The sequence below is a fragment of the Mercenaria mercenaria genome, chromosome 3 (assembly GCF_021730395.1).
Source record: "Mercenaria mercenaria strain notata chromosome 3, MADL_Memer_1, whole genome shotgun sequence".
Taxonomy (NCBI): Eukaryota; Metazoa; Mollusca; class Bivalvia; order Venerida; family Veneridae; genus Mercenaria; species Mercenaria mercenaria.
In genome coordinates this window covers 47353000-47619936 of record NC_069363.1, presented here as the reverse complement: position 1 = coordinate 47619936, position 266937 = coordinate 47353000, and the positions used below count along the sequence as shown (strand labels likewise).

The following is a 266937-nucleotide window of genomic DNA, read 5'->3' as shown; positions in this document are numbered from 1 at the left end:
GTTTAGTAAATGTGCACTAGTGATATTTGACAAGTGGTAATTTTATCTTCAATTGTGTACCATTCACATTCCTCTCAGAGTAGGTTACAGAAATCAAAGCACTGAGGGTACTTACGGGGCCGTGCATTTCAGCTGTATTTGTAACATGGCAGAATTCACTTGCGGTGACCGTTAAGACAGATTAGATTACATTAGATTTCTTTATTTTCAAAAATAGAGAGCATAACGTTTATACATGAACAACATCTAAACAATAATATACATACAAAAGAACAATTATTTACACAGTTGTTTCAAATGAAAAGCATTAACATTCATGAGCTGAATGAAGGGAAAATCGAAATTAAACGAAATCAAAAGTTTAACGCAATGAATACTACTGCAGGTGCTTTGAGAAAAAATATGCATTTCCCATTTAACACCACTATATGTACAGCATAAACGATGAAGGCGAAAACGTTAGTGTATATATTTATAACTTGTAAAGAGGTTTTGGATAAACTCCAGTAGAAAAGTGAATAAAACAAAGAAATGTTAACCGATTAATACATTCTATATGAGCTGTAAATTATTCTTAACTATAAAAATATAGCTGTATAATTTAGTTTAACAGTATACGTTTAATTACTCTTGCAATATTGTAGCGATTAAAGCAGTATTCATTGCTAACTATAGCGAGCTGTGTAAAAAAACAGCTCCGATCTTTCAGAGACAGTTGGAACAAAAGCTTAAACCTTTCTATTCCGCATAAGTCTATGACAGAGTCCCACAACTGAGCATGTAACGATTCATTTCGAGGACAAAAGCAGATACTATGTATATTTGCGTCATGACATAGTAAAGCACACTTTCTACATCCTTGTTTATAGTCTGCTTATAGCATAGAGCCTACGAAGTTCATAAGAAATACATACATAGATAACATTTTTTTGGTTTTTCTTGTCCAACAACCATAGTTTTGCTGGTTTTCCTGCAGTAAAAATTAGTTCTAACTCAGGTCTGTTCTCACAAAGTCTGTTTATTCTTAATCGTTGTCCTATTTTTTATATTAGAGACAGTCCGAGCCGTGGGTTACGGGTTCCCCTCCAGGAGCAACCTGACCGGGGTTCCCGAGGCGACGACCTTGCGGGACGGACGAAGGGACAGGCGATTCCGGTTTAAGGTTATTTATATATTATATATTTATATACTAGTATTTGTGTCAATAATATTTTTCCATGATTGCTTTGAAGGAAAACCTCCCGAGTCTACATATTGTTGTAAATAAGCCTCAATTTGATATTTACTTAAGAATCTGTATACCTCCGGTATAAAGCCACGTGTTTGTCAATCATAATTCAAGAATCTAGTCAGGCTATGTAGGAATAAATGCTTGGCCAAATATCTGCCTGGTAAGCGGCATAGTTCTTCAAAGAAATGAAGCTTTTTCGTATCAATCATTGATTCTACAGATTCTAAACCGATTGCACTTAGCGAGAAATCTGTCGCTATATCTTGTTTGAGTTGTTGCATAAATCTTATACAGAATCTATGAGCTTTTTCCATTGTAAGTATATCAGTCTTTGAGTATGTACTCCACAGTTTACAACCGTACATGGACTTTGACAAAACAACTGATTTGTAAATAGTTATTGAAGTAACTGGATTCAGCAAAACTGGGTGAATTCCATTATTAACAATACTCAGGAACGCACCACGAAGTTTAGCACAAGCGTCATACAGAGGTTTTTGCGTGGATAAATATTTATCAGTCGCAAGTCCCAGGTGTGTATAAAACTCAACCTTACAGACTGCTAAGTTTCCTAGTAAGAAACATCGGTGATTGTCACCAGCATTATGCTCATTAAAACTATCACAGCACATTTACTGGCATTATATATGTATCTCCATTTCCGTGTGTAATTATAGTAAATGTCTAGCATTTTATCAAGACCGTATTTTGACAGGGAAACTAACACCATATCATCAGTAATAGTTGGAGCGCACACATTCATATAATAGATACAAAACCAACAGTTTTCTAACTGTTGTATTTTGAAGACCATTTATAAACTCAAGGTAGAATAAGGGCGAATTTTTCCCTCCTTGACTGGTTCCTTGCAGCACCTGGTACATGTCTTTAAATGCTATGAGGGTGGTATATTAAATGCTAGCTTCAATCAGCTTGTAGAAAAGTCCACCGTGCCACACATTGTCAAACGCGTCGAACGCATTTTTCCCATCAAGGATACACACGAAGAGTTTTGAAGAGTTTTCACGCGAATAATGAATGCACTCACGCAACACAAATGACGTCATTAAGCATCTCAATTTCTCTTGGAAACCACCTTGCTGCAAGCTCAGTGTTTAATATTTTCTCTTTACATATACCTAATAATATGATTTCAACGACCTTCTAGACCTCTGAAGACAGCGTTATTGCTCGGTAATTGTTGGGATCATCCTTGTGCTTTTTACCACCTTTGTGTTGTGTAACAATATTTCCACATTTAAGAGAGTCCGATATATAACCATTCCGTAACATGTCTGTGTATATATTTGCAAGAAGTGCCGATATATTATGTTTAGCAAGTATTAAAGGTCTTCAGAGAAAATGTTATCTTCACCACACGCCTTGCATTTCGGAAGAGGTTCAATAGCCGACAATACAACTTCCGGCACCACTCTTACATTTTCATCGGCTGTAATATTGTCAAAAGTATTGTTCACAGCACTTGTAACTGTCGTTTTCCACTGCGCAACAAAATCTGTTGATTCTCATGAAAAACACAGCGATTTTAGATACAGCCCCGATTGCTCTGTTAATTGTTTACGGTCGCTTATTACACGGTCATTAAATTTAATGCCAGGCAACATTTTCGATTGTAGCTTCTTTTTTCTACATTTAGCAATTTTCCAAAATAGAACTGAGTCTACTTCCAGTTTTATCAAGCTCTTCGTCCATCAAAGCTAACTACTTTTCAACACAGATTCTATGCACATGTCTAAAAAAGCTTAGGTTAGCTTCATTGCGCGGCTTGCCTTCACGATGCCAGATATCAAGAAGTAATACCATTTGTCTATGAAGTTTTGTGAGCTCATCAGTTCAGTATGGTTTTAAGAAATGACAGAAGCGTCTACGCGGTAAGGCTTGTCTTGCATAGTTTACTATTCTTTCTGTGAATAAAGTATATGCTGTGTCAATATCACACTTTTCCATATTTTGCGCTCCCAGATGCATTAACACGCTATCAGATAACAATAAAGACTGGCATTGCATTAAGTTTTCATTATTAACCTTTTTCCAGTTTATAGCATGCGTTAACTGTTTCAGTTTCGTTAGTATAACAATCTATTTATAATTGGAGACTACCTGTACGAAAATAGGACCTGTTTTACAACTGTAAAACGTCTGTAAAAGAACTGTATTTGAAATTACAGCCGTAAAAGACCTGTAAGTGGAAAATTACCAGAAATACAGTTGAAATTTACAGGTGTAAAACATGCAGGTCTAAAAAATACAGCTGTAAAAAATTACAGTTGAAAGTTACAGCTGTAAAATAGTCATGTCTCAAAATTAAAGCTGTAACGTTATTTTGGAGGGAAATATGAGTATTGTCAGCCATCTTTAATGCATTTTGGCGGGATATAACTGAAATTCACAGAGACACCACATCATCTAAAATATTGGAATTTTAGCTATTATGGAGTAAGTGCAAATGTTTAATCATCGAATACAGTTGTAAAAGGCCTAGTGTAAGCACATGCATTAACAGTTTATACTTTATTTGAAACTGATAAGTGTAAAAGAAATAACTACAAGATTGTCATATGTTTTCATGACAAAGACAGTTTTATAAACAATATATAATGCATAGTTTCTACTTTGTATCCTATTTTTAATTTTGCAATTGCTATACTATAAACATATTTCATACTGTTCTTTACTTACTAGATCATTTATTTTTCCATTTGTGTAGTAATTGCTACCCCTGTTTTGAGAATTACATTTCATCCTAAAACTTTTTGTACCTCTGCTCTCGTCCCTTAAAATAATGTTCTCTTTTTCAACACCTGTAATATTTCTACAGCTGTAACTTTTATGCATATTTACAGCTGTGACCTTTTCATTTTTACAGTTGTAAGACTTTTTACAGCTGTATCTCATTTGCATAATTCGACCTGTTTTACAGTCGTTTTACAGCTGTAAATTGAAATCTACAGCTGTAAAATCAATGTTGTTATATAAAATCTACAGGTGTTAAATCGAAATAATCATGACTGTAATTTTGAACAAAATACAGGTCTTTTACCGCTGTAAAATTTTGTACAGGTTAAGCGATAACTGGTCTATGTCTAGACACATTTAAGCAGTGATCATCAACTATTTTACATGGCAACAATGAGTCTAGTATTTCTTTAGGCAAACAAATATAGTCAATTAATGAACTAACACTATTATCATAAGACATAAAAGTATGATTGGCACCACTACAGCTGGGTAAAGTGTTCACTGCACCAGGGTTGTTAATAATTACTTGCAATAGTAATGCATTAAATTAGCATTACTTGGAAAAAGATGGCATTAAATTAGCATTAGCATTACTCATTTTTATCAAAATAATGCATTAAATTAGCATTACATAGGGTGCATTAGCATTAGCATTACCATTACTTTTTGAGAATCATTGCATGTTATTATCACATACACTGTTTTTCATTAAATCATTTTAGTTTACCTAGGTCTAGGTCGTCTACATGAATAGTTAAATACGTGTATGACTTCCTTGTATTATATCTGATTTTTTTCTTTTACCATTACTTTATAAAAAAAATAATAAAAAAAATAAAAATACTAATGTTGGAAGTACAGCATGCATGAGCATTTAAATTGTTAGAGAAAGTCAAGTACCTGTTTAATGGCTCCCTAACAGCCTAATTTAACATGACATGTAAAAGCTAGCTGCCTTAAACAGGTCTTAAACATCACCATCAGTGGCATAGTGTTAATTGATAAAAAGGTGTCAAAAGATTATAGATTCTGTTTGATATTTTGGGTGACAAATCTAATTATGTCACACTTCTATGGCTATTATAAATATGCACCTTGGAGTTGTCCAAGGTTTTAAATGTATTTTTCAAAATCTTTCAGGTGTACATTGAACAAAAGGCAATTATATCATCAGACAGTTTATTAAAATCAAACAAAAATCTATTAGAGAACTGCTATAACCTGTATAAATAACAGCATACATGTGTATTATTTTTTTTCCAGTGATACAAAAAATAATGCCTAAGTAATGCTAAGCATTAGCATTAGCATTATTTACTTTGGCATTAAATTAGCATTATTTTCAATGCTAAAATTGTGGCATTAATCATTACTTGGCATTATTTGAAAAAAGTAATGCATTACTAATGCATTACCATTAGCATTAGCATTACTACAACCCTGCACTGCACACAGCTTACAATCTGACAAGAAGTTGACAAAGTATCTGATACGAATATTTAAAGAGCTACAGTTACACCATCCATTAAAATCGCCCACAAAATAATAGTAACACCGCTTGCGGAAACATATTATACAAATCATACAGCTTGTGTACATAATCAGTGAACGTTCTCAGTGAGTGATTTGTACATGGAAAATACACTTGAAAAATGAAAATAAATTGGTAAGGTGAAATTTGCAACTGAATGCCTACAATACGGTCATCATCAGTACACATAGGAAGTACAACAATATCATATTTCTTATGCCACATTAGAGCAATTCCACCTTTGCCTAATTTCCTCATGTTAAAACTGGTTAAATCAGAGTCGCAGACGGCATGATAATTATAATCACTGGCTATGCTATCCAAGAAATATAAATTATGTTGAAAAAGCCAATGTTCAGATAACCAACAAATATCAGTTTCTCTTTCTGAGCATAAGCACTGAACATAACGCCAGCAGCGTTCCATGTCATTATGTTTATAGCCTTTGAACTATTACGAAACATTAAATTTACGTATTAAAGTATTTATCCCCTTAATCGAGCTGTTCAGTTAACAAATAAAATCGATTCTCATCGACAAAAGGGTCAGCTTGATTGTATTAGTTTCCTGAAGTGTTCCGAGTCGAAGGGAAATGGTATTTTTCCGCGTGTTCTTCTATCCGGTGATTTCACCCGAGCATCACGTGACATCCAAGGTACGCACTTAATTCGTTTCGGCCAGAATCCGTCTCTCATAACCAGAATGGTTTTATCGTCAGAAGCAATAGTTAACCGTACAATGACTTTGTTAGGCGAGGGTCGCATAGGAAATGTCCGTATGGCCAATATCTTGGGTCCGCAGTTTCGTTCAGCCTCCCGAAAGAGGAAACCACCTTTAGAGATGAAAGTATGTAATCTATTAACGTCTAGCGAATACATGAAACCAAGAACACAGAAATGTTTCGTACGTCTACGTCCCTTTGATACTGAAAATCATTTATATCATTTTTCTTCCTATCAGCTCTCGTTGTAACACGTACAGAAATTGGGTGCTGATCAGGATTTGCTGGCGTTGAACTCACGTACGAGATCATCTGTATATTTCGACATTGGTCCTGTACACAAGATGTTCCTATATCATGTGAAGTTGGTGGTTCTGCATCATTGTAACTGACCGATTAGGAATTTTGTTGAGTGTACTTACATTATATGGTCTGTACTCCAAACTGAATGACCCTGCGATTTGAAATATCACTAATTTTGTTATCAAACATGTATTACGTTTGTAATCATTTAATTCAATGTTTAACTGAACATTTTTTTCTTTGCAGTTGTTACCGTATCGATTATGCCAGAAAAAATAAAGAGGTCATATATCTATAGGGTATTGAAATAATAATGTATCCTGCTAAAAATAGTACATTTAAATAGCGTTGTAATACTTTTTATTTACTGATTTTCCTTCACGGTTTAAAAGTAAATGACTGTGGAGCGCGACTCACGTGTCAGTTGAATAGTTCAATATAAACACTTTTATTATTTATGCGTTCATCCATACCAGTTATAAATAAAATAGACTCTTGGGGGCCAGCCCCTCACCTCTTCCGCCGCTGCCTAATGTCAGCTAATAATTTTCAGCCTTTTGGATGTCTGGTAACAATTTCAACATATTTATGAATTTTCCATTTACTATCACTGCATTAAAAACGAGTATTATTTCTTTCAATGTGCGACCTATAACGGGCAACATATGAATCTACATATGAAACTTTTAAGTGTGACTCGGCACTTTTCTTTTTTTTTTAAATTACAATAATGGGCGTTTACTTGAAGAAAATGATAGACTATTCACTGAAGTTCAGAATTATATAAAACACACCAATGGTTTTGAACAGTAATTGCACGTCTGTCGTTAACAGTCCTCAATCACACTTACTCTTGTTTTTTTTCCTTGTGTAAACTGACAGCACCGTCTTCAACCTCCTCAAGCTTTTTAAAAGTAACCAACGCAAACATTGCTCACATTGTATTATATTATTTGTCAGCTGATCAAATTTATGTTTTTTCGTTAGGGGAAGGCATTCATTATTGTTGAAAGAACTTGTTGCACAACCTTTTTTGCCTCTTTTTTCTTTGTATTGTCTATAAATTCTGTTTGGTAATTGTAATTATGTAAAGAGCAAATAGAAAATGAATCAAATAAATCATGTTTAAAAATACTTTTCGCAAGAGTTAAAGTAAATCGTCGTTCGTACATATATTAGCACAGCTATGTTTGAGAACCCGCCTCCCCTACCCGCACGCATTGTTTCGGAAGTACATGTTTATATTCGATCCAAGTCCATTTGATTAAGTAGGCTTTCATTACTGTTTCATAGCCGTTACAATGGTAACGCATGCTCTACACTGTTATATGTTGAATAAATGTAGAGGACCACTAGATGATGCTATATACAAAATATCAAAGCCCTAGGCCCTGTGGTTTTGGACAAGAAGATTTTCAGAGTTTTTTTGCCTATATATGTCTATATAAACCATGTGACCCCCAGGGCTGGGCCATATTTAACCCTAGGGGAATAATTTGAACAAACTTGGTAGAGGACCATTACATGATGCTACATACCAAATATCAAAGCCCTAGATCCAGTGGTTTTGGACAAGAAGGTTTTCAAAGTTTTTCCCTATGTAAGTCAATATAAACCATGTGACCCCCGGGGCAGGGCCATATTTGATCCCAGGGGAATAATTTGAACAAACTTGGTAGAGGACCACTAGATGATGCTACATACCAAATATCAAAGCCCTAGGCCCTGTGGTTCTGGACAAGAAGATTTTCAAAGTTTTTTCCCTATACACGTCTTTATAAACCATGTGACCCCCGGGACGGGACCATATTTGACCCTAGTGAGATAATTTGAACAAACTTGGTAGAGGACCACTAGATGATGCTACATACAAAATATCAAAGCCCTAGGACCTGTTGTTTTAGACAAGAAGCTTTTTAAAGTTTTCCCTATATAAGTCTATGTAAATCATGTGACCCCCGGGACGGGGCCATATTTGACCCTAGGGGGATAATTTGAACAATCTTGGTAGAGGACCACCAGATGATGCTACATACCAAATATAAAAGCCCTATGACCTGTGGTTTTGGACAAGATTTTTAAAGTTTTTCCTTTCGGTTGCCATGGCAACCAGAGTTCTGTATGGAATTCAATTATTTGAATAATTTTTAAAGAAGACCATCCAGGAAACATCCCTGTGAAGTTTCATCAAAATTGACCTGGTGGTTTAGGAGGAGATGTTATTTAAAGGAAAGTGTGGACGGACGGACGGTGAGCGATCACAATAGCTCACCCTGAGCACTTTGTGCTCAGGTGAGCTAAAACTACGAAGTTATAATTTGGAAAGATGAATTCAATTCGGTGAAGAACATTCTGCACGATAAATTTAAGTGGGGATGGGGTTATAGGCTTTCTTTGTGGCGGGCAGAAGTGGGCTGACTGCTAAATCCCCTCCTCGTACACCCCAAAAATAAATTTCCTTCTTTTTTTGAAACTTCCTGTAGGTTGAAGGTCTGTAATTCAAATCCTTCTTTGTTTAATTAAAAAACGACAACTTCAGATCGACGTTACGTATCTTTATAGAACATCACTTTTTCCTACACCTATTTTTCATGAAATTTCCATCATAAATTAACGGAAAAAGGAAACGAAAATAGGGGTTCGGTTTCGATCTGCAAAACTTGCCATCGTTGGAATATAAACATGAAAACCGTCTCATTTCATGCAGAATGCATTCTAGCAGTGAAAAAGTGTGATTAAAGCACTCGTTCATTCTACACGAATTTGTGTAGAAAAAAATGGGAAATTTAGGATCTATTTACTTTGAACTTCTTTCGACTACATAAAGGAAGCATATTTTCGACTGAATTACTGACCTTATTCCTGTATACACATGATCACAATGAAGTAACATATATATCATTTGCATTAAGTTTCTTTGGAATACCTTTATAACTGTTGAACATAATGCGGATGGTGGTATGATATTCTCTAATTATACGACAGAAACTGGTTTCAGTCTAAAGATCATTTAAACATTGACCTTTGACCAACTGACTCCCCAAATAGGAAAATAAAAGGGTTGATCTTATGGCCACTGCCAATCAGATTATGAAGTTTGACTGTCTAATGACATAGCGCTTGACGAAGACCTTCCACCTAATACTAGCTTACATACAAAGGCTTTAGCAACATTTTTCCAAGTTGAAAAGGGGCATAATTTTGCTAAAATGTGAGCAAAAGTTATGAAACTTTCCAAGTGAGGTCATCCCATGATGAAATAGACGTATGGAGTGGTAAAGTTTAATTCCGGAGAAACTTGTTTACAGGCAAAACTGTCACACAATTTCTATGTTAAAAAGTAGAGACTTACCCTAAGCCTTCTTTACACAAGGGAAACAATCCGTTTATATAGTGAAAGTGTTTAGTGAACACCGTTTCTTAATCCTAATCCTGCCCATGTTATATCAGTGCAAAGGAAAAGTACCTTATCTATGATAAATGCCATGTATGATTACACAGTTATGCATCTGATAGTCTTGAAATTGATTTCTTCGATTTTCTCATATTTCTAGATATTTTTCCCATACTTTGACGCATATGTATGGGTAGTTGAGATTGTTCTCTTTCCAGCAGTAGCCTTTTCAACATATTTCACCTTGTGAAATTCTGTGGGTTTTGACTTTCAAAAAAATCGTCTGTTTGTTGACAAATTTCACCACAAAAATATGTCCTACTTTCCCCAGGGCAATCAATTATTTGATCTTTACATAGTTTTGTATTCAGGTTGCTAATCCATGTGGCAAGTATGCATGCTTTTGTCATGATTAGAGGTAAAAAGTGCATAGTTTGCATGAGGTTCTAGGTCAATAGTCACCTTTGCCTATCATAAAGTCTTCGCGGAGTTGTCTCCATTTTTTCCAAATATTTCATTCGCGATCATTTTTTTTCAGCTCAATTAACTCTTTTTCAGGAAATGATATTTTAATAATTGTTTCAGTCTTTGTATTTTGATGCAGTTAACTACACATATATGTAATATAGATAGCTCCTACTTGAAATTTGTATTTTCAGTTACAATGCCTATAAAAAGGGGTATAATTTTAATAAAATACAAGAGATCACAGTGATCTTGGCGCCCATCATTGAGCCATTTTTTAATGTTCCAAATTTCAAGACTAGCTCAAGGTCAAAATCAAGGTCAAATTTCATTTCGGTACACAACACTGTGCATGTGGTCCAAATTTGAAAGCTGTAGCTTGAGAAATGTGAAAGTAGGCAACTAGATCAATATCAAGGTCAAAGTTCATTTTGGTATACAAAACTATGCAATGTGCTTTTGGAGGCTGTAGCTTGAGAAATGTGAAAGTAGGTACTAGGTAAAAATCAATGTCAAATTTCAATTCAAAACACAAAAATATGCATGTGGTCCAAATTTAAAGCCTGTAGCTTCAGAAATGTTAAATAGGTCACTAGGTCAATCTCAAGATCAAACTTCATTTCGGTACACAAAACTATGCATGTGGTCCAAATTTGAAGGCTGTGGCTTGAGAAATGTGAAAGTAGGTCACTAGGTCAAAATCAAGGTCAAATTTCATTTCTAAACACAAAACTATGCATGTGGTCCAAATTTAAAGCCTGTACCTTCAACAATGTGAAAGTAGGTCACTAGGTCAATGTCAAGGTCAAAGTTTTTTTCGGTGCACAAAACTATGCATGTGGTCCAAATTTGAAGGCTGTAGCTTGAGAAATGTGGCAGTAGGTCACTAGGTCAAAATCAAGGTCAAATTTCCTTTCTGAACACAAAACTATGTGTGGTCCAAATTTGAAGCCTGTACCTTCAAAAATGTGAAAGTAGGTCACTAGGTCAATGTCAAGGTCAAAGTTTTTTTTCGGTGTACAAAACTATGCATGTGGTCCAAATTTGAAGGCTGAAGCTACAGAAATGTGAAAGTAGGTCAAAATCAAGGTCAACTCATGTCAAGGTTCATCTTGCCACTCAAAACCATACATGTGGTCCAAATTTGAATGTTGTAGGTTATTGACAAGAAGATTTTAAAAGCTTTTCCCTATATAGGTCTATATGAACCATGTGACCCCCCACCCCCCACCCCCGGGGCGGGGCCATATTTGACCCTAGGGGAAGAATTTGAACAAACTTGGTAGAGAACCACTAGATGATGCTACATTACAAATATCAAAGCCCTAGGCTTTGTGGTTTGGTCAAGAAGATTTTCAAAGTTTTTCCCTATATAAGTCTATGTAAACCATGAGACCCCCAGGGCGGGGCCATATTTGATCCTAGGGGAATAATTTGAACAATCTTAGTAGAAGACCACTAGATGATGTCACATACAAAATATCAAAGCCATAGGCCCTGTGGTTTTGGACAAGAGGTTTTTCAAAGTTTTTCCCTATATAAACCATGTGAGCCCCGGGGCGGGGCCATATTTGACCCCAGGGAGATAATTGGAATCATCTTGGTAGAGGACCACTAGATGATGCTACATACCAAATATCAAAGCCCTAGGCTCTGTGGTTTTGGACAAGAAGATCTTCAAAGTTTTTCCCTTTATAAATTTATGTAAATTATAAAAATAAACAAAGGGCCATAACTCACTCAAAAATTGTAGAACCAGTCTGATTTTCAGAGGGACAAAACTAGGGTACCAATACATCATTCTGACAAAGTTTAGTCAAAATCCCCCAGTAGTTTCTGAGGAGATGCGATAACGAGAAATTGTTAACGGACGGAAGGACGACGGACCACGGACGCAGCGTGATTTGAATAGCCCACCATCTGATGATGGTGGGCTAAAAAGCTAGTTATGTAACTTGCCCTGTGCGGTCATTTCATGATACCAACGACACGTGTGAAGTATAAAAGCAGTTGGCCAAGTAATTTCTGAGAAACCTGCTAACAAGCAAACCTTTTACCCGAAATTCTAGGTTAAATGGGGGCATAATTTTGACAAAATCAAAAATAGAGTTATGTATCTTGGCCTAGGAGGTCAACTTATGATGCAAAAGACATGTGTGAAATTTGAAAGCATTTGGCAAAGTAGTTTCTGAGAAAGCTGCTTTCATGCAAAGCTTAAACCTGAAAGAACAGGGGCATTAACTTTGACAAAATGAAAGACAGTGTAATGTAACTTGTCCTGGGAAGTCACCTGATGATGCCAAAGACGTCACAAGTGTGAAGTTTGAAAGCATTTGGCCTAGTAGTTTCTGTGAAACCTGCTTACATGCAAAACTTTAAACTTTTGTGACACGGAAGCCGACGCTGACGCTGACAAAGGGTGAACACAAAAGCTCTACTGATTGAAAAATGTCAAATATACGAGCTACAAGACCACCACAGGTAATCATCATAAGAAGTTTGACTACTGTAGGTCAAAGCATTCACTAGGTATTGATTTGAATCGAAAATGTCTACCGACAGTACAAACCATCGAAATAGCAAAACAATATACACCTCTTTTTTATACAGTGTTTGTTTATTGCATCATCTATCATAGGCATAACAAAGTGTTAATTTATTACATCATGTATCATTTTGATTTTTTCGTTTCGTTTTGGTTTTAACGCCGTTTTTCAACAGTATTTCAGTCATGTAACGGCGGGCAGTTAACCTAACCAGTGTTCCTGGATTCTGTACCAGTACAAACCTGTTCTCCGCAAGTAACTGCCAACTTCCCCACATGAATTATCAGAGGTGGAGGACTAATGATTTCAGACACAATGTCGTTTATCAAATAGTCACGGAGAACATACGCCCCGCCCTGTATCATTTTGAAGAATTTTATAACATTTATATACCGCAAACAAAAGATATTTGTTTAGATTCTTTATACTAATACCGGTAAGTGATCTCACTTACAACAGACTTTTTAAAACCAATCCACCTATTATTTCAAACTTCATTCAGCCTAGCAACTCAGGACAAAGTAAATCCATTATTATTTTCTTATTTCGGAGGACGATATATCTGATTAACATTATCAACCTTCCCTTTAACTTTTCCAAATTTTGGCACTACAAGCCATTCATGCTTTGGCCGATAGTCGCAAGGAGCAGTAACATCACTAAAGTAATTTTCGAGTACAGGCCCCACTTGTTTGAAAAAGTCCGCTTTAAATGCAGTGTCCATGATTTCATCCGGAACACCAGAACAGCAATATTTAAAATTCAAAGCTAACCAAAGTGTTACAACAGTAGCTTCCTTCAGAAATTTACCTTGAAAAAGATTCAGAAGAGGAGTTTCAAGAAATACGTCGTTCTCACAGTCATACATACAAACAGCAACATGTGTTCTAGACATGGCAATAGTGGGAATAAGAAAATTATCAAGTTCAGGATGGTACTTCTTTTGCAAGAAAGAATGGATAATGGTTTCAGCCCTTATGTGTTCTTTGCTTGCTGGCAAACTTTGTGATGGTTTCATTTCTGTAGGGGAACTGTGTCCTTCACCTACTGGTGTTTCTGACTCTTCTGTTGCTAGGGTTGTAACTGGAACATCCATCATTATATCAGTACGCCTATACCAGTATGACGGAACACCTGTCCGAAAAAAAAACAGAGATAAAAACAGTCAGACACTTGAAATTGTCTTGTTTATACAAAATATATGCTTGCAAATGTTTAAATGACTTAGATTGTTAATGCAATAGACAAGGCTTTGTTAGCGTACTCTGTATAATGGCATTAAGGCGTTCGCATTACCTTGATCTTTGGACCTAGAGAAGCAATTATGTTTAGTATAATAAGCATTCATTATAATTTGCGAAGAAAATCAAGAAAATTACCCGTTGATTTTTAACGTGGTTTGGCCTTAAAATCAAGACTGTCCTGTACTTTCAGGTTTTTATTTACAAATTGCCTTACCCAAGTCTGTGTAGCAACACTGACCCTTGTCGCATCCTTAGACTGGTCCCAATGACCCAGTTTGAATAAACTTATCAAAACTTTGAAAGACCACTTAGTCTAGTCAATGCGTTGTGTTACTGTATGTAAAACGTACAGTGACCATGCTGTGGCGTGAGGGATGTTACACATTCCATAATCTTAATCAAAACGAACCTGCTATCATTCTGGTTGTTACGTTTGTTGTTTTGTTACTCAATGTAACCACTGGCCCTGTGCCAAGTCCAAATTTGGTCAAAGCGACTGGCTTCAACAAACTTTATAAAAAACCATTAGTAATGCTTCTTGTGAAATATCTGTCTTCTTAGATTAGTGATTTTAAGTCTCTATGAAAACGAGAAACTACTTTTGAAATAAGTACCTGACCCTTTCCTACCATCCCGTACAGTTTCATTTGAATGTAAGTGGTAACTGACATTTAATGTCTTGGTAAATGTTTGGTCAAACTTTTTATAATCTGTATGTTATGGTCCAGTCAGGGAAAAGCCCTATTGACCTTTGACCTCCGTGTGTGAACTTGATCTTTGAGATAGGGATCTAGGTATTGTGTATGACAAATTGTCTCATTCTGGGAAACATTTGTTCAAAAAAATATCAATATCCGTTGATGGATGTCAGAGTTATGGACTAACAGGAATAAACCTATTGGACTTTGACCTCCAAGTGTGACTTTGACCTTTGATTTAGGGATCTGGATGCTGCGCATAACAAATCGTCTAATTATGGGGGTCATTTCGGTCAAGTAATATTAAGTCCCTTAATGGATGACCGAGTTATGGGATCGGCAGGAAATAAACTTATTGACCTATGACCTCTGAGTGTGACCTCAACCTTTAGACTAGGGGTCTGGGTACTGCACATGACACATCACATTATGGGATACATTTGTGCCATGTAATATAAGAATCCCTTGAGGGATGACAGAGTTATGGACCGGACAGGAAATAAAACGATTCTGACATCTGACCTCCAAGTGTGACCTTAACCTTTGAGCTTGGGGTCTGATCGCTGCGCATGACACGTCATCTCATTATGGGATACATTTATGCTAAGTAATATTAAAATCGCATCAACGGTGAGTTATAGACTGGACAGGCAAAAAAACACTACAGACTTAGACTTCTTGAGTGTGTGTGTGTCGGGTTTAACGTCTTTTTCAACAATTTTTCAGTCATATAAACGACGGTGTCTACTTGTAGCAGTGAGCACAATGCCCAACTTTATAGTGCTGCCTCAATGGAATATCACGCCGTAGACACATGACATGATACCCCAACCAGTCACATTATACTGACATCGGGCTGACCAGTCCTAGCACTACCCTCTTAATGCTGAGCGCCAAGCGAGGAAGCTACTAGTACCATTTTTTACGTCTTTGGTATGACGCGGCCGGGGATCGAAATGTGACCTTGACCAATGAGCTAGGTGTCTGGATGTTTTGTAAGACACGCCGTCTTATTATGTGATACATTTGTGCCAAGTAATATTAAAATCCATTCAAGGATGACAGTGTCATTGACCGGACAGGAAAAAACACTACTGACCTTGGACCTCCAAGAGAGACCTTGATCTTTATGCCAGGGTTGTGGGTTTTTCACATGACACATCGTCAAATTATGGGGAATATTTGTGCCAAGTAATACTGAAATCCCTTTAAGGATGGTTAGGTTACAGACCGGAAAGGAAAAAGCCCTGTTGACATTTGACCTCCAAGTGTGATCTTGACCTTTGCGCTAGGGGTCCGGGTATTGCACATGACACATAGTCTCTTTATGGGGAACATTTGTGCCAAGTAATATAAAAATCCCTTGATAGATAGATAACAAGGTTATAGACCAGACATGAATTCGGGCCAAACGAATTAACGCGAATGGACGGACGGATGCTGCAATTACTATATGCCGCCCCTATGGCGGTAGGGTGGGGGGGCATAACAACGCTGACCCCTAAGCCAGCCAAAAATTAAGACCAGTATAAATATTTGAAAGAAGTCCCAGTGAGATGATACAGACAACGTTTGGTGAAGATCAATGGTGTCGCTCATGAGAAGAAATGAAGTCGTTTGAATGCCTTTTTACTATTTTCAAGTATATTAAGTCAATCTGAACCAATGAAATAACCTTAAGGGTAAATGCAAGGATATTTCTGATCACGTTTGGTGACGATCCATCTTAGTAACTGGTTCATGAGAGAGTCATTTAAAATAAAATGCTGACGGACCACAGATGCCGGATCATTCACATATAAAATGGCAAGTGTGCTGAAAATCTATCTTAATCTATCTTAACTTTCATGAGTTTTCACAACAGAGCAGTACCCTGCATCCCTCAACCCCACCCCGAAAAATAAACATGTCTTCAGTCCGCTAACTGACGGATATATTGTACATTATCTACAAGATATGAATGTCATGGAAATTCCTCCAACCAGCTGCCCAAAAGTAAATTATATTAGTCAGTTTTCCGAATAGTCTAAACTGTCTGAATATCGATCTAAACCAAGTTTTGTAAATATCCAGTTACAATTGCTAGTCATTAAGCTAATTTTGTAAATTTTCACAATTCTCACCATGGAAGTACAAAAACATAATTCTTGATTGGATGTCAGAACTGGCTAACCATCAAGCTGTGCTGAGATAATGTAACGATACATATTCTGTGTAAGTTTCATTAAGGTCCAATTAAAAGTACTCTATTGAACAATCACTGTTGAATATCATAATTAAAATTTGAAACATACATTTATAAAAAAAGATGTTGCATCAAGTGACTTAACTCTGAAGATACTAGTCTAAGCAGTATTGTTATTTTTTGTTGGGTTTAACATACCATCGACACAATTATAGGTCATATGGCTACTTTCCAGCTTTTGACAGTGGAGGAAGACCCCGGAGTGCCCCTCCTTGCATTATTTCATTTTGACCGAGCACCTGGGTAGAACCACCGACCTTCCATAAGCCACCTGAATGGCTTCCTCACATGGAGAATTCAACGCCCAAAGCGAAGCTTGAACCCATAGTAGTGAGGGGCAAGTAATTAAAAGTCAGCGACCTTAACCACTTGACCTGGGTTGTTATTAAACTTGGCACAGATGTTATAGTTATTCTAGCATAAAACTGCTGTTCTTGTCACTTTTAGGGGGTGTTTCAACAGAAGAGAAAACGTGTAAAAAACGTGTGTTAACAGAGAGATTCTCGCGCTCACGAGCTGTTAAAACGTCTTTTTATATTTGCGCGTTACGTTGCATAGCGTAAATGTATAACGGCCCCAAAACGGATAGTACAAATGGAAATGACGTCAACGTGAAGAATCAACTCAGACATTCCAGCGCATTTCATGGAAATTTAATGACGTTGAGGGACAATGTATTCATTTATTAGTTTTTACGTGTTTTATGCTAGAATAGCATTAGCGCCTTTTCATTTCATGTTATAACATCTTCAGAGTCCCTCGGGATACGTTGGTACCCTTGCCCTATCGGGCTCGGGTACCAACCAATCCCTCGGGATTCTGCAGATGTTATTACATGAAAAAACATGCGTTATCCCTACATTGTTATACCTGTTTAGATCCAACTAAAATTGCAAACGTTATAGATTTTGACACTGTTTTTTTTTTACAATTTTGACATGTAAGTCAAGGGTCATAACTGTGGAATTATTGTCATTATGCTTGATAACGCCACTTCTTTGCGTTCTGTAGGGATAACGCATGTTTTTTCGTGTTATAACAGCTGCAGAATCCCGTGGGACTGGTTGGTGTCCGAGCCCTGTAGGGAGAGGGTACCAACGATTCCCGAGGGATTCTGAAGATGTTACATCATGAAATGAACATGCGCTAACGCTATTCTAGCATAAAACGCGTAAAAACTAATAAACGAATATATTATCCTATAACGTCATTAATTTCCATGAAATGCGCGGGAATGTCTGCGTTGTTTTTTCACGTTGACGTCATTTCCTTTTCGGGCCGTAATGCTTTTACACTTTGCCACGGAACGCGCATATATAAAAAGGTGTTTGAACAGCACGTGAGCGCGAGAATCTCTCTGTTAACACACGTTTTCTCTCCTGTTAAAAGACCCCGGAAAAGTGACAAGAACAGTAGTTTTATGCTAGAATAAGCGTTGACGGTACACAGCTTGTATGTTGAAGATTTCATTTCGCATCCAGCTTTTCGTAATATTTAAACAATTAAATATCTACTTGTAGTTCAGAAAAGGAGTGGATAATATCCACTGCTTACTTTAAATACATTTTCTGATATATTCTTTTCCATCTAAGCTAGAATGAACGCCTTGAAACCAAAACAAAAAATATTTATTTATGTTTAGAGTAAAAATATGGCTAAGATTTTGTCAGCTTGACCGTATTCATATCTAATACTCAGATAAAAACTTGCACATTTTTTATCAGTATGTGTATTTTTTTCCAAATTTGAATAACATGAGTATTATAGCTGAATATAACCGCTAAATCGCTGTCATTTCAACTTTAGCTTGAAACAAAACCGGGTGATGTGAATGAACTGAAGTATATGAAAGATCGGTGCCGTTTCCAAACTTTTACGCAAATATTTAGAACCCGGGTTCCTCGAAACATGATCGCTCAGAGTCTGTTTTAAAACGGTACAAATACAAAAAAAGAGAGTAAAAATTTAATATGAATAAATGGGAGGTTAGTGATAACAAGGTGCTTTCGCGTTTTAATAATTAACTGCTAACTTCATTTTTTTTATTTTAATCACATTGGATTGCTCTTTATTTCATACATAAAAGCATATTTTTAACACAGAAAAAAAAAAAAATTAGGTCGGGCTGCAAGTTATCTTAACATCGGCATATACAGCCATTCCCACAATGTTTACTTCCGTCCTTTTAAATGAACATTTTAAACCATGGTTAACAAATATGTGCAATTCAGATTTTAGAATAATTCCCGTTTTGAAAACTTCAAATACAACTAACCCTTAGAAAATAGTTTCTTGTCTAATTCATCCAGTTAAAATTATCCCCACCCCTCATGTCGGACCGAATGACACACTGGTTGGAGCGTTCGCCCGTCAATCGAGCGGTCATAGGTTTGGTGTCCGGTACAGTCACTCTATTTGTGACTAACATTTTTCAATGGGACAGTTGTAAGTTACTGTGGAAAAAGAGTTTAGTGCTTGTAAAAAAATGTCGACGAAAACGGGCGGAAAACCCAAAAACAAACAATAATTATTCCCGGCTAATTCTGACTTTTAAGTTGGTCGAAATATGCACAGTCAAAACGACATGACGTTAACGTCGGACGTTAAAAGTGTACGGACATGAAATAAATAAATTATTGCACTTATGCATTTGATAACCATAAATTGTGTTGGGTTTACGCCGTTTCTCAACAACCTTCAATTATGTCACGGCGGTCTGCTTACACAACCTGTCTTTATAGTATCTAACCAGTAGGCACTCTCCGTAAGAAATTGACAACTTTCCCACTTCATAGAACGCTGCAGCTTGTCGGGCTCGAACTAACATCTCCGGATACCGGGGACAATAATTTATTGTATTTAACTATTTATGAAACAGTTGAAACGGATTGAAACCAATTAATAATGCAACAAGCCGTTCAATACAGGCTGCAAATAAATTAAAAACAGACAATGTGAACTTGGTTGAAAAACGCGGGAAAAAGACGTAATGTTTTAACTGTGCTTAAACTTCCCAATTTTCATAGCATCGTAGCGTGAAAATGAACTCGGTAGTCAAGGAATTTTATAATCTTATTTTATTCAAAAACATTTCAGGAACATTTTCAGAAAATTAAAAAAAATTCTATGGAGGAGAGAACGAGCAGTAAAATGTTTAATAAGAAGTATCATTTTTTCATTACGTCTTTTTGTGTGTAACATGCATTCATGTATACAAGTGTACTCTGTGACAATAAAAATCGGAAAGAAATAGGAAAATGGCTTACAAAATTGGAATACGCTTATGTTGTTGTAAACTCTTTTGTGATTAACTTATTTTTCCCTAAAATACAAACAGTTCTTTGTGACATTTTGATGCACAAAATCTGCGCGTGAAAATGGGGGTAGGGGAAAATTTAAGACAATCCAGTGAAAACGAAGTCAGAGACCCCCGTATTTTTTTCGCTCATTTTACAGTAAAATCAATTTATATGATAATTTTAGTTTTTTTTTAAATATCTATGGGCCAGTTTTTACACACTACTTAGTCATTCCGCTCGAAAACAATAATTTCGTAGGAAGATTTTGGCATATCGGCGAATAGTCGGAGAACATATTTGAAAATTACATAATAGGCTTGTTATATTAAAAGAAGAAGAAAACTTTTTGAATTAAATGAACGCCCAGAAACTAAACTAATCGCCGTAAAAACGGCAACGTCACTATTATTTAGGGCTAGGCTAAAACGTGATTTTTCGACGCCATTTGCGTAAAAAATATGCATTTGACCTTGATAATAATTGTAAATCGGGTGAAGATTAGCTTTTGCTATTATCTAAACATGTTATCAAGGATGCAACTTGTTTTTGAAATTCCCGCTCATTACGCCTTCTTTACCTTACGATCAGGTAGAAAATGTGACCCTATTAAAGAGTGTAAACAATGGATTAATGGGTTGACCGAATTTATTTACATTCACCATGATCATGATACTAGATCTAGATTTCATAAAGACAAGCATGTTAAAGTATCGACAATGAACGCCAGACTATCCATCTTGACTTTCAGTTCATCCTGAACCTAAGATTCAGATGAGCTAATAAAATCAGAATAAGAGTTGCAAAGACAACAAGAGTGCCAGAATGTCACAATCTACGCCCATCTTGTAAATGTTACAGTAAAACATATTCTGTATAAGTTTGGTAGGCTGTAAGCCCAAACAATGACATATGCAATTCTAACAACCAGGTTAAAAAGTTTCAAGAATAAGCTATTTATAGTAGCAACATAGAGAAGTAAGTCCACAAGAAATCTATATTTTGTTTTTCTAAGTCCACAAAAAAACCTCCTTTCCAGGTAGAGATACAATAATATACACCTTAAATTTGATGTGTGACCTTGACCTTAGACCTAGGGACCTGGTTCTTGCGTATGACACTCTGTCTTATGGTGGTGAACATTTATGCCAAGTTACATCAAAATCCCTCCATGCATGAAGAAGAAATGCTCTGAACAAAGTCATTTTTGTATCTGACCTTTGGCCTCTAAGTGTGACCTTGACCTTAGACCTAGGGACCTGGTTCTTGCGCATGACACTCTGTCTTATGGTGGTGAACATTTGCGCCAAGTAACATCAAAATCCCTCCATGTATGAAGAAACAATGCTCCTGACAAAGTACTGACCTTTGACCTCTGTGACCTTGACCTTAGACCCAGTGACCTGGTTCTTGCGCATGACACTCCGTCTCATGGTGGTGAACAATTGTGCCAAGTTAAATCAAAATCCCTTCATGCATGTAGAAGAAATGCTCCGGACAAAGTCATTCTTGAATTTGACCTTTGACCTCTGTGTCCTTGACCTTAGACCTAGGGACCTGGTTCTTGCACATGACACTCCATCTCATGATGGTGAACATTTGTGCCAAGTTACATCAAAATCCCTTCATGCATGAAGAAGATATGCTCTGTACAAAGTCTGTGGACGTCGCCCGCCCGCCCAGCAGCCCGCATGCCCGCCCGCCCGCCAGGGGCGTTCCCATAATATGTCCCGTTTTTCAAACGGGCGTAAAAAAAGGTTTAATATTTAAAAAAAAAATTGAACCCTCCTTAAACACTGTCCTTGAAGATATAATCATGTAACAGTATATATATTTTGTATGCACGGCACACTGGAATGATTTGACAAGTTTGAAAGCATGACGGAACCAATGCACTGTATACCCCAATGTTATGATAAATACTTGTGTCCTGAAATAGAGGTTACAAAAGTTTAACAGGATGCGGGCAAAGAAAGGTCAGACTGACTACAGTGCCTTCAACTAAAAGGCATGTCCCTAGAAATAATGATCACTAGAATGACTGGGACCATCTAATTGGTTATTAAGCTTGTCTGAGATATTATGCACATAAACATATAGCAGCCAAATTTGTTGAACACTGGATATGAACTGATATAGATACTAGGAGAGTGGACTCCAAATTATCGCAATTTTCAGTAGTTTAAGGTTCATAACTACAAACGTATTTGGATGATCCAGCTTGTTATTAAACTTGCTGCAAATAAAAATTACGACCAAGTCTGATGAACATCGGACATTAGAACTACTCAAGTTAGAGAACTGACACTGCCCCCACCAAAGGTGTTTCAAATATATGTCCAGTTTTATAGATGTATAATAGATATGGCTTTTGACTTATCACAATATGCAGCTGTTGTCAGTCAGGGGATGAGAATAATCTGGCTCATTACCAAGAGTTGTGTCTCCACATTGCCCTGTCAGTCTTTCTCTACATCCACATGTACACATCATGTCCTTGCATTTCCCTTTGCAAACTCTGTCCAATACGTAATGTGAACCAATAGTGAGCTTTGAGAGCAAGTGATGCGCTACAATCACTGTCCATTCTGCTAAAGTGACATCTACTGGTACATGTGAAAGTGCTTTTTCTGTTGAACCTGTAAAAGTAAGAATATCACCTAGGTTCATAATATGGTTCAAAGATATTTTGTTTTTGTTGTGTTCAAATCAAATCATTACAAATATAGTTCATACATTGGTACATGTAACTATCCAGCTTTTCATGATGGAGAAAGACACCAGGTGCCCCTCCGGGCATTATTTGAGACATAGAAGAAGGACAAAGTGGCCCTAAGTCATTAATCTGACCATGACTATTTGACCAAGTTTCATGCAGATCCAGACAAAATGTGATTTAAAGTGTGTTAATAATGTTTTTCTATAACTTGACCTAGTGACCTAGATTTTAAGCTAAGGTGGCCCAGTTTCAACATTGCACTTGATTTTATAATTTTCAATCAAACATTCTGGCAATAGTTCATGTAAGTCAGGCAGAAATGACCACTAGTTTTGGCCCCATATGACCCAGTTCCAACTCAGGTCTAGATTATGTTAAGGCAAACATTCTATTTTATGCAACCCATTAATAAAATTTAATATGCCCTCTGGAGTGTCATATGATTTTCCTGACCAAGACTCATCTAGATCAGGTAAACCTGTGGATATTACAAGTATTTAGAAAGATTTTCAATGATCTGAACAAGACTGGTGACCTACTTTTTGCCAAAATGTTCCAGTTTCAAACTTGTTATTGATTTTATAAAGACACACATTCTGAACAGATTTCATGGACACCAAATTGCTATCTAGATTGTTTGTAAGGTTTTACTATGATTCGATCTTGTGACCTAGTTTTTCATCCAAGATGGCCTGGTTTCAAATTAGGTCTAGATTATATATAGACAAACATTCTGACTATGCTTTATGCAAGTCTGGTAATCTTTTCCTATGACTTGACCAAGTTATCTAGTTTTCACCTCCGATTATCCAGTTTGAAACTTTGACTTAGATTTTATAACAAGAGCTGTCACAGGAGACAGCGCACTCGACTATTTCGATGCTGGATAGTGAAACTCGCCACATCTGAGGAAGCTGGAGCTGTCACTGGAGTGTTTAATGACTCAAATGTAAATCAAGATATTGGACAATAGCTTAAGTCTATGTCAAATGTATTACGTAATAACAGATATAAAGATAAAGTGTATCAAAATATTTTATGAGTATAAAAGGGACATAATTCATGCAAACTTTCTGCAACAGTAATGCACTATGTGTCATATCATGTCTAATAATACTACTTTAAGTTGAATCAAATATATTTAGAAATAACTGAGATAGAACAAAAGTGCTTCACTACTTGAACCTGAAATTCTAAGTAAAAAGAGGGCATATCTCATAACATTTAGGTGCTTGCATTGTGGATGTTGTGTCATATGGTGTGGGTGATGAATCAATTCCATTTAGTAACTACAGAGATATGGTGAAAATGCACTTAAATTCAACTGAAATTGTAAGCAAAAAGGGGGCATAATTCATGAAATAGTGGTGCAAGAGTTATGGCCCTTGTGTCATATGATGTGCATGATGAAGTAGAATAACTATTTTAAATTTGAATCAAATCCATTTGGTAATAATAGAGTTAGAGTGAAAGTGCATCAAAACTTTCACCTGAAATTCTAAGTAGAAATAGGGATAATTCATAAAATATTGTGCCAGAGTGATGGCCCTTGTGTCAAATGATATGGGTAATGATGTGGAACATCTATTTTCAGTTTGCATCAAATCCATCAAGTAATAACTGAGATAGAGTGAAAGAGCACCAAAACTTTAACATAAAATTCTAAATAAAAAGTGGGGATAATTCATAAAATATTGGTGCAAGAGTTTTAGCCCTTGCGTCATATGATGTGAATAATGAAGTGGAATAACTATTTAAAATTTGAATTAAATCCTCTCTGTAATAAGAGAGATATAGTTAAAATGCATAAAAATTAACCTTAAATACTAAGTAAAAAGGGGGTATAATTCATGGAAAATTGGGTGCCAGAGTTATGGACCTTGTGTCAAATGATGTAGGTGATGATGTGAAACAACTATTTTAAATTTGAATCAAATCCATTAAATAATAACTGAGATAGAGTGAAAGTGCATCAAAACTTTAAGCTGAAATTCTAAGTAAAAAGGGGGGATAATTCATGAAATAGTGGTGGGAGAGTTATGACCCTTGTGCTATATGACGTGGGTGATGATAAGGAATAACTATTTTAAGTGTGAAAGAAATTCATCAAGTAGTTACAAAGATAAAGTGAAAGTGCATCAAAACGAAAGTGCGGACGCAAAAGTCTTAGACGCCATCGCCAGGTCGAGTAGGGCAGCTCTCCAAATTCGTATAGTCGAGCTAAAAACATATTCTGACCAGATATCAGGTAGATCAGAAAAAATATTTTGACAAAGTTTCACTAAGATTGAGAATTGGCCAAAACTAAGCCAACGCCTGATGTGTTAATGATAATAGACAAAATTAATGGTGATCACAACTGCTCACCTCGTGCACTTTTTAAAACATTCTGACCAGACTGAATAGTAGATCTAGTTGAAAATGTGGCATCTGGAGTGTTTTCAAGGTTTTTCAATAATGTGACCTACTGTAAAATTAACATCAAGATAATCTAGTTTCAAAGTTTGGCCCAGATTATGTAAAGGCAAAACTTTTTGACAAGGATTCTTGAAGATCAGGCAGAAAAAGATTTAGTTGGCTCTAGAGCTTCAACAAGCTTTTTATGATCTGACCTAGTCCTAGACCTAGGCTTTTGACCCCAGATGATCCATGTTACTGTCTGAAATTTTATTGTGGCTTTAATTAATACAGGATCAAAATTCTGACGTCCAGTGTGTTAACTTATTTTTGAGCAAATGTGTTGATTTTTTTATGAAACAGCTTTATACTTTGCAGACATCACCGTGTTGTATTATTTCTTATCAATGACTTACAATGTACATGTATCGTCACCTCAACGCAACAAAGTCGTATCTTATTATAAATTTATATAGAGATACGACTTTGTTGCGTTGAGGTGACGGTATATGCCCGATAATTCAGTTTTGGTGTAAATATTACTCTTTAATGATATTGAGTTATTTTTAATAATAATTTACCCAAACCCTGTCTACAAGTGCCTTCCGACATTTATATTTAAACTTTGTAAATGTAGTATTTACATTAAAGATGTCAAAGACAAATGACAGACAATAGATGCCTGACCATCTACCATACTTAAGCTCTCTGAACATCTGATTCAGGGGAGCTAAACAAGAGCTGTACAGGAGACAGTGCGCTTGATTATTTCAAAGGTGGGTAGTGAAATTGGGCACATCTGTGGAAGTTTAAGCTGTCAGTGAGTGTTTGATGACTCCTATGTGGATGAATATAGGGATCAGTAGCTAAGTCTGTGCCAAATGCATTTAGTAATAACAGAGATTGAGATAAAGTGTATCCAAACATTAGATAAGTATAAAAAGGACATAATTCATTGAAAATTTCACCATGTGTCATATCATTGAACAACTCCCTTAAGTTTGAATCAAATCTATTTAGTATTATGACTGTGAATGTACTACAGCAAAAGTGCATCACAACTTGGACCTGAAACTAGAAGGTGTTTTTGTCACAAAAACATATGTCTCCCCCTATGGTTACCTTTAGCTCTGGCGGCCATTTTGTGCAGCGAAGCGAAACGTGTCGGCGATATGCACAACTAGGCTTGGTACTGATCACTCCTGTGAAGTTTCGTCGAAATCTGTCCAGCAGTTTGACCTGTGAAAGCCGGACAAGATTTTTCTATTTTTAGCTCTGGTGGCCATTTTGTGCAGCGAAGTGGAACATGCCAGCGATATGCAAAACTAGGGTTGGTACTGATCACTCCTGTGAAGTTTCGTCGAAATCCAGCCAGCAGTTTGACCTGTGAAAGCCGGACAAGATTTTTCTATCTTAAGCTCTGGCGGCCATTTTGTGCAGCGAAGTGGAACGTGTCGGCGATATGCACAACTAGGCTTGGTACTGATCACCCCTATGAAGTTTTGTCGAAATCCGGCCAGCAGTTTGACATGTGAAAACCAGACAAGATTTTCCTATTTTTAGCTCTTGCGGCCATTTTGTGCAGCAAAGCGGAACGTGCCAGCGATATGCACAGCTAGGCTTGGTACTTATCACTCTTGTGAAGTTTCGATGACTAGCTTAATGCGGACGGACGGATGAACAGACAGACGGCGAAGGCAAAAACAATATGTCTCCCCCACCTATGGGGACATAATTCTAAGTAAAAGGTGGGCATAGCTAGTTTTAAAAATCTATTTAATAACAACAGAGATATGGGGAAAAAGCATCAAAATTAAACTGAATTCCTAAGTTAAAAGTGGACATGATTCATGAAATATTTGCATCAGAGTGATGGACCATAATTATGTCATATGATGATCAGGATGGTGCTGTGGAAGAACCATCTTAAGCTTGAATCAAATTCATTAAGTAACAACGATATAGTGAAAGTGCACCAAAATTAACCTGAAATTCTAAGTAAAAAGGGGGTATAATTCATGAAATATTGGTGCAAGAGTTATGGCCCTTGAGTCATATCATGTAGGTGATGTGGTACATTTGTTTAAGTTTGAATCAAATCCCTTTGGTAATAACAGATATTTAGAGAAATTTCACCAAAACAGTAACCTGAAATTCTATGTAAAAAGGTGGGTTTATTCATAAAATATTTGTTCCAGAGTTATGGCCCTTGTGTCAAATGCTGGGTTGAGTAGGATAGCCCTCAATATAGTAACTTCGTATAGTCAAGCTAAAACAGAGCGTAGTTTTAAAAACAAAATACAAAGTTGATAACAAAGGGCAACAATGTCAAGGATATTATTTGTTGACACAACGCCTCAATGACTCAAACATTTCAACAACTTAACAGAAAGCTCAATACAAGACATAGTTACAGCACAGACAAAATTTGACATGCCCTTTGACCCTTTACTGTGACATTGACCTGCAAGATACTGATAGGAACCTGTGTCCTGTGAAAATACTCCATTTCACTGAGGGAATTATTTCTTCCAACTAGAAAGTTTGTTCAATGCATGTCAAAGTTAAGTCATAGGTAAGATCTTCTATGACATTTGACACTTGACCCCATAGTGTGACCTTGACCTTTGAGATATGGATCTAGGCTTTACACTTTGTACTCTGTTACATTGCAGCAAATATTTCTGCCAAAAAAAACAAGGAGCTGCTTTTCAAAACACAAAATCATGCCCACAGGTGTATGACCTAAAATGTTGTTTTAAGTTAAAAGTGAAGATCAAGGTCTTTTAGCAGGTCTTGTCACAAGGTTAGTTGACTGTTGAGTGTGAGTATGAACTATATCTGGTCATTTATGTGGGCTGTAGGACCAAAAATGTTATTAAGGTTTTAAGTTTGAAGGTGACGGTCATGTGCCGGTCAAAGTCATTTATATATAGGTCAGTTTGTGGGTCTTGCCACAAAGATTGTTGTGTGCGAGTTTGAACTAAAATGGGTCATAAACATGGGCTGTATGCGAAATGGTAAATTCTGGTTTGTATGGACTGATAGACAAATGTATTGACAGTTCAATCGCTATATGCCCGGGCGCATAAATAGACTCAATGCATGTCAAATGTTACAGCAAGAACAAGCTCTAAAATGACCTCTGACCCATGTGATCATGGCCTTTTAGATAGGAACCTGGGGTTTGCATGCATCACTCTGCCTGTGTATGATGATTGTGGCAAACATTTCTACCAAATAAAAAATGCTCCAGACATGTCAAAGTTACAATCAAGACAAGCTCTAAAATGGCCTCTGACTATCAAGTGTGACTTTGACCTTTGAGATAAGGGACCATCTGACACTCTGTCTCATTGAGGTAAATATTTCTACCAAATAAAGATAAGATAGTTCTATGCATGTCAAAGTTTCGGCCAGTATAATTTAAAACAAAAGGGTCATTGACCCTAAAGCGCTCATCTGTGTACAAGGCTTCAAGTGTGTTTGTATAACATAATGGTACAAGTACAGAGTTAGGTTTCTTCTATGTTAGCCTATATCAAAGCTCTAGAGAAAAGTTTAAAGACTGATAGCTGAACACCTATTTTTAACCAAATAGACCCATAATATTTGTTCAATGAACAGGAACCACTTGAATAACTGTGAAAGAGGGCTACCCAGAGATCATTTGTGTAAAGTTTCATCAAAATCTATTCAGTGGTTTTGGAGGAAATGTTGTTTAAAGAAATTGTTGATGAAAAGTGACCATGCCCTCAGGCAGCCATGTTTTTTGACGAATCAGGAAAAAAGTTAACACTATTTGTAGAAGGTCACACAAGGATAATTTTTGTGAAATTATTTTAAAATCAGGCTAACAGTTTTATACAAGAAGATTTTCTAAGTTTCTACTATATACATATAGGGAAAAGTGACCACGCCCCCTGGCAGCCATGTTTTTTGACTAATCAGAATAATTTGAACACTCTTGGTAGAGCGTCAAACAAGAACCATTTGTGTAAAATTATTTTTGAAATCGGTCTAACAGTTTCACACAAAAAGATTTTTAAAGTTTCCACTATCCCAATAGTGACCAAGCCCTCTGGCGGCCATGTTTTTGATGAATCAGAATAATTTGAACATTCTTGGTAGAGGGTCACACAAGGATCATTTGTGTAAAATTATTTTAAAATCAGGCTAGCACTAGCAGTTTCACACAAGAAGATTTTTTAAATTTCCACTATATACATATAGGGAAAAGTGACCATGCCCTCTGCGGCCATGTTTTTTGATGAATCAGAATAATTTGAACAATCTTATTAGAGGGTCACACAAAGACCATTTGTGTAAAAAATTATTTTAAAATCGGGCTAGCAGTTTCTCACAAGAAGATTTTTTTAATTTCCACTATATACATAAATTATACTGGGAAAAGTGACCACGCCTTCTGGTGACCATTTTTTTTTTAATGATCGGTATAATTTGAACAATCTTGGTAGAGGGTGACATCTAAGGACCATTTGTGTGAAATTATTTCAAAATCGGACCATAGGTTTAGCCTAGGAGCAGATGTTGTTTGAAGATTTTTCTATTTTTAGCTCTGGTGGCCCCTATGTGCAACTAAGCGGAACCATTTGAACAAACTTTGGTAGAGGATCATCCTAGGAACATCCGCATCAAGTTTCATCAAAATCCATTCAGTGGTTTTGGAGGAGATGTCGTTTAAACACAATCGTTGATGACAGACGGATGCACAACGGACGACGGACACAGCGTGATCACAATAGCTCACCATGAGCACTTTGTGCTCAGGTGAGCTAAAAATGACATTTGACCCCTGTGATCTTGACTTCACTTCTTAGGTAGGGGTCTTGCATCTGTGCACAACACTCTGTCTCATGTAAAAATTACGCGTGCACCAGAAAAGCCCTTAGATGACCATTGACCGGTAAGAGTGACCATGACATATGAGATAGGGACCTGGAGTTTGGATGCGACACTCTGCCCATTTAGGCAAACATTTCTTGCAAATAACAGAAGGATTATTCTATGCAACCGTGACAGTGAGGATCTGACAAGACCTTTGACACACAAGCACTAACGCACATACTCTACACATTAGCAAGCTCAACAAAAATAGATAAAATTGGTCATATTTTTTTAATCGAAACAGAAGTAATATAATCTACTCCACTTTAAAATTATAGTTTACCTTTATCCGACAAAAACATCAGCAACTTTGCCAAAGCCAGCCTGACACCTTTCCTTTGAGGAATGTATTCCTGGGATGCAATGTATGACTCTAACATATCAAAGCCATACTGAAAAATACCACTTAGGTTATATCCTTCTGGTACAGACACAGAGCCATCATTCTTAATGCATGGCTTACAAAACACTTCACAATCACATGTTGCAGCTGAAAATGATTTAGAACACAGAGCATCACATACTGTAATCTTTGATATTCCAACACCATAACCTGACAGTTTGTGGTCAATTAAAGACAAGGCCAATTTCAATTTCCGCAGCTCGTTTTGGGTAAATGACAGATAAATGCCGCCATAGTCATCGTTTAACTTCACTCTCTTCAATGGTTTTCCGTCTCCCGCCATTTTCTCACTATCAAGCCATTTTCTTGCTATCTGTATATAACAAGTTATTGTCAATTGAGTAAATGCTATAAGGTTGCTATGCTGAAAAAGGAAATCAAGTTTGTGTTGTACTTTTGGATATAGCAACTCTCAGGGTATTGAGGACAGGAAGATAAATTTTGCCTTTAGACTTGCATTAATGTATTATTTATTATATTTTCATGTACGTTATTCATTTACTTGCTGGTAGACTGACATTTTTGCATACATATTAAATTCTTGTTTGTTGCATCTTTATTCACATGTAATGTTATCATAAGTTTTCCATTTCACATAATTAAATGACTTTTTTTTAGTATGCTCCAAACCAGAAATGCCATTTATATTTTGTTTGGAAATTGGCTAGGGCTTTAACATATGTATACACAGAGTTATGTAACTTGTTCTTTGAGGTCACCGGAATTTAAGACTTGCATGTACATGATAATTTGTATATTGAATTTTTACAGCCTGAGACTCGAACTCGCGATCTCATGCTTGTGAAGCCGATGTTCTACCGATTGAGCTAATCGGTCAGTTGACATCATAGCGACAATTTATATATCTTATATACACATATACTACGTAAGGGAAACAACCGTCACTTTGTATAGCACATAGTATGTGACCAGTTACCCCCCTTGGATAAGAAAATCTGGCAGGGGGTAGCCTAATCATCTATATTTCATATTGGTTTTTGCTTTCTTAATTGTAAAAAAAAAGTTATTGCCGATGCACAAAAATGACTCATTTTTATCTTTATTATGTATTTTTGGTAAATCATCTGGTTTCGACTGCCAAAAGGAGGAACTTTCAACTTAATTGGGGACTACGGAGTTATTCTTTGTGCATGCGCATTAGCAAACTCCAACGCAGTGATCTCCCTTGCCGCTTCGCTCACTGATCACTGCCACCACAACATTCACGTGACCATTGTTCATCACGTGATGATCGGTTTTAAAATAAACTTGTATGTTGATAGAATACAGAAATCTACCAAATTTTTGACAATAACATATCTTGGCCAGCAGGAAAATATTGAAAAGCCTATATCTGTTGCGGCTTGGGGTCAATGGCAGCATAATTATCTTGAACGGCATCAAAGATTAACGTCGACATACTCGTTTGTTTACTTTCGGTTTCGTTTCATGATACTTAGCGGTCTTGTAAATAATTACCCATTTTCAATCACAATCGTTATTTTTTTTATTATGGGACATTCGCCGGTGCTAAAAGAAGTGTAAACTTCAAAAACATTGGGGTAAAATTAACTAAATAATTATATAATTAAAAGAAGTCCACTTAGCTGAATTTTAGCTAAAAACATTGTGTTGGCAGCTACTAGTGATCAATGAGTGAAGCGGCAAGGGAGATCACTGCGTTGGAGTTTGGCACATTAGTTGCACGTGAAATCCCCCATGTGCGGAATGTAAACAAAACAATTATGGAATGAACAATTCGACTTTTTTTGGAAAGTTTTTACCCTTTGTTGCTAAAATTTCAGAGCTCTGGATTGCAGGGTAGCGTTATGGAAACAATCTCGACTTCATTGTGAACGTCACGAAACGTAAAATAACGCATTGACGGATACTACTAGCCGACGGAAACTGGTTCGAAACCAGTACATAACAGTACAAGTATATTGCAAAAATTACCTGACCTTTAGTCTAGACTTGGGCAAGTATATATAGTTTTTTCCTGTCCATCATATTATAATAATGAGTGTCGTTTGAAATTTTCAATCCTAGGTTAACGCAAGACGCGAATTTCTATCATTGACTCATTTTGCAACACGCTATTTGGAATCATTACTGGTTGACTTGCATACATTTCGGACAGCATGGAAAATGCCCCTACCTGTGAACATCACAAACAAACATCTAAATGTATTTGAGCAGTTTAACCGCAAGTAAAAGTATAAATCTAAATGCAAAAATTATCTCTATGTCCTGAAACATCTACAATTTATCAACATTTCCGCGTTTGTCTGTGTGTATTCCCCGTACCATAACGTCTCGTAATTGCCATGTATATTCTCCGTACCGTACCGTTCCAAATTCTCCGATTATCTTTATAGTTAAACACACTAAATAGCTGTTCTCCTTTATTCTATATAAAATTGACATATTTCCAATGGCCGCAGCACACACCAGGACCCATTTTAAATGTCTGTTACTTATATTTTCTTGAAGAATATTGTCAGTGCTGAATGAAAATCAAAAGAAAAGTGGGGGTCATGTTTGATGCAAGAAAAATATTTTCAGTGAAACACACAAACTGCAAAATAAGCTAAAAATGATACCCCAAATTGTAGTGGTGGTGTATGATCTAAGTTTCCATAAAACATTCTGTCATGTTGTTATTTCATTATGAAAATGCTACCTACATGTCAGGCATAGATCTGTCATGTGATTTTAGCAAAAAAATTGCAAAGAAAATAAGGAAAATAGCTGTACAGAGCAAAAAAAAAACTGAGGACTATTTGTATCCGCCATTATGCGACTACAAGTTTTTTCCCGCGCCATTTTCCTATTTAGTGTCTGTATGCCTATAGATATAATAATGAATTCGTACTAAGAAGATTTCGAAATGATATATTTTTAAAAAAATACCAAGGACGTAAATAGATATTTACGTTGATAGATATTTACATCCTTACTATTATAACTGATACAGCTTTAATAATTCCCACCAAAGAGCTGTATTTATACTTCTTTGCTCCCACAAAGCATGGTATCAAGACATTACACAACAAATAACGAACATAAAAAAATCGAACACATACAAAGGAATGCAGCACGTTTTGTTATGAACCGGCCTTTTAACTATAATAACCCGGGAAGTGTAACATCTCTCCTACAACATCTGAAATGGCCAACACTTGAACAATGTCAACAACCTAGTTGCAGTTCCAACTGAATACTATACACTACTGTCGACAAGATACACAGACTGTGTAAAATTTGTGACAAACCACTGCAGACTCGACATTTATAAACACTCATTCTTCCCATGAACTGCGGTCCAGTGGAACAATCTTCCAGTTAACATCACAACAGTGGACAGCCTGAACAATTTCAAAACAACTGTCTACACCCATGTCACAATGTAAATAGATATCACCTGTATAGTATAAATACAAGTTGGATTTTAACAAACCAATGAGTGATGGACTGCCATACCATTGGTACTCACAAAATTCACTTTTTAAAGTTTCATGGCATTTATCAAAGAAGTATAAATACATTATTATTTTTATAGCTCTTTGCTTTTATCTCGGAACGCCTGACGCCGCGTATGGGAGTCAAGTAAGCCCGCGTTTTAAATGGAGCACAATTCACACACCCGCACCTCGTCGATGATGTCTACTCAGTGGATTTGCAGACGAGTATCCCATAGAAGTAGAAGTACACCACCGAGACGATTTCACCCTGGGTCTTTATACTCCTGCAGGTCTTTACACCCTGAATCTTCACTCCTCCCTTATTGATTCGTTATAAATATCTTTTGTGTAGGCCATTTAATTATGAATTATTAAAGTTATGGTTGATTTCAATGATTAAATAGCCAGTGTCTGCACAGTTATAGCTGTTTCAAAATTAACATGAGGTACTGCAGAACATCACCACACTGTAACACACTGTCCAAACTTGGTCTACTGTTAATGGTGAATTGAATACATTAAAATACCGGTAAACAACTAAAAGTTGAGTAGATGGATTGATTTTTGTAGACTTTCGACATAAAAAATCAATTATTTATTATTAACATGAAAACACAACAACACAATCAGTGACATTTTCCCAATAGATGTTTGTACTTTTGTAATTGTTTATTAAAACTTTGTTAAAGAAGAATTGATGCTGGTTCAAATTTAAATGCTGTCTACTTTAATTATGGTCTACTTTTCATATTTATTTATCATTACAGTATTTTAGATAAAAATTCTTTTTAAACATATTTTGACCTTCGAATTAAGTGTCAAATATTGTCAAGAGAAGAAACTTAATATGTTAAAATGATTTTTGTCAATGTTATTATATAAAATATAATGAATTGACAGATGCAGATTTTACTCATTCAATTACAATTTTTGAGAAATTGATTCTTTAATCTTGGTAAATATAAATCATAAAGCAGTGAGATCCATTTCTAAACAGAACCATAAAAAAGCAAAAATGTGTACATATCTTTCACATTCCTGTGAAATTCCAATCTAAGTAAGTGTCACTGTCAGAAAGTAATGACATAAGTGTCATTAATCAATTTGTATATTTCTTCAAATCCTTTCTCATATTATAGACATCATAGCATGTCAAGCAATTAATTAATTTCACAATATCATAATTATGTTTCTAGTGTGTTTTTTTTTTTCAATTATAAATTGTAAAATGTAAGAAGGAAAAGAACAAATTCAAAGATATAATCATCTTATTAATTTTCATCATTTATCATGACATTATCATGTAAAATAAAAGTTACCCTATATAACAAAATAACTGATGTAATAAACTGTACTATATAAGAAATTTAAACATTTGTATGAAGAAACACATAGTTTTCAACTAGAATTACTTCATATGACAACTTTTATATGTGATTATAAATTTTATTATATGCATGTATTGTAACTATGTTATGTTTGCTGAATTATCGAAATAAATCTATCTATCTAACCGCGCCTCCGATATACCTCATGAGATTTTCATTCACATTAATTTACTGGTACATTCACTTTGGGCCAGACATTTAGCCACATACTCTGATGGACCATACACGTGGCTGATTCCTTGGAGGAACTTGGTGGCACTGAGTTTTTTCCCCTCGTACCCTTCCTTAAGTTGAAACATCTGCTTGTCGCAGTATCTTGTTTGGCGTTGCTGCTGTCGTCCAATGCCGTGATCCACCAGTTCTTCGATGTCAATTTCTGCCTCAAGGGTCTGCTCCCGCAGAGCTGGCACCATTTGCAGGACAGGGACCGGTGCCTACAATCACTGTTTAATCAAATTTTACCATTCTACGTAGAACTTGATATGACCCACCGACTAGCTACTATGCTATTTAAGTATTTAAGTCTTAGATATCAATACGATCCTGTTCAAATGTTTTATATCTCTTAAATCTAAAAGTATTACCTTAAAGGTTCCGTCCATAAACCATTTTCTGGTTGTGGGGAAGATGTCACGTTGTTTGGGAATGATTAAGAGGAAGTGGCGTGCAGAGTCTACTCGTATGACGCCGTCGATGGAATCCTGGATTCGAGGTACTCGTGGTTGATGGTTAACTCAAGGTCCTGCGGGTAGAGGGGTCGCATCTGTTCCCGGAATCAATTAGCTGTACGCTACCTCCTCCTTAATCTTGCCGACCAACTCCTTCTTGTAGAGTAGACTATGGTCTGGTGGGTAAACCTTGGCTGTCATGTTTCTGGCGAACGATGAGTCATCCGTTGACGTTACCTTACCATGACATGGGTTGCGCTTGTTTCTGATGAATTCCAAAGCAGTGAGCAGGACAAATTTAAATCACACTAGTTCTAAAGTGGGAAAAATACGAGTTTGGCACCAGTAAATTAGTTTAAACTCCCAAGTGGCATTTTTGCCACTGACCGTTCAAAGACGGTGAGTAAATCTATTACAACGGCAAAGTTACTATCTTTCTACATTGAAGATATTATATTAAAACACCTGACACATTAAATAATTCCGAAAAATGTCTTAAAATTAGCTTGAAAAGTGCGCATCTCTTTAATCGCGAGCAAATATCTCAAAAAGCAAGCATATGGACCTATATATTTTATTTCACCATATTATAGGGCGTATGTTTATTTACGACTGTGAGAAGTTTCATTAAAATCTACATTGTAAAAAAAACTCTATTCGCGAAAATGTTATAAAAATTGTGACTTTCCCATAAACTCCCATTATGAAAACTTGTGCGAGGTTAAACTTTTTCAAATCAGTTTAACAAAACATTAAGCACACGATCCTATCTTATTTTGCTAAATATGTGACGACAAATATCTCTTTTAAGGGATAATCGATCAGAATGGATGGGTTATGTTCGTTTAGACAAAGTTCCTACGAAATGCCCGAACTTTTTCGCGACACAGACACGTTTTACATGACAATTTTTTCGCGTGTTTTGCATATGTATTTACTTTTTCTTGTAAATTACGCAATTAAAAGCAGTCTTAAGAGATAATGCTACAGGACATAATCTTGGTGGAAAGATGGTTTGATTTTGTTGATACTGTTATTAAACATTTTTAATAAAAAATTTACATGAACACTGACTTGTTATTTTTTAGCAACAAATTTTAGAATACCCTACAGGCAACCTTTCAGAAAACCCGAATGGCGAGATAAAATAAGATTCCTTGATACATGGATCTCCTTGACCTTTTCAATATTTTCATTTCACTGACAAATTCTGAAATTCGATATTGATTCCCCCCACCACCCTCTGCATTTTCTCTGGCGCATAGAAATCTTTTTACTCTTGTCTTTTTTAGCATTTCGGTCGCCTCGTCAATAAAAGTAATTGTATCAATGCCTTTTACTCAAAGTGTTGTCGGAAGTTTGTTTCTTCTAAGTAATAGGTTAAGCCCGAAACATGCTATTTCTTTCAGACATAAAACCGGGATGTTCCCGAATGGTGTGGTCAAGGTTGGTATCTGTTGTGAAAGTTAATATTCTTGTGCACGTATGTATACAAGCCATCATGATTGGCCAAAATGGCTCAAGCGAGGGAGCTATGGGACATTGCAGCTATAGGACCTTAGAGCTATGCTATGGGACATGGAAGCTATGAGACATGGGTTTAATCCCAGGGCTAGATGAATGTTCTTCGTGATGTTTTGACAGCAGTTATTCAATCTCCCCATGTAATGTATGCAGGGACGTTGTCATTTACTTTCCCGTGAAAAACACAGGCGCTTGAAGCTTGATCATTTTATAATATAAATATGTATTATCATATTACACCGACCCAATATATACTCCTCAATAGATCTAATCTGATTATATTTTTATTAAATCCGGCGGAAAAACCTTCCAACAGATACAGAAAGACAAGCAAAGGCCCATTAATCTTTAAATGCATACTAATAACAAAGATATCTTATTAGAATTACTTTATTCGATTTCAGCATCAAACAAAAGAACAAATTATGCCAATAAAATCAGAACAATACATTTTTGCACTTAAGAATTTTTTATCTTGAAACGTAACAAAAAGAAAAAAATAAATAATGGATTAATAATCTCAAAAAAAAAAACGAAGTGTATCACAGACATTAAATCAGTTAAGTATTACTTTTGAACAAATATAATATTAAATAAATTTGTTCTTAATACTGACTAAAATAAGACAAAAGAATTTATTAATCAGCTACATACAAATAATTTTTGTGATATAAAGTAAATGAAAATAAACTCAATACAAACAATCATCATGAAATGCAAGAAATAACAAAAGCAAAATATTTTGGTGAAAGCTGATATGATTTGTTCTCTTTCCGGAGGGATTTCGTTAAACATAATTTAAACCAAAAAAATACAGTTTTGGCATAGGTAGGTGTACTCTCCTACTACAAGAAACAATTATGATCTATTACGGCTATAACTGATAAAATTCAATTAAGGCACAGTCTGGTTCATTCTCATACTGAAATAAACAATCAATTATTGCATAATCAAAAGCATTTCAATCCATGATACTCAACAATTCATGCGAGTTTTCGTACTGAAAAAATAATTATGACACAATCAGGTGCAATAGCATATCAAAATAAGCAACAAATTATGGCACAATTAGGTGCATTATCGTACTAAGATATACACTCAATTATGGCGCAATTAGGTGCATTCTCATACTAAAATAAGCAATAATTTATGACACAATTAGGTGCATAGTCATAATAAGATATACATTCAATTATGGCGCAATTAGATGCATTCTCATACTAAAATAAACAACAAATTATGGCACTATTAGATGCATTAAACACACTAAGATATACAATCAATTATGGCGCAATTAGGTGCATTCTCATACTAAAATAAGCCATAAATTATGGTACAATTAGGTGCATTAACATACTAAGATATACACTCAATTATGGTGCAATTAGGTGCATTCTCATACTAAAATAAGCCCTAAATTATGGCACAATTAGGTGCATTAACATACTAAGATATACACTCAAATATGGCGCAATTAGGTGCATTCTCATACTAAAATAAGCAAAAAATTATTGCACAATTAAGTGCAAGGTCATAGTAAGATATACACTCACTTACGTTGCAATTATGTGCATTCTCATAAATACAATAAACAATGATGATACAATTAATGTTTGATCTGCCATTTCCGAAACAAGATTCTCTTTAGATATACAACAGTAGCATTGATATTACAGTTTAATCTAAAAGCTCCAATGGTGGCAATATGAACTTTTTAAATTTTCAAAATACCTGAATCAGTTGTGAATTTATCGTAATAAAAGCGATTAGGATGGGGAATTTTCCATTGTAAATTTCTGCCATTTTTTACACCAATGTTTAAAAAAATCAATTTTGGCTTTATTGGTGGATAGATTTTTATAAATCTTTCAGGTTATCTTAGTTAGCATTAAAGCAACATTTCCATGTAAAATGTAAAATTTCGAAAATGCATTCTTTTGCCCAATTTTACACAGGGAAAATACGTAAATACCTAAAAGAAATACCTAAAAAGTTAATAAGATCTTATAACCACCTTTGGAGATCTTTAGAATGATATATAATTTATATTTGAAGCTTGCAAAGTAAAGCTACAATTCACAAAATCTCTAATACACACCCGCAGTTCGACAGGGTACTAGTAGTACCCGGGATGAACGTTCATCTGGGAGGAAGCATGGTCCATCTCCGCCATGACAGAATGAATTAGATGTAGTGCTCTACATGATTGAACTAGTAATCAGAGCAACCTCTAAGTGTGGCCTTTGACTTAGTGACACAGGTCATATTTTCTGCGCGTCTTTATGACGTAAACAATTCATGCCAGTTTTATGAAAATCTTTCAAGAGGGTAAGACGATACTGAGCGGACATGAAATTAAGCTATTTGACCATTGACCTCCAAGTGTGACCCTGACCTTGAACCTAGTGACCTGAACTTTGTGCTATTCACATCGTCTTAGTCAGGTGAAACAACTTATGTTAGAATTATGAAAATCTTCCGAACGATTTAACAATATAGAGAGAGCGTCAAATCAAGCTATTTAACATTTGACCTGAAATGTGACCTTGACACTGGACTTAGTGACCTGAGTTGTGCGCACTGCACGTGACTCTAATATAGCCCATATATACTTGGTATCTGGGGTATAATAATGTTGAATAGAATGTGAAGAATATAAATGACCACCAGCTCGTGTTAAATATTAACGTAAAAACAAGGTATGTCTTGACGATTTTCAAAACAAGTAAATAAAAAATACAATTTTTATGAAAAAAATTGAAAGTAATATAAACGTTTCTAAATGTTAAAACACAATGTCCATATATAGAACATCATCGACGGTTGATCATGAAACTGTTTTATCTGCATATTAATGGTTTCACAATTAAAGAAATGTATGTATGTTAGAACATAAAATGACAAAATTATTCAAATATGTTAACATGTAACTGCAATGTACTAGTGGAATTCAAGTATGTTAAAATATAGAATGACAAAATCATTCAAATATTTTAACAGATAACTGCAATGCACTAGTGGAATTCAACCACTTGTAAAAAAAGAAAGACCACTTCATGTGCATTTTTTTGTAAACTCCTACTCCCTGGGAGATCTCTTTCTCCGACCCTCTGTCCATTTAACTTCTAAACATGGCGGCGACTTTACATGTCATTTTCGCTGTAGTCCCCGTCTGATGTAGCCGCCTCTGATGTAGCCGCCTCGTCTGAGGTGGATTCTTCAGTAATCAAGCCTTCATCTGGTGGAAATTCACCCGGATCTTTAACACAATTTCTGTCTTCGTAGTACTGTATAAGCTTCCTCCACGCAGAGTCACAGCTGAGCAGGTTTTTGTTACCTAGAGATATATTAGAATTACCTAAGTTGGCTGGTTGTGTTCTATGTTTCCAAAGTCTCTTTTTATTGATATTATTCTCTATAGATACACTAATGTGAAATCGTAAATTTGCAAAATTTCTTTTGATCTCATATGCAGAAACAACTATTCATAAGTTTTAACAAGTATAGCACCTTCTTGAAACAAAACGGCCATAAGAAAACATGTAACCGTAAATAGTATAATATGAGGTTACTTAACATATTGAATTCTATTGAACGTAACACAACAGTAACTAGAGACTGTTTTTCACGAAAAACGTCTGTCTCCAACCTCTCAGCATGTAAACATTGTAAAACGCCACAAATTAAGGACCATAACTCCAGTGAAAATGACTGAAGCATAACATTCCAACGACATAAAATTATACAGTTTGGCACTGGTCCTTCTGTGAAGTTTGGTGGAATGCACAACTACGGTTTACACTGATGACTCGTGAGGTATGGTGAAATTCAGCCGAATAGTATATGGCAAGTAGTGCAAACACTGTAAAATGCGATAAATCAAGGGCCACAACTCCGCTAAAATCACTGAACCGGAACATACTGGTGATACGCATAACTAGACCATAATGTACGAGAAGTAGCCAAAACAAAATATGACAAAAAAGGGCCATAACTCCGTTAAAAATCATTAAATCGGAATACGTTCAGGATATTCGCAACTAATCTTGGAAGTGATTACTTTCATGGCATTTAGTGTAACCCCTCCTTGTTGTATAGGAACAGTTGCGTGGACAAGGTAAGCAAGTGTCATAACCCTACTAAAATCACTGAACCGGAACATGCCGATAATTTGCAAAATAATCACTCCTGTAAGGTTTGGTTGAAATTCGCCCTATAATATTAGAAACAAAATATCATAAACATTGAAGAATCAAAGGCAGTTACTCCAAAGAAAACCATGGAATCGGAACATGCCGACAATATACACTAATAGGCTTAGCAATGATCACCTGTATGAAGTTTTGTGTAAATCTGCCTGGTTGTCGGAGGAGTTGCGTGGAAAAACTTTGTGACAAGATAGACTGGCAGACAGACGGACAGCACTAAATCTGCATGTCTCCACCACCAGTATGGAAGACATTATAATCCATACTGGACGAGACGAATATAAATATATAAATCACCTATTATGATAAGTCCTTTGCGAGCTCTAGTAAGGGCAGTGTTGACTTCCTTTCTGTCGGTAAGACATCCTAGGTGATATTTACACCAGCCGCGGCCAGGATTCGTTTTAAACTGTTGGTCAAGTAGTGAGCGTACAGTACTGAATATAACGTAATTCCATTCCATCCCTAAAAATTTAGATATAAACTTCATTGAAATAAACGATAGTAACATCCCGTTATATAAATCTGACTGCATAAAAACAGCTTGCTGTCTTAACTTTCAGACTGATAGATTAACTGAATATCAGGCCTTTCTGAAGCACGGACGATAATGCATCAAACTTTGGAATCAAAACCGGCACTTGTAACAGATGCCCATCCAGGGGGCTTTCGAAAGGTATGTGGTTCTATCCAAGTGCCCGTCCATGTCTGAATTAATGCCAGGAGTGGCACCTTAGGGTGTTCCTCCATCAAAAAGTGGCGATTTGCCATATACTTAACAGCTGTGTCACTGTAACTTAAAGCCCAACGAAAGTAAACTAAACAAGTAAAAGAATGCAGCTTCAGCTGATATGTTACAATGCATTTTGTCATTTAGTATGACAAAAATACGACTCAAAACTAAAAATGACTTAAATAGCTAACCTTCGCTTGACGTTACAGTTCTAACAACTGTATCGAAATCTGTATCCGTTTCCTCAGATTCTAGCTTCAGCCTCCTTTTGATTTCAGAGCACTGTGCTGTAGACTGTGACAAGATCTGAACTGATTCGTTAACATTTGCTCTCTTTAAGTAAGCGTACATATTTACCTGAAATGTAAAGAAATGTTCAACGAAGTCCGTTAATATCAAATATAATGATACTTATACAAATCGAGGGCTTAGAGCGAAACTGGTCTATCTGCTTCTATTTCTTTATATAGATAGACCAGTTTTGCTCTTAGCCCTCGAAATTTGATTAAGTATCCTTTATACGTTGAGAAGAGAATCTTGTGGTGTAAAAGTGTTACAGATGGGCAAGAGACAAACACAAGGAGTGGTGAAATTCAATACTGCACTCCTTCAAGTCTTTTGAGTGTGACTGTAAGATATATTACGTCCTAAAATTTAAACAAGAGGCCAAATGGGCACCTGAGAATAAGTCGTTTAAAGGCTATATAATAATACTACATACCAAGTCTGATGAAGATCCACCAAGCGGTTCATGAGGAGAAGTCGTTTAAAGGTATTTCTATTTTTAGCTCTAGCGGCCCCTAAAAGGCGCCAAGAGCCCCCATTTGATTAAACTTGATAGAGGACCTCGCCAGGACGCTACAGACCAAATGTAGTGTCATTCGGAACAGTACTTTCAGAGGGGAAGATGTTTAAGTGAAAGTATGGACGACGGACGCTGGACCATCCACCCTATGCTAATAGCTCACCCTTCGGTTCAGGTGATCTAAAAAGCAGGCAAAATTTCTGAAACTGAACATCTTCCTGTATACTTAACTATCATCCAAAACACAAAAATGACTAAAACTGAGTGGATACTATAAACTCAGGTACGAATAATGATCGTTCGTTGAGAACGCTGTTCAATTTTTCAGAACTAAAGACCTAGGACTTTTTAGTTTTATAGTCTTAGGTATGATTGCAATGATTAGATTTATTGAAATACAGTATAAGAGAACTGGTTGCCGAGTGGTTGAGGTTGCCGACTTCGAATCACTTGTTATTTGCAATATTGGTCTGAAACCTCTCTTGGGGTTTATAATTTTTTCGTGTAAGGAAGTAATCCAGCTGGCTTAGGGAAGGACAGTGCATCCCAGTGGTGTACCCAGATGCCTGTCCGTGATCAAATAATGCCCGTAGGGACACCTGTGGCCTTCCTTCGCCATCAAAAGCTTGAAAGTCGGATTGTGACCTATATCTGTGTCGGTGTGACTTTAAACCTAACAAAATTTATTGAATTCACGAGAAACGAACAAAGGATGATCAGATCAGACTAACAATCAATATAACCGTGTTTTATGTTTACTGTAGACTTGAAAAAAAAACAACAGTTTTTGTTCAAATAAATTTACGAATGGCGTAAACCAGGAATAATAGGAAGTAACACCAGATATAATTCAAAATGCATTTGAGTTTTACGGCGCATCATCATAGAACAGACTACATGGTGCAACCAGGATTAAAAGTTTGGTTTCACACCTTATTTGCATCGACATGAAAATATGAGGAATGAAAACATAACTTTTATAGCTGCAGTAAGTCACAGAGATACAGCAAAACCAAGCATGAAATACGATTATTTCCCTATCGTTAATTGCAGTATTGATCAAAACTGATGTCCATTAGCTGTCTATATTACGCAAAAGTATTGTAATAAAGAAATCAAGATGCCACCTTTAAAAGTGAAATTAACCTCAAAAGGCAGATTTACGTCACAATCAAATTTTTTTATATTCCTCTAAATGATCAGTAACAAACTGGCTTATAAGCATACATAATGTATCAAACAAAAACAAAATTTGGTCATTTTGTTTCTATCATGATTTTTCTGATTTACATAGAAATTTCGCTTGTTTGTAAGTTCTAGACATTTATGTTTATTATTGTAGCTTTTCAAACATGAGTCGAGGTCGTAAGATTATTACACTGGTATAACAAAATCATTCACTTGTACTGTTAATATTAATATATCAACATAATTTATATATCTTTAGCATTTAACAAACTGAATAGATGTAGCATTGATACGCATGCCACCAACAAAGCAGAGTTAAAATACTGAAGAGAGGGGGAACTACATGTTTTGTTTAGTAGGCATTACCGCATATTTAACTTCCAAATCATTGATCCAGTCATCTGCAGTCAATCTGCGCCCTTCTCCCTCAACGTGCACTAGAACATGAGGATATGTTGATTGTTCATCTTCTGGCCATATCGTTAAGGCATCGTCTGTCAGCGGCTTGATAATTAAGGCAGAGTTGTCGACTTCTGTTCCGCCTAAATTACGCCTTGCAGGATTCTGTAATCAAAACCAATCGTAATTATTAATACTTAAAAGATACCGATACAAATGATGTATTAAATATATAATTCGATTTCATACTGAAAATGAATGCAAAATCAATTATATTGGCCTCACAAAGAAGATTGAATATGCAAATGGAATTTAGATGTATATAAATCGCAAAACAGTAAGTATTAACATCGCTTCTTCATTACTATTATTTTCTATTTATCATTCTATTTAGAATAAACTAAATTAAACATTATATCAATTAATCATTATATCCTGCCCTTTACTAATTCAGGGAATATTAGCTAGTATACGCAGCAGAAGAAGTAAATTTTCTTATTGTAAAAGAAACAAAATGTACGAAGTTAAGTCAAAAAGAAAGAAGTGTAGAGTTATGGTTCTCGCACACATGCTTATCATTATTTTTGCTTGAAATCCATCCACAAATATTAAGTCACAGACCGGCAGGAAATCCGAATGGACATTCAATAAAAAAGAGATAATTCTTAAAAAAGAGGAATTGATTTAAAGTTCTTGCACACAACACATCGTCATCTCATGCTGATCGTTGGTGCAAGATGTTTACGAACCCCATCCACGAAATACAAAGTTACAGACGGATGTATATTCAATAAAGGGAGATAATTAAACAAGAGGGTCATGATGACCCTGGATCGCTCACCTGAGTAATATGAGCTACATGTTTCAAATGTCAAACTGATGATAAAATATTAAGAAAGTCAGTAGGTCACATTCATGGTCAATGAAATTCAGTTTTATGATTTGTGAGAAAAACTGTGTATGTCATCAAAATTTCAAGGCTGTATCTTAAAAAACAAGAAAGTAGGTCAGTAGGTCAAGGTCACAGTCAAGTGACATTATATTACTAGGGGTCATCAGGTAATTATAATTAAACAGTCTTGGAAATAGGATCAGATGATTTTTTAAATATTTTTCCTATATAACTAACATAATAACTAAGTGACCCCAGGGCGGAGCCTCTTTTAACCCCAGGGGCATAATTTGAACAATTTGGTAGAGGACTACTAGACAATGCATCATACCAAATATCAAAAGCCTAGGTCATATGGTTTCAGACAAGAAGATTTTTAAAGCTTTTTCCTATATAAGTCTATATAAAACTTGGGACCCCCAGGGCAGGTCCTCTTTTCACCCATGGGGTACAATTTGAAAAATTTTGGTTGAGGATCATAAGACAATGCTACAAACCAAATATCAAAGGTCTAAGTGTTGGGGTTTCAGACAAGAAGATTTTTAAACTTTGTTTCCTATATAAGTCTATGTAAAACTTGGGACCCCTGGGGCGGGGCCATATTTGACCCTAGGGGGATTAATTTGAACAATCTTGGTAGAGGACCACTAGATGATGCTACATACCAAATATCAAAGCCCTAGGCCATGTGGTTTTGTACAAGAAGATTTTCAAAGTTTTCCCTATATAAGTCTATATAAACCATGTGACCCCGGGGCAGGGCCATATTTGGCCCTAGGGGGATAATTTAAACAATTTTGGAAGAGGACCACTAGATGATGCTACACACCAAATATCAAAGCCCTAGGCCTTGTGGTTTTGGACTAGAAGAATTTTAAAGTTTTTCCTTTCGCTTACCATGGCAACAAGAGTTCTGCATAGAATTCAATTCTTTGAACAATTTTGAAAGGGGGCCACCCAAGGATCATTCCTAGGAAGTTTGGTGTAATTCTGCCTAGTGGTTTTCAAGAAGATGTTTTTAGAAAATGTTGACGGACGGACGACACACGACACACGTCACATGACACACGACACACGACGGACATTGAGCGGTCACAAAAGCTCACCATGAGCCTTTGGCTCAGGTGAGCTAAAAATAACAAGAAGAGTAGATTTATGGTTCTTGCACAAGACACACCGTCATGTCATACTGATCAAGTCTTTTTGAATTTTTTTATGAATGACAAAGCTACAGACCAGACACGAAATCGGGACGAGCGTGCAGACGGATTCTACAGTTACTATATGCCGACCCAAAAGAGGCGCGGCATAAAAGTCATTTCTTCAATAATCAACTGGAGGTATGCTCGTTGTATGTGGAAAAATGATTTATAACCAAACGACAGCATAGATATTGCTTCATTAAATACAATAAATGTATACCGAACGTACACCAAATCTGCGATTCCACATGTCATCTTCATTGTAGTCGTTATCAATAGCGCCTTCGTACGAAGTTGCTTCTCCTTTCTCGTAGATGGAGTCACCGAACCTACGATAGATTCTTTCCTGCGCTTCTTCCATAATCTGTTGCCGAGTTTTTCTGATATTTTTCGGTGGAAATTCCTCTGCAGATTTGATACACCCTCGCTGCTCGTAGTGTTTTATTAGTCTCTTCCATACGTAGTCACAGACTAACAAATTTTTGTTACCTGGAAAGATTTTACTCCATCTGCGTTTACATTCTTAAACTATCAATTGATCGCTGTATGAGGAAGTAGCCAATACATAACTCACTATGTTAATATCATATAGGTAATTCCTACTAGACCATTGACGATCAGGAAACCAAGTTTGATAATCGTAGGTTCAAGTTTTCTTGAGCTAAAATCCTATACCACTTTAGCTTCAAAGTCATTGACCTTCAAACTCCTGACCAGAGAACTGTAGGGGACAATAACGCTGTATGGTTTGATGGTTGTAGGCCCAAACATTATCCAATTATTGACCAAAAGCCATCTAAGTCTTAACGTCAGTGTGATCATGGCCTTTGATATATTGAATCAGTGAAGAAAAAAAATCATCTCCTGACCATAGGTGATTAGGCAATTCTAGACCAAAGCTTTCTCCTGTTATTGATCGGTTCAAGTCTCGACGTCACTGTGACCTTAACTTTTAATCTACTGATCCAAAAAGCAACAGGGGTCATTAAAAGAACTCACCCCTCTTCTCGGAAGGGGACATCAAAATACAAGAATATCTTTAAGAAACGAAGTGCGCAAAACATTTAAGAATAAAGAATATTCTTGCTTGACTTGAAGCCAAAATCTCATATTTTACATGTTTAAGATTTGATAGGGAGTGTGTAGGAATCACAATGTAAATACGGGTGAAATAAGGCCTAAAAAAGATTGTTTCCGGTAACATGCTAAAAAAAAATTAGGGTAGGTAGGTCGGTATATTTTGGAAATTTTTTTGGAATTTTTTTTGGAATTTTTTTTTTATTATGTGGGACTTTTTGGAAATTATTTTTGTGTCAAAAAATGAATATAAATAAGGGGGTTATGCCTTTAGAGCACCAGTAAGTTGATTTCTAACATCAATGACCATGTTTAAAGCATAAAAAGTGCAGTTTTGCAACTTTTTGTCAAAAAATTGAAAAAAAAATTTCCAAAACATTTAGGGTCGGGCCAAACATTTAGGGTAGGTCGGGATACCGGAAACAAACAATTTTTTTAGGCCTAAGCATTTTTTAAGATTCAAAAACATCCTTGCTGGAAGTAAAGCCAAATCATTGATTTACTTTAAGATATTACTACAACATGCAACACCATATATAGTCATAATGCTAATATATATGCTATTAGATATTTACCTATGATAATCAGTCCCTTTCGGGCCCTTGTGAGGGCAACGTTCACCTGATTTCTGTCAGTAATGAATCCTAAATTATGTTTACACCAGCCGAGAGTAGGATTCTTTTCTATCTTGTATTCTGGTAAGGACCGCACAGTACTAAATATAACATAGTTCCATTCCCCGCCTATAAATATTAACATATCGAATACAGAATAAATAAAAACAATCTGCAAATTTTAAATGCCTGCATTTTCAAGCACATATTCAATATATGCATTATAGCAATCTAAAACTTTATTCTTTGAATTCAAATATAAGCCATATATCTTAAAACAACTGATGCAAAAGGTATGGTTTTATATGCATGTTAAAAGTACAGACAGACGGTCATAAGCATGGTTTCGGACTTAATGCAGTTACACCTCGACTACATATAAATACTAAAAGAACTCACCCTGACTTGAAACAACAGTACTGACTATTTCGTCATATTCTTGCACTTTTTCCATTTTAAGTCTTCTTTTAATTTCAGAGCATTGCGAATTGTACTGTGACAGGATCTGTATCGACTCGTTTGGAATTTCTCTTTTCAAGTAGTTGTACGTCATTATCTGAAATGAATTATTACTGACCTTCTTTTAAAGGCATTTATAATTAAATCTACAAAATAAAAGCAGTGTGAGTTTTAATTAAGTCTGTTCATGACAGGTTATAAAATGTGCAACACTCATCATTCACTCCTAGCTCTTGCTTAAGCTAAACTCATTTAAGAAATAAAGTCGAACTTTCTCGAGAGACCACGTCAACTAAGAGACAACTTACACTTAGAGACCTCTTTTTCAGTTCCTTTTTTGTGTTCTTATAGAACACATTATGATGTTTTAAGTAACCGTTCATGTTAAGAGAACACTTTTTGCCCGTGTACTCTTTATGCAAGTTGTATTCTACTACTGAATGCAAAAAAAACACTAAAAACTGTACTTTTGAATCCAATTAAGTACCAGAAATTACTTTAATATTTGAATCCAAGTATCAGAAATGACTGTGTTTAACTTATTGAATCCAAGTATCAACAAGAGCTGTCACAGGAGACAGCGTGCTCGACTATTTCGATGCTGGATACTGAAACTGGGCACATCTGTCACTGGAGTGTTTAATGACACCAATGGTGGACGAAGATATCGCACAATAGCTTGAGTCTGTGTCAAAAATATTAAGTAATAAGAGAGATAAAGATAAAGTGTATCGAAACACTAAATAAGTATAGTTCTAAGCAAAAAGGGGGCATAGTTCATAAAATATTGGTGCAAGAATTATGCACCTTGTGTCATATGATGTGGGTGATGATGTGGAACAACTACTTCAAGTTTGAATCAAATCCATTCAGTAATAAGAGAGATATAGTGAAATGCACCAAAATTAACCTTAAATTCTAAGTAAAAGGGGGCATAATTCATAAACTATTGGTGCCAGGGTTATGCACCTTGTGTCATATGTTGTGGGTGATAAGGTGGAACAACTATTTTAAGTTTGAATCAAATCCATTTAGTAATAACTGAGATAGAGTGAAAGTGCATCAAAACTTTAACCTGAAATTCTCAGTAAAAGGGGAGATAATTCATGAAATATTGGTGTCAGTTATGGTTCTTGTGTCATATGATGTGAGTGATGATGTTGAACAACTATTTGAAGTTTGAATAAAATCCATTTAGTAATAACTGAGATAGATTGAAAGTGTATCAAAACTTTAACCTGAAATTCTAAGTAAAAGTGGGGGATAATTCATGAAAAATTTGTGCCAGAGTCATGTACCTTGTGTCATATGATATGGGTGATGATGTGGAACAATTATTATAAATTTGAATCAAATCCATATAGTAATAACTGAGATAGAGTGAAAGTGCACCAAAACTTTTAACCTGAAATTGTAAGTAAAAAGTTGGGAAAATTCATGAAATTTTGGTGTGAGAGTTATGGCCCTTATGCCAGATGATGTGGGTGATGATGAGGAATAACTGTTTTAAGTTTAAAGCAAATCCATCAGGCAATTACAGTGATAAGGAGAAAAAAGAGAAAGTGTAAAAAAAAAACTTTAACCAAGGTGGGGACGCGGAAAGACGCCGACGCCGGGGTGAGTAGGATAGCTCTCCATATACTTTGTAAAGTCGAGCTAAAACTGACCGTACTATTTAATCCAAGTACCAGAAATGACTGTACTTTTGAATCCAAGTACCAGAAATGACTGTACTATTGAATCCAAGTATCAGAAATGATTGTACTATTGAATCCAATTATCAGAAAAGACTGTACTATTGAATCCAATTATTATAAATTACTGATCTGTTGAATCCAAGCATCAGAAATGACTGAACAATAGTACAGTAATTATCAGAAACGAGCGTACTATTGGATCAACGCACAAGAAACGATAATCAAAAAGAGTACAAGTATAGTCTTCTAGATTAAACCTTATGATTGTTTATATGATAATGAGTGATTCATGCAGGCAGAATATCAATAAGATGAAACTAGTATTCAGTAATATTCAAAACAACATGATAAGGTGTCCGTTCATCATCATTACATTGCCCTCCATAACAGAGACCCCATATAATGTGTACATAATTATACTGCCGCTATCATAAAGTATAAATTTTAATTATTTTTTTTCATAGCTATAAAATAAATTCTTGTTTTCTCTGTTTGATGTGTAATTTTACCACATGATCAATTTCCGCATCATTGCTTCTTGATTGTTCGTTTCCGTCTTCTGTTGATACAGTAAGAACATGTTCTTCTCCTTCAACATGCACTAAGACATGAGGGTAAACTCCTTTCGCATCTTGTGGCCAGATATGCAGAGTTTCGTCTCTCCATAAACCAGGCATTGTTTTCAAAGCAGACTCATAGAACTGCTTGGAGGGGAATCTGCATATCTCAGGATTCTAAAATTGAAGATTTACAAATGAGCTACGAAATATTTCAAAATAAAAGGAAACTAATGACCTGTCTCTGCCGTTACGTAAGCATAATCAAACCAAAAGAGATATATGGTCAGTGATAATGACCCTGTACTATACTATACAAAGAACAGTGAAAACACGCCGATGAACATGAACCTTTACAGTGGCTGGATCGCTATTGATAGCACAGATTATTTCTTAATATACACACACTAACAGGTAAAACAGTGCAAGGACTTCTGATCAGGAAGTCGCAAGTCCGAATCCTGGTCTCCCCCGTTTTTTCATTTAAGAAACTCAGGACGCAATCATCAAGCGTAGGTTATGTAGCTTGTGAGAACTTTCACTACCACCGATGTTTTAAGCTAAATGAAATTAATGAAACATAAATTCCCATCTCATTTCATTTTCTACAGAAACAGTCCACGGTTCCAGCTGAAATAATTTCATATATTTACCATTCTATACTGCTGTGTTAACATCGTAAACTGGACATTTTTCGAAGAATCTGTTGTTGCGTATCTTTCAAACAGCGATTTGTCTAATCCGAGCAGTGCGGCTTCTTTGCACATGATGATTGGTCTCAGCTGCATGTGATCGCCAATCAGTACCACTTGTTCGGCTTTCGTAGCAATGATTGGAACAAGGCACTGTGGTTCTGGACACATGCCGGCTTCATCGACGATTACCTGAAAAAGATTTCAAGCACACTTGATATGTTGCTGTTGGGCTTTAAGTCGCACTACACAATTTATGTCAAATAGCAACTTTTGTTAGCTTTTGATGGTGCAACTCCGGGCATTCTGCTCAGGCATTGGCCGGCACCTGAATAGAACCCTCTATAGGCCAGTTGCAATTGGATGATGGTTTCTCAAATGAACAGTTCTTCACGTTAAGCGATATTTCAAAACTACTTTAGTGAGGGGCAAGTTCGGCTACCGAAACCCCTACCAGGAAACTCGAGACAAAATCAAAGCCACTAGTGTTCAATACTTCATCTAGAAATAGTGTTCATCACGAAATAAAATTGACAAGTTTAACGTTTTTAACCCTTTAAGCCGACCTGATACAGAAAATTATTAATTTATGAAATGAATGTTCGTTGTTATAGTGGTTAAAGAACACTGAACCGCAGTAAAAACAGAACAAAATTAATATAGGTTTAAATAACCTTTATTTTACAGGGTTCATACAGAATTCTGTTACTCAATTTCCATGATATTTCCATGATACGGTAATGTATCACTTTTACATGACATTAAGGGAAATTATTGCATATATTCCTAAATACTAAATAACAAACATCAGCAGAAGCACTACCGTATCTTCCCCACAGCATAAACAATTTTTTTCACTGTCCCAAGACTTATTTCCCGAAAAATAATTATTTTGAAAAGTGTCCCAAAATATGGACACAAATTCAATAATCGTCATCTAGTAACATCCCCCACCCACCCGTGTTGAAAACGAAAAAAAAAAACGTTAACGATTTACGGTAATTATTCTGTTGATAAACTAAGTAATTAACCTCGTTTTCATCATCAATTAACATCCTCTCAAAGAGCTAAAAGAAATGTGTCGGTATCATGACATTCGAAGTGGAGTTCAAAGCGGTATAGTTCCCCGAGATTTTCATGACATTACGTCATGTTTTCGCGCCATGTGGCACATCGGTGATTGATCGTACCGTCTCGGTTCTTTAGATCTAGTGTTGTAAAAATCAATAAAAATGTTTCTTTTTTAATTTGTTAAAGCAAATGTGCAATATCCCGTATAAACCGACAGGTAAACGTGTCAAACTATAAAAGCGGATATCCTACCTCTGTGACCTATTTGCCCTGAAGGAAATTACATAATGGTTTGAGTATCTTATTATAAAGTGTCGTGTCAAAAATACATGTACAAAGATTCGTTCAAAACGTATTTAAAAAAAGCAACAACATCATTATCTTTTTTCTTTTTAAAACCGCATTTTCAGTGTACGTTCACGAGGTCACGTAACCTATTCTGCCGCACTAACAGAAATCTGTTTGCCAAAAATCGTTTTACTCTCTATTTTAAATTGCTGCCGCTTTTTCATTATTTAAGATTTTTCTATTCTGTTTTTTGTACTTTCTGGTCAAAAGTCTGAATTTGATGCCCATAGTGTGTATCATTTATTTACTTTTAGAAAGAAATAGGTATTTAGGATCGCGCTGTTCGAAATTTTGCAAGTCATTTCATGAAAATTCGGCCGTTTTTAAAGAATTTTGCCTACATTTCTGTCGACATCTTTTTTAAATCGTTATAGAATTCAAACTAAATTACTTCTCAATCGGTGTTGAAAATTTGAAGAAATAATATTAAAAATTGAATGCATGGCGCGCATTTTTTGTATACGTGTTGATAAACAAAAGTAACGGCGATGTAAATTAGACATTACAATAGGTCGCAAGTGCTCGTGGAATGGAAAATTACCGGCATGGCGTTTTGATGTCTGTACGATTTGCGGGTAAATTCCAGTCAGTGGTAAATATAAATAAAACACCAACGGAAAACGGACTTCCTGACTGCAGCAAAAAAAAAAAATATATATATATATATATATATACAACACTTAAATGGTATGGTAAAAACACTTTCAGACGTCTGTAATCAACAAACGACCTTCGATATTCAATCTTTGAAAAACTTTCTCGTGAAATACACTGCTGGAGAAAATTTTTCAAGGCAATTGCTAGATTTTCCATGATCTGTTTGGGATTTCCATGATAAAATCCATCTTTTCGAAATTCCATGACATTTCAATGATACAATGATTTTCAATGATATTTCCAGGTCTGTGCGAACCCTGTTTTACGCAAAGGGTTTGATCCAAACTATCTCAGACCGTTGTACTGTATTGAAATCATGACTGACAAATTTTTCGTTATAGTAGTTGAAAAATGCTTATTCCTACTGAGTGCTTAACCGGACAAAAACTGCAAAAATGAAAGTCACGAAATGACATGAAATATTTGACATATGGACACGGATCAAATCAGCGTATATCTATCAAAATGACTTTAAGGATATTATATTATTTGCCTAATGACAGATTTTAAAGATCAAAACAGCCAATACAAGGAAATTTCAGTTGAAAACTAAACCCAATCTGTTTCGTTATCAATCTTTAAAACAAGACCAACATTTCTAATACTTTGAACATTTTACCAATTTAAATAATATGTTCTTTCATGCTAAACTTATACAGTCAAATCAAGCTTTTACAACGTCTTACTTCGAAATTTCAATTGGTGTCATAAATTATATAAATGTTTTAAAGGAAACTATTTTAGGACCGTTAGTAAATACAAGTCTTTTTATCATTATTGACCGTATATAATGTATCGAATTTATCACAGACTGGCAAACGTGAAATAAGCCCTAAATCATTACTTCGTTTTCACATAAATACTAAATACCAGAAATGATATGTAACAGGTTAATGTTTATTTTGTTATAAAGAATATTACAAATATTCACATTTAATCTATCTTTTGACAGAACATCATGAAGTGTTGGCTTTTAAAGCAGCTGAATGTACTTTTACACAGAATTCATAAGCATGCTACCCTGTTTATTGCAACTTTTCTATACTACAGCTCAAGTCGATTATAATTTTATCCTAAAAACACAAGGTGTACGGAAACTTCCTTCTTTTTTCTTTTCACGATTTCGTTTCCTGGTTTTAGAACACTGTTATCGCTACAAGGTAATTTTAAAATTCTTATATTCATGATTTATATCATAATCAGCTTATACACAGTACAGAGAACGTTACCTGGTACACATTTGTTGCTTCGAGCACCTTCGGGTTTGCTCCAACTGCAGTTGTACATAAAATAACATCATATTTCCTAATTTCGTCTATTGAAGCTTCTCGAATTGTATGAACATATTCCTTCACCAATTCTGGCATTGGTTCGTAATTGTGTTCTTTGAAGAATTTATCTCTTGCTTTGATTTCTTCAGCATACTTTTTCCCTTTCTCACGAATTAAGTGATGAAGAGCTACAGATTTCAAATCTGGATCAGTATGTGAACTTCTTGTGCTTCTCTTTGACAAAAAAGTTCTCCCGGGGATAGGAAAATCAATGGCCTCTATGGATCTACCGTACACGCGAATAAAGTTGGGTTTGTAATGTTCCATGCGCTGAAGCATCCATTCTGAAAGTATATACAAACAGATTTAACTTGACAACAAAATCTTAGTACAAGTAGCTTTTGTCAATGTTACATTGTTTACTTTGTGCGCAGGCATATTTGTGTTACAAGTAATGTCACTCATTTACACATGCATATAAACACTGCTCTATAATTTCGTTTCAGGGCGGCTACATTCTTTGAACTAAGCTATTCGTGTTTAATCTTGGTCTTTTTCTGTTTTCTGTCAACTACTATTCCTGGACGTTTTTTACAAAAGGTTGTACAATGAAATAACTAATGAAATGACCAATTTTGCAACAACAAAAAGCCTGCTCGCTAATCTAAATACGGACATCGCCAGTCTACAGATCGCTAGGTCGTGAGTTTGATCCCCTGGCGAGGAGTATGTTCTCCGTGACGATTTGATAAAAAACATTGTGTCTGAAATCATTCGTCCTCTAAAACGGCGTTACACCTAAAACAAAACAAACAAACAACAAGAGCTCTTCATACTCGTTTCCCGGCGTAAACACAATATGAAGCACAACTTTTCAAATTACAAGACAAGAAGTAAAATCAGTATGCAAATGAAAAACACAAAACTTTTTGTAATGTACATGTAGCGGTAGCTTTCATAATATTTCAACGAAGATCATGTTTTGAGTGCGTCGCCGTTATCAGTAACTAGACTATCTTCACTGACAGGAAAATGCCAAAATACCGAGTTCATATCATGTATTTTCAACAACAAAATAATATTACTGGCAACTAAATCCACTGATCTATTCGATGGTCCGCAGAAGAGAACTTGCTTTCGGGCATGGCCTTCTCTACTCAGTTGGTAGTTGATTTTGTCGAAAAGGTACATCAATTTTATGCCTGTATATGTCTTGCCCGTCCCTATAAATGTTAAGAAACCATTGAGTGTTAGGTTAGGAATAATAAATTCGGTTTAAATATCATAGAAATTTTACTCGTTTAGAGAACCGCTTTGGTATTATTACAAATTGCAATTCAAATGGCTATTTCTGTGACCAAAAAAACAAACAACAAAAACAAAAATGCAAGAATATTCGATAAATTATTTAACTTTGTGAGCTTAATAACGCATTTTTAGGCAGACCGTAAGCCAGCTTAATACCCAACGTTATAAAGTAATTGAAATATTCTTTTTTTTTAAAGAGATACTTTGAACGATTGACTTTAGGCGTATTCCTTCAATCAATATCCACAGACATGAAATGCCCCATCCGTCTGTAAACTTTGACCTCCAAACTATTTTATTTACTCTGACGTGCTAACTTGGAAGGCAGGTACCTTTCAATTAGGAGCAAGTTTTGCTCATGAAATCGAGAATTCAAATAAAATATTTGCACGAAATAGGTTCTTTTCTGAAAATGATCTTGGGCTCAACACACTAGAAAAAGAGAAGAATGTACCAGGTGGCCCTTGTATCAGAGTAAAACGTGAAGTTAACGCTTTATTGACTGCATCTTGCTGCATAGCATTGTTTGGAGGAAGAACAGTTCTTCTTCTTCCTGGATCGTCATGGTTTGTATCGAAAAACAGGTCTTGGTTGTGCCTAAGGCTTGCAATATGGGCACGGCTTCTGTCTGAAATGAAAATATACAGAAACAAATGTACATAAACATCATTTGATAAATACAGCTACAGTTTGATTGATACTGTTATAAAATCACTTTTAATATTGCGACTTTCAAGTTTTTCACAGTAGAGGGAGAGGGAGACTCCAAGTTCCATCCCGGGCATTACCTCATCATGGGCGGGCAGCTGGGCAGAACCCCCGACTATCCGTTAGCAAGCAGGATAGTTTCCTCACAATCATGAGGAGCTGCTCTCGAACCAAATACGCTGAGTGGCAAGTGATTTAAAATCAGAGAACTTAAACACTCTATCAAATCTTGATGCAACATACAGCTACATTATATCAACTGTGGTTGCAATACATCTTGCATAAATCAAGATGATATTTGGCGGAAACCAGCACATACTTTCGTTTCCCCACAATGTCTAGAATGAATACCTCAGTCTCCTAAAAAGCTACAAATGTTCGAAGTTAAGTTGCAATTACCCGCTGCAATTAACTTAGGTGCGAAGAAATATAGAAAACTGTTGAAAATACAAGATGTTCCTAAAGCTACGATCTATCCGAAACATGTAGGACCTTATTTCCTGATAGTAGTTAATACTTCAACTTAGTTTTTAATATCAAGTCTTAAATATTACATTTGACAAACAGAAGGAACAACGGGCAACGGCGTTCAGCGGGGAATAAAAATATCCAAACTTTCTACTCACCAAAATCTGGAATACGTTTGTTCAAGGCTATTTTTGCTGCCAATGAATCACTCTGAGATGGTAGTTCTTTTATAAAACTCTCGGTTCTCCTAGAAATGTATATTAGAAAAAATGGAAATTAATATGATGTTTTCAGTTACTGGTGAATAACATAGTGTAATCAAAAACGAATCAAGTAAAATGTACAGTACAATTCAAATTCTGTATTTTCAACAAAATATCTAATGGGTCTGGATATCAGAATATGAAACAAGTCGCGTAGGTTAGAAACTTGGCTTCATCCTTCAATACCACTGGTAAACCATATGCAAATTAATCGCGATGTTGTCAATACATATATTCGATTATTTCAATAACCGCTATAATGTTCAATCGTCATATCATACGTAGTGTCTTTTTTACAATTAGTATATCAAAACTCCATACGGAATGACCGAAAGCAATATCCGTACTGCACTTAATGGAAAACAGATTCCATATCATGCATGTGCCTGCAATCTGGAGTCAGTAAATCAATAGTGTTACTTTTAAAGGAGTTAGAAGTCACGATTGACTTAAATCAAAACAGAAACAAACAGTGCAGAAGTATTTAATAAAAGGGTCATTAGCTGGATCTTGGATGTATTCGGGTCTTGTGGATTTCACCCGATCGGGTCATACCCATGACTTGAGCACAACGTATGATCTAGGCCAAGCAAAATTCTTCTGAGCTGTGTATAACATCCAAGATAAAGGTGTTGTAAGCACATCCTGTTTATATAATTACCATTTTTCGACTAGTATACTGGCGCTGCTTTTACTGCCGGACTTTTTTATTTCAAAGTGTAAGAATATTCGATCATGATGATAAAAGCAGCAGAGTGTTTTACCAACAATTCGTTTTTAAGTATACATGTATTTAAAGACAAATAGCGAACGGAAAGGGTCCATATTGGTCAATATTTAAAGTCTGAAAGTTATATGTAAGGAAGCAAATATCATGTTGCCATAACTTTATTTATAGTATATTTACAGCAACACAACTTTTCAGACCTGTCTGTATTTGCAACACGGACGTTCGTGGAAGGTTTCGTTACTTCATGGCAGAAAAAAATGAAATTTTAGCATTTTAGGGACTAAATTACAGGCTTTAGTCGTTGTTGAACACCGGCCAAGATGTACATAATCTTAACGTAGATTAAGAACGCTATCAGAGAATTAAACATTTTGTAATAAAGTTTTCAGCGTCTGTAATTAAACATCCTTAGAAATCAAGGTTTCTGTTACCATTTAGTACGTTGTTACCACCGCTGTGAAGTCGTAGCATGTGCATCGCTTTTCCAATCGTAGCACAGTATACATTATTCCGTAAGGCAAATTAAGTTCCATTTTTTCTTCGAGGTAAATTATAAATTCTCACATACTATATGTACGTTACAATGTTGAAGGCCTTTGACCACACAAACGCTCAATGAATGTTTTACAATTCTCAAGTTCTTCTTTATAAAACATCATGTACATAACCATAACAGAGGAAAGAATTGCAGTATACTTTGGATATCATATTAGTGACATTGTAAATATATCCTTAAACTTAGTTTATATATAAAAGATATCCAATACCCATCTTTAACTTTACTAAATATACCGGGTATAAACTAATCTGCATGTAGAGTTATACTGACAATTAAATTTCATGCAGCAACAGGGTTATTGAAAACATCTTTCTTTCGGTTTTTAGTGGTTACAAACATTTATACTTTGTTTAGCTATACACATTCGAGGGCTGAGCGCGAAACTTTTGTATCTTGTTCATTATTTTTATACAGCTACAATAGATTCGGGCTCAACACTCGACATATACCTTATATAATGGATAGCACTGTCACGACTGTTAATACTTAAAAAACTTGTTAATTTATGTGTACATAAACTATATGTAGCAATTATGAGTTTGTATAATCAAATATACATACATCTAAGAATAACAATGAATATTTGCAACTCTAGAAAAGTAAGCCTTTAATTACCTGTCTACTTCAGATTTCTTCAATACCTCAACACTGAATCTTGTGTCGGCTGGAAAGTTGGATGGAAGATCTGGCGCTTTGTCGTGCAACTGAAATGTTATGTTGATATTGCCACCAGCGGAGTGCTGTTGTTTTCGCTTCACCACCTTAATCACCGAGGCATGTCCAATCCAAAAAGCATTCAAATTCTCAAAATCAAATGTTCTAGAAGATTTCTTTAAGTTCGGTAATGGTGCTTTTAAACACAACCAGTCGTATGACCCCGCAGTTTCATCGCATCTAACATCATCAGTGTCTTCTGATACAGTACCAGACAATTCGATATTCCTAATTTCGCACTCAGCGAGACCCAGTGAAAATTTTCCTTTCCTATCTTTAAGAAATTTTACCGTAACGTTATTGATGCAACACGATTCTTCGTTACGTACTATTCCTGTTGCTGCTTCCATCAAAATGAGTGGAAGCCATCGTTCGAGATAGCTTCGTACATCCTGGTATTTGTCGCATGTTGAACGTGTAACGTAACGGTACAGATGTAGAACTGGATTTTCGGTATGTTGCAGGCAAAACTTGATATTGTTCGTCATACTGTAAAGAACTGGCTTTGGTGTAATAATCCCTTTGTTTGGTGATGCAGACATCTGTATTTTGAGTTGTTGTCCTCTAGAATATAACATTGAAAACTTCGTGTTTGGTTGGATTTTCAAAGGATTGCGACATTCAGTGCTCACGTCATCAAACCCTCCACGATGATGGGATGCACCTGCATTTTTGACAGCACGAGCGAGATCATCTTCGTGTTCATCAGTAGTGGCTCGCAACATTCTCGCCCATTCATGCATAGGAAGCAACACTACCCCTCTATGTGGATTCAGTTTATGCTCGTTTCCTTTATCGGGTGGATAATCAGGAGCCTCTGAAAAATTGTATAATCGTTTTCTCCACATGGCTTTAACCTTGATCCACTTTGTTTCTGGATCCTCTACAGATTCCGGTTTGTGTCCCATATCTAGCAGATTAAACGTGAGTTCCCGATGAGGTTTCGGAACAAATTTCAACCATGGTGAACACAAAGTTACTCCTCTGTCTGACACATCATCGACACAACAGTTCAGCATTCTGGGACTGGTCTTAAATTCTATTGCCTTCTGAAGTGCCTTGCATCCTTTTTCATATTCCTTCGCCCTCTTCGTTACTGAATTTATATGTACACATATACTCTCTATGTCTCGCTTTTCATACGGACAAGGCTTGTTTTTGAAAGCAGCATGAACGAGTCGATGGACGATGAGATCATTATATCTCCTTATCGGAGAGGTAAAATGTGTGTAAGGATACATATTTAAGCTGGCATGTTTCCCGTCCTCCTCGCCTTTTATGCTTCCGGAACATCTGTACCCAGCTCTTTCTTGAATAGCTAACCATTGCTGGTAAACTGTCAGCTGGAGAGGATGTAAGTCGTCTTTTCGTATGAATTCAGAAGCAGTTTTCGGTGATTTAACCATTGCATCCCATACATTTTTTCTTATCATTACCGTTTTCCTTTTTTCGTCTCTTAGACATTCGCGGAAGTCAGGCCTTTTTGGACCAAGCTGTTTCCCTTGAAGTCTCAGAAGAATGTCTACGTAGCAACTGTTCTTCTGAAGAAATTCTTCCAAATTTTCTTGAGAAGGGGGTGGCTGAGAACGAAGTGGAATGCACTGTGAATACCCTTTGAACTTATGTCTGAGTAGCCACTCGGCTATTTTTCTGTTCGACATAATCATAAACTCTTCAACAAGATAATGTGCTTCTACTGTTTGACTATCGGATTCTCCTTCTTCCGATTCTTCCCAGTCTAAGTCCATAGCAAACATTGCATTTCCAAGACGACGTTTCCTAACTTCTTTGGCAACTTTAAATAGGGTCTTGATATCCTTCGTCAGGTCATTATCTTCATCTAACCTTGGCGATAGAATTATTTCTTGAGCCTCACTATATGTTAATTGTCTTTTCGATCTTATATAAGATGCTGTAACTTCGAAATTGCTTCCCTCCATCTGCATTTGCCTGCCTGTATTAGTGAGGTAAAAGAAAAGGGAAATTGTTAATCTTTTTTTATCTGGTAACAGACTACATACTTTTGTACTGAAAGGTTCTGGTAACATATTTCTTGGTCTTCGGATTCCAGGGTAAAATGTAGTAGCCCTTTGTTTAGACTCTTCATCGAGAGGTGAATTCTGTGGTACGTACATAGCAACATCTGCAATATGCACTCCAACTTTGTATCCGCCATCAATCCGTTCAACACTAAGAGCGTCGTCAAGATCTTTTGAATCGGGTGGGTCGATCGTAAATGTATTCAGTCCAGTTAAGTCTCTTCGGCCTTGAAGAAGCTGACTGGACGGCTCGTCACCAAGTCTGTTGCATACACTTGCTATTTGATCCACTGTAGCCTTTCTGTACAATGTTGGAACTTCATGCTGAAGGTTCAATATCATTAACCCTGTTGATTGCGATAGACCAGTGGGAAGCATTTTTATTATAGCTCCCCTTGGATATATGTGGCGTGGACTCCAGCTTATGAAAGCAACAAGAAAGATGTAGGACCTTAGATCTGCTGGATTCAAGTTAAATATTTTGGGGTTGCATAGTGTCTCAGCTACTTCATCGTAGTCGTACGTTTCGACTTTATACCTTCTGGCAATACGCGAGGTATATTTCTGTGATATTTCTCTATCAACGATATGAAGCTTTGGAATTGTCTTGCACATTGGGCGGACAAGGTTACTCTCAATATCATCAAGGGTACAAATAAATACCGGATGTTTCGTATCTTTATGGCGCTGCCTATTCCAAATTCCAATAACCATGCCAAATCGTTTATCTTTTTTATCCTTACTATCTTCGTCTAGAATTTCAACTACAACTTCATCTTCATTAAAAACTTGTCCTATTTTTGACCGTCCGGAAATTTCAATTATGTGAATCGAGTCATTTGTATCTACTGGTGTGCAATATGCCTCGTGAGATCCTTCTATCTGTATCACACATCTGATGTACTTCTTTGGATTCAGTAAAAGCTTTTGCTTTAGCTGACCTTCGTCAAGAAAATCTGGGTAAAACTGGTCACGTTTCAACACATCCGGATGCTTGTCTTCAAACTGATGCATGTATGACATGTTCAGTTTTATACCATATTTAAGAAGTTTTTCGTCAGAGTCGGCTTTGCCTAAATATTCTGTACTGTCATCGTTCTGTTGATAAAATCTCATACTTTGCTCATAGAATGTCATTTCTTCCTTCATTGCCTCTTCTTCTGGGTCTATATCAGGTGCAACACTTGCATCTGGAGTTTCTTCTCTTGAAGATGAAGTGTAATCAAAACTTTCATCATCGGAAGACAACTCTTGCTCACTGTCATCAAACTGCGATGATGTTTCAAACTCTGAACCGTCTGTAGTCGTTGTCGCTGTGCTACATGTACTCGAATATCTTGCTCTTTGGTATATGATTTCTCCCGTTTCATACTTAAGCTTTCTAGCAAATTTGCTCATAGCCTTTTGTGTTTCTGGCTTTGTCCTTGAAACATTTGGTGTTCCTCTGTCAGGTGTACTACGAGAAGAGCCTGAAGGCTGTGTATGAGCATTAGCTTTCGCTGAAAGTTGAAACATCTAACAATATACTAAAAGAAACCAAAGTTGCCTATGAATAAAATGAAATAACCTTTTAAACGTATGCTCCATTAAAGCATTGTTAAAATTTCACAGATTCAGTCTTAGACATTATTCTTGGGAACTTATACCGCAACCGTCGGAGCTCACCGATATAGTTTAAAAAATGCCTTCCACTTATCAAGAAACTTGTAACCTGTACTGGAAGAATTTATAACATATCTGTGCATTATATTTAAAGATTTTACTCTTGTATTTTTATGACAGCTTACCATGTCTGCTTTTCCTTTTGTTTTTGTTTCCTTGTGTAACCCATTGTTTATTTGTTGCAGCTGAACTCTAGAAAAAATAAGAAGCATAGTAGATATAAATTTTAAACTAGAAATACATTCTGCATGCCCAAGGGCAGAATGTCGAGCCCGCCAGCACGTTTGGCCTCTAAGTGTGAGCTTGACCTTAGACCTAAGGACCTGGTTCTTGCGCATGACACTCCGTCTCATAATGGTGAGCATTCATGCCAAGTTACACCAAAATTCCACCATGCATGAAGAAAAAATGCTCCGGACAAACTTCAATTTGACCTTTGACCTCCAACTGTGACCTTGACCTTTGAGAAAGGAACATGGGAATTGCGCAAGACACTCCGTCTCATTGAGGTTAATATTGATGCCAAATATAAACAAGATTGGTCCAAGCATGTCAAAGTTATGGTCCGGGCAAACTTCAATTCGACCTTTGACAAACTGTGACCTTGACCTTTGAGACAGGAACATGGGAATTGCGCAAGACACTCCGTCTCATTGAGGTTAATATTGATGCCAAATATAAACAAGATTGGTCCAAGCATGTCAAAGTTATGGTCCGGGCAAACTTCAATTCGACCTTTGACAAACTGTGACCTTGACCTTTGTGACAGGAACATGGGGTTTGCGCATGACACTCCTTCTCATTGATGTAAACATTCATGCTAAATATAAACAAGATTGGTCCATGCATGTCAAATTTATGGTCCGGACAAAATCGGACGGACGCACGACCGCAAGGACGCACGCACACAAGCAAGCACGCACATACACCGACCCGCCAAAAGTGACGACTATATCGAGCTCACCGCAAGCGGGTTTGACAAAAATCATATTTTCATGCAAAATAATTTTACAAAACTGGAGATACAACTGAATACAGTTGTAATATACAGTGTATATTTTTAATGTACAATTTGAATCAACCTTCTGTATGCACACACTTTTTAGTGTATTTCGTTATGACGTTTTTAGTAACAACTTGTATTTAATATCTTTAAAACATTTTGCTGACATGGAAGAACTATATTCAAAATATATCGGAGGACTTTGTCACCTGTAGATAACATTTCACTTAAGGTTATGCAATAATAATGACTGCCTTATTTTAACTGACATTACTGCTAACCAGATGTACTTTATGTCACTTCTGAATTTAGAGAAAACACGTTTTACTTTAAGTTAATAGTCGCTCAGCATATGAATTATCGCTATATCATTTGCCAAGCAATCAAGTCGGCGTCGGACAGAGGTATGGGCTTTTGTCATGATATCAAACTTTTATACCAGAAATATTTTTGTTTGGATTTACTAAAACCAACACAAATATAGGTCTTATGGGGATTTTCCACCTTGCTTTTGACGGTGGATGAATATTCTACTATTCTAGAAGCGCTGCTAGAATTGTAGCGATTTAGGTCGGGCGAATATGGAGGGTGCGGCAGCTGCTTGACCTGATGATCCTATTAATACTGCTGTACAATACTGCTCTTGTGTGCAAGATGCACCGTCATGCAGATGCGCTGTAAACCTCCTTACATCTGCATTTTATAGATTTTAGAACTCCTCTGCAACATAACTCCCTGTGGGTTTTTTTTGTTTCTTGGTAAAAGGATGGGGTACCCATCTTGCACACATCTATAATTTCAAGAGTTTCGTCAGAATTTCATGAACACTTCAAGATGAAATGCCAACTGACGCAGCTGTTTTGAAACTGAATATATCGAGTCTTCAGCTACAGTGGCTGCTACAGCAGCAATGTTACAAGAGGATGCTGACGTTTTAGGGTACCCTACACGAGGTAGATATTGGCCTCTAGACTAACCCTTATTAAATATCCTTACCCACCTATAAACAATTGTTTTGGATGGGGGAAATCACCGTAATTAGTTTTAAATCCTTGCAGAGTCTGCTTGGCTGGCTTATTCACAGAACAACACATCTTTATATAGGACAAACTTTTCTTCCTACCTGGAGCCTCCATGCTTACGATAAAATATCACCGGTGTATAGCAGTGTGGTGTATTAAAACGTTTGTAACGCACAACAAAGAAAACATTGTTTCACGTGTAAGATGTAATTTTACAAACTTCACACAAACCTTAGGTCCAATGAATACGATATACAAACCAAAAGTTTATATCACATATTTCTAATTACTTACACCTGTATCGCCAGCTTCTCCATTCTGTTCAGGGCGAGTGTTAACTGCTATCTGCTTTTGTATCTCTGATCGAAACGCTTCTAACCGTTGTCTGTAGCTCTTATCCTAATTCGATAAAAGTATATAAATTAATGATATATTAACAACATTATTTAACATAAAAACAAAGAATCGGTCAGACTAAAAATACATCCTTTTCACTTCGTAACATTTGTTGAAGCAGAACTGGCGGTATGTATAGAAATAATGTGGAAAAGTGCAAAAAATACATAAACTGGTCAGTTTTTTGTACTGACATCTATAAACGAACTTGCTTCTGAATAATATTTTCCTTTTAATTCAAATCTGAAAGGGAAGGAGAGATGCATTTCTGATAAAACAAGTATAGAACTTCATGGGCAAAGTACTTGAAATGAAATAATTTATCATTTTGTCATTCTCGGGTGGGGCAAACGAGATCTAACTTATCTATGATATTTATTCCTTAAATATCTAAGGATTTGAATCCTTAGATATTTAAGGAATTCTGAGCGAAATTTCTATATTTTTTTTGCTGTTATGAGAAGACATGACTAAATAATCAATTGCAAAAGGACATCGCGGTTAACTACTTTACCGATGTTTTTCATGACTGGTTAACTATAGCAATTGTAAGCCTTTAAATGTCTATTAAAGTGTCTACGCAAAAACGAATGCAAAACATATTCAAGATGTCCCTTTTCACATAAAACGACATTAGGAAGAGATTCCTTATACCTATAAAAGATGTTGTGCGAAATATCAAACTGTTACACTTACCTTGCAATAATTTAGAGCTAACTCGCACTTTTCGAGAGCTAGGTCAAAGTCTTTTGTAGCATACAAGGAGAAAGCCCAAATCTCGAAAGCCTCTGGGTCGTCATAGTCGCACGCATGTTGAAGAACTAGAGAGAGCAAAATAAATTTATATTTACATGTAAATAACAGCTTACAGTAATAATCGGAATCCACCACACTTGCAAAACGCTCTCAATTTAATTAAGTAGAGTTCATGGAGCCAGTACATGCAACTAATGACTTTGACCTAAACGTGTTAATAATTATACTGAAAGGATTTCATAAACTGAGTGAGATGGAAGAGTTAAAACATGCATCAATAATAATGTAATTTCTTAGCAATCAAAATGATTGAAACCCAGAGCATAATTATAAAACATAGAACAACAAGAGCTGTCACAGGAGACAGCGCGCTCGACTATTTCGATGCTGGATAGTGAAACTGGGCACATCTGAGGAGGCTGGAGCTGTCACTGGAGTGTTTAATGACTCCAGTGTGGATGAAGATATTGGACAATAGCTTGAATCTGTGTCAAATGTATCAAGTGATAAGAGAGATAAAGATAAAGATAAAGATAAAGTGTATCAAAGCATTAAATGAGTATAATTCTAAGCAAAAAGGTAGCATAATTCATGAAATATTGGTGCAAGAGTGATGCACCTTGTGTCATATGATGTTGGTGTAGATGTGGAACAACTACTTTAAAGTTTGAATCAAATCCATTTAGTAGTGAAAATGCATCAAAATTAACCTTAAATTCTAAGTAAAAGTGGAGGGGGGCATACTTCATGAAAAATTGGTGCAAGGGTAATGGACCTTGTGCCATATGATGTGAGCGATGATGTCGAACAATTGTTTTAAGTTTGAATCAAATCCATTTAGTAGTTAATAACAGAGATAGAGTGAAAGTGCACCAAATTTTAACCTGAAATTCTAAGTAAAAAGTGGGCATAATTCATGAAAAAATTGTGCCAGAAGTATTTGTGTGTTTGCTTTGGGTTTAACGCCGTTTTTTCATCAGTATTTCAGTCATATAACGGCGGGCAGTTAACCTAACCAGTGTTCCTGGATTCTGTACCAGTACAAACCTGTTCTCCGCAAGTAACTGCCAACTTCCCCACATGAATCAGAGGTGGAGGACTAATGATTTCAGTCACAATGTCGTTTATCAAATAGTCACGTAGAACATACGCCCCACCCGAGGATCGAACTCACGACCCCGCGATCCGTAGACCGACGTTCTACCTACTGAGCTAAACGGGCGGGCTCGTCAGAAGTATAAACCTTTTGTCATATGATGTGGGTGATGATGTGGAACAACTATTTTAAGTTTAAATCAAATCCATTTAGTTATAACTGAGATAGAGTGAAAGTGCAAAACTTTAACGTGAAATTTCAAGTAAAAAGGGGATATAATTCATGAAAAATTGGTGCCAGAGTTATGGACCTTGTGTCATACGATGTGGGTGATGATGGGTAACAATTATTTTAATTTTGAATCAAATCCATTTAGTTATAACTGAGATAAAGTGAAAGTGCACCAAAACTTTAACCTGAAACTTCAAGCAAAAAGGGGGCATAATTCATAAAAAATTTGTGCCAGAGTTATTGACCTTGTGTCATATGATATGGGTGATGATGTGGAACAACTATTTTAAGTTTGAATCAAATCTATTTAGTTATAACTGAGATAGAGTGAAAGTGCACCAAAACTTTAACCTGAAATTCTAAGTAAAAAGGGGGAATAATTCATGAAATATGGGTGTGAGATTTATGGCCCTTGTGCAATCTGTTGTGGGTGATGATAAGGAATAACTATTTTAAGTTTGAAACAAATCCATCAAGTAATTACAGAGATAAGGAGAAAAAAGAGAACGTGTAAAAAAACTTGAACCAAGGTGGGGACGCGGAAAGACGCCGACGCCGATGTCGGGTTGAGTAGGATAACTCTCCATATATTTCGTATAGTCGAGCTAAAAATGTGTTAATGTCATTAGAAAACACTGCTTTTTCGTTTCGTTCAAACGACACACTTTTTAACATGTTATGTAAATTTATTTAAATTTGTTTCCCACAGTATAACAATTATAATAATGAGATCATATTTTATACAAAATAATCGTACAAGACTGTAACATAATATGAAAATATTTGATTAAAAAAGATGAGTTCATGGCCTTTAACATACACGTATGGTATTCAAACTACTTACTTGTACTACAAAGCTTCCTCGCGTCTTCTTGCATTCCCTAATCAAATAAATATAGTATATATTTAAAAAAAAGGCACTGAACAAATCGCTGTTTCATGCTATTTACTCCCTTCTGACACCTCAGAAGGTTTTACAGTCCTTATTATTGTATTGTTTTAAATAAAATCAAGTTGATTACAAATGTAATGCAATATCTGTCTATGGCTAAGTGAAGCTGAAAAGAAATGAGCCGTGCCATGAGAAAACCAACATATTGGGTTTGCGACCAGCATGGATCCAGACCAGCCTGCGCATCCGCATTCAAAGCCTATTGCAATTAGAGAAACCGTTATCGAACAGCATGGATCCTGATCAGACTGCGCAGATGTGCAGGCTGGTCTTGATCCATGCTGGTCGCAAACCCAGTATGTTGGTTTTCTCATGGCGCGGCTCATTAATGACATTTTAGTAATCACAACTTATTGTTCAATTCCCAGAAAATTTCCATATAAGCGACGCCTGAACATAGAGATGTTAGTCAATACATTTTTTTCGAGAATCAGTTCACGGAAAATATTTAGAGACTTCTTACAGCCGAAGGAAAACAAGATAATCCAAACTAAATACATTTATGACCCTCTCTTAATAACTAACTTGACAAGACGACATGCGACATCAGACGCCTTTTCAAACAAAGGGCAACAACACCATTAGTTGACAGGGTTATCTTCCTGTAAGAGTAAGAAGGAATACATTGAACAGACTCCTCAGTCAATATACGTTATTAATAGAATTGACTAAATAAAATTTACCATTCGGAGAAAACATCTTGCAGACCGCCACAAAGATGCCTTTCGCCCTGGTTGTTTGATCAATTCACTGTCTGCGAGGCCTTGTCGCATTAAGTAAGAGAAGATTTTGTTGATGTCACCATCAGCTGCAGCACAAACATTCCATTTGCCTCGACTCTCTGCAAGTTTAGCCAAGTCATCTATTTCCATCAGCAGTCGCCTGAGACCCTACAATATTTACAGTATACACATTTATGAATTCATATTTCTTTTAAATGCTTACATAAATGAATTGGTTCATCTGTTTACAAGTAGCTGTGCAATGTGCGATTTTCCCCTTTTTATTGATTTAGAGTATGCACTTTCACACATGTTTCATTCCGACGTAGTACTTTGCTTACAAATACTTCATTTATAAGGGTATTTTGTGTTCGCGCTGTTGCAAGCCGATCAACGTCAGTTTTGTTTAGCACTCTCCCAGAATGACTTTTTGTTAAAATCAGTAAAATTCCGAACACAAAAGTTTTAACTTCAGTGTGAAAAGTGAAAACGTCTTCTTACAGGCTCATGGAATAGCGTTCAAATATTCGTGTCTCTAATTAAAAATTATACAATCTTTAGAAATTGGAAACATTTATTTACCAAAGCATGCTGATTTCATAATGAATATATTTATATCAGTCTGAGTATTTTTTTGATTTGCATTTTTATATGGCACTAAGAATCGACGTTTTGCAAACAAACCTTATATTCCTTGGACAGATCGTCTTTGTCCTTTGAGAAGACAAGCGACGTCCAAAGAACATTATAAACGTTTTTATGGTTGGTCACATCCCATGACGGATCGAAAACAGTTGCTGAAACAAACATGCTTTTAAAAATATATTGACTACTTTATAATTTTATTGTCTGTATTCTGCATGTTATTTAAAGAAAGATGTGAACAATCAACTAAGACATAAAGTGCTAACTTAAAACATGTGATCTTTCGCTGAGTAATAAAATGTCGATAAAATGTCTTCAGTAAGAAATATTGTGCAGTACTTAAACAGTCTTTTATGTTTAGCTAAAAGTCTGAATACAGAACACCTGAATTAACTGCATATCCAATAAGTTTACAGTGTTTTACCTGTATAGAAGCATTTTGTTGCCGTTATGTTTTCTCCTATCTGAAAACCAAACAAAATAAAAGTAAGGATCTATTAATTAAGCCGTTCCTAAAGGCAGGTTATGAATTCGATAAAGTACGATCTCAGTAAATCTGAGTTTGCTAAAAACGATTTTCATCTGCAAGTAACGTTTGAAAATTTTGTAAAATGCAACTTTTAGAAGGGTTTAAACTACAGCTACATGTAATTAATTCCACTTACATACTGCTCTGTAACAGAAAAGAAGAAGCATTGCTTTACAAGAAATAGACATGGTGAGGGCGTGAGGTCGGGGAGTAACATTATCGACATTGATACTTAAAAAATGCCATGAATTTTAATAAGCAAATTTAATTTAATTAATATTGCGAGTTCCTGATCTTCTTCCAGCACAAACAACGTAAGTTGTGCACATCTTTACTTCATGGTGGTAATGTGTATGAAGTTTTATGGATTACATTTAAAGCTGTAAAGGTAGTTCGTACCTAAGACTTGAGTTGAGGATGTTGGTATGGATGACGCATATTTACAGGATGATCATGTGTTTAAAGTTTCATTGCGATCCCTTTAGAAATGAAGTATACTAGTAATTAGGGAAAGGAAGGTGCGGTGGGGTTCATTGGTAATCCCCCATTCTGCCCTTCCTAGAGTAACAAGAGGGCCATGATGACGCTATATCGCTCACCTGATTAAAGTTGCTTGCGTAATCTGTTAAAAATTATACAAATCTATTTGCTGTAGCTTATAAAAACAAGAACGTAGGTCAGTAGGTCTGGGTTAAGAATATTTAAGATGAGTACTGAAGTCTGTATCAAAATTATATATGTAGTCCAAATTTCTACGCTGTAGCTTCAAGAAACAAGAAAGTAGGTAAAGTTTAAGTCTATTCAAGATGAGTATCGAAATCTGTATCACAATGTTTATAGGTGGTCCAATTCTCTATGTTGTACCTTCAAAAACAAGAAAGTAGTTCAGTAAGTCACGATAAAGATTATTTAAGATGAGTATTAAATTTGTATCAAACTTTATACATGTGTTCATAATTTCTTTGCTGTAACTTTGAAAACAAGAAAGTAGGTCGATAGGTCACGAATTGAACAGTCTTGGTAGAGAACCATTAGAATACGCCACATACCAAATATCTAAGTTCTGGGCCTTATGGTTTATGACAAGAAATATTCTAAAGTGTTTTCCCTCTACAAGTCTATTTAAACCATGTACCCACCGGAGCAGGGTCATTTTTAACCTGTAACAATCTTGGTAAAGGACACGATGCTACATATTAAATATCAAAGCCCCAGGCCATGTGGTTTCGTATATGAAGATTTTCAAATTTTCTAACAAACCATGTGATCCCTAGGTTGGGCCATAGTAGACACTAGGGGAATAATTTGAATAAATCTTAGTAAAGGACTACTGGATGATTCTTCATACAAAATATCAAAGTCCTAGGCCCTTTGGTTTGGACAAGAAAATTTTCAAAGGTTTTCCCTGTATATTCTTTGTTTTCGGTAAATATCGGAAAATATTTTTTTTTCTTTTTTTTTATTAAGTGAGACATTTCGGAATTTATTTCTGTGTCAAAAAAGAATACAAATAAGGGGGTTATTCCTTTAGATCATCAGTAAGTTGATTTCTAACATCACTGACCATGTTTAAAGCATAGAAAGTGCAGTATTTGCAACTTTGCAAGTTGAAAAAAATATTCTCCAAGGTCATACAAACATTTAGGGCCGGGCCAGAAATTAAGGGTAGGTCGGGATACCGGAAACAAACAATATTTTTTTTACGCCTAAGTCTATATAAACCATGTGAACCAAGGATGGGGCCATATTTAACCCTAGTGACATTATTAGAATAGCATGAGTAGAGGCCTACTAGATGATGATACATATCAATTTTCAAAGCCCTAGGCCATGTGGTTTTGGGCAGTTGTTCCCTATATAAGTCCATATAAACCATGTGACCCCAGGCCTCCTTTCACCCCAGGGTAATAATTTGATCGATTTTGATAGAGGACCACCAGATGATGCAACAAACAAAATATTAAAGCCCTAGGCCCTTTGGTTTTGGACTAGAAGATTTTCAAAGTTTTTTTCCTATATAAGTCTATATATATAATCCATGTGACTCCAAGGGCTAGGCTATACCCTAGTGAGATAATTTGTTCAGTCTTAGAAGAGGACCACTAGATGCTGCTACATACCAGATAGCAAAGCCCTAGACCCTGTGATTTTGGACAAGGAGATTTTTTTAAGTTTTTCTTTTTGTTGCCATGGCAACCAGAGTTCTATACGGAATTCAATTCTTTTAATAATTTTTAAAGAGGACCATCCAAGGAACATCCCTGTGAAGTTTCATCAACATTAACTGGGTGGTTTGAGAGGAGATATTGTTTAAAGGAAAATATTGACGGACGGCCACAATAGCTCACCCCTTTAGCACTTCGTGCTCAGGTGAGCTAAATGAAAGTTAACTTGTGTGCCTGTGACCTTGACCTTTGCACATGACATAATGTATTGAAATGGAGAATATTTATGCCAAGTTATTTAAATATACACCAATGTATAAAAAAGCTACAGGCCAGCTTAAAAACAAGAGGACCATGATAGCCCTATATCGCTCACCTCAGTTGAGTTGCTTGCTTGAACAAATTTCTTAGCTAAAGCTTTAAAAACGAAAATAAAATTGGTGAGTGGGTTACGGTAAAGATTAATCAAGATATCTTCTGAAATCTGTAAAACGACTTATAAATACAGGTGGTCCAAATCTCTTTGCTTAGCTTCAAAAACAAGAAAGTAGGTCAGTAGGTCAGGGCTAAGAGTATTAAAGATGAGTATTGAAATCTGTATCAAACATTATACATGTGATCCAAATTTCTTTGCTGTAACATCAAAACCAAGATAGTAGGTCAGTTACTAAGGGTAGGGTTAATAATATTAAAGATAAATATTGAAATCTGTATAAAAAACATGTACTAATTATTTGCAGGGATGAAACTGTTTTGCTATTTAAAGTATCGTTTTTCAGAATTTTTTATGCAAATTCAGAGCAAACTTTTGGGAACCCCACAGCGCCTTTTGGACAATGGTTAGCACAATGTAGCTCCTGGCTGTACGTCCGAACAGACGGACGGGCTGACGGGCGGACGACGGACGGACGGACGACGGACAGTGACCTAGTTTTTGACCCCAGATGACCCATATTCGAACTTGACCTAGATTTCAATAAGGCTATCATTCTGACCAAATTTCATGAAGATCAATTGAAAAATACAGCCTCTATCGCATACACAAGGTTTTTCTTTGATTTGACCTAGTGACCTACTTTTTGATCCCAGACTACCCATATCTGAACTTGACCTATATTTCATCAAGCAACCAATCTGACCAAATTTTATGAAAATCAAGTGTAAAATACAGCCTCTATCGCATACACCAAGTTTTTCTTCGATTTAACCTAGTGACCTACTTTTTGACACCAGATGACCAATATTCAAATTCTACCTAAATTTCATCAAGGAAATCATTCTGACTTAATTTTAGGAAGATCAATTGAAAAATACAGCCTCTATCGCATACACAAGGTTTTCCTTTGATTTGAGCAAGTGACCTTCTTTTTGACCCCAGATGACCCATATTCGAATATTTCCTAGATTTCATCAAGGCTATCATTCTGACCCAATTTCATGAAGATCAATTGAAAAATACAGCCTCTATCACATACACAAGGTTTTTATTTGATTTGATCTAGTGACCTACTTTTTGACCCAAAATGACCCATAATCAATCTCGACCTACATTTCATCAAGGCAATCATTCTGACCAAATTTCATGAAGATCAATTGAAAAATACAGCTTCTATCGCAAACACAAGGTTTCCCTTTGATTTGACCTAGTGGCCTATTTTTTGACCCCAGATGACCCATATTCGAACTTGACCTAGATTTCATTAAGGCAATTATTCTGGCCAAAATTCATGAAGATTAATTGAACAAGAGGGCCAAGATGGCCCTAGGTCGCTCACCTAAGAAACACATCATAACAGTGTTTAACATGTTTGACCTAGTGATTTCATGGACACAAACAATCTGACCAATTTTCATTAAGATTGGACCAAAAAATTGGTCTCTTGAGATTAAACATGCATTTTCTTAGATATGACCTCGTGACCTAGTTTCTGACCCCAGATGACCAATATTCAAAGTCGACCTAGATTTCATTAAGGCAATCATCCTGACCAAATTTCATAAAAATCAATTGAAAAATACAGTCTCTATCGCAAACACAAGATTTTCCTTAAATTTGACCTAGTTTTTGACCCTAGATGACCCATGTTCAAACTCGACCTAGATTTTATCAAGGCAATCATTCTGACCAAATTTAATGAAGATCAATAGAAAAATACAGTCTCTATCACATACACAAGGTTTTTCTTTAATTTGATCTAGTGACCTAGTTTTTGATCCTAGATGACCCATTTTAAAACTTGGCCTAGATTTCATAAAGGCAATCATTCTAACCAAAATTCATGAAGATCAATTGAAAAATACAGCCTCTATCACATACACAAGTTGTTTTTTTTTATTTGACCTAGTGACCTAGTTTTTGACCCCAGATGATTCATATTCAAACTCGGCCTAGATTTCATCAAGGCAAACATCCTGACCAAATTTCATAAAAATCAACTGAAAAACACAGCCTCTATCGAATACACAAGTTTTTTTCTTTAATTTGACCTAGTGACCTAGTTTTTGACGTCAGATAAACCATATTCGAACTCGACCTAGATTTCATCAAGATAATCACTCTGACCAAATTTCATGAAGATTAATTGAAAAATACAGCCTCTATTGCATACACAATGTTTTTCTTCGATTTGACCTAGTGACCTAGTTTTTGACCCTAGATGACCCATTTTCGAACTCTGCCTAGATTTATCAATGTAATCGTTCTGACTTAATTTCATGAAGATCAGTTAAAAATACAGCCTCTTTCGCATACACAAGGTTTTTCTTTGATTTGACCTAGTGGCCTAGTTTTTGTCCCCAGATGACCCATTTTCAAACTCGGCCTAGATTTCATCAAGATAATCACTCTGACCAAAATTCATGAAGATCAATTGAAAAATACAGCCTCTATCGCATACACAAGGTTTTTCCTTGATTTGTCCTAGTGACCTAGATTTTGACCCCAGATGGCCCATTTCGAATTAGGCCTAGATTTCATCAAGGTTATCATTCTGACCAAAATTCATGAAGATCAACTGAAAATTACAGCCTCTATCGCATACACAAGGTTTTTCCTTGATTTGACCTAGTGACCTAGTTTTTGACCCCAGATGACCCATTTTCGAACTCGGCCTAGATTTTATCAAGGTTATCATTCTGACAAAAATTCATGAAGATCAATGAAAAATACAGCCTCTATCGCATACACAATGTTTTTCCTTGATTTGACCTAGTGACCTAGTTTTTGATCCTAGATAACCCATTTTCGAACTCGCCTAGATTTCATCAAGGTAATCATTCTGACCAAATTTCATGAAGATCAGTTGAAAAATACAGCCTCTATCGCATACACAAGCTAAATGTTGACGGACGACAGACGACAGACAGACGACGGACTCCGGACATCGAGCGATCAGAAAAACTCACATTGCTCAGGTGAGCTAAAAATACAACCTCTATCGCATACACAAGTTTTTCTTTGATTTGACGTAGTGACCAAATTTTTTATTCTAGATGACCCATTTTCAAACTCGGCCTAGATTTCACCAAGGTAATCAACCTGACTACAATTTATGAAGATTAATTGAAAAATACAGCCTCTATCACACACACAAGGTTTTTCTTTGATTTGACCTAGTGACCTAGTTTGTGACCCCAGATGCCCATTTTAAAACTCGGCCTAGATTACATCAAGGTAATCATTCTGACCAAATTTCATGAAGATCAGTTGAATAAAACAGCCTCTATTGCATACACAAGCTAAATGTTGACAGACGACAGACGCCAGACGACGGACGACGGACATCGAGAATCAGAAAAACTCACCTGAGCATTAGCTAACAATGTAAAGGAGGAGACAGGAAACCAAACGTAGTTTGAAGTGGAAAAGTATTGCAAATGACAGTTATTTTTATAAAATGACCAGACTAAATTCAACATTTTCCCCAAGACGGCGTACTGTCCTAAACAAAAGATATAAACACATTTATATTTTTTGTGAAGATATGTATGAACTCAGTCTGAATTATGTCTAAAATCCATTTAAAACTGCGGAAGTAGTATGCTCGGCAAACCTTAGTAGGGATGGGGTTATGGATATTCCAACTTATGTCCACCAACCAAAAATATAGTAAGTACGTTCCGACCCACTGATGACTCGCATAATCTCCCTCAACTTCGTTTGTCGGGGTATCAATAAATAGAGTAATAAAGATCCATACCTTGTTCATAACGAAAGAACAGCCACCATACCAGTCTCCAAGCTGTTGTTCATTTATGTCTGTTTTCTTGCCTGTAAGTAACTTCTCTTTCTCTATATTGATGCCCGCGATCGCCTGTAATGCTTTCTGCTTGGCACCTTCTTTGTTACCCGCTTGAAATGCATCTTGGCCTTCCTGTATCAATCTAGCAATATTTCTCGCCGCCATCTACAAAATAAATCCCAAAACAACTGTAAAAGTGTTCAAGCACTGCGTATATTGAAAACGTAATTGTGTGGAATTTTTTAATATAAATGGATATTGAAACGGATTATTCTAACACGATAATGTTGTTATAAAAAAATGGAAATAAGAGCGTGTTTCTTAAAACTGTAAAGACTGATTAAATGAAGATTACGGTAAAATGGAATTGTCAAGATCTTTTCCCCCAAGAAACCATCACAGATACTTAGTATGCTATTATGGTCAAGCAAATATTAAATAAAGGCAATGTTAGTCTTCAAGAGCCCTGGTGATCCCAAATTCACTTCATCAGTTTTCTAACCCTGCAGCCACCTGACACAGCTATATGAACAGATGGCTTTAAATTATACCTCTTATCTTTCAACTTATTAAAACGAATAAAATTTAAGTGTTTAAATCTGGAAGTAGTAAATCTTTTCAATTATTTAAATAAAAGTCCAAGTGTTTATCGGGGTCACCCCGAAGGGGCTGACTGAAAATGTCCACATTAGACAGATAACCACAGTATACTTGTTTTCAATGTAAGTGTTTACATTCTGACATTCTGACTAATATTTAATGACATTTATGAGTATAACGTTAAACACACTGTTTCTAATAATATACATGTTTTGTTACTTAATGCATAAAAGCTCTTCGTTGAACTAACAGTAGTTGTAATCCTGAAATTAAGTATAAGAAATAACAAGAAACGTGGCAATTCCACGAAAACCAGGTTTTCAATTGCATCATGCCAACAGGTTCTTTAAAACAATGGTCATATTCTATTATACATATATATTTTATTTTAACTATGACCATATTTTTCTATTTTAGTTACCCAATGGCATTAAAACGACCTTTTTGTCACCAAAAGAAAAACCGAAACAAGAGGGCCAAGATGGCCCTAGGTCGCTAACCTGAGATACACACCATAACAGTGTAAACATGTTTGACCTAGTGATTTCATGGAAACAAATATTCTGGCCAATTTTCATTAAGATTGGACCAATAATGTGATCTCTTGAGTTTAAACAAGCATTTTCTTAGATAAGACCTAGTGACCTAGTTTTTGACCCCAGATGACCCATATTCATAATTGACCTAGATTTTATCAAGGCAATCATTCTGACAAAATTTCATGAAGATCAATTGAAAAAATACAGTCTCTATCGCATACACAATGTTTTTCTTTGATTTAACCTAGTGACCTACTTTTTGATCCCAGATGACCCATATTCAAACCCGACCTAGATTTGATCAGGGCAATCATTTTGACCAAATTTCATGAAGACCAATTGAAAAATACAGTCTCTATCGCATACACGAGGTTTTTCTTTGATTTGACCTATTGTTCTAGTTTTTGACCTCAGATGACCCATATTCAAACTTGGCCTAGGTTTAATCAAGACAATCATTATGACCAAATTTCATGAAGATCAATTGAAAAATACAGCCTCTATCACATACACAAGGTTTTCTTTGATTTGACCTAGTTACCTACTTTATGACCCCAGATAACCTATATTCAAACTCGACCTACATTTCATCAAGGCAATCATTCTGTCCAAATTTCATGAAAATCAATTAAAAAGTACAGTCTCTATCGCATACACAAGATTTTTCTATAATTTGTCCTAGCGACGTAGGTTTTAAACTCAGATGACCCATGTTCAAACTTGACCTAGATTTCATCCAGGCAATCATTCCGACCAAACTTCATGAAGATCAATTGAAAAATACAACGTCTATTGCATACACAAGGTTTTTCTTTGATTTGACCTGGTGACCTAGTTTTTGATCCCAGATGACCCATTTTCGAATCTGGCCTAGATTTCATCAAGGTTATCATTCTGACTGGAAATCGTGAAGATCACATGAAAAATACAGCCTCTAGCGCATACACAAGGTTTTTCTTTGATTTGACTTAGTGACATAGTTTTTGATTCCAGATGACCCATTTTCGAACTTGACCTAGATTTTATCAAAGTTATCATTCTGACAAAATTTCCTGAAGATCAGTTGAAAAATACAGCCTTTATCGCATACACAAGGTTTTTCTTTGATTTGACCTAGTGACCTACTTTTTGACCCCAAATGACCCATTTTCGAACTTGGCCTAGATTTTATCAAGGTTATCATTCTGACTGAAATTCGTGAAGATCACATGAAAAATACAGCCTCTATCGCATACACAATGTTTTTCTTTGATATGACTTAGTGACCTAGTTTTTGAGCCCAGATGACCCATTTCGAACTAGGCCTACATTTCATCAAGGTTATCATTCTGACAAAATTTCATGAAGATCAGTTGAAAAATACAGCCTCTATCGCATACACAAGGTTTTTCTTTGATTTGACCTAGTGACCTAGTTTTTAATCTCAGATGACCAATTTTCGAACTTTTCCTAGATTTCATCAAGGTTATCATTCTGACAAAATTGCATGAAGATCAGTTGAAAAATACAGCCTCATTCGCATACACAAACTAAATGTTGACAGACGACAGACGACAGACAGACAGACGCCGGACATCGAGCGATCACAAAAAAACACCTGGTGAGCTAAAAAGAAAAATATTTTTTTTGATCTCAGTGAGATTTGAACCGACACCATTTCATTCCAAAGCACAAAAATATATTTTTTATTTCAAATATGACCCCATTTTTTCTATTTTTAGCTACATTGACCTTGATCCTGATCCGAGTGACCTCAAATACATTCCTAACATTTTGTGTTTGATAAAAGTTATCTACTCACCAAGTAAACTGACAATAAGTGTACCCAAACTAAAGATATTGAGTGGAAACCATTGTTCTATTTATAGTAACAGTGACCCCAAATATCATTCAAAGCTAATTTTTCAGATAAGCTTGCTGTATACAAAGTTTGGTGGCAGTAAGTAAGTCCAAACAAAAATTATACAAGAGGGCCAAGATGGCCCTAGGTCGCTCACCTAAGAAACACACCATAACAGTGTAAAACATGTTTGACCTAGTGATTTCATGGAAACAAATATTCTGACCAATTTTCATTAAGATTGGACCAAAAAATTGGTCTCTTGTGATAAAACAAGCATTTTCTTAGATTATGATATGACCTAGTTTTTGACCCTAGATGACACATGTTCAAACTCGACCTAGATTTTATCAAGGCAATCATTCTGACCAAAATTCATGAAGATCAATTGAAAAATACAGCCTCTATCACATATACAAGTTTTTTCTTTGATTTGACCAAGTGACCTAGTTTTTGACCTCAGATGACCCATATTTAAATTCGACCTAGATTTCATTAAGACAATCATCCTGTCCAAATTTCATAAAAATCAATTGAAAAAAACAGTCTCTATCGCATACACAAGATTTTTCTTTAATTTGACCTAGTGACCTAGTTTTTGACCTCTGATAACCCATATTCAAACTCGACCTAGATTTCATCAAGGCAATCACTCTGACCAAATTTCATAAAGATCAATTGAAAACTACATCCTCTATTGCATACACAATGTTTTTCTTCGATTTGACCTAGTGACCTAGTTTTTGACCCCAGATGACCCATTTTCGAACTCGGCCTAGATTTTATCAAGGTAATCATTCTGGCTAAATTTCATGAAGATCAGTTGAAAAATACAGCCTCTATCGCATACACAAGGTTTTTCCTTGATTTGACCTAGTGACCTAGTTTTTAATCCCAGATGACCCATTTTCGAACTCGGCCTAGACTTCATCAAGCTAATCATTCTGACTAAAATTCATGAAGATCAATTGAAAAATACAGCCTCTATCGCATACACAAGGTTTTTCTTTGATTTGACCTAGTGACCTAGTTTTTGACCCGAGATGACCCATGTTTGAACTCGGCTTAGATTTCATCAAGGCAATCATTCTGACCAATATTCATGAAGAATAATTGAAAAATACAGCCTCTATCACATACACAAGGTTTTTCTTTGATTTGACCTAGTGACCTAGTTTTTGAACCGAGATGACCCATTTTCGAACTCGGCCTAGATTTCATCAAGGCAATCATTCTGACCAATATTCATGAAGATCAATTGAAAAATACAGCCTCTATCGCATACACAAGGTTTTTCTTTGATTTGACCTAGTGACCTAGTTTTTGACCCGAGATGACCCATTTTCGAACTCGGCCTAGATTTCATCAAGGTTATCATTCTGACCAATATTCATGAAGATTAGTTGAAAAATACAGCCTCTATCGCATACACAAGGTTTTTCTTTGATTTGACCTAGTGACCTAGTTTTTGACCCGAGATGACCCATTTTCAAACTCGGCCTAGATTTCATCAAGGTTATCATTCTGACCAATATTCATGAAGATCAATTGAAAAATACAGCCTCTATCGCATACACAAGCTAAATGTTGACAGACGACGGGCGACAGACGACAGACGACGGACGCCGGACATTGACGATCAGAAAAACTCACCTGAGCATTGAAACGGAAACCATCTTTTTGATGATCATACTGAGAAAAACATCTATTTTTTTGAGAAAAAATCTATTTTTAGCAAACAGTGACCTTGACCTTATCATCTATCTACAGGCCAGGATTGGTATCTATAGCTTGTTCCAAACTAAAGTTATTATGCGGAAACCAAGTTTGACGCCCGCCCGCCTGCCCGACGACATGCCCCAATCTAATAACTGTTCTACGAAAACCTGGTTAAAAATTCAACACGCAAAATTCAAAAGCGACGATACGAGAGATGTATCCCTTCCAAAAATACTATTTCTCAAGTAACAGGACTTCTTTGTATGTGATAGTAATTTAAAAATCGCACTGCATGCCCTTTGATAAGGATTTTATTTTCATTTCTATAATTCTATTTATTTTTCAAGTGTTTACCGATATTCATCAGTGTACATTTTGTGTTTACAAAACCCAAGTATAGCTCCCGGCTTACAGAGTTATATATAATAGTTTACTGTTTGATGAAAGCCTAAACGTTCGTTCGCTATAGAAAGTAGTTCCATTTGAGGAAGTATGCAAGCCTGGCTACATTCAAGCTGACTGCAGCATTTAGGTAGTCCAGCCAATGATTACAACCAAGCTGACTGTTTGATTTAATATGCAAGTTCCTGATTCACGTGAGGTCGCACAGATCAAGTTAGATCTGAGGGGTATATTACGATTTATTGATAGGCTTACGCGTTTCCTCACAGCAAGCTGTTACAGCTGAACCGGCCGTATTTATCAAATGAATCGATGATATTTCATTGTGAGGCATTTTATCACATGAAGATGACAAAAAAGTAAAACGAAATTTTATTAAAGCTTTGATTACAATATCGATTTCGCGGAAGTAACGATCTCGTTACATGTAGTGCGTTTTATAGATTATAAAATCTACTCACTATCTCTTCTTTCCTGAGGTTACGAAAACAATCATCTTAAAAAGTGTTACCTTTTATTCAACAGATTTCATATTCATTTTGCTGTAGAAATTTTTCCTTACTCTGTTATCAAAGCGTGTACGTAAAATAACATGAAACCTGATACATTTTCATGTACTTATATATATATAAACCTGCGTTTATTGATTTAAATAATGATATTCAATTACCAGCTAAGTAGGTAAAATAGTTTTAAAACTATATTGTTAACAGTTTGCAATTAAAACATAAAAAAGAAAATAAAATTACGCATTACCTTTTCATAAGTCTAGTCATTCATTCACAGAAAAAATCTACGTACACAAATAAATTATAAATCATATTTCAGTCCATTTAAAATTCAACAGTCAGTTTGCGACAAGTTAAAATACCAAGAGTGTTATATCAATTAAATGTACGTGCATTTAAATGCGACACTATTCTTGGAAGGTGAGCGCATATCGAATTATCAATACCCTAATATAGTAACTGACTGTGTTATCACAAGGTAGTTGATTCCGAGCCAAATCTAACCATTCTTTCGTTGTATGAACTTTGGATATTAACTACCTTTTTAAAAAACATCCGTCCCATTTTTCATTTTTCGAAATAAGACTCGAACATTTGTTATCTTAATAAAGCATAATGCAACGAAGTTGTTTCCTCGGGACTGGCAAATGCTTGTGTTCGATCCTCGCAACAGGCAGATGCTCGCTACGGTAATCTGACAGAAAAAAATGACAGGCATATGCTCGGCAAAGTGATCTGATAGAAAACAATGACAGGCGGATGCTCGCCACGGTGATCTGACAGAAAACAACGACAGGCGGATGCTCGCCACGGCGATCTGACAACGGTAATCTGACAGAAAACAATGCCAGACGGATGCTCGCCACGGTGATCTGTCAGAAAACAACGACAGGTGGATGCTCGCACGGTGATCTGACAACGGTAGGTAATCTGACAGAAAACAACGCCAGGCGGATGCTCGTCACGGTGATCTGACAGAAAACAACGACAGGCGGATGCTCGCCACGGTGATCTGACAGAAAACCAACGACAGACGGATGCTCGCTACGGTGATCTGACGACGATTATCTGACAGAAAACAACGATAGGCGGATTCTCGCCACGGTGATCTGACAGAAAACAACGACAGGCGGATTCTCGCCATAGTGATCTGACAGAAACCAACGAAAGGCGGATGCTCGACATGGTGATCTGACAACGGTAATCTGACAGAAAAAACAACGACAGGCGGATGCTCGCCACGGTGATCTGACAACTGTAATCTGACAGAAAAAAACGACAGGCGGATGCTCACTAAGGTGATCTGACAACGGTAATCTGACAGGCGGATGCACGCCACGGTGATCTGACAATGGTAATCTGACAGGCGGATGCCCGCCAAGGTGATCTGACAGAAGACAACGACAGGCGGATACTCGCCACGGTGATATGACAGAAAACAACGACAGGCGGATGCTCGCCACGGTGATCTGACAGAAAACAACGTTTCTTAAGCCATTCATCCCGAGACATAACTTGTTTACTAGTATTTCTTGCAAAGATCAAATTCGTACTGGTACAGAATGCGGGCACATGATTGGGTAAAAATAAATACATAAAAAATGAAAATTAAAAATGCAAACAACAAGAAGCGCACACTACTCACGTTAAAATGAAACTGGACGTGAATTATATGCAAAATTGTATGGAAGCCATTTAACGCCTATCATATGCAAATCAGGAATCTAACCTTTTGTTATTTATTGCGAGGGATTACGAGGGTAACATCGTTTGTTATCTATTGCGAGGGTAACATCGTTTGTTATCTATTGCGAGTGTAACATCGTTTGTTATCTATTGCCAGGGTAACATCGTATGTTATCTATTGCGAGGGTAACATCGTTTGTTATCTATTGCCAGGGTAACATCGTTTGTTGTAGCTATTGCCAGGGTAACATCGTTTGTTATCTATTGCGAGCGTAACATCGTTTGTTATCTTTTGCGAGGGTAACATCGTTTGTTATCTATTGCGAGGGTAACATCGTTTGTTATCTATTGCGAGCGTAACATCGTTTGTTATCTATTGCGAGCGTAACATCGTTTGTTATCTTTTGCGAGGGTAACATCGTTTGTTATCTATTGCGAGGGTAACATCGTTTGTTATCTATTGAGGGGGTAACATCGTTTGTTATCTATTGCGAGGGTAACATCGTTTGTTATTTATTGCGAGGCTAACAGTGATGTTTATTATTTCCGAAAAACGATACATTTGAGGCCTATACTAAACCTTTTGCGTTTGCATGTCAAAAACTGATAAATTTTCGGTAGATCGGGATTATGAAAACTGAATCAAAAAGAACATACAAATTTCTTTGCTAAAGCTTCGGTAAAAAAACTAGGTGAGAAAGTCATGGTAAAGATTCTTCAAGATAATTACTGAAACCTGTTAAAAAAATCATACAAATCTCTTTGCTGTAGCTTCAAAAACAAGATAGTAGGTCAGTAGGGCAGGTCTAAAAACAGTAAAGATGAGTATTGAAATCTTTATCGAAAGTTACTGACGTGGTCCAAATTTCTATGCTGATATGATCGGTGTACAAAACTGTATATGTCGTCTAAATTTCAAGGCTGTATCTTAAGAAACAAGAAAGTAGGTCAGTAGGTCAAGGTCACAGTCAAGTGACCTCTAATTACTTGGGTTCATCAGGTAATTATAATTAAACAATCTAGGAAATATGATCAGATAATTTTTGAAGTATTTTTTCCTATATAACTTATATACAAGTGACCCCCGGGGTGGGGCCTCTTTTCACCCCAGGGGCATAATTTGAATAATCTTGTTAGAGAACTATTAGGCAATGCTACATACCAAATATCAAAGGCTTAAGCCTTGAACTTTCAGACAAGAAGATTTTTTTTAAAACAAATCCTATATAAGTCTATGTAAAACTTGGGGCCCCCGGGGCAGGGCCTCTTTTCATCCCAGGGGCATAATTTGAAAAGGTATGGTAGAGAACCATTAGGCAATGCAACATACCAAATATCAAAAGCCTAGGTCTTGCAGTTTCAGGCAAGAAGATTTTTGAAGTTTTTTTCCTATATAAGTCTAATAGTATGTAAAACTTGGGACCCCCTGGGTGGAGCCTCTTTTCACCTCAGGGGCATAATTTGAACAATCTTGGTAAAGGACCACTAGGCAATGCAACATACCAAATATCGAAAGCCTATGCCTTGGAGTTTCAGACAAAAAAAAAATAATTATTTTTTCCTATATAAGTCTATGTAAAACTTGGTACCCCCGGGGTGGGGCCTCTTTTCATCCAAGGGATATAATTAGAATAAACTTTGTAGAGGACCACAAGGCAATGCTACATACCAAATATGAAAGGCCTAGGTCTTGTGGTTTTAGACGAGAAGATTTTTAAAGTTTTTTCCTATATAAGTCTATGGAAAACTTGGGACTCCCGGGGCGGGGCCTTTTTTCACCCAGGGGCATAATTTGAACAATCTTCATAGAGGACCATTAGATGATGTCTCACGCCAAATACCGAGGCTCTATGCCTTGCAGTTTTGGATAAGAAGATTTTATAAATTTTTCCTTTCGGTTGCCATGGCAACCAGAGTTCTGTTTGGAATTCAATTCTTTGAACAGTTTTGAAAGGGGGCCATCCAAAGATCATTCCTGTGAAGTTTCATTAAATTTGAACTGGTTGTTTAGGAGATGTTGTTTAAAGGAAATTGTGGACGGACGACGGACGCCCTACGGACGGACGACGGACGGTGAGCGATCACAATAGCTCACCCTGAGCCTTTGGCTCAGGTGAGCTAATAAAAAAGCGCCTTCTAAAATGTCTAATAAAATATATATTTTATCGCTCGCTACACGTAATAAATTATTTACAGGGTTTAAAACTTACCTGAGCAGTTAAGTATTGTTTCAATGTACTACATAGAGCTAGTCAAAATTCATTAGGTTGTGACTGTGACTTCACATCTTTGTAAAAACGATTCAATAGAACAAAGTTTTAAAGATAATGAAACGTATGGAATCAAACTGTAAATCTTGAGAATTCACAGAGGGTGTGTGGGGGGAATATCTCAGATTAATATACAAAACACTTTCAAATAGGTCCTAGAGGAGTGTCTTGCGAAATTCAAAAGTGGCATAGCTCCGATTGGTATAGACGGGTACAGATAAGTTTTGTTTTTGTTGGGTTTAACGTCACACCGACACAATTATAGGTAATAATTATGACGACGTTCCAGCCTTTTATGGTGGACGAAGATCCCAAGTATATTTCATCATGAGCGGGCACCTTGGTAGAACCATCGATCTTCCGTAAGCCGACTGGACTGCTTCCTCACATAAAGATTTCCACGCCCCGAGTAAGGCTCGAACCAACCCACATCGGCGAGCAGCAAGTGATTCCAATACAGCGACGTTAACCGCTCGGCCACGGAGGCCCAGACTGGTATAGAATTAGGCAGAAACAGTGGCTTGCCAGTAAGGGATCGAATCTGTTTTAATTGTAATTCTGTTGTTGAGGATTAAATTTATGTTATTACTGCCTAGTCATTTGTACTGAATTGTTGGAAGAAGCATCAAATCTGAATATGAATTTAACAATCGTAATGCTAACGAAATAATTCTTTTTCACTTTCAATACCTGATGTTTTAACATTTTAAGGCGAGGATTGTCTTATATAGACTAGTAAGGTTATGTAAATTTATACTTTTTTACAGCACTTCAAGTATTATTTATTGTAGTACTTCAATATTAATTTTGACTATGTACAAACAATTTAGGACTGTTTTGTTTTATCAGACAATGCGGCTATGTAAAGACAACTTCAGTTTCAATGTGACTAAGTAAATCGCAACATCTTTAATTTTTTAATATTTACCTCAGATGGGTAGGTTTCTGTTAAACTGTTAGAGGCAGCCGCGTCGTGTACACACACGATCTCGGTGGAGACTGTACACTCTGACTCTTGAGGATTCCTTAAATCTGTCCCAACTTCTTCAATTCCTTTTATTGAATTAACATCACTTTCGTCGTCTTCTTTCAAGTGCTGGACGCAATCCGTGACCTTCACATTTTTTTCTCTTTTCCTGTTGCCTATGACAAATTTTGGTTTCTCTAATTCAACATCAGTTTCAGCATCAACGGCTCTTTTATTTACATGTCCAATCTCGGGCTCATTCCTTTCGATATTTTCATGTGTTGTGCTCACCAACTGTTTAAACTTGATGACTGTCTTTCTTCGATATTGTTTTGATTTCTTCGTATTTTGTTTACCAGTTTTATAACCCGGAAATTTTTTCAGCGCTTGTGACGTCAGGTCTAATCGATCATCTACTCGTCTCTTATCGTTATCAACAGATCCAGCAATGCATGCCTCCTTTGAAGTTCTTAGCTCTGTATTAGACCTATTTCTTGTTCTTGGTAAATTCCTTTGGACATTTCTCGGTTTTACTGGGTCACTATCTTCGTTGCAATATCCATGTTGCTCAGGATATTTTCGAAAAATTGTCTTTTTCTCATTTCTACCAGTAAACTGAAATAGAAAAGAAACATGTTAAGTTACAGTGTTTAAGATTTAAACATTTCTGCCATAAAATGCTCATCAGCCTGAAATGTTACCTCATACGCATACACATAATATGTCGTTCCGTAAAACACCTCATCCTATAAAATTAATTTTATATACACGATTTTTTATATATTTATTTTCTCTTCGTTTCTTCCACCGAAAAAATGTTAATTAATGTGATATATACAAAGACCGTATATCGCTTCGAGTGGCAGAGTAAATAATATTGTCAAAATGAGAAGAACCGAAGTGCAGTCGAGTCTGAAAGTATTTTTCAGCACAAGACAGTACTGTACGACATGTGAATCCTGATTTAGGCAGCCGTTCTACAATATTTGAATAAAGAGCACCGCAAGGAGCAAAAAGGTGCTTGTCTGTCAAAGGAATTATAGGTCAAAATATTTTGAAGTTATAAAGAGAAGCTAAACTGCAAACAGGCGGATGGATGAACAGCAACATCGCATAATACGTCCATCACTTTACATGTCAGTGACCTTGACCTTTGACTAAGAAACCTCAAAACAATGGGGGTCCATGATGAATGTTCTTTCTGTACTAGCTGTCATGGTGACCTTAACTTTTGATCCACTTACCACAAAATATTTAGCAGTCACTGACTGCCAATGAGCAACATATCTGCCAAGCTTTGATAAATCAAGTAATTCTCAAAATACTGAGCGGAATCGGTTTTGGCCAAACTGTTGCTTTGACCTTGACTTTTGACCAACTGCGCTTGAAATCAATTAGGGATCATTTACTGCCACAAAGTATGAGGGTCGTTGAGACCTTTAGATTTAAAACGGTTTCCAATCGATAACTGAAGAACGCTTTGGCCTACAGGCGTCAAACTTCATTGGATGATTGCCTGTGGTCAGTACATGGCACCTAGTGTTTTTGGGGTAAGTAGGTCTAAGGTAAATGTCATACTGACCTTGAGACAGAAAACGGTTTCCGATTGATAACTGTAGAACGCTTCGGCCTATAGGGATCAAAATAAAACTTCATGGAATGATTGCCTGTGGTCAAGAGATAACCCGTATTGTTTAAGAGGTCAGTATGTGTAAGGTCAAGGTCACAGTGACCTCAAGATTGAAAACGGTTTCCGATCGATAACTGAAGATTGCTTTAGCCAACACACGTCAAACTTCAAACGTTGAATGCCTGTGGTCAGCAGATGACCCACATACTTTGGGGGGGTCAATAGGTCAAAGGTCAAGGTCGCAGTAACCTTGAGACTGAAAAGATTCGATTAATAACTGAAGAGCGCTTTGTACAGGCGTCAATCTTCATAGGATAACTGCCTGTGCTAAGTAGATGACCCCTATTGTTTTGGAGGTCAGTAGGTCAAGATCTCTGTGACCTTAAGGTTAAAAACGGTTTCCGATCGATAACTGAAGACGCTTTTGTCTACAAGCGTCAAACTTCATAGGATGACTGCATGTTGTATGTTGATAACCCCTGTTGCTTTGGGAGTCAGTTGGTCAAAGGACAAAGGTCATAGTGATCACGGGAATCCGTCATAGGGGCACTTCAATTTCTACGGCATTTTTGTAGTGATAATACACGTTTTTTTGTGTATTAACATCTGCAGAAGCCCGCGGGATTGTTTGTGACCGAGACCGAACCTCTATATGGCTGAAAGGGCCAAAATAGAAAATTTTGCCGCCTTCAGGGGCAGTTATTCTAGAACCTATGAAGGAATCCAGCCGGTTTTCTAAAGGAACCGAGATCTTATTGTGACTTAAGTTGTGTGTAAGTGTGGTTAAAATCAAGTATAAAATGTCACTTCTATCATGTTCACAAGGTATAAATTAACAAATTTCGGCTCTTCCAGGGGTCAATCAGGGGTGTTCACAGGACATTGTCCACAGACGACGGATGGACGACGGATGAAGGGCGATCACAAAAGCTCACATTGTCACTACTTGACAGGTGAGCTAAAAAAAACCAATGCTACAGTAGACGGTAAATAGAGTAAGATTGCTTTTTACACCCAAACTGAGAAGAGGCGTCGTTGTCGCCGTACACCTTCTTAACAGAGACACTTGGAGGTCAGGCCCGCTCCCCTCTCCGTCCCTGCCAAATTTCAGCTAATACAACAGCCAGCCCAATATTTTCAACCTTTTAAGACATCTCTACGCACTGATTCCAGTGAGAAACTGACGACGTCACGCAAAGTTCGTAGATCTAGCATAAGATTATTTTGTATACTGGATTGCATAGATCTATTTATGAATTTTAACTGAATTATAAATAGTTCTATAGATCTAGATCTATAATAATTTTCAACAAAATTCAGAAAAACACGCCATAGAAGTTTTAAATTCACAAGTTTCAAGTTTTACTGGTAAATTCAGGGCCCAAATCATCATTTTATGGGCATGTGATATGCTAGTTAGTCTAAGTTCCAATCCTTGACTCTGGTTACCTCCACTGACGGTCCGAGCAACGACTATTTAAAATCGGCGTAATTGAGGTACTTCAGTCTTTCAGGCATGTTTGCAAGCATAATAATAATTTAATGGCGAAAAAAAATCTATTTCTGGATAGCAAATTTCTTGTGCTTGTTTTGTGTAATATGCGATATGTCATGTCATGACTCCAAAACTAGATTTTTTTTGCCATTGGTGACGTCACAGCTTTATTACGTCACTGTTGGCGCCACGGTCATAAACCGGTACCGTATATCAGATAATGGGGAGCACATACTATGGCGTACCGTTTGGGTTAAAAGTAAAGAGATACGTATAAGTAGTTATAAAGCTGTACGGTATAAAAATATACCTGTAAATGTAAAACAAAAATGTACCTGCACGTATAAAATTGTACCTGCAGGTACACTTTTATACCTGTAGATCTAGGTATAAATCAGAAATGTACCTGCAGGAATAAAAGTGTACCCGCAGGAATCAGAATTGTACGTGGAGGTATAATTTATACCTGCAGGTAAAAATATTTTTGTACGTGCACGTATAATATTGTACGTGCAGGTACAATTTTATACCTGCACGTACAATTTTATACCTGCACGTATTTTTGAAAATTCATACCTAGTACAGGTATAAAGTTGTACTTGAATGTATAAAATTGTACGTGCAGGTATAAAATTGTACGTGCAAGTACAATTTTACACCTGCACGTACACTTTTATACCTGCACGTACATTTCCAATTTGTACCTGCAGGTATATTTTTGTACCTGTAGGTATAAATATATAACTGCACGTATAAAATTGTACCTGCAGGTACAATTTTAATACTCCTTGTTTTATCTATTTACTTCTGACCCAAATGGTACGCCATAGCGTCTCAGGCTAATTCTAAGTGTATTAGCGCAATATTGTTTGTATACTTTAAAGGGATCTAAAATTAAATTAAAACATTTGAAAACAAAACAAATCTGAAGAGAGATCTAGATCTATTCATATCTATTCTCATGTGCTTCTCCCTTCAAGAACACCCGGAATAAACGTTAATCACACTGTGCTAAATGACGCATTTTCATATATAGATCTATAGAAATCTATATATTTGACAGCTGTTTTCTATATTTTTGTATCTATATAGGTTTTATAGAGTAAAATATCAAATAACATTTCTGTTCAAGAGATAAATGCTTTAACATGGGCATGCTCAACCGATAGTGACAGTTTAGCTTATGCAGCAAGCTCCGGATAACGAAAATAACTGAAATGAAATATATAATTCTATGTCACTCTTGTGGAATGTTATTCACGGCACTCTCTTTATCACAGTCATATATATATTGTTTGATTGCAGGGCCGTAGGAACAGGGGGGGGGGGGGGGGGGGGCCGCCCCGGCCCCGAATTATTTGACCAATTAAGGTAATTATCATAGCATTTTTTGACAGCGAGTCAATTTTAGCTGTGCCCTGCTGTTTTGTAGTTGTTTTTTCATGGATTAACATCGCACAACTAAAAACAAAAACAAAAACAAACAAGAGCACCGCCTTGCGGGTGCTGACGCTCATCTGATTTTTTTGTGTAATAGAAATATTGTCCTACCCATGATTTTCTAAGTCTAAAAAGGGCCATCATTCTTGCAAAAAGCAGGATAGAGTTATGTTTCTTGATGTACAGTGTCTACTTATGATGGTGAAAAACTGTTGCAAGTTTTAAAGCAATAGCTTTGATAGTTTATGAGAAAAGTTGACTTAAACATAATACTCAACAAAGAAAATGATTTTCTAAGTCCAAAAGGGGCAATAATTATTGCAAAAAGCAGGATGGAGTTATGTTGCTTGCTGTACAGGGTCAGCTTATGATGGTGAACAAGTGTTGCAAGTTTCAAAGCAATAGCTTTGATAGTTTAAGGGAAAAAGTTGACCTAAACATAAAACTTAACCAAGAAATCTGATATCTTCTAAGTCCAAAAGGGGCCATAAATCTTGCAAAAAGCAGGACGGAGTTATGTTTCTTGCTGTACAGGGTCAACTTATGATGGTGAACAAGTGTTGCAAGTTTTAAAGCAATAGCTTTGATAGTTTAGGATAAAAGCTGACCTAAACATAAAACTTAACCAAGAAAACTGATTTTCTAAGTCCAAAAGGGGCAATAAATCTTGCAAAAAGCAGGATGGAGTTATGTTTCTTGATGTACAGGGTCAGCTTATGATGGTGAACAAGTGTTGCAAGTTTCAAAGCAATAGCTTTGATAGTTTAGGAGAAAAGTTGACCTAAACATAAAACTTAACCAAGAAATCTGATATTTTCAAAGTACAAAAGGGGCCATAAATCTTGCAAAAAGCAAGATGGAGTTATGTTTCTTGCTATACAGGGTCAGCTTATGATGGTGAACAAGTATTCCAAGTTTCAAAGCAATAGCTTTGATAGTTTAGGAGAAAAGCTGACCTAAACATAAAACTTAACCAGGCAACGCCGACGCAGACGCCGACGCCGACGCCGACAACCGCTCAAGTGATGACAATAACTCATCATTTTTTTTCAAAAAATCAGATGAGCTAAAAAAACGTTGTTTAACGTTTCATGGAACTGGGTTTGTTATAGGTCGGCTGATTTTCAAACTGTGTGCCCCCACCCCCAATCTGAAAATGCTTCCTACCTGCCTGGATTGTTCCAGAACTGAATCCAATTTAAACGGCACTTATTCTATAGACGCATTGAAACAAAGTTTGGCCAAGAAGTGATATATATGAACTTACAAACTGTTCACATGAGACCAAGTTGCAGAAACTAATTGGCAGAAGATTGGATTCATTTACTCGTAAAAAGTACATAAACACTTTCTGCGAATAGCTGCTATTTGCTTTGTTGCAAAATGTTGTAATATCGCTCGCCTATTAAACGATTTCTGACAACTGTGGTACTGATCATCTTTATACCTGTGTACAAGCTTAATATCATAAAAATTACCTTAATAGTAAATCTTTTTAAGGTTCTTGTAAAGCCCTTTGAAACCACCCCTCGGGTGAAATTTTGTTTTAGTTTTTTACGCCACATTATACCATGCTTTATCATAAAGAATATACTAAACTGTTCATAATAAGTAGAAGAAACTTTCAAGACAGGTTATTCTTTATTGAACAACATATTTTGTCCTATATCACACGAACTTTGATTGTTCACGTTCTATTTTGTAAAATATATCAAGCTACTTTTTCAAAGGTATTTTGTCATTACTTTTATGATTATTATGTGTCTAACATATTTCTCCAGGTACTCCGAGAGTTGAAAGTGTTACAAACAATGTACATTTTTTAAAAAAAAAAAAGGCAAAATTTGCAAAATGAAAGTGAAAGTAGAGCTGTCAAAATGACAAAAAAACTGCAATATTTCAAAAAAAAATATAAGTTAATCAGTTTTCATTTAGTACTTAGGTAAATATGTTAGACACACAATAAAAACAAATTTAGAGAAAAAAGTATATTTGAAAAACAAGTTTGATATTTTCTACAAAATTGAATGTGGACAGTCGAAGTACGTGTGTTGTAAGACAAAATACATGTCAGCGAACAAGGTGACCTTTACAGAAAGTATTTTCTACCCCTTCAGAACAATTCTGTATATGTTATGAATATTAAGGGTCTGTCAGGTATAATTTCCAAAATAAAAATTTACCCGAGGGGTGGTCTCAAAGGCTTTGTATGATCCTTAACTTAAATGTACCTCCGACTATTCCTTTTCTGATAACAGAACTCATTTTAGTTTCAGACAAAGGGGTCCGGCACATGATTGGATTAAGTTTAATGGCTTATATTTGAGCTGTTGAGTCCTAGAGCGATAATTATGTAAAAAATCATACTAATATAACTACAGTACTCTATTGGTTTCAGATCTTTGTGTACTTGTCTAATTCATTTTGTTGCATATTTGTTTTTATTTGTGCGTTCTTTAATTACTCTACTTGTATTATGTGTAAATTTATATGTTAAAATCCTTGTATACCTGAGGGAAATAAAGAGTATATACATATATCGTTACCCGAAACGGCTCATTGGATGACCATGTTTGCCGCACCAGGTCCTGTGATATGATATATTTTCTCTATAACATACATAACAGGTGAATTTTTTATGATCTACACAAAACTGCATAGACATCTATGCCTCCATGTTAAGATATTAAAGAAAGATATACATACCTTTTATTTCAAGTTTAATGTTTCATTTTCACTTCCGCCTTTGTTATGTGTTTCAATACAAAACACAGCTATCTTTAGCAAATACGACATAACACAAAAACCTAAAATTCTTGGAAAATCTATTTATAGACGGGGAAATTCCATTATTATATTTTTTCGAAAATGTAGTACATACAGTACTGACTAACTATATTATATATATGCTATTTTAGGAGATGATTTCAAACGGACTGTATTATTTTTGTACATGTTCTTTTAATCTGTTTTATAGATTAGATATGCCGGTTTCAGGTGCGTAGCTAGATCTGAATCGGGGTCTGTGTACCCTTTGTCCTTAAGTTCGTGTTTTTCTATACATAGATCTACCAAAAATACAAAACGATAGTGGTTGTTTACTTTTATACGGTAGCAGGCTCGAACTAAATTCTTGGGAATTTATTACTTACCGGTAGCCTTAGAAAATGATGGTATATAAATGCTAGCTTATAATTCATTATCAAACTTGCAGAACTATAGTTTTACTTATTGAATTATTACTAGAAAAAACACAAGGTAAACCTAAAGTACACAGAAACAAAAAGTCTACGCACTGCATGGCCTTCAAAAGTAAGAACATTTTGTATCTTCTTTTTGTTTTTAATTTGTTGCATTTCTTGATATTGTCTGTTGGTATCCAATCACCCCACTCGACGACCCCCCGCCCCACCCCAACCACACCCCACCACAAACACGACTGCCGCCTCCATCATACCTATCCTTTGATAAAATATTTTTAAAAGTTTGTGTTTCTTGATATTTTCTTAGGGGTCGAGTGTGGATCTAGGGGGTAATTGGAGGAGGGAGACTGAGACGGGATGCTATTCTAACATACCAGGGGCGTACCTGGGCATACGCCTATACGCCTGTGCGTACAATTCAATTTCGGCACCGTGAAAACGAAAATGCTGTAAATGCTAAAAATGTAATAAAATAAAAAGCCTAAGGAGGTTAGATGGCTATTTAAAGTTCTTTATTTGAACAATATAATCTGAATGAGATTTTCAAATTCGTTTTCGAAGTGTTAAACCGATTGTGATTTTAGTAATCGTGAATATAGAAAACATAAAAAGTTAGTGTAGATTTCATGGAAGCATAGAGCAGAGAAAATACAGCAAGAGACACAGATCCCAAAAATAGAAACACGCACGCACGCACGCACGCACGCACAAGTACACACACTGACAACGAGGACAAAACGAACGGATAAATGAACACATTGGGCACTGCTCAGGAAGAGCCAGTAGCAAGACATTCGAACGATACATCTACTTAATTATATCTTTCTTCTTTCTAAATCATATGCTGCTTACAGAGAAGCAAATTTACAGATGAAAGCTGGTCTTACTGACAGTGTTTTTTCTCTGTATATCATACTTTAATTTTGCAGTTCTCATGATCATCAATTTTCATGAGTGGAATCAATATTATTGTAACCAATAGCGTAAAAGGTTTTGAACAAACCTCAAATAGTGAGTGCGGACATAACAACTTGTGTCGATAACATTTAATAAATTGTTTCAAATATCGCGTATTTTTAACTGAACTTGTTAAGGTTTTCACAACCATGTCATATGATGTGTATATTAGGCATCACTTGTTTTACGTTTTCTGTAGAAGAAATTTCGCATTGATAACTCTCACAAGAATATACATGTATATTTATTGGATGTCTTAGATTTAGAGCACCACTTCAGAGGAATCATTTTGCCACAAACACCATACTCTGTCAAAAAAGAGATCTATTGTGCATATCATGTGAGGAAGCCATCGAGCTGGCTTACTGGGGGTCGGTGGTTCTACTTGGGTGGCCGCTCGATGTACTCATTTTGGGCATGTCGGAAAATTTCATTTGCACAAAACCGGAAATCCGTCTCACTGCTGTTCAAGTTTCAAATGACACGTATTTTATTGGCAAATCAAGAGCAGCAGGAGAACAAAAATGATCGGCCGATGTAACAGAAAAAAGTTACGCTAAAATAACATTCTTTACGGAATATTAAATATCTTTTAATGGTTGCAATTAAATTTATCAATCTAGATATCCAAATCCGGATATCCAAATACCATTTAGCAATATGCGCAGTTTGAATTTGCGTTTGCCAATATTAGATGTTGTTTACGTTTACTGGAAAAAAGTTACGCTTCGCGTGAGAAAACTTGAAATATTTGCAATGTATGGTTAGATACATTTATCAAAAACCGGTTAAAATGCGGATGCAGAAGTTATGCATAAACATTGACGAAGATTTCAAAACGATAACAACAAAAAAATAGTTGCACACGGTTCGAATATGCGATTTGTTCACATATGTAGCAGTTGGGATTAGGTAATGTTTAGATAGCGCTAGACAAATTGTTAATTAGGTCCCTTTGGCGATACACAATATGCCTGCAAGGGTCTTGAAGTTGCACAATAAAATATATCATAGAATGACAGTGTTTCAGTGACGCAAATATTTTGAAACATAACTAGATATCTACTGTACCTGTTGATTTAAAGTTGTTGTGTCCTGGAGAGTTTTGTAAAGAGCAATTCACATAAATAAGATTTTTTCAACATTCTAGCATAATTCATTTTGTTATTTATTGTTGTATCGAAGTAATTCAAGAAACAATCTGCAAATTAGATATTAAACATTTTAAAATCTTAGATAAATTATTAATGAATAGTAGTACGGGCCAAGTATCGTGCCAGAGCGACCGAGCTATTGAAAGACCAAGGTAAAGTTACATAGGACTCTACAGGGTACGAAAAATGGTTATATTCCTCAAAATATCCGGGGCTGTTCCAGTTGCAGTTTTAAAAACACTCTCACGATCCCTGCCAGTAAGCATCAGCGGAATAACAAACTATGAATTTAAATGATAATCTTTGTAATATGTAGCACTGTTGCACCCCAAAATGGTAGCAACGCATTTTGATAGTCACTACCAAATTCGGCCGAGTTTTGGTAGGCACTACCAAAATGCGTTACACTAAACGCAATTTGGTAGTTTAAAAAATGTAGTACCAAAATGCGTTGGTTATGTACACATCCAACGTAAAACCGTATTAATAATAATCTCATGATTTACAAAAATAATATTTTGTGACGAATGGACAATTCGCCATTTATGTTTATGTGGGATGTTTTAAAAAAAAGTCTAGATGGAGGACCAAAGTGTCATCCTCACATTTATACTACGTTTAATTCAACAGAATTCAACATTTTCATGCTTTGAAAAATCTCGGTGGACTATCCCTCCGACAATACTAGCACATTGTATTGCACAGGAAGAGTCGTTTGAGGCCCCTTTCACACGCTCAGGAATCTACATTTTGGTTGTTTCTATACGAAAACTATAACTTTTTCAACATTTTCAAAGAGGGAGGCCCCAAAAACCTAATTCGCCGGGAGACGGAGACCCCTCCCTCACCTACCCCACACTCGAAGCATCTCTACTTGGTTTGAAGCTAATCTTCTCATATCTGACGTACAGTTCAAAATAATCCAGGTACGCCCCTGCATACAATACTTGTTTTGAGGGGGATGTTGAGGACGAGGTATGCCTACTAATGGAATATCAGGAAATTAAAATTTAATAAACTAATTTTGTTTGGGGTTTCGGGGAGGTGATGTTGGGCGGTTGGGGCGATGTGCGGGAATCGAATTAAAAATATCAAAAATGCAAGGAACAATACTTTAAAAAAAAATCAAAAGTGGACAAGGTGGTAGGCCCTAATGTGGGCGGGCGTGTAGAAGGGTGGGCGAGTAGGCCATTTAAGATAATATGAAGAAACATGAGACACTAAAAGTAAAACAATATGGCCATAATGGCGCTAGATCTGCTCACCTGAGTTTCACATGAGCAGTTTTGATAGGGGGTCACGCACGGATTTTCTGGCAAGAAGACATCTAAAGTTTCCACTTGATACATATGGGAAATCCCTACTTTATACTTGATAGAAAAGAGACAACCCCCTCAGGTGACCGTGTTTTCAACAAACTGAAATGATTTTAACAAATTTGGTGTAGGGTTACCGACGGGACATTTCTGTGAAATTATTTAAACTAGATTTTATAGAGACAAACATTCTGGCCATGTTTTATGTAAGTGACCTTAGGCTAATGGCCTATTTTTTTTTACCCAGGTGACCCAGCAAATGAAAGATTAAAGTTTTTTTTAATCAAAGTTATTAACCGATATCCAATGTCAAGTTTTCACAAAAATATTTCAACGTAGATGTTTACATAAAATGCATAAAATCCTCATCAAATGTATTTAATTTTACTTTATATAAAATTAAGTTTGCTAATAGGGATACATTCATAAATTAATGTCATACAGTAACCGTTTTTAGTGGTAGTATGCATTTAAATACACTGTGTTTATCCATTATGACATATATACAGTGCAGGGCCGGCCCGGGAGGGCCCATGCCCCCCACCCCCTCCCCTACCACCACCACCACCCTCAGTTGGCTGAGAAGTGACCTATACTCATCAAAAGTTGCACCAGTTAAACTATTTTGGCTTTCTCAAAAAGTAGACCCAAAACGCACCAGAGACCACCATTTCATACATATATTTCACTGACACCCCTAAAATGAGGGGAGTACCCCTCCAGTACATCAAAATTTAGACCAAAAAATGCACCTTCGGCCACCATTTCATACCTGTATTTCAAACTTTTCCAGAGGGAGAGCCCCATCCCCCCCCCCCCCCCCCCACACCCCCTCCAACACTACTAAAATGATGGGAGTATCCCGCCAGTACCTTAAAAATTATAACAAAATAAAATGCCACCATTTCATACCTATATGTCAAAAAATCTTTCCCCAGATACGAACGGAGACCCCACCCCCGCACACACACACACACACACCGAAATCAAATATTTCTGGATCCGAGTCTGCAGTGTGTACTATTTTAACCGGATGCTTAGTCCTGATAATACATGTATAAACTTTCAAATATGAAATGTGGACCTTTAATGTTTTTGGAATTACGTGTAAAGTATTATTTACTAAATTATGATGTATACTTACTAAGAAACTTAATCCCTGACAATTCCAAATAGAATTTTGTTTTACAACGTCAGAATGATAGCAAGAGTTATGGGACCTAATTAGATCGTTTAGTTGATATATATTATCATCGCAAATACGTGTGTGGAGTTTCATTCACTTAATGCTGAAAATATGGCTGATTGCGGAAAAGGCCATAAATTCATCAAACATGAAAGTAAGAAAGTAAGAGTAACAAACTGTTGGTGTTGTATACGAAGTTTCATTCAATTTTGAGAAGTAAACATTAAGATATGAGCTTGCTGAGTATCGATAACAAGATGTTTACACACAACGCCGACACTGGCGTCAGGGGTATAGCAATAGCTATGTGTGGCTTCGTCACGTTGAGATAGAAATAAACATTCCAGAACAATAAGCAGAACAACATTAATAGAATATAGTGTCTTTGTTTACATGTATACCAAAATGACTGACTTTTACCAAATTTATAAGACGCTTAATAGGGGTAGTTCGTGTGTCGGGGCGGGCGATAGGGAAGCGAAACGAAAGTACATTAGAAGTATTTAATTATTTCAACTTTTTACCATGATCTAAGTTTTGCATATTCACAATGACCGTAGTGTCGTGCGCGCTGGCCTAACTTGACACCGTACATAATACAAGTATTAAAATATTTCTTACCTGTGACTGTAAAAACGCAGCAAAGATTTCGAATAATAAAGCCAGAAGTAATATGACCCCAATAGGCGCCAAGGTATTCCAGTACCACAGAAGTATTAAACAAAGAACTGTATTTAAACCAAATAGTAAGAAATACATATTTTGTAACTATATCAAATGTTAGATTAAATAATCTCACGCAAATGCAGTGAATACTTTACATTCAAGATCAGCTCAATTATGGTGATGGAATGGTCTGTTCAGGGTGCGGTCTTCTTTTATAAATGCTTACAAAGATACTAAATCGACTCGTAGATTGTTAAAAATTGTTTGTAGTAAGTTTGGCATCCCATGCAAAAGTTAATGATTTGGCCAACCAGAAGGTATACCTAGCTGGGATACCCCGAGTTTGAAATAATCGATGAAGTTAATTGTACCGCCTTAGAGGTAAAACAACCAATTAGTAATCACATTTGGTTGGGATTCCGGGGTTTAAATAGCTCATTCATTTAATACACAAAGTAGGCGGAAGTTTTATTTACTTTCATTACATTTTATTTTAAAAATATTACTTCTTTTTATTTCATTTTAGTTTCTATTGTTATTTTCACACCTCAAATGAATGTACATGGTGAAATTTATGAATGAATGCGTAAATTTATACGCTACTATTATAAAATAGTGCTTAAAAGAAAAGTTGATTTCTTCTGTTAATTGAAGAAAAACGAATCTATCACTAGTTGAAGGTGAGGGTGGAAATGTCTGGCTTGAGGGTAACTGTTTACCTGGTAATGATTCTTATAATATCACAACAGTCTGAACCAAAACATAACTGATTTAAAAGCATGTGTAGCTTCGGATTTCATTTCTTCATAGCAAAACCAAGATAGTCAAAGGGAAGTAATTATAAAAAACTTGCATTTTAAATTTAGATAAATGTCGGATTTGTACTTAGATCTAATATCTATGCTAAAATAACTATTTTGTTTAAACAGCCAGGATATGAAATCAAAATTGAAAAATACTTTCAGTTTAGCACTCAGTGAACCAAAAAAGTAAAACGAGGGGTTAATGCCAAAAGGTACCATAATCTTCTTTATTTATCACCACTTGGTACGTTTCTGCACTAATGGGGCGCGGTGATCAAGGGTTAAAGCTTTGAACAAATCCATTACTTGACCAAGTTCCGATTTATCACCTTTAATTGCAATGACTTGCATGAATCATGAATATTATTACTTTTTATGATATACACAATTACACTCTCTTTCCTATGCATGCTTAAAGTAAATCCCATCGCACTCAGTCATTTTCTTATTCTTCTATTGTGTTTGGTGATAAAACTGGAGGATGACTTTTTTTTTTTACTAAGGCATGCTTTTATCTGAAATATGTACTCAATGTATATGTCTTAATAATATGAATCAAGAGATCACAAATTACCAAACACTGGGCGAGACGAGTACACAATCAATGTCTTTTATACAGGAAACTGCATTGCAACAGATTAGACTGGAAATGTTTCTTTATTTTGCGATAGGAAAAACTTGCTGAAGAAAAAAGTTTCACTTAGCTGCTTGTTAATCCTCACTAGAAAACCAGTGCACATTGCAGGTTCTTTTAAAAGCATGTTTTCATGAAAAAATCGCGAAATCCAACATAGGTAAAAACAATTACACTTGGTAACAAAGTAGCGTTAGAACACTTTTTGACATAAAGTAAGTAACTTATGAATCAGTGATACCAGGCCGAGTCCTGGAACTCGAAGTTACAAACAAACATTTGTGTAAAATTTCATAAAAACCGGAAACTCCTTCAGAGCGTTTTATTATTGTTATTAGACTAGAGGAGACAGATTGAGACAAATAGGGCTATTGCAACAGTAACTTGATCTGGAATGTAGTATTTTGCTCAAGTGGATTTTGTCGGACCAAGATCATCCGAGGCGCACAAGGGCCGAGTGCAATCCGGGACGGTGTGATAAAGTCTACGAGATGCAAATACAACATCCCCGATCAAGCTACTCTTGCAATGACCCTTTTATTGTATACCTTCATATATGTACTAAAATATTTTACAAAAATGTACATGTACCACAAATGATCTTTTAAATTGGAACTATTTCATTTACTAAGCCTTTGGAACGTCATGATGTCATTTTTGTTTACGCACGCTAGATACTATGAGATTTATTGATCAAAAAGAGTTAATAGGCGGATGGCTCTCGGACCCCTATTATACCAGATACGGGGATAATAAACAGGGTTACCCCACACGGGGCCTCAAACAGAAAAAAAGCGTTACGGTAATAAAATGTTTAAAACGAATTAGAAAAAAATGTCATTATAGTAGTAGTATAGTAGTAGTTTGTCTGTTACGTAACAATGTTCATGACAGAGAATCAGTTCGCTTTTGAACTACTGTTTGAACCAGGTCATGACTAGTAATGAAAGAAAGTACGGATACAAGCATGATACAGGATTGGATTTCAACATACACAATACGGAATTTGTTTTCTGCCTATTCATATTTACTTGTGAAATAAAAGTTGTAATTTTTACAGAAGTTTTATAGGTATAAACACAGATTTTATTTCCTAAATTCCTGGATGGATGCTCTTGGATGGTCTTAGCTGGTCGCACGACATGCACGACTTTTCGCATGACAAGTCATGTGGGATGCACAACCAGTCTCGACAAGCGGTAACCAATCAAGACCAGACGTACGACCTGATCGTCATCTAACCATTCTCTTTACAATCGTTGGCTAGTCGGAGAAAGTTCGTATTATATGAATTCTAGGCTGGCAGAAGTAAAAACTCACGACCTTACCAAGATACATACTACATATTTATTGCAATATATTGAAGAACAGGGAGTCCTCATGTGAGTATATTATTAGCGACATAATCGTGCTCCCTTAAGTTCAGTTAATATAACAACTTACTAACAGATAAATTACACATGTTGGAAAGGTCATTTTGAATTTGATGGATAGATGAATTCGACATTATGTGGGCTAATGACGCATTCTCCGAATTTCACGGAAATTTATATGTGCGTTGAGCTATATCTAATTTCAAAGAATTCCAAATTGCCTAACGATGATACATAATCACACGTAAATTGACGATTGTCATACCTTACATACACTTACGTGTAATACTTCTTGTAGCTATCGACAAAATAGGGTAATTGTAACAGTAGCTTGATTGGATGCTGTATTCGGCTCGGGTGGATTTTGATATGCCAAATCTTCAAGAGCCTAATACATAACTCTAGATCAAGCTAATTAATTATATCAGCGGGTAACTTTCAAAAATCTATTAATCAGTTTTGAATCGGTTTTATCCTTTTTCTGCTCATTTCGCTTTGTTTTGTATCTAACGAGTTATTTAAGTGATACAAATTTAATACCGTAACAGTAACCGAAATTGTTAGGATCATAAAACAAATCCCATTGATTCTTTGGCCCAGTATCACTGAAATGGTCTTCACCCCATGCACGCTCCTTTGAAATGGAATTGTTTTTAAAAGCATGAGCTTGAATTGTGATTCCATCTTGCTTTCCAAGAAGAGACTTATCAATATCGTGTAAAAATAAAAGATCAGCATCTGTTCGTTTGCGCAGACCAAACAAGCCAAGTACTGTTCCCGAGTCAATCATGACGTCATCTCTACCCACGTATATACCTGGTAGTGTGCTTATTGGTGTTATAGATGAAAGACTGGCAACTTCTTTTGCAATTAATTTACAATCCGGCGCATTCTTAGCGTAGTTCATGAACTGTATAGAATTTGGATTAAGGATCATTTCTGCTAGAATTAAATTCTCTTCTTTAGTATCGGAAATGTGAGCGGTGGATTCAAGTATCATATCATTGTAAAGCTTTCTTATTTCGTTTTTACACTGAGCTAGATCACTGTAGCTTTTTGCATAGATAAACAGAAATACGGCATGGCTTGTTGAATTAAATTTTGATAGAAGGTTTTGAATTTTTGTCTCTAGCCAGGTTTGTTGCCCATACATATGAGTTATTAATTGCCGCATTCCGGATTTAGTGATATTGATTCTTATTTCATAAAGAATGCCATTATCTTTCGAGCATCGTTCTTTTACAATTTTACGCACAGCTTTATCTTTGTCGCGATTGTTTGAAAATACGGAAACAACTGAAACGGATGTGTTCAAGTCTGGCAGCTTCGTCTGAATTTTCATCCATTCTAACATAACCACATTTAAAGCCCTTTGCGGCATCCCTCTGCGTTTGAAGAACTTATATCCCCAATCTTTAGAATGTCCCTTATGCGTATAGTTGTGATGCTCAAAGCTTACATTTTGAGATAATATTACTGCAGCTGCTACTCTATGGGCACCGTTAAGAAGAAACCCACGTTTGTCTAATGGAATCCTTGACACACTAGAATTAAATCCTTTCACTTTGATGTTCTTTAAAGTTCTATGGAACGATGAAATGAAATCAGATTTATTCCGCTTATTTTTGCATGGTTTATTTCCATCAAACCAAGCCTTTATCATACCGTCGCAGTTTTCTGAAAAATTATTCCACACTCGTATATGTTCTATGTACGCCTCTGTATAAACTTTTGGAACTTTGTTCTTATAAACATAGAAATATGCATACACCATTTTGACTATCAAATCAAATCTTTCTGATTGTAAATAAGTCGAAGGATTTTCAGTTGAAATATATACATTGCTGCTATGGTTGCTAATAAAGTTACTGCTATGATTTCTGGATGCCATAACACCTTGATACGTAGTTACCCTGTCAATTTGGTTTCTGCTTACTACGTTACTTTCGTTTCTAGTTGCCATAATCTCAACCGGATTTCTTTGAGGAATAGTGCGAACCGTGTGCATGCCAAGTTCAAAACCCAGCATTAATGCTGCAAATATTGAGCACGTACACAGAATCCATAGCAATCGTTTTAGCATTCTGTGTAAAGGCATGTTGTTTTGATTGTAAACATCAACACACATTGCCAGTGTATTACCTTCTATTTGTCTGTGTTATGTCAAACAAACCACCAATATGTAAAAGATGAAGCATTTTCAATATATTGACTCTCCCCTAACGCTACATAATCTTTACTGTAGAGAGAGACAACTATACCGGAGACTGCGTTTCATCTAGTCCAAATCCATAACCAATAATACCAATCTGAAAAACAAAACAAAATGATATTTAGATCAGAGAGTTATCATATTCAACGATTTCAAAAGGTCATGTATGTCTTTTATCGAAAAACGCTATGAAACTGAAGAGTATTTCAATGTTACAACTGATAAGGCTTTTGGAATTCCAAGGAACATTCGTGTGAAATCATCTCGAAACTGAGCATGTGGTTTAATGTATGTGTTCGGGTTTAACGTCTTTTATCAACATAACGATGGTGTCTACTTGTAGCAGTGAGCACAATGCCCAACTTTATAGTGCTGCCTCACTGGAATGTCACGCCGTAGACACGTGACATGATACCCCACCCAGTCACATTATACTGACACCAGGCTGACCAGTCCTAGCACTTCCCTCTCAATGCTAAGCGCCAAGCGAGGAAGCAACTCGTACATTTTTTTACGTCTTTGGTATGACGCGGCCGTGGATCGAACCCACGACCTCCCGCACTCGAAGCGGACGCTCTACCACTAGCCTACCGAGGCGGTTATGTGGTTTATTAGACGTTGTTGTTTGAAGGCTGGTTTGTCTTTTGTCTTTAGCTCTGGTAGCCATACATTTTTTGACAAATCGCAATAAACTGAACTTTATTGCAAAGACAAATGCGTGGGAAATTATTTTAAGCAGTTTGGCATGTGGCGACAATACCTTTTGACGATTCATCTCACGGTCTTCTAACTAGACCCTGGGTAAAACGTATGATTTAAAATATTAGATATTATTGTGCTATTTATTGTCAGATGTAAAGACTTTCAACAATGAGGACTCAATAAGAACTTATGTAGTACACCAATATGAAAGTAATATCTTGTGCTAGGAAGAGAAATGCAAAATTTCTGTGGTCCTGACAGCTTGGTCAAAGCTTTAGCCTTGAAGTACTGTTGTTTATCACTTATTGGTATAAGATGAACACACTAATTTGCTATATTAGATATAATATCAACAAATAATAATAAGAAAATAGCATTGCCTTTCTGTAGTATAAAAAGGGAGGTAATTTTGCACATGAAATAAATGGCTGTAAATAAAATCTAACGAAGATCCTTTGGAAGCATAGAATTGCAACGAAGCAAAATAATGACAGTCGACTGGGTTTGATTACGTTAATTTAAAGCGCAACACCCCTCTTGTTCCCTGGCATTGTCTTAAGCTGAATTTTAAGTATGTCATGGCAAATAAGAAGTTCGATTTACTTATGGAATTCCAACTTGATGAGGATATCAAACTGAATCTTGTAGAATGATTTTGAAAGTACAGAAGGTAAACAATAATTCAATATGCCATACTTGTAAGAGTATTGATGGTAAAGTCATTTATAACGTTTCATTCAGTCAGGGCACGAGATATTGTCTATACAAATTATATCAGAAATCCGACAGTTAAAGTGGTAATAACTCCATAATAAATAATCCGAGCAGGATGTGCCAACGATACGTAAAACTGGGCTAAATATTGACCATTCACGTGAAATTTCGTTGAAATCTGACAAGTTGTTTTGGAAAGGAAGCGCGGGCAAAAGTCTCTAAACAGGCCTAGTAGTAACTTCTGAAATTAATTTAGCCGTAAACTTCGTTAAATATGGACAACTATATATGTCACGGAAGGAATATGTAACACGTGTGTGATATATTTGACAGTAAAATTGACATTTGTTTAATGTGACGTATTCGTTTTGTCATTTTTGACAGTTTACTCCGAAACGTATATGTCACAAACGTTATGATATAAAAGTGCATAAAACTACAAATTATACTTTTGTTAAACTCATTCTGTGAAGGGAGCTGGAACCCGCCAACACCGGACCTCCCCCCCCCCCCCCCCCCCCCCCCCCCCCCCCCCACCCGCAGGAGCCGGCCATGCAAATATATCAAGTTAACTCGCTTTGCAATAAATGTATATTGTTATGGTCGCACGTGTGACTGGGACTTTCTAGATAATCCCGTCATGTGGTGGTGGTAGTAGTGGTGGTAGTAGTGGTGGTGGTAATGGTAGTGGTAGTGGTGGTGATCGTCGTAGTATTGGTAGTGGTAGTACTCAGTGGTGGTGGTAGTAGTAGTATAGTAGAAGTGATGGTAGTGGTGGTAGTGGTAGTAGTGATGGTGGAAGTGGTAGTAGTTGTTTTGTTTGTGGTAGTGGTAGTGGTAATGGTAGCAGTAATGGTGGTGGTAGTGGAAGTGGTAGTGGTGGCTGTGGTAGTGGTAGTGGTGGTGGTAGTAGTAGTAGTGGCTTTTGTTGTGGTAGTGGAAATGGTGGTGGTAGTGGTGGTGGCGGTTGCGGTAGTGGTAGTGGTAGTGGTAGTGGTAGTAGGGGTAGTGCCGGTTGTGGTAGTGGTAGTAGTGGTAGTAGTGGTCGTGGTAGCGGTAGAAGTGGTAATAGTAGTAGTAGCAGTAGTGGTTGTGGTTGTAGTTCTGGTGGTGGTAGTGGTAGTAGTGGTCGTGGTAGTGGTAGTAGTGGTCGTGGTAGCGGGAGTAGTGGTAATAGTAGTAGTAGCAGTAGTGGTAATGGTTGTAGTTCTGGTGGTGGTAGTGGTAGTAGTGGTGGCAGTGGTATAGAAGTGGTGGTAGCAGAAGTAGTAGTGGTGGTGGTAGTGGCAAAAGTGGTGGTAGTAGAGGTAGAAGTAGTAGTGGTGGTGGTGGTAGTGGTGTTGGTGGTGGTGGTATGTAGTAGTAGTAGTAGAAGTAGTGATAATAAATGTACTGTTTTTATCGTTTCTTTTTCTTTTTATGGATTATCTCGTGGCCACGTGACAAAAAAAAAAGAAAACAAAAACAAAAAGCTATCACGTGGCTACGCGATAACTTTGTAATAATTCGCAATCCGTTCCCGGTTCTTAAGCATTTATAAGTTAATATGTAGGGCATTCTTTTGAACAAGACGAGATATCAATGAAAAACTTTATGTTTTAATTATATGGAAAATGATAATTGAACCATATTTTAAAGTTTCACTTCATTTAACTACGATCGAGGGTCATTCAAAAAGTTGGTGCGTTATCTGCCCCGATTGCTGAATTTGCCTCAATTTGTCGACCAAACTCGTGCAACACGAATTCTTTTCGACTCCTACACGACTCTTGTACGAGCACGACTCCTACACAACGATCACGATCCCTATCCGAAATGAAAGGTCATTTGCCGTTGAGGATGATCGGAAACTAATCGAGTGCAATTGGGAGGCGTTCGAACTAATCTGGACAGCAGATCGCATCGATCGGGTGGCGATTTCGTACAGCAATCGAGTAGCATTTTTCGATCTTTTTCCGATCAAGGCAATTTCTAAACGATCAAGAGTCGTATGCTACATGATCTTTTCACGTTTCTTCACGAACCCTTGCCAACTGACCACTACTCGACATTTTACACATCAAAAATATCGGATAAATAGTCCGAGCATTGCCGATCAAAGCAGACCTAAAACGATCATTCTTGCCGATCGAGCTCGATCAGTTATCGACCATTTCCCAAATTCTTGTCAATGTTAACTCGACCGCCGCCAGACTGTCGCACGAACGCGATCGATAACTTTCTGAACCCCTCGATCAGTAACTGATCAAACATTTATACAAATTAAAGACATATTAATACCACACTTCCGAGTGGGATAGTCCAGTCCCCGAACAATGGTTTGGGAACGATCGGGTCAGTTTGGTCGGGCATGCGAGTCTAGCATTAGCAGAATCTATGTGGCATAACTGAGATGTGCAAATAAAATCTGATTGTCTTGAAAAAATAAGTTTTTTTTTTTTTTCTAAACTGATGAAAATCTGATGCATTCGTTAAAAATTTCGTTTTTCTTTGCCTATTTCTGAATGTGAGATATTCGTTTAGTGTACCGTTGAAAACCTTAGTACAACGTATATATCACATATTATGTATATATATATATATATATATATATATATATATATATATATATATATATATATACGTTTCGTGCGCGTTCTTTTTTCGGTCGAAATTTTCACTCCTGTTACATATTCGTTCTGTGACATATACGGCTCAACAAGGCTTGCAGGCCCATCAGGTAGACTAAGAACTTATTGCATGTTTAAAGATGTATAAGTACTGTGTTGAAAATTATTGTAAAATGATTCTGCCATTAAGTCATAGGTCTGCTTTCAGCAAATTTAGATGTGGGGTAGCACCCATACGTATTGAGACTGGTTGATATGAAGGTTTACAATTAGATACGCGTCTCTATCCATTTTGTCATGTAATAGAAGATGAAGCTCATGTGTTGTTAGAATGTCAGTTGTACAATGACCTTAGAAATACCCTTTTTGATCAGGCTGAAAGTAATGTTAACAATTTTGCTGCAATGATTAATTCAGATAAACTTGGGGTGTTGTTTGGACATATTTCCCTAATAAGAATATGTGCCAAAACCTGCTTTCTTAGTTTACAAAGAAGAAAGTTTTACCTCTGTAAATAATGTAACAACTGATTAATATATTCATGCATCTTTTATTACTGCTGAGTAGTAGCTGCTAATTAAACCAATCTCAGTCTGATTGAGACGGGTAAGGCTATTGTACACCCATTTCTTAGTTTGCGCAATAGTATTTTTTTCATGCTCAGTATTTTAATAGCTTTGTTGTTTTTTTTTAAGTTTGGTTTTAGCATCATAAATTAGCAGTTACTCCTCAGGTTTACCTGTGAATATATAAATATGTCCAGTGTTATTTACTTGTAAAATGTCTCTTTTAATTCAACTTATTGAATGGCTATACACTGTGTTATGATGTTTTATATACATGTATAAATTTTATTGTAATGTGTATAGATGAGACTGAAATAAATGTAAAGGTAATGTATCGGCCATTTCGCTTAATTCAAATCCCAACAATAGTGAGAGAAAAGTCCAGAAAAAGGTTTATTTAAAAAATTTAAAAATACCTTTAAAAAGTCATAACTTCGCAAAAAAAATCCATTCTTGAGGTGCCGGTGGCATGCATAGCTAGAATTTTTTATTATTACTTCTATGAAGTTTCATTGAAATTCGGCAAGGGGTACCGATGATGAAGCACAAAATATCTAAACGTGGACAGACAAAAGACAAAGGAAAAAGTATGTCCCCTATCTTTGTTTTGAATTTTTGTTGTCATCTTCCATTTTTACTGACATCTAGTTAATGAAATATTAGAGTCAAAATATATATTTAGAAACAAACAATATACCTACCGTATAGACGACATGTTCTTTTGCCGAGGTTTAAAAGCTGCTCCGGCGGTTACTTTACTATATTAAGCTGCCACCAACATGTTTCACATCGCTCAGAGAAATTCTAAGGACCAGAGAATACTGGTGTGCATCTAATTTATAACTGACAGACTCATTTTTGTTTCGAACCGCTCTCACATATCTTTGAAAGCACTGTATACTTTTAAGTACTCGATTATCCAGATTTTATATACTATTAACGGTTATAAGTCGAATATTGTTTATGTCACCATTTAACAAAAATAAAAATGCGCAGAGTTCTTCCTGTTTGAGACGCCAGACACTGAACATTCCAAAATTTATCCGAATGGGTTCAAAATACAACAGCGTTTAATAAACTTTATGACAAACTTGAAAAATTATATCAATAGAACATCGTAATATTTATATCGGAACAATGTATAAAATGCATTGTTTTCCTAAATACGCATTCATACAAATCATGAATAATACTGATTAAGATTAAAATTGCATGAATGCGTTTTGATAAATCTGTCCTCCGATGTCAAATTAAGAAATATAATAAAAGGTAAAACGATATTGATGAAAAACAAAAGACATGATAAAGACCAAGCAAACACTATATACAATGTACAGATTTATTGTTTATTTTAGTACCACATACAGGTTTTCAAAATATTTATAGGTTAGGTTAAGTTTAAACAAATAAGGTACAGTCATTCACACATTTGTTATACTTTGAACCGAACACCGCCAGCATGGATGAGATTGGGAGATAAGTATTATAGAATTCTTCCCTTTTAAAATGACAAACAATACTTTTGCGCTCAGAAGTGTTTCTGATTCCCAACAAAACAACAGGAACCGCAACGATTGCTTTTTTAACTGGAGCTAAAGCTTCTCGTCTTTAAACATAAGAAAATGTACTAAGCCGTTTCCCTGTACAATCATGAAGAAATCGTTCTTCTTGCATACCAGACAGGGATTTCCGGTGATTTCACCGGTGCTGGAAAACTCCATCTTACACCCCGGGGTGTAAGATGACTCTCGTGCTGTAAATGACGTATAACGAACTACATATGTACAGAAGATGTGTGTAGTAATAATAACGTTTTTCGGGTAGGCTGGAGCCTCGTAACCGCCTAAACAGTTACCCTCGAGACCGGAAATTCCCATCCGCACCTACAACCAGTGAAAGAATCTTATAAAACATCATATTTGAGAAGATCTGTCAATGTGCCTGGTTACTCTACTATCATAATACAGGGTCTATGATCCAGTCACACTCCACTGACAAAGGTGAGGATGGAAAGAGAGGAGTTTTAAGAACTGATCCTTGAGGAACGCTTGATAAGGAAGTACATCACGTCGAAGTCTATCTGAAATATACTCTTGATAACATTTTAACACAGGGTCCTTAAATTTCAACACATTTCATGTTTTTGAAATCGAAGAAAACCACTCACACTTCAAGACCGCTCTCGAGTGTTTTACAAAGAATGTTATATATGTCATTTCAGACCAGTCATTGACAAAAACAATGATCACCTGGCAAACAATGTATCAATGGATAAGGATGATGATGATAATGATGATAATGGTGATTTTATTTAAACAGGATAGCTAAATTGGATATAAGCCAATTTATCATGTAAAATACAATACAAAGATTTTAGAATTCAAATACAGATTGTGATTTACAAATATATGTAATTTTTCAGTTCCCCTCTGATATTTTTCAACATAATTAATGGTGTTGATTAAACAAGTTTCAACTTAGCGCAAAAAGTGAATAAGTTCTTCTTTAACTCAATGCAGTTATCCACTTCTTGCTTTGAGGTGATGAAATGTGAACTTGCGTCTTTAAATCTTTTTTTCTTTAAACATACTTCAAAGGAAAGTGGGCCATGTCCTCTTTCTGAGCATTAATTTTGTTCTTGTGTACTTTAATTCCAATGGCAGAGAAAAAAAAACTGAAACGTAAACACAAAACTTTACTTTAACTCTGTGTATCTACTTGTAAGAGGACCGCTTTTAAATGTTGCAAATTAGTTATTCAAGCTAAAGAAAACTGACACTTTTCCTTGAGTTGTTTCACAAATATATATGTACATGATGCAGATAAATTTGTAGAAGCTGTTTTGTACGAGGACGAATCAGATATGTACAATCAGCTACCCCATTTCCGTTAAGCAGGTAGAAAATATGAATGCTCATGATGCATTGTTAAAAATTAGATTTAGATGACCTGATTTTAAAGATAAAATATGCAGGGATTTATCTCACGGACTTATTTATAGTTTAATATATAGACTACATCTTATGTGATGTGACATTGTTTCATTGTAACGATTATTTATGAAATTATCTTTGTTTTTGTAGGGATAATACACGTTTTTTGTGTATTAACGTCTGCAGAAGCCCGCGGGATTGATTGTGACCGAGACCGAAGGTCGAGGTCATAAACTTATCACAAGGGCTTCTGCAGACGTTAATACACACAAAAAAAAAAAACGTGTATTGTCGCTATTCTTGCATAAAAATATATTTCACGACGATTTATGTATTGTTTTCATATGTGATGACTTGACGATTCCGGTACATTTTTTATTTACCATTCCAGTTGTTCTTGGAAACGGTAAATATGTTTTAAATATCCGTATCCAGGGCCCGGAAATAAACAACACTATCAAAAGCACATCCTGGCGGTTTTTAAGCGTTTTTTTTATCTCACATTATTATAAACATAAAATTACCGATAATTGCTCATATCATTTCACAATTTGGTACTCTATCACAATTTCAAGAATAATAACTTTACATTCGGGTTATATTGAGTACGGACACGCAGTTGGAGTACGGATGAGTACGAACGTAGTGTCAAGTTTCCAAGCTGTTTATATAAATTCTTCGAGAAACTAGATAAAAACATACTAACTGATACTTACCAAAATCATAAATATGATACCTAAAAACAAAGAATCGTGCAGGTAAACACGCGATTCTTTAACATTCGCGGTTGGTCTATAAAATCTGAATTGACGCAGAGTTCTAAAAGGGGAGTAAACAAGGGAAGAAACGAGTACGAACAATGTTGGCGGCAGCGCATTTGGCGTTAGTTACTGATACAGTAAAACATTCTATGGTTTAGATTGCATCTTTAATGCTTCAAGAAGAGGTTTTTATGAAAGAAAAAAGACGCAGATACCAGATGTCAATCTGCGCAGAATTACATATACGTCCCTGGGAAAGCATTTCAAAAATAAAAATCGGGTATTAACAGCACGTGAATTGCCTTGTTTGCACACGATTTTTCTCCCGTTAATACATGGGCGGATCCAGTGAAAAAAGTAGTTTTTATGCAAGAAAATATATTCATATTGATCCTAAGATGTAAACGTAAATGTATAAATATTGGAATGTAAAAATCAGTTACTTTAAACCGCTATAAAGGCGGTGACCTTGTGTGAAACCTTAGGTTTTTTACCTGATTTGCCCCAACGGAGAAAACATGTTCTCGTGAGCGCGCGCTGTTGGTGGACGTCTTTGATACGCTCTTCCAAATCCAGTGCAAGAAAAAATGGCCTCCAAGCCAGTTTTGGTCAACACCGTAAGATCCGAGACTTGACTACCTTAACTCGCACGTAATGTTTACTCTCTTGATACGCGCCCGCATTGACGCTGCGTGTTTGATTGAAGTGAAATGTAATTTCGTTAAAAGTTAACATGCTTAATCTAGATATGAGTATATTATATCTTTATAACCATGTTACTCTCTACTTTACACAACTAACGTGTAGTGTCAGGCTATCAGTTGTAAACTTTGATTTGAAGGATTTTTCTCTTGATAAACAGGAGGTATTTATTTAATAATTTTCACCTTTTTAGATACCTTTAACCATGTCTGAGTTATTAATCGCGATCTAGATTATTTTTGAGAGAGAGAGAGAGAGAGAGAGAGAGAGGTGGGGGGGGGGGGGGGGGGGGGCAAAGCACAATTCTCTCTAGGTTTAATAGAATTAATATAGCATATCCCGGATATGAATAATGTATCAGTGTATGTATAGTTCGGTTTCGAGGTCAGCGATGTTTTTGTACTTGTAATAATGAATGAATTAAGGTAGTGTTATTCAGTACGATTGGTGGCAAGGTAAAATCGCCTTTAAATTGAACTATCAAACTATATCGGTTTTTGTAATACGAGAATGACATAAAGGGACCAGGGGTGTAGCTTGACAAAGCGAATAGAGGGATCTTGGGGCAAAACTCCCTTGAAAATTTTGAAATTCTTTATCGCTGCAGCTGCATTCTGGAAGCATTTTCAGACATACTCTGACTGAGACAGAATGGTTCAATTGATTTTCTTTAGGTTTATTGTATTCAAATTATTTTTTTTCTTACTGTTGAACAGATGCTGTCTGTATTCGCGAAGACATTAATTTTGAGGTCGCCAAATATTTACCTTTAGGTACATCGGTGTGTATGACCGTGTTGGTATTATGTTAATTGATACGGATTTTGGAATATCTATATTATATGCAGGAATTTAGTAATGTGAGAGAAAATAACTGCAATCTTTTGGTATTCTTTTAGAAACAGCTAACACGCCATAGACGATATACTGTTTCGCGTAATTCCCGGACAGCTGACTGACGTTTTTCGTGAAATTTGGGCCGTATGTAAAGAAAACATTAATGATAACACCAACAAAATATTCACTGCAATTATGACTAGTGAGATGTCATAATCAAAAAGTTAACGCAATACTAGTTCGTCAAAATAAAAACTAGCGGGTTAAAGTTTTTTGATCAGCTGGTTATTCTGTCAAATAGAGAAGAATTAATTATGTCTAATGCTACTTTGAATCAAAATATCAACAAATTTATTCTTAATGACCAGTCAATTATTTCAGTCTTAGAAAACAAACTATGGTAAAGATCTGTGTCGTCGGTGCAGGTGTCATCGGGTTGTCATCTGCCTTACGTATAATTGAACTTCATCCGGAAGCGGAAGTTGTTGTAATTGCCGATAAATTTTCACCGGGCACAACATCGGATGTTTCCGGAGGATTCTGGGAGCCTCATCTTCTTGGTGATACGCCACAAGAAAAAATCAGGTTCGTGTATTTATGATTCTTCCATTTTTGTCGTAAGATTGGTTGAACGATAATGTAAGCCGACGTGTAGCCAAACTAAAATAATGAGAAGAAATTTCAGCACTCTAGCTTAGAAGGCTACACATAATACTACTTATCACAGTACCGAGACCGGTAGCAGACCTATTACAGCTGCATTTACTCCACTGTAAGATGTAAAACATATATCTTTTAAGAGCATCTCTTAAGTTCAATGTGCCGTTCAGTTATGGAAATAAAATGTGTTGTCTTTGTTTCGTTTCGTTTTGATTTGATGCCTTTTCCAACACTATTCATTTTGTACCTAAGCTGTGTGTCCGGTTTAGTACAAATAAATGTATTCTCCGACGATGACTTACAATTTCTCTGCATAAATTAGAGATGGGGAAGAAATGAATGAAGAGTCATTGTAAATAAGTATTCAAAACGTCACAGAGAGCATTGCTACACCCGCAAAATGAAATCACAGCGTCTGTATTAATTAAGTGCACTACCTACTTGAGGAAACTTTCAGTTAAGTACGGTGATCAGTTTGGATCATCGAGATTTTTATTCCTGAACCCCGTTCGATGAAGTCGAAAACGCGATGGTGGAAGTCGAAATAACGATGACAAAACAAGAAACTACGTATACGATATGGTGAAAGTCTAAATTACGAAACCGGCACGATGATGAAAATGCAATATCATTTTGCGTTTTTACCATTGTGGTTTCGTGGTTTCATCGTCGTGGTTTCAGGTTCAGAAATAAAAATATCGATGGTCCAGTAGTTAAGGTTATGTGAAGAACTTTGTATAACTGCAGAAAATGGAGTTCAAAGACGTTCGAACATATGTCATGGCTCGCAAATACAGACTGTGCCAAGTACACAGGGACCTGTATGGTGTCCGGATATCAGATGAGCTCAGATCCAAACACAGAGGTAATGCAGGTTCAAAATATTACCTTCAAGAAATAAGGCAACATGCGTATGGATATGCACTAAAGTATTAACAAAACGCGTAACTGGGGCCTTTATTTCTAATACGGATCAACCCATAACAAAGGGAAATGGGAATCAGTGGTTACACTTCTGTGATAAATATCATAAATTCGCAAACCGATATAATTTAGCGGCGCGCGGTCCAGTGGTTAACACGTATGATTTGTAAGCTTACGGTGCTGGTTCGAATACAGGACGAGCTACTTTTTTTATTTTTCCAGCATGTTTTACTTGGAGAAGGAATACAAGTAAAACTATTTGTATCATGATTTTCTCGTGCACTTATACTGAGTACTTATTGACATTTTTCACAGGATCTCATATTAAAATATACATTGAATCTATTAACATTGTAAGATAAATAAAGAAAGGAAAACAAATGAAACCAATGTTACGATCGTTAAAAACATTATGAATAAGTAAAAATAATTTTAAAAAAAGACGGGCTCGAACCTACACCATACAAACATAAAAAGAATAGAGGTCCGGCACACTATCCACTAGACTACTAATCTGTTATGATATAATCCATCGTATTTGGAGTTAAGAATACTACAATATACAAATTAACACCACTAATCGGATAAAACACCTGCTTTACCTGTTTTTGGATTTTACCAAGTACCGTTAAAATAAAATTATCGCGATCCATTAATAGTATAGTACATACCTAAACTTGCAACGGATCAATGAGTCAGAATGTATACATAGGAATATAATGGAACTTAATCTCAAATTTGCTTACATTGTGTACACAACGTTAACAAAACTAACATGTGATCAGCATGTTCATTAATATTGCAGGCGCCATTCTGGAAGGACCAGGTAAAGAACTTCCGGGTTCTCAGCCAGGATGAAATGAAGCAATATGAAGATATGAAGTACGTAATTAAGCCATATTATAATATTTGAAATTTATGACACTGATATGAAATCTTTAAAAGTGTGCATGGAATGACTACATCGGCAAGGATTTTATTCTAAAAGGTTGTTATTGAAACGTTTTTAGAAAGATATGGAAGTATGATGTGCTAATAAACATTTCCTGCACACATTATGACTTTTAATGAGTAATTGGTCATTATTTGTAATAGATTAAACTATTTCATCGTTAGATATTAACAGTAGATGAAGAAATTCCTCAAAAATGTATTCAACCTGGTAAGATGTGCAGCTGATAAAATGTGAATTATAAACTTTCATATGTTTCTAGTTTTTAGTGGTAGTAAAAGTAAAAAACTATACTGTAGTTATTTGTACATTATGGCGTATAAACCAACTGCCTATACACACAAATACTTTAAATTACATAGATACTGTGTTCTTATTTTCAAATATGAAATGAGGGCATCATATAACTTCAAACATACCATTTTCCTACTCAGTTTTGCCACTGAAGGCTATGTATTTTCTCAAAGACATTGTAAATATGAAAAAATATTGACTGTTCTAAAGCAAAACTGTTTTGTCCGTAATCTTATATTTGAGACTGAGGTTGAAATTATACGCATGGTGTTTCACTTCATTTGAAATGATAAATCGCCTCGTTTCGACAAAATTTAGACAAGCATGTTAATACAGTGTAAAAACTATAGGTTATTATATCAACCAAATCAGTAATATTGAAAACATTGCAAAAGAAATTCTAATTTTACCCATTGTTCTCTAATATCACTAAATGTACATAGCTTTCTTTCAGATTTGGATTCTTTTACACTACAGTTAAGTTGGAATCTCAGATGTATTTACAGTGGCTTATGAAAAGGTAACATTTCTATACTTACCTTACTTAATTTTCATAATGGGTTTGAGCCGCACCATGAGGAAACCAACATAATACATTTGCGGCCAGCATGGATCCAGACCATCCTGTTCGCTAACAGTTTCTCTAACTGCAATAGGCTTTGAAAGCGAACAGCATGGATCTTGACCAGACTGCAGATGCGCAGGCAGGTTTGGATCCATGCTGGTCGCAAATGCACTATGTTGGTTTTCTCATGGTGCGGCTCATTTGTATATCTTATATTAGTGCTTTACAAAATTATGATTTTCGATTGGGCTACACAGAATTCCACAAAACTGAAATTGAAACAATTCACAATTCGAATAACGGCGTTGTAGATGGTACGTAATAAAAAGTGTAAAAAGATAGTGGAGCATGAAAAAATGGAACTTTTCACTTTTGTTACAGGGTTCAGAGGCTAGGTGGTAGGTTGAAGAAACAGCGTATAAACACATTTGAAGAGGTAAGTATAGTAGGGTTATTACAACATTACATTGATCTGAAATGTTGTATTCGGCAGAAGTGGAACTTGCCATGCCTTAATGCATCATTGCAGGTCAATGTACTGTTTGATAACCCTTGTATTATAAAACATAGTATTATATACCTATTTCTAGCGCATTAACACATCTGAAGAGGTAAATATAGTAGTATAACAGCACATTGGTCTGAAATGTTGTATTTGGCTAGAGTGGATTTTGCCAGGCTTTCATCCGTAAAATCTGCTAGGACCGAAAGCATCATTTCCAATCAAGATGCTGCTTTAATGACCCTTGTATTATACATATGAGCCGCGCATGAGAAAATCACCATAGTGGCCAACATAGTGGCTTTGCGACCAGCATGGATCCAGACCAGCCTGCGCATCCGCGCATCCGCGCAGTCTGGTCAGGATCCATGCTGTTCGCTTTCAAAGCCTATTGCAATTAGAGAAACCGTTAGCGAACAGCATGGATCCTGACCAGACTGCGCGGATGCGCATGCTGGTCTGGATCCATGCTGGTCGCGAAGCCACTATGTTGGTTTTCTCATGGCGTGGCTCAAATGTATACCTATCTTTAGTGTTGTATCAGCTAAAATCGACTACAATTTTAGAAAAAAAAAGATTGAAAACTTGTTTGAAACGGGGAAGATTCTTGTGCATGCAACGTCAAGACGCCACCATTACGATATTTCTTATTGAGCATTTTGCTGAATCTGATGGGAGTTCAATACTGGCTTTTGTATTCGTTAGTGAAATACATGCTGTATTGAGACACAAATTCGATGGCAGTTTAATACAAGTTATTTCCAAGCTGAACAAAATATTGTTTGACGTTCTAGGTAAGTGTTCCTTGTACATAATATCAACAATGCGTATGACTAAAAGGAATTTGCCACATATATGTAACTTGAATTTTAGTCTTACCAATACAACTTTTATGTTATCGTAATGCATGTATATATAGTTTACCTGAAATAAACACAGACAAATTATTTATAGCTTGCTGATGGAAATTATGCAGTAATAATCAACTGTACAGGTGTTGGTGCGAGGCAGTTGGCCAATGACAGCAGCGTTCAGCCAGTCAGGGGTCAAGTCATAAGGGTAAACAATACACATTTACATTATGTTGTGGTATCAAAATGAGGGAGGAAAGAGTCCATAAGACTACATGCCGTTATGATGTACCTATTCATATAAGTCTATTTTTTCGGCGACGCCGTCTGAATTCGTTTTCGTTACCTATGCCACGTGACTTCTGTTTGCAAATCAAACTACTTGATAGCGCATTATAGATAATATATCAAAATGGAAGATTTATGTAACACTCTGCCTGATTGGACGAGAGTGTCAATTTTTTTCACTCTGTTGATTGTGCTACGCTGAGTGATATGTAGACAAAGCGTTTATCCTAAACGACGCTGTTCACAGTTTTAAAGCTAACTTTGGCTCAGTATATTTAGCAAGAATATTGATATATCTCATAATGATAAGTAAGTTTAATAAATATGATAAAAACCTGTTCAAATACCAACACATATCAAATTAAAGAAAGAGCTGAATACGGTCTTCGTATCACATGAATAAGGGTGTGATAAGAGTCTTTTATGTGGAGAAGTGCTTTTTAAAAGATTTTCTTGTTACAATTGTCGTCTGTATATGAAAAGGTTTCTTGCTTTTGTGACTTATTCAGATTGCATATTAAAATGAGTACTTGTTTGCTTTGATATATTTGTTATAAATTATTTAACTGATTTATTATATATGAATATTTTTCTTTAGTATGGTATGCAAATATTGAACTCAGTTGAAATCTGTTTTATTATATATATGCTATATAATGACTGAATCTCATTACACTGAAATGAAGGTACGCTGCGTACAGTTTATCTATGTGATATGACCTCGGTCAAACTTTGCTTATGAAACCGAAATATTGAAATAATTACAATTGTATGTTTTGCTTGACATTCACTTTTTTATAGGTGTGACGTCATTGTCCAAAGATTCATGAATAACGAATATGCTATTTGTTAAAGCGGGATCAGTTGGCCTATTTTAGAAATAAATAAAAATAATAAACAAAAAATCCTTTAATTGATTTTTTCTCATGTATTCTAATCAAACTTGATTTGTAGCATCTTTATTAGGCCCGCAGCCAACTTTGTTCAGCTGGGACATTTGACCCCTTTTAGGGGCTGCTAGAGGTAAAATTAGAAATGCCTTTATACAGCGTCTCATGAACAGCTTGGTGGATCTTTGTCATACTTGGTCTGGAGCATCATTATAAGGTCCTCTTCCAAATTTATTTAAATAGGAACTTGGGCCCTATTAGAGACCACTATAGCTAAAAGTAGATATGCCTTCCTTCGCATTAACCACTAAAATGTAATGGATTTTTATCAAACTCGATGTGTAACAATATCGTAAGTTCTCCTGCTATTTTGTTACAAATGGGAATAGGGACCAATTTAGCTAAAAATATAAACACGTTTAATGACCTCTTCTCATGAACCGCTTCATGAATTTTCATCAAACTACTGCTGTAATTATTCGTCTAAGGATAAACGAAACAAAATTGCAACCCTACGAAACCTTTGCGAAAAAATAAAAGAGAACCATTTAAATTGTTAAAGTACGGTGTTTAGTTTTGCACTTTGAAAAATGTTAGATGAAAGATGAATGTTAGATGAAAAATTCATAAACTTCTTTCCTTATTACATTTCGCCGACCATCATTTTTAAAGATATTTCTTGTTAATATATTCAATTGCTGTTTTGAAAGTACTGTCAGTTAATCCTTACGTTGAAAAATAAATATAGTATAAAAGCATAAATGGGATTTAATAGATCATTACTTCTTTTTTACACAACTTCCTTATAGTAAAATCCAGTCAGTACATGCATGCAATACTGAATATGTTGACCTTAACTTTGGAAAGTCTTATCAATTATTTAGCAAATATCCACATATATACTTCTTTAAATCTTAACGGACCCGAAAGTTTTGCAGAAATTATGGACTATTTTACACTGCTCGGCGACAGTTCTGAAATACATAAAATTGAGACACAGACGAAAAGCTCTTTTTTGTATTTGAACAACGTTAGATTTAGACTATAAACCGCCAGTGAATTTTACTCTTGATTCAGGTTATTGCTCCATGGATAACAATGCATTATGATTTTCAAGACAGACACGGAAAAGATTTCTATATTTTCCCAGGGTAGGTTAAGTTGTACCAAGTTTAGTACCAGCCTAAGATAACAAATACAAATTCCTCCTATCACAAACACGCAAAGTTTCTAATCAACTTTTCATGCTTCCACAAAATCCAACCACCTTTAGCACAAAATAGCAAAAGAGCAGTAACTTTCTGTAGCCATTTCCACTTTTAGGGACAAACACGTGTCATAGGTGATTTACATTATAGTTGAGAACAAATACATACTTCAGTGATTTAAAATATGCATAATTATTCTTTTTTTATTTAAACAGGTACAGGCTCCATGGATTAAACAATTCAGCATCTTTATAGGAAAGGATGAGCTTTCATATATTTTACCTTCGTTAGTATTACAGTTTTGAAAAATAAAGGAGTTGTCCGAGCACTCCTTGCACTGCTCCTGCAGCCTTCTTTACTGAATTAAAGGAGTCAGCATGATTTGAAAATTGATGTTTTTAGCCGATACAAATATTATCGTAGTGGAATTTATGATTTTCCGACAAACTTATAAAATCACTTCATTGTAATCAATGTGAGCTTCAGTTGTTTCTTATGAATATTTCTTTTACTCTTTCTGGATATTATTGTATTTTGTACCGAGAGAAAACATAAAGAGACTATTGTATTTTAATTTTGTGACATCCCTTCTCATTAAGTAACTATATTTTATACTCCACAGGTCAAATTATGTTGTACTTGGTGGAGTAGAACACCATGGGGACTGGAATACAGAAGTGAGCACTAGTGACAAGAAATTGATATGGGACAACTGCACAAAATATTTGCCAAGTTTAACGGTGAGAAATCAAGAGCCATATTATTTCGATAAAATTCCTCTGTCCCATTAAGGGATTATTTAGTTTTTTATTTGCCCCAAACATTTTTGTGGTGAGGGGGTCACTTAGATTTACCTTTGTCTGTATGTCTGTCCGTCCGAATGTGCGTCCGTCCGTGTATGTGTTTTGACATGGAGTCCTCAAACATCATAGGACTTTTGATAGGCTTACAACACTTACCTGCACTCGCAAACTCTGTGCTTTGCAGGACCTCAGAATCATTTACGGAGTACACCTACTGTTCCTAATCTAGGGCCTCCGTGGCCGAGTGATTAAGGTCGGTCTATTCACACTTGAGGCGTAGAATTCTTCATGTGAGGACTTATGGAAGGCCGGTTGTTCTACCAAGGTGACCAGTAATGCCTGAAACAATGGCTGGAGGGGCGTCTGGGGTCCCCACCGACGACCATAAGCTGTAAATATCGCCACATGGCCTTGACTGGGCGGATGCAAACAAAACCAAAGAAAAACAAAAACGATAACACTCGGCTAATACATACCGGCGGATTCCATTGTTTTGAATTCTTCTATAAGCCTGCTTATCTAGTATAGCTAACTGCTAGGCGCATAACCTTTTTCTTTCAAAAATAGGTCATTTAGCTTCTATGAATGTACTTTTCAAGAAATGTATGCACGCATTAAGACTATTTTAACGACGTAAGGTAAGGTTAGGTTTAACCTACGTTTTATTGTGTACATTAAATGCAATGCGTGTGTACGTTCAATACGTGACAATTGGGGCCAACCACAATAATTACCGGAGATAATATTCTACAGGAAGCAGTTATAGACAGCGACTGTGTAGGACTGAGGCCGGCACGTCCGTCTGTAAGACTAGAGATAGAACACATTGATGTCAAGGGAAAAATAATGGTAAGCTGATTAAATTTTTTTTGTACGAAAATGGACAAGAAAAGGCTCTAAGTGATTAATTTAATCACTGTGATTTCAGTTATGTTATCCGACAATTGATGTAAAAAACTTTTAACCCTTACCAAAATATCAGGCTTCCGGCGAACGTTGCGGCAAATTTGCCGCAAACGTTTTGGTGAATTTGCCGCAAACTTTCTTTTGGCAAACTTTCACCATGCAAATTAGTTTTGCCGCAAACAATTTATGCAAATGAAGTTTGCAGCAAATTTGCGGCAAACCTAATTTGCATGGTAAAGTTTGCGGCAAATTCGCCAAAACCTTTCTGGCAAACTTATGGCAATGTTATTTATGCAAATTAGTTTGCCGCAACTTTGATGCAAACAATTATGCAGATTTGTTTGCCGCAAATTTGCCGCAAATTTTTGGCGCTAAAGTAACATGCACTTTGTTTTTAAAGAACAAGGGAATCTGGGTTCAGCAATATATTTTCAAGAAAAGTAAGAAAAGGCACATTTGTCTCTTATTCAAATTTGCAAAAAAATGTCTGCTGATAATGATTTATCTTTTCTAAATAATTATACAGAAAGAAATACAAATGTACGAGGTCAGTATGATAAAGTATGTCTTTAGTAAATATGTTTTATGCTTACATGGGTTTGAAACTCTTTAAATATTTTAAAGGTTGTGAAAGCTATGTTTAGGTCAGCTTTTCTCATAAACTATCAAAGCTATTCTTTAAAACTTGCAACACTTGTTCACCATCATAAGCTGACCCTGTACAGCAAGAAACATAACTCTGTCCTGCTTTTTGCAAGAATTATGGCCCCTTTTGGACTTAGAAAATATCAGATTTATTGGTTAAGTTTTATGTTTAGGTAAACTTTCCTCCTAAGCTATCAAAGGTATTGCTTTGAAACTTGCAACTGTTGTTCACCATCATAAGCTGACTCTGTACATCAAGAGACATAACTCCATCCTGCTTTTTGCAAGAATTATGGCCCTTTTTGGACTTAGAAAATCATGGATAGGACAATTTTTCTATTATACAAAAAAAAATCAGATGAGCGTCAGCACCCGCAAGGCGGTGCTCTTGTTTGTACTCAGTAATGTTAGAATATTAGACTGTCCTTAACCACATGACATATTGCTAAAAGAAAATGTGACCTTTTTTCAGGTCTAGTCCTTTTTAGTTTCCTACTGGTTGTTTCACTCAAGGGGACTTATGACTCCACCTTCCACCCCCTCTCAGCCTAACGTCCGTTAGTCAGTCAGTCAGTCAGTCAAATCAAGTGGGATCTTTTGCGCTATAGCTTACAGATTCGCCAATTAAGTTTCAATATACGGCAATAGATATGACAGACTCCGCGTCTGGTATACATGAGAGAGTGACTTCTGTCTTATTTCTTTTTCTTATTTCAGCCTGTAATTCACAACTATGGTCACGGGGGAGCTGGAGTAACACTTCATTGGGGTTGCGCTGAAGAAGTGTCACACCTTATAACCGACCTTCTGAGACAGGATAAAACTATGTTAAAGAGCAAAACTGAGTTGGCTAAGCTGTGATTGATTTTTCTTTTCTGAGACGCTATTTCAATCATATGCAATACAAAAGGGATCGCCATTTATTACAAAGTTGTACTTATCCTAACAGGAACACCCATTTTAGAATTAAACAAACGATTGTTATTATGTTATTATGCATTGCAGCAATTAAAAAGAGAATATTTATTTGTGTCGGACTGCGTGGTAAATCTAGATATCCCTCGACCAGATACGATATTTTCATGAGCAGATACTCCACAAGTAGAAATGTGAATCCTACGGTGTTCCGTTTGGACAATCGTGACTTTTTATTTAATACTAAACCGCGATGCAAGATGGTACGATGACGAAAACGCGATGGCGCGATGGCACGATGATGAAACAACGACGGTACGATGGTGAAAACGCGATGGCACGATGATGAAATCGCGATAGTGCGATGGTACGATGGTGAAATGTTGATGTTATATCGCGTTTTCATCATCGTACCATCGCGTTTTCACCATCGCACCATCGTGCCATCGCGTTTCCACCATCGTACCATCGTGCCATCACGTTTTCACCATCGTACCATCGCGTTTTCACCATCGTGCCATCGCGTTATCATCATCGTACCATCGCGTTTTCACCATCGTACCATCGCCTTCCGGTTAGAAATGCGTAGTCCCATGCACTTGTATTTTTGTCAACAATAGATGAATGTATCTCAATGTATTTTGTGAGAAGAAATTTACCAGTTAGATTCTGCTGTTTTGCAAAATGTTTTACAAAATGTTCAGTGCTCAGTTCATTAAAACTGTAAAATCTTCAAGGCCACGTCCTTTGTATTTTATGTATGCATTAAAGTAAATAAAAAGCTGGGTGTAACAGTCACATGGTATTATTCAAACTCAGCTTATTCTTGTTAGGATGTAGAAGGTACATAGTGCAATGTGAAAATGAGATTGTATCAAGCCTGTATTTCACTGACACATATACTGTACCATTGCGCATGACCACCGGAAGGCGATGGTACGATGGTGAAAATGCGATGGTACGATGGTGAAAACGCGATGGTACGATGGTGATAACACGATGGTACGATGATGAAAACGCGATGGCACGATGGTACGATGGTGAAAACGCGATGGTACGATGATGAAAACGCGATATTACATCGACATTTCACCATCGTACCATCGCACCATCGCGATATCGCATTTTCACCATCGTACTATCGTTGTTTCATCATCGTGCCATCGCTCCATCGCGTTTTCGTCATCGTACCATCGTGCATCGCGGTTAAGTATTAAATAAAAAGTCACGACTGTCCAAACGGAACACCGTAGAATCCAGTGTTCTCAAGTGGAAGATAGTTTGAGCTTACATAAGAAACATGTACATTTTCTTGTTGTAAAGGTTTGAAGTGAAAATTCATAATATACTTTCTTTTGTTTGGATACATAGAAATAACGCAAAACTAATATTTCGTCTTAACTGAGTCAATATTTACCGTTATTCAAATAAAATTCTTCACCATATTTTTAGCAAATGCTTGTACCATATACAGAGCTTCTTGAATATGCTTGTTTCTGTTAAAATACGCCTACGCTAAAATGACGTCACGTTAACGTGCGACGACATCAATAATTTTGTTGCGACTAAGAAAGAGTGCCACAGCTATACTTTTTCAACTGTTTTAGAAATAATGTTTAGTAAAATCGTGTTTACCTAAATTAATACACTCAAAACCAGAATAATTTATAAATTATTTCGTGAGCGTATAACCTCTTTTAGTATATTAATAACTTTAAAACATGGTTTTTCTACACATTATTTCTTAAATGAATAAATAAATATTGTGTTTCTACCATTTTGGAATTGCTGAACTAAACGCTCACTGTTAGGAATATAATATTTCTTAAACACCGTTATTAATAGGCCTATCATGATAAATATTTAAACAGAAACTAGCAGAACCTACATAGTCCATAGGAGGACAATTTTTGATAGCAGATTATCAAGTGATTGATATATACTTTTCGAAGATTTACCAACGCCTTATTATCATAACAGCACTAAACAATTGAAAGAATATGGAATAAATGTCCTTTCAGATGGTTACTTTCTATGCTCAACTCAAACCTGATCATCAGGTCAAATGCCAAGGTCATACATACCGTACTGTAAAAGTTTTACACTGTTTGGGATACTAATTATGTTTTATATTAGTTTCGTTTTCTATTCTGGAAATTTATGATAATGTGTTTCTCATTTAATAAATTTTAGCGTATTTTGTAATAATTATAATTCATGCATAAAACCGAGAACTGAAATAGATATCTGAACCACAACATAGCCGACCGAGGATGAAGTTTTATATCCCGTGTAAAATAATGTCGCTTGGTAAACATAAATATGTTGAAACAAAACAAAAATATTGACATGTTTAGAACTATTAATGTTAAGGAAGTAGGTAAGCAACATTGTTAAATATTTAGATATAAAAGAACTGACATTATAATGCAACAGATCTAAAAAGATCAACGTTTTAAATAAGCTATGTACGAACTCAATGAGTACATATTTAGAATCTCTTCAAACCCATTTTACTGACCTTCAAAGAGGTTCCCTCGTATGACAGAATACAGTAATAATTTTAAAAGACACTAATAAAATTACAAAAAAAACTAATGCAAACTTCAAGGAAACATTCTTTGTCTAGATGAACGTGTGCAATAGCAAAAAAAAAAAAAAAAGGACAACATCAAGCTAACTTTGCAAAACTTGTGAAAAAGAAAGTAAGTTATGTAAATTTTGGTAATTGTGCTAAAACCTGTCATATATGGAAGGCCAGTGTCATTCGACCTTCGGCCGTAATTCGCTTAATTCAGAATGAACACAAAATAAACTGAGGCACAATCGCTTTCAGATATTGTACGTAACGTTCATATTTATACAGTATCACTCGCTTGATTATGTACAAACCCACACTCTACCACAAGTTAAGTTCTACTACATATTGGAATTAATTAATAAAGAGGCACAGGCAATAATAATAATGATAGATAGCAAAACAATAACTGCAAACATATTTGTCAACAAATTTGGAGGAATACGAAACTTGTACTCTTTACAGCATATAGGCCTACAGGAGCAGTCCCAGATGTCTTCTGGTTGATTCTTGACTTCTGTCGATTCAATGTTAGAACAGTTAATTTCATTCAGATCAACAATAGGATTGATATGGGTGTCCTTCTTTGTCTCATGAACTCGCATTACAGATAATGAAGGGTTTCGAATTGATGTATATGCTAGCCACCATCTTCGATTCCTGATATTTGCTAAAAAGAATTTCAAAAAAATGATTAATGATCCTACGGCAAGGGACGGCATCACTACTCTTGTTAAGTTCGGTCAACAACAAAGTTTGAAAAGTGAGAATATATCAAACATCTGTGCTTATAAGCATGTCTGTAATGAAATACTCGCCACCGTAACAACATTAAAGATATGTTAATATTTAATAAAATCGAAAGAGAATATTTTGCATTCTACAAGTTTATTGTACGAATTATTAATTTATTTTGTTGGGTCTAACGTCGCGCCGACACAGTCATAGGCCATATCGCGACTTTCCAGCTTTGATGGTGTAGGAAAACCCTCCGAGCATTATTTCATCACGAGCGGGCACCTGGGTAGAACCAACGACCTTCCGTTAGCCAGCTGAATGGCTTTCTCACATGAAGAATTCAACGCATCGAGTGAAGCTCGAACCCACATCGGTGAGAGGCAAGTGATTCAAAGTCAGCGACCTTAACCACTCGGCCACGGAGGCCCCTTATTGTACGATTACTTAGTACCAGAAACTTTGTGAACTTTACTGTGACAGATGCTAAAGAAACGAAAGAAGAAAATTTATAAATTTCCATAATGTGTTCTTTTTGTTCTATGAAGACAAAAAGAAGAATGATGAAATAAAGTATTCAGTTATGATATTAAGTAAAGTTATTACTAGATGATGTAGAAGAGTTCCTAGCAAAGCTGTCAATGGCATGTTCTCCAGAACGAGGATGTTTCGTTTCCATCCTATCCTCTATCTCTGATTTCAGGAGGTGACAGAAGGTCCGTAAAACTGGATGGTTATGTGCAACGTCTACCATTATCATCCCAATGTAATTTACATAACCTATAATTAAATATAAAACTGAAATATACCACTTGAATGTACAGCGAACGTAACATTATAACATTGAAATATTGTTCTAATATACAGGTATTAAATAGGTATTAAATAAAACCGTTTTAATTTCAAATGTTAGTTCTCATGACAATTTGACCCCAATTAGGTAACTTTATTGATAAGAGGTATAATTACAAGAACAGAAAGGAATAGTTTTATTTTCCGCATTACAAACATATACACACACAAATGAAAAAAAGAAGAAGATAAAGCAAGGGAAAGAACTATGACAAAGTAGAGTTTTGAACAAGGTTAATGTTACGTCCCGCACTTAAGAAACATATTATAGCAAAAGGATGTTTTAACACTATTTATGCACGATGGGCAGTTATACGCCGGGCGTGATAAGTTTACGAGGGCGCAGCCCGAGTGAAATTATTTGTACGACGTATTACCGCCCGAGTGTATAAAAAGTGTTAAAATGGTTTTGCTATTAATTATTTCGTTTCTAATATGCCCTTAACCATAAACAGTAGATAAAATATAGTAGCAATATAGTAGCGCTCTTTCTTGGTCGCAACAAACACATGACGTCACCGCACTTTAACGTGATGTCACTCTAGCGTAAGTGTGTTTTAACAGAGACAAGCATATTAGAATATTCGCAAATAATATTCATAGTCATAATCTCAGAGAGCATATTAATGGTAATCACCAGTATATTTCAAGGACTTACATCTCACAATAACATTCATTAAAAAAACTTGCCAAATGGTTTATTACATCAGAATTATTTCATTATTCATAAGCCACATGAATCTACTGTCATTTAGCATATTTTCGAAGCGAGCGTTCATAATATTGACTGTCTAAATAATTCCATTTGATGTAAATGGTACATAGTACACATGATAACAATAAAATGAAATTCATGTTCGGTTTGTCCTGAATGACACACATCACAAAAAACCCTAAGATACTGGTATATCATATTTTAATACGTGTAGGCCTAATTAAACTATGAGAGCTCATTTTAAAAAGTAGTGTAAAAGTTCAAATATTTCTCTTTAGTCACTGCAAAATATTCTTTCTCTTTAAACAAAGCATATGTACGTTAATTTACAACTCCAAAGTTTCCAAACAAGTTCCTACTGTCTTAATATACAAGTATTTTGTTGGTATTTTAAGAAAATTAATTCAGAGTAATAGTGAAGTCCAGGCACCCAACTATAATTTCTTATTTCTGAATTATAGTAAATCATTTTCATGAAATGCAAAAGATAATAGACAATACACTGTTTTACCAGAAGTCAATAACTCTTAAAACCTGAAAAAAATATTTTACTGAGCTTACAATAACATCATTAGTTATAGTGGTCATTATCCCAGTTTTGCACATAACATACTGTTGTAATTAAATAATGTTAAAACTAGTCAAACTGGTGTTTATTATTACCTATATAGTTTATACTAATTTGTTTTAACTCGAATGTGATGAAAGTTTCAAGCTTATTGGAACCACTGTCGAACTACTATACAATGTAACGGGTTTCACAATAAGATCAAATGATTCACAATGGTTTCAACATTTGGTGAGAAGTTACCAAAACCCCGGGTAAGTTTAAAGTCTGCCATCAGTGCTCTAATTTCAGACAGTAAAATACCAGTTTAGATAAACTCAAAGGTACTTACAAGACGACAAGTTTCCTTATAAAGACATGTAGTCTTAGACAGTCTATCATTTTTACTAGAAGCAAATATTTATACTTATCATAAAACATTATCTCAATAATTTTTATTTCTTTTTATGTTGATGACAGTGCAAAGTCATCAGTATATTACGGATAATCTTACATTTATCCTTATCCTCGTAACCTCTCATTAGCAAGCAGCGGTCCATCCGTGGTATTAGAAAAACACCCAGTATTGCACTAACTAAAATACGTTTCAGAAACGAGAACACTCCTACGCTGGCATTCAGAAACACCATGAAGAAACTGAAAATGTTGTATGCGTTCCTGAAATTTGAAATGAAATATAGAGAGTGTTGCGTAGAAACCTTTTGTCTTTTACTACAAAATTTAGAAATATATTAAACAGGAATATCAGCCAGAGGCTTATTATCAGAAGTTATTCCATCGACGTACCTTCGTTTATATGACTGAAAAATTGTTGAAAAAGACGTTAAACCCGAACACACACACATATCTGATCGTAAAAAATAGTTTCTGACTGGGTACATAGAAATAAAATTCATGTATGACATAATATCAAACATTAAGGATCTTACATGCCTGCGTGTGTAAGACGGGGTTTTCCCTACCCGGGGGAAAGTGTGGAATGGAAAACCGAGCTTAGCAAGGTTTTTTATCTAAGCTGTCCCGAGGGTTGGGAAAACGGCTATCTTACACAGGCAGACATGTTAGATCATTGTTCTTGCCTATCACGTTCAAAATAGATCGTGGAGGCAAATAGATCTGGGTATTTCCTGGCAATATTTATATAGTTCATAACGCTATTATAGTATTAGTACTATTTGACGTCACCTTTGGGCAAACTATTTTAGACAAGGTTTTTCCCTAAGGAAAGACAGAAGTATCTATCCCTAGGGCGTGCTTTGACAAGTGTATACTTTCCCCGCTAGGTAGGCAAGAATTAAATGATTTTGAGAAGATAAGCGTATGTTTGGGCAAAAATAACATTGAAACAAGTACATCATTTATTAATTGCATGGCAGAGTAACAGAAGTTATTATGAACTGCTGTCTTTTCTGGCTATTGGCAAGAACTATATTCAAGTAATCATTGTACTGATAATAAACTAACGTTTTCTCATATAATGACTGTCACAAGATCTAAATTATCAACATTTTAAGAACTTCATTTTAAACTCTAAAACGTGAAGGAGTCACTTTAAAGCTATGTTTACACTTGAAATGGACCACATATAACCCTTGGGAATGGACTATATGTTTGCATATGGAAAGGGAAAGTATATGCCATTGGAAAAGACCCAGTTGGTGCTATTGGAATAAAAAGTAACTATGCCATTGGAAAGGACTATATTTTAGCGAATTATACATATATGCCATTGAAAAATCTCTGTGTTTGCTGCTGGAATAAAACACATGTATGTCATCGGAAAGGACCACGCGTTTGCTGCTGGAATAAAACACATGCATATCGTCGGAAAGGACCACACGTTTGCTGCTTGAATAAAACACATGTATGCAATTGGAAAGGACCAACTGTTTTCTATTTGAAAACAGTCATGTATGTATTTGGAAAAGACCACGTGTCTCCGCATGGTTTACCTTGCAATAATCAACATGTATTTCAATGGAGTTGATCACATATTTGACATTAGAATGAACCTCTTGAAAGTAAACTTTTGTTTGTCTTCTTAAATAATCTGATACATTGTCGAATTTTGTACACGGTTTCACTTCAGAGTAAAAGCACTATTGCTACAGTAACTGTTCTTTAGGGCTAGAAAAATAGCGTACTAAAATGCGTTATATCTACGCTAATAATACTATTGTTTACAAAATATGAATCTAAGAAGATTAGTGATCAGTCGTGACCTCCATGTGCAATGTTAGAATGGACCATATGCCATATGTTTGCTAATGCTAATGAAATAAACCACACATTCTCCGTATGAACTGAAACTGACTACATGTTTGCATCTGGCATATACCATGTATCTGATTTACCTGTTGTCCACAGCTAAAGGCCTGTGTTTGTCATTATCGTGTATTTTCGGTTGCATGAAAAATCGCCCAATAAAGAAAGTCTGGACCTTGAAAATGATAATCATACAAACTGGATAACTGAAACAAGAAATATATTTTTAAAATTCCTCAGAAAATACAATGTTGACAAATTAACTTAAGAAACATTATTTCAACAGTGTTATCAAGAAGCTCGATAAATATTTGATTTAGAATAAAACATACACAAAGAATACAAACAAATGTACAAATGGAAAAACAATTTCTTTCAACGATTGTGTTTATAACGACTTAACACAAAGAAACCTCACAATAGGAGATCCTAATTAGAAGTTTGGTATTAAACACCCAGTTACCCAATTAACAGGTTTATTATGAAATGTAGCATGATGTTACCTTGGACGAAAGTGATTGTCACTTTATTCTAAACGTACATGAGTACGCTTTCAGTTGCAATTTCAGTTTTCTTTGTGATATTGTCCTAATAACGATGTTCTACCGAGTTTTTAGAAATATGAGATTTTCTTATTACCACAAATAAACTTGCATGGCTGACTTATTTTCTCACCGTTACGACAATTACATCAAACCGATTATCCGTTATTGGAACCATAAAAAAGACCGTCACATTTACAACAATATCATCTACATCCAATAATAATGACGTCATCAAGTGTACTTTATAAATACTTCGAAAGGTTTAGAAAACCTAGCAAAGACGAAGTTAAAATGACCAGTGTTGGATAAACAACATGTTCTATTTGAAATTTTCTGCCTCAAAGGTGAGAAAATAACATTTGAAGTATATACAGTAAACACTTTTCAATTATCAGTTTCGACAGACTATAGAACCTACGTATTGTGATTATTTCAGAATTGTACATGTGATCTGATATATTGTTTTGTACATGGTAGGTATAACGCAAGAGGTAGGTTGCAGCTTTGGAAGATTAAATAAACTGATAAATATGAATATGTTTCTCTTACAATCATATCCGAATGAAATATAATATTAAACACATACACAAGCCATTCAAACTCACGCCACAGATACTTGATTTTTCCCGATACTACTACAAGCTTGACCAAAATCATCATCGTCGCCAGAGGTATATATACCATCAGAAAACATAGCAAACTTCCTGAAAGTAGAAGCTAATTTGATACTGTTGCACTTGAAAGTAAAAGTGCTATAAGAGTAAATGTTCTAGAAATTTAAGGTTTAGCAGTTTTTAAATCCAACCAGGACTGAACTGTTTTGATATCTGTCTTCTGGCCTGTTTCGTCTGGCCCTTAAGGGTGTTTCTCTTGTTGCTCTCTCTTATGTAAAGGCATTGAGTCAATAAGTTTTTGGTTCTTAAGGTTTGTTTTTTATATATTTATACAGGAGCATTTTTGTGTTTTACATGTCATGCCTTTTTGTTTCTATTACGTGTGTTAGAGATTCACCTGGCGGGGATTACTTTTATTTACACTGTCCCGTGTCTTTGCAATTGGAACATAGTGGGGGTAAGAATGAGGTTGGGTGCGCACCATAAACCGGTTTAAGCTCCCCAGTGGTGTTTTTGCCACTGACCGTTCCAAGGCGGTGCCCCACTGTGTTCCTTTATTTGTTCGTTTTGTCCTCGTGTGTTTGCTTTGTATTCGTGTGTGTCTGCGTACTGTGGGTTTCGTTTTGCGGAGGCTTTGTTTTTGGAACATGGCATTCCCAGTTTGATATATGTCCTTGTTTTTCACAATGTATTTTACTCGTAATTTGGACCAAATTTAAACAAACTTACAGAATTTTTTTTTTTACTCAAAAGTTTACAATACAATTGTTTTAGGAAATATTTAGACAGAAAAAATAGTGTGGATGAAACGAACTTTTAATAATTTTTTTTCTGCATGCATAATCGGGCGCTACCTAAATATCCAAACATAAAGCATGTCTTCATAAAATAAGAACTTCCTGGTTTTTAACATAGATGCTACTTATGATTTGGCCATCCTAAATTTCAAACAATAAACGTACGTCAGGTATTTGATTTGTAATGTCTGACATTTTCATATTTTCAAAAGTTAAAAGTGATCCCGCAAATCTGGGAAATTGGTTGTTTGTCTTACTTTTACCAAGTGAAGAAAAACTGCTTATTTTGTTATACATTTTCAATTATACAATAAGATGACTAATTATCAAGTCTCTTAAGATAAATCAAGTAGAATAGAATTACTTTGGACCAATATGAATCTCACTTGTTGAGAATAAATGAGCCGCGCCATGAGAAAATAGTGCGTTTGGGACCAGCATGGATCCAGACCAGTCTGCGCCTCAGCGCAGTCTGGTCAGGATCCATGCTGTTCGCTTTCAAAGCCTATTGCAATTAGAGAAACCATTAGCGAACAGCATGGATCCTGACCACACTGCGCGGATGCGCAGGCTGGTCTGGATCCATGCTGGCCGCAAATGCACTATGTTGGGTTTCTCATGGTGCGGCTCAAATACATTTACTTGACACGCTAAAATATCACAACTTGATATGCGTTCTCGTTCATAAGGAAAACACAAGGGGACTACTCTTAAAACAAAAGTCAACAAAAGATACGCAGTTTAGATTTATAAATTGCTACTTAAGTTATAAACACGCTATTGATGAAACAAATGTCAGGGTTATTTACACATTGATGTAATAATAAATATGGTCAAGACCTCAATATTTGTCACTGGCAGGTGACACTGGACATTAGTAGCAATGCTATGAAAGGCGTTTGGTAGGACGAAAGTGCATAATTTATTATGCTGCTGAACGGTTCTTGATACACGTGGCATGTGTCAAGACATTTTGAAAATTAAATTGTATATTCAAACTGAAAATTACGTAAAATGGTCTCATTTACACGTAGATGTCGAAATACCCTTTTGACAGATCGCGGGCTGAGCGCTAAACGGTTGAAACTCATCAACTTTTTCAGAAAATTTTAAGTTCCAATTCATATTAAAAACATATTCTGAAAATTACTGCTGAAAAAAGATACTTATCAAAAGGTTGTATCTCAAGCAGCCATTTCTTTTTTATGCAAAACAAAGCTAAATTAAACAACTTACCCCAAAGCATTCCAGTTATTGATGTCCCAATGAATCGCATTCCGTGTGCCTATTTGAAAAATAATAGAAAAAAGCATAGAACAGACATTGTTTATGACCTTTTTGATTAAGGTAACTTAACCCTTATTTTGTTGAGCTTAACATTTAAAAAGACGTGTAATTTTATTTTTCTCTATAGGTATACAATTTAAAAGAACAAATATAATGCCAAGCTGTAGACAATCAAAAAATCATGACATAACCTAAAGGAATATTGCATGCATATATATTAAAGTCCTTTTATCAACAGCAGAGTTATGGGCCTGGGTGTTTTGTATGACAGATCATTTCGTCATATATAATATTTATGCCAGGTAATATCTGTTGATAAAACATTCTTAAAAAGCTCTTCATATCGAAAGCGGTGCTGGAACATTATATATATCATCTCGCTATCGTAAAGGATAGTGAAACTCCTTTATTCTTGAAAGTTATCATTAAAACATAGGGACATACCCTTTAACACTTTGACATGCATGATATGAAATATTTTTGCAAGTGTCAGATATTAACAAAGTGGACAGATGTACAGGAAGAGGTACAAACTCTATACCTGTTAGTGTGACATGAAATATTTGTTCCATCACTTGATAGATGACTACTATATGGTTATAGACCGCATGTATAAACACTTTAACAATAGTAATAAAAAAGTGTCTCTAATAATAATTACACTAGAAATTGGAACAGAAATACCAATGTGCACCTAAATTGCAAAGTATTTTATACCATGACAACTGTGCCTAAACGGAAAGTTAACGTGTACAATGTCAAAACATCCGTTGTAATTAAACGTTATCGGAGATGAATACATTTATATTCCATAAACTATATTTAAACAGGCTTACCCAGAATTTTAACTGACGGGAATTCATATCAACTTCGACTTAACCGATGTCGCAGTATGTCTAATTTGATTAGAATAGAGTAAAATAGATACGTTTAGAAAAAAAATGCTTACGGGAATTATTATATATAAGTTATTCTAGACGATCGGAGTTTCGAAATAAACTTACTTGACATATAGAGTTTCAAATGTATTTACTTCGTGTCCAGGAAAGGTAGAAATCCAAACCGTAGTCTGAGGATTTTTAAAACAATCGAACGTAGTCTGAGGATTTTTAAAACAATTGAACGTTATCTGACGATTTTTAAAACAACTGAACGTTGTCTGAGGATTTTTAAAACAATTGCACGTTGTCTGAGGATTTTTAAAACAATTGAACGTAATCTGAGGATTTTTAAAACATGAACGTTGTCTGAGGATTTTTAAAACAATTGAACGTAGTCTGAGGATTTTTAAAACAATTGAACATAGTCTGGGGATTTTTAAAACAATTGAACGTTGTCTGAGGATTTTTAAAACAATTGAACGTAGTCTGAGGATTTTTAAAACAATTGAACATGTCGAAGAGATGAAGCTCTGCTTACCAAAAGAACGATCAAGTGGATTAAAGCTTTTACAAGATTTATGATTAGCTGGGAATTTTTAACGATAAATTACAATAGAAATGTAGACTGTTCGAATTCTTTCACAAAATACACCCTTCTTATATCATACCATGTATACATCTGGTGTTGAGTGATGAACAGTTTCTGGTATAAAACTCCGATCGCCTTTGTACAACGACAACATATCTGTTCTACAAGAATAAAATAAGTTTACTTAAGTACTGTATGTAGTTAAACAAACACATTCTTCTAGCGAAAAGAAGAAAGAATTATTGCTTTAAAAATTGTTTCCGATAGTAGTTCAAACAACAGAAATGTTACTCGTACTAAATTAGACACACACTTAGAACACAAAAAAGAAATAGCCAAACTTTAAACTACTAGCATGGTACACCACCTCTTTAAAAGGCCTCTCGTACTAAAGAACAATGCGTTAGCTTTAAAACTCCACTTTACATGTTTATTACCAATTTTCAAATTTCTTTATTGAATACAATTGTCTTAGTAGTAAAGTCTTCTCCCTACTCCGCATTGTAATAACGAAACATAATCATAATCAAATATTGCGAATCCACAGAAGCTTTTCAGCAACAGACATATGTATCATTTATAATATTGTGTCCAGTTTACACACCAAAGAAGCTAAAACTTGCAATGATTTCTGATGAAGAAAATAGTTTGCGCAGTCATTACCGGAAAACTGGACCAGTTATTAGAAGTCATCGTTTCTAAAAATCTAGTAGACTTTAGAGTTTCCTTTCTATATATATACGGTCTCAAACATAAAGCCCTGTGTGATCATTATTTTTGACATAGGGCTGTAAGTCTTGCACTCTTAAAAAGAATATTTGTGCCGAATTATTTTGATATCCATCTCTACAAATAAACTCTAAACTATTTGCCGTTACTATGCAGGACGCAACACACCATCCGGTTATGCTAAAAACTGCACAAGTTATTAGCAAATGAAAGTTGTAGACGCAAAACGAGCCTAAACAATTATTTGACCTGACCTAGATGTGAGAATCTTGCAGGAGGCACGTAACCTAAATTTAATAACTGTTTGTGCGCTAGAATTTGAATATCCTGCTGTAGACCAAACATGAAAACTGAAACGCTATGTTCTCGATATTTAATTTTGGCATTTCTGTATTGCTCGCGAAATGTCACCTTGGTTTAATGAAATTCTGTATATAAATGTTACGGTCTGAATCTTGCACTTGATACGTTATACTTATTATGATTATAATATATTTTTTCTGCGTTCTTGTTAAAGAGTTATAGAACAGACCCAAAATTTAATAAACAAGAGGGTCATTATGACCCTGACTCGCTCACCTGAGTATATTGAACCACATGTTTCAAATGGCAAACTGATGCTAAAATATTAGAAAGTAGATAGTTGGTCACATTTATGGACAGTTTAAAGATTGGTGTGCAAAAGTGTACATGTCATCCAAATTTCAAGGCTGGATCTTAAACTAGAGTGGCCACAAGCAAATGTTTACGCACGGACACACAGACGACGTAGACCTACTGACCTAGTTTTTGACCGCAGTTGACCCAATTTCGTACTTGATATAGATATCATCAAGATGAATATTCAGACCACCTTTCATACAGATCCCATGAAAAATATCGCCTCTAGAGAGGTCAAAAGGTTTTTCTATTATTTGACCTACTGACCTAGTTTTTGACGGCATGTGACCCAGTTTCGAACCTGAACTAGATATCATCAAAGTTATCATTCTGACCAATTTTCATGAAGATCCATTGAAAAGTATGGACTCAGAGAGGTCACGGGATTTTTCTATTTTTAGTCCTACTGACCTAGTTTTTGATCGCACGAGACCCAGTTTCAAACTTGACCTAGATATCATCAAGTTGAATATTCTGACCAATTTTTATGAAGATCCATTAAAAAATATGGCCTCTAGGGAGGTCACAAGGAATTTCTATTTTCAGACCTACTGACCTCGTTTTGGACCACACATGATCCAGTCTCGAGCTTGACCTAAATATCATTAGGATAAACATTCTGACCAAATTTCATAAAGATCCCATGGAAAATGTGACCTCTAGAGTGGTCACAAGCAAAAGTTTTCGCATGGAAGCACGAACGGACGACGGACGCCGCGCAATCACAAAAGCTCACCTTGTCACTTTGTGACAGGTGAGCTAAAAACTGAAATCTTTGACCGAAAAATGTGACCAATATCGTCGAACTAGGTCAAAACTTGTAATGGTATACGTCGGTGCAAAGTTATATTTAAATATACAGACAATGGCAAACTGTTACGGAATTAACACGTAAACTGATTGAAACTAAGTGACATCAAAATCTGATATTGACAAATTTGCTTGCACGAAACATGTTGTGTTGGTATGGTGAATGATTTAACCAAATTTTTTAAATAAAAAAGAAAAGAAAAAACCCAAGGATGCTGATGCATTTGACTGGGTAAAACTCGCACACAGCGAAAACATATAATCCACACACACCAGTCCCTACTTGTACGGGACTATTTGCGGCTGTGCAGAACCAAACATTAAAATATTGTTAAATATTTCATTCAGCTTCATGTGCCTTAACATGATGTATATATTTCTTTTTTGTGAAAAACGTTAAAATATTCAACGGGCGCTTGTTACCCTCTATACGAATCTAACGCCTGTATCCTTTTCAGGAATCTTTTTAACAACTTAATGAGGATGCACATGCTCTTACTCATGTAACAATTATGTAGCTGGTACCTTGCATGACTCACCTATAGTTTATAAGGAAAATATAGATATTCCTCATTCCACACAGTACTGTCAAAGTAGTAGCAACAGCATTGGCCGCTGTATACATGCAATGAAAAGAAAATTAGAGGTAGCATATATAATGAATTTGTTTCGCAAATAGTACTGATCATTTGTACTTCTTTATTGTTAAACACGATCTCTTTTACAATATTTCTATATTCTATTATACATGCATCACTGAGTATATCAGTTGGATTAAATGCATTGGTATTTTGTTGCTTCTGATTTTAAAGAATATAACAAGATATATTGCTCACCTGACTCAAATGGATACACGATTTCTTGGTAGAGTATATCTTACACAGTACTATATGCAACATTTCTAAGCTTTACAATTTTAGGCTTTAGACAGAATGATTTTTACACTTTTTTCCTACAAAAGTCTAGGTCCAACAAGTGACTCCCTCTTGGCAGGGCCAATTATGACCTCAGGGGCAAGACCTGAACAAACTTGGTATAAGACCACTAGACGATACTACATACCAAATGTCTAAAGCCTGCACGAAGGTAGGATGGTTTGTGTTTGATATCATATTTCTCCAGTTTATGAAAACTGATTCATGAATAATATATTTGTCGATACCTCTTTTGGAAAGTCAAAATGCAGACACCACAATATCTTATGTAGTTAGACAAAAATACAAATCAAAAACAAGTAAATTTTAAAATATGTCTTTAAAGTGTGTCAAATAAGGTTGATAGAATCTTTTATCGTTACTCTTTACAACAGAATAAAATATACATTTGGTTACACATCTTCAAGTCTTTGCTTTGTCTTGGACCAGTGATAGTTTCTTACCTTGCAGAAGGTCTGGAATGTCTGGGAGGGACTTGAAGTATTTAGAAATAATATCCATAGCATAAACAAGTGTAAGACTTATCTGAAAGAAATTGAATGCATGTAAACTAACATGTTTTTGTTTTAGATCTAAGTTTACTACATAAAATATAAATGCCTACCCACGAACAATTTTCGTAAAAGTACAATTTCCCTGTGGTAACTTTATGTTAGGCTTCAAAAATCATATCTCGTGAATTATGTAAATATAGATTTTAGCATACCTGAGCACAAAATACTCGGTGTGAGCTATTGCCATACCCCGTCCATCGTCCGTCGTCATGCATCGTTAACATTCTTTTTTACTATTTTGTATGTTTCGTAATGAAACCTGAGAGTTTGAAACTGGGTTATATCAGATTAAAAGCAAGGTAAAAAATTATCAACACTTCAGAGGCTATATTTTCTCCTGGATAAAACCTGTACTGACCCTTTGTCTTTATAAAATTCAGGTCAAGTTTGAAACTTGGTCATGTAGGATTACTAGGTCAAATCTTAGAAAAATTGACAACACTTTGGGTACCACATTCTCTGGTCTTTATGAATATTGGCTAGAATGTTTGCATTAATCAAATTTAAGTCAAGACGTCAAATCCTAAGTCAGTGGTCAAGTCATAGAAAGTCTTGAGGCCAGATTTTCTACCTCATCTATTTAAAAAATGGTCAAATGACAATGCCTTGTTAAGTAAACAGGGTAATAAACCTGATAACCAGGTCATATCTTCGAAAAGCCTTGTAAAAAAAACTAGAAGACATTTTTCTATATTATGTACATAAAACCTGGCCGATAGTTTGCTTTTATGAAATCTCGGTCAAGTTTGAAACTAGACCATTAGCATTAGGCCAAAACATAGAAACAACGTTGTTAACTTTGTACAGGTCACAATTACTATCTGATTTATATGAAACATGTCTATATGAAATCTAAATTGAAATCGAATCTGGCTCCTCCAAGGCTAAAAAGTAAGTCAATCATAAAAAATAGTCAACCATTTCTACCTGACCTTCATAGAATTTTGTCAGTATGTTTGTTTTTATGAAATCAGGGTCATATCAAAAACAAGGTCACTAGGTTAAAGCAGACTGTTGGTCATATTTTCTACCCGGTCTTCATGCAACCTTTGTCCTTGCAAAATGTAGGTCACGATCATAACTAGGCTATGTAAAGTAGAAAGGTAGTTATCCAGGTTAAATCATAGAAAAACATTTTTAACACTTTATAGACCGAAATTTATACCTGATCTTCGTAAAACTTAATCGGAATGTTTGTCTTCGTATATATTCCTGGTTTATCTGAGGACAAAATGTATGTCACTATGTAAATCCTAGAATAAACTTGAAACACGCTTGAGGCCATATTTTCTACCTGGTCTTTATGATACCTGTCAAAATGTTTCTAGGTCAAGTTTGAATTTGGTTACCAGAGATAAAAAAATGGGTAAATTTATCAATAAAACTTGTTATGTTACAATCCAGATACCAATTGTTCTACCCACTCTTTGTGAAACTGTCAGAATGGTTGTTTTCCATGAACTAGATCAAGTCCGTTCAAGAATAAAAAAACTCACCGAGTACAGCATTATAGCCGACATGAATACTGTGATTATAATTGATATCGGGAATCGGAATCCTGGAACTGGGCGCACAATCACATTCTGTATCTTTTCCACCAAGGGCAGTCTGTAGGTGTGAGTAAACATGACTGCATTAATCAATTTAAACTTAATCGGATAAAGGAAAAAAATGACTTCCAGAAATCTTGACACGACTTTGCTGAGTTTTATCTTGTTTCATCCTTATTGTCATCATCATCATCAACAACATCTAGTCAATATCTTTAGCATCAAATCAACAACAACTATAACTTTTATTACTGTAACAAATGATAGTTATATTACTGATAGGCCACCATATGTATTAAAAAAGAGGCACTTATGTATGAAAAAAAAACGTTTTTAATGCACTGAATGTTTTAACATTTGGCAAAGTTACCGTGTTCCATCGCATCTTTGAGGGCTATTTCTCTTTAGCAAGTTTTTAACATATGTAAGATGGTGATGTCTGCACAGCTTGGACTGGTCCTGTAAAAATAATATAAGCTACATTTACTCGAAGTGGTTGATAATCCGGCGTCTGTTTCACAAAAATCTCTAAATATAGAGTTTTGAAACACGTTGTAAAACCTTTATCAAAGCTTAGTTCTAATTATTTTAGTGGGCATCGCAAAAAAAAAACAAACGGCAGTTTAGCTATTGAGGCGAGTTTTTGTTTAAATATCATAACATACATGTGTATATACAGATTGGTGATGGACACTTAGAAAAATCTTTTAATCACAAACCAAATGAATAAATAATAATAAATATAATACATAATTAAATGAAAATAATAAATAATAAATGAATTAACAAATAAACGGTAATTTGCAAGTATTAATTACACTTTTATTACGTTCATGATGAAATTATACTCCTTGTGAAAATGATAGTGTTATGAAACTTGTTCACGCATTACCCACCTGATCGCAGTCATTGTAAATCCCTTTCTTAAAACATTTGTAGATTTTCCAGGAAAGTTTCAGAACAACCAAGAAGTTACATATCATAATAGGCACTTGTTGCCCTATTATATACCATTTTATGTTCAAATTCACCTGAAACATGGTAAAGAATTAAGAAAGTATTTAAGGTAAATGTTTACTCTTGCAGCATTCGTTGTACAAAGTAATATGAGGAATTCTCATTTATTAATTTACTGTGCTTTAATGATTGAATGCAGTGTTGAAATGTTCTTTTTTATATTAATCGTTTGAACAAATGGAATAAATTCCTGTGCAACATCAATTCATCATTGTTCGTATGAGGTTGGTAATATTTCTATTTTCCCCGACATAATTATAAAGGGAATTTTGTTTTTCATAATACTTCAATTAATGGACATACCACGGCATCAATAAATTGTGTATAACACCTGACAGTCTGTACTGTTACAAAAAAATCGTAACCAAACCTACAATGCAAAACAAATGAACGTAACTGAAAAAAAAATGTCATTCGAAATGAAAAGGAGCATAAATGTTAAAACTCGTTAAACTACGGAAACGTAAAGTCAAATATTTTTTATCCGCTTTGAATATTCATTATGAAACTGAAACCAAATATTTCATTAAGACCATTTTTATTGATAAAATCAATAAAGAAAACTCTTGTGTTATATTAGGAAACCACTTCCATTTCCAGGTCAGCACCTTTGCTAAATTTCATAATGATTTTGTGCTATGAAATGGTCTCCTTTTCTGATCTCTTATTACAAATACAACATAGATCTTTTCCATGAAAAATGGGATCTCTTAAGTTAGTGCACTTACCACCCAAATGCGTACAAAAGACCTGTAATGCCTCCGATGAGTTTGTGTCTACTTGTCATACAAGCAAATAGTGGGTATGATATAACACTCACTTCCAGGCAAAGAATGTACACAAGAAAAACTGAAATTGTTAGCAAGACCATGTTTAGGTATGTCAAGCATACCGTTTTTTCTATCTGTTGTAAAGTTACATGGTCCCTATCACTTTTCCAAATGCAATGTACCTATCTGTGTGCTTAATTTTTTAGATATTTTTCCATGAATTTTGAGATATTTTGCCGATGATTTCTGTATAAAAGTATCAATGACCTCACGGATTATAGATCGTTATAATTCGTCATCGGTAAGCTATCCCTTTCAACTTTGGTATGCCAGCCAGACCCTGGCCATTCTCGGTGGAACGGTTTTAGGATAGAATCTGTGTTTGAAAGCAAGGAAAAATACCAAAGCTTCCAAACACAGTGGCATTTAGGGAATAAGAAATTGGCAAGCTATGGACTTGCTAACAGTATAGACATGTGAAAGATTCCTGTTACAAATGGGTATTACTGCTGTTTTCATTACTTTAGTCAATGTGTTTATTTACTTTGTAGATTATTATGTTTTCCCCTAAGCCTTGTCTTTTAAGTAAAAAAACAACGAGAGTTCTGTTTAAAATTAGGTCATAGCCACAGATCTTTCAGTCTCGGTTATGTTGAACAACAGCAGTAATATTGGGCCGCCGGCTAGATTTTGCAAAAAGCCAATTATCTAGATTTTTTTCCAGTGACGTAACGTATCTGTTTTACTAAACATGCACCACAACAATTATAACAGATTAAGTGCCGTCTTTAAGTCTGTAAAGATTTTCCAAAACAATAATAAACATGTGATATCATGGTGAGTGTCTGGCAGATCTCACATTTACAAAGAAATCAGTCTGACGTTTTAGAACAAGAAATAATAAGTAACCGTTGTATACTTTTGGCCCACACTGGAAATTTGACTGTGCTTGACAAGACTTTCAGTGTAACGCGTATAACATTTCCAGTCACAGAACCAAATACAAACATCGTGCCCCATCGGTTCCTTGGCTCATCCAGAAAACCAAACGGACTGCAATGATAACACTGTTTTAGACCTGAATGTGTAATGAAAATTTTTGATGTTATTTATTTGATCTGAAAGCAACAGTAAGTTTACAGCCTCAGTGAAACGTATTCATATCTTTTACATGGTACGTTTAAAGTGGAATAATCAAATCAAAATTTTTTAATTAAGCTGATTATCGCTGACAGTTTTAATAAGAATTTGTCAGAATATTTAGTACATTTTATAGTAACATGTGCATATTCTAAACAATGTGTGTTGATGGGAAGGTTTGGCAATAAGGAACAGTTGGAAAAGTGCGGATGTTGTTTACCCAAAACACTGCACATATGAGAGGGGTGCTGCTATTAGACAAGTTTGAGCAGTTTTAGCTCTTAACTGACTTGTTAAATTTAATTGTTATTATAATGGAATATATTTACATATAGTTTAGGTTTCTTAGTATCTTAAATTAGATTTTGCCGTTAATTATTTAAGTTTGTATGCGTTTAAAATATATGAAATACATTAAGGCTACGCTGGCGAGAAGACACGTCAACTTTATGTGAACAGACTGATAAAACTTTCTCACCTAAAAGTTTTCAAATACTGGTTAAAATGTCAATATGATTTGATTAGGATGAAAATTACGCATAACATAAGAATATATCCGGGGTTTCTAAATATTATGAATCTGGAAATGTAATTAAGTATTAACATTTGTTTTTTAATAAGAAAGGAAACATCAAGACCCGTTGCTAATGTTGTGAGAACTTTTGGGCCAACCCTTTTGCATATTATATGTACAAACGATGTAGTTATCTGTTTATGCATGTATATATTGGCAATAAATCATTTTTTGAATTTGAAACATCTAATTTACAATATAGATATATTTCAAAATATATTTACAAAATGATTCCTTACTTTTAGCAACAGGTAGAAGCATAAAATATATGCAAAGTATCTTTACAGAAGTTTTCATTGATAGAACATCAATCTCGAAAACGATACCGAATATAATATATTTGCATTCCTAGTGATTGTGTTTGGTTTTTCATGCTTCCTTTAATATTCGGCCGATTTCGTACTAAATTGTCCTTAGTAGCACAGGAAGAACTTCTTTGTATAACATACATGTATCAAAAGATATCTATATAAAATATGCTTGTTAATGGATGCTTACCTCGCCAATGCTGGGCGTCCCCCTAGAAGATTCGGTTTAACATATTTCCTTTTCTTCAAAATCGAAAGAAGAGCGATAACTGCTACCTGTCGAAAATTGAGGAATTGTATCTTACTTTTCCAAAACAAACAAAGAGGCTGTCATATAAGCATTTATGTTGCAATGTTATCTTAACTGAAAACGAACGTATACAAATCTGGCTCGTATTCAAAACTGTATGAAATTGTGCTACACACAACCAATGTTTTCCTAATGCAGATCTGTGGTTTGTTTTTAATTATTTTATATTTAGTAAATAATATTAAATATTTGACTACAGTGTCACATCTTTCGCCTTATGACGCCATAAAACAGTTTTCTACGCGCTGACACTGTTGTGCGTTAATGAAGACATACTCACTGCGGGTATAAGGAACCAATGGTAGTAGTCAACTGAAATCTTGTCCGCAAACACTTCGTCCTGACAGTACTGGTAAAACGTGGAATTCACATCTACAGACATGGTGTTTTTCTTTTGTCTATCTTTCAAAATCTATCTTTAGCAGCACCTTAAAGGATTAAGCATGAAATTTTGACAAAAAATATTTTTAATGGGAATACAAATCGGGAATATTTGAATTGTTCAGTACAAAAACTACACTCATTTAAAAACCATATAATACAGAAGGTTGACTAACATTCTAACACGACCTGATTTTGTTTTACTTTTAAACATAGAAGACTTGAATATTGTGTGTTATTATGCAACTATTTGAACTGTTTTCGTCCTAACATCAAACGTCATATCAGTGCACTGGAAAGAAACCTACACGAAACAGGTAAATACTTGGTAGATGTCATACATAATGTACATAAAAATCCTAAAATACGTGTTAGAATCGAAATGATATATCTCAAGCAGTGATCTACTCTTGAATAAAATCATTGCCGTCTAGATGTGCTGCGCCCTCGTGCTCTCGTGATATATTTCCTTCGCAGTTGAACTTCAAATAAAGAAATTATTCAAGTCACTGTTTGGGATATTGAATGAGTTATAAAATATTGAAACTGCACGAATTCAATCAGCTATTTCACATAATCAGAAACATAATCTCTCGTTAGAATGTTCGATAGATTTGAGTCGTTTGATTCATTCACGGCCGTGCAATATCGCCGTGCAATATCAAGTTCATAGAGCCGACAGTGCTATACTGATATGACAATATCCAAAGTTATGCCACTGTCATATTTTATTTATATCAGATTTTCTGTTTTATCTTGTTTTCTTTGGAAAAGTTTTACTTTTATTGGTGAAAAGGTTTCTTAAGCTTGTTTAATGGACGGTTGTTTCACTTTTTTAATGCATGGACATATAATCATGATTATGGTGAAGTATTATCGTTTTACTGTGGGTTCAAAACTGCACATGTCGCCAGAAATGTCTCAATATCAAAACAAAATGTTAAAGCATACGGATATTTGAAGAACATGCTTAAGGCAAGTAAAATGCGAAAAGGGGTAATTAGCTGAATCTAGACGCATCCTACATGTAGACATTAATGTAGCCAAATCGTTAAAGTATGACATTAGTCCTGACGAGTCCAAATGGGACCTTGTTTTGGGGTGGATAGAAAATGTTTATACCATTTTCAGTTGCCCTGATGGTGCAGAAGTTGAATCCGTTTGACGACACCCTGTCATCATTGGGCAAAATTTCTATGGAGGATTAATGATGGCGGCCAAAATAGCGTCTCACGCAAATGATAAGTTCATAACACATTCAGATAACATAGATTTACTCAAACAATATTGCAATCAGATAGTTCCATTTATAAGTAGATATTCTATAGAATGATACGGACAACAAATGCAACACATATTTTCATGTTAAGAAAATCCCTACTGTAAGTACGCAGTACGCTGTCCGCAGTCGAAGTCAGTTGAAAATCTCTAATACGGCCACAATTAAACTTTACCATAACTGAAGCCGGTGTAACATTAAATACTGACCCCGTTGAAAATAGATCCCATGGGTCCATTTCAACGTTGAGAATTGACCCCGTCAACATTTCAACATTAAATATTGATCAAAAGGTTCTATTTCAACGTTGAGAATTGACCCTGCCAACATTTCAACATTAAATTTTGATCAGTGAGGTCAATTTTCAACGGGGTCAATATTTAATGTTACACCGGCTAACATGTTATTCACGGACAAACAGAAACAGGTAGGTCGTTCATATGCATTTTATCAATCTGTGGGACACGCATTAAACTTGTCTTCTTGAAGTTTATTCATAAATAGCTAGCCATATAAACATAATGTGACACGTATTTTATCAACATATATAAAATAGTTTTGAGATCCGACAAGTAAAGATATACGTTTTAAGTTTACATTTCATCAATTACCTTAACGCATGAAGTAACATAATACATAATTCTTTATCATTCGAAATAAAACAACCAGGATATTGAACATACGATTAAGCTGTTAAAGAGTTTTGACTCAAATCAAAATCAAATCAAATTGAAATAAATAAAGGTTTTGAGTTACAAGCTGTTCATTTCCACAGCTGCATGTAGATATTCTTAGGCTACGTATCCGATTTAAACTTGTCAAGTGTTTAAGGAGGAAGTATGAATTTTGAATGTTTACCTTTCCTATAAGCTATTCGTTCAGACTGCGTAACTTTGATAAAATGGTGTTTTGTTTCTTGTTTTTGCATTATATTACAGCTTTTAAGTCCTAAATATATAGAGGGGGATTACCGCAAAAATTATTGATGTCTGTAATGGTGCACTTTGACTTAGTTTCTGCAGTGTACTACTTGTTGGGACCTTTGTTGTCTTTGACCAATACCTTGGATGCTGACTGACTCAGTTCAAACCTAGCGTGACGTTAGTCCCTAACATATTGGCATGTTCTTTCTAAAAATAAGAGAGTAAAAAGATAAAGTTTCGGAAAACATAGCAAACGAGTCCGTCGGCAAAAAATATAAAGGGAGTTTATAGTTGTTGAGTCAACGAAAGAAGTAACTTATTTTAGTTTTTTCATTAAAATATCTCTTGCATGGGATATTCGACATTCTAACACTTCTAAGATTTTCTTTTATAGTAACAAAGAAGGCTTCAACCATGTATTGTCTTGTCGATTATGATTTTTTACATTTATAGTCACCAAATAACCCACAGCTTTTGAATTAAATGCTTCTTTAAAATGTTAAGAATTTGCCAATGATATTAAAAATGACATTCTTTAATATCACAGAAAAATTATGGATATTTAAAAAATCATTTAAATCTAATGTTGTTGGTTATTTGGTGACTGTGTATGTAAAGAATTTCAAATAGAAGAAATAACATCAAATCACGGCGGCTAGTCAAAACGGTGGCTGTATTTCTAGCCGCAAGGTACCTGTGAAATCGATATTTCAACAAAATAGTTTACTTTTCCTACCAGAAAGAAACAATTCTTATATTTTAATAAAGTTAAATATCAAGGTTTGGTACATTTATTACAAACAATAAACTACATAAGTAGAATCAGTGGGCTGAACCATGTAATGTAAAGTAACCCAGAATTAAAAAACATCCCATAATTAAAACAATGAAAGCATATATTGTTACCTTGCTGTGGTTTTGTCTATCCGAATCACGAAATAACTCCTATTGTTTCAGTCATTTGTCGCTAATTAGAGCAACTCACAGTGTTGCAATAAACGCATTCCTTATATTTACATAAATATCGAGGATTTATGTAATGAGCATATGTATTTGAAACACACTTTAATACCAAATGTGTATTGCAGTGATGCTAAAATACCTCAGTCGTGACATTATGTTGTACAGGCCCATCTAGACGGTACTCCTTGCTGTATAAACCTGAGGTGTACATTTTTTAAGGAGTACACCTTGTATATCTACACGGCAAATCATGGTTTATGCAACTCATTATCCTTTATTTAATTTCCCTCCAACATTCCTTCTGCACAATGGAAACGCTTGAAGAAGACCTTTTGTTGTGTGTTTGTTTAGTAATATTTTGTGATACTGTTAAGCACATTAGAAGGGATAATTTGATAGGAAGACAATGGGTGAGGTCATGGATAGCCAGGAGGGATAAATTTGGTGCATATAATGCTCTGTTACGTGAACTTGATGCTGAAGATCCGACAGCATTTAAAAACTTTATACGCATGGACAGACCTTCATTTCTTGAACTGTTGAAATTAGTCACTCGCCTTATCAAAATTGCTCTTTGTCTGCAGTCTTTCTTGGAATAATTAGGATTTCTTATATCCCATAATTCTTCTTCCCCATGATAATATTCAATTATTTTTTTCTGTGTCTGCGATGCTCCAACTACTCAATACTTCTGGAATGTCATTAAAACAACACTTTAATTCGCTTTTATTCGATGTAATTGGTAAAATAAACAAAATCGGCACAGCCAAGGTTTACAGAAATAGAACATGCTCTATCCTAAAAACTTGCTGTATACTCCTAGAGAGGTTTATAAAACAGTGTAGTAGACCCCATCTACATGGTAAACTTTGATGTATAGATCAAAATTTATACAGCAAGGAGTACCGTCTAGATTGGCCTACGTCGTCTGCATTAATTTGTAATAGAAAATGGATTTAGTGATAATTTTCCTCCTGTCGGGGCAATATGTACGATACGCCGCGCAGTGTGAAAATAATGTGAGCTTCATTGTTTTCTGTCAAACAGAAAACCTTCAAGATTTCTGCATGAAATAAATGAGAATTCCACAAGCACCAGAATGCAATACATGTAACACTAAAATGAAAGTACCTAAAATGCCGTATATATAATTTTCCTAATGACTGCTTGTCAAACTGATTTTTGTAGCGAAATGCCTATAAATTCTCAATAACTATTACATGTACATAATTTTCCTCAAGCTATCTGCTTAATGATTTGAAAGAAATGATCCGAAAAGATTAGCTTATAAAAGAATCAGAAGAATTATTAAAGATACTTGAAATGCCTAGAACTACAATGTATAAAAATGTTACTAGAGTAAATAGTAAACCATAAGCTTACAGCAAAATGTTTTACTAAAATGATCACCAGAATGCCACGACCCAGGCTTCTATGACCAATAAAGACACATTATGCCTTTATCTGTTCTTTGTAGGAATATCAACCTAAAGTCCTGGTGCAAATATAGTATAATAAGCCACAAAACACTCTTAAAATGCCACTAGAGTACTACGACCCGGGGCTTCAATGCTAGCTAAAGAATGTCTTTCTTTTATTTTGAAATTGTCTACTTGGCACTGTCGTACCAAAGTCCCAGCTTGACTAGTGCAACAAATAAATTAATTAAATAATTAATTATTATCGATGTGTCTCCTTCGAAATCCAACTGCAAACTGTGCGTCGTCTAAAGTGAAGCCAAGTCCTTTGACTTGCTTCTTGATCAACGCATGCGCCAACTTACTTATCCAATGTAAGTTCTTCTAGGAAATGCGTAGTGCTACTGAACATAACTATGTAAAACGTCTACTGATTGGATAAAAATACTTACATTCATTTCTAATGAACGCCGCCCTGACTTTGACTGATTATACATGTATGTATATATGCAAACAATAAGCGTTTATTGATACCTGTTAAAAAAAGCTTTCAACAACAAAAGTGAATCATAAACAGAAGAATTATAAATGATATAACAAAATATGAATGCAAACAATGTTTTAATTTACCCCAAATACGCACCATAAGTGATCGAACATCATAATAAGAGGAAAGAACTACGTCTATATACGGCACCTATCGAAAGCAGTTTTGTTAAAAGGCAGCAATTTTAAGGAAGGATCTAATAAGAATATCAGGGACATTTTTATCAAACAATGTTAAAAATATAATTTATTTTGAATAAAATGAAACTATGGTAATTCAGTTATGGATTACTGGTAAATTTTTGTGTTAAGTATATGAAAAAAAATGATGATTTATGTGAAAAGGCTTAAATAAAAAATAAGTTTGATTCTAATATCCACATACCCATCCTCACCGGTTTATGTATGCGTGTATGCAGCTTCGATCATTTCTAATTTCACAAAAAAATATGTTCTACATTTATAGAGGTCCTTCCATATTGAATCTATTAAATGAGTTGAAAAGAATGATAAAAAGCGAGGCTCTGTCGAGCATTTAAACACTTTTATTCAACCTGTGTTGAATAAATTCAATGTGACAAGTAGAATAAATTCAATGTGGAAAGTCACATATGTAATATTCTTTTTATCACATGTTAGCCTTTCCAGCCGAAACATAAAAAGGTCTACTTTCTTTAGCTAATATTAACAAATCAATTTGACCAACTTCTCCGACACTTTAAACGACGTCAACGTAAAATCTTTATTACACTTAGTGCATAATGGTTTTATTTCACTCCCGCGATGTCAAACATGTGATAAATAAAAATAACTGCCAATTTAATAGAAAAAAAGAATAAATAATCCCTGTACGCCCTATTTTCGAAAACAACAACAACAACAACATCGCATGAGAATCAATCAATTAATTTATTATAGCCTAAGTTTGATAAATCAAGAAAATATATTAAAGACGCAATATAATTGTTTCTCCGTATTAATAAATATTTATAGTTATTAAAAAATAATATGTCGCTTAAATACTAAGTTATCACAAAATCTTGTCCCAAATAACTAGAAAATGAAGCTAATTGAAATGAGCCGCACCATAAGAAAACCAACATAAGTCATTTGCGACCACCATTGATCCAGACCATCCGCGCAGTCTGGTCAGGATCCATGCTGTTCGCTATCGGTTTCTCTAATTGCAATAGGTTTTGAAAGCGAACAGTATGGATCCTGACCAGACCGCGCGGAAGATGAGCGCCAGGCCGTCAGCCGTGCATTGTTTTCAAGCACAAGCATTGTTGATGTTATTAATCCTGAAAAATGCAGCACACTAGTAACAGCTATATCCATTATCCCTCAACCCAAGTTAGAAATCGATATTATAATATTATGTCAATCTTATTCAATGAATTTATCAATAAATTGTCGAGATTTATCTTAATGAAATTCACGTAGAGCTACAATTTTTGGCAAAACTTACTATTTTAATCATGAACATTTTTCTTATTCAAATACGAAACATCGAATTCATTTTTTTTTTTAGTATTAGGGGGTGAAATAGATGCTAGTTTTGCGTGCTTTGTTGGCAAATAAAACACAGTTTTGAGTTCAGATACGCATTAATCTAACCACAAAGGCCGAAAACCAGAGTGATTAATTACGACGCATCTGAATGAACTAAATAATTTAACTTGCCAACATATCCTTTATATGGTCCTTACAACAAGTCTAGAGACCATATCGACGGATAAAACATACTTCGGTAGAAATCATCGTAATTAGCAAATACACGATAAAACTTTGGCTCAATCTTTGTGCGCGTATGTGTTCTTTTTAACTGCATGCGCAATACTAGCTGTCGGATTATGGCGCCAATCTTGCGTAGGGTTGGTGTGGGCTTACAGCCAAAACACTTCTGTACTGCTTGAATGCTATAAAAACATACAGTGTACTTATAATTTGAAATTTTTCTGCAACCACTGCCTAGAATTCAGCAAATATTCATACGACGCTTTACTCTCAAGCGGAGGTGCGCAAATTTTCTTTATTATTCATAATTGTAATGAGTTTTCAGTGAGATATTGCCTTTTAAACTCTATTTACCCAGTCAGTAAATTCCACGTTTGTTCTTTTAATATGTAAATTTCGGGGAGCATCCATCGGTTTTACCAATATTTCTTGTTTTTCATTGGACTTATATATCTAACAAACACATTTTATGAGTAGTTGCTTCTAAAATGTATTTGCTGGTGAAGATTGCCAGGTTGTTTGGACGGCTATTTTGTGAATGTAAAGGACTGAGAAAATGCAAAACTTCAGAGGTTGTTGTTTGCTTGACATGTGTTGGGCAGAGGATTTTAGCATGCACGAGTAACGGCTAGCTTGTTTCATTAACAAAGATACGAGACAAGAGTTTTATTTGCATATGTTTAGGACACTTAAACATAATGATAACAATTACCGGAAGATCAGCAGTTGTAGATAGCGACTGTATGGAACTGAGATAATGTTGCGAAATGCATAACATTGATAAGATGGTGTTACAAACATATTTTTCGTCAGCCAACGATGCAAAAATGAAAGTTATGGTGGCATATTTCTACATACGATAACCAGATAAGTTTCGCAGAAATGTATCGAGTTTTCACGAAAACACAGAAAAGTTTTCGCGAAAACATAAAAAGCTTTTCGCGAAACAATAAAAACTTTTCACGAAAAGAACTGCAAATATTAAATGGAAAAATTTGTGTTAGTATGTATGGTGGCATATTTCTGCATACGATAATCAGATAAGTTTCACGAAAATGTATAGAGTTTTCACGGAAATTTACAAACTTTTCACGAAAAGAATCTCTTGTTCTAAGTGCAAAAAATTCACGATAGTGCCAACTACTGCATACGATAACAAATACGGAATGAACAGAAATAATAAAACATACGTTGATTTTGAAACCCATCTGAATGTTATAATTAAATATCTATAAGTTCAAGACACTCTTAGGGGTGGTGGTCGGGGATTGGGGTGGATATAACACACTTCATTCCGTAGAGGGGACTATTTGGTTATCTTTATGCAGTTCAGGGCACTACTTTGACATATTGTCTCGTTAACCAGATAAAACTTTCACGAAAACTTTTCATGATACCAATTAAACTTTTCATGAAAGTAGTCAACTAAGAATAGAAACGGAACATATTCGGAACGATTCTTCTGTCTTGGGGTAACGTGGTTCAGGAACACTGAACAAGGTAAACAATTTTCTTTCCATAAATTCTGGTTTCGTGAAAATTATCTGGTTTCATGAAACATTATCTGGTTTCGTGAAAAATTATCTAGTTTAGCGGAACTTTTCATGAAAACTTTTCTTGAAATGTTTTGTGGTTTCGTGAAAAATTATCTGGTTTCATGAAAAATTATCTGCTTTCGTGAAAAATTATCTGCTTTCGCGAAACTTTTCATGAAAATTTTCTTTAAGTGGTGTCAGTTCAAAGCACTAACTAGCATAATTTCGTGTTAAGATATTTAAGTGGCCTTTGTGATAATTTACTGTTTTCATGAAATCCTCCATTATTAATGTGAAAACCTAAATTATTTTCGTGAAAGTTTTCATGAAACCTGATAATTAAGTGGTGGCAGTTTTTTGCCACCATGTTAGTGCCACATTTGCATAAGAAAACCAGATAAATTTTGCGAAAATGCACCAAACTTTCATGAAAAACGGTAGAGTTTCGTTTTTCGTGAACGTTTGGTCCATTTTCGCGAAACATATCCGGTTTTCTTATGCAGAAGTGGGCACTTATGGTGGCATATTTCTGCATACGATAACCAGATAAGTTTCGCGAAAATGTATTAGATTTTACGATAAACAGAATTTTTTTCGCGAAAACATAAAAGCTTTTCACGAAAAGAACTTCAAATATTAAATGGAAAAAGATTGCGTTAGTGCCCACTACTGCATAGGGAAACTAGATAGGTTTCACGAAAATGGACTAAACTTTCATGAAAAACGGTAAAGTTTTCGTGAAAATAAAATGTTTTCGCGAAAATAATATTTTATTTTCACGAAAACTTTACCGTTTTTTATGAAAATTTGGTCCATTTTCGCGAAACTTAGCTGGTTTTCTTACGCAGAAATGGGCACTAACGTAAATTTATCCACTTAATATTTGCAGTTCCTTTCGAGAAAACTTTTATGTTTTCGCGGGAAGCTTATATGTTTTCGCGATTTGTTTTATGTTTTTCTTGAAAATTCGATACATTTTCGCAAAACTTATCTGGTTATCGTATGCAGAAATATGCCACCATAGGCACTTACGCATTTTTTCCACTTAATATTTGCAGTTCTTTTCGTGAAAAGCTTTTATGTTTTCGCGAAAACTTTTCTGCTTTCCGTGAAAACTTGATACATTTTCGGGACACTTATCTGGTTATCGTATGCAGAAATATGCCACCACAGAAAATGGATAATTCAATGTGAGTAATTGTATGACAGCGATCAGTGATTTTTATTCATAATTTTGGGCAAATAGGTTCGTCCAATTTTAAATTAAAAAAAAAAAAGCATTACGTTGTAAAGTTAGTGTCCTTCAGATTCTATATGCAGTACTCGTATATAAAAAGGCAAACAAAACACTAACAATAAGTACTAATTCTTCACAGTATTTTATTGGTACAAAAATAGTGCGAAAATTATCATGCAAATAAGCGTATGAAATACTAACAAAATATCAAAATACACTACACCAGAACATCAAACAATTCTATACTTCATTTGCATGTGAAAGGGTTAAAAGATATACATGTACCATAATGCTGTACTTCCGAAAATGATATAACAATGTATTCAATAAAATACTAATACTGTACCAAAAATTAAATTCTAATGTTGTACTTTTTACAGAAAGCCACATACTACATGAAGACATATCAATTAAACAAGTATTTGTTACAATTCCCTGATACTGATAGTCTAAGAAAAGACTAATCTTTGTTAAAGTTGTTCAACACATTTTTCAATCAGATTACTTGCAAGTATGATGGTTTTACTTTTGCGCTATTGGCGGTTGGGATCATAAAGGTCGTTTATTTGCTCTCAATGTTTATATTGTGTGGTAACTACAACGGTAGTCATGTGTTTGCATCTGTCCAATATGGCCGCTCAAAACAGAAAACAATAGAACATCATGTAAGTCTTTGAAGATATTTATACGCCTTTTAAAAACTTTGTTTAGTAACGCTGGTAATGTCCAAAGACGTAATCGCCACACCTGGATTGCAATCTGAATGGTAATTAGCTTAAATATGCCTTCTATAAACTCATAGAGATTGTTCAATTTCCTGTTAGGTGTTCTAAAATTTTATTGTTAGTTAAATCAAAATAATTCGACAGTATGGGTGAGAATATACTTAATGATAATCTTGTATAAGTATGCATCAATTAACGTTCAAAAGGACACACAACATTGTTTGTAGTAGAAATATGAATGTAACGGGATAATAAGTTTACGCCGGTTTGGATAACTTAATTTCTTTGGATATTTTCAGCTTGGACTTACCTTTCTAATTGCTAATGTTCTTTCTAACTTATGATTTCATAGTTTGCATTGAAAACATAATCGCTTAGTGGTACATGTTCAAATATATTCTCCAACAAACGAAGCACGGCCATCACTTGTTGCTAGATTTTTATAAATGGGTATGCTTATAAAATGGAGATGTATACATTCAAATAAATACTCATTTGTTGACCAATATGAATTTTTAATTTTACTAGCGTATTTAATCAAACCGATGTTATTTCTGCCAGTTTGGCAGACAATCATTTAAAGATTGTATGAAATGGATTCAAGATGACCTGAAAAGTGGGATTAACATAGAAAATGTTTTGGTGCAAAAGTTCCATGAGGCCAGATTTAGTTTAATACCCATAGACGCACACGTCACATGCACTATTGCATCAGACGCATTATCGGGTAAGCACTTGCCTAAAGAAGTATCCCCTTTGATGCTATCTATTAAGAGGACAGCTTTAGGTCTGCCTGAAATACGTTAAGAAATAGGTTGAATAGTTAAGCTTAACACCTTTCCATGTGTACTACTATTTATATAGGAGATTTTTAGAAAAATATTAATTCACTTGCTTGTTTAATTATGAACTGATCTCTGTTATGAATTTGAATACCATTGCATGAATGTTTCCATGCTTGCACCTATTTTGTTGAAAACGGGCAAATATCAACTTTAAAGGAGGACATAAAGCTCGACTTTATAAGAGCATTGTCACTAAAGAAAGATAAAGGAAATAATCAGTGACAAAAACCATTTTGCTTTAACTTATGTTTAAGCCATTGGACTTTTCCCTCTTATGCTAAATGAGATACATGTTAACATACAAAACCTTAACCAATGATTGCTAAGTAAAAAAGGAGTATAACTTTTTGAAAAGCCAAAAACAGAGTGACTGTCATGGAACATCTGTACAGCATGTCGGCTCATCAATGTGTAAAGTTAAAAGTGGTCAATAAAACAAACATACATACATGCATACAAAGCTTAACAAAAAAGATTAAAAGTTTCAGAAGCTATATAACGTTGTGACAAAGCCAAAATCAGTGTTATAAAGCCTGTTGGTTGCATGTTAGATCAGCATAGTAAAAAAGGTAGTAAAGTTTTAATCCATCCAACTAGTGGTTAATGAGATAGCTGCGTACATATAAAAGCGTTACACAAATTGCAAAATGGAAAAAGGGCTACAACTGTGTGGAAAATAAGCAAGAGTTATGTAAGATGTGCGTTACATGCCAGATCATCAATTGTGTTTCGTTTCATATCAAAATATAATCCAGTCGGGACACTGAAGCCGACGAATGAATGCGATCAAATTCTCCTTTTTTTTGGAATTGCGAAAAAAAAACTTAATTGTAAGCGGCGTTTTCATTTAAATTGTTCGGGATAGCAAGCAAAAATATTTGCTAAGGGCCTAGTTTCTTTTAATTTACGATTCGAATTACCATTTAAGCAGGGTCTGTTGATTACAGAATTGAATATTTAAACACAAATTATGACAACCTATATAACAATGTAAAATGAACAGACCAAACGAGGCAAATTTAAGTGATACTAATGAAATAAGGGGAATAATGCAAATTTTAATGAAATATTCTTTGCCAATATCTCAGGAAAATGTGACTTCTGATGGAATTCATTGTAAATGCTCTGATATAGGTAAGAAAATGGTCCTTAGCACTAAACATGAAATTTAAATGGGAGGTATAAGGTAAAATGAGTGCATTGAAAAATCTATGCTGCTGTTCACTCGTGTTTTTTTCATTACACCCTTACTTGGTTATAAATAATGTTTAAACGCCTTTTAGTATTTTATATTAAATAAATGTATCAATACAAATTATTTATTTAAGTGTCTTCTAATTTGTGTTGAAATATTGACCTGCTATGGCAAATGTTAATTCGATGGCGTGTGTTAATTCTTGACATCTATGCAAATCTTTATATATGAGTCTATGCAGACATATTTTTGGTACTGACTAATCAAAGGTCAAAGACAGCTCAAACGTAAAAACTGAACTTTTGAAAACGTACTTCTAACGTATTAATGATAGCAAAATAAAGCGTGTACTTATATTAAGACATAGTATGACACTGCAAGTGCATTTATTGAATTTCAAGCAGCAATACAGTTTAATTCTAAACTTTGCATTGACTTTAAAACAGAATGATAATTTATTGTATACCTTTGAAAAATGTATTTCGAAAAGAAAGTTGTTGTATGTTTGGAGAGGAGAGAAGAGTACGATCAACATAAATATATAAGATATCTCATATTAAGTGTTAAATTCACTTTACTATCATGCACACAAACAAGTATTTTCAGTCTGCCCACTTAGCTCAAAAAGAAGGTCGCAGTTCTACGGATCGCGAGGTTGAGTTCAATCTCAAGGCCAAGCGGATGTTTTCCGTGACGATTTGATAAAAAAACATGTGTCAGGAGTCATTTAAACATCGACCTCTGAATCATAAGGAGACATTGCTGGAAACAGGCTAGTGCTATTAGAAAATCCAGAAACACGAGCTAGGTTAATTGCCTGACACAAACTGACTGAGGTACTATTGACAAAATGGCGCTTAACCCAAAATAAAAAAAAAATGTATTTTAATTAAAGAAAGATAATACTAACTCTCTTAAGATATTTATCCGTAACTACAACATAATAAGTTTTTTCTTGATGTTCCGTATTAGAAAAATTGCAATACTATATTCTAACATTTATCGTGTAAATATTTATTGAACACCCTGAAATAGTCATACAGATGATAACCAAGCCTTTTTGAAATAGTAAGCCTAAAAACAGAAGTTTTAAAGTTACCTTTGTATATTAACAAAATGTCATGACAAACCAAAAGTTTACCCTTTTCTATAGAGATAAAAATGCACTTATTTGACATTTGACTTTGTTCTGTATCCTTACTATGACCTTAAGAAGGGGACGACCCTCCTAGAATTTTCCCAATTTTCATAAAGTTAACCTTGAAAATAGCTGCCTTAACAAAGAATGCCATCAAAGGCAATTTTTATGTCCCTTTTTCGGATATATTGGCACACTTAGTCTATATGTTCGCGTATAAAGTATACAGTTGCTCTTGATAATTGTCCTACCACCAGTCATATATATGGAAGGCCGATGATACTTGACCTTCAGCTATGATGCACTTAATTCAGAATGAATACAAAACAAATTTATGTTCCATAAACTGGTAACAGTAGCTTTCAGATTACATTGTTATATAGTCACTTGCTTAATATGTAGGCCTACACTTCCATAATCCTACCACAAGTTAAGTTCTACTACATATTTGATCTAATTAAAGGGAGACATGCAAAAATGATAATGATAGAAAGCAAAACAATAACTGCAAAGATATTTGTCAGCAAATTTGGAGGGATACGAAACTTGTACTCTCTACAGCAAATAAGTCTACAGGAACAGTCCCAGATGTCTCCTGGCTGGTCATTGATCTTTGAGGATTCAATATTCGAACACTTGATTTCATTCAGATCAACAGTTGAATTGACCAGGGAGTCCTTCTTTGATTCATGAACTCGCATTGCAGATAATGAAGGGTTTCGAAGTAGGGTATATGCTAGCCACCATCTTCGATTCCTTATATTATTCGCTGAAAAATTCAAAAGATGATTAATATTCTTACAGTAGGGGACGCAGTCACTACTAGTGTCCATGTTACAGTAAACTTGTTTGTTTGTTTTGTTTGTTTCGAGTATAACGCCGTTTTTCAACAGTATTTCAGTTATGTAACGGCGGGCAGTTAACCTAACCAGTGTTCCTGGATTCGGAACCAGTACAAACCTGTTCTCCGCAAGTAACTGCCAACTTTCCCACATAAATCAGAGGTGGAGGACGAATTATTTCAGACACGATGTCTTTTATCAAATCGTCACGGAGGGCAAATGCCACGCCCAGGGCTCGAACTCACAACCCCAAGATCTGTAGATGCGCTCTCCCTACTGAGTTAAGCGGGCGGGCTTACAGTAAAACTGTGCGGATAGATTCGGTAAACGACAATGTTTGAAAAGTGAAAATACATCAAACATATATGTATATGAGCATGTATGTCATGTTATATACTCTAACAAAATAATTTTCAAGATATGATATCGAAAAAGCATTTTTGCAATTTGCAAGTGCATTCTACGATTACTCCGAGAAACTTGGTGAAATATATTGCGATATATACTGAGAAAGAGGAACTGTTATAATTTTCTAAAATATGTTCGTGTTTTTGGAAGGCTAAAGGAAAGAGTAATAAAATAATAACAAGTAATGATATCAAGGAAGTTATTACTAGTGGATATAGCGGAGTTCCTGGCAAAATTAGCAATAATTTGTTCCCCAGAATGCGGACGTTTCATTATTTTCCTGTCCTCTATCTTTGATTTCAGGAGGTAACAGAAGGTCCGTAAAACTGGATGGTTATGTGCAACGTCTACCATTATCATACCGATGTAATTTACATAACCTGTAATAATATAAAGGTGAAATATATCGATGTTTATAACACATGAAATACTGTTCAATTATATAAGTACATTGTATAAACCAGGAACATTTATATTTGTATATCAGGTTTTAAGCTTTAATTTCACGACAATTTGATCCATATTGGTTTATTTAATATTCACTTTATTGATATGAGGTTTAGTTACAAGAATAGAATGGAACAAAATAATTGTATTTTCCAAATGACTAATATCTGGGTACCATACATATTAACAAGTTTCCGGTTAACCATTACGTAAACGTTCCTACTATACAAGTAGTTTCCCAGACAGAGTAATAGTGAATTCTATTCTAGGGGACGGTGATTTGTTGGAAAAGAATCTGACATTGGTTTTGCTTGAAAAAGTATTCAGCCTTCAACATATTAAAAACAAATCATCTGACTCCTAAATCACTGAAAAAAATCTGGCTCGAAGTCAAATTTAAAAGCCATTACTCTTAAAGCCACACTGTTTGACTTTAAAATTGCTATTAGATTTAATATTCTATAGTTACATAATGTGGCCAGTATGCAGCATAACATAAAACTGTTTCTTTCAATCTAAGTATAAATATTGAACACTGCTGATGATTCGGAAGTATGAAAGCTGTATGGTGTAATTTTGACCGCATTATGTTATACTTATAATTTTAATATATGAATAGTAATCTTCGTATTAAGAAGACAATACTGATAATTTTATCCTAGACGCTCACTAGAATTCAGCTTTTGGCTTTTGAAATATTCAAAATCACCTATAGTACCACTTCCTACGAGGGTTTTTAAAAAATAATGTAGACTTTGTTGTCAGAGGGTAAAGAGAAGTGTGAAATATATAATTGTAATTCGCAGTCTTTAAGTAATTTCGTCATACATATTTTGTAACAAATTTGCTAATAGCCGAAGCGCGTAGGTCGTTTTGATTGACCACAACTACAGCGAAGTCGTTTTTATCTGTCATGATTAGAATTTGACCACAAGGTTCTTGTTCGCCTAAAATTAGGTAAAAGCACAGCAGCAAAATGTCCAGGCGCCATGCATATAAAATATGGCGTCATTTGGACGTAAAAGGAAGAAGTAAACAACACTTTCTAAAAACAAAATTACCATTCTATTGAGAACAGCTCTCAAACACATACATGTAGACCAAAAATGTTTACAAACAAAATTTTATAATTTTTAACTCTACATGTAATATAATACAAATTTGATAAAAAGTACAAACTTTTCATTTGGTAAAAAGTAAAACATTTATGAAACTTCCGTTTATGACAGAAATTTCTATCTGTTAAAACTTAGTATAATGCAGGATTTAGTGTTTAAAATACCAAAATATTGCAGGATGGAGTTCCCTCTCAAAAAGTCATCCATAACCTGTGTATGTTTACCAGGATGTAAGAAGCTTTTTTAAAGTTGGAGGTCTACTTTAAAAAAACTTCTTACATCCTGGTAAACATACATACATATATAATACTGTCTATACACTGTCTGATTCAAAGATGCACAGTTCCTACAAATCTGCAGGCATACATTTTTAAAGCCTAGAACTCAGAGCCCAGAGCATTTTAAAAGAACTTTTCTGCTCGCTGCTTTCACAAACGTGGTATAAAATGTATATTATTAAGCTAAAGTGACAAGCACACATATCCATTGTCTCTTAGTTACACAAAATATATTGCATCTTCTTTCGTTCTGTACCTATCAGACTGCTTATATCTTACATTAAGTCTAGACAGTTATGTCCATTGTTTTACCTAAAAGCAATTTTCGAAATATTTGGGTGATCTGTATCATACATTTTCATATAAGTAGACCGTGCACGCGCAACATTTTAATTTATAATCTATTATAATAAAAAATCCAAAAGGGGGGAGTTTTTACCTCCAAATTTACATCAAAATGCATCAGAGTTGTTATGAATTGCATTTTTTCCTGCGGAACATGTCCCCGAACACCCCTAATTTGTCCCTCAACATCCATTTTCGGATGGCAATGCCCATTGGGACGCATTTATCTTTTAGGCATTAATCATATGATTTATATAGGTATGTAAATCAAAAACAAAGTTTTTAACCATTGTTGCATGGAGAAGTGTGTAACTGCACTAAAAATTAGGAACTATAATTTGGGTCAAACTGCTACATATTTTAAATTCTAATCAAAGAGACATACATAACATTTAGCTATTTCATGTGTACTTAGGGAAATTAATCAATACATAATGTATATCCTTATTGCTCTTATCGGTTTTGAATAACAAAGCTAAAACAGAAAATATTTTGGAAATAAAAACAAATCCTTGGTTTTTAAAAAATATTCTGGCTTTCAAGTTCTGAAAAAAAATTCTGACTTTCATATAAGACAAAATAAATTTCTTGCCTCTATATGAAATACCACCAAAACCATTGATAAAAGGTAAAAATACTACTTGAAATAAACATAACTCTAAGCTACTTATAAGATGACACGTATTGAACAACAACTTCCTTATAAAGACAGGTAGTCTTAGATAGTCTACCAGTTTTACTAAAAAATTTCTTTAAACCTACAACTTATCCATACTCAGAGTGGCCAATCCACGTGACTTTTAGATATTATTTTGCCTGCATTTCCCTTACTATTTGATTTTGAAACCATTTAAGGTCGTTGACAACAGTACCAAGTCATTAGCATATCGTGGATGATCTTACATTTATCCATTGATTCGTATCCCCTCATTAGTAAGGAGCGGTCCATCCTTGGTATTAGGAAAACACCCAGTAGTGCGCTAACTAAAGTACGTTTAAGAAACGCAAATACTCCTACACTGGCATTCAGAAACACCATGAAGAAACTGAAAATGTTGTATGCGTTCCTGAAATTAAATACGATATACATATATAGAGAGGGTTGTGTAAAATAAGTTTGTTATATACTCCGAGAAATAAAGGCACATGAGCCTTTTATCAGAAATAAAAATTACATTTGAAAGCATTTGAGATGACAAGTGTATGTTTGGGCAATTATAAACACTGGAAAAGGTACATCATTTTGTGGCAGTGTAATATGAGTTATTACTAACTGCTGCCTTCTAGTCAAGAATTATATGCAGATGATCAGTGTAATATTCTGATAAAAAAAAACTGAAAACCAGACGTTAATATTACAAAATCTAATTTTGTAACAAATTTTGACAAACCCTTAATTCCACCCTTAAATATTAAGGAATCGAATAAAAGAAATGTTTACATTTGCAATAGACGACATGTTTCTCTTTGGACTGGACAATATATTTACTATTGTAATGAACACATGTATGCCGTTTGAAAGGACCACATGTTTGCTATTGGAATGAAGTCATAATTATATACCTATGGAAAGGACCGCATGTTTGCACTTGGAATGGACACATATATGCCATTTGGAAAAGACCTTTTTTTCTGCTGGAATGAATGCATGTATACAGTTGAAAAGACGTACTTGTTTGCTATTTGAATGAACACATACACATGTATGCCATTGGGAAGCACCTCATGCTAGCTGTCGTAATGCATACAGGTATGCCATTGTATAACACCTCATGCTAGCTGTCGTAATGAATACAGGTAAGCCATTGTAAAACACCTCATGCTAGCTGTCGTAATGAATACAGGTATGCCATTGTAAAACACCTCATGCTAGCTGTCGCAATGAATACAGGTATGCAATTGTAAAACACCTCATGTTAGCTGTCGTAATGAATACTGGTATGCCATTGTAAAACACCTCATGCTAGCTGTCGTAATGAATACAGGTATGCCATTGTAAAACACCTCATGCTAGCTGTCGTAATGAATACAGGTATGCCATTGTAAAACACCTCATGCTTGCTATTGGAATAAATACATGTATATCATTGGATAGGAACAAATGCTTACTGTTTGAATGAATACATGTTTGACATAGGAATTGATCATATGTTTACCGGATGGAAAAAGCCACATGTATTTCATCTGAGCGGATCACATATCTGACAATGGAATAGACAACATTTTTAATGAATACAGATATACTAGAAGATCTCAACTTTATCTTGCTCTACTCCTTATCGTCCATTCGAAAGATATTGAGACCAACCCAGGCCCACGTAAACCCTAATTCCCTTGTCAAATTTGCTCCAAGGCTGTGACATGGGCCCAGAAAGGTGTAGCCTGTGATGACTGCGGACATTGGTACCATTGTACGTGTATGTATATGCCAGATCCAGTCTACTCAGCTCTCAATAACATCTCATGGCAATGTGACAATTGTGGAATGCCTAACTTCAACACATCACTTTTTGAATCTGTGAGCCTTGAAACCAGCAACAGCTTCCAGACCCTTTGCTCGTCAGATCACTCACCTATATCTGAAGTCAGTTTTAACCTGGGACAACCACAACACACCTCCTCGCCTTTATTATCCAAGGCACCTCCCAAACAAGCCAAACTAAGCAATGTTCGAGTATTAACAGTCAACTTCCAGTCGGTCAAAAACAAAGTGGCAGAAATTGGTAATCTTATAGATTATGCTGACCCAGACATCATCATTGGAAACGAGACGTGGTTGAACAAGAGCATACACTCCTCAGAAATCTTTCCACCCACATATGAAGTTCTACGAAAGGATAGATCTGATGGATATGGTGGAGTTCTCCTAGCGATAAAGCGCACATTTACTTTGGAGGAAATAGAACTACCGTCAGAGGTTGAGGCAATATTTGCCAAGATTTCTTTAACCAAGAACCAGACATTAGTAGTTGGTAGCCTCTACAGACCCCCGGGCAGCAAAATTAAGTACATGGAAGATCTTTATTCATTGTTGCATGATATACACAACAAATTCAAGAAAGCCGTGATATGGGTAGGTGGCGACATGAATCTCCCCGACATCAGCTGGACAACCATATTAACTCTTCTGTGAAGAAAGCAAACAACACCAGAGCCTTCATCTCTAGAAATACTTATCAATGCCCGAAAGCAACAAAAGACCTTTGCTACAAGACATTTGTTCGTTCATTAGTTGAATATGGAAGTGTTATCTGGGACCCATACACCAAGGACAACACAAACAAACTTGAAATGGTCCAGCGTAGATCGGCAAGGTATGTGACTGATGACTACCACAGATCAAGTAGCGTGACAGAGATGCTTCAGAATCTGCAGTGGCCTACACTACTAGAAAGGCGAGCGCAGTCCAGGACAATCATGATGTACCGCATAGTAAATCAGCTAGTGGACATCCCAAAGACACACCTCACTCCAGCTACTACACTGCGAGGCCATTCCCAGAAGTTCCTGTTACCATTCACCAGAACACTGACATACCAGTTCTCCTTCTTTCCCAATGGAATACGTCTCTGGAATACTCTACCACAGGCAGTTGTCGACAGCCCCTCCCTAGACATCTTCAGGTCCAGGTTGCAGGCAGTCCAGCTCCGATAGATGACCGTACCGTTTTTAACAGCACTGTAATATAGATGTTTTTAACTAGCAGAGAGCGGAGAGCGGTTATGTACCTAACTGGAAGAAGAAGAAGAAGTATGTCATTGTAAAACACCTCATGCTAGCTGTCGTAATGAATACAGGTTTGCCATTGTAAAACACCTCATGTTAGCTGTCGTAATGAATACTGGTATGCCATTGTAAAACACCTCATGCTAGCTGTCGTAATGAATACAGGTATGCCATTGTAAAACACCTCATGCTAGCTGTCGTAATGAATACAGGTATGCCATTGTAAAACACCTCATGCTTGCTATTGGAATAAATACATGTATATCATTGGATAGGAACAAATGCTTACTGTTTGAATGAATACATGTTTGACATTGGAATTGATCATATGTTTACCGGGTGGAAAAAGCCACATGTATTTCATCTGAGCGAATCACATATCTGACAATGGAATAAACAACATTTTTGCCATTTAGATTTATCACATAGGTGTCATTGGAATGAAGCACTTGAAAGTAATTTTGTGTTTGTCTTCTTAATTAATCTGACAAATATTCATATTTCGTACACAGTTTCACTTAGAATAACAAGCAACTAAGCTACTATTCCCTGAGAATGAGAAAATACAGAAGGTGTAAAATGCATTATTTCTATGCAATTATTTTCATTTATTGTAAAAATGTGAATCTGAGGAGATTACTGATCAGTCGGGGCTGCCCTGTCAAATGTTAGAATTGACTACATGTTTGCCCTTGGAGTACACTATACATCTGCCGTTTGAACTGACATTAGTTTTAACATGTCTGCGATTGAAATTGGCCACATGTTTGCCACTTGCTCATATACCACAATTTGATTTACCTGTTATCAACAGCTAAAGGCCTGTGTTTATCATTTTGATGTATTTTCGGTTGCATGAAAAATCGTCCAATGAAGAATGTTTGTACCTTGAAAATGATAATCATACAAGCCGGATAACTGAAACAAGAAATGTATTGTGAAACACTGAAGTAACAACCTTACAACAGAAAATACAATTTTGAAAACTTAACTAGAGAAAAATATTTCACACAGTAAAGTGTTATTTTGAGGTGTTACATTGCATTAAAAGTTAAAGATAAACACATAATGAAAACAAATGTATTACATGCTTTTCAGTAAAATAGAACTACTTAAAATTGTCAGTGAAATGTTTCAAACAGTGAAAATATTATTTTTATTTTTCACTGGTATGGAACTACACTTGAATGCAAAAGAATATTAATATAATAAATACTTTGCATGAAATTCATTGCAAAATATACGTAAGGTAAAAACGATATATGTGCTACAGGATCATAAATATATTTTACGTTTTAATGTAATAAAATAAAAGAAATCTGGAAAAGTCATAGAACTATTTGACACTTTTTGTACATAGATCTATATTGTAACGCAGGACATTATGACGTCATGATGCGATGCAGGTGACGTTGCGTTGGTAAATGGATATGATATTTTCTAAATCATTGAAGATACATGAAACAATAAAAATTTGTTTCAGAGTAAGATAGAAATATATTTCACTTGTTTACATTTTCAATCGTGGCTGCGCCACTCATAAAGATATTGCATATGGTGTTCACTCGGGGCGTTAAATCCTTCATGCAAGGTCTTAAGGAAGGTCAGTGGTTCTACTCAGGTTCTCGCTCGTGATGAAATAATACACGGAGGGAAACCTTGGGTCTTCTTCCACCATCAAAGCCGGAAAGTCGCCACATGACCTATAATTGTGTTGGTGCAATGTTAAATCCCCCAAGCTCCAAAACCGTGTACCGTGTACGTGTACGAAGGTAAATTAAAACGTACATGGGTTGTTTGTTTGTTTTGCTTAAGCGTCGTATTTCAGTTATGTAACAGCAGGAATTAACCTAACCAGTTTTGCGGATTCCGTACCAGTACCAGTACTAACCTATTCTCCGCAAGTAACTGCCAACTTCCAAAATTGAATCCGAGTGGAAGGACTAATGATTTAAGATCTTTAATCAATCGTCACGGAGAACATATGCCTCGTTGGGGATCGAACTCACGGCCCTGCAATCTGTAGATCCGCGCTCTCCTTATTGAGCTAGTAAGCAGGCAAAACGTACATAGGTCTCGTATGCTATGATATGATTGAAGTTATTTTAGGTAGGCAATAATATTAAGTTTATACAACAATTTTTTCAGTTAGACAAAGTGAGTAAGCCACACCCTTGAGCTTCAGTTAAAGAAATCTCAACGGATTTTGAGAATCTGTCTTGAAAACGGGAGTCTACAGATACATCTCAAACTGAGGATGATATTTTCCTGTTTCCACAGCTTAACTGTTGTGATAAATTTATTTTCTCGTCCTTTCGACCATTTCACTTAATTGATTATCCATTATTGGAATTATATACCAGGTCAAATGATTTAGTTAGTATCAGTAAAATGTGCGGTTCAGACAAGGAAGGTGTACTACGGTGTTAAATATTAAATTCTCTGTATCATGGGTAGAAAATAACATATGACAGGTTTTCAAAAATTTATTTCAGTCATTATGGCAAGAACATTATTATAGTTATCACAGAACATAATGCCTGCTTAATGTGATTATTTCGAAATATACAGGTTGTCTGATTTATTAAGACTGTTAGGTTTTAGAATATGAATTAACTGACATTTATATATAAAATGCTTATCTTTAAACCATATATTTGAATAACGGAAATACATACACGAGCCATTCAAACTGAGTCCAAAGGTATTTGATTTTTCCAGCTTGAATTACATACTTGATCAAAATCATCATCACCGCCAGAGGAATGCACACCATCAGATAACATAGGACACTTCCTAAACATAAAATACTAAATAAATACCATTAGGCTTGACAGAAAAAATGGTCTATATGTAAATGCTCTTTATGTATTTTACTGGTATTTGGGGCCAATTATAAACACAAATCATACATCGTTGCATATTAAGGATGAAGTAAACCTTGTCATCACGGTAGATTCAATATCAATTCATAGAACTCCTGTAATTAAATGTTTCAACTGCTAAAATCTCATATTTATTTTTTCTCTGTTTACAAATATGTTTTATTCAGGTTTAAATCGCATGACCATCTGAAAGTAATTATGAAGAATAAGGAAAATATGGACATCTAACACTTTTTACTTTAGTTTGGTTTTCTCATCCAAAGGAGTCTGCATATGTAATAAGTTGACATTTTATTAATGTATATAATAGCTTTCTTTTATAAGTTCAAAATGTATATGTCGCTGGACTCGTGATTCCATGGTTACCGTAGCGCATTTTCTTAATTTAAAGCAACTATGTACGATTACAGATTTTCCAACAGCTTCAGTATCATCTTTATGACCCTAATAAAGTATTAGGGTCAATGTGTGTCATAAATCAACATGGTACCCTATCATATCTTAAAGTTATAAGGTATCATGGCACAAGAGAATGTTTCTCAACAATTTTTGTGGCAATGCTTTCTTTATTTCTGCATTATTAAACCATTAAGCATCAAATCTGAGAAAATTTTATTTCATAGTCCAGAAAAGGGATGTACAAACACATTTCATTCAAATTTTATGGTATACTTCTTCCTTAATTTCTTCTCAACAAAGCCTTATATGTTAAAGGTTGACATACTGTTTGCAGAAAACTCTGACAATCTAGGCTAAACAACACAGGAAAATTTGAATATTCCTTTATAATTTTGTGTTGTTTTTTTTTCTTTATAAATGTATATTTTTTAGCCAGTGCTTTACCAACTGGCTATAGCTCTAAATCAACTACCAAGTTTCAACCTCGTGTCGTTTGAGTTTTCCTTCTATTTGTATGTGACCGCATCACAAAAATATTCTAGATGTGTAAAAAACAGTCCCATTTTTTTTTATAATCTTGGTATTGTGTGAGTGTCTGCGCAACTGAGGACTACTGTTTTAAACAACAAAAATAAAAACAAGCAGCAGCGCATTCTAGAATAACTATGAACTTATATTCACATTCGAAATATTCGGAATCACTCCGCTCTAGGGTTAGGGTTAGGGTTTAGGGTTTGGGTCGAAATTGGCCCCAAACTGAGCAAAATTAATTTTTACATAGAGTTGTAAAGGGGAAACCTGTAAAAATCTTCTCGTCTTGAACAACAATGCACAGAACTTAGATATTTGACATGAAGCATTGTCTAGCGGACTTTTACCAACATTGTTCAAATCATGACCGGTATATGCACAATGAAATGTTGATTCTTCAGGTGTATCGGTTTAAATATTATTCAATAAGCACTGGCTGTCAGTCCTTTCAGGGATTTGATTTTTTCTACTAGCTTTTACTAAAATGTACTTATATATGAAACAATGTATCTGATTATAAAAAATAAATAAATGAAAAAAAAAAAAAAACAAAAAAAAAACAAAAAAAACTTTTAAATAATTGATAGAGACTGCCTCGTCACACGTCAGACCTGGGGTCAGTCCCATCTCAATGTAATTAATTACATATTAAAACTTACATTTAATTTGTCACAATGACACAGTTTTTTCCGTTTCACAAGGCAATCTACTTTGAATGTCTAATCATTACATTAGCGTTATGATTTATTATGATTGTTGTGCTGTCACTCTGGGCACATCTCACTGGCCTGAGAATATTCCCATCAATGGTAAATAGTCTTTCAGTTGGTGCAAACATAGCATGAACTGCTTGATAATAACCGGCAGCACATGCCAATAATACAAATTATGTTGCGTTCTGTTTCCATTAGAGGGATTTTCAGCCGTTTCAATTCATGACTCTACAAGGTGTGTGTCTATATCTGACAATCCAGACATAACATGATTTTCAAGAGTGTACTCAAATACAATTACAATTACTTGAAAATGCTGCATATTGCCCATTACATGTAATTACAATATCTTTACAATTACAGATTACCATAACGCTAAGACTGTCACAAGCACAATGCCGTCTTTATGAGGGTTATTTTATTCCCTTGCATGTTTTAGAGGCCACAATTTTGATGACCTTGTAGAAATGTTTCACAACGTAGGACCAAGACATGACATAGTGTCCGAATTCGAATTTTAAAAATAAGATATATAAAGCATATTGAGAAAAATGAACTCACTGTTAATCAGTTACATGTAAAGCACTAAAGGTACGAATAACTTTCATTTCAATACTTAAAATGAGACCTCAGATGTAAACAAATATTGAGAAATAATATTTTTCTACATGTATCATCGGACATTACTTAAGTGCCCAAACATGACATATGTCCTAATGAAGACTTTTACCAGAGATGCAACTTATAATTTGGCCTTTCAAAATTTAAATGATAAACTCATGTTAAGCGAGAGGGGAGGGGGCTCTTGATTTGTAATATTTTACTTTTTTTTGTATTTCTAAAAGTTAAAAGTAATCCTGCAATTCAAATAAATTGGTAGTTTGTCTTGATTTATTGTCAAACGAAGAAACGGTTTATACTGTAGTCAAAGTTTCGACAATATAATAAGATGACTAGATAAATAATGACGTTTCAGTCGTAAATCCAGTAGAATTGCTTTGGACCAAACGTTTTAGAATGAATACACGTACTACGTGAAAAAAAGCCCAAAACTTATGCTTTCTTGTTTATTGGGGAACTCCTAGCGCACAACATTTCGAGTTTTCATAACACCTTTAGTTTATAAGAAATTACTCAAAAAGCAAAGATTTTTCTGCAAAATTAAACATGTGCAAAAAGATGCTCATCAAAATCTTTAAATGTATATTAAGTTATGTACGCACCGCTAATAGAGCAAAAGTAATGAGTTTTGTATAAATTGATATATTTAGGTCAAAATAGTTAAACAAGATTAGATAGATGATCACAAGACCATTATCTAGCCCTCACGCGACCATGGAGGTTTGTAACAATGTTAAGCAAGTTGTTGTGTAGTATAAGTGATTAGAAAGCTAGCATAAAAGTGCATGTGCATTCGACGTAACATATGTCAAAACATACAGGAAAGTAATGTTTCCATCTAAAGTTGAAAAATACGAAAAATAGTTCCTCATACTTCTGGATGCCAAGATATATTCTAACCGCCTGGGTAGCCTTATGGTAGAGCGTGGGAGGTCGTGGATGCGATCCCTAGCCGCGTCATACCAAAGACGTAAAAATGGTACTAGTTGCTCTAGCATTAAGAGCATAGTGCTAGGATTGGTCAGCCCGGCGTCAGTAAAAGTAAAATGTGACTGGTTGGAGGATCATGTCACGTGTCTACGGCGTAATATACCAGTAAGGCATCATTGTAAAGCTGGGCATTGCTAGAAGTAGACACCGTGGTTTATATGACTGAAAAATTGTTGAAAAAGACGTTCAGCTGCATACACACACATATATACACACAAAATATACTTTCATGACGACTGTATGCCTATACGAGTTTTATGACAAATAGTACTAGATTATTTAAGATGTTTTTTAAAAACAACCTACCCCACATCATTCCAGTTATTGACGATCCAATGAATCGCATGCCTTGTGCCTATTAGAATAAAGTAAATGTTTTAAAACTTGTATCACCTGTGCCTAAAAAGACATCAATCGTTAATGCTTATTAAATAAATAGATTAACATAAGTATCTATATTCAAAAAAAGAAGTACCTAAACTCGAAAACTATTCTTAAAATGTTATTCTGCCTCTTATAGGAAAAGATGTGAACTGCCAAACTAAAACAATAAGAACAAGAGGGCCATGATGGCCCTGTATCGCTCACCTGAGTACCATTGCTCAAAATGATATGATCATTTCAAACCAATCTCATTAGAAGCTGCTAATGTGTATTAATTTAGATAAAAAATAAAGGTAGGTAATTTGTCATAAATTCAGTCAATATGTATCTTAACTAATTGTCCAAGTCCATCTGTTGACATAAATGAAATTTCAGATCAGTATCTTCATTAATTACGGAGATATACCCATTTTAATTTGAAATAAAGGGAGGTAATTTGACATCCATAGTTATCTACCCTGATTGTCTCAGTCCAACTAATGACAATAATGAAATTTCAAATAAGTCCTATAAGTACTTACTGATATAAACCCATTTTGATTACAATCAGGGGAGGTAATCAGATATAATTTAACTCTGGAACCTACGATTGGAACTGACATATTCATCATTGAATCCAAGATTTATTGTTGTTGAAGATATTTGGAAGTTTGTATCAAATCAAACCATAAATGAAGTATCTATATGGCTGCAAAAGCCAAAATAGCTAATTCTGGCCCTTTCAGGGACCATCACTCTGGAACCCATAATGGAATCTGGCAAGTTCAAGACAGAAACCAAGATCGTATGGTGATACAAGTTGTGTGCAAGTTTGGTTAAAATAAAATCATAAATGAAGCTGCTATTGTGCAGACAAGGTCAAAATAGCTACTTCTGGTCCTTTCGGGAGCCATAACTCTAGAACCCATGATGGGATCCGGCCAGTTCAAGAAAAGAACCAAGATCTTATGGTGATACAAGTTGTGTGCAAGTTTGGTTAAAATAGAATTATAAATGAAACCACTATCGTGCAGACAATAAATTCTTGACGGACGGACGCATGCACAGACGACGGACGAAGGGTGATCACAAAAGCTCACCTTGTCACTACGTGACAGGTGAGCTAATAATGTCATACTGCAGGAAAACAAGAAATTGTAACAGAGTAACGCATCTTCCTCGTCTCATGTAATATTGCATGCAACCTATTGGTTAAGATTTATTTTTAGACATGATGGGTGGCACAGTCATAGATTTGAAATTCACTAGAAATATCATAAATTGAAAGAAATACTTCAATGATAATTTACTAGTCGTATAACGTACAATGTAGACATTTGGTGACGAGCGATGAACAGTTTCTGGTATAAAATTCCGATCACCCCTGTACAATGACAGCATATCTCTTCTACAAGAATGAAAAAAAAACTTGACTGTCTGCAGTAAAACAAAGAAATTCTGCTAGCAAAAATAACAAAAGAATTATTGCGAACTGAAATTATTTCTGACGAAAATTATAGCTCGTACTTCCTGGATAAGTTAATTAGAGACTTACATTTAGCACATTAGATTACAAAATTATTTTGAAAAAAAGTAATGTTATAGTCCTTACCAAACAGGCAAACAAACCTTAAACTACCAAGAATACAGCAAACAGCATCTTCAAAAAGCCTCAATTATACGTTCAAGAACAATGCGTAAGAAAAGATTTGAATAACATTTCTTTTTGTAACAAAAATATAATTAAACTTAAAGGTTGCTAACAATTACAAAATTCATCAATTGAAAACAACTGTTTCATTAGTAAACTCCATTTTCTATAGCATTGTACTAAACATAATCATATATGAAAAGCATTGCAAACCAACAAAAGGTTTTTCAGCAACAGATTTACCTATATGTAGTTATCTACTGTATACAAAAGCAAAAATTTGAAAATGAATTATGATAATTATGAAGATGATAAAAATACACGTTTTCTTGCATGCCGGGTGAATTTTTCCGTGTTAAAACCAGTGCAGGAAAATCAGGTCTTACACCCAGGGAAGATGACTCGCGTTCTGCAATTTATGAATGATTGCGTAGATTCAAACGTTCTAATGATAATATAGATCAAAAAGCATTTGATTTACTTTATTTCTCCTATTAATTGAAAACTATGACATGCATCACTAGTTCTAGGTGCGCACAGCAATAATCGGCTCTCGGGTAACTGTTTTCCGGTTAATCGGCAGAGCCTCGTTCCCGCCTGAACAGTTACCCTCGAGTGAGATATATCCATCCGCACCTCCAGCCAGTGAAAGTTTCTGATATTTTAAGTCATTACGTAATATTGATATGATTATATCTTGTTCCGCGTTTATCCATCAACCAATGAATATCTATAGAAAAGACTTAAAGTAAAAATCCCCGACACCCTTGACCAAAATATTTTACCTAGATCTCTGATCTTGCAAACCTCAAAACTTAGCGCCGTTGTTCGACGTTTTACATTGTACGACTGTGCAGAACCAAACAATAAAAATTGTGATATAATATTTCATTGAATTTAAAACGCTTTAAAATAATGTATGTGTTTCTTTTTGTGGAAAGCGTTAAACTATTCTTTGGGCGCATGGTACACGCAATACGAATCTAACGTCTATATCACTTTTAAACGGTAGAAAGATGCTCATTGTCTTATCTATGTTACAGTTATATAGGTGGTACCTTGTAAAACTCACCTATAGTTTATAAGGAAAATGTACATATTCCTGATTCCACACATGATTGTCACAATGGTGGAAACAGCCTTTGTCCCTGTATATATATTAAGAAAAGAAAAGTAAAGGTGGCATATATAAGAATTTTGTTTGACATTTTATGTTGCGATTGTAGTATTCCAGAATCCAAAAAGATTCCCATGACCTCTTCCATATTTTACAAAATATACACACAACACTGAGTACGACGGTTGAGTTAAATGCAGTGTTATTCGGGTTTTGAGCTAAATCAGTGACCTATTATGACAGGTCAATATTTCTTTTTATTATTTTGCATGAATTATGGATATTTTGTATTAATTTTTCATTATTTGTTTTTTAAATTAAGATACATGAATACGATATATTGTTTAAGTTTCGTACTTCATTTGGACAGTCAAAATTCAGACACATCACTATCTTTTGTAGTTAGACAAACATAACAAAACAAAAGTGAGCAAATCTTATGATATGTGTTAAAAATGTGTCAAAATCATCCAAATGCTTTGAAAGAATATTATCTTCATACTCTTTATATCGGAATGAAATCAACATTCGTAGGTGTCTCCGTGACCGAGTGGTTATGGTCGCTGACTTTAAATCACTTGCCACTAACCTATGTGGGTTCGAGCGTACAATTCAAGTTAGGGCGTACAATTCTCCATGTGAGGAAGCCATCTGGCTGGCTTACGAAAGGTCGGTGGTTCTACCCAGGTTTCCATCTCGTGATAAAAATACCTGAAGGGATACCTGGAGTCTTCCTTTACCGTGAAAAAGGAAAGTCGCTATATGGCCTATCACTGTGCCGATGTGACATTAAACCCATCAAGAACAAAACCAAATCCCTATCCGCATACCCATATTCAATTCAAAGCTTTGTCCTAATCAAATGATAGTCTCACCTTGCAGAAGATCCTGAATATCTGGTTTGGACTTTAAGTACAATTTAGAAAAAACATCCACAAATAAAGCTAATGCTAAATTTGTCTGAAAAAAAAAATGAATGCATAAACACATAAATAGACTAGTTTTATTTTTGTTTTAGATCTAGTACAGTAAAGCTGCATTATTCATAGACAAAATTTTATGTAAACGCTGACCAGCTTTCTGTTGGATTTTTTGTTATTGTTTTTTTTTTTTTGTATAGAAAAAGAAATAATATTACTACGTAAAGAATACGCTGATTGTCGACAATACTGTTATTATATTAAAGTGATAAGAATTACGAGCAACTGAAAATTAAAACAAAAACAATATATTAACAATATATATAGAGGATGTTTGTTTCAGATCGAAGAGCTCAATACTCGATTATTTTGACAAACCGCGTGTTTGGTACTAAGCTGTTTTACAGTTTAACACTATACACTGCCTGTTTGATAGCTTTTGGCGGGAAAGGCGGTAGACGCCATCATGACTGACAACTGTTAAAACCAATTTCGACTGAGTTGCTTCGATATTTTCTGCTCCATATTTTCTCTCTTAGCGTCAGGAATATACTTATCGTGCTTGTTATGGTACCTCTTTTTAGATACATGTTTTACACCTTTCTGATCTTCACATGACGTGTCTTCTGGTATCATGATATGTGTTAGGAATTCACTTTTATTTACTCAGATACAATGGAACAAGGTTGGAATAAAATGTTGGATGTATTGCACATAGCTTCCAAGTTTCGCCACCTGACTTTTACAAAGCGGTGCCTCACTGTGTTCACTATTTGTCAGTGTTGTCACTCTGTTTTACATAACATGTCTACTTTATATACGGATTAAAATTATAAACATTACTACATACACAGTTTTACAGGATTAGTTGGATGAATCGAACGAGGAGAAACATTTAAGTTAAAAACATGCAGACAGAAAGCCACACCTCCCTTATCCCAATATCCTATAGCATTGTATGTACAGATGTGCATGTCATGAAATATAAACAAAACAAAACAGAAACATTTAACCAGACCTCGTCCTTATATTTGTATATCGTTTCCTTGCTAAAAATGTGGACAAGGAAAATACTGACGGATGATGGGCGATCAAAATCTCACATCGTTAAGCACCTTGTGCTCAGATGAGGCAAACACTCACCAAGTATAGCATGACAGCCGACATGAACACTGTGATCATAATTGATATCGGGAATCGAAATCCAGGAACTGGATGCATGATCATATTTCGTATTTTTTCCATCAAAGACCGGCTGCTAATATCCAGATAAAAATGTATAAATCAGTTAACAGTTTACTTGTACTTAAAAAAACAACGTTAAAATGAGTTAGAGAAAGTTTGACATTGATATCTAGAGTTTTTCACCATCTTTTTCCCTCGTCATCATCACCTCATCATAATTTTCATCTTTATTATAATCATCATCATCAATAACAACTAACAAAATCAACAACAACATTACCATCATTACTATCGTCGTCGATGTTACCGTCTTGTTAAACTTTCATTAATTATATAAAATCACAGAATGTTTTTAAGTTGGCAAAGCATTTTAATTATACCGTTTTCCATCATACTGCTGGAGGCAATTTCTCTTTAACAAATACTTCACGTATGTAAGGTGGTAACTTCTACATAGATTGGACAGCGCCTAGAAATGTTATATATGACAAGTTATGTGTTTGGACATGCTTAAAACTCCTCTTCTAAGTATAGAGTTCTTGAAATGTTTGTTTTATAAAGGCTATTTATAATTTATAATGTTAGCGTGTTATTTCACAAGATTCATATTCTGTTCGATCCTGGTCCGGTTAAAACAAATTTACATATTAAACTTTTTTGTGAAATCCATTTCATTTAATTTCTTTCGCCTTAAAACTGACTCCAGTTCAGCAAATAAAGCGTTAAATTGTAATAAAATACATTTTCATATACAGACTGCTGACAGACAGTTATATGTAGGACAAATGATTAACCTTAAAAAGAAAATTATGGTGGCATATTTCTGCATTCACTTATGCAGATAGTTTTCGCGAAAATTTAAAAACCTTTCATGCAAAGAAACTCTTGTTCTAAGTGAAGAAACTTTACGATTGTGCAAGCTACTGCATACGATAATTAATAAATGATCAAGATATGTTTTGCGAAACCATGCTTGTTTTCGTGAAAAGTGAATTGTCTTGAAAAACAGATTATTTGTTCTGCATATGATAATCTTTGAAATATCACGAACATCTTATAAACTTTCAAGAAAAGGAAATATAGGGAAAACTTTAAACCTTACGCGAAAACTAATTGCTTAAAAGTATGCAGAATATGGTAACAAAACGTTTGCTTTCGAGAAACGTTCGTTTTTGTCATGAAAACAGAAGTTGCCTCTTAAAAAGGTATCTTTATGCAGTACTGGGCACTATTTTGACATATAGTCTCGATAACCAGATATTTTCACGGAAACGTTCTCCTCAATTCACGAAACTTTATTCAATTTTTCGCGAAAAGTATTTTTTTTTCTCGAAATTTCATGAAATTTTCATGAACATTTTATGATTACCGTATGCAGAAATATGCCACCATAGAAAAGCATCGTATGATGGCATATTTCTGCATACGATAACCAGATAGGTTTCGCGAAAATGAATCGAGTTTTCACGAAAAACAGAAAAACTTACGCGAAAACATAACAGCTTTTCACGAAAAGTACTGCAAATATTAAGTGGAAATATTTGCGTTAGTGCCCAGTTCTGCATAAGAAAACCAGATAGGTTTCGTAAAAATGGACCAAACTTTCAAGAAAAACGGTCAAGTTTTCGTGAAAATTTAATGTTTTCGGTTAAGTTTTCGTGAAAATAAAATGTTTTCGCGAAAATAACACTTTATTTTCACGAACACTTCACTGTTTTTCATGGAAGTTTGGTCCATTTTCGCGAAACTTATCTGGTTTTCTTATGCAGAAGTGGGCACTATCGCAAATTTATCCACTTAATATTTGCAGTTCTTTTCGAGAAAAGCTTTTATGTTTTCGCGAAAACTTTTCTATTTTTCGTGAATCGATACATTTTCACGAAACTTATCTGGTTATCGTATGCAGAAATATGCCACCATAGCATCGGATTCCTCATTTTACATTATACTCAAGCTAATGCTGGAATTTTGCTGTTAGTATAAACCAACCGTTTTAAGAAAATAGAAGCTTGTGAACATTCGCATACGGTGAAACATTACCTGATCGCTATCACTGTGAGTCCCTTTCTTGAAACATTTGTAGATTTTCCAAGAAAATTTGAGAACAACCAAGAAGCTAAAAACCAGAGTAGGTACTTCCATCCCTATTTTATATCCTTTCATGTCTAAAGTAGTCTGAAAAAGAAGCACTTTCTGACTATTAATTCTTTCTAAACGTGTTTAAGATTTAACATTTTAAGTAGAATGTGTTAAAATATAGGAATAATGTGTACAGAAGCTACCTATATTACGTTTGTAGGCGAGAATTAGGCGAGTAGTAGAAGACCTTTAAGCTACAGTCACACATACGGATATGTCCGTGCGTTGAGGTACGGTGCGGATAGGGTTAGTCTGTGGGTGTATAACTACGGAGCAGTACGTCTTAGTACGGAAAAACTGGTGAGAAACAGGACACAAACAAAACAATACAGGACACGAATAAGTTCGGATAGGTACGAGGTACTACGTTGAATTACGTTTTACTGCGCTTTGCAACTTGCCCAGCGCACGGACGGGTCTGCGGTAAACTACGTTGAACTATGCTTAAGTACGAGCAGCCTCGGATAACTACGTTCGGCTACGGCGAGGTATGTGACAGCACGGATAACTACGTTTAAGTACGATTAACTACGGATGAATAAGTTTCAGCCAAGTTGGACTAAAGTCACGCTCAAATGGCTACGTTTCGCTCAAACTTTTGTGCATGTTCAAAAGTTGGAGAAACTTGCAAGTTTGGAATATGTTTTGAATACGTTTTGACCACGTTTTGGTACGGATTAATACGAATGACTACTCTGAGGTACGGCTCAGGTATGGATCGATACGGATTATTACGTTTCTGTCCGTAGCTAGACGTAGCTATCCGCGCCGTATGTGTGACTGGGGTAACAGCGAGCCTTTTAACGCATAGCCAGCCGCGCAGTCTGTTCAGGATCCATACTGCTCGCTTTCAAACCCTGTTGCAATTAGAGTAACCGTTAGCGAACAGTATGGATCCTGACCAGACTGCGTGGATGCACAGGCTGGTCTGGATCAATGCTGCTCGCAAATGTTTTTTTTTCTCATGGTGCGGCTCAATTAATATTATTTTGATAATTATTTCATAAGGAGTCAAAACTAAACCATTGATTCTACGTTAACTCGTTAAGTTCAGAAATAGAAATAGTTGAAAAATACCCGAATCTTCAAATGGTTTTTGAGTGTTTTTATTTGATAATACAATGTTTCAACAGTCGACATCTGAAGTCAGTGGACCCAAACAGGCCCTAGATTTTGTACCAGAATATAAGGAATATACACTCAGAAGGTACAGCGTAAGATACCTTATATTGAATTTTTCAGTTTCAATTCAATTCAATGTTCAACATTTATACAGTTCTTCGCCTATGCATACATAAGTGGCGACAAAGAAACATGAGAAAAGTATGGTCAATGAATAATGAAATGTAATATTGAATGATACACATTTCCCCAAGGGCAAAATATGCTGCTAAATTTTGTTTTATGTGTTTTTCTTCTATAAGACATGGCTTAATGAACAATTCAATAAGAAATTTTGTAGTAAAGGTAAAATATTTCATATTTGATAGATCTGATTGGTGGAATTTTTAAAACTTACTACTTTCAATTTCTAAAAGTTTTAATATTTTTAAGAAAAGATACATCTGTCAAATGATTTTATATCAAAATCAATCAACGCTGTGCATCCATTTATCACCTTCAGTTACACACATAAAAGCAAGGAAAACGTGATTAATTCAAGAGTTCGGTATTATAACTATGTTCAATGAATTTTCTTTTAACATAATACACAGGTAATGTTCTTCTTTTCAAATATTTTTAAGAATACATCATCATTATCATCATCATGGATCTCATTCACATGTCATATCTGAAGAAAATCCAAATATAATTATTACAATTGATTAAAATTTTTAGGTTCTTATAAAGTTATCAATATGTATCTTTTAAAGCATAGAACATCAAATTTTATCTATCTGACAGTAAGTGTATGCCTCTTTCATATATCACATATATTCTATTCCTATCTCACTATGTTTGTTGGTGCTTTTAATGTGTTTACTGGCCATGGGATTCTTTTTTTTTAACTCTTTGTCCTTTTCAGATAATCAATGTCAGAGTTATTCGCTCTTCATCTCTATTCTTTCTGCCTAAAATTCTGAATTATTGATATAATTGGTGACAATAAAAGAATATGAAATGTAGATGTACTGATTCTATTGTAAACATACGAGTTTTTCTTCCATTGCTACGCTTTAGGATAAAACAACAGATTTTCGTAGGATACGTTATGATTTTCATAAGATACGTTATGTAACTGGCCTTGCTCAGCATACTCAATAGAGAAAAACACGTCTTATTAGCTTATGTTTTGTCTAGATCTACACTAAAAAGTTTATTGACCTACATTTTCTTAATTTGAAACTATACATTAAATGTAAAGATAATGTGTTAATCTTTCATAATATACGTTATAATGCATAAGATACGTTACATATATGACGACAATTTTCAGTTTCCTAACTAACTGCCTTTGGCTAAATAAACCGTCAAAGTTTATTCCAAATCAAATCTAAATGTATAATCTATAATAATATTGCCAAATGACATGTCGATTACAACACATTTTTAATTAAACTACTAACTTTTTCTAGGCTATAACTTCATTCATTTTTCTAACGCTCCCACACAGTAAGCATTATGTGTAAACAAACATGTTCGCGATGTATTTTGCTTCCACCCGATGTTGTTAAAGTACCTAATTGTGCAAACATCGATATACGTGATTTGTCGTTGTGAATTAATTTGTTTTTATTAGCATAACGTATCTTATTTTAACGTAACTTACTTGCATTCTATAAAATCGAACCCCACATAAAAAAGTTCATCTTTTTTACTACATTTTCTTCACAAACATGAAGAAGGCATAACTGGCTTATTAATAATACGGTTTGTGATCACCCTTTCCAAAAGATATTTTCATTTTCTTTCAAACCCTGTATAACGTATCTTATGTTTTTATTTACGAATTCCAGTCGCGGTTGATAACATTGCTTGGGTCTAAAAAGTATTAATGATATTACGAAATAACTTGCAAACTATATACAGCTATGCTGTGTGTTCCATTTAAAACTAATATGAGGTTCCATAAAACTTAAATCATTGGTTATTTTGTTAGATAAATTCGTATAACCTATCCTACTTTGAAAATCGGGAAAAAGGACTATTGGAAAATGCAAAAAGATATCACTCAATACAGTAAGATACCCTAGTTCTTTTACTTCAGACTTTGTGCGTAAATGTAGAGTACGCATTGACTTTGCAAAATAGCTTGCATTATACACACCTATGCCAGTGACAGGCAAAAATGTTCGAAACTGGGCTATATATGAAGCTGCTGTTGATGAATGATTAAACATATCGCGTAAAAAGTGGTGTCCAGGTGTCACCTTATTATTGCTCTACATTATAATTATATAAGCTCTTATACCAATGACTTATCTTTTAATATATAAGCTTAGGACAGGTAAAAAACGTAATGTGACGAGTTAACGTAGAATCAATGAAACAGACATAAATGCATTCCATTTCTTTTTTAACTACGCTAACGTGTCATCGAGCTATCCAAGTATACCTACACCGGTTAACCCGCTCAGGTAACGATATCAAATAAAACAAGTTGGTCAGTAAAATAAATAGAGACTACCTTACTTATAATGTTTTTATTAAATAAATGGCTATGGACAATAATCTCTCCTGTTACGGCGTGATTGTTTCGGATAAAGTTGGTTGGTAATTATATTTTATTTGTCCCTCTGCTTTAGCAGAATAAAAAGGATTATTATGACAGTATGAAAGGGCATACCACTGGATCAATGGACAGTGAAGAACATCTAGCAAACTGTATTGTAACAAAAAGTTCATAGCCGAACCTGTAAGAAAATTAACTGTACACTAAAATAAAAAAATTGGAAGATTTTAAAACTGATATAATTATAGAACTTGTAGAAAGTATGAAGCTAAAACGTATCCGGAGATGTGTCCGAAATGAACATGTGCTAACGCTATTATAATACCAAACGTTTAAAAACTTAACAACTGAGTACATTGTCCGTCAACGGCATCCAATTCCACGAAATTCACGAGAATTTCAGCGTTGTTTTATCACGTTGACGTCAGTTCCTTTTGAAGTATCCGTTATGGTGCCGTAATACGTTTATAATTTGCCACGGAACGCACATGTGTAATAAGGCGGATGCGAGAACCTCTCACACGTTTACTCTCCTGTTGAAATACCCAGCGAAAACGATAGAAATAGCAGTTTTATGCTAAAATATACATGCATCATGATTTTGTTTGATGCAATAACTTCTTTCTGTCGAGAACGTAAATGTTACAAATACATTGTGAAAGTTTAAGATTTTACCCTCACTTATTGTTAAAACATGCTATATATATATATATATATATATATACATATAGTAGACAGAATTTTATACGAACTGAATCACCACCACAATATACCAGACCAATTACGGCAAAGCGCCTAGCAGTACAAATGAACACGCACATGCCACAGCAAGTCCACTAACCCAATAAGATTAGTTTCGATGCTGCTTTATATACGAGCCCGAATTGTACTACACATTCGTACTGGTGCAACATTTGCATATATATACTCAAATCTCTGTTTTCATGTCTCACAAATCAGTAGTGACATTTTAGTCTTTTTAACTGAATGGGACCAGAGAAGCTATATTTTCTCTCTCTGAAAGTTCACTGGATCTCGAGGATACGTTGAATATATAGAGATAGTTTGCATTAAGGGATACAATTAAATTCAGAACAGTTAACGAGATCCGCTAGGATACAAGTTCGCATTATAAATTATTATATAGTAGACATATATATATATATGTGCAAAAGTCTGTACATATATATATCACGATTTTACTATTAAACAGAGCGAACCGGGGTGCTTACCATCCCACTGCGTACACAAGACCTGTAATACCTCCAATAAGTTTGTTTCTATTTGTCATACAGGCAAACAACGGGTAGGATATTACACTTATTTCCAGGCACAAAATGTACACAAGGAAAACTGAAAGAAATTTCAAAATTTAAAACATATTTATTCTCGACAGTTTGATCAATTAGAACACGGGCTATACTTTTTCTATCTGTACATGATATTTTCATCAATTTTTTAAATCTAGGTTATTTGATGGCATATCGCCATGATTTTCTGGCTATCAAACACACTGGACTACCGTAGTAAGAAAGGACCAAATGGAAGAACCTATGATATTTAGGTTTATTATACCTCACATAAATGTCCAATGCAAATTTCCTATTAGTTTAACTTGATTAATATATTATATTCCCCAGTGATTTTATATCACATGCGCAAATCGTTATTTTCAATTTCTGCGCAGATGATATGATCCATAATTTCATATCACATGCGCAACAGTGTTATTTTGTTTTTCTGCGCATGTAATATTATTTTTTCATATCACCCGTTGACAGATTGATACTTTCGCATTGATTAAAAGACTGAGTCGATAAATTTTCAGACGAGGCGCTTGTATGATTATACGTTAGGATTAAATTCCCTTTTTCTGGTGCTCTTGTATGAGCGAACCGGCCGTTTCTTTTTTATGCTACGTGCAAAATATTTCGAAAACAATTTTTCATCAAATATTTAATCGAAAGTACCACAATAAGTTTGGAAATGATCTAACTAAGAAAATGAGTGCTCACACTTATATGTTTCGTTTAGAAAAAAAAGAAAGTTATCGCCGTTTTTCGAATGCTACTGATTGACGCAATGTTGAAATATTAGAATAAATATAGGGGTCAGCGATATGTAAACGTCTCGACTAAATCTATCAAAAAAGTCTTATTACACAGCAAAGTCGCCACAAATTATGAATGCTAACAAGTAAAGACTCTTTAATTCTGTCTTCATTATTTGTTTAGTAATTACTTTTTAATGTTAAATAAATTATTATGTTGATTTTCCAGTAAATGCTTTGACACTTATAAACTTTCGGTATAATAAAATAAATATTGCATTCCTGAGAGGGTGATATGAAAAATGTTCACCGCGAGATATATGAATATTGACCGAGGCGCCGAGGTCTATATTCATATTTCAAGGGGTGAACATTTTTCATACCACCCTCTCAGGAATGCAATATTTATATAATATCACATTTACCGAAATCAAGCCGGGTGTATTAGAAGAAATCATTAATACTTATGGTCATCGTTACTTACTTTTTGCCCACTTTGGGACACCAACTTCTTGTGTTAATGTTTTCTGAGTAACTCTGACAATATTTCCAGTCACTGCACCAAATACAAACATCATGCCCCATCGATTTCTTGGCTCGTCCAGAAAACCAAACGGACTAAAAATATAACGTTTAAAAAAAACAACAGAATGTAAAATGTATCATCGTTGGACAATCTAAATAATCTGCAAGCACATCTACTTACAAATGTATCATTATAGTTATATTTGTATCTGCGACATTATAACGTTAAAGTCTCATAATGCCTTAAAATGTGGCTGCCACATTTTCCGTTACGGACATAACATATATGAATTTCTTGTTAAATCCTATTTCTGGTAATTGTCTACTCTAAAATTTGTCAAAAGTTTGAATAGTCATGAACATAGTTTTATTGAACTATAAATTTCTTTCTTATTGTCTCCCTTTATTGCTCAAACCGTTAAAGTTCATATGTAGTATCAAACGTGGCGCTTTTCTAACTATGTAATTATGCACCATGTCTATTTAAGCAGCTATTCCATCTATTTTAACACGAAATTTGTAGTCTAAGGGAACTTTAACACACTTTGCAGGTAGTGATGTTATAGCTTCTTGCGGTTTGGGATCATAATTGTTCAATTCATTTCCGCTTGGACCGGTGTTGTGTAGGGGAGATTTTGGCTTGTGGGGCGTTGCATTTTCCATAATTTTTCACCAATTAGTTACTTTGGTTTATAGATCTGCATACAGATTTTTTATCTGAATACATCAAATCAGTAGATGTATGTGTAACAATATGTAAAACCAGGTGTTTTGTTGGTGGAATTTTACCTCACTAATGCTGGCCGTCCTCCTAGAAGATCCGGTTTAACATATTTCCTTTTCTCCATGAAAGAAAGAAGGATGATAACAGCTACCTGAAAATAATCAAACCTTGCTCACTTTTATCTCTCCTTAAATACACAAATACATATACAATTGTTATCGATTTGTTTGTTTAAAAAAATTGATATAAACCGGAAACTATTTATCATTTAAATGGTAACGTGACAGGTAAAGGAAAATTATTCTTACGTGGAACTTTTTTGTATAAATCATGTCTGATAAACATTAACGTCATTATAATCTCTAAATAAAAAGAATACGTGATAAACCTGGCTAAAATTAAAATGTATTCAAAATGATATGTGCTATACATAACAAATTGTCGTCTTAAACAACATTATGCTAATACAGTGTAATGATGTCTATAGAATTCTAATATTTTTTTAGTTCTTTGAAATATTTAATAATTTCTATTTTTCACTTATACTCACCGCGGGTATAAGGAACCAGTGGATGTTATTTTTTATTGAAGTGTTTTCTACAGACACTTTATCATGACGGTACTGGTAAAATGAGGTGTTGTGATCCCCAGACATGGTTGTATCGTCTCTTTGTTCTTTCAAAGACTTCTTTCTTTGACCTTAAAGGATATTAAATGAAATAAGGACAGACAATTTAAGGACGCTTTAATTCTTGTAAGGAAGTCAAATTAACTTCAAACGTTACAGAACAGAATAAATAAATTCTATCCCCGCTAGACGCATCCCCAGCACACATTATGGTAATAAATGCCATGGCACGGAATGTAACTAAAACAATGCGCGTGAGATATATATACGCAGTGTGTATTAAAAGCAAAATTGGGTCATCTGTGTTGATTTTATACGGTTTATTATATTATTATTATTATTATTATTATTATTATACCGGATTTATATAGCGCCCTTTTCATGATAAACACGTTCAAAGGCGCTTTACATATAGCAAACGCAGCCACACAGGGCGTGAAATTCATCCTCTACTAGTACAGACACAGAGCGATCTGACCAGAGGGACAGAGTGAGATAAAGCCCCCAGAACAGATAAAAAGAACTTTTTAGATACAGATTTATCCGGCTAACTTAGCCTAGCTCTTTGCGAATAGACAGTCTGGTTCTTTAACGTGCCCGGTGGGGAGAACCAGTACAGGCCTCTAAATTAGGTGGGAGACACTCAAGAGCATCTCAGAAATTTCCAGTGCCTGGACCGGGATTCGAACCCCGGACCTCTGGATTGACAGTCATGCGTGTTACCACTAGACCACCGGCCCACCTAGGACATGCACTATATTTCAAGGTACAACTATCTCGAGCGATTGACATGTCATGCCCTCGAAAAAAGATGTTGAGTGCTAACGATAAGACTTCACGCACACGGGATAAGACGTCGTGTGATTGAAATACCAAGCGACTGAAGTAAGATTTCGTGCCCTCGAAATAGAATGTCGTGAGCTCGGAATGATGTCGTGCTCTCGAGATAATTTGTTTTTAAAATGAGACGGTCATCTATCACCTACGTCATGTCTCCGTCAGATATGAAAATGCATTTTGAAGCGGGTCAATGCAAATAGCGACCCGGTCTTTTTAAAAATCGAATAGTAAGAACTGTCTTAGTATAAAGGTTCCATGAAGGATCAACATATTGTTTTTACAAGCAATATACACACGTGTAGCGAAAATAATCCATTTTCTCAACCACAATGGTTTGTAACATTTTAGATAATATACCATTAATACATGAAATCGAACATGCGGTTAAAGATCAGACATGACGAATTTAAATTGCCCACTTTAAACATAGACAAATATGACCGGTTTTGGTGACTTAAGTACACGATCTTCTTAAATGCTAGATCTGATGGCCACCCGTCACCTTTCTGTATATTTGGATTTCTAATATTTCTATTTATATTTCTATTAATTTATTTTTGAACAATTAGACGACTACATGTAATGGCTTGGCAAATTTTGGCTAACATCATCTTTAGAATTGAAGTTTCGTCAGATTATGAATATAAGAACAAGCCATGGACCTTTTGTTTCTTAACTGTCATATAAAGTGAGGAATCAAGAAAAAATCACGCGTAAGTCAGGCATCGAACACGGGCCGCCGCGGCAATAAAAGAGGAATACGTACTTACCGATGTTAAAATATTATATATAATAAGCTTTATAATTAAGGCAGTTGACCTCCGGTACCTTACTACAAACGCTTTTTGATTTCAAATGGGGGAAAAAAACCCAACTAGTTCTCGTTTGTCGTATGTTATTACTTAATTCCTTCTCAAAGAAAATAAACACCTAAATAAACCCATATCGAAAACAGGAAATATCAGGTAAAATATAATATTTTAAACTTCTACTTTAGCTTTCAAAATGTTGAAATCAAACCTCTGATTGGCTAGTGGAAAGGTCGTCTGAACGTTACCCACTAGATTATGCTTAGCGTTAATTGGAGATGATTTAATCAGATTTGGTTTGGTGGAAACGGCTTAAATAATTTTGTAAGAGAGAAATGAAAGTCACACGTTCGTTCCTTGCGTTGACATCTACAAAACGTTTGGTGATTTCATCGTTGAGTACATTACGAATTCATCTTTTTTCGTGGAATTTCCACATTTCTTGAATATTTTTGTAATTTTATATTCAGATATACATGTAGGTAAAATAACATGACACAAAATATGAAGGTGTTTGCGTTAGTATGAACATGTTAGGTTATTTCAAGTTATTCATTCATATCAGAAATGCGTCATAGATATCAATACTTAACCCTTACCCTGCGAAATTTCAACAGTATAGCAATACAAGGGTTTCAGTGAAATGTCTTCCTGCATGTATATATAGAAACAAAGTGCGAAACAAGATCTCTGTGTTTAGAATAGTTTTAAAAAATCTATGGATTTGTTGCGTTGTTAAATACGGGTCTTACGGGTAAAACAGATATACTCGAAAGAATGTAAGATCAATATAACACGCAACTGTCAAGTTTTTTTAGTTACTCCCCTTCAATCATAACATTTCTTTTTCTATTAAAAACTTTTATATAGTCTTTATTTAAAGTTGGAAATTTTAACAAGTTTTTTTACATTTGAAATGATCTTTCTTCCCAACGCAGCATTTTCTTGCTTAACATTCGTTTCTGTGTTTCCAGATAGTTAATTACGTTTCAAAAATGAAAGAATTTAAGACGTTTAGTTGTGCTTGTACCCAATGCTATCTTGGAAAAATCGAGAGTAGTGTGCTCATCGGGCAGAACTGAATAATATATTTTGTTTAAAAAATCCATATTTGTTTAATACCACAACATTCACAAAAGAGATGTATTTATGTTTTGATTTTAGTTTTACATATGTTGCATATCCCGTTGGATGTGTTCATTATGAATAATTTGTGTTCCGTGTAAATAATATTGTAAAAAATATTTCGTGCTCGAAAGACAATATGATTTGTAAATGTTATCCAAATTTGGTCCAACCGAGAGAGGAAAGTCCTAAATTGTGTTCCCATTTCAACTCGATTTTTGAGGAGGTTTTATTGTTACAGTATACTAGCTGTTTCATTATATAACGTACATTCAAGTTTGAGTAATGTACTTAAATTTACAACCATCTTTCCAGAGTTCAACATTTGTCAATTCAAAATAGGTTTTATTTGGTATTTTTAAATCTTCATTTGACTTTAAAATAGATAAATACTTTGCTGGAATACTACGTCTTACAATTGACCAATGATTTCCAAATCCTATAAATGTCTAATACATGTAATATTGCTTTCTGTAAATGATTCAATGAGAACTGATTTCATATGAAAAAGTATATCTCTTTTATTAAAAAAAGAAGTGTCTTCAATCGTGACTGGTTTAATTTTTTGAAGTAGTTTGCTCCAGTGCTTTATTGCTAATGCATGATAAGAAGACATTCTTCTCTCATAGTCGATATCATTTAAGTATGGACATCTGCAGTTTTGCGGCAAGCGATCTTTTTTTTCCGTTCCATTAAAAGTTAGAAATCAAATCTTCAAGTTTTTTAACATTTACCCTGTACGGTCAGATTTCTAGATTACCAAACTTGTAAAGAGCTTTCTATTTTAATTATTTGCATCATTACCTATATTGTAGCCGTGGTGAACGCCAAGTCTTTTTACATACAGTTTTGTCCATTTAATTTCCTTGAAAGACAGCGTATTTCCTTTAAGTATCCCAGTAAAAAGTCCAAATGTTATATCTTTATATAGTTTACTTCCGGATGCTTTTTTATTATATGACAAATATTTATTTTAACGAAGTTTCGTTTTTTAACAAAAGATGTTACTGATTTATTTTCTCAAATAATGTCCGCTTTGCTGACGGTAGCGCTTTTCGTGGGATATTTTCATTTTGCCGTATGCAGCATGCATTGGGTCTGCTTGAAGGATATATAAAATCGGGGCACACGGAAAACCTCGTTTTATAGACATTGAAATAGGAAAAAACTCAGGCAAATTAGTAATAATTGCTGTTTTTGAGGATTTAAAGAGAGTTATTATTATTATTATTATTATTATTATACCATATTTGTATAGCCCTCTTCATACAAAAGAATATACGTTCAAAAGTGCTTAACATTAGAAGGGACATACATGCACAATAGATATTTGCAAAAATAAAACAATGATACGGATAAGATACGTGTTTAAAACATTAAATAATCGTTAAAATGATTAAATGCCAAGCACAGTTTACTACATGAAAGTCAAAACAGTATCACACTTGCAATATACGAGGGATGTTCGAAATGAATTGCTTATTTCTATCTGGAGACTTCAAATTTCAAGTTAGCCCAAAAGGGCTCATTTCATGCCCTCGAAGTACTCCCCGTGGCTAGAAATGCAAAGTTTCAGCCGATGTATCCACTTCTTGAAGGCGTCACGGTACGCTGATTTGGGCACAGTAATAAGGTACTGATGAATGGCAGATCCAAGTGCCTGTCGGGACTGGTATTTCCGCCCAGCAAGGAATGATTTCAATTTCGGAAACAAAAAGAAATCACATGGGGCAAGGTCTGGGGAATACGGGGGGTGAGGCAAAACAGTTACTTTTTCTTTCTTCAAAAACGCCGTAACTATTGCGGAGGTATGAGCGGGGGCATTGTCATGTAGAAGACGGACATGTTTAAATCAAGTGGCAGGGCGTCGTTTCTGATAATACTTTTTCAGTTTCTTCAGTACTACGTCTTAGTAGTACTTTCCGGTGATGCTTTTGCCCTTTTTCACCGGCACTTTTATTGCGACTCCTTCACCAGAGAAGACGATTGCATACAAAACCTTCTTTGCACTCAAAGAACGTTTGGCAATTATTGGGCGTTTGCTGTGTTTAGTGGCCCAGATCTTATTGCTAACCTTTCTGACGGGCTCAAAATAATGGACCCAGGTTTCATCACCTGTGACGACATTGGCAAACTGCTTTTTGTCATATTTTGGAAACATTTGAAGCAGCTTTTTGGCCACTTTAACCCGTTGCCTCTTTTGCTCACCAGTCAACAGATGTGGCACCCATCTAGCAGAAATCTTTCTGACTTTCAAATGCTTCTTCAAAATAAGGTGAACCGTTGATAGTGATATGCCTACTTTCGTGCAATATCACGAACTGTAAATCTGGCATCTCCTTCAATGATTTCTTTTATTTTGGAAACGATTTCTTTACGAGATGCAGATTTTGGCCTACCTGATTTCGGTGCATTTTTGATGGACTCTTCACCAGACTCAAATTTCTTTTTCCACCGCCGAACTGTGTCATAAGACACACAAGAAGGTCCATAAGCAGTAGAAAGTTCAGTCATCAGCTGCTTCAAAGAACAACCAAGTTTTGAGCGAGCTTTGATGTAAGCCCGTATTTCATCTTTCTTGTCGACGCTTCTACCAACCATTTTTACTACAGTGGTCAATGATTGCGTGTATTCAAATGGCAAATTTTATGTCTTACACTTAGTCTAACATGTACATTTATACACCGTAGGTAGGTATTGAATAACCCTATACAGGTAGGTATTGGTTTTTATCGTGCCCCACGTGGATATCGAGCTAGAGGACAATAAGCAATTCATATCGAACACTCCTCGTATCTATGCATATGACTACGAATAACACAATTTGTCAGGTTAAACACAAATTACATCTAAAACAGTTTACACAGAAAACAACACTGAAGTGTTTAAAATGCGATTCATAACGAGATTAAGAAAAGAATTAAGACTGATAAGCTGACAAATTCACAGTCGGACTATCACATGCATGTGCATGGTCACTGTTCATATTATTTTACAAATAAATGTGTTTTTAATGATTTTTTGAATGACGAGAGTGTTCCACTGTTTCTTATGTCATTAGGTAGAGCATTCCACAGTCTTGGTGCAGCATGTCGGAAACTTCTGTCACCGTATTTTACAGTACGTGAGTTTTGCACAACAAGTAAGTTTGAATTTTGTGATCTTAAATTTCTTGAAGGTCTGTATATATCAAGCATGTCCTTGATGTATTTAGGGGTATGATCTTGGAGAGCTTTATAGGTGTGGGTCAGGATTTTAAACTCCACCCTGTATGGTACAGGAATCCGATGTAGTTCTTTAAGCACTGGTGTTATGTGCTCGTTACGGCGTGTTCTCGTACGTAATTATACGTGCAGCTGCATTTTGAACGTTCTGGAGTTTGTTTAAACAAGACTTCGGAAAGCCATACAAAAGACCATTGCAGTAATCGAGACGTGAGGTAACTAGTGAGTTCACTAGCGACTTTGTGGCATCGGAGGTAATGTAGTCCCTTATATGTTGTATCTGACGCAACTGTATATAACAAGATCGACATACGGCACATATATGCTTTTCCACGTCCATTTTCGAATCAAGAATTGCGCCTAGATTTTTTACTCTAGATGACGGTGTTATGGTAGACTCGCCAACTTTCACTGTAATGTTATCAGTGAATTTTTCATTTTGTTTTGATGTGAAGACAATGACTTCGGTTTTTTCAGCATTCAGTTTCAGCATGTGTTTAATCATCCAGGTGATAAATTTCATTGAGACAATGTTCTACTCGTTGTAATGATTTAATTCTAGTAACAGACTCTGTTGGCTTAAATGACAGATATAATTGTTCATCATCTGCATAGAAATGATAATTGAGCCCATGATTCTCACAAATTGCACCAACATGTTTTGTGTACATGGTAAAGAACTTAGGTTCAAGAACTGAGCCCTGTGGCACACTACATTTCATCAAAATAGGGTTTGAAACCTCTCCATCAATACAGACAGTTTGGTAGCGCTCGTCTAAACAAGACTTCACCCACTCAACTGGTTTGCCTGCAATACCAAAATGATGTTCAAGGCGATGCAACAGAGTCCCGTGATCAATGGTATCAAAGGCTGCTGACATGTCGAGTAATACTAGAATTGTAACATTATTGCAATCAAGAGATTGAAGTATGTCATTCTGGACTTTACGCAATGAAGTTTCTGTGGAATGGAATTTTCTTTAAGCTGATTGGTATTCTTCATGAAGGCCATTTAAGCACAGATGGTTCTCTAAACGTACATCCACTACTTTTTCAAGTATTTTAGAAACAAAATGGCAAGTTTGATACCGGTCTGTAGTTTTTTAGAATGTCAACATTAAGATCTTGCATTTTTAAAAGTGACCTAATTCTAGAACTTTTGAACATCTTTGGTACATATGCTTGTTCCATTGACAAATTGATAATTTTTGTCAATGGCTGTAAAAGCTCATCTAGACATTCTTTGAGCAACCAAGTTGGAATGGGATCAAGTTCGCATGATTTACTAGCAGATTTGATGATGATACGTTTGACCTCTTCTTTAGATGCTGGACTAAACTCTTATATAGATATTTATTTGATCTGTTTGCTCCTCTTTCCATGGTACTTGTTGACATCGATTTTTGACATTTATACCATCCCGGATGTTATCAATCTTATTGATAAAGAAGTCACTAAACGCTTGCGCCAGTTCCTTTGATGATGAACTTGATGGTAGTACTGTTTCATTCACCTTACCAAGAAGATGTTTGGTTACTTTTTATAGGCTTTTCTGGTCTCGCCCGCATGACTCAATTTTTCTGAATAGTAATTCACACGTGCTTGCTTCAACCGCTTGTTTACCACTCCACATTGCTCACGGTATATTTGGTGGTCAATGGTCAGTTTTGTCCTCCTTCGCCACTTACGCTCCAATTTGCGTTTTATATGTTTAGCATCATGTAGTTCCTTACTTAACCAGATACATGTGGGTCTTAGGTCTTAGAACAATTGTTTTTGTTTTCACGAGAGCGTGTTTGTCAACAAGTAGGATCAAATTACTATTAAAGAGAATTCCGATAATTTTTTTCCTTTCATAGAATTTTTTTAAATTCATATATATGATAGGAAAATGTGTGCTGAAAACAATGAACAAATAAAAATAATAGGTCACCAGGCTTGTTTTTGTGAAATATTGCTTTGAACACACCCACTGTTGCTGAAACTGCCAGCGATTTTTGAACATTTTCATAATTTTCTGCTTTTTTATAAATACCAACCAAAATATACATCCAGGCAGCACAATACGGTTTTTTTCTTATTACAGATTTTATCATATACTTACTTGATATCATAATCATATTTGTAATACTCTATCCTTACAATGATGGGTACAAATGAAAAAAAAAAGTGTTTCATATTTACTTTTGTGAACTTTTTTCAATGAAAAAATACCCATAGTGAAGAATATTTTTTTAAATTTTGAAAAAAACTCTTTCATAGAATTTTTCCTTTTTTTCTTGTGTATAGATAATTGTATTGTGAGCATAAAAATGGCTAAAAATGTATGGGTCACCAGGCTAAATTTTATGTTAAGACCGCTAGAATACAAACACCTGTTCGGACGGAAATGGCGCGAACCTGCCCAAATTGATTACATGTATGTCTGCTAAAAGTTAAAAAAAAGTTTTAAAAATTCTAAATTCTTTCTATAATTGCATACTAAATAATCTGAAAGGTGATATTGTCTTATCAGTACTAAGTCAAGTATCTTACATTATATGAACAACACTGTCTTTATACTAAAATGCGATGTGAAAACACAACCACAAAAATAGCAAGATACCTGTCAGGCATGATACTTGTCAATACAACATAAACCAGTATCAACATTTGATTACTGATATAACTTATCAAAAATGTTATTTCATTCAAGATTCCTCATATTTAAGATTGTCTGTAACATGTTTCAACAAATGTTGACTTCAGTTTAGTTTTCCATAGAAAGTGTCGGCTGCGCAGAAAGATGCGCATTAAAAACTATAGGAATTCCCTTTAACCATGAAAATAAAACATTTTTTCTTTTTTTATTCTCTCGGATATCATTTTCATTTAGAGAACAATTGCGAAGCATATAAAGAGTATTAGCAAAAGTACAATACAATCTTAACCATGGTACAATATATACCTTGTTTCTACCTTGTTTGGATTTTCGGTTTGTTGACGACGGCATTGTCGAGCTACTGCTCCTTGCTCGCTTTCTAGAGTCATTAGTATAAGGAGTTACCGGCTCTGTTGCATGAGGAGTTACCGACTCCCCCTCGAAGAAGAAAGCGAGAAAGGATTCATATATCTCTTCAGTGCCTTCGTCAGAGATATGTACTACACCACATCGATGTAGAGCATCAAACAGGTATTGTCTAAACCTGCACTCTGAAAAAAGACTCTGATCATTCTTAAGATAATGAAAGTTCTTCGTTGATTTCCAAAAGGCGCGCACCGTCGCGTTGGTGGTTTTCGCACTGTATTAAGCTGATAAATTCCGTGCCGCGGAATGGTACTCGAGAAAGCAATAGGTGTATTTGGCCATTTTGTAGCTACATTTTCCATAGCATTTTTTACATTTTCATCTTTACATGGAGCCATGTCTACAGTCCCTAAATGTACAATAACCGAGCCAAATTGCTCATTTTTTTCCAAGAGGATGTTAGATACTTCCCAGAATATGACATATTTTAATATTTTTCTGTCTAACATGAACACGCTTCGTGTTTGAATTTACGCTGATCAAATAAACTTTATTAGTGTTCAGTGAAGTTAAACAAATGTTTTCATTCATAGTCTCTTATACGCTTTTCAGGTTCTTGTACTTCCTCAGCTTGCGTGTAAACATCATCAGGGTCAGCATCAACCTCATCATTATCATCACACCCGTCGTCATCATCACTATTTTTATAATCATCATCCTTGTTCGCACCGTTGGTCTTCTCAGGATCGTTCTTATTCTAAATATGATGTTCGTTGCCGACTGACTGCTTTGTTATGTTTTTTTGATTACTGTCGGCGGTCTCGTCCTCATATAGCTCTGACCTTCCAGAATCTCATACTTATATTCGCCGTATAAAGACGTCGCACATTCCATTTGAGTGTGTCCCTCTTGTAAACAAGAATGACGTTGTCACGAGGACACTTTTTTCATGGTTTTGAGTTTTACAGTTAAAGCTTGCCTTGTTTTTACAACGGTACTGAATGTTGTTCATCTTTGATCTCCCGCCACTTGTATATCTGAATGTTTATTTGGATATCTGAAGAAAACATGAAATGGCCAATTTGTTTCCTTCTATCCGGGATATTCCGGTCACGTGAGCGGCAAGAAAACATTCTCGCCGGTTTATTAATAAACGAACGCTTCGGCGTACGCCGGCCACGTGAGCTGCAAATACATTTGTACAAAAATGATTTCCATTTATTATGATTTTCTATTCAGGCCAATTCCAAATAAGTTAGCAAACTATTTCCTGCAGTATGTTTCTACCTTTACTTGTATTAACCCTTTCCAAATATTTACCCGATTTTATATTGTGAAAATATATGATCTGCAACTTTGCCTACCTCGCAAGACCGGCGCAAATCGGCGTACGCCGGATAGACCCGGCAGTGCCGGGAAGCCAAACGAACACCTGGCCAGTTGTCGCATACGCCGCAGAAATAAAACGTATTGACCCACTGGTTCCGCCACATGGTTTGCAAGCTGTACGGTTATTGTCCGCAAATACCCGGAGTGTAAACTGACCTGTTTCAATTGTGTGGGTAAGAAGTGGGACACAGTTAGTATTTTGACATAGCGCGTTTGTGTTTCGCCATTTCAAATGGGGCAGCTTTGATTGTCAATTTGTTATTTTTTTTCAACATCAGACATTGGTATATAACCACTATGTTTTATGTCTGAATTATTTCACTGTTATAATGCATAATAACTGGTATCTTTTCTAGAACAGCTTCTTTACTTCGTCGTGTGCAAGTCTATATAAGTACTTTGTATTGAAGCCCAAAGACATCGCCCTGGACAAAAGGTACGTCATTTTGATGCACTAGATGCGCCTCGGATCCTTTGTTCACTACGCCATGATAAAAAAGTTCTAAACGCACTATTTACACCCGTATTTATTCAGTCCAGACATAATAGCAGAGTAAAATAACATCACGAACTTGCTAAACGTTTAAAAGTCCATGAAACTGTAAGAACACATCAGCATATACTGTATAAATGGATATATTCGCGTGTCAAAATGTTCGCGAATTGCCAATTCCAGACATTTTGCGAGCGGAAATATTCGCGATTGTTTATCTTTACTTGACTGAAATAAGATGTCTTGGTGAACGTGGAAATGGCTGGCTTGTATTTTTGCGAATTTATTGAATTTTCAAAATTCGGGAACATTTCCACGTCGCCAACTTTCCACTAATAAAGTAAAGAGCTTTACACTCCCTAAATAGACATTGTGCACACTACAAATAAAACATATTCTTCATGAAACTTACAAATTAAAAGTTCTATACATAATAGAAAATATTAAATGTTTGCAAAGCGGGAAAACTAACATATTTTCGTCTCATGATCAGATTTTTCTGTAAACTTTCAACATTTAGAACATCTAAATATAAAGCCACGCTTTGTGTACTGCAATGATCGAACACTCTTATCACTGATGATAAAATAGTTTAGTTGCATAGGGGTCATATTATTTATCAATCTGTTGAAAATGCAAAATATTTTAGTTTACCATTGAAAAGCTAGACTTTCTGCAAACACTTAAGATAATACCGGCATTTCTAAACCAGTTTTTAACATGAAAATTGCAACGGTTTTTTTGAAATAATAGTTTTTTTTAATTGATAAATTAGACATTCTGAACTAGCGATAAATGGTATACGTATTTTAGGTTTTAAGTTATTCAAGATATTAGTTTTTCATTAAAAAATATTGCAAGGTACACGTGATTGTTCTCGAACGTTCCGTTTCAGTAATAGCCTGAACACATTCTTCATTATTTAAAACACATTGACAATCTCCTACAGGTGAAGCGTGGTTTAATCACAAAACATGGACAAAAGAGCTGGGCTGTAGTGCTTTTTTCACGATTCTATTGTAAAATGGTTTTGATTACATCAAAATTAAACTGAACTGTATTAGTAAACTTTTAAGTTGTTACTTACTTGCAGTAAATTCCTACAATTTTACAAAATGAAACACAAGTATAAAACACGACATATCTTATCACAAATTTGTCAAATTCTCCAGGAAGTAATCTGATTTTACAGGTAAAATTAAACTCAATAAAATATTCTTAAAGCTGGGCGTTCAAACTATTATAAAATAACATACTGTGCATTGTCTGAGTAAATTGAAATATCATTTTTAAATATACTGTTAAAATGACTGATGTAAATATGTGACTGTAAGCACATAATCTAGTCATATGAAAGTATTTACGACTATTAATAATTACGAACAGGTATTCACAAATTATCAGCAAAAGAAAAAAGAAAGGACAAACAATAAAATAAAAGTATGCCTCAGGTAACAGTTAAAATAAAGAATGAACATATACTATTTTAAAATATATTAATTTCAACCGTAGTCAAGTTCATTGAAGATGTTTAAATTTGATCAATGGCTTCCATTTCAGTTGAAATGTAACCAAAGGTACACAGTTCAAAATAATTTCGTTGTATCAGATTATTTAATACATCGTTCCTATAACAAGCCCCCAAACAGGATATTTACTTTTGCTTTTGATGCTTCTTATTTTCTCTTTTATTCAAGTTGGTAATTCCGTACATTAGAAATAAGGCTAAGCTTAAACATGATAACTGAAAACACTTTTAAACTCTGCACAGGTAAACACAGTTTACTCTGGGCTCTAGTATAAGATTTGTGGTAAAAAACTATGATATCAGTTTTCAGTAAACAGATATCAATAAACAGTGGTATCTCTTTAAACAATTAAAACTCAACAGAACGCAACCAAAAATGATATTTTAGGTATGGATGCATATGCATCTTCAAGTTGGGACAGATAATATTGCAATTATACAACCTTTGAGTGTAAATTGAGACCAACTTAATCATCAGACGTTAATACTTAATTGTCCTGTGCCATTATGGGACAACTAGAGTGGACATAGTGGTCTAGTGGTAATTTGAAGGTTGATTGTTTATGGAACTAGGGGTCGTGAGGTAGAGTTCAAAACTAAAATGACTAACATTGGGATAACCGTGTATGGGTGCTTTACACCTGGCTTGCTAAAGAACAAAGAAAAATTCTGGAATTGGACAATATCTTGCACTGTTCTGTGCCTATAATTGCTAAGAATCGTCTCGAAGTGTACCCCGTATTGGTTTCTGGTTGCGACTATAAATAAACTGAACAAATATGGGATTACCAAAAGATGTTTTTAATCACCTAAGGGTCATATGCTTGGAGGCGATCTTTTACTTCCGGGACAATTCTGCTATAAACGTACAGGGCAAGTTAACATTAATGTCCCAAATATCTGTGTCTTAATTCATCAGCAGGCAACCGACACTTACTGAATTTCATCAGATTGACTTTAGAAAATGTATGACGTCATGTAAACTACGTCATCAGTCTATGGAAATGTCGTGTATATAGTAAAATGTTGCTGGAAATACTGGTCAGTTTCCTTCAAGTGTTTTCAAAATCATTAAAAATTATAAAGACGTTTTGGTACGCAGATTAAAAGCTAAACACTTTACTTGGAGGACTAAACAGCATGGCAGCTTTCGATTTGAACATGAGCGCATGGAACTCCTTATCAGATTAAAATAAAAAGAGAACGCTGAAAGACATAACTTGGGACAAACTTAAGACAAGAAACTGTTAATGAGTATATGTCTTAGCAAATGTTTAAAAACAACGCAGAAAAAACAAACTTTCAACATGGCAGATACTGTAAGTTAGCATAGTTACAGCGTTAAAATGTTCTGAGGGCAGTTCTGACTAAAATGATGACAAACGGGTATAGATGCTTTTAAAACTAGACGGATGAGAAAATTATTGCTCATTGCAACAGATGAGAAAATTGTTGGTCAGATATCCAAGCTAAGCAACTCAGATAACTAATTGCAAACATCTACATTCAAAAATCGCAAACCAGAATTATGCAAAACAGCACTGTCAAAAGGAAAATGAACTTAAGGTATTGGACCCGTAATAGAGTACCTCCTTTTTGAAGAGTATTCAATTCCTACTATAAACCTACTTTGACTGCAATTTTCAGGGGGGGGGGGGGGGGGGGTAGGTTCAAGCCCCACTGGGACCAAAATTTTTTTTTCCATATTTTCTTCTTTTTTTTCCATATTTTCTTTTTTTCTGGTAAGTTTTTATTTCTTTCAAGACTTATTATGGATGTATTGTACAAAAGTCGAAAATTTTCATTTTATAAGTGATTTCTTGCTGTTCAAAATGAATTTTCCTCTGAATCAGGAGGGGTAGAGTTAGACATCTTTAAAAATACTGAGTTACATGCGGTAAAAGTTCTCTATTTTGCCTTCATTTTTTAGTGTACATATTGTGGAAGAAATGCAGGTGGGTTTTACTTCTGCCCCAATGTTATTTTTGAATGAAGTGAGCAAAATTCAAAACAGATCCGCAGGATTCGACCTTAATTTTTCAATGTTGGAGTTAGAATTCTGTCTCATTAAATCTGTTTACTTGAGACACCCTAGAAAAAATGATATTTACAGTTTTATTTTGTGTTTTACAATTGTTTAACACTAGTTTGATGTTTCTTTTATCAAAATTAATGCTATAATGAATTCTCTGCAAACGTTTTAGCTGGTGGCCATCACTTTGAAATTTGTCTCTACTTTAGCTTGAGAAAATACCATAAATTATACAAAATTTACAAAAAAAACGGCACGGTAAAAGTTGTTTAAAATTTGCAACACTGTGCAAAACATGGTCAACTTTAAGAATATACCAAGCAAATGCCATTTTTTAAACATTACTATTAGGGGTCCAATACCTTAACTTTAATTGTTTAGAACGACTTGCTTTCTAGACAGAGGTTTGAAATGCACATTCGAGCCCATAGATCCTTGTTTCATATGCGGGTAATATTGACCAATGTCCACAGACCAATGCATCGCAAATTAGCCGATGTCTTCTAAGAAGAAAGCAATATTGCACAGTGAACTCAGTATTCTTTCTTATAATTGTGTCTTACATGTAATAAAAGCCATAAAAGATTATTCTTTAATTAAGCATCAAATAAAGCATATACATGTAAGCAGTCTTCGAATTCAGGTTATTTTGTAAAATGCAAATTATTGTTTTGATAGTTTCATTTTCTACACGACCTTTCTTTGTTCACTAAGGTGAGGGCAATTCAAAGGGTGACAAATGATAATAATAATAATAATAGTAGTAGTAGTAATAATAATAATAATAATAATATAGTAGTAATAACAATTATTATTATTTTATGATAATATCTTTGTTAAGTGAAAATAACATACTCAGTGTACATAACAAACAAAAATAGCATGTAAACTTATTTTCACTATAGCCTTCATTCAAAACCAGGAAAATAGAAAATGAAAGGAAGAAAATCGAAATGGCAAAACACGCAAGTAGATAGCATATATTTGATAAGTACTGTTGTTCAAATTTATTCATCATGTCGAACAAAAAATATCCTTGAAAAATGCATTTGGTAAGCGTCATCTACTGATCACAGGCAATCATCCTATGAAGTCTGATGCTGATAGGCTTCTTAAGAAATTAAACGGAAACAAGTTTCAGCCCCAGTGTCCTTGTAGTCCTCGACCTTTGATCTACCGACCCATAATACTACAGCGGTTATCTACGAAACACTGGCAATCGTCCTATGAAACTTGACGACACTAGGCCAAATCGTTATTTAGCTATCGAGCGAAAATCGATTTCAGAATCAAGATCAGTGTAATGTTAGCCTTTGATCAACATATCTAAAAAAAATAGGGGTCATCTACTGACCAAATTCAATCCTTTTTGAAGTTACATGTAGCCGTTTTTTAGTTTTTGCGCGGAAACCGGTTTTAGGGCATTGTGACATTTAACCTTTCTCCTACTAATCCCAAAACAATAGTGATTATCTTCTGACCGCAGGCAGTCATCCTTTGAAGTTTGAAGAAGGCAGACCAAAGCGTTGTTTAATTAGTGAGCAGAAATTCTTAGCAGTATCTAGGACACTGTGACTTTGACCTTTGATCTACTTCCAAGAATAACAGTGGTCATCTACTGGCATTAGACAATCAACCTATAAGTTCCTCGATTATTCGCGAGGCATATATTAATTATTGAGGGGAAACCTTTTTAAGTCTCAAGATCTTAGGGTCTTTGGCATTTGACCAAAGGATCCTCAAAATAAGAAGTACCATCCACTGACCAAAAGCCACAATCCTTTGAAGTTTGACGACAGTACACCAAATCGTTCTATATTAATTGAGTGGAAGCCGTTTTCAGTGTCAGTTTAAATATAACGTTGACCGTTTACCTATTGATCCTAAATCCAATGGGGGCCATGTACTAACGACAGACAATAATCCTATGAAGTTTGACAACTATAGGTCAAAGCTTTCCTTAGCTTTCCATCGTAACCTTAACCTTTGACCTACTAACACCAAAACAATCAGGGTCATCAACTGATCAGATGCAACCCATCTTTGATGTTTGACAACTGAGGCCAAGACATTTTAAAGTTATTGAGCGGAAACCGAGTTCAAGTTCCAAAGCCATTGTGACTTTGACCCTTGTCCTACTGACCTTCAAAACAAATGGATTCTACTAGTCAGAGGAAAAGTTTGACGACTGTAGACCAAAGCGCTCTTCAGTTACCAATATGAAACCGATTGTCATTATATAGTAACCATGACCTTGTCCATTCAGCAACCGATCTCAGAATCAATAAAGGTCATCTGTCACGTCCAACCTTCCTACCAAGTTCCTTTGCCAAAGCATTATTTTGATATTGATCGGAAACCTAAGGGACGAACCTCTCATTACTATATGTCGTCCACTTCAGTGTGTATGTGTGTGTGTGTGTGTGTGGCGAGGGGGGGTGAACATAACGATAAGTAAATAAGTAAATGATATACAAATAACAGGTTAAACGTACATTAAACAATTTATCATTAACATGTTTGTGCTGCGCATATAGTGTCTCTGTATTTCAAATTAAAGTTTGTAACTCTTATGCATAGATTTGAAACAAGTACGCACAAGTGAAAACATCCAATAGGTTTAAGAGGTGGAAAAGTTTAATTGAAAACATTGGGTTAACCCAGTTTTCCATCGTTTATCTCGTAATATTACAAACAATAAATTTTACACTACAATCTGCGCTCAAACGTCTACTTGATGTTTGAGCACTTGTGACATTTACGCATGACTGTATATTCACCAGTTTAAATATCAATGATATTTATAACTTAACAAAATTAATAAGACTGTATGATTTTATCAATATTACATAACAAAAAATAAAACTCTGGCGAAAAAGCGATTAACGCAATTGGGGCGGATACAAATTTTGAAATAAGCTTGGGCATACCAAAACAATATTTTGCCTTCCACCGAAGCAACTATTAGACTACCGATATATTTTTGGTTACAACACTCCCAACCCCATCCCCACGTCCCAAGTTTTCGAAAGACCACAACCAATCTATAATTAAAGTTGAATTCTATCCAACCAGACACTTTGGTCCAACAAGGCTGTTGATCTATTGCACTTTTTATCTCACTCCACCTGTGGTTTTCAATAGTACTACCAATTTTTGATTGGCAATATAAGGTGCGCCCCTGATAATAGCAAGCCTGTATAATCATAAGGACAGCGAAAAGTTAAAGTTAATTGAAATAAGGTTTCACCTTTTAATATAGTGCAAAAGGTCATAGAAAATCTTCACCAAACCAAGTGAACCTCAAAAAAGAAGATAGCTACCATCCTTAGATAAATCCTAATTAATATATACAGATGGGATACATGGGTTACATATGTATGAAAATGGGTAAGTCATTTTATTGATAGAATAAAGAAGTCAATTTAAAATATATTAAAAACATCATGAAAGCAGCCATTTTCAAAATTGCTGCCAGAAGTAGAACCATGGTTATGCCAAACAGATATACTATATTTTACCAAATAGCCATTGCTGCACGTAAAATCGGCTGTTTTTGAATTAACATGTTGCAGCGTTAACAGAATAAACAGTTCAGTTATGCAGCTCTTTCTAATCAAGATGGCCGCCATGATTAGCTCGACTAATTGTATACGAAGTATGTGGAGAGCTATCCTATACACAGGCAATTTCGCCACATATGAAACCGATATGATAATCATATGATTTTCATATGAGACCTTTCATATGCTAATCATAAAAAAAAAGAGCCGCATATGATAAGCATATGATATCAGTTTATGATTCTCGTATGAAAATTATATCAGTTTCATATGAAATGATTAGCATATGAATTTCATATGCAAATTGAAAGGCCTAGCATATGATATGGGCATGATACCGATATCAAATTCATATGTTACCTCCTTTCATATGCTATTCATATGCTTCTCCTTTTATATGCTTTTCATATGTTAGCTCCTTTCATATGCAACTCATATGATTCTACTTTTATATGCTTTTCATATGTTATCTCTTTCATATGCTAGTCATGTAGTACTCTTTTGTTATGCTGGTCATACGCAAGCCTTTTCGTAAAAATATTTTATGGTCCATCTCTGTTGTTGGTTGAAAAGTGGCATCTCTTTCTCGAAAAAGACTGCTAGAGCAGGCTGGAACAAAATCATCTTTAAAAAGAAAAACAAATACAAAGGAATATTGATATTTCTATATTTATTTTGATTTTTCTTTACAAATAAAATCATTGTGATTTGTTTACGTTCAATCATGAGTATGTTTAACAATTACATTTAGGTACAATTTATGTATTATAATTACATTAAGTAACAAAGTTGTACACAGAAAGCATGTGAATTAAAGTTTTACAGAAATATGGAACAATTCAAGAAAAGAAACCCCGAGTGATACACAAAGGAAGTACAAAATAAACAAGTATCTATAGATTTACATAATAGCATAACATGTGTCGTCAATACTAATGTAAAACGAAAATTTGTAACAGAGTAACCAACGTCCCCCAACAAGGGACGTTTTTCACAAAACATACTGCATCTTCTTCTATTTTATAGGGCAACATACTAAAAATGTATATATATCATAACTATGTATCATATAATTCATAAAATATTATGTACATGTAGTTTGAAAAATGTCTGGTGAATGCTTTCAAATGTTTTCTTTTGTATTTAAGATTTAATGTGATTTTATTCTTAAACTGGCATGGAAAAATAAATACAAACATAAAAAATAGTTTATCATATTAAAGGGAGGTAATAAACAAGAGGGCCATGATGGCCCTATATAGCGCTTACCTGAGTTAAGTTGCTTCCTTGAACAAATTTCTTTGTTAAAGCATCAAAAACAAAAAAGTAGGTCAGTAGTATTCATGGTCACTGAAAGTCAGTTTTAAGGTAAGTGTGCAAAATGATACATGTCATCCAAATTTCAAGTCTGTATCTTAAAAAACAAGAGAGTAGGTCAGTAGGTCAAGGTCACAGTCGGGTGACCCTTATCACTTGGAGTCATCTGGTAAATATAATTAAACAGTCTAGGAAATAAAATCTGATAATTTTTGAAGTATTTTTTCCTATATAACTCATATATCAATAGACCCCTGGGGCGGGGCCTCTTTTCACCCCAGGGGCATATTTCAAACAATCTTGTTAGAGATCAACTAGGTTATGATACATACAAAATATCAAAGGCATAGGCCTTGAACTTTCAGACAAGAAGATTTTTAAAAAAAATTCCTATACATGTCTATGTAAAACTAGGGAACGCCATGGCAGGGCCTCTTTTCACCCCAGGGGAATAATTTGAACAATCTTGATAGAGGACCACAAGGCAATGCTTCATACTAAATATCTTAAGCCTAGGTGTTGTGGTTTCCGACAAGAAGATTTTTAAAGTTTTTTCCTATACAAGTCTATATAAAACCATGTGACCCCCTGGGCGGGGCCATATTTCATCCTAGGGGGATTATTTGAACAATCTTTTTAGAGGCCCACTATATGATGCTACATACCAAATATCAAAGCCCTAGGCCCTTTTGTTTTTGACAAGAAGATTTTCAAAGTTTTTCCCTATATAAGTCTATAGAAATAATGTGCCCCCAGCGCCCCCCTCCCCCGTCCCCAAAGGCGGGGCCATATTATATCCTAGGGGGATCATTTCAAAAATCTTGGTAGAGGACCACTAGATGATGCTACATACTAAATATCAAAGCCTTAGGTCTTATAGTTTTGGACAAGAATATTTTCAAAGTTTTCCCTATATAAGTCTATATAAACCATGTGACCCCCGGGGCGTGGCCATATTTGACCTTAGGGGGATAATTTGAACAATCTTGGTAGCGGCCCGCTAGATGATGCTACAAACTACATATCAAAGCCCAAGGCCTTGTGGTTTTGGACAAGAAGATTTTTTAAGTTTTTCCTTTCGGTTGCCATGGCAACAAGAGTTCTATACGGAATTCAATTCTTTGAACACTTTTTTGAAGAATATCACCCAAGGATCATCCCTGTGAAGTTTCATCAAAATTGGCTTTGTGGTTTAGGAGGAGATGTTGGTTAACGGAAAGTGTGGACGGACGCCGGACAGTGAGCGATCACAATAGCTCACTCTGAGCCTTTGGCTCAGGTGAGCTAATAAATGAAATACATGACATTTACATGTTACTACAAAACTTTGTTTTTTAATAACACACCAGAAAAAGTTAATTCTACTATTTTTCAATGCAGAGCTGCACTACTTACCAACCTATTATAAATGTATTGCAACTAAGGTAATTCTCTATTTACCTATATATACCATAAAGTTATATCCTGTGTTTGGGTTTTGCATTCTGGATTTCTACAATTATCAATAGCTTTTTATATCTACATGTATCATTACAATCACCTTATTTAATAATTATAAACATAATTTCATTTTTAGATTACTGGAAAAACTGACATAAAGCACATGTATTGTACTTTTATCATATAAAAGAGAAGTAATTTCATGTACAAAAAAAAGTTAACTTAAGTGTCTGTGACCTTTGCACATGTCACAATGTCTTGTAAAAGTAATTATGTATGCCAAGTGATTTAAATATACACCAATACATAAACAAAAGGGTCATGATGACCCTGGATCGCTCACCTGAGTAATATGAGCTACATGTTTCAAATGTCAAAATGATGATAAAATATTAAGAAATTCAGTAGGTCGCATTCATGGTCAAAGAAATTCAGTTTTATGATTTGTGTGCAAAACTGTGAATGTCATCAAAATTTCAAGGCTGTATCTTACGAAACAAGAAAGTAGGTCAGTAGGTCAAGGTCACAGTCAAGTGACATCATATTACTTGGGGTCATCAGGTAATTATATTAATTAAATAGTCTTGGAAATAGGATCAGATGATTTTTTAAGTATTTTCCTATATAACTCACATAATAACTAAGTGACCGCAGGGCGGGGCCTCTTTTAACCCCAGGGGCATAATTTGAACAAATTTGGTAGAGGACTACTAGACAATGCATCATACCAAATATCAAACGCCTAGGTCGTACGGTTTCAGACAAGAAGATTTTTAAAGCATTTTACTAAATAAGTCTATATAAAACTTGGGACCCCCAGGGCAGTGCCTCTTTTCACCCAAGGGGTACAATTGGAATCATTTTGGTTGAGGACCATAAGACAATGCTACAAACCAAATATCAAAGGTCTAAATGTTGTGGTTTCAGACAAGAAGAGTTTTTAACTTTTTTTCCTATATGTCTATGTAAAACTTGGGACCCCCGGGACGGGGCCATATTTGACCCTATGGGGATTATTTGAACAATCTTGGTAGAGAACTACTAGATGATGCTACATACCAAATATCAAAGCCCTAGGCCGTGTGGTTTTGTACAAGAAGATTTTCAAAGTTTTCCCTATATAAGTCTATATAAACCATGTGACCCTCCGGGGCGGGGCCATATTTGACCTCCGGGGGATAATTTGAATAATTTTGCTAGAAGACCACTAGATAATGCTACACACCAGATATCAAAGCCCTAGGCCCTGTGGTTTTAGACAAGAAGATTTTTAAAGTTTTTCCTTTCTGTTGCCATGGCAACCAGAGTTCTGCATGGAATTCAGTTCTTTTAATAATTTTATAAGGGGACCACCCAAGGATCATTCCTTTGATGTTTGGTGTAATTCTGCCCAGTGGTTTTCAAGAAGAAGATTTTTTTAGAAATTGTTGACGGACGACTGACGACGGACGACGGACATCAAACAGTCACAATAGCTCACCTTGTCATTTCGTGACAGGTGAGCTAAAAAGTAACAGACCAGATAAAAATACCAAAATGTTTCATCTCTAAAGGTGACCTTAACCTTGAGTTAGAGGTCTGAATCTTACATGCAACAAATTAATTTGTTATGGTGATTGTGGCAAGTTACTTGAATATAGTACAGTTACTGACAAGACCACTAGAACTGTGGATGAATATTGCACAATAGCTTGAGTCTGTGTTAAAATATCAAATAATCAGAGAGGTACAGATAAAAAATTAAGTATGAAAGGGGCATAATTTGACCTTGAAAAAATCTATCTTCAGACTCGTCTTGGAAGCGGTTTGCGTTGTAAAAGAAGCTGACATGGGTGTTTACCCGTTCCACATCTATATGTATAGAACAAGTGGAACTTAGATTACCAATTCTAAGTCACACTGAAATGGTTGGTCTCCCACTTAACCAGCCAACTGGTTATTATAGCAGATTTTGACCACAGTGGAGTGACTTTCATTGATAGCAATACAAATAGTGGAATCCTCCTTGTATTGTTTTATTAAGCCTCTAACTAAATGTAGAATTTGATTTAACTCTGACTTTTCAAAACTTCGGAATATACTAAGAAATTCAGCAAATAAAAAAGATAGGGTCGTGTGCTTGATATTTTGCTAGACTGATTTGAAAACTTTCGACCTCACGCAACTTTTCATAATGGGAGTCTACGGGAAAAACGCAACTTTCATAACGTTTTCGCAAATAGAAAATTTTCTACAATGTAGATTTTAATCAAACTTCTCACAGTCGTACATAAACATAATAAAAAAAAAATTATGGCCTATTATATGGTGACATAAAATGTATAGGTCCCTGTGCTTATTTTTGAGATATTGGGTTATGATTAAAGTGAACCGCCTATTTCAAGCTAATTTTAAGACATTATTTTGAATTGTTTAACGTGTAAGATATTTTAATATCATATTTTAGCTTTAGAAAGATAATAATAGTGCCATTTTAATACATTTACTTACAGGTTGCCCTTAATTCATAACCTGATTTTCGTTTCCGTACGCCGAATCCAGGCATTATTCTACGTTTTACGGATAAATGACGTTACGCCATCACTTCCGGTTTATCAAACGTGCAGAACTACCTTAAGCAGCTTCTCTATATCACCAAAATTGAAATAGTGTATTTATACTTATTCTTACTGCTTGCTCATCTGAACGTTTATCATGACGCCATTTGTGACATAACACAATGCATGTACTATTCTAGAATAATATCTTAGCCGGCGTTTATATTACAAAATAGAAAAAAAAAAAACATCAGAACTTGCACATAATTATGTGACGCAATACACGTCGACCACAGAAAATGTAACCCTTAGATGCATTGGTCACTATTTATCTACCATTATCAATTTAGAAGTCATAATGGCTCTTAAATTGATGTGTATTAATATGCTGCAAATATAAGAGCTTTTATAATATCTCGCGCTCCGTTTCAAAATAAACGTGCACTTTTAATTCTTTCGAAGAATGTGGAAACATAAATCACATTAACTTATGTAATATGAAGCGACTACTTAATAATATTTGAAATTATTACACGCACGCAGGCAAAAATGATAACTATAGATAGAAATACAATAACTGCAAGCATATTTGTCAGCAAATTCGCAGGGATGCGAAACTTGTACTCTCTACAGCTAACAGGTCTACAGGAGCAGTCCCAGAATTCTTCTTGTTGGTCCTTGACGTTTAAGGATTCATTGTTAGAATACTTAATGTCATTCAGATCAACAGTTGAATTGGCCAGGGCGACCTTTGTTTCATGAACGCGCATTGCAGACAATGAAGGGTTTCGAATTAATGTATAGGCTAGCCACCATCTTCGTTTCCTCATTTTATTAGCTAAAATAATTGTAAAAGATAATTAGTGCTCCTTCGGCGAGGGACACCACCACTACTCATGTCGCCAACAAAGTTTGAAAAGTGAAACTAAATCAAATATTTAACTATGCTTATCAGCACGTATGTAAATAATATACAAGCCAAAATAACATTTTAAATAAAATAACGTCTAATTAAGTATATTAATCGAACGAGTATATTTTTTTTTTCATTTTACAAGTCAATTTAGAGTGTTGTCAGATTACTACCAGAAACCTTGTCTAATCTACTATAACTGAAACTAAAGAAACGAATGAGGAAACGTTCTACAATTTGTTCATATTTGTTTAGGAATTTAGTTTGAAATAAAGTAAATAATAAGGATACTAAGTAAATTATTACTAGAGGATACAGCAGAGTTCCTGGCAAAGTTGTCAATAATCTGTTCCCCAGAATGTGGACGTTTCATTTCTTTCCTATCCTCTATCTCTGATTTTAGGAGGTAACAGAAGGTCCGTAAAACTGGATGGTTGTGTGCAACGTCTACCATTATCATCCCGATGTAATTTACATAACCTGTAATGTTACAACATTGAAATATACCGATGTTATTCGGGTAACCTATAATTACTTACCTTTACATTGTTTTATTGTTATACTCTGTACTCTTGTCTCAATTAAGTCCTTAATATTAGAGTTAAAGCGTTACCTACAAATATTCTCGCGACAATCTGACATTACTTGAATGGTAATTAATATGGGATTTAGTGACAAGATGAACTTACACTTATCCATAGCTTCATAGCCCCTCATTAGCAAACAGCGGTCCATCCTTGGTATTAGAAAAACACCCAGTAGTATGCTAGCTAAAATACGTTTCAGAAACGTAAACATTCCAATACTGGCATTTAGAAACACCATGAAGAAACTGAAAATGTTGTACGCGTTCCTGAAATTTAAGATGCTTTTATAGGCTTCGAGTAAATGTAATTTTAAAAGTAAACGTTTTTGCTTCACAGCTTTACGTTGTACAGTTGGCAATGGAATTGTAGCAACTTTAGATGTTATGTAGTTAATTTTAAATGTCTTTTATTGGGTACTTGTTATGTATAAACAAGTAACAAATAAGAATGTACAAAGAAATGGTGTCACTATTGAAGAGACTTAAAAGGAAGAGGTTTCTATATTATGTCTCCAAAAGTAATGATTAAAGGAGGTTATTACTGTGACGTGAGCGATCATTCCTGCGCAAAGCATAATGGAAATCAGATTAGTATTTAATTTACCTGTTATCGACAGCTAATGGTTTGTGCTTGTCGTTTTCCTGTATTTTCGGTTGCATGAAAAATCGCCCAATAAAGAAAGTCTGCATCTTGAAAATGATAATCATACAAACTGGATAACTGAAACAAGAGATATCATGGAAGAACTTACAAACAAAAGTTTTAACAATTTATCTTCACAAGGAATATGTAATCATTTGTTGACAATGTATATACGTAGAATGACAAAGATATACATGTAACACATTAATGAACACTTTAATCACTTCACTTGATTTCATTATAATTAAGAAATAATATATCTCATTCAGTGATTTGTCGCTGAATAAAAGCAAATCACTAAATGAGATATATTATTTCCATTCTAACACGTTACCAAGGATTTTAAAGTACATCCTTGACGACTTCTATTAAATATTTGCCTGTTTTCTGTTGGTTTCTTTTCCAGCGCGCCGCTATGCCGTGAGAAGCTATGACGTAATAATTGTGACGTCAGAAAAATGAATTGTTGTTTAATAACACAAATTTCAACCTTCTTTGTTTAATAGGAAAATAAAACGGTTCGTGTTAGAATAAAAATTAAACATATCTACAAATCCCTAAAACATTTAGCCCAAAACAATTTTATGGTATTAAAATCAAATTTTCAGGCAATTGCATACATTTTATTGGAACGACAACATGTTTCTACCACACAATATACATATATGAACGAAATATCCATCTCAATACAGTCATGTGAGTATGCTCTGATATGATATAAATGGTTTACAGATGATTTTAAATTTCTACAGAACATAGCCTCTATGTCATGTAATCATTTCGGAATTTACGTGTGCTGGTATATGCTAGGCACTGTTTCCTTATTTTCAATGAACTGACAAATATAATCATGGTTCTTTACAAATCATTATTTAAAAAAGAAACACATACACCAGCCATTCAAGCTCATTCCACAGATAGTTAATTTTCCCCAAGTCTATCACGAGCTTGATCACAATCATCATCGTTGCGAGAGGAATAAACGCAGTCAGATAACATAACATACTTCCTATAAAGCAGAGTGATTAAAACATGATGCTGTTTATAAGATGTTCTAGAAATTTAATGTATATTTTATATTATAAAAATGTACTTCATTCGTAATTGAAAATTCCTGAATGTACTCAAATATGCATATAAATAGAATTAAGTGTGCAATATTTTGCTTATCAAAAAAAAAGTAATTCTGCACGATTATGAACCTTAATTAGATTTACACGTGAATTCCACTGTAAACGTTAAAACAAATAGTATGTTCAAAAGCTTTATTATAAAGTAGTCATATCCTTGTTGTAAACTAGTTAAGCTATCTTTTATAATTTCACATAGACTTCTTTCTTGCAAATTACACTACCAAACTTATATATGACATAAAATGTCCAATTGAAAAAGAGTCCTTTAAACATTTAATTGTAATAGTATGCCTTTTCGCAGACAGATTAAAGAATTCTCAACAAATTACAATGCTATGTGAATTAACTGGAAAACTGGTTTAAAACTGACCCAACTCAGTTGCCACATACCAAATAAATGAAAATATCGGCTAATTATGTTTCCTTTTATTGGACATTACTAAGACAACAGAAAGTAAACAGATTTTTAACATAAATGTGCTTTTTATTTACCGTAAATAACGATTTTTGAAGGGGCTTGGTTTTGTAACGTTTGAGACTTTTATATGTAATTGCCCAGAATTTCCACTACAATTTGTGTTAGAAAGCAATAATGTTGCAAAAATATATTGATCGTACAACTATCCAGACTTCTACTGATACAAAAACACAACCTACCCCAAATCATTCCAGTAACTGATGTCCCAATGAATCGCATCCCTTGTGCCTAATTACAATAAATTGATTTTAAAAGTGTAAAAGTGTATCCTGTGTCTAAATGAAACATCAAACTTATATGGATGGCTAAGAAAGAAAAACTAAACATAAGAATAATGCTCTAGTGTCTATATAGAAAAACACGAATATGTTAAAGAGTTACTGATATTTCCTGGTTGAGGTAATCTTGCAGGCAACAAAAATATATCAGGCAGAGTAACTGAATGGAAAGCATGAATTTTAATATGGAGATAAGCGGCATGATGTTACCCGTGACGGATTGTCTTATATGCAGTGTCCATCAAATAATATTAAATTCTCTTGACATCCAAAGGGTCACCTCAAAGCTAGAGTTACACGCCTAGATCATTCAAGTTATGTACTGTAACATATGATCTCGTCATGAGGCAGATGTGTATGTTAATTAATATGAATCCCTTGTTTGTACGACAGAGTGATAAACCGAACACGATACTTCCTATAAACCATTAGCCTCTAAGTTTATCAAGTGATATAAGAACTCCTTTACAAACCGTACACGATACTGACAATATAATCTCAAAGAATCTATTTGACCTTGTGGTTACGGTCTTAATATTACACATGTAAGGATGCGTTCAAAACAGATAACCTGCCATTCTAATATGAAACATATAACATATTTTAGCATATGCTTTGCGTATTTTCCGTGAAAGAAGCTAACCTTTTTCACAAAAGTTGGACTGCATGGAAAAAGACTGTAATTTTAATACTACCCTCTTCCGAAATCAGTAAAATCAAATTTCGATCAGTATAATATTATATAATATGCTTTTGTCCCTAACATACTAAATATTCAAGTCAAAATCTGCGTTAGTTAAATTGACAATGCTTACACTAATTACAGTAAAGTTTTACTTGTAATAAAATATATCATTTTAACACTTCTTTTTAAATATAATAATTATAAAAATCTAGATTTCTCAAGTAACTTTACAAATACGAAAATCTACTACTTTTATAACATACCATGTAGACATTTGGTGACGATTGGTGAACAGTTGTCGGTATGAAAGTTCGATCACCCCTGTATAATGACAGCATATCCGTTCTGTAGAAATAGAATAATTCTTAAGTCAATTTTCTTCATAAAGAGTGTAAAAAAGTGTGTTCCTCTTGGAAAAAACGGCAATGTTATTTTACTAAGACGAAAAATACAATTTGAAAAGCCAAATATATTCACCGAAAGAATACCTATAATCATATTCTGGTATTTTTGCTAGGGGCGTGAAGTGTGTTCCATGTTTCAATAACTCTCATGAACAGACTCAATCAAACCGAGTCCGATATCTTTTGCTTGGCTGCACATTATTATACAAGTTTAAAGAAAAAAAAGGTAGACGTTCCGTGAAAGTTTGGCCTTTTCATTCTACATTGTAGAAAATTTAGACATACGCACTAAATTTCATAGCGGCCACTTCTATCGCAATTTACTTGAAAGTCAAGTGTTTTCTTTTACAGTATGGCTGTAAAGCTTTTAATTACAGTAGTCATAATGCTTTTGTTAAGGCTCTTACAGGCATACAGACACTAAATAGGAAAATGGCGCGAAAAACTGGCGGATTCAAATAGTTCTCAGGCTTTTGCTTTGTAGAGCTATTTTCCTTATTTTCTTTGCTTTTGTTTTGCTGAAATCACATGACAGATCTATGCTTGACATGTATGTAGCATTTTCATAATGAAATAATAGCATGACAGAATTTGTCATGGAAACTTAGATCAAACACCACCACTACAATTTGGGGTCTCATTTTTTAGCAGATTTTGCAGTTTGTGTATTTGACTGAAAATATGTTTCTTGCATCAAACATGACCCCCACTTTTCTTTTGATTTTTATTCAGCACTGACAATATTCTTCAAGATAACGTTTAATTTAAAATGGGTCCTGGTCTGTATTGCGGCCATTGGAAATATGTCAATTCTTTTAATTTTTATTCAGCACTGACAATATTCTTCAAGAAAATGTTTAATTCAAAATGGGTCCTGGTGTGTATTGCGGCCATCGGAAATATGTCAATTCTATATAAAATAAAGAAGAACAGCTATTTAGTGTGTTGTAACCTACATAAACATGTTAGTTTTATTAACAATTAATAAAGTAATGCTTGGTTATTTTTGAGAATTGAATCGAATGTATCATGATATTTTTTAAAATAATATCTTTTTATACAAAAATGAATTTAACCAATATTACTTCTGGACACTATAAAAGAAATTGTTTATGCCCTTTACAATTAAATAGTCAAATTTTGTAAACGAAAAATAATTAATATAATAAGTAATTTGTTTAAGGAGAACCGTCTTCTGTCAAGTCCCAACGAGGAGATTGTGCCTTGTCCGTAGCAGTCATAATATAAAGCTTCTAGTTTAAATGATTTTTGTTATAATTGTTTGGTTATAAAATAGTCAACCATAAAGCAGAAACAACCATTTGAGACTGGTGTATAAATCATGCAAGATACAAGTGAATGTTCGCGCAAAATTATTTCAATACGACTCCTGCATAATTTGGACCTTTATTGTATGAGCACTTAGTCTTATGAACGGTGAGTGTTTTATCTTGGTGCAACGTTATGTCTTTTATCTAACACACGTAACATTGATGGACAGATGGTATGACGGTCACCTCGCCAGCCAATGATAATACTATATTGTCGCGGGGCTAAAGACTTATTAACTTATCATATTGTTACAATATATAATTCATTATGATATGGATTTAAATGATCTAAGAAGTGAGACGACTAAGAGTTTCTTTTTAGTACAAAATGGTCATACATGTAATATTCAATGCATGTTACAGTGAGCACAAAAACAAGATTCTACAACACTTATATGATCCTACATAATGTAAATATTATTACAATTACTGTCTATGTTAATGACTTTGACTCACCTATAGTTTATAAGGAAAATATATATGTTCCCGATTCCACACAGTATCGTCAAGATGGTAGAAACAGTATTGGATGCTGTAAACATGTAGAGAAAAATAAAATTACTGTTTGAATTTGTAAAATCTTATTTGCAATTAAAATTAAATGAGCCGCACCATGAAAAAACTAATATAGTGCATTTGCGACAAGCATGAATCTAGGCCAGCCTGCGCATCCGCGCAGTCTGGTCAGGATCCATGCTGTTCGCTAACAGTTTCTCTAACTGCAATAGACTTTGAAAGCGAACAACATGGATCCTGACCAGACTGCGCGGATGCGCTATGTTGGTTTTCTCATGGTGCGGCTCAAATGGATAATATGATCAATATCATTATGATGTAATATTTCGAACTAGCTCGACAACGTCTTGTTTAAATAGTTTCACGAATGGTTCTGGAGGCACGTATAAATCCTGCTGGTGATTTACTGTATAAAAAGTTCTGGACCAATATGAGGGTGTCGAACTGAAAATAGCAGCCATTTTTAATGTAATGAGTGGAGGATCCGTTTCCTGAAAGTTTCATGCTTTAATCATCATTATCACTTTTTTTAAACTGAACAGAACAACACACGATTTCATTTCAGTAATTTATACATATACAGTATCTCGTTAAATACATAACATTTTACATATAATCATGTCATTATTTTAACAGGTACCTTACTGTCTATTGCACTGAAACAAGTTCTGTATGTAGGATTGTTAAACGCATGTAGTATATTTCTTGTTTGTTTAATACTGTAATATATGACAGGAAGATGTTTCTATTTATTCTGCACGAAGGTAGGCTACATTGTATGTACCCCTGCAGTAAATGTAATAGTTCTTTAGTGTTTGCTTAGTGATACTAGATTGTTGTCCTATTAAGAACACCGCTATAGTTAGATGCAATCACAACAGGTAAGTACAAAGCTATATGATAAATTTTGGTGCAATAAGATACTTTTTACTTTGTGCATGGGAATGAAATCATCTTACATAGAAGTACATAACTCTCATACTTGCCTTGCAGGATATCTGCAATATCTTGATAATCTGGATAGACCTTTGAGTATGCATGTAGTAAGTAAGTAATGTACAAAGCAAAGCCAAGACCTATCTGAAAAACAAAATCGATACAAATGAACATAAACAGATAACTATTTTAGTTTGTATTCTAAATGACAGAAAATCATCAGGAAATGTCTGGTAATACGAAATAGTTTTCCAGTTCTTTGGAGAGATGTATGGGCATCGCACATATTTATGATGATTATAAAACTGCACACGATACTCGTAAATCTTCAAACTGCCATCTGACATAAGCCTGTCGGGAGATGTAAACAAGAAATAAGTGGATCATTCTTGTTCTATATCGGCCTCATGTACACTGTTCACAGACCAATTACACATTCAATTTGTTTGAGATTTGGTGACCAAAGACGCTCGGACCGAGCTGAAGGAAAGGACACGCATCCAATAGAAACAATTGCTCTCAAAGAATATTTAAACTCTATAGCACTTTATTTAAGGTTGGGTGCGTCACATGAAAATATTAACAAAAATACATAGATAAAATAAAACAAATAAACAACAAATACAAACAAATAAATAAGGGAACACAGTGGTGCAGGGCCTAGGAACGGTCAGTGGCATAAAAGACCACTTTGGAGTTTAAACCGGTAAATGATGCACCTTACCTCACTCTTAGACTGCTCAAGAAAGATGTGGACAAAATGTAATCACAAGTAAAATGCAGACGGACGAACAACGATCAAAATATTCCACCGCCAAGCAGTCTGTACACAGATGGGACAATACTCACCAAATATAGCATGACAGCATACATGAACACTGTGATCATAATTGATATTGGGAATCGGAATCCAGGAACTGGGCGCATAATCATATTTCGGATCTTTTCCACCAAAGGCAGTCTGTCGATATCCAGAGAAAAAAGTATCAATCAGTTTGTACTTAGCACGAAAAGAGTAAAATGTGTTGGAAAAGGTATGACAGTAGAGTTTATCAAATATCATCATCTGTAGCTGCAGCAGCAGCATAATCATCATTATCATCATCATCATTGTCATCGTGGTCAAATTCATCATCATTTTTTTCAGCAGCAGTATTATCAACATAATTAACAACAATATCACCACCATCATCATCATCATCATCATTGTCGTCGTCGTCGTTGCCATCGTTACCATCATCATCATCATCATCAAAACCTACTTAAACTGTCATTTATACTGGGTACTGCTCAAATAGGCACTTTTGGTCGTCGAAAGGTTTTCAGATCATAGAATGTTTTAATTGGCAAAGCGTAATTGTACCGTTTTCCATCGTATTGATGAAGATTGATTCTCTTTACCAAATACTTAACGTAAGTAAGATGGTAACTTTTACACAGCTTGGACTGCTCCTGTAAAACATATGATTATGGTAAATTTATTCTGACAAAAAAGTTAAAAGCTTATATAGCCTGCTTTATAACAAGTGTCAGTCTAAATTCTCTCCTATGTATGGATATTTGCAACATGTTTTCTAAATTGTATGAAAAACTTGTTATCGTGTCAGTGTGATGTCAAAGCATACATATCTATTCGTCTCTTGTCTTTTGAATAGAAGGATCGTTAAAACAAAAGTACTTAGAAGTATTTTCGTTAAACACCTTTCAAACATTTTTTATCCTAAAACCGGTACCAGTTCAGCAAATAAGGCGAAACAATAGCCTAAATGGTATCATATAGATATGAATATACAGGTTTGTGTCAAGTAAGGCAACAAATTAACCTAAAAACAAGAAGTATCTTTAAAAAGGATACACGGCCGCATTAGTCAATGCACACTTTAAGCTACGAAATGTGCATGCACTCTGCACTTTTACATGCGATCGGGTATTTATATAAACCAAAATGTAGTTTTTAAAGTAATTTTTTTATGTTTTTTATGTAAAACATATTTTACAGAACTCATATTTTACATCATAATTAAACATTTATTAATCATAATCTACTTTGACAGAAAAAAAGAAAAAAGACTATAAAGGAGGGGCCGAAAAGTGGGGGACGAAATGACCATTTTCGAAATCGTCTGAAAAAAATGGGTTCGAGTTGACTGGGGGACGAGTTTACTAGGGGATGAGTTGACTGTAAATCGTTTACGAGAGATCACTCCATATCAGAGACCGCTATCAGAGTGGTAGAGTTGGCAGGTTTGTAGTCGAACTCTACCGCAGTTTCAATACCGAGGGGATTCAGGTTTATGACGTAAGCTATTTCCACAGGAGTCTTGCAACGGATTATACTGTCAATCAATACAGCTCAGAGCACCCTCATACCCCTTAAGAAAAAATATTATCTGTTCCGTTCGAAAACCTGTGAAATTTTTCATCCACAAATCAAAATAAACATTTTTAATCAGCTGTTAAATGACCTTCACCCCAGATATTTACAGGAAATAAACTTTAAGGTAAAATCAATACCGGCCTGCGGCCGGAACAAATAAAACGTCAATTTTAAATTTCAATCAAGGTAATGTTCTGAAAATAGAAACTTGTTAAAATTCTCTTCTGGTGAATGTTACCTGATCGCTGTCACTGTAAATCCCTTTCTTGAAACATTTGTAGATTTTCCAAGAAAATTTGAGAACAACTAAGAAGTTACATAACAGAATAGGTACTTCGAGCCCTATTACGAATCCTTTCGTGTCATCATTCACCTGAAAAAGAAGATTTTTCTGTATTTCAGTGTTTCATAAAATGTTTAAGATTTATATTGGAATTACATGTACATGTACAGAAGATGTCTATATTAGGTTCGAAGGTTAGTGAATAAAGGCAAACTTTAGTGTAGCCGAAAACCAAAGTAACAACATGACAATACCGCTCATACTAAATAACAGAAAAAACACGCGGAAAAAGTTGTTTGATCAAAGTTCTGTTCTCATGGGGATACGTAACCTTTAGCCTGTTGAATTTCTAAAAGGGACAGGTCCTTCATTTAATTTGGGCTGTACCATTTTATTTTTTGAAGGGATGTTTACTGAAAATGTACTGACTGAATAGCGAGCAGTGCAGACCATGACAAACCTTAGTCTGCACTGGTCGCAAAGGCAGAATCACTTGCCGTCAGCAGGCTAAAGGTTACAGATTGCCGATAACTATATCTTAATTTGTCCCTCTGGTTTCGCATTATCATAACACGGTGGATGGGCATACCGATGGGTCATTGAACTGTGAATAACATCTAGCAGTCTGTATTGTACAAAAAAGGTCGTAACCAAACCTGCAATGCAAAAACAATCAATTTACATTCGAAACGAAAATGAGCAAATTTTTAAAACTAATAACATTTCAGAAATATTCACACAATAAATTATTAATTGTTTCTTTCAAATATGAAGCTAGAATAAAGTGTCTCAATAAGACTGTTTTGTTCAACAGAGACAACTTCGAGATACATAAAGAAACCATTGTCTATTTTTTTGCGTTAGCACCAATGCACATGTAAAATATTCTTAATTTTACATACGTATTATGATTTTGTTTCAATTTGATGAAATAGCTTGACATGTTTCTGTTCCTTTTGATCTTCTGAGAATGTAAATATTACAAATGCAAGTTGGAGTTTTTTATCCCCTCCTGCGGTCGTAAGTTTGTGAAAACATGAGACCTATATATTACATGTTTAACTTATATAACACGATCCGCAGCAATTGCTATAAAATATATATAGCATATACGATTAAATATATTTGGCTATTACATTTACCTATCTGCGATTCTAACATGATTATATAGATTATACATCTATTCCATTGGATAAAAACTATACTAGTGCCAAACTTTTCAAAAACATTTATAATCACATAGTGTGCTGGGCAATAAATATCTTAATATTTAATTAGTGAACTTGCTCAGATATTATTCAGCACCGCGGCCATACAAATATATACGTCATGCAGCTATGTCGTCATAACGATGTAACATCATTTTACAAATTTAGTCAAATCTATTTGATTATTCTATTCACAATATCATTTGCGAGTTGTTAGATTGCGAGTTTATTGCTTTTCCTCATACTAGTATGCTCTTTCAATCGGGATGTGAACTGTAACATCCTATGAAACGCATGCTAATATATAGACAGAATGCTTATAAAGTTAATGCGAAGTTTTTGCATGACAAGAATCGAAGTAATAAATATGTTCTAATCTTTTTATCAGTAAATAAAATATGAGTAGTCGTTTGAAATGGAATAAGTAAGTCATCCGATCTACGCACTCTGATAAAACATAGATCTAGGTGCATATTTATTATTTCTTAAATTGCTTACCATCCCATTGCGTACAGAAGACCTGTAATGCTTCCAATGAGTTTGTGTCTATTTGTCATACAGGCAAATAACGGGTAGGATATGACACTCACTTCCAGACTAAGGATGTACACAAAAAACACTGAAAATAATTGTTAACAATATTGTTAATCATTGATTCTTGGCAGGACACGGTCATGCTAGAATATGTCATCATTGTCTATTTATTGAAAAACAAATTACATATATTATAATTATTGTTATATAGTGGAACTCTCTTATCCGAGAATACTAGGAGTTTGGATTAGAGGGGTTTTCGGATTAGAAAGGTACTATTTCAGGCCGAAAAATTATGAGTGTTCCGTTGGTCCATTTTTAACACGCTCGACTGTCAATTCAGCGTTCCGGGGTTCGAATCAAGGCAATGGAAATTTCTGAGATAGTCTTGAGTGTCTCCCACCTATGTTAGAGCCTCCTTGTAAAAACGTCTATTCGCAAAGCGCCATGCTAAGTTAGCCTGTCAGGCCTGTATCTAAAGAAGTTCTCTTCTCTCTGGTTTGGGGGCTTTCTCTCGCTATGTCCCTGTGGTCTCTACTGGTAGAAAATGAGTGGCTGCTTTTGCGTTATGTAAGGCATTGACGTATTATCATGAAGGTCCAAACGATTTGGTTATTTATGCTGTTGTTAACTAATATGTATATCTTACTGTAAAGGTCAATAAAATATAATATAAACACATAGAAACTGGTTACGTGTGATGTCAATTTTCATTTTAATTTAACTTTTCAATATCATTTATAAACATTGATTTCACCATTCCTATATTCGTAGAAGGTAGCTAAAAGAATACTTTACTTATCCGGTAATTAATAGATCCGATTAAGCACGCGCACTTACAGAGAATCAACTACCTGCTTAACAGACTGCACAAACATTTGTGAAGAAAGTACAGGGTAAATAAATAATAACTATTACATTTGTACTAATCGCAAATATTTCTATTCTGTTTAATTTCTGTTCATACTACATGTGTCTTTCTCGCCTGTGCTAATGGCATGCATCTTGTCTACATAGCAAATATGACATGACTTTTGTTTACCAATGTTGGTATCTATTGTTTGTTGAGAAATAATTAAAATTGTAAACAGACTCGAAAGTGTCAAAAATGAGCAACATTTACATCATAATTGTGACTAAGGTTTGGATTAGAGGGGTAAATTCTAAAGTAATGTGATATAAAAAAACAACAATAGTTTGTTCGAGATGGGTTAAGATTATGGAGGTTCCATAGTATTCCATTGTATTTATCAGTTCAGCCAATGTTATTAAAATTACTGTTAAAGTAGCACTGCGTGTCATAATCAATTTTCATAATTCTTCCATAACGAATGAATCTAGTTTAGTCAAACTTCGATTTTTCAAGACTTGACAATTCAGCAAAGTCATGTGCTTGACCATTGTTTGGACTGATTTGAAAATGTCGACAGCAATACTGTTTTATTATCATGAGATTGAAGGAATATCACAGTTTCGACTGCAATCTCGAATACAGAATATAAATCTACAATGACTATTCACATTTCTAGATAAATATATTTTAATTCCGTTAGGTTTGCTTAAAAGAAAGTCCCAGATTGAAAGCAAATGTTATGACAGTGTTTAGTATTTCAATGAGCCAACATTCAATACTAACTGCATATTTATTTTCGGCAGATTGATCAATTAGTTCACGGGCTATCTTATTTATCTGCGCATGATATTCTAATCACGTTTTTAATCTAGGTAATGTGATGATATATTGTCATGATTTCCAGTTTTTCAAACACGCATAACCTCCTTAGTATGTGGCCAAAATGGTAGAACCTGTGAAGTTATCAGACTGGTCAATCTCAAATTTACCAAAATCGAGCCAGAAGTGTTAGAAAAACATACAAATCAATTGTTTTCGTTTCATACCTTTAGCCCACTTTGAAACTTCGTTTGTCAAAATTTTCCCAGAAACTTTGACAAAATTCCCAGTCACAGCACCAAATACAAACATCATGCCCCATCGGTTTCTCGGCTCGTCCAGAAAACCAAACGGACTTAAAATATAGTAAATTAAAAAAAATCAGAATGTAAAATTTACCTTATTTAGACAATCTACATAATCTACACGCATACCTACTAAGGAAAGTCTCATTATTGTTATATTTGTACCTGCTACATTATTACGTTAAAGTCTCATAATGCCTTTTAAAATCTGGCTGCTAAGTTTTCCGTTATGAACGAAAGATATATCAATTTCTTGTTAAATCTTATTTCCGGTAATTATTTTCTCTAATATTTGTCAAAGGTTTAAATATTGATTGAATCCATAAGATGATTGTTCTGATTGTCTCCCTATATGGCTCTAACTTTAAAAGTTTATGTGGCACAGTATACAAATGTAGTATTTTACGTAGAGCTTTTCTTACCATGTAATTATGCATAGCATCTATTTGGAATCTATTTGGACAGCTGTTCCATCTGATTTTAACATTAAGTTTAAAGCCTGGTGGAACGTTTACAAATGTTTGCTGGTAGAAGGGTATAAAAACAGAAAAGTACTGTTATATTTTTGCGTTTTTTAATATCTAGCGGGGAGTAAAGTGGGGCGTCGGAGGTTGGGAAGGGGGGGGGGTGAAGGTTGGGGTTTTTGAGAAGTGTTGCACTTTCCGTAATCTGTCACGGATTAGATTACTTGGTTGTATGGATCTTCTAACATATTTTATTGTCTTAATATAAAAAATCAGTAGATATGTATAGTTGGTGGAATTGTACCTCACTAATGCTGGCCGTCCTCCGAGAAGATTCGGTTTTAAATATTTCCTTTTCTCCATGAAAGAAAGAAGGGCGATAACAGCTACCTGTAGAAAATCAAATGATATCGTAGAGAAACAGTATCTTACTTTTTATAATAATAAGGAAGGGTAATGGGGAACATAATATTATTTGTATAGTTTGAAACATAAAAAACATAATCAGTTGCTAATTTTTACCTCACCTTATGTCCGTAACCAAAACTGATATAAACCGTATTAAATTTATCAAATATAAAGGAAAAATACCTAAACGCGGAACTCTTTATGATTGTGTCTGATCATTGCTTTTGTCACGACAGCCTGTCAGTGAAACTAAATATGTGATAAACCTGGCTAAAATTGAAATCTACTCGGAATTATGTGTGCTGCATATAACAAATTGTTATCTGAAATAATATTGAGTTAATACAGTTTTATGATGCCTATAACATTATAAAATTTTTGCGGTTTTAAGATATCTAACTATCACTTATTTCAAGTCATACCGCGGGTATAAGGAACCAATGAAGGTTATCATCAAATGAAATGTTTTCTGCAAACACTTCATCCTGACAGTACTGATAAAATGAGGAGTTGTAATCCACAGACATTGTCTTTTCGTCTCCTTGTTCTTGTACACTCTATAGTTTGTTGAATCTGAAAAGATGAATAAAATAAGGACATACAATTTCAGGACCTTTCAATTTTGTTTAAGGAGTCCAATAAGAATCAACAGTAAACTGTTACAGAACAGAGTTTAGTATACAAATGTTATCCCCGATAGGTGAATCCCCAACACAGACAAAAGATGCTTAACTGTAAAGGGATTGAACACCAAACCGGCGGTGTGTATTAAAAGCAAAATGGAGTTATCAGATTTTTTTATACGGTTTAGGACATGCATTTAATATTTCAAAGTACAATTATCTCAAGCGACTGACATAACAATTACTAAACTAAAGATAAGATTTCATGCACTCGAGATAAGACGTCGTGTGATCGAAATTCCGAGATGCACTCGAGATAAAATGTCGGAATAATAAGTCGTGCTCACGAGATTTTTGTTTTAAAAGATTGTCATGATGGAGTATGTCACGGCCACTAGCGGTGCTGTCGTTTTACAAATCAAATAGTATAAACAGTTTTAGTATAAAGGTTCCATGAAGGATCGACCAATTGTTCTGACACGATATACACAAATATTTAGCGAAAATAATCCAAATTCACAGCCAGCATGGCTTGTAAAATTTCAGCCAACATACCATTAATATTTTTGGCAGAGGGTTAACTAATCAACAATTTTGTGTAATAATTCTGAAGTTGATCATGCGGTTAAAGACAAGAAAAAATCACTGTCCACTTTAAACATATGGAGGTATATGTCCGATTTAGTGGAAACGGCTTGAGTAATAAAAGTTAGACGTTCGTTCTTTGCGTTGCTATCTACAAAACTTATCAATGCGGCTCATTACTCTATTATTTTTGTTGTGTTCCATACCCTCCAGTTTTCAACAGATCTTCATAAAACTTGAACGGTATGATTGTCTTGTTTTAGCAATATGGTTGTGTCTATCCTTCACAGGATCTGTATTCCTAGTTTATTATCATTATTTTATTTGAAAAAAATAAATCAGTAGTTTTGTTATTGAACTACAGTCACAGAAGAAGAAAGTTTTTTGACATAGGCGCAGCCGGAATGATAAGGTAATACGTATCTAAACGACATCGATATTGTAAAAAAGTAACTTTTGAGATTTAGATAAAATTTATTCAAATCTAACAGGGCTGACTTCTTTTGCGTCATAATAAATTCAGCGTGCCGCTAAGACGTTTGATGTGACAAGGTTTTTACTATAAGGTACAAACAATGGTTTTGTCGTAAATTAAAGTCACGCTTTCAGCTTTAATCCTTTGTTTAATAAGAACACACATGGTAGAGGAAGAAATGCAACAGGCAGCGGTCAGCAACCGAAGAGTTCATTCCGGGGAAGACATAATTAGCTTCTCATGTGAGAGGGTGGCGTGTTGATAAATTTTCTGATAGTTTATTTTACGTAAAAATTGTATTGATGTTTTAAATTTAGATGTTGTTGGCATAAGCGAAAGCCTTGACTAGGGGATGACAATATAGATGTTGATGGCTATACGTAGTATGGAAGTAATAGAAAACACATTCATAGAAATGCATGGCGGGGCTACGGAGGAGTCGGTTTTTTTTAATTAAAAATACAATTTTAAATGATTTTAATGTTTCAGTTCTTAACAACATCACTGGTGATATTCTATGGTTAAAAATACTCACAAATATGAGGATCACTGTCTTTTTCCATGCGTCTGTTATTATTATTATACCACATTTATATAGCACTCTTTTCATGCACATGCACACGTTCAAAAGTGCTTTACAGAATAAATTGCAAAAATAGAAACAAATACGCATACAAAAAATAATGCTTTCCACATTAACAAAAATCATGAATGTAAAACGTATAGATTAAACATATGTTTAAACACATATTTAAAAGTATTTAGGTGACCCTAGGATAAAATACTGTTTGGAATTTGTCATGAAGTTTGTTAGCGAAATAGCTGCAGCCGTTATTTCCAGCTGTATCTTTTTTGTTTTTGTTTGTCAGCAAAGTCTACATGTTTTCTTGCCAACAGTACGGACTTTATCCCTATTTCAGTCTTGTTTAATATACTTAGTTTAAAAAATAAATAATTTCTTACTACGTTTTTTTTTTTTGTGTTGTAAGATCTTTGTTATCATAAAATGATTGATTTGCAAAACTTTTTAATGATAATGAAGCTCGACTCCTTTTTAGTTATACCTGTTATTGGCACTGTGTCAGTTATTTTTGTTTGTCTATCTATTTGTTTGTGTTCCAATGATTTGTGTAACTTTATTTTCTCAAATGATCCTTTTGGAAATTGTAAACATGTATATTTTTGTGTATTTTCCTCTTTTGTATACGAGATGCTACCAGTGTTTGTTTATCTTTGTTGCTCCCTTCTGTTGAGTGTCTGCTCTGACTTTCTTTCATTCACCTTGCCCAGATTACACACGCATGAAATAGCCCTGTGGTCTCTCTCCTTGATCAATGACGTGATTTTATTCCCCAATAGGTAATGACTTAACTTCTTGGAGAGCGGCCTTGGGGCTATTCAACTGTAGAGGACTAAGGATTGCGAAATTCAAATTTATATATTACTCATTTTAATCTGTGAACGCTTTTGTAACAAGAATCTTACATTATCTGAGATTAATAATCGGAACCGCACTACAATTCAGGCCATATATCAATTTCATTATTACATATATGGTATGTTTTGACATTTTTCTAGTTCTTTCGCACATAGACAAAAATCACACACCTTACTTTAACGGTTGTAATAGAACCTTAGAATTATTTTATTCCAATATCTATTATATACTGACCCTTATTAAATTGTTACTATTATCAGGAGATGTTGAGTTGAACCCCGGTCCGGATGAGAACTCGAATCACTGTTTATCGATACTCCATCAAAATATACGTAGCATACGACATAAATTAGAATATATTTCAGATAATTTCTGAGATTTCGATATTTTATGCTTCACTGAAACTCATTTGTGTGCCGAAATAAATAACGACAGTTTACAATTAGAAGGTTTTGATACAATGTTTCGTAAAGACAACACCTCTCATTCTGGGGGATATCTAGTCTACCTTTCATCCTTTCGGAGACCAAAAAGAATATAAGAATTAGAAAATATATAACCAGAATCTCTTTGGATAGAAATTAAAGATCGTAACAATACTTTCCTTATTGGCACTATTTACAAGCATCCACATTATAATGTTGATTTTTGGGACAGATTGGCTGTATGTATTGATAAAGCTACTGAAATATCAAATAACATTATTCTTGTTGGAGATGTAAATACAAATCAACTTAGTGACACCAATACAAAATTTAACGACTTGCTCATGATATACAACATGACTAATTTTATTACAGAAGCAACTCGCGTCTATAATAACTCTAGTACCTTAATCGACCCTATAGCTGTTTCAAATGGCATTTCGGTGTTCAAGGCTGGTATTTTGAAAACAGAAAATTATATAAGCGACCATTACGGTACATATGTACATATTGAAATTAACCTCCAACATAATATACTTTTTAAAAGAAAAGTATGGAATTATAAACGCGCCGATTTTGAAATGTTTAATAATCTGATACAAGCAACTGATTGGTCCTTTTTATACGATACGCTTAATAATGCATGCGACTCTTTTGTTAGCAAATTTCTAGAATTAGGAAGAACATGTATACCGACATCTTTTGTTACTGTCCGTCCTAATGACAAGCCTTGGTACAATTCAGAGATACGTAAAACCTCGCGACAACGTGATCGACTAAAAACCACCGGAAAAGATTCTGATTGGCACAAATATAAATGTACACGCAAAAAAGTAAATAATATGATAAAACATGCAAAAGAGTTATTTTATAGTAATATAGAAACGACCTTGAATGACCGCACCAACACAGATCCGCGTCAATATTGGAAAATTGTTAATATGTTAGTCAAACAAAACTCAAAAGGAAATAACATTATCCCAACCCTTGTAAATAATGACCAAACTTTTTCTGTGTCTGATATTGAAAAGGAAAATACTTTGAATAATTATTTTGTGTCTATTTCAAATTTAGATGATTTGAATGTTTCTCTTCCATCTTTCATTGCCAAGACAGACTCTTTGCTAAATGATATAACAATTTCGGAACAAGATATATTCGATGTTATTTCTAACCTGCAATTAAACAAAGCATCTTGACCCGACGAAATAAGCCATCGTATGTTAAAAGGAACAGCATCCACAGTTAAAAAACCTCTTAATATTTTATTTAACAGGTCCGTACAAGAAGGCATTTACCCAGATTGTTGGAAACAAGCTAAGGTTATGCCACTATTCTAAAAAGGAGAAAGTAACACCCCATCTGACTATAGACCAATTTCTTTAATCAGTTGTGTAGGTAAAGTCATGGAGCGTGTTATTTTTAGATACATGCACACTTTTTTAATGTCAAACAATTTAATATACAAAAGTCAATCAGGGTTTCTACCAGGACATTCCACAGTTTTTCAACTCATAGATATTTATAATCAAATTTGTAAATCTTTTGACGAAACAAAAGCAATATGTATAGTCTTTTGTGATATATCAAAAGCATTTGATAGAGTTTGGCATAAGGGTCTTATTTTTAAACTTAGACATCATGACTTTTCAGGCAAACTGATTGACTGGATTACTCACTATCTTTCAAATCGCAGCTAAAAAGTTTTCGTTCATTCCTCTTTCTCAGACTCTAAAGAGCTTAAAGCTGGCGTTCCCCAAGGCTCAGTGTTAGGTCCTCTTCTCTTTCTAATATACGTTAACGACATCGCAGATTCACCTATAAGTACGACACGATTATTTGCAGATGATAGTTCTCTAGCCGCTTCGTCTTCCGATATACACGAAATTGAACTTTCTCTAAATTCTGACCTTATAAAAATATCAGAATGGTCAAAACAATGGCTGGTTAATCCTACAAAAACAGAAGCTATATTCTTTTCCCTCGCGCGTAGACAATGTCCTAATCTATTGTTCTAATTTTGTCGAACATCACAAACATTTGATGGATCTTGGCATGAACATATATCTAATATTGTAAAGTCGGCAGCAAAAATGCTAGGATCTATGAGAGCGCTGAAATGTAAACTTAGAAGGCACACCTTAAAAAAATCTATATAGCTTACTTGAGACCAGTTCTAGAATATGCCTCTGCTGTTTGGGATAACTGTACGAATTATGAAAAAGATCAATTAGAAAAGATCCAACTTGAAGCAGCGCGTATTGTTACTGGGCTAACGCGTTCAGTATCAATAGAAAGACTTCTTAACGAAATTGGTTGGGTTTCTCTTTCTGACCGTAGAAAACTACAAAAATTAATTTTAATATACAAAGGAAAAAATGATGATCTTCCAACATATTTACTAGATTTATTTCCATCGACTGTGAATGACTTAAACAAGTACAATTTAAGAAACAATGCCGATTTTCAAATTTTAGCCAGGCGTATTGAAATTTACTCCCAGTCTACTATTCCCTCTGCAATAAAGTTATGGAATGATCTGAACATTAAAACTCGTCAGCTACCAACTCTTTCGGCTTTCAAAAGTAAACTTAAAGAAATTTTCAAGCCTCCACAATTCCCTACTTTTTACCTAATCGGTGACAGACGATACTCTGTGTTTCACGCTAGGATACGAAACCAGTGCAGTAATCTAAACGCCGACTTGTTTAATACTCACATCAGAGAAAATCCAAACTGCGACTGCGGATCCGAAACGGAAGACGCAGAACATTACTTCTTTAAATGCATTCGTTTTTCACATCAAAGAAGAGAACATTTTTCTAAAACAAGATTATTTCATCCACTAAGTGTCAATAAGCTATTATATGGCAATGATAATATTGCTATAGAACATAACACTACTCTTTTCATAGAAGTTCAAAACTATATCAAACACACAAGACGTTTCGACAGTACATAATGTATTTCTTATGTCCTCTTGTCATTTTTACATTACTTTGAGACAGGATGTGTGTGATTACTTGGTAGACGCTCGGGGATATGGAGCAGCATATTTGTTTCTTTTCTTCTTTAACTCATCTATAATGATTACAACCATAACTTGACTAATATGAAAACTTATTAATTATCATCGTGTAATTTTTATCATAAATACTATTATTGTTATCATTTTGTTACTTCATTGATATCATCATCATAATATTTCCCTTCTTCTTCTTCTTCTTTATTATCACTATCATTACTATATTATATATCTTTAAGGAATGCTAAGTTTAACTAATACACCTGTTCATTTTTCATTTGCTATTAATGTTACGCACTTGGGAAGGGCTGACTTCTAATGTTGTAATAACTTGTAGCCCAACCCATTTGGTTTTGTTACTTATTATGTATATGTATATGTGCTATGTATTATGTGTTCAGAAGCAATAAAATATGATTAAATCAAATACTGTTCTACGCTGTTTTATGATGAAGAAAAAAACCCATCAATGTATCGGTCAGTTAACAAAATATTGTACAAAGAAGTGGGTTTTTAGCAGGCTTTTGAAAGCAGCTAGCGTGTCAGCTTCCCTGATCTTTATGAGAAGGGAGTTCCAAAGCTTTGGAGCATTACACGAAAAACTGCGATTGCCATACATCATGGTTTTAGTTTTTGGCATAACCAGTGACAGCGTGTCTTGTGATCTTAGGTTTCTGACCGGTTTATACACTTCTATCATATCCAAAATATAGGCAGGGGACTGATTGTGTAAAGCCTGAAAGGTGTGGGTCAGAACCTTGTACTGCACCCTGTATTTTACTGGAAACCAATGGAGCTCCTTCAGAACCGATGTTATATGATTGCGACGGGGCGTCTTAGTAATGACGCGAGCTGCCGTGTTCTGGACATGTTGCAACTTGTTTCATGTGCTGTTTGGGATACCACTTAACAAGGCATTACAGTAGTCTAACCGTGAAGTTACCAGGCTGTTGATAAGGGTCTTTGGGATATCACTGGTAAGATACCGTCTGATGTGACCTATTTTGCGTAGTTGTGCATAGCATTACCTCTGTTTTATCAGCATGTTGCAATGCATCCACGAGACAATTTCAGTCAGACAGATCTCAGTGCGGCGCAAAGCCTCACTTCTAGCCACAGCCTCTATCGGCTTAAAGGATAGGTATAATTGAGAGTCATCGGCGTAGAAATGATGAAGAAGTCCATGACCTCTGCGTATGGCACCCACGGGTTAAGTGTACATGATATAGTTCTTTGGACCAAGCACTGATCCCTGGGGCGCACTGTATTTCATCAACATAGGCGTCGACAACTCACCATCAACGCACACAGTTTGATAGCGGTCACTAAGATATGATGACATCCATGCAAGTGCTTTGTCTGTGACTCCAAAATGATGTTCGAGTCGGTGTAACAGTGTTTGGTGGTCAGTCGTGTCGAAAGCTGCAGACAGATCGAGTAGCACGAGGACTGTTACAGAATTTTGGTCGAGAGATGTGAGGATGTCATTCTGTACCTTTATCAAAGCCGACTCAGTTGAATGAAACTTTCTGTAAGCAGACTGCAGTCCCTCATGTAGCTTATTTTCACTCAAATGCCACTCAAGACGCGCATCTACTACCTTTTCTAAGATTTTTGAAATGAAATGGAGGTTAGACACAGGCCTGTAGTTTTTGAGAATGTTTGGTTCAAGACCTGGTTTCTTAAGCAGGGGTCTTATCTCTTTTGGTACATAACCTAATTCCATTGCATTGATGAATTTATGATGTTTGTTCTCAACGGCAAGAGCTCATCGAGACATTTCTTCAAAAGCCATGTTGGTAAAGGGTCAAGTTCACAGGATTTGTTTGGAGATTTTTGTATGATTTGTTTTACCTCTTCTATCGTTGCAGGAGCCAACTCAATATGACAGTTTGCTACTTCCTGGTGTTCTGAACAATGCAAGTCTACTGAATCACAATCAGTTTGGCTGTGCGAAAAAAAGCCATTCCTAATGTTTTCAAATTTTCCGATGAGAAAGTCACTAAACTTCTGCGCAAGTTCTTTGATGATGAGTTAGAGGGACGGGAAGCATCATGGCTGTCTCCTAGTAGATGTTTGGTTATCCTGGCCAAACTTTTGTGGTCAGTGTCACACGACTTCACCTTATCTGAGAAGTAGTCGGTTCGGGCCTGAATAAGGAGTTTATTCACGGTAGCACATTGGTCTCTATAAAGTCGATGGTCGATTGTTAGTTTAGATTTACGCCATTTGCGCTCAAGCTTGCGTTTTAAGTGTTTAGCCTCATGAAGTTCGTCTGTAAACCACGGACAGCTAGGTCGAAGAACGATAGTTTTTGTGCGTAAGGGAGCATGTTTATCTATCAGTAAGTATAATCCTTTTGAATATGCATTTACTAGCTGATGCATTTACTAGTTACTTGTCGCCCAGGAAATTCCTCAAGACAGTCAGATGTAAATCTGTTTGATAAAAGTCTATTGCAATCTATGTATGAGTATAAGAATGACGATCAAATGTTTATTTGCGGTGACTTAAATAGTCGCTATAGTAACAGTGATGATTTCATCGCTACAGTAGATAATGTAGTGCAACGAAATGTTATAATGTTGGTGATGTAATGCAGCCTCATGCTCTCGAGTCCGGTGAGACCGCGACAAGTTTTGATAAATTTAATGTCAAAGGCATCCCTTATATTGTTTTGTCTGATGACAGTGTTTTATCGGAAATTAACGCTGTTATATCCAACCTTGAGCAGGGCATAAGACTTCAGTGTGATATTTACACGGCATATAATGGATGGTGTGGTAAAATGAAATGTATGATAAATTGTCATGCAAAACTGTATCTTTTACTACAAACCTTGTTCGAAGTAAAAAAAAGTCAAAACCTTGGTGGAGCCAAAAACTTACATACTTGTTTAAAGTCGTGATGCTGAACGAAAATGGCTGACGTGTACAAATAGAGCGCAAAAAGTCACACTAAAGCAAGATTATGTTGCTAGTAGGAAATTGTTTGATAGAGAGGTGCAACAAAGCAAGGGGATTTATTGGTACAAGACACAAAGTGATATGCTGTTTAATTTGCAAAATGATCACACTTTGTTCTTGAAAAATCATGATCTCAAAGCAGTCCTTTATAAATGGAAACATGATTTTTTTCTAAGTTGCTCAACACTACCAATGTTAAGCCTAGTTCAGATGCACTGTCCTGATTTAAATCTTGATACAAATATAAGTATTTTTGAGGTTGCTAAAGCTTCGGAAAGGGCTAAATGAAATAAAGCTGCTGATGTAGACCAAATTCCATCAGAGGTTTTGAAGAATGATGCATCTGTACTTGTTTTTCATAGTTTATTTAATGTTTGTTTTGAAAAGTACCTACTATTTGGTCTAAGAGTAATATAAATCCTATACCAAAATCTGGCAATAAGGGAACAAAAGGGATCCTATGCCATATTGTGGTATAACATTAGCCTCTACCAAGTATAAAATATAGTAGTGTTCTTAATGCAAGAATTCTAAAATGGACAGATGGAAATGATCTCATCGTTTAATAGCAAAATGGTTTCCGCAAGAAGCGCAGCACTGTTGATCATATAATCCAGTCTTACAAATGGCATTGAAACGAGAAAGAAAAGTAAAAAATCAACCTTCTGTACTTTCATAGATTTTCGAAAAGCTTCTTTGGCATAAGCTTTCCGATATTGGCATGTCAACGAAAATGCTCACAGCGGTGAAATCATTATACTCAGACATATCATGTTGTGTACGTGTAAATGGATTTTTAACAGACTGGTTGTTTAATGTTAACACCAGCTTGCGTCAGGGTTGTTCTATATCGACTGTTTTATTCAACATTTTTATAAATGATCTCGCTAGTTTAGTGAAAGGTTTGCACAAAGGTTTTAAAATTGGTGACGAACACGTTTGTATGCAGACGATATTGTTCTGATTGCTGAAAATAAATATGATTTACAAGCAATGTTGGCATTGTAAAATGGCTGGTGTACATCCAATGGCATATGTGTGAATAAAAGTAACAGTAATATTGTTCACTTTCTACCAGAACCTGTACAAAGATCAGAATATGTCTTTTACTGTGCACAATCCGTATTAGAATATGCTAATAGTTGTTTGTAACTTGGTATCACTTTATCTGAACACCTTGACTATGGTATTACAGCAAAAGTAGTTGCTCAGAGCGCTGGCCGTGTCCTGGACTTCTAATTGCAAAGTTTAAAAGTTACGAGGGTGGGAGGGGGGGGGGGGGGGGGGGGGGGCTACAACGCATATGTTGTTCCTGAAATATCGTATGGTGCGGCTGTGTAGGGAGTGAAATCCTACTCGTGTATCAATGCGGTTCACCATAGAGCAATGAGATTTTACCTGGGCACGGGCAAGTACACCCCAAATGCACAGGGTGCAATGGGCTAGGTGTTTGAATTATGATAGTACAAGAGTGAATAAGAATTTTTTTAAATTGGACATTAGGCTAGATGTAAGAATTGATTATTTATTGTAACAGAAACACTAAAATGGATTGGTTTATGTACATTTACCCTTTTCTTGCAAACAGTTTTTTAAAGATGTATCTGATATGTTGATGCAAAATCATATTCAAGATTGGAAGACTGATTAAGAAAGAGTGACACCTGCAAATGGTGAAGTTGGAAATAAGCTTAGAACGTATAAACTCTTTAAGTCTACATATACAGTTGAACCATATTGTAAATTACACGTGCCATTTGGGTGTAGATCTGCCCTTGCTAAATTCCTATGTGGTGTGGCACCACTTCGGATAGAAACTGGGAGCTATGAAAATTTGCCTTTAATTGAAAGAAAATGCCCAAGTTAAAAATTCTGTGATATGTTCCTTGTAATTCTATATTAGAACGGCATTTGCAAGTATTGTTTGTCAATTTTATGTAACATTTTATGTAATGTATGTAAATGGATGAGGCAGTAATAAACAAATATATATACAGATCGAGTCCATTTAGAATGTCAACGAAATCATTATTAACCAAGTTTCAGTCTGTTCAAACTTTAATGAAAGCAATTAAATCAATACGGTATTTTTAACCATAGATTACAAGTTTGATGAAACTTACATTCAGATTACAGATCATTAATGTACATATCCATTTTCTAAAATCATGATAGTATAACTTTTCTTGGCTATTGTTATCTGAGCATTTGATATGAAGATACAAAAAAAAAATCAACACATTATTCCTACGCACAGCAGTACATAAAGTACTCTGCACTCTCAAAATATATTGTCAATCATACAAATAAAACTTGAAAACACGCTGAACATGAAACTTACAAAATAATTCTACATAACAGAGTCTCTACAAATTAAACTTGATAACACGCGCTGTTCATGAAACTTACAAAATACGATATATAATACTGTGACAAAAAACTTGATAAAACTCTGTGCATGAAACTTACAAAATACATTGTACATAATAATAAAAAAAATTATAATATTAATACAACTAAAACTTCACACTTTGTTATGGGCCTGCTTTGGAATTGCGTGGCTCTGAGGCTGTGTTTGTGGTGATCTGTGCTTCCGAGAAATCTACCCCTACCTATTATCTTTCATAACACGCTGTTCATGAAACTTACAAAATTCGATATATAATACAAAACAACTTGATAACACACTGTTCACGAAACTTACTTTAAGCGTTTTTTACACCGTAAACATGTCAACTATTTGCAAAACAAGCAAACTCAGTTATCTCAACAATTAATATTTCCGTCTCATGATCAATATTTTCCAGTTAACCTTCAACATTTAGAACATGAGAATATCACCGACAGGAAAATATTTTAGCTGCGCACGAGCTTTATTGTAAACAATCCATTGAACATGCAAAGTTATTACTTTATCACTGAAAAGCTAGACATAACTGCTTAACATCTAAGGGCTTACTTGTTTTTCTAAACCGGTTTTAAACATGAAAATACAATGAATTTCATACCGACAAAAACATGATTTAAAAAAAAAATAATAAGAAATTTTGAATTTTGGAATACGTAGTTAAGGTTCTATTACTTATTTAAGTTTAAAAGCTATTGCAATGTATACGTGACTGTCCACATAATTTATAAATAACGTTCTATTTCAGGTATAGCCTTAACGCAAGGAATTTTCATCATTTAAAACACATTGTCATCTCGACCACTAAAATCTGATAAAATCTGTTACAGAAGCGTGGTTTAATCATGAGACATCCGCTAAAAGAGCTGTGCTGTATTTCGTTTTTCACATTTCTAATGTAAAATAGTCTTGATTATAACAAAATAAAATTAAATCAAAATAAATAAACTTTAAGTTGTTACTTACTTGCAGTTCATTCCTACACTTGCGTGCAATGAAGCACAGGTATAAAACATAACATACCTTATCACAAACTTGTCAATTGTAGTTATCTGATTTTTACAGGTAAAATTGTTTATCTCACCTTCTACACATTTCTTGTATTTCTATTGGTCAATAGATATCACGTTGAGACAGGATATATTCCATATCCTGCTAGTAATTTTTTTCCGATATAAATTTTGATTAAAACAAATAAATTTTGATTAAAACAAAATGCTGCAACATCGTTGGCGTAATTGTTTCTAGTCAGATTATAAGCTCCAGCTATAGATATCGTTTCCGGGAGTACATATAATAGTGTTTTCTTGCCGTTTTCACTTTCCTACGTGAAGTTAGCTGTGGGAAGCGGAAATAGAAGAACGATAACTTGGAGAGACGCGGCCTTTAAAATCTTCTTTTAAGTTAAGTCATCATAAGCAAATGAATAAACATATTTGTTACTCAGCAGTTTGTTGTAGGACGATTTAATCTACGTGCAAGATAAAGGAATTAATAGGAAAAGGGATGAAAGCCGAAATTTCAAGACATTTCTGACATCGTAAAATCTGATGATTTTCGAAAGGATAGAACAGAAAGTTTTTTCTGTTACTGATTAAAACCAGTTCATAACCTGTGTGTTTTGTGATTCAGTCAAAATACCGTTCATTGTGCATTTTATGGTTGGTGTTAATCAACTATAAACAAAGCATGATGACCAAACAAATGATTACAGGGTTCCAGTCTGCACTGTAAGTAGCTTTGTTAATTTATAAAATGTGTCGATTATATCATGGACGTAAAGGGTAGTTGGCAAGATAATAGTTACATAGTTTGTTGGTGACAAGATACGAGATATACACTGTCACAAAAATCCATATCAGACACGAACGTGACAGCAACAAGCAGTGTAACTAATGCTCTTCTGAAAGCTGGGCATTCATACTATTATATTACAACGTACTGGTCATTGTCTGAGTAAATTGTAATGTCATTTTTCTTAAATAAACTGTTAAAATGACCGATGTAAATATGTGAATGTAAGCAAACGATCATCATCTTTGAAGAGACATAATATAGTCGTATGAAAGTATTTACGACTATCAATGATTAAGAATAGGTATTCACAAATTATAAACAAAATAAAAACTAAAGAAAATGTGCAGGCTGATCATGATCTGTATTGTTTGCTATCCGGTTTGTAAATTTTCAGTGAACACCCATTTTAATAATTATAAATAGTACTGCTCAAGTTGAATAATAGACCTGTCCATTTTAGAAATTTAGCAGGGTAAAGGTAAAGCTACCAAAAAAAAGATATTTACTGGGAAAGATAAGTTAGTAGACAGTTTGGTTTTGATGCTTCATATTTTCTCTTTTATTCTAATTGATGATACGTATATTAGAAACAAGTCTGTGTTTAAAGGTAATGGACCCGTAATGAATATTGGTTACTTCCGTATTCAACGTATAGGGGTTCGGCATTCTCCGTCTGGTTGCTATAACAAGCTATCGGAACCCGAAATATGCTGAAGTAGTATTGGGATATTTCGTAATGTAACGTAAATTGCCGGTTGTCATCACGGGGCCATTACCTTAGCATGGTAACTAAAAACATTTAAACACTGCACTGGTAAACAAAATCTGCTTCTTTGTTGCTTACTTCTGAGCTAAAGTATAAGATCTGTGGCCAATAACAATATCAGTTTTCAGTAAACAGATATCAGTAAACAAATTTGATTCAGAATATATATTGAGACCTACACAATCATAATATGTTAAAACTTGATTGTCCTTTGCCATTGTTGGACAAGTAGAGTGGACATAGTGGTCTAGTGGTAAAGCTGATTGCCTATGAAACTAGGGGTCGTTAGGCACAGTTAAAAACTAAACTGATTAAGGTGGAGTGCGACCTTTAATTATTTTAAATACATCTATGAAAAATTAACGAAAGAAAATTGAGGATATTTCTGATTTATTCCCGTTGTCCGTTCTGCTCTTATTTAAGCCACATTTGTTTAGTACGCTGTCAAACTTGGCCACTAGCGGCACTTTTAGGGCGTAATTTCTTGGCGTCATTTTCATTGTTTCTGTAAGGTTTTCAGCATATCCCTATTGCAGTTGGAAGCGGACAAGAATGAAATTCATATACTTTTAAATGATTTAAAATTGCCTTTCCTGTGGTATAAATTTCGTGAATGATCTATGACGTACCTTTAGATTATGACGCATTAAAGCGTCAGACTTACACAAAATGTAATGTAGAGTTTAGCTGGAAAGTTGTCCGTTTTTTTGAGTATAACATTTTTTTGGGTCGAGGAATTTTGTGTAAATTTCAATCATAAATGCGCAAGTATATTTACTTGAGTTTGATTAACAAAAAAATGTATGTCACCGAATTCGTTTTTTCTTTCAGTACGACCGATTTTGTTTCCCAACCCCCGAGCTAAAATGCGACGTTATTTGGTGGTATTTTTAAAGTTACGCTAAAGTTTCGGACGATTTCGGAAAACTTGTACTATGGAACAAGTTGTCGACATTTTATCGTAAAAATATACGTTCAATGAAAGCATATACTGAAATACAAAAAATATCACATATACAGTAAATCGAATTATAATAGAAAAATGAAGTAAACGCGATGCTACTTGGTGGTATTTTTAAAAATACGCTGATAGTTTTGGACGATTTCGGAAAATTTGTACTATGAGCTTATTGTCGACATGATTTCGTTAATTTATAGGTTTAATGTTAGCATAATATACTGAAATATAAGAAAATAAAATATAGGCCTATAATTCGAATTATAATAGAAAAATGAAGTCCCGGCTAGTTTTGAGCTGTGAATTTTAGGGATTTTTTTCAATTATAATTAACTTAGTTAGCATTCGAGTTTAATGTATGATTATGATTGAAGTCTTATGCGTAAGAATATATCACGAAGGCCTACGGCCTGAGTGATATATTCTTACGCATAAGAACGAAAAACTCGGGTTATTCTAGGATAAGGTCGCTCACTTCAAATCACTTGCCAAATGGAAGTTTTATAACAGAATGGCATTTGTTAAAGGCTAATTTCTGTAGAACAAGCATCATTATTTTGTATTACATAAGGCATTAACTTTTAAATTACATTAAAACATCAACATACTTTATCAATGAACAGAATGGTCATGTTCCAAAAATTATTTCAAAATTGGACGCCAAAGCTTTGAAAAAGAACATTTAATTATAGCTTTAACTAATTTTTTTGGTGTCAAAGATCACAGAACACAACTGTATGAATTTCACTAGAGTTAAAATATTTCAAACCAAAACCAGGAACTATTTTTTATCGGAAGGCGAATTATCGTTGAACGTGGGTGGGTCTTTTTGACTGTTCTGTTATAGGATGACGGAAAGATATCTTGACATTTATTTTGATTTTCTGATACTTCTAGAAAGCAAATCAGTTATTTTTGTAGCAAGGTATCGTAAAATGTAAATATAAGAATTGAATGCTATTTTTTGTGCGTTCATATGGTTACGAACCACACTGGAAGGCCAAGTATCGCTTGTGTGATTCATGAATTTGCAGGAAGTCCCAATGTACTTTATACCCGTATAAACGCACATAAATTATTATTCAATTCTTAAATAAAGTATGTATGTGTTCATACGTGTTACAACAGAATATATGCAAATTACCTTGCAGTAAATACTCTAGAATGCCAATGAACTGATCAGACTGCTGAGGGCAAACTTTGACTTATGCACAATTTAAAAACAGACAAAATGATGAAGCTATTTCAACAGATTCTTATTTCATTCCTTACCTAAATTTACGGTAAATTCTCTTTTAAATATTGCAGTTAGGAAAATGTTGTAAGCATTATATTGATTTCTAGACCAAGTTATTGTTTGCCATCTGTTGCATGTTTTTGATATCACAATCGTCTTCCTTTCAAAACTTCAAAACAGTTTCAGTGAAATGAATCACTACGTTATTGGAAACCATTAGGTAAATAATTATACAGAGACAAAAGTTTTGTGACAGGTGTTAAGGCTGAAATATAAAGTCTATATCACGAAACAATGATAAAGGAATTGTGCAGACGATATAAGTAATTAAATATTAACTGGTTCTGAGTATTTATTGCACAGATAGATAGATAGATAGATAGATAGATAGATAGATTAGATTAGATTAGATAGACAGATAGATAGATAGATAGATTAGAGAGAGAGAGAGAGAGAGAGAGAGAGAGAGTGAGAGAGAGAGACAGACAGACAGACAGACAGACAGACAGTTTATTCAAACAATAGGCAATATGCACATATGTATATCCTAGGTTTCTAAATTACTTTCTGGTACTTATAACATGTGTAAAAATGTTTAGTTCTGCTCATCTCGGGGCTAGAGGGCTTGCACTTCCACTACCGTCAATCAAACCGAACCTGCAACATTTTCGTTTATGTCGTGTTGGGTGACCTGTGGTTTTTCACTTTTTTATTTTAAAGAAATCATGGTATATAGCCTACTTATTAACGGTTAATAATGTTACACACTGATAGCCGCACGAGAACTACATGCAGATATTATTAGTTACACTGCTTGTTGGTAACAGGATACGGGATATACGCTGTCGAGGAAATCCATATCAGGCGAGAGCGTATATCCCGTATCCTGCCACCAACAAGCTGTGTAACGATTTTATCTTGCCGACTACCCTTTACTTACATGCTATAATCTAATATTTTGTAAATTAACAAAGCGGCAGCCATATGTTTAAATAAAAATTCATATCTGAAATGTACTTAGTCTAGCAGGATATGGAATATATCCTGTCTCCACGTGACGTCTATTGACCAATAGAGATGCAAGAAACTTGTAGGAGGCAAGATAAATACTTGTCATAGTGCACTACTGCGGGAAATATAAAGTGGAAGTATTGGACTGGGAAATTCATGGCGTGATTAATTTTGATAATTGATGTATTTTTTTCTGCAATAAATTTTGGGAGATGAGTGTAAGGGCATAAGAAGAAGGCGGCTGGAATTGAAATTTGGTTTCTTTATACTAACCCCTCCCTCGACGGAGTGATGTAGGGTTGAGTAAGTGCTTTGCAGTATTATGACACGGAAATATATAGTCATAACGGTATGATTTCCATGTAGAAATTAATGAAGTGATAGTTTATATGACTGAAATTGAGTGTTATACTATGGCAATAAGGATAACAAAGTCTAAATGATAATTTATGATCTGTTCTTTTTGCTGTCGTTGATTCTTTTTGATTATGGGATAGGTAACTTGTTTTTATTTAGGAAATAATGCTTTGGAATTCATAGTCTGTTGTTACAGACACGGTTGCCTATCCTTCCAAATTTTACTAGTGATGGACAATTGTCGTTAAGCAAATTGTTCTTATGGTCAATAGCAGCTGTAGTATATATGCATCTGAAATCATGTATGTATTTAGAATTTTAAGTGTTTTCAGATTTAAATATGTATTTACAATAACAAGTGCAAGTGGAGCAAGAAAAATAAACAACAAAATTTATAAATTTTGATCGAATTTTTTATAAAAGAGCAAAAGCAGTTTGCCGACACAAACTTTATTAGTCAATGACCAAGACAACAACATACTCATATGCTATGATATTGTCCCTATACCCATACCTACTCCTGATCAGTTTTATATTGCTTCTACGGAGTGCGACGTTAACCAAAACAAATATATATTCTACGATAAATCTCACTTGGGAACTTCTTATTTCGATTCTAACACGATGCGTGAGTCCATTATAACACATATTCACATCAAATACTAATAATGAAGATAATACAAAGCTTTAATGATGGGCTTTTTGACAGAAGCAATTTCATTAAAATCACGTATTAAAATCGAACGCTAATAAAGTTTATTATAATTGAAGTAAAAACCAAAAGTTCGCAACTCAAAACTAACCGGGACTTCTTTTTTCTATTATTATTCGATTTACTGTATATGTGTTATTTCTTGTTTTTCAGAATATGCTTTCATTGAACGTATATTTTTACGATAGAATGTCGTCAACATGTTTCATAGTACAAGTTTTCCGAAATCGTCCGAAACTTTAGAGTAATTTTAAAAATACCACCAAATAACGTCGCATTTTAGCTCGGGGGTTGGGAAAACAAAATCGGTCGTACTGAAAAAAAGAATTCGGTGAAATACAATTTTAGTTAACCAAACGCAAGTAAATATACTTGCGCATTTATGATTGAAATTTACACAAAATTCCTCAACCCGAAAAAATGTTATACTCGAAAAACGGATAACTTTCCAGCTAAACTCTACATTACATTTTGTGTAAGTCTGACGCATTAAATCTTAAGGTACGTCATAGATCATTCACGAAATTCATATCACAGGAAAGGGAATTTTAAATCTTTTAAAAATATATATAAATTCCATTCGTGTCCGCTTCCAACTAAAACAGGGATATGCTGAAAACCTTACAGAAACAATGAAAATGACACCAAGGAATGACGCCCAAAACGTGCCGTTAGAGCACACCAAACAAATGTGGCTTAAATAAGAGCCAAACGGAAAACGGGAATAAATCAGAAATATCCTCAATTTTCTTTCGTTAATTTTTCATAGATGTATTTAAAAAAAAAACATTAAAGGTCGCACTCCACCTTAACACTGGGATAATTTATTAGAAATTATATGGACGTTTTTGAACGCAGATTAATTAATAGCTAAACACTTTAAATGGAAGGTTTGACAAGCAGTACTAGACGACATGACAGCTTTCAATTTAAACATAAGCGCATGGAACTCCTTATCTTAGCAAATGATTAACAACAACGCAAAGAAATACTTTAAACATGGCAGATATTGTAAGTTAGCATAGTTACATCATCTATTGACGGATGAGAAAATTATTGATCATTGCACCAGATGAGAAAATTGTTGGTCAGATATCCAAGCTAAGCAACTCAGATGTCTAATTTCAAACATCTACATTAAAAGTTCGAAAACCAGAATTATGCAAAACAGCACAGTCAAAAGGAAAATGAAACTAACTTTGTTTTAAGAACGACTTGCTTTCTAGACAGAGGTTTGAAATGCACATTTGAGCCCACGGGCACTTATTTTATATGCGGGAAATATTGACAAATGTCCACAGACCAATGCATCGCAAGCGGAAATATTAACATGGCTTCAAGCTTTACTTGTTGGATATTTTATTCGTTAACTTATAGCTTTATCGAATTTTCGGCACGCATGTCTCTAACTATCACCAACCTGTCATGTTGCAAATGTTAATGCGCACATGCCGAGATGCTGACAAGCTCAGGCAGCCTCGAAGAAAAGTGACTAACCCGGACTAAGACGCACTAGTTTTAAACCATCACCAGCACTGCCTCAAGACCATCATATCGAGTTCAAGACAATCTGTTGGAACATCACGTCATGCCAATGAGTCGGACGTATACGTGACTAAGCAATTAGATCCTAGCGGCCATCTCGTGGTCTTATGCTGTCTGCACATAACCGCAAGAAACAGGAGCATTGGGTTCACCAGTTTCAACGGGTGCCGAGAGCTTGATAAGCTTCAGCAATATGGTCGTAGGATGAACCACGATATTTCTGGCATTCCATGCGATACAGGTTAGGATACAAAAAAAATGTTAAAGGGTAAGTTCTGAATCATGCTGCGTTGTGCAATGTGAATCTGACTAGTAGAATTAAAAAAAAAAAAACGCCACAAAAAAGAATAAACCCAAAGATAATTTTCATCGCAAAGGGATATTATATTTGTCAAAGTCTGAAGGAAGATATCACATACATAAGGCAAGAAAAAAACCCCAACAAATTAGCCTATGAGTACGACAGCTTGTGAGATCCAAGAAATAAGACAAAACCAGGGATAACTGGCTGCAAAGTAAATGCCCAGCTTCCTACCAAGATTCAAATGTTGTTATGAAAGACTTGAATGATACTTAGTTTATTCATGAAGTAAAGCCACTTCCAGCATACGATTAAGTACATATTCCGTATCAGACTGAGTACAGGGATAACGCGTTTGTTTACATTTGTCAATATCTAACCTGTATCGTCTCACCTATATTCATATGTGCTGAATAAAGTATAATCAATACCTTTTCAATTACAAATATACCGTCATTTTAACTGATCAACTCACAATTTGTTCATTCCAGCAGTAGAAGGAATTTGTGTTTTCCCAAGATCCGTAAAATAAACGTTTTGTTCGTTCTAGCAGACGACATTTATGTATTGCAGTCCGCCGAGCTCTAATTTGAAGCTCATTGATGATAGGATGCGAGTACACGGGCGTTCGGGTCGGGGTCTTAATGACGACTGTTGTGGGAACGTGATCATAATTTTGGAGGTACCATGATGGTTTTTGCTGGGGTATCATAACACAAAAATGGAGCTAGTGATAGTACGTAGGAATCTGAATGTGATGCGTTATCAACAGGACATATTGATTCCTTAAACCATTCTTCACAACAGAGCCGCTGGTCGAAGCATGGTACTAATGCAGGACGGTGCGCCAAAAAAAAAAAAAAAAAAAAAAAAAAAAAACATTGCCCGGACAAAGACACTGTTGCAGCGAGTTAGGATTTTTCTATTATAGCCAAGTCACGTTACGCATTTAGGAATAGGCATTAATGGCTGGGTGTAGAAATATCGGCTAGTGTTACATTCGAATCTTTATCTTGTCTATGAGACAGAGGTGTGTAAACGTCGTTAGGGTCATGGGAGAACACACACGATATTAATTCCGCTGGATATGTTTGTGATGTTATGGTGATAGTGATTTTCAAGTCGTTCACCGCATTATTGCATGTTTTGCGAATTCCGTTTTTCAATAGTTAGGTTTGAAGTTTTATAGTCGGGCAGCGAAAAATCAAATTTCCAAGAAATATGTAATAATAAAAATAGAAGTATGTCGTAAAGACAAATAGTCATTTTAGAACACCCCGTTTAGTGTAGGCCAATTGCCAACATTACGAGAATAAATGTCGAAATAAAATGAAAGCCATTTTATAAATATTATTGACGTGCTACCGATTACTATGATATTTTTCTATTTTTGTAATTTCTGTTTCTGTGTACTATTGATAAGATAATGAATTCTTGATCACAGCAGTCTATGAACTGAATTAGAATACCATACTTGAACCCTACTATCTACTGTGAATATGTATATATTTTTATAAAATGAACATTCACATTCAAACACTTAATTTCTAAATTCAAAGTTTTCTTCATTGCAGGTCATTACATTCAGCTATTTGACAAGAGAAAAACCAATGGCGTCAATCCAAATCCTTTCCCAGTATAATGCGCAGTGTTCTGACATTAAGAAAAGACTTGAAAATGAAGGCATCGAAGGGGTCGTCGAAATTGTCAGTACAGTGATATCAAGCCATGGTATGTTCAATGTAGTATTTTGCATACAGTTTTTCTACACTAAAAAATCCTAATCAACCTTTTACAATTTACATGTAGTTTTATCTCTCTTTATGATGTTGAGAGTAAACTAGTCAGTGACATCTAATTGTAAACTATTGACAGTTGATATACATATTAGACAACATTTGAAAAAATGCAATTGCCTTCACAGGACTGACCAAGTATAGTGTTGTGCATATCGCTTGCATGTTTCGTTTTGATGCACTAAATTGCAGCCAGAGCTAAAAATAGAAAAATCTTGTCGGCTTTCACAGGTTAAAACTACTTAACAGATTTTGATGAAACTTCACAGGAGTGATCAGTACCAAGTATATTTTTGCATATCTCCGACACTTTCCATTTTGCTGCACAAAATAGCCGCCACAGCTAAAGGTATACAAATGTGGGAGACATGTTTTGTCATAAAAATACCTAAAATACCTTCCACTTTGTTAATGAAAAATGTAACAAACTTCTTACGATTGCAAACTGTAATAACTTGACAGTAAATGCACTAGTTCCATAACTGCATTTGGCTTTTTTCATAATTATTGCCCTTTTCTTACCAGAGCAATATTTTGTGTAACATGTTACCTCATTAAGCATCATAAGATCAGAAAGTTCTATGACTCAGAAATGTTGGCCCTTTTGTTCTTGTCATGAGTATGTTTTCAGTATTTTAAATTGTCATTACTTTTTGTTGTGACAGTTTACGGAAATGAAGACTTAGTTGTCCAAATGGTGTGCCTGTGCCTGTCCTGATTTGTTTGTCTGGACAATATATTATTGATTAGTCTTCACGAAACTTTGCAGGTTAATTTCCTTAAGTTCCCTGTCAACTTTGATAGTGGCATGGTTACTTTAGAAACACTAAAGTGATGTCACCACTGTACTAGTCAAACGTTTTGTATTTCAGATTTTATATCACATTACAGGCTACTGGTCTTCAGCAACCTCCTTAAAACTTTCATAAAAGTTTCCAAAAATGTTGTATTTTGATTTGAACTGGCATTATTCAAACAGTAAGAAGTAGTACTATAAGGCAACATTTGACCTCTTTTCCAGTACCTTTTGATTTTCTCTGTTACTATGAAGTTGCCTTTTCCTAGAAATTGGTTGGCTTATTTTTGATGATCTTATGTTTTTAATCAATTGTTACTAGTAGTTATGTTCTTTATCTCATGAAAATTTCCATTTTTATATAATTCATATTTTTTACTGTCAACAAAGTGCAATACCACATACTTATTACTTTCATTAACATACCTGTACTATATTCATAAAACATTTTGATTATATAAATCATTATTTTTCATATAAACAGAATTAAATAAATATTTAAGAACATCAGTGTTTTCTTTGATTGCTACATGAAACAGACCATAGGTCAATTTAGGGTCAATTCTGACACTTTATATGCAAATTGATAAGGGAGATAACTAGTACTGTCTTAAGTAACCAATATTTAGTTACACAGTTACCTTCCCTTTACACAGGTAGGACTATTTGTTGTTGATAATCTTTTGAAAATTATTCCATTACTGATGACAGAACATTGAAAATAAAAGTTGTTGTATCATGCAATGACATCATATATGACAATATTTACTTTTTTATTCCAGTTTTTAAATATTCTTTAAATTAGGTACAATGCCTAAGTAAAGATGAGTTTTTTACTTGTTAAGTTAGCACTGTTTTGTAAAATTTTAATGTCAAAAACTAAACAGCTCATTCTTCAGATTCGATATTTCTTAGTATTGATGATTTGAGAAAACTAACTTATTTGTAAACATGTATAAAAAGTATTAACATGTTTGATTTTGGGTATAAAGTTAAAGATTATGACTAAGTAGAAGTTAATTGTAACACATCATTGTTTTTGGTTTCTGGTGTAACATGTAAATGTTTTGGACCTTCTATTATTGAATTGGATCATACATGGTATAAGAGAGAATACTATGTGATTCCATCTGTAATTTTAAGCCACTGGATTATCTCCCAATAACAGTTAGTATTGTGGGGAATATACTTTGTCATTATTTTTGTATCTGTAGTTTTTGGGTTGTCTTCCTTTTCATTTTTGAGTCAGTTTTTTGTGGGAGGTCCAATTCATTTTAGTCAGACATGTTTATCTTGTACCATATATTGTACCATATTGATTTTATGACTATTCTGTTATTTGTGTTAACCTGTTATATTCACATACATATCATATGCCTTGGATTGAAATAAAACTGAAACTGAATGATTTAAAATGTCTTTACATGCTGCATACATGAGATAATTACATTAAAAAGATTATCACGAATGTCTGAACCAAATCACCATGTTCTCGTTACCGTAAAATAGACCGTGTCATTAGATTCTAATTTAGAATGATCCAATGATTCAGCAAAAATTATATGAATGTTATGGGCCCACATTAGAGTTTCGTAGCTTAATCGGCACGTAAGCGGATAACTTAATTCTGGCTTAATTCATGGTCGTTTTTAAAATTAAAGAATTAGTTCAAACTTTAAAGGGGAACTGAATGGAATAGAAATGATAATCACACAGGCAAATTTATTTCAATAATAGTCATCAAATCTATTTCCTTGCGTCTGCAAACAAGTCCGGTTTATATCCTTACAGTTTTACTCAGCAATGGCCTTGTATGTCCCAACGCTAAGTATGTAAGTTGTGAAATTTTATGCTGCACAGTCACTCCCTACGACTTCAGGTACCGGTTATACTTTCTTGATTTACTCTCGGCCTTGTTTTTGTGCAAGCTTGGCAGTTGTAAAAGCAGTATTGATTGAATAGCTGTTCAAATATATCTTACATCTAGTATGTTTAACTATGAAAGCTGTTGGACATTTTAAGTTTGTAAAATGTCATAGGACTTTAGCAGACTTACTGCTACTACTGCTGGAAGGTATAGCAGTAACAGCAGTATAATTTATAGTTGTAAAGTTAAGCAGTAACGACAGAATTACTGCTGTTATTGTTGTCCGTTTAACAGTAACAACAATATTACTGCTATTGTTGGAAGTTATAGCAGTAACAACAGTAGTTGGAAGTTGTATGAGTTACATTATGAAATCACTTTTAGCAATCAATGCATAATTTGCTTTCGAAAAAAATTCAAATCTGCTTTAAATAGTTTTTTGTCTTTATTATGTCTCAGGAAATAGGCTCGAAACCCGCTTACTGCTGTAATTCACAAAGTTCGGGAGAGCTTGAGGATGCATTTAACGATTTCCATATATCGTTGGTATGCTTGTCCAAAATAGAGTACATATTAACATTGCCGACGGATTTTCAGGATTCCAACGAGATACGTCCAAAGAAGGCCCAATTACGGAATTTCATATTCCACAAAGGAATTTGAGGTATTTATATAAAGGTCTTAATTATTTATCTGAAAAGAGAGACTGTAAGGATATATTATGACCTAGCAAACCAATAGCAGAGATGGTTTGCTTAAGTCTGTTTTTGAGATTAAATGAAAGGGTATACAAATAACGGTTCAAATAACCGTACATATTAACATTGCCGACGGATTTTCAATACACCGACGACAAACGTACAAAGAATGCCTTATCACGAAATTGGAACATGTTTTGGTGCTTAGATACTGCTGTATTCTGTGCCGAAACGATGCACTTGGAACGCAAGATTTCATATTCCACAAAGGAATTTGAGGTATTTATATTGTTGTTTATGTAATTAACATGGTTTATACAAAAAATTAAAAAAAATGGTCATCTGCTTTCACTTTCGATTCCTTAGGTCTACCTCTGATAAATATAGAACTGAGTCATGTGACATATAGCTTAATATTCACTGGAAGCGGCACGCATATCATTACACGCGGTTTAACGATTTTGTCAGTTGCATTTCGAACTCCAGAGGCTTGTAAACTCCATCCACCATCCCCACCACCTTACCTCATTGAGCAATGCCATACTGGCTGTCTTGGGTTGGTCTGCGCTTTCTGCGGGCATTCGGCTATTCATTGATAGCCTCGTCCCCAAGAAAGATTGCAGCAGACTGGCTCGATTACACCAGATTTATACTTTCAATTACTTCAATTTATGTTACCTGCAATGAAATTTAGCATATTGTTTTAGTCATGGTGTATCAAGCCAGTTTTGCCAAACAAATTAGTTAGAATTACTCGTGTTTTGGTTATTCCTCGCCTGCTTATGTAGTTTGAGTATAAATAAAGGTATTAATTATTTATCTGAAAAGAGAGACTGAAAGGATATGTTATGACCTAGCAAACCAATAGCAGAAATGGTTTGCTTAGGTCTGTTTTTGAGACTAAATGAAAGGTGCTACTCGAAGAGAAGAAATACTGTAACATTAATTTACAGTAGTATTTAATAACAATACTAACTAAATTGAGTGCAACAAACACGTTTGATGTACTGATTTTAAGTTAAATGCATTTGTTTTTATTTCAAGCAGCAACACCTCATGAAAATTATGCACATGTATATTCTCAATCAGTAGGACATTTAATATAAGCCTAACACAGATTTTAGATGTATCACATTATTATTATTATTATTATTATACCAGATTTATATAGCGCCCTTTTCATGATAATCAAAGTCGCTTTACATATAGCAAACTCAGCCACACAGGGCGCGAAATTCATCCTCTGCTAGTACAGACACAGAGCGATCTGACCAGAGGGACAGACTGAGAGAACAAAGAGAGATACAGGCCTGTCCGGCTAACTTAGTATAGCTATTTTGCGAATAGACAGTCTGGTTCTTTAACGTGCCTGGTGTATAGCACCGATACACGCGAAGCCGTCTTTCCTGGGAAGAACAAGTACAGGCCTCTTAGTTAGGTGGGAGACACTCAAGAGCATCTCAGAAATTTCTAGTTCCTGGACCGGGATTCGAACCCCGGACCTCTGGATTGGCAGTCAAGCATGTTACCACTACACCACCGACCCACATCTATTACCATAAATTGCCTTTATAATCCCCTCCCTTTTTTATAAGTTTAGCTGGTTGTGTTTAAAGTCGCACATGCCAATACGCAGCATTTTTGCTAATCTCAGATTTCAAGACTTGGGCCCCTGCGAAGAACCATCAACTTTCTTAGACTGGCTAGATAGCTGCACTCATTAAATATCAAACAGCGATGTTAGGTAAGTCAGTTTTAGTCTGCATTCTATCAACCGCTTGCCATTATAGCCGCCACAATTTTCCCCCAACGACTTCCCATGCTCGATACATCTAAATAGGTATTGTAACCTGTAACACGGCAATTATATTTCGATCTTCTCAGATCGTTCACCACAATTTTTTTGTCGTGTTATTGGTACTGTTTAGTTTCTCAGCTTGGACATTTCGGCCTGGGTGGTTCCAGTATCCCCGCTTTCATAGCTTTGGGTATTGTATAACTACCCCTTGGATATGGTACCTGCTTTTTAATTTTGTCATTTGGCAGTTCTTGTGATATGAAGGCTACATTTTCTTAATTCAAGTTTGTTTAGTTTTGTCTATTGTTTTCTCGTTTAGGGCAAACCAAATATTTCAACTGGGGACCATACGTCTCTTTTCATGGAATTACACGCTAGTGTATCATTGAAGGTTCTATGTGCACCGCCGTATGAACACATCTGTGGTTGTCTCTTAATGGTTTTTCTTATACTTGTAACATGTGTTGAGTCGTTGAGATGTTGAAATGTTGAGTTCTGGTCAAACCGGGGCTAAAAGGCGTGGACGGCAGCATGCCTTTCCACTACCGTTCATGAACAGAATCAATCAAACAAAACCTGCAACATTTTCCTTTTTGTCCTGTTAAGCAACCTGTGGAGTTTCCACATTTTTATTTGTATGGACAAAAATCAGTGTGACTGGTTAAATCAGCCAGAAAGACGCAACAAAGAAGAATGTATCATAAATAAATAAATCAATTATAACACCACAATACATTTTATATACAGAGAGGATGATAAGAAATTGTCTCAAACACTTAAAGGATAGAACAAACATTTAAAGGAATTTCTATCAATTTCGTAGAAGATTCATAACATACAAAATGTATAAACTTTCTTCTTTCAATCTATAATCAATATTGATTTCATCTACATCATTCTACTGTTTGTGTTTCACCTTCTTCCAAGTATATGTACATGTATACCTTTCAACTTCATAAGTGTGTTGGAATGACACTTAAGAAGCGCAAGAAATATTTTATAACGTAGTTCAAAAACAACAAAAAGCACTGACAGATTAAGTTTCAGTTAAGCCAGATATTGACAAAACTCTGAGTCCTAGACCTGTAAATGAAATATGCAAATGTTAGGTATTAATCGCTTCGCATACTTGATTCATATCATTTCGTTTGAAATTTTCTTTATATGATAATCAGAGTTTATTGCTAAAATTGTAATGAACGAAAATAATTTCTCTCAAGTTCACATTTTTCATGCAATATTTACTGCAATATGTTGTTTGACTTATTTCTATTCACTTTGTTAAACTAAATCAGAAGATATACTTTTTAATTGTTCAAAATATATATTAATCAGAAATAGCAGTAATAGTAGAAGTTTGTATGCACCTTTCTCTGACATGCAAAGTTTTATCAAACACATTTTTGTTGCTTAAATATACCGCGCGTATACTGTTTTATTCCTTTTTTATCTGGCTTCCTTATGTCTTGTTTACAGATAAACATGAAGTTCCTAAAGTATGAAATACACAATGTACTATCCTTTCGAGTGTGACTTTCCTCGTTTGTTCCAAAATATGAATAATAGAATTCGTAGTAATGTTCTGAAAGAACGATTTAAGACATATTCTGGAGTTCACAAGATTTTGTTTGACTATTTCTCTTTCATTGATATAATTAGGTAAGATGGTGCAAATAGAAAAAAAAGAATGGTCCAATGTCATAGAAAAATGTCAATCTTATACTTCAAACTCAAAATTAAACGATAAAGCGTACAAAATAGTAAACACAAAATGGAATTGAAATGTAAACAAAGTAGTATCAACTTAATAGTATTTGTGAAAAGGTCAGGGCATTTTCTACAGAAAAAAAATGAGATTATTGTGTTGTTACAAGAGAAAAAACTGAAAACGGCATGTTAAAGAAAATTGATGAAAATTAGATAAATACTAAACATGTTTTTTTACATATTTCATTCGCAGGCAAACTTACGATGGTAGCTTGAATGCCAAACATTTGTATTTTGCTTGTCTCCGGCTTGTTGTTTTTAGACGATGCGTCTATTTTTTTTTTATTTTACATTTGTAACAAAACGATATTTACGCTACGGCAAGTTTTTTCTGTTTTCCTCATTATCGTAGTAAAATGCCACACATATGAGTAACATAGCTTTTTTACGTAGAATTTTTATAGAAAATTGCATGTGTCTCTATTAAAATAAAGTTATAAAGCATACAACATATAATAAACAGAATGTAGAACTAACATGTAAACAAAGTAATTAGTATTTCAAAATAGTCAAAGTACATTTGTACTTAAACATGAAACTATGGCGTTGTTAAAAATAAAACATAAAATGGCCCAGTTATTTAGTTTTAATGAACTATAGTGGAATAATATCATATCTAAAGCAAGGGAAAATTTTCAACGAATACCATACATTCGTCTCAACTTATCCAACAGTAAAACCAAAAACGTGGTCATTGGTATTCTTTCAGTGAATGGTATAAACATTTTCTGTTTTCTTTTACATTTCTGAAAAATAATATAGCAATTTGCTTCACCGGAACGAACTTTCTTTACACTCTTTAATTACAATTTCGTAACAGAAATGGAATTATGTGCATAAACACGAATCTATCACTGCGGCGTTACAAGAAACTACCACAAAAGACTACAGAAAAGGATACTACCTGTGCCTTATATAAACGTGTCTAGGGGAAATAATCAACTGGTCATCGTCGATCAAAAATAAATTACCTTCAGTAATTAAAAAAAATGTTTCTTGTACCTCTGCATGGCTTTCTTCATACATATTTGATTCCAAAATTTGCATGGACTAAATTTCGTTCGTTTATAGTTGATAATTATTATCTTTAAAAGAAAAATGAAAACATTTGATCTTTTCCATTTCATATAATGTAAGGCAGATTTAAATCTAATTCTGTACCCCCCGCCCCCCCACCACCCCTCCTCCCCGCCCTCCCCCGCCCTCCAATAAAAAATGATAGCATTCGTCTGTTTTTATTGAACAACTCATGTTTTAACGTTCTCAAGTGCCTCTGGATTTAGGTCTAAAATGTTGTTTTAAAATAGGGAAGCTTCCACGAAATGTCATTCATACATAACTTCTTCTTCGAAAATGCAATGATAATTTAATGAGCATAGGTAGACGTTCAGCTTTTATTGTACATGTACACAATTTCAGATGTCTCCTAGGCCTCAGTATTATCAAGAATATAGGTATCTATTTTCATCCCTGGTAGGGTTATATGGCTATCTTTAACAATTTTAGACATCCTATTTCTATGAATTTCAAATAATTATACTTTAATTAGTTTAGTTTCTTTAATGGAATCGACTCTAATGTTAATGTGTATAAATTGTACTACAGTTGATGTATTGTATACACTGTCGATGAAATATAAAGTATGGTTTAGTTACAAAAAAACTACTTTAAGCTGACTAAATAAAGTTTAGTATTTGACAAACTGCATGCATATTTCTGCGTCTAAAACAAAAACAAGCGTATTGTTCTTATGTGACAGTCACAAATATAACAATGATTTTATCATAAGGATGGCACCGTAGTGGACTGATTATATAAAATTTACTTTAGACATTAATAGGCTGATGCATTCATCATGTGAAAATCAAGTGACATAAATAGCGTAATTGTTGAATGTTTTATGTCATTCCCATGAATTAATGTTTCTTTACTTATCTAGTATATTTAATTGCATAAAATACATATTACCAGAACTAAAATATTCTTGGTTTCTTACTAAACATTGGAACTCAGTACTTGATAACGTTTATTTTATTTTTTTGTTTTGTTTTGTTTTACTTTTATTAGTTTAATTGGCATTGAAAACGACATTTTAAATGTACTAAGTTCTAAGTAAGTTAATACTTGCTAATCATTTTTCTGGTAAATTTATCAGTTAGCAGTTCAATAAGTAGCACATGCACATTTGATGCAAAATAACTACCCCTGTTTTTTCCAGATAATTTGATGAATGATTCATAATCTGAAAATACGACATGAAAGGATTAGAACTAGCAATTTATTTATGAAAAAATCATTGTTGAAGTTCATGTCCAAATTACGCCTCAGTAAACTCAAAACGGCGGATTGATACAAGAGCCTTGTTGCCAAACGATTTTGTGTGCGATCTTTTAATAATCACCTGTCTGAGATAGTCGGGACGGACGATTTCCATTTTTTTCTCTATTACTACGTCGCCATTAATTAGGATCTGAAATAGATGCAAAAAAAGAATAGATCACAATTTTCCCACTTTATGTTCTACAAGGTACGATGTAGGTCGACATTGCTATTCTTTTCCAAGGATTTTACGGGAATATTTGTGTGATAGATTTGATAAATACAACGCAATGTTATGGGTCTAGTTGTAAAAGTCTAAAAGTGTAGAAAGTTTGAACAATATACCCGAGTCATAGACAACGTAAATACTACTTAAATATTATCACTAAATTTTGTTATGACTTGATAATATCTTTAAAATGTGAAATTTGACACGAACATATATGTTTTAATATCTTCTTACCTGTAAGGAATTTTTCTGTGCTACAAACGTAATCTTACACTCGGCTGATGGAACTATTTCCTGCACATCAATGAAATCCGCAGGCCAAGAGACACTTTCATCGCGTTCGTAGTAAGTAATTCCTCCATCGCCACCAATGCTACATTGAAAAAAATGGATTTAAAAAATTCTTACTTCTTTATTAGCTATAACATACGCTTGAATTTATTCTACGTGTTCTATGCGCATGTAACGTTACGGTGAAAATGTGCTGTTAAATTCATATATAAATTGTTTTGGTTCTTAGCTTAGTAATATGTGTTAGTATATTCTTGCATAAAACTACGTATTTAACTGGATCTGTGCATTTATTCATGGAAGAAGATGCATCTATCAAAAAGGCGATTCACGAGCAGTTCATGACAAAATTTAAATGTACTCTCGAAAGATGGTGCTTCTCCCGCCAGACCCCTGCTCTTACATGTGCAGCACAGGTTACTGTTATCAGTATATTATAATGCAGTCAAAATTACAACAAACAGCTTTAATAATTTCAATTTTGCACTTTTCTTCAGCAGTGTTAAAGAATATATATATAAACCACAATAGAAATGCCGAGACTTCTTCTTTAATAACGAAGAAAGATAATGATAAAAGTGTCTCATTAAAAACTTTGACTTTGAATTAGACTTATTGCAGTGATTTGGGATACGGATTATTTTCCCAATCTTTTAACGCCTGCCTTTTTTATGCAAATTTTTTTCATGAAAATCCAATGCCCCTTCCTGGTCGGCCCCTTATCATTCAAAAGAAGTTCGATATTTTCCCGACAAGCGAGCCGTGATCGATATCTGGTATTCGAGAAATGGTTTCAGTGGAACTACAGAAAGACGCATTATAAGACAATTACAAGACGAAGACGAGCACGTATTACATCATTGAAGGGGCTCTTCTCAACATTTATGTAACTGTCTAGGTAAAATACGTCTTTATCGGTGATAAGGTTGGGCTATTCATGCCCCAAATATAAATTTGCATTTGTGCAACACATATTTCCAAAAGTATTTGATCTGGCGTTATGAAACGTTATACGAATATTATTCAGCATTAGGAATTGTGCACGTGATTTTTAGCTCAATCGAGCCTAAATTCTTTTTAGACCTTTTTCATATCGTAATGAAACTTGCTCAGAATAAATTAAACGAGTTTGAAAGTACTGGTTATCTTTGCTCAAAAACTTGGTCATTTGGCAAATTATGAAACATTCTTGTGGAATAAAACATTGTTAACACTCTAGTTATTTTAATTTATCACTGTCAGACTGTTTTTCTCTCTGAAATAAAGGTTAAGCTCAAAACAAAGTAGTCTGATTTCAACAAATGACTCAGTTTTTTTACCTGAGATACCCACTTGTAGATTTTATTTAGATTTCATAAAGAGAAATATACTTACCAAGTTTCATACACATCAGAAGAAAATATGGTTTGAAGAGAGTTAAGAAGATCTACTTTTACCAAGTTTCATACACATCAGAAGAAAATATGGTTTGAAGAGAGTTAAGAAAATCTACTTTTGAACTCACATAACAGATTCAAACTTGACTAAGATTTTATTGAAAATTCTGACGAAACTTTAGATTTGGCATATAAAATATAAATATAGAGTGTTCACAAGATCATGCTAGAATTTTACCCATAAGCTTGTTGATCTATTTACAAATTTCACATAGATTCCATGAAGACAACCATTTGTGCAGGTGTACTTTAGCCAGTAAGGCATACCATGCAACCCCCACCCTAGACAATCCGGCGTCCGTCGTCCGTTGTCCGTTGTCCGTCCGTAAACTTTTACTTTAAACGACATCTCCTCATAAACCGTTAGGCCAATTTCATCCAAACTTCACAGGAATGTTCCTTGGGTGATGCTCTACAAAAAATGCATGCAGAACTCTGGTTGCCATGGCAACCGAAAGGAAAAACTTTAAAGTCTACTTCTCAAAAACCAGAAGACCTAGAGCTTAGATATTTGGTGTGAAGCATTCTCTAGTAAACCTCTACCAAATTTGTTCAAATCATGACCCCGCGGTCAAAATTGACCCCGCCCGAGGGGTCATAAGATTTTACATAGGAAAATCTTAAAAAATCTTCTTCTCAAAAACCAGCAGCCCTAGAGCTTAGATATTTGACATGTAGCATTGCCTAGTGAACTTCTACTAAAGTTGTTCAAATCATGACCCCGGGGTCAAAATTGACCCCGCCCCAGGGGTCACTTGATTTTACATAGATTTCTATAGGAAAATCTTCAAAATTTTATAAAAAAATAAACCAGAAGGCCTAGACCACAGGGGTCACTTGATTTTACATAGAAAAATCTTCAGAATTTTCTAAAAATAAACCAGAAGGTCTAAAGCTTAGATATTGGACATGTAGCATTGCCTAGTAGACCTCTACAAAATTTGTTCAAATCTTGATTCCCCAGGGTCAAATTGACCCAGCCCCAGGGGTTACTTGATTGTACATAGGGAAATCTTCATAAATTTGCTAAAAATAAACCAGAAGGCCTAGATCTTAGATATTTGATATGTAATATTGCCTAGTAGACTTCTATTAATTTTATTCAAATCATGATCCCCGGGGTAAAATTGGCCACGCCCCAGGGGTTACTAGATTGTACATCGGAAAATTTTCAAAAAATTTCTAAAAATCATCAGTTTGACATTTGAAACATGTAGCTCATATTACTCAGGTGAGCGATCCGGGGTCATCATGACCCTCTTGTTGACAGTAAATGATTTATCTGTTTCCGTGACAACCGTTCATTCATTTTTGGAAATGGCAACAACATATATAATAATCCATCATAATAATCTTGGTCAGTTTTGGGTGATAAAACGATACATTGTACATGTACCTACGTGGAGCGTAGACACTGGCCTTTTATTAGCGGCACTTTTATATTGATAAACGCATTTGCCTATTCATTAATTTTGTTGCGAGTGTACAAAATGACAAAATTTTATTAAAAATAACATTAAATAACATTTTCTAAGTTTAAAAATCAAATTTAATTTTCTTTTAAAATCGTTCAGTCTGTTGTACAATATTTTGCTACTCTGAAGAGAAATAAATTACTCCACATAAGTGTGTTTAACTAATTTGCATAAAATGAAGCAATGATATAACCAACATCTCAGGAAACAAGATATATCTAAAACTGAATAACATGGTAAAATAAACTGTGATCAGTAAACTGAAGCTGGTGATTATGTGAGTTGTATCATACGAAAGTAGTAGTGTGAAATATTATATAGTTTAAACATGTATTCGAAGAATGAATCTTCACACACGCCACGTTAGTTCCATTCTGATTATCTTGTTTTAATGACGGGAACATTTTTATTTTCACTTAGTTGGTCCTGTCAAACAATTTGCTACGGTACCTATGAAAAATTGCCTATTGAGGATGCATGGTACCAAACCTAATAGAATTTTATGCGCTGATTTAATATCCGGTTAACAGCCGTTCAGAGTACATCACGTAACTTATAAGAAACTTTCCTACCATACATGTAAACCATTTATTTAGAACAAAGCAGTTTACAATTATATAAAAGTATTAGTTTTAGTTACTTGAGTACCAAACAAACGTGTTAACAGAAGCTTTTTTTTTGTTGTTGTTGTTGTTGTTTTTGTACCTGTTCAAATCATGTTTGATATATCGCGATCGGGTTTAAAAGCTACGATCAGTTAAGCTGACATGTGCCCAACATTGCAATTTGCCATGATTTTACCTTAACATTTCAAAGAATATTTTATGTTTTTAAGTGCCATCATTGGCATTAACAGAAACAGTTTCTTCAAATCGATACTTGTAATTTAAATTTCTTAGGGGCATGCCTTTGTACACATATTAAATGTTTAGATTTTTTTTAAAGTATGAGATAAACTGCTGTCATTTTTTTCTATTTTATCCAACTGTTATCGCGTTATCATCGCAACAGGGAGTTTCATTTTATAAAGGTCTAATGGAATATTACATTAAACTCATCAAATAGAATTCAGCATTTTACTCAACATTGTCATATATACTTCATAACATTACCTGTTTAAATATAATTGATATGACAGAAAAAAAGATATTCATACATGATTTTAAATGACGACTGAATACATTTACAAATACATTATAACAAACATTAGAAGTTCACATTCTTCTCTCATAATATTATGTTTATTCTAGATTTTTGCGTTATCATTGTTTACTCTTAAAGCCAAAGCAAAAATAAAACAACTTTTCATCCAATTTTGAACTAAAACCATGATCATCTGATAGAAACAGTTCTTATTAAGAAACTGAGTCTCACATATTCAAGTTTCGCTGTTTCGTTTGGAAATAAGATAGTTATCGCAGATTTGCATGTTCCCGACTAGTCTGTGTTCAGACCTTATGTTTTGTTCATAGGAGAGAACTCTTGAGACTATTCACATTTTGTATAATTATGTCCCTTTCTTCTCAAAACATTAGATAACCAGAGCCAGGACTGATGAAGTCAGAATTATTTACAGAATTTTATTCTAAAAAAAAAAAAAATATCTAGTCGGTAGCCAGACTAGTTCCCGACGTCTGCAGACGAAACGCTATATACAAGAGAAGTAATCCTGAATGACTCTTTGCATTGGTGCCCCGTCCGGCGCAAAAGATATGGACGTTTTAAACTCTAGTCCATTACGAAAAAAAATATTGTATTTGGACTGTAGGTTTCGGATATTGCTAAAGGACCGCGGATATATTTAAGATCAAGCAGTACAGTACTGGTTTGTATTGTATTCTCATATGATAGAGAGAAAAGCTTTCAACTGGTTAAAATTTTAAAGGTATGAAATAAATACATTATATGTGTGTGTGTGTGTGTGTTCGTGCGTGAAATAAATCCATCAACTGTATTATCACCATGAGCAAAGACACCATGCTTTAGTTTAAAGACTGAATATTTGTATCTAGTAATTGGTATTGTTTGGAGAATATCAAAGCCGATAAACCTCGAACTTTTACTGAGCATTATGTTGACAGTAATTATATGATTTTGTGTATTTTAGATGAACAGAACATTTTCAACTGATATAAGTGAAAATCATAAATATACCTTGGCAACTGTGATCATTGCAAAGCAAAAATAGAATAAAATGAGAAATTTCAGAGCAATTAAATCATTGCTTTGGTAAATTAAGATCTAACCATAGCGCAAACATTTTGGTAGGCATTAAAGGTTAGTTTCTTGTTATTAGTCTGTTACCGGGCTGTGTAATGCGACTGCATGTAGACGTTACCGTATATTCTTTGCTGCTGCAAAATGATAATACATATCAATAGTGCTTAAACACTGACATAGAATAATAATCATTTAAGTGTAAACTCTCTAAAAGCATTGAGCATAGCAAATGGACCAAAAGCCAAACCCAGAAAAGACTGGCGCCTACTAATTGCCACTGCAAAGGAAAGATACAGCATACAGTGCCCTTCAAATACCAATCAACAAGATATATTAAAACATTGGGGTGGCAGAAAGAAATAACA

At 34.9% G+C, this 266937-nt stretch overlaps 10 protein-coding genes across 19 annotated transcripts; 2 read left to right on the top strand and 8 right to left on the bottom strand.

Annotated features, from left to right (window-relative positions):
• Nucleotides 1-13008: 13008 nt before the first annotated feature.
• LOC123524806 (uncharacterized) lies at nucleotides 13009-33181 on the bottom strand. Of its 2 annotated transcripts, none has more exons than XM_045303290.2 (4): nucleotides 33125-33181; nucleotides 30742-31225; nucleotides 22867-23073; nucleotides 13009-14085 (listed from the first exon to the last, which is right to left on the bottom strand). In XM_045303290.2, exons 2-4 carry the CDS (start codon nucleotides 31142-31144, stop codon nucleotides 13493-13495), a joined length of 1203 nt encoding a protein of 400 aa, XP_045159225.2. In that variant the 5' UTR covers nucleotides 31145-31225; nucleotides 33125-33181; the 3' UTR covers nucleotides 13009-13492. The 2 variants fall into 2 exon arrangements, with proteins under 2 accessions (XP_045159225.2, XP_045159226.2); XM_045303291.2 differs by having other exon boundaries at nucleotides 30742-31174; nucleotides 33020-33155.
• Nucleotides 33182-39881: 6700 nt separating this feature from the next.
• On the bottom strand, nucleotides 39882-101690 carry LOC123524804 (helicase with zinc finger domain 2-like). 3 transcript variants are annotated; one of them, XM_053538386.1, is made up of 24 exons: nucleotides 101519-101690; nucleotides 88478-89131; nucleotides 77943-78149; nucleotides 71474-71513; nucleotides 71089-71201; nucleotides 70366-70572; nucleotides 69575-69611; nucleotides 67344-67468; nucleotides 66546-66650; nucleotides 64352-64418; nucleotides 60427-64063; nucleotides 58418-58506; nucleotides 57538-57711; nucleotides 56861-56998; nucleotides 55734-56119; nucleotides 52390-52620; nucleotides 51689-51913; nucleotides 49423-49579; nucleotides 48985-49152; nucleotides 47553-47821; nucleotides 45206-45403; nucleotides 43038-43203; nucleotides 42411-42578; nucleotides 39882-41242 (listed from the first exon to the last, which is right to left on the bottom strand). In XM_053538386.1, the coding sequence occupies exons 1-24, from the start codon at nucleotides 101654-101656 to the stop codon at nucleotides 41049-41051; spliced, it is 7893 nt and encodes a 2630-aa protein (XP_053394361.1). In that variant the 5' UTR covers nucleotides 101657-101690; the 3' UTR covers nucleotides 39882-41048. The 3 variants fall into 3 exon arrangements, with proteins under 3 accessions (XP_053394361.1, XP_053394362.1, XP_053394363.1); XM_053538387.1 differs by having other exon boundaries at nucleotides 47562-47821; nucleotides 101519-101689; XM_053538388.1 differs by lacking the exons at nucleotides 88478-89131; nucleotides 101519-101690 and adding an exon at nucleotides 83841-84196.
• Nucleotides 101691-102124: 434 nt separating this feature from the next.
• Nucleotides 102125-112426, bottom strand: LOC123524803 (uncharacterized). The gene is made up of 2 exons (XM_045303284.2): nucleotides 111878-112426; nucleotides 102125-106682 (listed from the first exon to the last, which is right to left on the bottom strand). Exon 2 carries the CDS (start codon nucleotides 106499-106501, stop codon nucleotides 104888-104890), a length of 1614 nt encoding a protein of 537 aa, XP_045159219.2. The 5' UTR covers nucleotides 106502-106682; nucleotides 111878-112426; the 3' UTR covers nucleotides 102125-104887.
• Nucleotides 107937-114265, top strand: LOC128555886 (loricrin-like). Its single transcript, XM_053539683.1, has 3 exons — nucleotides 107937-107957; nucleotides 108754-109332; nucleotides 114260-114265. Exons 1-3 carry the CDS (start codon nucleotides 107937-107939, stop codon nucleotides 114263-114265), a joined length of 606 nt encoding a protein of 201 aa, XP_053395658.1.
• Nucleotides 114266-115552: 1287 nt separating this feature from the next.
• Nucleotides 115553-126922, top strand: LOC123524800 (D-aspartate oxidase-like). 3 transcript variants are annotated; one of them, XM_045303279.2, is made up of 11 exons: nucleotides 115553-115735; nucleotides 116777-116993; nucleotides 117816-117933; nucleotides 118798-118874; nucleotides 119693-119758; nucleotides 120185-120239; nucleotides 121260-121364; nucleotides 123412-123485; nucleotides 124165-124282; nucleotides 125099-125194; nucleotides 126614-126922. In XM_045303279.2, the coding sequence occupies exons 2-11, from the start codon at nucleotides 116806-116808 to the stop codon at nucleotides 126755-126757; spliced, it is 1041 nt and encodes a 346-aa protein (XP_045159214.2). In that variant the 5' UTR covers nucleotides 115553-115735; nucleotides 116777-116805; the 3' UTR covers nucleotides 126758-126922. The 3 variants fall into 3 exon arrangements, with proteins under 3 accessions (XP_045159214.2, XP_045159213.2, XP_045159215.2); XM_045303278.2 differs by having other exon boundaries at nucleotides 115554-115735; nucleotides 116790-116993; XM_045303280.2 differs by lacking the exon at nucleotides 123412-123485 and adding an exon at nucleotides 123758-123828 and having other exon boundaries at nucleotides 115558-115735; nucleotides 116790-116993.
• A 2233-nt stretch (nucleotides 126923-129155) lies between these two features.
• Nucleotides 129156-152270, bottom strand: LOC123524799 (stimulated by retinoic acid gene 6 protein-like). 5 transcript variants are annotated; one of them, XM_053538381.1, is made up of 18 exons: nucleotides 152084-152267; nucleotides 148875-149022; nucleotides 148475-148560; nucleotides 147182-147315; nucleotides 146221-146341; nucleotides 145796-145862; nucleotides 145372-145506; nucleotides 144846-144934; nucleotides 144422-144533; nucleotides 142815-142896; nucleotides 141976-142051; nucleotides 139317-139398; nucleotides 137717-137765; nucleotides 135656-135773; nucleotides 134614-134730; nucleotides 132753-132916; nucleotides 130731-130904; nucleotides 129156-130059 (listed from the first exon to the last, which is right to left on the bottom strand). In XM_053538381.1, the coding sequence occupies exons 2-18, from the start codon at nucleotides 148974-148976 to the stop codon at nucleotides 129731-129733; spliced, it is 2037 nt and encodes a 678-aa protein (XP_053394356.1). In that variant the 5' UTR covers nucleotides 148977-149022; nucleotides 152084-152267; the 3' UTR covers nucleotides 129156-129730. The 5 variants fall into 5 exon arrangements, 4 of the variants coding, with proteins under 4 accessions (XP_053394356.1, XP_053394358.1, XP_053394359.1 ...); XM_053538383.1 differs by lacking the exon at nucleotides 152084-152267 and adding an exon at nucleotides 151226-151380; XM_053538384.1 differs by lacking the exon at nucleotides 152084-152267 and adding an exon at nucleotides 151011-151085.
• A 6466-nt stretch (nucleotides 152271-158736) lies between these two features.
• LOC123523504 (stimulated by retinoic acid gene 6 protein-like) lies at nucleotides 158737-176182 on the bottom strand. Its single transcript, XM_053538380.1, has 6 exons — nucleotides 176126-176182; nucleotides 172359-172476; nucleotides 170482-170598; nucleotides 166858-167021; nucleotides 163973-164146; nucleotides 158737-163285 (listed from the first exon to the last, which is right to left on the bottom strand). Exons 1-6 carry the CDS (start codon nucleotides 176163-176165, stop codon nucleotides 162957-162959), a joined length of 942 nt encoding a protein of 313 aa, XP_053394355.1. The 5' UTR covers nucleotides 176166-176182; the 3' UTR covers nucleotides 158737-162956.
• Nucleotides 176183-179808: 3626 nt separating this feature from the next.
• On the bottom strand, nucleotides 179809-202382 carry LOC123525778 (uncharacterized). Its single transcript, XM_053539682.1, has 13 exons — nucleotides 202377-202382; nucleotides 200403-200556; nucleotides 199751-199984; nucleotides 197436-197684; nucleotides 190717-190865; nucleotides 190232-190317; nucleotides 189402-189535; nucleotides 188100-188220; nucleotides 186982-187048; nucleotides 183096-183230; nucleotides 181436-181524; nucleotides 181014-181128; nucleotides 179809-179910 (listed from the first exon to the last, which is right to left on the bottom strand). The coding sequence occupies exons 1-13, from the start codon at nucleotides 202380-202382 to the stop codon at nucleotides 179809-179811; spliced, it is 1641 nt and encodes a 546-aa protein (XP_053395657.1).
• Nucleotides 202383-209457: 7075 nt separating this feature from the next.
• LOC128555599 (stimulated by retinoic acid gene 6 protein-like) lies at nucleotides 209458-221143 on the bottom strand. Its single transcript, XM_053538379.1, has 8 exons — nucleotides 221006-221143; nucleotides 219078-219159; nucleotides 218031-218079; nucleotides 217132-217249; nucleotides 216202-216318; nucleotides 215701-215864; nucleotides 215318-215491; nucleotides 209458-214936 (listed from the first exon to the last, which is right to left on the bottom strand). Exons 1-8 carry the CDS (start codon nucleotides 221089-221091, stop codon nucleotides 214605-214607), a joined length of 1122 nt encoding a protein of 373 aa, XP_053394354.1. The 5' UTR covers nucleotides 221092-221143; the 3' UTR covers nucleotides 209458-214604.
• Nucleotides 221144-222683: 1540 nt separating this feature from the next.
• LOC123524798 (stimulated by retinoic acid gene 6 protein-like) lies at nucleotides 222684-229943 on the bottom strand. Its single transcript, XM_045303274.2, has 8 exons — nucleotides 229675-229943; nucleotides 229149-229234; nucleotides 228303-228430; nucleotides 226368-226488; nucleotides 225251-225317; nucleotides 224617-224751; nucleotides 223365-223453; nucleotides 222684-222962 (listed from the first exon to the last, which is right to left on the bottom strand). Exons 1-8 carry the CDS (start codon nucleotides 229777-229779, stop codon nucleotides 222800-222802), a joined length of 894 nt encoding a protein of 297 aa, XP_045159209.2. The 5' UTR covers nucleotides 229780-229943; the 3' UTR covers nucleotides 222684-222799.
• Nucleotides 229944-266937: the final 36994 nt, after the last annotated feature.

What these genes read in the sequence shown, in the direction of transcription:
- LOC123524806 (XM_045303290.2), bottom strand. Translation starts at nt 31,144, where the DNA reads ATGGCGGGAGACGGAAAACCATTGAAGAGAGTGAAGTTAAACGATGAC. An exon ending in GATGTTTTTGTCGGATAAAG is followed by an intron (nt 23,074 to 30,741) that starts GTAAACTATAAT and finishes TTACTTTTACAG; the next exon opens with GTTCAACAGAAAAAGCACTT. An exon ending in ATGTGGAGACACAACTCTTG is followed by an intron (nt 14,086 to 22,866) that starts GTAATGAGCCAG and finishes TTTTTCGGACAG; the next exon opens with GTGTTCCGTCATACTGGTAT.
- LOC123524804 (XM_053538386.1), bottom strand. Translation starts at nt 101,656, where the DNA reads ATGTATTTCTTACTATTTGGTTTAAATACAGTTCTTTGTTTAATACTT. An exon ending in ATGCGGAAATTGATCATGTG is followed by an intron (nt 49,580 to 51,688) that starts GTAAAATTACAC and finishes AATTCATTTCAG; the next exon opens with ATAATGACGTACAACTACTT. An exon ending in GCAGATTTGGTGTACGTTCG is followed by an intron (nt 45,404 to 47,552) that starts GTATACATTTAT and finishes TTTTGATTACAG; the next exon opens with AATCCTGCAAGGCGTAATTT.
- LOC123524803 (XM_045303284.2), bottom strand. Translation starts at nt 106,501, where the DNA reads ATGTGTGTTGATGTTTACAATCAAAACAACATGCCTTTACACAGAATG.
- LOC128555886 (XM_053539683.1), top strand. Translation starts at nt 107,937, where the DNA reads ATGATTTTGAAAGTACAGAAG. An exon ending in TGATTTTGAAAGTACAGAAG is followed by an intron (nt 107,958 to 108,753) that starts GTAAACAATAAT and finishes TGGTAGTAGTAG; the next exon opens with TATAGTAGAAGTGATGGTAG.
- LOC123524800 (XM_045303279.2), top strand. Translation starts at nt 116,806, where the DNA reads ATGGTAAAGATCTGTGTCGTCGGTGCAGGTGTCATCGGGTTGTCATCT. An exon ending in TCAGGGGTCAAGTCATAAGG is followed by an intron (nt 121,365 to 123,411) that starts GTAAACAATACA and finishes CTCTTGATTCAG; the next exon opens with GTTATTGCTCCATGGATAAC. An exon ending in AATATTTGCCAAGTTTAACG is followed by an intron (nt 124,283 to 125,098) that starts GTGAGAAATCAA and finishes AATATTCTACAG; the next exon opens with GAAGCAGTTATAGACAGCGA.
- LOC123524799 (XM_053538381.1), bottom strand. Translation starts at nt 148,976, where the DNA reads ATGTCTGTAGATGTGAATTCCACGTTTTACCAGTACTGTCAGGACGAA. An exon ending in CGGCTATAATGCTGTACTCG is followed by an intron (nt 142,897 to 144,421) that starts GTGAGTTTTTTT and finishes AATTTCTTTCAG; the next exon opens with ATAAGTCTTACACTTGTTTA. An exon ending in CAACACCAGATGTATACATG is followed by an intron (nt 137,766 to 139,316) that starts GTATGATATAAG and finishes TTTTTCAAATAG; the next exon opens with GCACACGGAATGCGATTCAT.
- LOC123523504 (XM_053538380.1), bottom strand. Translation starts at nt 176,165, where the DNA reads ATGCGATTCATTGGATCGTCAATAACTGGAATGATGTGGG. An exon ending in CCTTTAGCTGTTGATAACAG is followed by an intron (nt 167,022 to 170,481) that starts GTAAATCAAATT and finishes ATTTAATTTCAG; the next exon opens with GAACGCATACAACATTTTCA. An exon ending in GAACTCCGCTATATCCACTA is followed by an intron (nt 163,286 to 163,972) that starts GTAATAACTTCC and finishes TGAATTTTTCAG; the next exon opens with CGAATAATATAAGGAATCGA.
- LOC123525778 (XM_053539682.1), bottom strand. An exon ending in AAACCGAAAATCCAAACAAG is followed by an intron (nt 197,685 to 199,750) that starts GTAGAAACAAGG and finishes TTACAATTCTAG; the next exon opens with TATTACTCGACATGTCAGCA. An exon ending in CGGCTGTCATGCTATACTTG is followed by an intron (nt 179,911 to 181,013) that starts GTGAGTGTTTGC and finishes TTTTTTTTTCAG; the next exon opens with ACAAATTTAGCATTAGCTTT.
- LOC128555599 (XM_053538379.1), bottom strand. Translation starts at nt 221,091, where the DNA reads ATGTTTACAGCATCCAATACTGTTTCTACCATCTTGACGATACTGTGT. An exon ending in CTATGAAGCTATGGATAAGT is followed by an intron (nt 215,492 to 215,700) that starts GTAAGTTCATCT and finishes GTAACATTACAG; the next exon opens with GTTATGTAAATTACATCGGG. An exon ending in GAACTCTGCTGTATCCTCTA is followed by an intron (nt 214,937 to 215,317) that starts GTAATAATTTAC and finishes CAATTATTTTAG; the next exon opens with CTAATAAAATGAGGAAACGA.
- LOC123524798 (XM_045303274.2), bottom strand. Translation starts at nt 229,779, where the DNA reads ATGTCTGTGGATTACAACTCCTCATTTTATCAGTACTGTCAGGATGAA. An exon ending in ATTGGTTCCTTATACCCGCG is followed by an intron (nt 229,235 to 229,674) that starts GTATGACTTGAA and finishes GATTTTCTACAG; the next exon opens with GTAGCTGTTATCGCCCTTCT. An exon ending in CACAGTTCAATGACCCATCG is followed by an intron (nt 224,752 to 225,250) that starts GTATGCCCATCC and finishes CTTCTTTTTCAG; the next exon opens with GTGAATGATGACACGAAAGG.